At 32.2% G+C, this 288,358-nt stretch overlaps 1 protein-coding gene across 2 annotated transcripts; it reads left to right on the top strand.

Annotated features, from left to right (window-relative positions):
- Positions 1–131,549: 131,549 nt before the first annotated feature.
- Positions 131,550–273,065, top strand: LOC128986074 (uncharacterized). Of its 2 annotated transcripts, none has more exons than XM_054406180.1 (6): positions 131,550–131,826; positions 267,126–267,331; positions 268,448–268,583; positions 269,373–269,506; positions 270,378–270,639; positions 271,392–273,065. In XM_054406180.1, exons 1-6 carry the CDS (start codon positions 131,754–131,756, stop codon positions 271,475–271,477), a joined length of 897 nt encoding a protein of 298 aa, XP_054262155.1. In that variant the 5' UTR covers positions 131,550–131,753; the 3' UTR covers positions 271,478–273,065. The 2 variants fall into 2 exon arrangements, with proteins under 2 accessions (XP_054262155.1, XP_054262156.1); XM_054406181.1 differs by lacking the exon at positions 131,550–131,826 and adding an exon at positions 245,965–246,073.
- Positions 273,066–288,358: the final 15,293 nt, after the last annotated feature.

Genomic DNA, 288,358 nt, shown 5'->3' with positions numbered 1-288,358 from the left:
TTTTTACTTTATAGCCTTATTGTTAATGTGTTACGATAAAAAAATATATGACAAAATAAAATTGATACGAAATTCATCGAATTTTAATTTTTCAGGATAACATCGTTGGACCGAGAAAATGGTGAGTATCTTACAATTTTAACTAAGCAACTAAGCTGTTGTGTAGATAACCACATTTTAAAGCAAATTAGTAATTAGGCCTACCTTTTAGTTATATATGTATATCAATGTATTTTGACAGTTTAACTTGAAAAAGTAATTTCAAGTAAAAGTAAGTAAAAGTAAATAACAGCATGTGTTTAGCATACCAATAAGCAAATTTGTGATAAATCTCGTAGAAAAAAATAGAAAACTACCAAAAGTTGATTTTACGATCGTAAGAATATGCTTATTTATGTTAAAAAATGTTTAGGCCTAAATAAGGAAAAGAGATTTGCAAATTTAAGTATCTTATTAAGTTTGAAATGTTCATCCAATCATTAAAAAGGTAAACCTAATCTTCAAGATGGTTATTTTCAATAGTTCGTCACATTTTACCAAGTTACTTTGTATCTTTTGGTAGTATATTGAATGTTTTTGTTTGTTTCTTTGTTACATATAAAGTATGCAACTTTTGTCATAGAATACTATTTATTGCTGGTCTGTGTCCAAGCACTTTTACAGCAATAGTTGGCACTCTTGTATCATAAAATAAGTATATTGTCTTTCGACAATGCCCGTTGGAATTATCCAGAAATGTTGATTATATTACATAACACAAAGAAAATAAAACCTGTTATTTACCGTTTAAGATATATTTTATGTAATAATACAAACAAACAAAATTCCCCCTTCCGGTTAATTTTTAAAGTAAACTGTTTAATTTAGTGGGGATTTCGTTGTTATATGTTAATTATATGCTTCCAGTCCAAATGTACGACCATAATAACTTATATTCTGATAGTCTGTGAAAGTTTTACAATATACTTTTGGAGTGCTTAAAAGTTAAACAAAATTATTTTAAGAGACCATCTTTTATAATGATTTGATACAAATACATGCTTACTTTGAGTACTTATTTATATGACTCAAAACCTCCTGAATAATAATGCAGACAATTCCTTTACCTCTTGAAATTATTTAATATGCACATTATTGATTGTACAAGAAAAATAATTTATCCAAAAATATCACCAACTGTTCAGCAATCATTGTTTTAAAGTGTTTTCCACAAAAGCTCAGTCCTCCCAATTAGGTCGTTAACTAACATTCTCAAAACGTAGTTAGCGTTTAAATCCCAAATTGACTTGCTAATATGGATTAGACGAGATTCTAACCGAAGATTACACAGCGGACCTGAAAATTCCCTTTCGAAATAAATCCTAAACCTTAACTGCTCCGTTACAGATTTTACTTTGGCAATAAACGATGTAATTTAAAATCCATCGTTGTAGTTGTGATAGTAATTTTGTAGGTTGAGCTAGGGCATTACGTTTTGCCGTGTTTGATATCCATGCAAGAATTTATATATTTAGCTTAACTGGGCTTCAATACTTTTAGTTTTTGAATCACATTTTTACAAACACATATTATATGTTACCACCAATATAGCAGCGTGCCACAGCCAGGCTACAACACTGACATTAATTACTGAACCTCAACTTGTCAATAACTGTCAACAGGTCTAGAGTGTGGCACCACTGAGCTCAATTAAACATTGTTTAGGTTTGTACATACATAGTTATTATCAGTCACCGCCAATATAGCAGCGTGCCACAGCCAGGCTACAATACTGACATTAATTACTGAACCTCATCTTGTCAATAACTGTCAGCAGGTCTAGAGTGTGGCACCACTGAGCTCAATTAAACATTGTTTAGGTTTGTAGATACATAGTCATTATCAGTCACCGCCAATATAGAAGCGTGCCACAGCCAGGCCACACAACACTGACATTAATTACTGAACCTCAACTTGTCAATAACTGTCAACAGGTCTAGAGTGTGGCACCACTGAACTCAATTAACATTGTTTAGGTTATAGATGCATAGTTATTATCAGTCACCGCCAATATAGCAGCGTGCCACAGCCAGGCTACAATACTGACATTAATTACTGAACCTCATCTTGTCAATAACTGTCAACAGGTCTAGAGTGTGGCACCACTGAGCTCAATTAAACATTGTTTAGGTTATAGATGCATAGTTATTATCAGTTACCACCAATATAGAAGCGTGCCACAGCCAGGCCACACAACACTGATAGACTATTAATTACTGAACCTCATCTTGTCAATAACTATCAACAGGTCTAGAGTGTGGCACCACTGAGCTCAATTAAACATTGTTTAGGTTTGTAGATACATAGTCATTATCAGTCACCGCCAATATAGAAGCGTGCCACAGCCAGGCCACACAACACTGACATTAATTACTGAACCTCAACTTGTCAATAACTGTCAACAGGTCTAGAGTGTGGCACCACTGAACTCAATTAACATTGTTTAGGTTTGTAGATACATAGTCATTATCAGTCACCGCCAATATAGAAGCGTGCCACAGCCAGGCCACACAACACTGACATTAATTACTGAACCTCAACTTGTCAATAACTGTCAACAGGTCTAGAGTGTGGCACCACTGAGCTCAATTAAACATTGTTTAGGTTTGTAGATACATAGTCATTATCAGTCACCGCCAATATAGAAGCGTGCCACAGCCAGGCCACACAACACTGATAGACTATTAATTACTGAACCTCATCTTGTCAATAACTATCAACAGGTCTAGAGTGTGGCACCACTGAGCTCAATTAAACATTGTTTAGGTTTGTAGATACATAGTCATTATCAGTCACCGCCAATATAGAAGCGTGCCACAGCCAGGCCACACAACACTGACATTAATTACTGAACCTCAACTTGTCAATAACTGTCAACAGGTCTAGAGTGTGGCACCACTGAACTCAATTAACATTGTTTAGGTTATAGATGCATAGTTATTATCAGTCACCGCCAATATAGCAGCGTGCCACAGCCAGGCTACAATACTGACATTAATTACTGAACCTCATCTTGTCAATAACTGTCAATAGGTCTAGAGTGTGGCACCACTGAGCTCAATTAAGCATGGTAACTATTGAAAAAGTATATATTATTTTACTTTGTGATTACGATTATAAAGCTATTCTTAACTCCCAAAGCCAAAAAGACTTTTGAATGGGTGGGTCAAAGCACTCAGTCAAAGTGTCAAAACGAGAGTCTAGTTATTTTGGGAACGTTCTTCGAATGTATTAACTTTGTACCAATCTTTTTACAAGGGGGTTTAGAGGTCTAGGTTTAGGGGGTATCTTATATAAAATGAGACATGTTTATAAATAGTTTGGCCAGTTGACGTAGTGCTCTTTTTGTGAATAGAATATAATATGGAACAATTATGGCTTACTTTTTAACCATGCTGCTTTTTGGAACCATGCTTACAATTTAAGAACTTCTTATAATCTTCTAGTCCCTGTCCACTGTACAACCTTTTTTCAAAAAAATCTCCGTTACAATGCAGTAAATATCTTCAACCACCTTCCAACGCATCTAAAGGCAGTCAGACCATCTGAAATTCAAAAGAAAGTTAAAATCTTTTCTATTAAATAAGTGCTTCTACAGCGTCCGTTACTTCCTGACTGACGGCTAGATTCTTGATTTTCCTTTAGACAGAATGATTTGTAAATAGTATGTTTAAGTTAATTTTATTATTTTTAGTTCAATTCCAATGCATATTATATTATTTTGACCTAACCTATACATGTAATTGTGTCTACTTGGTTCAATAAACGAGTTATTTATTTATTTATTGAACACCAACGGCAAACACCATTATACATTAAGTAGCTACAAATAGGAAATATTATAAAAAATTAATAATTAACAGAGGAGTAGAAAACAATATTTAAAACTAATTATTACATGGCAAAACAATGGGTATTGATGTTACAGAGAAATAACAATGTATTGAGTTATTTATCAACTTAAGTTGGAGTGTATTGTAATAATGGGCTTACCTATCTATCTATCTATCTATCCATCTATCTATACTATTATAACATTGAGGTGGCATCTCTCTGTAACTAAACATCTCTCTAAACATACATAGCCCAAATTAAGATCAAAGATTGTCCTCATACTTAGAAATGCCATCGGAATTTTCACTTCCCTGAGTTCCTTTCGGGCAACGCCCCTTGGAAGTTTTGAGGTGAGATTTTCAAAAGTAAATAATAATTGGTCTCCATGGAGTTATAAGAAAATTCATAAACTCTGTTTACCTTTGCGTTGACATTTCAATGTATTCAGTCCAGAACGCACAATTTGTTTTTCAGGATTAATTTTGCCAACAGTGTCATTTAGAGGCTTCTGATTGACTATAACGAAGGTTTAGTAATTGAATTTTTTTTTGTTCATTGAATAAAATTATAAATGCTTCAAATTCAATTTTATATTTTTTTTATTATGAAATTAAACCATCATAACCTAACCAAACCAACCAAACGTGCTGACAATGAAAAAATCTAATGAAGGTTTATTATAAAAAAATAGTTCTGTTCATAAAATAAAATTATAAATGCCTCAAATCCTATTTTATAATTTTTATTCTAAAATTAAACAATCATAACCTAACCAAACTTACCAGACTTGCTAATAATGAAAAATCAAATGAAGGCGTAACAGAAAAAAATATTTCTGTTCATAAAATAAAACTATAAATGGGTCAAATTCAATTTCATAATGTTTTAATTATAACATTAAACCGTCATAACCTAACCAAACCAAACAAACTTTTTGATAGTGGAAAAAATCGAATCCAAAAAAATAGTGATACGGGTGGGATTCGAACCCGGGATCTTCGGATCATAATCCCTACACTCTATCCACTACACCACCGAGGCCGTTGGTGTTAACCGTATCGTCGCGGTAATGATGTTCCCTCAGCCAATCAGAAGCCTCAAAATAATACTGTAGGCAACACTAATCCTGAAATAAAAATTCAGCGTCCAGCACTGCTAAACGCTTATTTTACAATTTTAGACAGCTGACAAATAAAATAAAATATTTTACACAACTATGTGGTAGGTTTATTTATGTAATTGATTATGGAAATCAAGAAAGATTCTATAACCGTAAGTTATGAAAATTATGTTATTGATAAATTTTAATGTTAACAGGACAATTACAATGTAGGCCCTACGTCATTCTTTTTTTATTGGCTTTTTGTTTATAAATTCGATCTATTTAACAAATGTTTGGATTAGGCGGTATAGTACATCTTTCCGTTCCGAAGCACGGGTACAGCAGATAGTTTTCAATAAATTAATGATATAAATCATCTAAAGACTTTCTTATAACGAAATACTACGTAATTTATAAGTTTATATCGCAGCAAGAACCCCCTCTTGACATCTTACTCAATCTCAGATGTTGATATCCAAAGAGTTACCGTTATAAAGGATCTGGGTGTTTTCTTCCGTCACGACATGGGCTTCTCAGACCACGTTGATAGGATTTGTAAACAGGGCAACAAAATGTTGGGCTTCATCTCAAGATCTACCCGTGGGATTAACAACCCTGATGCTCTAAGAACGCTGTACTGCGCTATGGTGAGACAGATTGTGGAGTACGCCAGCCCCGTGTGGTCACCCTATGCTATTGGTGAAAAAGACAGGCTGGAAGCATTGCAGAGACGTTTCATCCGCTTAGTGGGAGTTCGCAATGGCTTTAACTACGCGGACGTCCCTGTCGTTTCTCTCTCTTCTGAACTGCAGCTTGTATCTCTTGCGGTGCGCCGAGACTTGGCCGACTTCATGCTCCTACTGAAAATAATCAGAGGTCTTCTATTTTGTCCGGATCTCCTGTCAAAAATTGACTTCAAAGTACCGTCTGGCACTAGGTCTAGGGAACTCTTCGTCCGAAGACACTACAATACGTCTTTCGACTTCCACAGCCCACTAGCTCGTCTTGCCAGGCTTGGAAACCGTGTTGCTCCGGACTGTGACCTGTTCTGTGACACAATTTCTCATCTCAGAAGATGTGCTACGGAAATCTTCACTCCTTGAACCTGTACGAGCGTAAACTAGGCCTACTTCCAGACACAGATTTTCACCAGCATTTGTTCATCTTGTGATGTAGGCCACATGTAAAATTTGTAAAACTGATTATTATGTTTGTTCCTGCATTTTTGTCAATGTAAAATTATTTATTGTAAAACAATTATTGTAACGAATTTGTCAATTTGTATGTATTGTAAAATAACTTAAACTCTTCTTGATCTCACTCATGCACTACTTGTTGCCATCCAACTTTCTATTTAAAAATTGTAAATATTTGTATTGTTAATATTTTTGTTAATATTGATATTGTTACCACTATTGTTATTGTTCACTATTTGTTCACTACTTTGTTGTGAGTTGTTATGTTGTGAATGTTTTTCATTGTTAAGTGGCTATGCCGTTGGGAAATAAAATAAATAAATAAATAAATAAGTGAGTGGATGAGTTAAAACTCAGATTAATGATGTCTCATTAATTCTCTCATTAATGAAAGATCAAATTTCTTTTTTAAGGGGATTAACCTTTAAACAGTGCCATTTTGAAATATGAAGTACAAAGGTATATTCAACGCCAGGTGGAGCAATATATATTTAGATAAAGAAGATCGTTTTATCCTGACAATGGACCCAAGTCTGAATTATTGGAGCTTTGATTTTCATCCTTTGAAGAATATTTCCACTTATCTCCATTTTCTCTTTACAGAGAATTACTTTATAGCAATTTATTTTCGCCGGGCTATGTTACAAGAGTCAGTTTGCTTAGGTAAACGTGTTTAAAAAATAATTTTGAAACATAGTCACAGCTGCTTGTGTACATATTCATACATTTTAGGGGTTTGGCAAGCTTATTGTCTAAATATTATTTTAAATCCAAATGATATAGTTACATGATGTCTTAACACATGCCACGAAATCTATTTACTAAATTATAAATTTAGGTGCCACATGCGTTTAAGAATTTATTCATATACATTTACTATTTGATTGGTTTTTTAGATAATCATTTTTAAACCTACTGCAGGAACCGTTGTAGCTTGCACTAATAGCATAGTAATAATTGTAGGGTTATAAAGGTAACGGATACGCCAATAAGATAAAAATAGTCCAAACTAAAGGTGGGAAAACTCATAATTCTGGCATAGTCATAGTCGGTACTCGTTACTTATTAAATCTTAAATGTTTATACTAGTATTCGTAGAGGCGTTAAGACAAAAGTGTATACTATATTTCATCAGCGATGAATAACACCAATGATAACAGATTAAACTGAGACCATTATTAATTTCCAAAGTTTGAACCTCTGGTTATCCACATTTCCTCACTAAACCACTTATTAGTTTGCTTGAAGGTTCGTATGATTTATTTGACCCATTTATGGCTTAGGTAATCATTGGACTATTTACGTAGCAAACTTAAATTGTATATGATTAAAACTTGTATTAAAAACTTTAGCACATTTTTGTTTTTTCAAGATACAAATAATGTAAACATGGTTTAGCCATTCTAGTTGTTACACTCCAAGCTTCGAAAAGGATAGAGAACTCTGAAGAAAATAAGGTTTTTTTCCGTATGTCTGCTTTATAAACCAGTTACACATCCATAATTATTTACATACAAATTAACCATTCATTTTTTACCTTGTTTAAAACTGTTTCTATTTAACTCAGCTGAAAGTAAAACAATACCTCAAATAACACTAGCAATAATATATTTAAACATGTACTGTTTACTCCCAAGACGGTAAAGACATATAACAGATCGATTTCGATTGGACACTTCAATCATCATCAGACCCAATGACAAGAATGCCAATGGCGTCCTTTATATATTATTAGCTATCTTGGTACTATTGGCTTTTTTATATATACCCTGGTAGCCAATAGTATATAAGAGACGCCATTGCGATTCTTGCCATTCGCCTATTGGGTCTGATGATGATTGGAGTGTCCAATCGAAATCGATCATCACTTACCATCTTTCATATGTATTTACTATCTTTTGAGTAAAGAATATTGAGTGTAAATATATAATTACTAGTGTTATTTGACGTATTTTTGTACTTTTAGGTAATGTCAAAACACGCGTGATCAAAAATTATTTTAATTCAGGTAAGAGGTTACATTTTTCTAGGACCCTGCCTGGAATATTTAACTAATCTAAATAACATAAATGTCCAATGGTTAGCGTGATATACAATGAATGTCTTCGGATTAGATATTTCTACGCATTAAAATATAGTAAAAGGTACGAATTGTATTTACAATTTTGATCTCATACTTTAAAACAATTTTCTACATTGACCACACAGGCTACAAGCTAACTTAAAACTATTTACCCTATAAAACTGATGTAAAAAAATTTGGTACTCTTATTTTTTCATGTTTCTCTCTCAGTTACACCAATAGATAGTTAAAAGTATATCCACGGTTCAGCCAATCAGAAATTGTAGATAATCTAGACGGGAAGAACAAACCGAAACGATCGCCGACAGCGGTTCAATTATCTTATAAACTCTTCACGTTCTTCGCCCCAAACGTATCTTTCATTAAGAGATACTGTATCTGGCCCTTTACTAAACACTTGAAATTCACACAATGAATCACAGTAAAAAAGAAAATATACAGTATGCTTTTGTCCCAGTTAATTTATCAGTGAATGACTTTTATAAAAGTTAAGTCAAACTATACAAGTCCAGTTGTAATAGACCTGGAAAGCGAGCTGGTCTAGTGATAGAGGTCGAGGCTTTGGTCCCTCATGTCTCGGGTTCAAATCCCATCAATCGCCAACGGATTTTTCAATGTGATAATGCCACTACCCTCTAGGTAATGCCTGAAGTAAAGTATAAAACAGTTGCAGGCTAAAACATAGTAATACGCTGTAATAAACCATTGCATTATTTTAATCTTCAGGAATTTAATAAAGCTCACACTGTACCTTATTAGATTTGTAACATGGTTCTTTTCTACAGATTTATTTTTCATCCTTTGTATGGGACGGTTAACACGAAAGAAATAACTTGCAGTCTAAATTAAATGACGAAGGAGATTACTTAATTGCAATGCAAGATATTTGGTTAAGTTTTTCAACCATTTAAAGTATAACTTTTGTTAATCTTTTGTGTAACAGTATAACCGTAGCTTTCAGTATACTGTAGTTCTTTACGTTCAAATTATTACAAACTTGGTTTATCACTTAGTCCGTTAAAAGCAAACAAATTTTCGCCACATTGCTAAATTCTGTATAATTAGATCAGTTATCATCACAAATTACTTTATTTATTGCAACTTTCTTTATTGAAAGCTATTTACTAAAATTTTTGCAAAGGGTAATTCACATTTTTTGATGGTCATTGTAGTAGTTTTGTTTACAGTGTTCAGTTATTTTATAAACCAGTCTTAAAAATAATGTCTACACCATATTTTAAACTACTAAAAATATATAAATTGAGTGTAAAAAAAACACAAACATCCATAAACATGAAGCTGGATGAAGCTGTTTTGAGTTTAACAAACACTTATCACTGTACAAGGGGAGGGACAATTGCTTCCCATTAAGTGGTGTTATATTTCAGTTTAATCGTCCAGGGTTTATCTTCATTTACTTTGTATATCCCACTCGTTTCTTTCTTTGTATAAGCTCTTTAGTTGGAACAAAATATAAATGAACATTACTGTTAATAATTGTAACGAACAAATCCTTACAGTATTTATGTTGGAAATAAATTATGTGAAGGGATAACTAACTATATTAAGGTAGGCTGCAAAGAGAGGACACAAAAGAAATCGCATTTCATTATTGAGATATGTGATATGTGTGATATGTGATACTGTGGCTTCAGTAATTTCCTGAAAAAATATAAATTGATCCTTCGAATCTGATGTGCTGCCATAATTACAAATAATATATACAGTAATGAGAAATAAAAAATTGATGATAAAACTGCCAAGTATAATATAAATAAGAATACGATGTTTCTATGTCTTTAACAATGAAAAAATTTTGAACGTTCCATAGGATAACACCAATTTTACTCTTAAATGAAAATTAAATTTTATGTAAAGTCACAAGTGGGAAGGGTGACTTGTAGTAACTGCGCGGCTCTTGCCTGCAGAGAGACAAGTTAAATTGAATACTTACACACATCACCTGGGACCCAAGTTTGCCCACGCTGTCAAATTGATTCTTTAAGCGTTCGTTCACAAACTTGATGGCAACTTTGACCCTCCAATTAAATTAGGTAAGAGTAATTTAGAAAGGTTTTAATTTTAGATTGCTTATTTTTGTCTAATGATCTTATTTTGCTCTAGGCTAGGGAAAAGTGTGAAATGTAGGGAAAGAAGATTTTGATCGATTAGCTTAAGGGATTTCACAGATACAGATAAAGAAAACACAACATTATGAATTTTTAAATCTTAAACTTACAAACAAGTAAATACTTACATTAGAAAAACTTAAAAAAAATGAAAATGTCATTAACAAAATAGAAAAAAACTGAAATATATGAGTTTTGATAATATTCTCTGAGAAGTGCTACTATTTAAGAAAAAGTAACAAATGTAGTTAAAAATTTAAACGATTGTACCGCTATATGGGGAACAAGAAATATAACAACCATATTGAAAGTGTAAAATCACTTTTGGTTTAATTTCATATAAAAAACCGATTTTACTTAGAATTTTCCAGCTGTTTCATATAATATTTTTACCATTAAAGAGACAAATTAGCCTATTTTAGAAGTTTTCCTGCATTAGTAAAACGTCATCTACCTTTTTTTGTTTGTTGTATATGTACTAAGCTAACTAACAAAACACAGTTTGTAATAACAATATAGTATTTGTGAATATACATTGTCCAAAAACCATGATTCATATGTCATAGGGTCATTTAGTAACTAACAAAGGTAAATCTCCCAGTTGGTTGATGTACACCGCTAAGCAACAGATCATAGTAAAGCCTAACTTAACTGACATTTGTTGATTTACACACCAATAACGTGATAGCACTGCGAAAGATCATCGGTAAAAAAATATAGAAACACGTGAATTGTAACTTGCATGGGTAGTTAATCTGCTAAATGGTAAGAATTACTTTGTAATTCTATGGTTGTTTAAACATTATTTTGGAACGAAATAACTGATAACACAATATTTTTCCTTTACAGATAATGGATATTTAATACTTCAGAGGAACTAACTATATCGTTTGTGCATGAGTATATTTGCATATTTGCATATTTGCATGTATATTTGCGTGAGCCCACTTAATGTTATTGAATTTGGTAAATAATGTTCTTTGTGACCAAATATGGAGCGATTTAAATATATGTACTAAATTCCAAGCGTAGCAAAAATATTAAATAAAAAAACAATAAATATTTATGAGATACAGGATTTGATATATGCTTGGGGTTCTTTTGTTAATTTAAATTGAGTAACTGGGGAAGACAGATTGGATTTCAAATTTGCTAACACTTCATAGTAAGCGTTATCCTGAACACATTGCAAATACTGAAATAATGTATGACATGGTACTTGTCGAAGAGAAATTTATACTTAAATACCTGATATGGTACAGAAAAATCGTATTCAATCACGTTGTGTGTATAAAGGACAATGTACTATTATATAAAATAAGTCATTATTAATAACATCACACTTTATAATCGTTAGATAAAAACAGCCATTTAGTATAAATATGTTGCATATTATAGAGGAAAATACGAATAATTTGCATGAACATTTTAAACAAACAAACCTACTTCACTGGGCAGATAGGCATTAGAGAATTACAATAGGCCTGACAAATGCACCTCGTTACCAGATAATTATGAGGATAGTTAGTTTATCTTTTGTATTCTGGCTAGCTTATCTTGCACCATTATATTCAAAATTGGATGTGTTTTTTCTGTCGTCATAAAATTTGATATGAGTATTTTTCGTATATAGCTAATACAATTTCCAATTAAATGTTTTCCATGCCAATAATACTTTAGGGATTATATATTTACTAAAATTATATAACAAAACCTAATCGATAATTGGAATTGTTTTGTGTTTGAATTTTCGAAGATGTTCTTTCAAACGTGCAGAATTAAGACATGAATAGTTTCGTATACACTAAAAGATTTATATTTAAATTTGAGAAGAAATCGTTGTTCCCCATAAAGTATAATTTATATGGTCTTTTTAGTCATACGGTAGTAATAGAGAATGAAAACCCCGGAAATTGATCATAGTAACACAATTAAAGCAGTACAAGTTGTGTAATCTAAGTAATAATAAAGTCACGTCAAAGTATTATCCTAGGATAAATGTTAAGGTATATGTATAATAATAGTATTCACATCGGGGTTTATATGCAAAACGTATGTCAGCTCTCAATAATAATTTTTACATGATATTTTGTTAAATCCTGTTTTGTTCATATGCTATACGAATAGAAAGTTGATCTAGGGCTTTTGCTAAGGTATCCTACAGACACAATAACAAACGTCGTAACTTATCATTAATTAATGTTACGTTCATTTTTTTAAATTATTCACGTTTTCCGTTAAATACAAAGCAGTACAATGAACATGTTCGACCTGCTTACTAGTATTGATGAATATTTGTTTTCAATGGTAATAGACACTCCTTTAAAGATACTTACTGGAAACAGTTTTCAACGACCATGAAAGCAAGTTTCTCGTTTGAGGCGAAGTTAAAAGTTTACGCTCCGATTGCGTTAACTAGAACTCCATTAGAAGTTAAAGTAACATTGTTCTTCAGTCTATTCATTAGCTTACAAAACATTAAGTAAACATTAGGTATAATTTAAAGTAGATAAGAATTTTGTGTATGGTTGTAGGAACATGTATTTGGAATGTAATGAGATTAATATTAATTTTTGTTTACAACTCCAAGAAAACATAATAGAAAAGAACGAATGTAATAATTCTATTCAGGCTGAATTTCAAAATCTATCCTAGGAAATCATAGAATTGGATTTTACTAACTACTTGTAAATATTTTTGTAGAATAAAAATGAAATTTGAGATGTATAAAACGTAACGGATCATGTCCCTTGTTTTTAATGTGACAGTTGCTTAAGCATTGTTGTACACATTTAAATAATATATTTGCTGTAATTTGAATTTTAAGGTTTAAATTTGAGTAGGATTGCTGGCCTGAATCCTACTCTCTAATAAACTTTATAAAATTATGCTTTTGAATAATTTTACCTACGAATAACAAGAGTTCCTACTTAAATTAACCAACAAAATATTTATTTTATTACGCCTTACTCTAGAAATACAAAATATAAGTATTAAAATATGTTCTTTTAATAATTATTTATTACGTTACTGGAACTGATTTAAGGTATCAGATATATTTGTTCCAATGTATAAAAAGTTCTCGACCGATCGGCTCAAACCCCAAATCACGTTATACAAATATCGTTATATAAATCTGTTATCTTTTATAGATTATGGTTGCAGAACTTTGTATAAATATTCATTTAGTAGTATGGTTGAATCAGTACGAGATGTTGATGAATATAAGAAAACTATTATGTTAATTAACTTTCCTCATTTATGATTTGGTTATTGTAAATGAATAATGTTCAATATTTATGACTATAATTAAATTAGGTACCCTAAAAGCTATTTTACCTGAGTATAATATAAATGTGTCCTCCAGGTATGGGTTAAAACATATTCATAATACTTCATTTACTGATTAAGGCTATTAACATTTTATAGAGTCATATTCCAAAATGGCCAATTCTCATTCTAGTTAATGATATAAATAAATTGGAATTTCTATGTTTGAAAGCACGTTATTTCAAATCATATTCAGTAAAAGAATTTTAGTCAAATATGTGTTTTATGGACTCGTTAAAGTATTAAAATATCCTATTGTTTTATTATTTTAATGTATGGGCCACTAACATTACTTTTGCCAGTTACAAGTCGTTTTTGTCAGTACAATTTGCACTTTCATAAAGAGTTACACCACAGCCACCTCTAATATAATGTAATAGAGGTGGCTGTGGTTACACACATGCAGACCCCATGTAGAGAGAATTGTATTGCAAAAATCAGATGGGTTTCAAATCAACCCGAATCCAATACACAGATTGGTTTAAACTTGACGTGTGTAGATTGACACCACATTGATTAGTGACGTCAACGTCAATACCGCGGACAGTCAGATTGAAACTTGACATTGACGGATCTGATATTAGTAACGGTGATATTTGTGGTTGTAGTTTATATTTAATTTCTGTCTACCTATTATCTAGTACATAGCTTTATTCAGTATTGTTATTGTAAGTGTAAATTATAAAAATATGTATAAGAATGGTTTTCTATGAAATAATCTGCGCTTCTTCAACTAAGTACCTTATTCTAATAAATTAACTGAGTTATCATCAAAGGGTAGTGATTTGTATCTATTTATGACATATGTTAAGACATGTGCGTTATTTAAATCACCCTTTAATTGTCTAATTGAATTAGTAGGTAGCTAAACTTGAAAAGTTAAAATTAATTCACAATTTTTCAAATACAGGCCTAAACATATAAATTAATGCAAAATCATGAAGCCATTAGATGGACACAGTTAAATAATTTTAATTTATAGAATTTCCAAATAAATGTATCAATATTATTGATTAGATCAATTCTCTCTGAGTAAATTGAATCTCAAGCACATTTATAGGAAAGCTGATAGGCTTACTAGAATTCCTGTTATGTTCTGAATGTCTGTGTTAATGTCTTCAGTAATTAGTTTTGCATATTGCATCAGTTGGAGTGTTGTTGGTTCGGATTACGTTTCGGATAGTTCATTTACATATTTTAAGAGACAATTTTCACATAGAAACTGAATGGGGAGTGTTTTAAGTGAAGTATTTCTGTAAAATATTTCTAACTTATTGATTTGTAAACTAATAGTAATTTTACGTTCGCAAAAGATATGAAGAAATTGTACGTATAATATTTGCTCAAGGTATCCAGTAAAAATATCTCTTTAAAATATATACGTTAGATATCTAAGAATTATATCTACAGAAACCTTAGGATTTGAGTAAAAAGAGAAAATATCAACTTAAATTATTGGCGTTAAACATTAACAGAAATTGTTTACAAACATTATCTGTTTTAGGTACCAACGGCAAATATCTGAAGACATTATTAGTGATAAGTATCTCAAAAAGATTATCTAAAAATATGTAGGGATATTGACGTTGATATTTTACCATTAAAAGTATTAATTTGAAAAATCATTTTTTCCATCTTAATACTTCTATACCTGTTTACACAAAATTTAGATTTAACTTACACTTTAGCATTGTAAATTTAATAGGATATTTGACACGCATAACCCAAAAACACATCAAACTCCTTTTACCGATACAAAATAATTCGATTCGTTCTTAAAATTCATATTTTTTACATTAACTTAAAAACTAAAAAAAATGATCAGAATAAAAACTCGTAATACAATACAATAGTCGTAATATTTTATGGTAATAATAACTAAATACTGTACCATACATCTTGTTTCAGGTCATGTTTCAAGGTATGAATTATGTAACCTTTCTGATAATACGGAATTCCGACAACAAATTCTATGCAGTTATGTGAATACTATAGTGATACACTGAATTATGCGTGTATAACATGCATTTGATATTTATTTAGAAACGTATTTATGCTATTGAGAGTTATTCAATAACAATTAAAACAACTCTATTGAATTATTCATTTATATAGATTTTTTATTGGTGATATTTCTATAAACTTTACTTTCCTACATTATTTACGGACTCACCCTAATTTTAGTCGAGTGATATCAAAGGTTCGTCAGATCATATTCTCAAACGCACTCACATAAACACATTACACATAATCGTCATAGAAAGTCCAAATTTTTATGGAACAATATATAGTACTAGACAAAAGTGAGTTTGAAGGTTTAATTAAAGGCCACAAAGTTCACCAATGAACAATAACTCACTTAAAAACGTATAATTTAAATACTACATTCCTTTCATTGAATTACATTACAGTTGCACAATTATTTGGCCCCAACCTTCTCCGACTAATCTAAAGTGGAAGAAACATAGTTCCTTTTATAATTAATATGTACACAAACAATAGTACCTTATAATCAAATAAACACCATAACATCATTGAAAAAAATCAAACAACGAAAGAACTGTTGTGGACAAACAATTCTGGTCTTTTTTTAGTAATGTCCACCAACCAGCTAAATATGTAAAATTGTGTTTACAAGTTGAAAATAAATACGAAACTTGACTTGTACACTTTAATATAGCGTGTAAGCCACTAGAGAGCATGACAACCAGTGTTACAGAAAATGTCAAAAGAATACACGAAACCAAGAGATTTTTGGTTTTTATGATGAGTGTTGTTGAAACAAGCTGTGGTGTGTTCTACATGGTAAATTAGTTTAGCTTGTTACTGCATTCTCGTTGTGTTTTTAAGTCAAGAGGAATAGTTTTTAGGATAAAAAACACTATCATGTTTTTCATTAAAAATAAAATGTAAACTTCCATGGAAGAAGTTACATGGATAATCCGATTGTTTTTATAATAACTAAAACATCGTTAACATAAGTCCCGGTAAAGTTAAAGGGTTGTCCCTAGATTAAGATAATTTACTACCAAGATGAACATAGTTCATAAGCTAATGCAAATGCCTACGCTATTGAACGATTGTTTGGATGTTCATTGGTTAATATTATTTGTCTTATGTTGATTAAAAAATCTATTATATCCTTTTTAGAGTTAAGTAGTCGGACTAGGTAGGTGTTTTACGTAACTATTTGATTTTTGATATATGTATAAGCTTTTTTCAAACATACTAGAAATTCAACTAACTTACCAAACAAATGACATGTTAGTCGCGCATAAAAATTCTAGGAAGAAAGTCTAGCGAAGTGGTTTCCGGTTCATTAGACACTTCCGGTTCAACTGCGATCGTCAGCTGATGATGTATTGTGTCCTTGGCCAATTATTTCTTGATCCTCTAAAATTCACGATACTGTAAAATTCAATTCTTCCACGCAGGACGTGAAAACTCTTGGCACATAACAATGTAAAAAAATAAATACCTATGCAAATATGTTATAAATACAATCAAGATTACTCCATCATTTTAGAAACGTTCGATGTGATCACATTTGATCACATTTAGTCGCTTCTGCGAGTCAATTTGTTTAATGTATAAAAATGTTTTATTTTTGCACAAGAAACTTAAAGCGTTGACTATATAACACTACAGTATTATATAATACAGTATTGTTATATAGTCAATGCTTAAAGCTTAATGAAAACCGTACAGCAGAATGAGTATAACATTCAATGTTAGGAATTTAAACCCTACAACGGTCTTAAAAATTACCTGAAAGATGGTGGATAAGTCGTTGTTATGACCAAGGATAGAACGAGGCAACAAGCTTGGTCAAATGCAATGATTGCAGTTTTAATTGGCAGTTTTCAGCAATTTTGCTTACAATATAACTGTTTGTGAATACAACATTGCACACACAATATTGCTTAGTAGTATAAGTAAAATAGTCCACAGCTTAAATCACAAGGAAAACATAGATGGCAATCAATCAATCATACATACACAGATCACCAAAAATAGATGACAAAAATAACGATAAATAATTTTTATATTGCAAGCATAGGAAATATATCAACCAAATCTGTAATACAAAACATATAAACTTAGTTACCATCATATTTTTTTGCATCGAACAAAGTATAATATTTAGTTTTTAAAGCATTTTACAGAAAAATGTTCAATTTTACTGGATAAAACGTCAAATTATTGATTTGTGTGAAATGGCTATAATTTAGCAAAACATAGTTGATAGTTTCTGGCCAAAGTCGGCCTGAGTGCTCCGGGCGCTACTGATTACAGACTATTGAGAAAGCTCTCTCTTTACATCGGATCATAAGTAATAATTTGAGGGCTCGTCCTTCCAAATTGCGATATTCATGAAGATGTAGACTCAATTTTGGGCCCCGCTGTTGACAAAAGTATTAGTTACTATTTTTTCAAAAAGATTATAAACTTGTCTTTCAGAACAAATGTACATTTAAAATTATCATGAGGAGGTTTTCTTTAAGTGAAAATATGTAACTTAAGGATTAAGGATAACATTATCATGATTAACATAGGATTAACATAGGATACTTTTGCATTTGGTCCCAGAATGAATAAATTAAACCATGTTTCACTTATATATCCCCATACACTTGTAATAATTAATTGTTGGTTATGTTTATTAGCCTACTTAATATGGGTATTAACGACTGATTTACTGGTTGAAATCACTAAAATTAAGGTTTTAATCATCAAAACAAACTGGTCCATCTGAAACACACATTAATCAATCACTAGCTCATAGGAATGAATCACTAACACGCATGGGTCAAGCATTAACTTACAGAAATAAATGTCAAAACAAAATTTACAATCACTGAAGAATTAATCACCAACATACAGGGGTCAATCACAAAAATAAATGGATGAATCTCAAATACCCTGGAGTCAATCACACGAAACTCAACTCTATCTATCGACGTTTCATCAGATCAAAGGAATTCCATTACAACTTTTGCCTCTTCGTTACTATTCCCATCAAAGACTCTTGCAGAAATCAGACATAACTAAACTTTCCCACAGAGAATACAAACTGCAAACCAACGTTTTTTAATAGCAGTAATGTTAAAGAATCTTTAGTAATTATACCACCCTTCCATGTGAGGGGAATTTTCTCTTCCTTGTACCCTCCAAACTTTATCAAACCTCTCGCACCCTAAAATTTGACTCACTAGAACCATTTACTAAAGCGGCCCTGAACACCCACCAGACTATTCCACTTGTCAAAGGAGATCTTACAGAAGGAAACTTCTTTGTGCTCTTGATGGGTACAGGAGGTGAAGATGTCTTAATTTTTTTACCAGTGGAAATCCAAAACAAAAGGGCTCCATTCCAGTGTTAAGCCAGTTTTTTTCTTATCCGAGTATTCATTTAAAATTTTGTATGCGGTTTGTAAAATAGCTAAGTGTTATATCGTATCGTGTGGCCCGGAAACAGTGAGGAATGATAATCCCTAAGAGGCAAAACCCATACTTTCCAGTTCCCACTCCGTTTTCCCAGCACGGATACCTGACGTGACCGGGGTTGCCCGTGGCAGTGCAGCAGAGCCTGTCAGCCCGATCTATGCACCAGTGCCGCGCTTCTTCGTGACGTGTCAGTCCAGAGAACTGAAACGCTATCGGACTGAGGCTGTTTTAGGACTTCGACCTCTTCAACCAATCCTGACAAAGGACCGAAGTGGCTGGCTTCTCGGGAACCACTGAAAATACCTTTCGGTAGCGCAGAGCATAAACCAACCCCTGCAACACAACAACAACAACAACAACAGAGGCACTCCCAGGGATTCCCAGTGAGAGCGTCGGTCACCCATTTAGTCGCCTCTTACCACAAGCCGGAGAAGTTAAAGGTTATATTCTCCGGGAAACTGCACGAGAAGGAAGCCACGATATGTACTTTTAAAACACACCATATATATAATTACCATACACACACATTTCTGAAAACTGTGATATCATTATACTAACTACTGTATTATCAAACCGAAGAAATAATACCTGGTAAGAATATAATGCTGGAGCAGATAACGAATCGTTATAGTCTAGAGAAACGACATTTACAGAGAAGAGTGAATAAAAGACATCGTTTGTCAATACATTCAATGGCTACTCACTTCCCCTCTTTAGTATTGTAAATGGTTTTGTATCCAAAGGTTGTATGGAAGAAAGTAAAATGTCTATTTCAGTTTAGCTAGTATATATGAAAAAGTAAATAAGAAAATCACTCAAATATTGCTTTAAATTATTTAGAAAGGTAACCATCTTCTTGAAAATTACAAAATATGTTTCATAATGCATTTTTAGTAAACGGTACCAACATAGAATTTATTGGATGTAATAATTAATTCAAATAACATAATAAGATCTGCCATAAACATTAGCATTAGGAAATCAAAGTAAATGAAAGCTTTACAAAATACTACTAAGAAAAAGGTTCGTTCAAATATTGGAGACGATTATACAATTCCACCTTTTAATGTTTTGAATTAATAATAATAAAAGTTCACATTCAATTGATGGACAAGTCATTGCATAAAAGATAGTTTCATTTAATATCCGTATTTCCATATTTTATATCATTTAAGACCCTTGTTCCGATTTACTTTGTTATTTTTACTCTGATCATTGTGAGAGCGAATGTGTTTATTTTAAAGGACTTATCAACTGTTTATATCAGTCCTAATATCCTAAAAAGACTTCGGGTTTGAAAACTATACGGTTCCCAAAGCATATATTTAGAATTTTGACATTGAAAAGTCAACAATATTACAGTTAAATTTAGGAATATGACTCTATTAATTCCGAAACATTTTGATTTGCATACGACTTTATTCTTACGAAAGTAAGTTTTATTTTGATATGCAAGGGAGGCATACCACGTAACGTGTTACATGTTACAAATTACATACGTATTCTGATCACGTTCAAGTAAGTAGATCTCAGAGAATTGTAATTTCAAGATTTCTTGAAACGAAGGTAACCTCAGTCGCAACACACATAACTAAATAATTTAATCAGTAATTTTATTAAAAGCTTTATTTCCATAAAAATTACTGATTAAATTATTTAGTTATGTGTGTTGCGACTGAGGTTACCTTTATTTTGATAATTTTATCTTGGCTGATTTTGAAGTTAATATATTATTAGTTCAATTCCCAAGCAGCTTATTGACTGTAAAATAGGCAGAGGACTAAAAGTATTTTGAGGGAATAGGCCGGAGAAACAATGTTACTGTAAAGGAGTTAACGCAATCGGAGCATAAACTTCAAAGTTTACCTCAACAAGTAAGTCGCTTTCATGTTCGTTGAAAACTGTTTTAAGTAAGTGTCTACTAATGCTGCATTAAGGAGTCTATTTAGTCATTTGCAAACTTTAAAAATTCCTCTTGATGTTTTTTAACGTTATACCGACGAATGTTTTGGTCGTTTTTTTATACGCCAGGATTTTGTATTTAATATAAATTCGTGTTCAATTTGTGAAATTTGACACCCTAAACAGTCTCAATGTTTGTGAGCTTACAAATGTAAACATTATAATTTAATGTTAAAATAAAATATTAACCTAATAGAAACATTTTACATGTAAGATTCGACTAATTATAAACGCATTGTATAAAAACCGGTTCTTTTAATTCAAAACATATTTTTAAACCTTAAAACACATTATTATGTTTTATTTGATTAATTTATGATTCGTAAATACAAAAGTATTGGAAATACGATAATGGTGAAATTCATAACTCAATGTCATTTTGGTAATTCTGCGTGGTGTATTAAGTAGCCTTATTATTGTATCTTACTCTATTTCAATATAAAATAAAACTAAAAAGGTATACAAAAATAAATGTTGTACATTATTGGATGCCGACAAATATTTATTGGATGTAAGTTTTATGGTATGGTAAAAGAAAATGCTTGCACAAATGTTTAATGGCATAAAACCACATCTTATTTGTAATACAATGATACAAGAGTTAACCAGAATACAAAAGATAAACTAACTATCCTCATAATTATCTGTCAACGAGTTGTTCTCTGCCCAACAATAAAGGGATTTATTTATCTTGAAAAAAGTGTATTTTGTTGCATAGTAAATTATTTATAGGCTTTTACGTACAGTATTTTAAATAAATGTATGACGTGTTACTATTCAGATCCCAATAAAGTAAATCATTTTTATATCTTGATTTCTTATCTTTATAAAAATCATCTTTGCCAATCTTATCAAAAAGGGGTTCATATAAATAATACAATTCAATGTAATGAATGTCTAATGATCAAATGGATAATCCAATTGACTACTTACGTGTTATTATACTTTTCACAAGGCTGTTATGCAGTTTTGGAAGTTTCACGTTATTGGTATTGTAAATCATTAAATATCAGTGAAAAATAATAACGATCTGTAGCTTTCCAGGTTTATACAATACTGACGCAGCAGCCCACTTTATTTGTTAACTTTTCCATATTGCATGGTTTTCACGCAATACTGTATATTAAAAAGTATTGAAATCTAGATACGGTTTGGAACCGTAGTAAGTTAGTTGTTGTTTATTATGGTATCTGATTTCTTAGCTTTTATTGTCTCTATTGTTGAAGCGAATAATACAAGTACCAATTAAAATTCAATTAGTTTTATTAATACATTTAGGATATAACATTACTGGAAATGTCTCCAAGATTTATAAAGTAATGAATAATTGGTTTAAACAGTGCAATTGTGCATCAAATCAACTTACGCATTAATTTAATTGCGTCTAACCATAGCACCGAAGTATAATTTCTCCATCCTAATTTTATATTTTCCCAATCAGTAGTTAGTATTCTTGTAGGAACCGGAAACTTTTAACTTCGAAACAAACGAGTTCTCTAACTGAATAATGCGTACGTGTATTTCCTAACAAGTATACATTCTTAACGGTGATAAAATCATAAAAAATATGTTTAAAAAATGATGAGAGAAATTATTATTTTAAAATAGAATATCTTACTAACATTTCAAATAGCAAAACTTTTACATTTGAACATGCCTTCAAAAGACAATCACATCAGAACACGTAAAACAATATATTTTCAATTGATTTAAGATTTTAAGGTAATATAGACGAAATTAGATTTACCCATTTAGTAAGCTGAAAATGATATAGGATTATTACAAATTTTCTTTTCATACAGCAAGTTCTACGACTATTATGAAGTTGATAACTTTTTATTTTTATACGTCATGCTGTTAGAAATTTTTAAACATACCTTATTCAGTTTGATTTCATGTCTTCACAAAACAATCTAATGTATATAAATTTGATTCATTTTCATTAGCCTATCTGTCTACGAACTCCTGGTTCCTTTGTAATATTCGATCTTTCATTGAAGGTATCCTACGTATTTGCATATTTTTTTTAATTTATGGAGATAAAGAAAATGATTAACCATTCAATGCTATTATCCACATCCAAATTTTCCTTTGAGGATTGGATGATTTTTACTCTCCCCATTGAGCTGGTTACAAAGTTCGTATTATAAATAAATTAAGTAATACGAAAGGGATTTCTAAGAAATGGTTGAGGTTTATAATTTTTAATACACTACGTATGTTAACAGAATTACATAATTATAAACTATTCTGTTTTATAATAGAAATAATTATGCCAAATGTACTCATTCGATTTGTTTAAACCCTTTCAGACAAATGTATGCTCTGCTTTAGACTCGTTTAAGTATTTTTAGACTATTGAAACAGTTTTCACAATGTTGTTTGGACTTGTTTGTCAGCACAGCCCTTGAATACTCCTCTGGTTTGACAACCGCTTCAAACACCCACCATCACAAACATACCTTTGTGTTAAATCAGTGTGTACAGTTGGCAGAGTAACCACGCTGTCTAGCGTACAGTGAAACAGAACAACGTAATATTTTCGAATTCCAGTGCAATAAGAATATTGGAGGAAGCATGGATTTCAACAATTCAGCATAAACTATTTTGTTTTGAAATAACAATAAGAACCACTCTCTAATTTTTAGTTTGAAATTCTGGATAATTAAGAGTATGTAAGGTTTTTAAACAATAGAATGAGTAAATGAATTATGATTTACAGAATAGTTGACCCTTAAGCATTATACACAAAAAAAAACAAAAAAAAGGTACATACTTCTTTTTTATATTTTTAACAAATTAGGAAAGACCTTGCTTTATAATGGATCGCCTAATTATAAACGCCTAAAATTTTAACATTCTACGATTTGGTCTAGCCTAGTGATTAAACGAAAGCTTAAAATAGTCTTGTAACACAAAAACACATATACACATATTATTAATAACATATTATGTTATTGTATTTAATGTTTAAGCAAAACGGATAAAATGTAGTAAAATTAACACATTAAACTATTGGGCCTGACGATCATTGGAGTGTCCTAATCGATCAGCATTAACATTTTTTATGCATGCGTTTTGTTAAAACAGTATAAGTGTAAATGTATGTTTCAAGTGTGGTTACATGTATTGTTGTATACTTTTCGTAAAACCAATAGCACTTACTATGCTGATGAAGAAGTAATAAAGTAATTAATACCCCCACCTCTGTCAAACTGAATGAACAGATCTATATTTCAACTAGATTAGATTCTACAACTTTAAAAGGAATTGGTTATCATAGGTGGATTTCAATATCCCCTATTCCTATATTGAATATCCTATTTGTTATCTATGCGAAAACAAAATTTATAATCCTACCCCTACGATTTTGCATTAAATTGTCAAAGTTTGAGATTTTAAATCACTTTCACTTTGCAAACTCAAGAAAGAGACAAAGCTGGAACAAATTAATTAAGAGGCTTCCCAAGGAAGTGAGGTAAAGTTTGTTTGATTAATTACCTTATTGATTTTCGGTAACCCAATTTAAACGGTTGAGGTGAGAATCAAAACTTCTGAGTAAATTTGAACTACTTCTTTATACATGATTCTAGATTTTGATAAGCTTCTCATAGTTTTTTGAGTTATTATACTCTTGTCTACTATAGAGTAGTGTTATTTTAGTTTATGCTACTGTACTAGTGTTTTTAGAGGGATAAATATTTATTTTTAAAAACGTTTCTTTATGTACATTATTCAGAGATTTGTTTTTACTGTTTATTTAGTTTTTTTTATTAAACTAGATATGGTAATGGTATTTGTTCGCTCAGGCTAATGAGATCTAAAACTTACATTTGACAAAAAAGAAAGGAACGAAAAAACTAATATGATTATTATAATGAGTCCAGAGTTCATTACCGTTATTATCCTTTTAAAATTTTAAAGTTTGAACTAATTTAAAAAGTAAATCGTTTAAAATGTAATTTCTTAAGCCTTAGACTGTATTAAGCTTCATAAGAGTGTGTGGGTGAAAATGACAACATGTAACAAAATGGACACATTGGTGAGAACCAAACACGTGTTATTTAATATGCTACACATAGCAGTGAGTTTCAGTTCCACACTTGGTAAAAACAATAGCATTATTATGTTTTCCTCTGTATTTCCCACTAGAACGTCCAAATTCTGCGTTGTTGTAACCCAAGTATACCATATGCAGCTTTGTAATAATTTTGAAGTTACATGTAAAAAGAAAATGCTATTAGTCTTTTCTGCATTGAAATGAGATAAGCTGTAAAGTAAAATTAGACGTGAGTGAATTTTAGGTTAAACATAACCTTTACTTAACCTTTACTATAAGGGTTAAAATAGTTTATTGTTAAACAGTTGGTCATTAAATTTGTAAGGGTGCACATACAAGCATTTGAGAATAAGATTAAGCTGGTATTGACTCTATATTTTGGTTAAGTAAGGCATGGGCAGGATTTAGCATTTTGACACCCCTTGGCCCTCGGGTACTTTCCTAAAAGCATTTACAAGAAAATTATACCAGGCCTATATTTTAACTGCTGGAACACCAATCCACGATGCAAATTTACTATTGTAAGTTTTGGTCCTGAGCTAAACGAATGCCATCTTAAAACACCTTTAGCAATTTTATGTATTACAAATTGGTCTTAGGTTTGTGGGACCTCTGCTTGAGAACCTTACGGTAAGGCTAATTAAGAAAAGTCTCTTGACTTAAAATGATGAGATCCTATGATATCTACAACTAACTATTGCTGTCTAACTGCAACTGGTGCGATTGTTTTTAATTAAATATCATATGACAGAACAATAGATTAATTTTTGCAATAAATTTTTAATGTGGGTAAGCTTTTTGGCAACCAAAAGGTTTGCATTTTCTCAGGTACACTTAGCTCAGGAACTAGCTTAAAATACTGGTGCAAATCCAGTTTATAATTATATATTTATATATTATTTATATATTATAATATAATTATATATTATATATTTTACATATAATTTTATTGACGTACGAAGGTAAACAATTAAAGAAAACGTGTTCCTTTCTGATCATATTATTAACAGTCGTACTTACAAGACTGTTTGATCAGATCAATCAACTGGAAATCGGTAAGTATGCAGATTTCATGTGGATAAGGTATTTTTGATTACTATTTTCATGTTGACAATCATAAAACGTACATATAACTATTATTCATCAAAGTGAAAGTCAAATGGCTATTATTAAGTAATTCTTTGTAAAGAGTAAATGGAGATAAGTGGAAATATTCTTCAAAGGATGAAAATCAAAGCTCCAATAATTCAGACTTGGGTCCATTGTCAGGATAAAACGATCTTCTCTATCAAAAAATATATTGCTTCACCTGGCGTTGAATATACCTTTGTACTTCATATTTCAAGTAAAACTGTTAATACTGTATAAACTCGTAATATGAGTATTATGACTGAAATATTTTTCATTGTTGAAACTAGTTGAATAAGAATATTTTACTGTTATTGCAATAACTATTTCCGTATTTAAAAACAAAACCACATTCAACATAGATTTATATAATACAGATCATTCAAAAAATTTCTTCACTAACATTTTTTCTCTTCTTACAAAAAACCATAAAAAGGTGTTATAGGGTTAGGAGTTTTATGATGTATTTCAGAAAAAAGCAAATTCCCCATAAAAATATCAGGGTTTCTACCTCCGCTTGCCCATGATAAGTGTTCTTGACAAGGCAATGGGAGAAAGTATGTGTCAGATTGCTGATACAGTTTATGTATTTTTATATTCTTTTGAGCAAGACGACGAAACTAATTTGATGATATAAAATTACCCTTTTCAACCATACACACAAAATGACTACATTACATTCACTAGTCGAACTGATAATATTTTCTTTGTGCTTTGTTTGGTTATTTTGACTACAAGAAGTAAAAGTCAAATCTCGCTGTGATATTGATCATCAAATAACTCACAACTGGGAAATTTCATAAATAGCAGGAAAGTCATTGGAGGAGTAAAATCACCATAGATAAATGTTCGCTTTTAAACCTGAAAAACGTCAAACCTTAGCTAGAAACAAAATAGTTCGCTGAAAGATTGCCTGGACTGCCACGTTTACACATTGTAAGGTATCTGTACGCTACATTAGGTTGATGTGGTCTATTGAGGTCATACGGTACATTAGACTAACAGTAGAAGAATAGAGTTAGGGTTACTAAAAAAAATTAAACGTAAACATTAGGCACATCCATATTGTGATTGGGCCTTACTTTTACATCTTTACTTTTGAAATTCTTTTAATAAGTGTACTTCAGGTATAATTTTTGCCTAAGGTTTTTGTGATAATTCTCATGAACCGTGGTGAGTCATTACCGAATCCTGTTAGGCTGAAACTTAAAAGAATTGACTTTCAATTTGTTTTTACTTTCATTTTATGCATAAAGAAAGAAGTGCAAATATATATAATAAATTAGTTTTTACTACTGTTGAACAAGGTGTACTACTTATGTAGGTATTTGCATCTGGCAAAATCTACTGGAGCACATTAGCTAAGAATGGCGAAGAATTGTTGTATTCTAAATCATTGTAGGCTGAGTTTAAGTTAGATTTGTAGTTTTCAGCCGCCAGAATATTTAGGAAGGGCTTTTGGTAGAAAAAATCAATGGTGTCTATTTATTTAGGAAGCAAACCATGACCTACTCAAGAAAGACATGAAAAAAAATAAATGCTACCAAGAGGAATTAATTTGTGTATTTTACACTGAGATTTATGTATAGCACCTTTATTAAGAATGATTTTTAATCCATAAATGTACGTCTAAACAAAACATGGATTAATTCGGTTGTTAAAATATGACATTAGACATTAGCTTAAAGTATCCATTATAGTATTTTTCTTTGGTATACTTTTTATTAATAACTAATTGTAAGCAATTAGGCTACAAAAGATAGTTGAAATAAATAAAATTAACCCGAGGCAACTTATATTGCTCGATAGGCATTAGTATGTCTCGAAATGTTAACTATGTATGTACAAAGCTAAACAATGTTTCATTGAGCTCAGTGGTGCCACACTCTAGACCTGTTGATAGTTATTGACAAGATGAGGTTCAGTAATTAATGTCAGTATTGTAGCCTGGCTGTGGCACGCTTCTATATTGGCGGTGACTGATAATAACTATGTATGTACAAAGCTAAACAATGTTTCATTGAGCTCAGTGGTGCCACACTCTAGACCTGTTGATAGTTATTGACAAGATGAGGTTCAGTAATTAATGTCAGCATTGTAGCCTGGCTGTGGCACGCTTCTATATTGGCGGTGACTGATAATAACTATGTATGTACAAAGCTAATCAATGTTTCATTGAGCTCAGTGGTGCCACACTCTAGACCTGTTGATAGTTATTGACAAGATGAGGTTCAGTAATTAATGTCAGCATTGTAGCCTGGCTGTGGCACGCTTCTATATTGGCGGTGACTGATAATAACTATGTATGTACAAAACTAATCAATGTCAATTGAGCTCAGTGGTGCCACACTCTAGACCTGTTGATAGTTATTGACAAGATGAGGTTCAGTAATTAATGTCAGCATTGTAGCCTGGCTGTGGCACGCTTCTATATTGGCGGTGACTGATAATAACTATGTAAGTACAAAGCTAATCAATGTTTCATTGAGCTCAGTGGTGCCACACTCTAGACCTGTTGATAGTTATTGACAAGATGAGGTTCAGTAATTAATGTCAGCATTGTAGCCTGGCTGTGGCACGCTTCTATATTGGCGGTGACTGATAATAACTATGTATGTACAAAGCTAATCAATGTTTCATTGAGCTCAGTGGTGCCACACTCTAGACCTGTTGACAGTTATTGACAAGTTGAGGTTCAGTAATTAATGTCAGTATTGTAGCCTGGCTGTGGCACGCTTCTATATTGGCGGTGACTGATAATAACTATGTATGTACAAAGCTAATCAATGTTTCATTGAGCTCAGTGGTGCCACACTCTAGACCTGTTGATAGTTATTGACAAGATGAGGTTCAGTAATTAATGTCAGCATTGTAGCCTGGCTGTGGCACGCTTCTATATTGGCGGTGACTGATAATAACTATGTATGTACAAAGCTAATCAATGTTTCATTGAGCTCAGTGGTGCCACACTCTAGACCTGTTGATAGTTATTGACAAGATGAGGTTCAGTAATTAATGTCAGCATTGTAGCCTGGCTGTGGCACGCTTCTATATTGGCGGTGACTGATAATAACTATGTATGTACAAAGCTAAACAATGTTTCATTGAGCTCAGTGGTGCCACACTCTAGACCTGTTGATAGTTATTGACAAGATGAGGTTCAGTAATTAATGTCAGTATTGTAGCCTGGCTGTGGCACGCTTCTATATTGGCGGTGACTGATAATAACTATGTATGTACAAAGCTAAACAATGTTTCATTGAGCTCAGTGGTGCCACACTCTAGACCTGTTGATAGTTATTGACAATATGAGGTTCAGCAATTAATGTCAGTATTGTAGCCTGGCTGTGGCACGCTTCTATATTGGCGGTGACTGAAAATAACTATGTATGTACAAAGCTAAACAATGTTTAATTGAGCTCAGTGGTGCCACACTATAGACCTGTTGATAGTTATTGACAAGTTGAGGTTCAGTAATTAATATCAGCATTGTAGCCTGGCTGTGGCACGCTTCTATATTGGCGGTGACTGATAATAACTATGTATGTACAAACCTAAACAATGTTTAATTGAGCTCAGTGGTGCCACACTCTAGACCTGTTGACAGTTATTGACAAGATGAGGTTCAGCAATTAATGTCAGTATTGTAGCCTGGCTGTGGCACGCTTCTATATTGGCGGTGACTGATAATAACTATGTATGTACAAACCTAAACAATGTTTAATTGAGCTCAGTGGTGTTACACTATAGACCTGTTGATAGTTATTGACAAGTTGAGGTTCAGTAATTAATATCAGCATTGTAGCCTGGCTGTGGCACGCTTCTATATTGGCGGTGACTGATAATAACTATGTATGTACAAACCTAAACAATGTTTAATTGAGCTCAGTGGTGCCACACTCTAGACCTGTTGACAGTTATTGACAAGATGAGGTTCAGCAATTAATGTCAGTATTGTAGCCTGGCTGTGGCACGCTTCTATATTGGCGGTGACTGATAATTACTATGTATGTACAAAGCTAAACAACGTTTAATTGAGCTCAGTGGTGCCACACTATAGACCTGTTGATAGTTATTGACAAGTTGAGGTTCAGTAATTAATGTCAGCATTGTAGCCTGGCTGTGGCACGCTTCTATATTGGCGGTGACTGATAATAACTATGTATGTACAAACCTAAACAATGTTTAATTGAGCTCAGTGGTGCCACACTCTAGACCTGTTGATAGTTATTGACAAGTTGAGGTTCAGTAATTAATGTCAGCATTGTAGCCTGGCTGTGGCACGCTTCTATATTGGCGGTGACTGATAATAACTATGTATGTACAAACCTAAACAATGTTTAATTGAGCTCAGTGGTGCCACACTCTAGACCTGTTGATAGTTATTGACAAGTTGAGGTTCAGTAATTAATGTCAGCATTGTAGCCTGGCTGTGGCACGCTTCTATATTGGTGGTGACTGATAATAACTATGTATGTACAAACCTAAACAATGTTTAATTGAGCTCAGTGGTGCCACACTCTAGACCTGTTGACAGTTATTGACAATATGAGGTTCAGCAATTAATGTCAGTATTGTAGCCTGGCTGTGGCACGCTTCTATATTGGCGGTGACTGATAATAACTATGTATGTACAAAGCTAAACAATGTTTAATTGAGCTCAGTGGTGCCACACTATAGACCTGTTGATAGTTATTGACAAGTTGAGGTTCAGTAATTAATATCAGCATTGTAGCCTGGCTGTGGCACGCTTCTATATTGGCGGTGACTGATAATAACTATGTATGTACAAAGCTAAACAATGTTTAATATAGCTCAGTGGTGCCACACTCTAGTACTGTTGACAGTTATTGACAAGATGAGGTTCAGTAATTAATGTCAGCATTGTAGCCTGGCTGTGGCACGCTTCTATATTGGCGGTGACTGATAATAACTATGTATGTACAAAGCTAAACAATGTTTCATTGAGCTCAGTGGTGCCACACTCTAGACCTGTTGATAGTTATTGACAAGATGAGGTTCAGTAATTAATGTCAGCATTGTAGCCTGGCTGTGGCACGCTTCTATTTTGGCGGTGACTGATAATAACTATGTATGTACAAAGCTAAACAATGTTTCATTGAGCTCAGTGGTGTAACACTCTAGACCTGTTGATAGTTATTGACAAGATGAGGTTCAGTAATTAATGTCAGTATTGTAGCCTGGCTGTGGCACGCTTCTATATTGGCGGTGACTGATAATAACTATGTATGTACAAAGCTAAACAATGTTTCATTGAGCTCAGTGGTGCCACACTCTAGACCTGTTGATAGTTATTGACAATATGAGGTTCAGCAATTAATGTCAGTATTGTAGCCTGGCTGTGGCACGCTTCTATATTGGCGGTGACTGAAAATAACTATGTATGTACAAAGCTAAACAATGTTTAATTGAGCTCAGTGGTGCCACACTATAGACCTGTTGATAGTTATTGACAAGTTGAGGTTCAGTAATTAATATCAGCATTGTAGCCTGGCTGTGGCACGCTTCTATATTGGCGGTGACTGATAATAACTATGTATGTACAAACCTAAACAATGTTTAATTGAGCTCAGTGGTGCCACACTCTAGACCTGTTGACAGTTATTGACAAGATGAGGTTCAGCAATTAATGTCAGTATTGTAGCCTGGCTGTGGCACGCTTCTATATTGGCGGTGACTGATAATAACTATGTATGTACAAACCTAAACAATGTTTAATTGAGCTCAGTGGTGTTACACTATAGACCTGTTGATAGTTATTGACAAGTTGAGGTTCAGTAATTAATATCAGCATTGTAGCCTGGCTGTGGCACGCTTCTATATTGGCGGTGACTGATAATAACTATGTATGTACAAACCTAAACAATGTTTAATTGAGCTCAGTGGTGCCACACTCTAGACCTGTTGACAGTTATTGACAAGATGAGGTTCAGCAATTAATGTCAGTATTGTAGCCTGGCTGTGGCACGCTTCTATATTGGCGGTGACTGATAATTACTATGTATGTACAAAGCTAAACAACGTTTAATTGAGCTCAGTGGTGCCACACTATAGACCTGTTGATAGTTATTGACAAGTTGAGGTTCAGTAATTAATTTCAGCATTGTAGCCTGGCTGTGGCACGCTTCTATATTGGCAATGACTGATAATAACTATGTATGTACAAACCTAAACAATGTTTAATTGAGCTCAGTGGTGCCACACTCTAGACCTGTTGATAGTTATTGACAAGTTGAGGTTCAGTAATTAATGTCAGCATTGTAGCCTGGCTGTGGCACGCTTCTATATTGGCGGTGACTGATAATAACTATGTATGTACAAACCTAAACAATGTTTAATTGAGCTCAGTGGTGCCACACTCTAGACCTGTTGATAGTTATTGACAAGTTGAGGTTCAGTAATTAATGTCAGCATTGTAGCCTGGCTGTGGCACGCTTCTATATTGGTGGTGACTGATAATAACTATGTATGTACAAACCTAAACAATGTTTAATTGAGCTCAGTGGTGCCACACTCTAGACCTGTTGACAGTTATTGACAATATGAGGTTCAGCAATTAATGTCAGTATTGTAGCCTGGCTGTGGCACGCTTCTATATTGGCGGTGACTGATAATAACTATGTATGTACAAAGCTAAACAATGTTTAATTGAGCTCAGTGGTGCCACACTATAGACCTGTTGATAGTTATTGACAAGTTGAGGTTCAGTAATTAATGTCAGCATTGTAGCCTGGCTGTGGCACGCTTCTATATTGGCGGTGACTGATAATAACTATGTATGTACAAAGCTAAACAATGTTTCATTGAGCTCAGTGGTGCCACACTCTAGACCTGTTGATAGTTATTGACAAGATGAGGTTCAGTAATTAATGTCAGCATTGTAGCCTGGCTGTGGCACGCTTCTATTTTGGCGGTGACTGATAATAACTATGTATGTACAAAGCTAAACAATGTTTCATTGAGCTCAGTGGTGTAACACTCTAGACCTGTTGACAGTTATTGACAAGATAAGGTTCAGTAATTAATGTCAGCATTGTAGCCTGGCTGTGGCACGCTTCTATATTGGCGGTGACTGATAATAACTATGTATCTACAAACCTAAACCATGTTTAATTGACCTCAGTGGTGCCACACTCTAGACCTGTTGATAGTTATTGACAAGATGAGGTTCAGTAATTAATGTCAGTATTGTAGCCTGGCTGTGGCACGCTTCTATATTGGCGGTGACTGATAATAACTATGTATGTACAAAGCTAAACAATGTTTCATTGAGCTCAGTGGTGCCACACTCTAGACCTGTTGATAGTTATTGACAAGATGAGGTTCAGTAATTAATGTCAGTATTGTAGCCTGGCTGTGGCACGCTTCTATATTGGCGGTGACTGATAATAACTATGTATGTACAAAGCTAAACAATGTTTCATTGAGCTCAGTGGTGCCACACTCTAGACCTGTTAATAGTTATTGACAAGATGAGGTTCAGTAATTAATGTCAGCATTGTAGCCTGGCTGTGGCACGCTTCTATATTGGCGGTGACTGATAATAACTATGTATGTACAAAGCTAATCAATGTTTCATTGAGCTCAGTGGTGCCACACTCTAGACCTGTTGATAGTTATTGACAAGATGAGGTTCAGTAATTAATGTCAGCATTGTAGCCTGGCTGTGGCACGCTTCTATATTGGCGGTGACTGATAATAACTATGTATGTACAAAGCTAATCAATGTTAATTGAGCTCAGTGGTGCCACACTCTAGACCTGTTGATAGTTATTGACAAGATGAGGTTCAGTAATTAATGTCAGCATTGTAGCCTGGCTGTGGCACGCTTCTATATTGGCGGTGACTGATAATAACTATGTATGTACAAAGCTAATCAATGTTTCATTGAGCTCAGTGGTGCCACACTCTAGACCTGTTGATAGTTATTGACAAGATGAGGTTCAGTAATTAATGTCAGCATTGTAGCCTGGCTGTGGCACGCTTCTATATTGGCGGTGACTGATAATAACTATGTATGTACAAAGCTAATCAATGTTTCATTGAGCTCAGTGGTGCCACACTCTAGACCTGTTGACAGTTATTGACAAGTTGAGGTTCAGTAATTAATGTCAGTATTGTAGCCTGGCTGTGGCACGCTTCTATATTGGCGGTGACTGAAAATAACTATGTATGTACAAAGCTAATCAATGTTTCATTGAGCTCAGTGGTGCCACATTCTAGACCTGTTGATAGTTATTGACAAGATGAGGTTCAGTAATTAATGTCAGCATTGTAGCCTGGCTGTGGCACGCTTCTATATTGGCGGTGACTGATAATAACTATGTATGTACAAAGCTAATCAATGTTTCATTGAGCTCAGTGGTGCCACACTCTAGACCTGTTGATAGTTATTGACAAGATGAGGTTCAGTAATTAATGTCAGCATTGTAGCCTGGCTGTGGCACGCTTCTATATTGGTGGTGACTGATAATAACTATGTATGTACAAAGCTAAACAATGTTTCATTGAGCTCAGTGGTGCCACACTCTAGACCTGTTGATAGTTATTGACAAGATGAGGTTCAGTAAAGCCTGTGTCACACTACGCTACTTTACTAGCAGCTAGCGAAATAGCAGCTACTAAGTAGCCAATGTGACATAGGCAGTAGCAGCTACTAAGAGTAGCGCGCTAGTGAAATTTTACTAGCATGGAAAGTTGAACATGTCCAACTTTCCGTGCTACTAAACTGCGCTAGTGAGTCACGTGACCAACTAGCAGCTATCAAGTAGCGACTGTCGCCCAGTGTGACAGCTTCAATAGCAGACAAGCGGCTACTTGCACCACGTGCTGTCAGCCTGATTTGTTTATTCTCGTTCATTTTGAATAATTTCTGAAGTAATCATGAGTGATCCGAAGTGGGGTGGGGGAGATGTGATTAATTTTTTGAACTTGTATAAAAAATATCTGTGTCTTTGGGACATAACCTCTCTTGAGCTAAACTAGTAGTAGCAGCTAGTGAATAGACGCTACCAAAATAAGTGTGACAGGAAAAGTAGCTGCTATTTCAGTAGCTGCTACTAGGTAGCTGCTAGTAAGTAGCCAAGTGTGACACAGGCTTAATTAATGTCAGTATTGTAGCCTGGCTGTGGCACGCTTCTATATTGGCGGTGACTGATAATAACTATGTATGTACAAAGCTAAACAATGTTTCATTGAGCTCAGTGGTGCCACACTCTAGACCTGTTGATAGTTATTGACAAGATGAGGTTCAGTAATTAATGTCAGCATTGTAGCCTGGCTGTGGCACGCTTCTATATTGGCGGTGACTGATAATAACTATGTATGTACAAACCTAAACAATGTTTAATTGAGCTCAGTGGTGTTACACTATAGACCTGTTGATAGTTATTGACAAGTTGAGGTTCAGTAATTAATATCAGCATTGTAGCCTGGCTGTGGCACGCTTCTATATTGGCGGTGACTGATAATAACTATGTATGTACAAACCTAAACAATGTTTAATTGAGCTCAGTGGTGCCACACTCTAGACCTGTTGACAGTTATTGACAAGATGAGGTTCAGCAATTAATGTCAGTATTGTAGCCTGGCTGTGGCACGCTTCTATATTGGCGGTGACTGATAATTACTATGTATGTACAAAGCTAAACAACGTTTAATTGAGCTCAGTGGTGCCACACTATAGACCTGTTGATAGTTATTGACATATTGAGGTTCAGTAATTAATGTCAGCATTGTAGCCTGGCTGTGGCACGCTTCTATATTGGCGGTGACTGATAATAACTATGTATGTACAAAGCTAAACAATGTTTAATTGAGCTCAGTGGTGCCACACTATAGACCTGTTGATAGTTATTGACAAGTTGAGGTTCAGTAATTAATATCAGCATTGTAGCCTGGCTGTGGCACGCTTCTATATTGGCGGTGACTGATAATAACTATGTATGTACAAAGCTAAACAATGTTTAATTGAGCTCAGTGGTGCCACACTATAGACCTGTTGATAGTTATTGACAAGTTGAGGTTCAGTAATTAATGTCAGCATTGTAGCCTGGCTGTGGCACGCTTCTATATTGGCGGTGACTGATAATAACTATGTATGTACAAACCTAAACAATGTTTAATTGAGCTCAGTGGTGCCACACTCTAGACCTGTTGATAGTTATTGACAAGTTGAGGTTCAGTAATTAATGTCAGCATTGTAGCCTGGCTGTGGCACGCTTCTATATTGGCGGTGACTGATAATAACTATGTATGTACAAAGCTAATCAATGTTTCATTGAGCTCAGTGGTGCCACACTCTAGACCTGTTGATAGTTATTGACAAGATGAGGTTCAGTAATTAATGTCAGCATCTATATTGGCGGTGACTGATAATAACTATGTATGTACAAAACTAATCAATGTCAATTGAGCTCAGTGGTGCCACACTCTAGACCTGTTGATAGTTATTGACAAGATGAGGTTCAGTAATTAATGTCAGTATTGTAGCCTGGCTGTGGCACGCTTCTATATTGGCGGTGACTGATAATAACTATGTATGTACAAAGCTAAACAATGTTTCATTGAGCTCAGTGGTGCCACACTCTAGACCTGTTGATAGTTATTGACAAGATGAGGTTCAGTAATTAATGTCAGTATTGTAGCCTGGCTGTGGCACGCTTCTATATTGGCGGTGACTGATAATAACTATGTATGTACAAAGCTAAACAATGTTTCATTGAGCTCAGTGGTGCTTCACTCCAGACCTGTTGATAGTTATTGACAATATGAGGTTCAGCAATTAATGTCAGTATTGTAGCCTGGCTGTGGCACGCTTCTATATTGGCGGTGACTGAAAATAACTATGTATGTACAAAGCTAAACAATGTTTAATTGAGCTCAGTGGTGCCACACTATAGACCTGTTGATAGTTATTGACAAGTTGAGGTTCAGTAATTAATATCAGCATTGTAGCCTGGCTGTAGCACGCTTCTATATTGGCGGTGACTGATAATAACTATGTATGTACAAACCTAAACAATGTTTAATTGAGCTCAGTGGTGCCACACTCTAGACCTGTTGACAGTTATTGACAAGATGAGGTTCAGCAATTAATGTCAGTATTGTAGCCTGGCTGTGGCACGCTTCTATATTGGCGGTGACTGATAATAACTATGTATGTACAAACCTAAACAATGTTTAATTGAGCTCAGTGGTGTTACACTATAGACCTGTTGATAGTTATAGACAAGTTGAGGTTCAGTAATTAATATCAGCATTGTAGCCTGGCTGTGGCACGCTTCTATATTGGCGGTGACTGATAATAACTATGTATGTACAAACCTAAACAATGTTTAATTGAGCTCAGTGGTGCCACACTCTAGACCTGTTGACAGTTATTGACAAGATGAGGTTCAGCAATTAATGTCAGTATTGTAGCCTGGCTGTGGCACGCTTCTATATTGGCGGTGACTGATAATTACTATGTATGTACAAAGCTAAACAACGTTTAATTGAGCTCAGTGGTGCCACACTATAGACCTGTTGATAGTTATTGACAAGTTGAGGTTCAGTAATTAATGTCAGCATTGTAGCCTGGCTGTGGCACGCTTCTATATTGGCGGTGACTGATAATAACTATGTATGTACAAACCTAAACAATGTTTAATTGAGCTCAGTGGTGCCACACTCTAGACCTGTTGATAGTTATTGACAAGTTGAGGTTCAGTAATTAATGTCAGCATTGTAGCCTGGCTGTGGCACGCTTCTATATTGGCGGTGACTGATAATAACTATGTATGTACAAACCTAAACAATGTTTAATTGAGCTCAGTGGTGCCACACTCTAGACCTGTTGATAGTTATTGACAAGTTGAGGTTCAGTAATTAATGTCAGCATTGTAGCCTGGCTGTGGCACGCTTCTATATTGGTGGTGACTGATAATAACTATGTATGTACAAACCTAAACAATGTTTAATTGAGCTCAGTGGTGCCACACTCTAGACCTGTTGACAGTTATTGACAATATGAGGTTCAGCAATTAATGTCAGTATTGTAGCCTGGCTGTGGCACGCTTCTATATTGGCGGTGACTGATAATAACTATGTATGTACAAAGCTAAACAATGTTTAATTGAGCTCAGTGGTGCCACACTATAGACCTGTTGATAGTTATTGACAAGTTGAGGTTCAGTAATTAATATCAGCATTGTAGCCTGGCTGTGGCACGCTTCTATATTGGCGGTGACTGATAATAACTATGTATGTACAAAGCTAAACAATGTTTAATATAGCTCAGTGGTGCCACACTCTAGTACTGTTGACAGTTATTGACAAGATGAGGTTCAGTAATTAATGTCAGCATTGTAGCCTGGCTGTGGCACGCTTCTATATTGGCGGTGACTGATAATAACTATGTATGTACAAAGCTAAACAATGTTTCATTGAGCTCAGTGGTGCCACACTCTAGACCTGTTGATAGTTATTGACAAGATGAGGTTCAGTAATTAATGTCAGCATTGTAGCCTGGCTGTGGCACGCTTCTATTTTGGCGGTGACTGATAATAACTATGTATGTACAAAGCTAAACAATGTTTCATTGAGCTCAGTGGTGTAACACTCTAGACCTGTTGACAGTTATTGACAAGATAAGGTTCAGTAATTAATGTCAGCATTGTAGCCTGGCTGTGGCACGCTTCTATATTGGCGGTGACTGATAATAACTATGTATCTACAAACCTAAACCATGTTTAATTGACCTCAGTGGTGCCACACTCTAGACCTGTTGATAGTTATTGACAAGATGAGGTTCAGTAATTAATGTCAGTATTGTAGCCTGGCTGTGGCACGCTTCTATATTGGCGGTGACTGATAATAACTATGTATGTACAAAGCTAAACAATGTTTCATTGAGCTCAGTGGTGCCACACTCTAGACCTGTTGATAGTTATTGACAATATGAGGTTCAGCAATTAATGTCAGTATTGTAGCCTGGCTGTGGCACGCTTCTATATTGGCGGTGACTGAAAATAACTATGTATGTACAAAGCTAAACAATGTTTAATTGAGCTCAGTGGTGCCACACTATAGACCTGTTGATAGTTATTGACAAGTTGAGGTTCAGTAATTAATATCAGCATTGTAGCCTGGCTGTGGCACGCTTCTATATTGGCGGTGACTGATAATAACTATGTATGTACAAACCTAAACAATGTTTAATTGAGCTCAGTGGTGCCACACTCTAGACCTGTTGACAGTTATTGACAAGACGAGGTTCAGCAATTAATGTCTGTATTGTAGCCTGGCTGTGGCACGCTTCTATATTGGCGGTGACTGATAATAACTATGTATGTACAAACCTAAACAATGTTTAATTGAGCTCAGTGGTGTTACACTATAGACCTGTTGATAGTTATTGACAAGTTGAGGTTCAGTAATTAATATCAGCATTGTAGCCTGGCTGTGGCACGCTTCTATATTGGCGGTGACTGATAATAACTATGTATGTACAAACCTAAACAATGTTTAATTGAGCTCAGTGGTGCCACACTCTAGACCTGTTGACAGTTATTGACAAGATGAGGTTCAGCAATTAATGTCAGTATTGTAGCCTGGCTGTGGCACGCTTCTATATTGGCGGTGACTGATAATTACTATGTATGTACAAAGCTAAACAACGTTTAATTGAGCTCAGTGGTGCCACACTATAGACCTGTTGATAGTTATTGACAAGTTGAGGTTCAGTAATTAATTTCAGCATTGTAGCCTGGCTGTGGCACGCTTCTATATTGGCGGTGACTGATAATAACTATGTATGTACAAACCTAAACAATGTTTAATTGAGCTCAGTGGTGCCACACTCTAGACCTGTTGATAGTTATTGACAAGTTGAGGTTCAGTAATTAATGTCAGCATTGTAGCCTGGCTGTGGCACGCTTCTATATTGGCGGTGACTGATAATAACTATGTATGTACAAACCTAAACAATGTTTAATTGAGCTCAGTGGTGCCACACTCTAGACCTGTTGATAGTTATTGACAAGTTGAGGTTCAGTAATTAATGTCAGCATTGTAGCCTGGCTGTGGCACGCTTCTATATTGGTGGTGACTGATAATAACTATGTATGTACAAACCTAAACAATGTTTAATTGAGCTCAGTGGTGCCACACTCTAGACCTGTTGACAGTTATTGACAATATGAGGTTCAGCAATTAATGTCAGTATTGTAGCCTGGCTGTGGCACGCTTCTATATTGGCGGTGACTGATAATAACTATGTATGTACAAAGCTAAACAATGTTTAATTGAGCTCAGTGGTGCCACACTATAGACCTGTTGATAGTTATTGACAAGTTGAGGTTCAGTAATTAATATCAGCATTGTAGCCTGGCTGTGGCACGCTTCTATATTGGCGGTGACTGATAATAACTATGTATGTACAAAGCTAAACAATGTTTAATATAGCTCAGTGGTGCCACACTCTAGACCTGTTGATAGTTATTGACAAGATGAGGTTCAGTAATTAATGTCAGCATTGTAGCCTGGCTGTGGCACGCTTCTATTTTGGCGGTGACTGATAATAACTATGTATGTACAAAGCTAAACAATGTTTCATTGAGCTCAGTGGTGTAACACTCTAGACCTGTTGACAGTTATTGACAAGATAAGGTTCAGTAATTAATGTCAGCATTGTAGCCTGGCTGTGGCACGCTTCTATATTGGCGGTGACTGATAATAACTATGTATCTACAAACCTAAACCATGTTTAATTGACCTCAGTGGTGCCACACTCTAGACCTGTTGATAGTTATTGACAAGATGAGGTTCAGTAATTAATGTCAGTATTGTAGCCTGGCTGTGGCACGCTTCTATATTGGCGGTGACTGATAATAACTATGTATGTACAAAGCTAAACAATGTTTCATTGAGCTCAGTGGTGCCACACTCTAGACCTGTTGATAGTTATTGACAAGATGAGGTTCAGTAATTAATGTCAGTATTGTAGCCTGGCTGTGGCACGCTTCTATATTGGCGGTGACTGATAATAACTATGTATGTACAAAGCTAAACAATGTTTCATTGAGCTCAGTGGTGCCACACTCTAGACCTGTTAATAGTTATTGACAAGATGAGGTTCAGTAATTAATGTCAGCATTGTAGCCTGGCTGTGGCACGCTTCTATATTGGCGGTGACTGATAATAACTATGTATGTACAAAGCTAATCAATGTTTCATTGAGCTCAGTGGTGCCACACTCTAGACCTGTTGATAGTTATTGACAAGATGAGGTTCAGTAATTAATGTCAGCATTGTAGCCTGGCTGTGGCACGCTTCTATATTGGCGGTGACTGATAATAACTATGTATGTACAAAGCTAATCAATGTTAATTGAGCTCAGTGGTGCCACACTCTAGACCTGTTGATAGTTATTGACAAGATGAGGTTCAGTAATTAATGTCAGCATTGTAGCCTGGCTGTGGCACGCTTCTATATTGGCGGTGACTGATAATAACTATGTATGTACAAAGCTAATCAATGTTTCATTGAGCTCAGTGGTGCCACACTCTAGACCTGTTGATAGTTATTGACAAGATGAGGTTCAGTAATTAATGTCAGCATTGTAGCCTGGCTGTGGCACGCTTCTATATTGGCGGTGACTGATAATAACTATGTATGTACAAAGCTAATCAATGTTTCATTGAGCTCAGTGGTGCCACACTCTAGACCTGTTGACAGTTATTGACAAGTTGAGGTACAGTAATTAATGTCAGTATTGTAGCCTGGCTGTGGCACGCTTCTATATTGGCGGTGACTGAAAATAACTATGTATGTACAAAGCTAATCAATGTTTCATTGAGCTCAGTGGTGCCACATTCTAGACCTGTTGATAGTTATTGACAAGATGAGGTTCAGTAATTAATGTCAGCATTGTAGCCTGGCTGTGGCACGCTTCTATATTGGCGGTGACTGATAATAACTATGTATGTACAAAGCTAATCAATGTTTCATTGAGCTCAGTGGTGCCACACTCTAGACCTGTTGATAGTTATTGACAAGATGAGGTTCAGTAATTAATGTCAGCATTGTAGCCTGGCTGTGGCACGCTTCTATATTGGTGGTGACTGATAATAACTATGTATGTACAAAGCTAAACAATGTTTCATTGAGCTCAGTGGTGCCACACTCTAGACCTGTTGATAGTTATTGACAAGATGAGGTTCAGTAATTAATGTCAGTATTGTAGCCTGGCTGTGGCACGCTTCTATATTGGCGGTGACTGATAATAACTATGTATGTACAAAGCTAAACAATGTTTCATTGAGCTCAGTGGTGCCACACTCTAGACCTGTTGATAGTTATTGACAAGATGAGGTTCAGTAATTAATGTCAGCATTGTAGCCTGGCTGTGGCACGCTTCTATATTGGCGGTGACTGATAATAACTATGTATGTACAAACCTAAACAATGTTTAATTGAGCTCAGTGGTGACACTCTAGACCTGTTGACAGTTATTGACAATATGAGGTTCAGCAATTAATGTCAGTATTGTAGCCTGGCTGTGGCACGCTTCTATATTGGCGGTGACTGATAATAACTATGTATGTACAAAGCTAAACAATGTTTAATTGAGCTCAGTGGTGCCACACTATAGACCTGTTGATAGTTATTGACAAGTTGAGGTTCAGTAATTAATATCAGCATTGTAGCCTGGCTGTGGCACGCTTCTATATTGGCGGTGACTGATAATAACTATGTATGTACAAACCTAAACAATGTTTAATTGAGCTCAGTGGTGCCACACTCTAGACCTGTTGACAGTTATTGACAAGATGAGGTTCAGCAATTAATGTCAGTATTGTAGCCTGGCTGTGGCACGCTTCTATATTGGCGGTGACTGATAATAACTATGTATGTACAAAGCTAAACAATGTTTAATTGAGCTCAGTGGTGCCACACTATAGACCTGTTGATAGTTATTGACAAGTTGAGGTTCAGTAATTAATATCAGCATTGTAGCCTGGCTGTGGCACGCTTCTATATTGGCGGTGACTGATAATAACTATGTATGTACAAAGCTAAACAATGTTTAATTGAGCTCAGTGGTGCCACACTATAGACCTGTTGATAGTTATTGACAAGTTGAGGTTCAGTAATTAATGTCAGCATTGTAGCCTGGCTGTGGCACGCTTCTATATTGGCGGTGACTGATAATAACTATGTATGTACAAACCTAAACAATGTTTAATTGAGCTCAGTGGTGCCACACTCTAGACCTGTTGATAGTTATTGACAAGTTGAGGTTCAGTAATTAATGTCAGCATTGTAGCCTGGCTGTGGCACACTTCTATATTGGCGGTGACTGATAATAACTATGTATGTACAAACCTAAACAATGTTTAATTGAGCTCAGTGGTGCCACACTCTAGACCTGTTGATAGTTATTGACAAGTTGAGGTTCAGTAATTAATGTCAGCATTGTAGCCTGGCTGTGGCACGCTTCTATATTGGCGGTGACTGATAATAACTATGTATGTACAAACCTAAACAATGTTTAATTGAGCTCAGTGGTGCCACACTCTAGACCTGTTGACAGTTATTGACAATATGAGGTTCAGCAATTAATGTCAGTATTGTAGCCTGGCTGTGGCACGCTTCTATATTGGCGGTGACTGATAATAACTATGTATGTACAAAGCTAAACAATGTTTAATTGAGCTCAGTGGTGCCACACTATAGACCTGTTGATAGTTATTGACAAGTTGAGGTTCAGTAATTAATATCAGCATTGTAGCCTGGCTGTGGCACGCTTCTATATTGGCGGTGACTGATAATAACTATGTATGTACAAAGCTAAACAGTGTTTAATATAGCTCAGTGGTGCCACACTCTAGTACTGTTGACAGTTATTGACAAGATGAGGTTCAGTAATTAATGTCAGCATTGTAGCCTGGCTGTGGCACGCTTCTATATTGGCGGTGACTGATAATAACTATGTATGTACAAAGCTAAACAATGTTTCATTGAGCTCAGTGGTGCCACACTCTAGACCTGTTGATAGTTATTGACAAGATGAGGTTCAGTAATTAATGTCAGCATTGTAGCCTGGCTGTGGCACGCTTCTATATTGGCGGTGACTGATAATAACTATGTATGTACAAAGCTAAACAATGTTTCATTGAGCTCAGTGGTGTAACACTCTAGACCTGTTGACAGTTATTGACAAGATGAGGTTCAGTAATTAATGTCAGCATTGTAGCCTGGCTGTGGCACGCTTCTATATTGGTGGTGACTGATAATAACTATGTATCTACAAACCTAAACCATGTTTAATTGACCTCAGTGGTGCCACACTCTAGACCTGTTGACAGTTATTGACAAGATGAGGTTCAGTAATTAATGTCAGCATTGTAGCCTGGCTGTGGCACGCTTCTATATTGGCGGTGACTGATAATAACTATGTATGTACAAACCTAAACCATGTTTAATTGACCTCAGTGGTGCCACACTCTAGACCTGTTGACAGTTATTGACAAGATGAGGTTCAGTAATTAATGTCAGTATTGTAGCCTGGCTGTGGCACGCTTCTATATTGGCGGTAACTGATAATAACTATGTATCTACAAACCTAAACCATGTTTAATTGACCTCAGTGGTGCCACACTCTAGACCTGTTGACAGTTATTGACAAGATGAGGTTCAGTAATTAATGTCAGCATTGTAGCCTGGCTGTGGCACGCTTCTATATTGGCGGTAACTGATAATATGTTCCCTCTGTGAAAACAATATTTATTTGTTTTTTAATGGCTAAAATACTTTTAAATCAATATTTACCACACGTAGGCCTAATAATTTAACCGTGCTTAAACGCACCCCAAGCGATATATTCAAATGGAGGTATTTATTAGCAAAGTAAGATCTTCCAAGAAGCTGTTAAGATTGAGGATTTATTTGCAAGGGAATTCCCAACTTCACAATGCGATCCCCGGTCTTATCCACATTAGCAAGTCAATTTGGGATCCAAACGCTTACTACGTTTAGAGAATATTGGACGAAGATTTCGTAAATACACGTGAAAAGTGACTAATATTTTATATGTATAAATAAGATGGTTTTAAATGTCAAAACTATTGTCTATTTTATATAAATTGTACGATTTACATTACTATTTAGGTTTTTTAACTGCAGTGACAATGCCTCTCTAAATGAGATAGTTATGTTAGTACAGCTCTTACTTACTTACTTGCTTGCTTGCTCTTATACCCATTAGCATTTGACAGGTTCACAGTAATACATATCAGATATGATCAGGTCAATGGTTGGCTGTATGCTGGTCACTTGTACAGGATAACTAAAGTAACATAGTCAAAGGCAGATAATTATTTAAAGAGTAGCATTGTTTCAGGATGCAAAACAAAATGTTATCGGTAAAAAGAGGCGAGATGTGATTTAAAATATATGTTACTCTTTATTTTAGTTTTTACCCATATAACTTAGTCATAAATTGTTTGTTTTGAATTGGTAATTTTGTATAAGCCCACATAAATTTAAATTATTCCCCCCGCCCCGATCATATTGAATGGTAGCGTTTATGGTGACAGTATGATTTAAATAGATTGATTCTAATTAATAGAGCTTTATTTCATCATATCACTCTATATCAACATGACTGTAAAAAGCAGACACATCTTCGTTGATACAACAAGCTTCGTTGATACCATCAAGACGGCCATGTTTTATTAATGTTAAACTGCTGTAAACAATTTATCATATATAGATTAATACAATTTATTCAAATCTTGTAAACATGTAAACAAAGTTAACACCGCTTAGAGCTTGGTCCTCGTTTCCATTTAGACCTTCATTGACTTGCAGATATCCTGTATAATCGAGAGCTTAAGTAGTTAACGCAGTTTGTAGATTAGATGTCAAGTTGTAGAATTGAGGCGAATAATTAAGATAACATTGTTATAAAGTAGATGCATTAGTTTTCAATTAATTATTTAAGTACTATTTGCGTTGAAATAAAAGAAAGGTGCCTAGTTTTAAGTGATTTCATATTTTAAATAGAACATTTACCTCCCGACCGTCGTTTTCTTAAGTAGAGAAAAGCGTTTTCATTTGCCTGTATAAACTTTATATTTTTTATATATTAAATTATCTTGTTTCCAATAATCTTTTCAAACATACATTTGAACTACATAAAAGTTAAAAAATATGTTAGAATTGTTTACACAATTTTTTTGTATAGCTTTTTTTTCTAAGAACAAAGAGGGAAAACTCAAATGTAGGTACATCAGGTTCTTCCCATAGAAAAGTTGTTTTCACCTATCAAGTTGATCAAATTTTACAAAAAAAACCACAATTTTGATGAAATTTTCAATAAATAACATATAAATCTTTAAATCACCTATCCTTATTATTTTCAGTGTGAGGAAATGTAGAGCCTAAAGTAGCCTACAATCACCGTAACATAACTTAGCTAAAAAAATAACAGGTGATTGGCTGGATTTGAAACCAGGCCAAATTGCTGTGCCAAATGCAGGTGCTGCATTCTAGACTGGCAACACTCTTAGTCTAGGTTGTTAAGTCTGCATTAACATAAACATGTTTTTATCCTTGTTCGCGCAGCTAAAGTATTTGCTGTCACTGTCCAATACACCATGATGTGTGATTCGAGGCAAAGATAAATAAAACACCAGGCCAGCAGATTCTTAAAGATTGCATCCACTTTTGATGCTGACAAAAATAATTCTAATTTTGTTGGTACAATCAACAGCTTTTGCACGAAGATTTCTGGATTGCTAAAAGAGCTTGTAAAATACTTAGCTAACTTCCTATCCTAGTTAAAAATAATTCACGGTATTACCATGGTAACAATTTAAACACAATCAGCATCCCACTCAAAATTAGGACATTTTTATCAAACAAGATCAGGTAAGCGCATTTTTAGTTATTTTAATTGAATAAACTTAGGTGCACAGACAATAAATTAAATTTAGGTGTATGTAGGTAATATAGGGAATACTCAATGATTATAATGGTTGAACAATTAAAATGTTACTAACTGATGAATTCCACCACTACTGTTAAAAAAGCTAACACTAACCCCATTTCATACTGTCGGCAACATGCTTCACGAAAGTCGGTGACTGGGCTCAACTCGGCATAAACTGTCCACCGAACCAACGGTTGTTGAGGTCATTGACAGCTTTCTCAGCATCCTCTTCTCTTCGAAACTGTGCATACATTGAATTGCAGTCCATTAATAATCACATCAAGCAAAAATTCATTTTTAGCGAATTTCCCATATAGGGAATAAGCTATTAGCGTAGTACTCATGGTAGGACCTGGACCCGGGACCGATTTAATTTTTCATTTTGAGGTCCCTAGAGGCGAAAAAAACCCTCCGTTCAAATTCATATATATATATATATAAATATATATATATATATATATATATATATATATATATATATATGTGTCCGTTAGCGCGATAACTCGAGCAAAAATGATCCGATTTTGATGAAATTTGGTACAAACGTGTAAACCTATGTTTATTCGAACGAGTTCGCGATCCTGCATAATCGGACCATTGGAACGGGGGTTTTATGGGGTAAAAATGGGGTTTTCCCATTTTTGACCCTAAAAACAAAAAGTTTTGCAATTTCTTTCTAAACAGTTTTGTAGAGCTTAAAAAAAAAATTTAGTATATTGAAGCGCTGTTGTATGCCTAACGGTCACGGAGAAAATTCAAAAATAGTGTAATTTAAAATTCCTATGTCATTCTTATGGAGAAAATTAAAATTGTTGTAGTTTACTTGTTTATAGATATATATTGATAACATTTGGCAAATTGATTTATTTCATCCTATACGATTGACGTATGGTCAAAAAACACTTTTTACCTTCCCCGTAGCAGCAAACCTAAGCACTCGTTAAATTTAAAGTTATTTAAATAGGGAATAAATATGTCTTACTTATAGAAATATTTTAGTAAAAATGTAATCAGACAAGTTGAAATTCGCTTAGTCTGCAGGTTTGCTGCGGCGGGGGTATTTTCATATTTTTAAGTTTACCACGCCGACTTTTTTTGAGAGAAAGGTCCAAACCCTATTCTTGCTAATATATTATATAACGCTGATCTTCTGTTAGAAAGCATAATTAAGGACCTGAAAACCAAACGCATTGGGCTCAATATTGATCTCTCTTAGTAACAATCCAAAGACTTTTTATATAATACAAATATAAAATCCTAAAATTTTTTAAGGTCAATAAATGTGTATTTTATTTATTATATAATACTTATCATTGAAATGGCGACCATACAAAGTAGGTAAATACATGCTCAATGGGATGGTAACAGAAACTAGCCAGTCTACAAAATTAAATGTCTGATGGAACTAAAATAAGATTAATGTTAAACTAAACAAAAATAGTTAGTAACATAGGCTGTTACAATAAATAGAGGGAACATGAATCCCAGGTACCTAAACCTTTACTTGACAATTATTTCCAGGTCTAAATTTCAAGTTAAACATTTCTGAACAACAAACAACCAATAACATGACCAGATCAGATTGTTTTAAAATGGTTTACTCTTGGTTCATACGTAGAAGGACTTGCAAAACGTCAATTACCGATGAGAGAGTGACAATAAAGAGTGTGGATATGCCAGAAGATATGCAGCGTGACGCTGTAAACGTGGTTAGTCAGGCTGTAGAGAAATACACGCTGGAGAAAGGACGGTGGAATGACATATCGTACTACATAAAGATGGAGTTTGACAGGAAGTACAACCCGATGTGGCAGTGCATCGTGGGCTCAGAATTCGGCTTTACCGTCCATTACGAGTGTAGTGTACTGAATCAGCTGATACAATTTAAATGTGTTTTCAATACTTTGTTTACATTGTTGTTTGTTTACGTTTGAGATAACAACAGAGTTACTTGGTGTTTCGAATATAACTTTTCTTACGAAAATGTCTTGTTACTTTACATAATTAACTCACAGTACTACAAATGGCGCAGTCTACTAAACGGACCGACGATTTACGTATAGATGCTTTTGATGGTCATTCTGAAGAATGGACTTACTGGCTCGAACGTTTCAAGATTGCATTACGAAACAGAGGAATCAAGAATGAGGATACAAAACGAGACTTGTTGCTAGGGAACCTTGGACCTCAACCCTTCAAGCTAGTATTTGACCACGCACGACCTGATCCCGTCAGTAATCTTCACTTTACAGGAGTTATTGATATACTTAAGAAATACTACACACAAAAATCCGCACCACTATCACAGCGGGTTATCTTTAGTCGCCGTTTCAGACAAGAAGGTGAATCTGTTAGTCATTTCGAATTTGCTTTGCGCGAAATTGCAGGTCTCTGTGACTTTAGTGACAACTTAGACGAACGGCTGAGAGATCAGTTTGTTCTGGGCATCAACAATGATCGCTGGCAACTTGAACTTTTGCGCTTACATGCTACGACAGATACTACATTTGAACAAGTCACAAACACCGCTACTTTATTGGAAAATGTTGACAATCAACAGTCACAATTCCGTAATACACGTTCAGTCAACAGAATAAGCAACAGGAACAAGAAGAATGCTTTCGAAACGATACCGTTGAAACAAGAAACAAAAGGAAACACTTCGAAACAAAACATCTTACATCTTAACAAGAGAACTGACTGCATTCGGTGTGGTTACAAGAAACATACACAAGGAACGAGCTGTCCCGCTGTCGATGCCACTTGCAACGCCTGTGGAGGACTGAATCATTTTGCACGCACTTGTCTTAAAGTGGGTAATGCAGTCATTATCAAAGGTAAGCGACTTAACATGTTAGAGGCAAAAAACTCGTCTTGTAACTCTAGTGTTGAATCTTTTTCTGATACAGATCAAATCCAAGCGATTAATAAAGGGTCGAAAGTAATGCTTTCAGTCAAGTTAAACAATCATACAATTTCAATGTTGTATGACCCAGGTGCAGCGTTCAGTATCATTAGCAGAAACATATGGCGAGATCTAGGAACTCCTAAACTATTTCCCACAGAAAATCTTAATGCATATACAGGAGTTCTAATTGAAACTATGGGTAAAACGTATGTTTCAGTTGAAGCTTTTGGTTCCAAACGTAAGTTACCGGTAATTGTTGTTAAGAAAAACGATATACCTTTGTTCGGCCTAGACTGGGTTCTTGATTTTAACTTACCACTGCCACCTGGGGCTCAAATATGTACATTGTCCAAACAGCAAACAGAACAAGTAAGTGAACAGATTGTTAATGACATTGTTAACGGTTTTCCAGAAGTTTTCAGTCCCTCTTTAGGTACGATTAAAAATCACAAGGTATCTTTTCACATGGCTTCAAATGCAGCTCCTGTAGTTTCAAAACCACGGCCAGTTCCTTTTGCTTTACGGGAACCTGTGGAAAATGAAATTCAACGATTAGTAGACAGTGGAGTTTTAGAACCAGTCGATGCCAGGAATGAACCTATCATTTGGGCTTCGCCCATAGTAATAGTGGTAAAACCGTCTGGAGCTATCCGCATATGCGCGGATTTCAAAAATACTATAAACAAACATATGCTCCCCGATAAATATCCTATGCCTACATTCAAAGAGATCACCTCAAAACTTACAGGTGGCCAGGAATTCTCCGTCATAGATCTCAAAGATGCATATCTGCAGATGGAGGTCGAACCATCGGCACAACAGTACCTGATTATTTCTACTCACAAAGGATTTTTCAAGTACAAACGCTTACCCTTCGGAATCAAAATTGCCACCGGGGTTTTTCAATGCAAGATGGATCAAGTACTGGCAGGCTTACATGGAGTCGCTTGTCTCCTTGACGACGTCATAGTCACAGCCCCAACGAGAGAGGAACATATCGAACGTGTCAAAGAAGTGTTAAGACGTTTTCAAGAATCTGGAATTCGTGTCCAGACATCAAAATGTAAATGGTTTCAAGATTCCGTTAACTATTTGGGTCACAGAATTGATAGAGCTGGTATACATCCAACGACAGAACATCTGGAAGCAGTGAAAAACATGCAATCACCGAAAAATGTGAAAGAGTTAAGATCATTTCTTGGGTCGATCAATTACTACAGTAAATTTATTCCCCATTTACAGTCCTTGTGCGTTCCATTACACAAACTGCTAAAGAAAGGCGTGAAATGGCATTGGAACGAAAACCATGAACAGGTAGCAGCAAAATTGAGGCATCTTCTTACTACAACAGACACGTTGGCTACCTATGACGAATCCCTACCTCTCATCCTCGCAACTGATGCAAGTGATATTGGTGTTGGAGCTGCTCTTTTCCAAAAGTATCCTGATGGGACTGAAAAACCTTTAGCTTTTGCGTCAAGGCGCCTTGATCATGCCGAGTGCCGATACAGCGTGATAGAAAAGGAGGCGTTAGGTTTGGTTTTTGGAGTAACTCGTTTTGAACAGTACCTTTATGGTAGACATTTCGAAGTTCGAACGGACCATAAAGCATTGGTTAAAGTCTTCGGTGAACATGATTCAATTCCGAAGGTAGTTTCAAATCGAATCGCTAGATGGGCATTAACACTGAGTGCCTATGACTACTCGATCAACTATCAACAGGGCAAAGATAACAAAACAGCCGATCTATTATCAAGATTTCCCTTGCAAAATACGATAAAATCTACAGAGGAAGACCAGGGTGGCAGTAACAAAGCACACCTTTTCCATTTGCGTTCACAGGATCTACCAATATCGACAAAGTGTTTGCAAGAAGCGACAAAAACTGATCCAATACTTTCAAAAGTAGTAAACTATTTAAAAAGGGGTTGTTGGCCTTTGGAAAATAATGAAGACACTAACCTACAACCGTACTACAGCAAACGTGAAGAACTTTCCTTTGAGAATGGAATTCTACTTTGGTTTGGGAGATTGGTCATACCTGCGAAACTTAGATCAAGAGTGATGGAAATACTACATGAGGGACATCCAGGTATTGTAGCTATGAAAGGGAAGGCACGTTTTCAAGTCTGGTGGCCTAAACTGGACAAGGACTTGGAAGAACACACTAGACATTGCAATGGATGTCAAGAAAACAGAAGCAAAGATCCTGAAATGCCGTTATTCTCATGGCCTGTTCCTGGAGAAGTTTGGTCACGGATCCACATCGATTTTGCCGGACCCTTCATGGGGAAAATGTGGTTGATTGTAGTAGATGCTCGGTCAAAATGGCTTGAAGTATTCCCGATGTCGTCAACTTCAACAAAGTCAACGATCAAAGCTTTAGAAGAGTTATTTTCAAGATTTGGCTATCCAAGGGTAATTGTAAGCGATAATGGACCACAGCTAACATCCTACGAGTTTCAAACCTTTTGTAAGAGCCTAAACATTAAACATGCTCGAATCACCCCCTATCACCCAAAAAGCAATGGGTTAGCGGAACGATGTGTTCGTACATTCAAAGAACGCATGAATGCTTCAAAAGGAAATGCTGGGACTTTCCAAGAAAAACTCAACAGCTTTTTATTTGCTAACAGAACGTCACTGAGAAGATCTACTGGAAAAACTCCAGCATTTATGATGTTTGGTCGCGAATTACGCTCCAAATTAGACATGTTGTTTCCTGACGTTGAGCAGAAAAACGACGAAGAGTTGGTTCAACAGCGGCTACAAAAACCTGGATCAAAAGAAAAAGTTTTTAAAGAGGACGACAATGTAAGGGTACTAGACAAATCTGGAGCTGGGTTCAAGAAAGGAACGATTGTGAAAGTGAATGGTCCTTACTCATATGTAGTAAATACAAATGGACTAAATAGACGATGCCACGCAGATCAACTTCGTCTGGCTTAACTCTTAGAAGAAGGGGGGACGATGTAGTGTACTGAATCAGCTGATACAATTTAAATGTGTTTTCAATACTTTGTTTACATTGTTGTTTGTTTACGTTTGAGATAACAACAGAGTTACTTGGTGTTTCGAATATAACTTTTCTTACGAAAATGTCTTGTTACTTTACATAATTAACTCACAGTACTACAACGAGAATCAGAACTACATAGTCTTCTCCTTAAGTCCGGTACTTACTTCCACCAAGGTGGCCATTCTGCTGTTCAAAACTGTACGACTAACGAGGCCTACGTCTACTTCGTTCAGGCGGCTGTTCTGCAAAAACTAACATGAATACACATAACATAATAACATGAATAAATCACATCTAAATCTTTAAATCACCTATCCTTATTATTTTCAGTGTGAGGAAATGTAGAGCCTAAAGTAGCCTACAATCACCATAGCATAACTTAGCTAAAAAAACAACAGGTGATTGGGCTACTAGGTGAATTACTGTCCTGATAATAATAGTAAGTCAGAAAACAATAATTGTTGGGACAAAAGTTTACCACTACACTGTTCATAGATTTGTTGAATAAATCTGCAAGTCATATTTGATTTCATTTTGTAAAATATTTGCTCCCCAAAAATTTAACGCTTTTCCAATTCCCCTTCTACCATCAAACGAAAAGGATAAATTGGATTTGGCCGAAACCAATCCTAAATCATGTGAAACATGAATACCTTAACAAATATTAATAATTGTGTTAGGTAAAGTTTTAATTTAGCTTTACGCCTAAAGTAATACTGTTTACAGTAAATTAAGGTTAGTTTATAAGGTTGTAAAAATGAGGAAAATTAAATAAAGTAACATTTTGTAAAACAATCATTGAAAATTTGTGGTACGATTATAACTAAGGCATTATTAACATGACTTGGTAAGTATCTAATGGTATACTACACTTTATGAAACAACAGAATAATAATAAAATAATAATTAATAAATAGCCTATATAGTTTGGAAATATATGTTTTGTAATAATTAATTAGCAATCGTTAATAATAAAACGCATTAACGTATTACTATATTATTAACATAAACTATAACAATATACAGTATTTGTAAATAGTGCCTTCCATTCTCAACTGAAACCGTTCTTATTCACATAGTAGATGAACAGCTGATCAGTAGACATACTCGCATGACTGTACTTGAACTGGTTTCGTCCATTGTTGTCAGTGTCGTTGAACGGTGCGTCGTATTTTAGGGCCGGTTGCTGAGCTCGGGATTTAGTGTTCTTACACAGGCTAGAGGTTCTTCACTGTAACGTTCGTGTGTGTTTCAGTCTTTATGTCGTGTAGTGATCGTGATTAGTGTTGTGATAGTTTGTGTCAAGTGAAGTATATGCTGTTGAATCTAAAGGAAAGGTGGAGGATGGCGCAACACTTAAAAAGGTAAATACATAATCTCATTTCATTGCTATATTCTAGGCTTACGTTACAGTTGTACCTGTACACTCTACTTAACGCTTCTGTGCTCAGTATAATTTTACAGCTCAACAATAGTGGCTATGTACACAATAGCTTTAAGTAAATGTCTAGTAGCCTATACAAATTTTAATGATGTAGGTAGCAAGACCTTTTAAAATGCTGAAATGTTTTAACACAAGGAGTCCTATGGTAGTTTATTTAATGTCACAACTAAATCATTTAAGGTGAATCTGAAAAGATAAAAAAATAGCTGATTATCTAACCTAATTTCCTTAATCATACAGCGAGTCATTAAATGCAATGTAAGTAATAAATATTAAGCAACGGTAAACACAGATCCAGACGGCAATCAGCTGTTTGTTGTATTGTTGTTTCTCTGTCTCACTCTACGACCGTAAGTTAGCCTGAGACGAATTACTGATTGTTATGCTTGATTCAGTTAGCTTGTTTGAGTAAAGTTTTATCACTATATTTTGGCTAGCCTATTTATTTACCAATTCGTCTACATTTTTTGACTACAGTATTTGCCTATTCGTTAAATCAGTGTTTGTTTAATATAGTCTACAATAAAATTTTTATTAACATTGTATTTATATTTTTGCATGCATTGGCCTTTGGTCGTTGGAAGATAAATGAAATGTTATAAAAAAACGGGGTGGTGATATAATTGGCTGCTAAAATAGTTACTTAACTCTACAGTTAGTGTTGAGGGTTTATAATAAACGGAAACAAGAGCAAACTTCATCTGGTAAAACTGGAAGTAAATATTTCTTATTTATTACTTAGTTTCTAATAATTTGATACTACATGTGAATCTTGTCTCATTTAGTATCTTGATGAAGTATTGCCAAGATACAGCCAGTATAATTGTCAGTGATGAATTACCTTTGTGTTGATGTATAGATACTATTTAGTATCACATCACGCATATGTTACAGTCACCATGTGTTTGTCAAGTAGGGAGTCAGACGTGTTAGGCATAATAAATTTATGAATACAATATCTGTATTAACAATGAGGAAGTGTTATAGAATTTCTGAAAATTATACATAGTTCAAATATAATTGGTATATGAAAACAATATTCCAGTGGTCTTTGTGAGCTACCTGCTTAGTAAAAATTAAAAAAATATTAATTAGTTACGAAAGTGAGGATTTACTTTACTACCGTATTTATTTACAAAGAGATAAACGCCTATGATTAAAATGAATTATGAGAAACAGCGTAACCTAATTAAATATGAATTACTTTTGGAAATTAAATTTCCGATGTCAAAGAAATATTTTAAATAAATAAATTAAATAATCAGCAGTTTAAGAACGTTACCTATACATATAAGAACTACCTATTCATAATTTTAAAACACTTTTCCAATAAAGTGTAACAATATGAAGTTAGTACAATATGAAACGTGTTGAGTACGAGGAAGGTATACATAAAAGACTAACCGATGTTGTGTTTCATTGCTGCCAACATTGTTGCATTGTTTTGTTCGAATGCGGCTTGTTTGAGTTTCCGGACGGTTGGCAACAATGACGTCAACACTCGGTTAGACATGTGATCTATTTTCCATATCAGCTGATTTCTCATATAGGGAATAAGCCATAATTTTGTATTATTTGCGTACTATTTCAAAATTGTCGCCTATACAAGCGTAACTTAAACAAACAAAGAAAACATCTGTTGTGCATTACTAGTTCGATTTTGTTAGATTTCCAGTAAATGTTTTTCAGTGAATATTTCAAAATATTTTCTTTATGAAACGCTAACTATGTTCTTGAGTTAAAATGGGACATCAGAAAATAAATATGGCTCCTCACCTAAATAATGACCTAAATAAATGACGGATGATTACGATAGCTATAAACCTGTATCTTGAAATATTAGCTATGTAAGTGGTGTGTTAATCTATCTATATAGTTAGTAATTTGTATTGACATTAAATGATTGACAATAATCGGTTTTACGTACCACCGTCAAATAGTACAACGGTTGAGATTGATTAGTAGCTTCTAAAAAATAGTCCGGAGTCAGAAACATGAATTTTGAATATTTCTCTATTGTTTAGGTGAAGTGGTAGAACATTATGGCTATGGTAGATGTGTAATACTATAGAATACTATAAATTTAAAAATGCAAATTTTATCGAACTGTGTCCTCCCTTATTGCAAATGCAAAGCTTGAGTAGAACTGCAATAAGCATTGTATAGTTATATTCCTACCCCGTACGAAGGACGGGTACTCTGCTAGTATCTAAATAAATAAAAGATTCTAACCTGCCAACTTACCTACCTTCGATTTCGATTGGACACATTTAGTCTGATAATAATTGGAGTGTCCAATTGAAATCGATCACCACTTACCATATTTTATATGTATTATTTATATGTATTAACCGTCTTGTGAGTAAACAGTATAAGTGTAAATATATTATTATGAGAGTTATTTGAATATTTTTGTACTTTTAATATATAAATTGAATAACAAAAAACAACCATTGCATCATACATGTAAATTAACCAAACGAAATTGTCCGTACTAGTTCCGAGAGATTCATGTTTGTTTAGACTCTTATTGAGTTTTTCCATTTGGCATGCAATGATTGGCAATTTCCCCAAGCCTATCCCACGAAACAGTTATATTAGCTTTCTGAATATCAAGTAAATACCCTCGATGTATTTTGCATTTACCTTAAATTGAAAACATGCCAAAACCAATTATTACAGGATGAACACATTCAATATGTTTGGACTGCTGTAAAATCAGTAATCTTTAATTTCGAAGTACAATGTTAATTTTACTATAAGGTCCAAAGATTCAATCAACAACAGATAATTTTTTTACGATAAAGATGTTTTATTTAATGTAGGCCTATGTATATATACAACTCCCCATGCAATAACTATATAAAAAATTTATATACATATATATATTATGTGTGTGTGTGTGTCCGTGAACTTGAGTACAATTTGTCCGTTTTTGATGAAATTTGGCTTGAAGGTGTATGGCGGGATAAACTTGAATGATTCGCGAACCAGCATGATCACAGTATGGGAACGGGGCTTTATCGGTAAATATTGGGTTTTCTAATTTTTGACCTTCAAAACAAAAAATCACAATTTCTCTTAGTAAAAATTTTACAGCTTAAAAACAAATAATTTTGTATATTTAAGGGTTTTTTATGGTTATTGGTCACCTAATAAATTCAAAAAATCGTTAACTTAAAATAACCATTCTACACTATTCTTGTGTAGAATAAGTAAACCGTTGTTGTTTGCTTGTTTACAGATATATTTTGATTAAACTTGGCAAATTAACTTATATTATACTAAGCTATTGATATTCTACTAAAAAAATCTTTATTACCCTCCCTGTAGCAGCAAACCTAGGTTAACATAATGTTATATAAATAGATTTAACTGAGAATCTATTCGGGCAAATGTGAATTCGCTTAGTCTGCAGGTTTGCTGCGGTGGCGGTATTTGACTGTTGGTTGGTGTATGCTGTATAGTTAGGTAAACCGTTTAAAAGCAAATAAAATACAATTTGATTTAGTTAATTTTCAATGAGAAAATAAGCTAAACTTAATAGGGACAATATTATTCTATTAGTTTATTTATAATAGACCAGCTACAAAACATTGTTCAATTTCTGCAATATCATTCGCAAAATAGTTAATTTCTGTTAATTAATAAATATATCGGAATCACCAATTTAATGATTATGTTTGAAAAATATATGAAAAGATGAACAATTATCTCTTGCTTAACATGTACTACCAGTTTTAATAACCGTTCAATTAACACGCCAAAACCAATCACAGAAGAGTCAACCCTATCCCAAGGGTACGAATCGTCGCGTTCATTTGCTTTACTTGTGTACCTTTCCTCCCACAGGTATTTCGTGTCAAGTAACGACATGTTTTGAACCACAATATTCTTGTTATATATAAATATAAAACCATTTGAGTCACTAAGACAATTTTTTTTCGAAAATTAACATTAATAAAATGAACAACAATTGACCCCAATTGATCAATTAACACCCAATTGATTGTAAAAGGTGTCAAAATACTGTTTTAAATTCCCGAAATGTTGAAAGGAGTCAGTAGAAAATATAACTAGCAATTTCTTACATGAAATTAAAATCAAACATTTTTGTGCTGAAAACCCTTCATACAGCAGCATATTTATGAATTTTATTTTTATTCGGTTCACTAACACGTGCGTGCACTACACCTTTCCAAGATTACTTTCTATAAGTAAACTTTACGCAGATGGGCAGTAATGGTAACCAATAATAAGCATATTTCGGCTAGTTGTCAAGATGCCTATTGCTTATAGCATATTCAAATAGACCCGCTGTCCCAAAGACACACAATACATCATCAGCAACATTCTTGCTGACGATAGCAGTCGAACCGGAAGTGTCTAATGAAGCGGAAACCACTTCACCAGATTTTCCTCTAGAATTTCGTGGCTACTTGGGAACTGTATTATTGACTTTAAATGTAAAATCCAGCTTCTTATCACGAGTAGTGTTTTATGAGTATAATATGTTATGACACGATACAGTGCTGTTTGTATGTTTGCAAATTTGTTCACAGGACCAAAGCAAATAAGTTGGTTATTCTCTAAGTCTATAGTGAATAGTCGTTGGTTTTTAAATTACAAGCCAAATGCATTTGAAATATTTTTATGCTGTGTATTTTAATCACAGTTAAATTATTTTTAATGTTAGTTGAAGAACCTTAGCAACCACTCTAACTCCTTGTGAATTCGGATACTTGCAGTTTAAGACAAATATTGGGAATCATGTATCATCACAAAAGCACCGCATTCTATAAAAAAAACTTGTTCTGATTCTTAATTCAACTTTTACCATATTAGACTAGCCCATTTAAATAGTTTTACTGTAAAAAAAGAAGAAGGTGGTATAACATTGTCAAATCAATTTTATCGACATAAGATAGCAAATACAAATGAAGAACTGGATGGCAGAATTTAGGAGGTTATAATTATTTTTTCTAATAACTGAAACGCTAGCACTGATTGGTTCTGTTTCTTAAGCTCATCTCAGAATTTGCTCGGTCAGTGATTGGTCGAGACGTGGTCAAACTGAGGAGCGTCTACTGATGTAATAATTGTACCACATGCAACTCACGTACACATCATTAGCCTCCAACTAATACTGTTCAATTATTGCTGCAGAAGGATCTTATGATGTTAGTATAGGTTCCTATGATATAGGCTACAGTCATAATCAACGGGTATTCCGTGGTTGTAAAAGTTGAGGAAAACCATGTAATATGTAATAATGAATATGTTAGAATGCACAAAGATATAGATTAAATAGTACCGTGCATGCTGGAACGAATAAGGTACAACAAGTCATAAAAATAATGTTAAATCGATATGATTCTTTTTTATATTTCTACCGACCTAGGTTAAATTTTGCTAAATTGACTAATATAGAAGCTTAAAAACGAGAAACCAATCCTGCTAAAAAGTAGCTCAAGGTTTGCACTAACAATGAACTCAATCAAATGTATCTACAAATAAATTAAGTTACCGTCTTTGATTAAGTGTTTTTACGCACTTTTAAGAGATAATTTACACTCACCAAAATGTTATAGGCCTACTACGTTTGCCCATGCTGAATAAACATGCAAATTTCACCAATGTGTTTTGACAATATGTTTGGATTTTTACCATGCTGCAAACTCATATATTCTGTACATAAACTGTATTTGATGGAGAATATTTATAAAAATCACGTGTAATGATAAACTGATGAACTAAGCTTCTGACCCCAATTCTCCATGAAGTACATCCTATAAGATATCCTGGCCACGTTATACTATCACAGATTTATAACGCTACATTATTGCATTTCAACAATGATATAGGTATAGGACATTGTCGTATACTAAACTGTATACTAAAGGCTTAAAGGCTTACCTTATAGGTTTCAGGGGGATTTCGTCAACACTTGATGTTTTAGATTACTCTTAAGCCTATAACATAAAAAAATGAAACACGTACCACGTATTTTAAACATTATAGACAATATTAAGTTTAAAACGTCAATTTATCTGGTGTGGAGATTTGGTTTTTGTCAAAAAGGTAAACTGATTAAACAACATAGAATGAAATGACAAATGTTCTTTTAAAGTTGAAATATACAATTTGTTGTAATTCTTTCCTCAATGTAAAAGTGTTTGGTGTTAACTACATTTTCCATCACTTTGTACAAAAACATTGCTAATTTCCGTAAAAATGACAACTTTGGGAATAACAGAAAATCTTACATTTCCATTCTATCTAAACATATCATCTGCATGTACTATTCCTGTCCCATAAAATACCTTTCCTATATCAAACAATCTTTTCATGTCCCAAACAAACTAAGATTCTACAGATACATCTGGACCATTATAAGTATTTTTTAAACAATAAGAATATGACATGCAACGTTCAGTAGGAGAATTTAAACTTGATATGAAGCTCGTCAGCTGAGACAGTTTTGGCGGGAGATGTTGAATGTACGTGAGGCGACATCTCAGGCTAGGATCTAACAACGTTCACAGCTAATGGAGAGATATACGAGGGATTCCGGCACTTTTAAAGTCTTAGATTCTTTAAAGGTATTTATTTTCCTCTCAGAGGATTTTTTCCAAAATAAAGTATTTTTTTCTAAAACGTACCACAACATACGTTGAGAAACCCTTATCTAATACAATATTATTTGGGCAGTCATGTAAAACATAATACATTGGATACTGTGTAATACATTACGCAGTAAATTTAGTGTTACATTACACAATTAATTAGGACATTTTAGTTAAGCAAAATGCTATAGTTAATTATTAATACATTGGAAGTCCTGTAAAATACTGTCAATTTAAATATTCTCTTTAATAATATCGAAGAAGGTGAAATATACATGGCCATTTAAACCAAATTGCTGACGATTTTCATCATGACTCAGGAATAAAACAGTAAGTGCTAAAGTATAGTGCAAATATAGGTAAAATATTGTTTTTTAATATACAAGGATAAATATCTTATCTTTTAAAAAGAACTGGTAATATTGGAATAAATATAAATTTGAAATAAAAACTTCACCAATATTATCAGAATTTTTAATTTCATGAGGCCTTTCGCCAGCTATGAATCATCAGACGCATCACTAAACTGAAGGTTATGTTTATGTTTAAAAATACAATGATACATTTTAAAGAATGTAACATATGGGTAGTTAAAATAAAAATTATTCTGTTAAGTACATTTAGCTAAAATTACAAAAATAAATTATGTATGTATAAAAATGAAATACGGAGTAGAATTAACATATAACTTTGTAAATTTAGAATTTATTAATGTTACATTTTGAATTGGTCCATTATAATTATTTACTAAATTGTTCATTTTATTTATAAATAATGATTCCCATGCGATTAGTTCCTTCGATTTTGTTATAGTTTTTAGTAATTTAGTATTTTTGATTGATATTGTGCGGTTAGTTTCTAAACAATGTTTTGCTATTGCTGGTTTTTCAATATAGTTAATAATGATAATGGTCTAATTCAAAATGTAACATTACAAAATTCAAAATTTACAAAGTTATAAGTTAATTCTACTAAGTTTATTTTTATACATACATAATTTATTTACGTAATTTTAGATAAATGAACTTAAGAGGATAATTTTTTTAACTACCCATATGTTACATTCTTTAAAATTTTGCATTGTATTTTTAACCATAAACATAACCTTCAGTTTAGTGATGTGTCTAATGATGCATAGCTGGCGAAAGGCCTCATGAAATTAAAAATTCTGATAATATTGGTGAAGTTTTTATTTCAAATTTATAAGGTATATGTTTTATGATAAAATCACAAATGCATCAGCGGCTGTTCTTAGTGAATTAAATAAATAAATGAATATAATATCAATAGTATAACACCAATAACCCCTCATTTTTCATAGTAAATTGGTGCGGATTCAAAAGACAACAACATAGGGTAACAAAGCTAACATAATGTCGGGCGGGGAACAAACAAATGTTATTAATATGTGACACACAGCAAGTTTCAGTTCCACACTTGGTACAAACAAAGAGCATGAGGTTTTTTATAGCTCCCTTTACACATACAATACTTGGGAGTTCATAGAACCTCTCATTTGGAATTTCAAAATAGTTGTTCCTAGAAATTATCCGTTCCCTACAACATCAGTCATCTTGTGACATGAGAATTAAAAAAGTAATACTTTTTTCTTAGTATACATCACTTAGAAAATTATATTCTTTAAAGGGGACAGTATTCAAAGTAACATAAAGACAAGTTTTACTGATTTAAGGAAGAGTGAATTTTTGTTAACGCTGTGTTAAAGAATGACGATTGTGTTTGTTAAAGATTTTGTTTAGGTAAGTTGTGAGTGTGATCAACCATGACAAAGGGATATAAGACAAAATATTCATACGTGTTTATTTTATTTTATAAGTTAAGTTTTTACAAAAAATAAATGAAGTAATTCTTTTTTAAAAGATTGAGAATGTTAAAAAAAAATCCTTTCCAATGCATAGCTACGCCGTTTATACATTGTTCCCTGTCGAAAGAATTCACAGTTTTTAGTTGATGATTGACCTTGGTGTAATGGTGTTTTTTCCCAATTTATTTAATATATTAATTTTTTAATGTTTTCAACACGATTTTCCTTTATGATTCTTTTTATTGTTTGTGTGGTCTTGAACGGTCGTGAAGAATGTATTTTAACTACACAAGGATCAGAAAATGTAGGAAATAGCACGTCATTGGCTCAGTTATCCCATAGATAAAAGGACTATACACTGTCTACTTCTTTAAATCTATGGTTATACCTGACATTAGACATTACTTATGTCCAACAAGTTAATCGGAAAAATCGATCTACCATATTGCAGTGAAATCTGGTTTTACGGACACGTAAACTTTGACCATCAATAAAGGTTGCAGTTTAACATGAAAATCTGTGGGAACTTAACCTTAAAAATTTCCGCGAATTTCCCTTCAATATGTGTCTTATGTGAATGGTTACAAAAAGTCCAGGGCTGCTATGAGGAGTGGTTAAAGGAAATGATTTTAAAATTGTCTTTTAAATCCAATCGCTTATTGAACCTCATTTAATATAGTCTGAAATTCGTTAAATGTTACATTGTTGTATCTAAATCTGTACTCTACAGTAACAAATACGAATTCTTTCTAATCGAATAACAGCTGAATACTGCGTCAGCTATATATTATCACGTTACTCAGTTATTGTCAATATTTAAGGCAAAATAAAACAAAAATCTTAGACCAATTAAAGGCAACAGTTTCATAATGTTAATTGTACTCTTATTTTGTCAGAATGTTAAGTTTTAATTAAACAGGTAGTGTATATTATTTTTACAATATTGACTGTCTTATCCACCCGGGTAAAATTAGTTTAGTATACGTAAATTCAATTGTAAGAATTAACTGTCACTTGTGTACAAGTTGTAATTATCTTACATTGTAATGCTGGCTTGAGATCAGTACATTTGTAATTAGCAAGTCAATTAGGAAGAAAACGCCGAGAACTACTTTAGGAGATCAGGGATGTGTGAGTGGATCGACAAGGATTATTCGGCTTAGATGTAAAATTTTCGGAAGCACTGTCTTTAATAACTTTATTACATAAATTACAGTTGAAAATAAATATAAATGACATAATGTAGATTTGGGATTATCAATATTTAACGAAAGAAAAATTAAGGTAACAGAAAGATACATTAGTGCTTCTTTTTAGATCCATTATATAACATAGATTCTATGTAATATATTTATTAGTAAAGCTTTGTAAACTATCGGCCAAAAAGAATTAATTAGTCTATTTAATAAGCTTACCCTAGTTAAACTGACCAGTTAAGTTGTCTGACTAAGTGATCACAAACGACCGACCGAAGATGCCAATACCAGTAATTAGAACCAAAATGCATAATTATAGGCATTCAGAACCAACTCCTCCCAGTTCGATATCAAGTTGAAAATTATCTTTGGGAATTTTGTAGTAACAGTTAAGCTATTTTATATTATTTCCCCTTATTAAAGTATTTTTGGAAGCATATGACGGTGAATTTGTTGTAATTATATCGACAAGGTAAACAATGTAATGTACAATGTACTTTTTAAGAGTAATATACGAATACGTACAAAGTAAATGCAATATTATTAGTATTTGATATTAGTAAAACGAAAGGGTTATCTCCGTGAATAAATGTATATTTTTTGGGGGCATTAAGATTAAGCATAAGTTATGCCTAAACGTTAATTCCGTTAAAATGATTAAAATGTCATTTGAGATCAAAATGGTCCTTTCCTATGTTCCGATTATCGATTTGTCAAAGATATTTAACTACATAGAGTAGTAAAAGAAATTGGTTTTGTACGTACGCATTCTCAAGTACCATTGGACAAGGCATTTGACTTTCCCTCCTTTAGTTGAATTAACAAATTTGAGTAAACCTGAAGTTAACTCAATTTTGCGATATCATTAAGTTTATAATTATGCAGGGGTTGATGCCAAGAGTTTTATAGACTCGATGATGCCAAACTTCCGCCAACCATTAAATATTAATACCATGATAGTGTAATATCCATCAAGCCATTAAGTAACTTCCCGTGCCGGAAGTCCGTGGTTTGTACCGGAACCATGTAAAGTTACTGAACCAAGTTACTTAGTACATTATCATCGTCAGACATATTGTTGTTATGAGATTTTAAACAATAAGTAACATAAAAGGGGTAGTTACAGGGTTTAGTTGATAATATATAGTATGCTATATATCATACTATATATATTGCTATAAATATATATATATATATATATATATATATATATATATATATATATATATATTGCTAGGGTTATAGTATGCTACTAAAAGTAAAAATTCTTTAAATCAGATGCTCCGGTGTTTAAAACTTTAATTTTAAATGTATTGAATACGGTTTAAAAAGTTTTTTTTAGGCCATGTTATCTGCAGGCCGCAATTTACCAAATTATAAATAAATAATTTATAAATTATAATAATTTATTATAAATTGTAAATAATTTACCAATAAATTATGAGTCTCATTATTTATTGAAATGTTAATTTTTCATTCATATAATGTAAAAATGTATTTTATTATTGTTGACAAACAAATTCGAAAGTGTTTCGTTTTTGAGATCACTAGGCATGATGCTGACTATCAGTATTTGTTTCAACCTACCCTAGCCTACTTTAACAATAGTAGCTAACGTTAATACTTGCTAAACAAATGTATTACGTCAACATAAATAAATGCTGAATCAAAATTTGGTAGAACTATTTTTTTTCAACTTATCCTTGAGGTTCCATAACTTAGATAGCTATTAGAAAGAAGTAAGAAAGAATGAAAAATAAGTTACCCCATCTCCAAACCGATTTTAAGATCAAAGTAAAGTTACGTAAGTCCCTAAGTAAATACATATCCCGATCATATATGCAAGTGAGCCTACGGGGAAACCTAACTGTAACTTAGCTAGAGTTGTGAGAGCGATTTTAAGATTATTTCGTCACCAACATAAACCTATTTTACACATTTTAGTAGTTATAGACAACAAAATATAGCGTTATTTAAATGATTACTGTTTTTATTACGACTGGTAAATAAATATTTCAAGACATTTCTGGATCTGGAAAATGATCCCAAACCCTCTCAAATAATAACATAAACCCAACATGAACAAAAGTCAACAACTTAAATTAGTAAAAGTTCATCTACTTTTTTCAGGGATTTGCCAGCATATCCACGTGTTAATCGTGCGAATCCTCAAAACTATAGTAAATTGAGTATTTCTAGAGTTGGAATATTTTAGCAGGGTAAATAAGTAATTATCCAAATTGGACCAACAGATAACGTTATCATTCTGAAATAATGTCCAAGTTAAATGATACCCGTTTACTAACAATTATTTATAAAACCTAACTTATGGACGCATTGAGTATTTAATTAGGCCTACTCTGTTTACTAAAACAATGAAAACCTTATTGCTTATTTTTTTGTTCTTTGCAGTTTGTTCTTTGTGTAACTCGTGAGTATGCATTAATTTACTAAATGTGAACCTGGCCTAAACAGTTATTTAAAAGATTTTTAAAAACTGCAATAAAAAAAATTATACTTTTTAAAAGCAAATTTAGTAAACGCGCTGTGATTTCTTTAATTTGTGCTCGTTATGTATACGTATTTTACGCTAGTACAATAAATGAACACACCATATGTGGGACACGGACTGACCATTAGTTATGATATGGGATATCAGATGTCGTATTGTGTAACTTAAACTAATGTGGACAAATGACCGAGACATATGATACCGCCCAATAAATATAGCGTTGTCAAATATTTTAGCGAAAATAGCTTTAGTTTGCCTACTTTACAACCACACGGTAGTCGTGACTTTGCATTTGAGAAGAGTTACAAACATGATTTGCTAGGACCTTTTGATTGGGGTTATTTTATTTTATGAGTTAACATGTTGTACAATACCGTTCAAGAGGTATATTTCTATTTGAATCACTGAAACATGTTGAAACATTCTAGAAAAGTCAAATTATCCACTAAGTTAAACTACAAAATTAAAAAAAATTAAAAAAATAAGATTTTGAAAACAAATTTACATACAAAAATTACAACTTAAAAAACAAAAATAAAAATTTTTACACAAAAAACATCTTTTAAAAGAAAAATAAAATTTTTTAAACGAAAATAACATTTTTTTACATGATTTGGTAGAGGCTATTAAATAATAGATGAATTATTAGCTATTTGTCATCTTGTTTGATAGTTGACTAAGCATCATCAACGCATAATGATAAAATTGTCTTAACTACAAAAAACATAAGTTTTATTTATGTGCCATAATTACATCCCAGGACTAGTTCTAGCCCGGAAATGTTTTACTCATTACTTTAGGCTAGTCCTAAGTTCTTAGTCCTTGGATTTTAGCATGGGACAAGCTCGCTACCCATAATTTAAAAACATAAAAGTATACAAATATAAGTATCGTATCTTTGTCATAAGCAGGGCTTCGGAAGATTTGCTCTATATTTCAAGTAAGACATCACAGTAGAATTATATATTCAAAGCAGTTTAAATAAGTGTGCAAGAGACGGGCATCTCCGTCATTTCCAGAGGGTTAGGGTCCGAGCCAGCGATCCGCCTCTTTAATGTTATCCTAATTACTGCTTTATGAAAGAAAGTAACCTTTTTTATTGTTCCCTGTTCAATTCTTCTAATGATTACAAAGCTTTCAATTTTGATAGATAAACGAAACTATTTTCAATAGCTAATTATTTGACGTGTTTTGATTTTAATCGTTTATTTGCATTAGTTTAAAATTGCCTTCCAACTGAACAATACAAAATTTTACTTTGTTTGCAACGTAAATAAGATATAAAACAACAAAGCACTACTGTATGATGAATCCTCTTTGCTGATATTTTTTTATTTTGTCTCTAATACTCTATTTAGAGCAGTAGTAAGTATATGTATGTCGTAAAACTAAAAATCACAACAAACGGGATTCATCTAGTATTTTAAGTATTTTTTTTTACTTACAATTGCCAGAACATCTTTTTTAGTAATCTATATATTAATAGGCAATCAAGTTATTTGAAATCCTCTTTTCTCAGCTATGTGCATCGTAGGGATCTACGGATACTTTTAAGATATTTTCCTGTAGACGTGTAGAATCCCTTTATGATTTAAAATATGCTGAACAATATAGATACATGCTGAAAGTACAATAAATGAATTTATAAAATTAAAAGAAAAATTAACATGCACCTTATGCGTCATCATGCTGGTTTAAACAAAATATAAACAGAAAATCAAAGCAAATGTTAAAATAGAGAAGTCATCACATATTACCACATTCCATATTTTCGGTCGAGTTTTCGACCATTGGACGACTTCTAGTAGATACAATTATATGAAAATATCTGTTTAAAGCATTCATTAAATAGCTTTTAAATAGCTTAACCAAGCTAAGCGTGTCTTTAATCCATCCCTGAAACAGGCTTAAGTTTCTAGTCTCAAGTCTTTGGCGTTTTCGTATGAAATTGACTTGCTAATTTGGCACATACCAAAGTAAGATTGTCTGCCGTTACCGTAAACCCTAATTTAATAGTATACAACTTAGTGTAATACACATAGAGGATTTAAACGGTTTGGAGACATCCTCTACTTTAAAGTCCCCGATAATAGTTAAATAGTTTTTTGTGAAAAAAGTAGTTTCCAAGTAATATGACAGCTGCACACAATGGACTTTTAGGTAGGTACCTTCAAATTTTCAAAAGTAAATCCACTTTTATAAGTGAAATTTTATTGTATATTACAAGGGCTTGTTTAAGTCACATTTAAAATATTTATCTATCTATTTTTTATTTAATTTTTTTTGAACACCCTATTAAACTATCATTGTGTACTATTATTGTTGTTTGAAAAGTGTATTAGGCCAACATTATTCATTCGACAAAAGGGTGCTCTTGTTAATTAGGTTTGGAATTTAGCCTAAGCTTTTAGCCTCAGCATTTCGTTTGGTTTTTGTTTGTTGTCTAATTTTAAACACCTAAAAGGTTTCAATTAGTAATTTATAATATATATGCAACATAATTATATTAACAATTATCTTTGAAAACATTAAATAGTGGAAATGGCTTATGTGTTTTTCACATATGACATTCTAGTGACCAGGCATTGTTATTTCAGCAACTGTCAAGAAAATAAAGTATTCACAAATTTCAGTTTTTGTTTTTTTTTACAAAGTTTGAAACTGAAATATGACGTTGTGTTATATTAAAGTGTGAAATGTAACTACACATCTCAGATGACATTATATTCATTTATCGTATTGTTAAGTGACGGTAAAATTTGTAGTTGCAGTATGCTCTAACAACTTGTAGTTTTAATTCCAGTACTAACACCACTGATAGTCGTATTAAAATGCTATAGTACAAATTAAATTAAACAAAAATATTTTACCTTTTACCAATGTAGTTTATTGAAATTTGATGTGGTCTCTCAAATTGTTATTACAATAAAAAAATTGTCCAATAAATGGTTTTCCTCGTATATAATATATTTCCCAGAAAAAACATGCAATTTGAGATTTTCTATGTAGCTTAAAGCAACAACAATTTATCCTAAACATTTTGTAGTAAAAATTCAAACAATGGATGTTAGTAAAGTTGCCTTTTTTGTTTCATAATGTGATAAACACAAAATAATGGGTTATTTAAACTTTGCATCTTTTAAAGTTCCATTATGATTATATCAGTATTTTTCTAAAATAATATTAGTTTAGGTACACTAAAATATCCGTATTTACACTGATTGAATGATCCTGTACAGTGTACACATTGTTTCATACACAAATACGAGCAGTGCTATGAAATCCCGGTTTCTGTATGTGTCACCATTAAAAGAGACATAAAATAAAAACTCATGCTCTTTGTTTTTACCAAGTGTGGAACTGAAACTCTGTGCTGTGTGTCATATTAAATAACATCTGTTTGTTCCTCCACAATGTGTCCACATTATTATGCCAAGCTGTTGTGATTTTTTTCCAAAAATGCCAACGAAATCGCGAGAATTTTATCATTGAGGTCAAACAGATAATTAGAACCTATTTAGGTAATCTAATTTAGGTATGCTTTAGGTAATAGGTAATTTTGGACATCGTTATTTGATGTAAATATTATACTTAAATTATATATATAAATTTTAACTATTTTTCATTCCGGGATTTTAATATTTTATAATTTATCACGTTACATTTTTGTACATATAAAATTTTCGTATTTTGCTTGTCAATATGCGTAAATATTATATTTTTCTGATACAATATTTTAACGAGAGCACTTTGTTAATGGAAAAGAAATTCTGAAAATGTCGTAAAACAATAAATAAATATACTGAAAGTTAGTTAACTCGATACATAAATAAACATTTATTACTATTAGTTAGCTTACTTTGAAATTATTAAATACTATAATAATGGTTTTGAAATCTTAAACAATATCTTGGCAACACAAAAGGACGATATTTGCGCTAAATGTTATCTTTCTCGAGCTACATCAGTTAAAACATTTGCTGAAGTTTCTTATCTCCCACAATAAGAGTAATTTTTGTAATGTCTTTTGAGTGTCCATTATATGTGCATTGAGAAGTTAATTAAGTTTAATTGTGTGTTTAGGTTTATGTATTGAATGTAGTAATTTGTGGCGATTGGTATTAATTGATGCAACAAATATTTGATGGAATATAATTTCCAAGCAGAAAATTCTTAAAAATACAGTCGTAGTGAATCCAAGCTTTGGTATACTCTTGATTATTGCGTATTAAATAAGTTTAGCATTTAAATGTTGTTGTGAATCATAAACGTAAGAAAATGGGCGAAGGTAACATTAGTATTAACACAATTAGAATTTAGTACATAGACATAAAAATACTAAGCCCTTCGTTCAACAGATGTAGTGGTTTCATTTGGAATTTGATCCACAGTGTACGCAATTGGAAGGTATAAGAGACGTTTACTATGAAAGTGACGGCGTAGTTTGTATGTTAGGTAAATTCACGGATATTAGAACATAAATGGCATGGCAACATACTATGGAAGCGGTATGGATCAGAAACAAAAAACAAAAGACGTCTCTGGCCCGAAAGTAAACATTGTACTATTATTTAAATGGAATTTTCGGAAAAAATTCAAATTTACAGTTATTGGTAGAACATTCGGGCCAGTGACGTAATTTGTTTATGTTTACGATCCATACAGTTTCTGTTCTAATAATCGTGGATTCATTCATATAATCTAATGCCACGTCAACCACGACAGCTTGCGTGTGGATCTCAGTCTACGCAATGCAGCTTTGCAAGTATACTTAATGTCTTACAAGATTGTATTCGTGTAATTGAGCCTCTAAATGTGCTGCATATGTTACAGTGGTAAAATGGTTACTTTATTATACAGTGTTAACACAGAGATTATGTTGCTGTTAACCGTTAAAATGATTGATATGTAAGTATAATACGACTTGAGTTTTGAAAATACTTCGTAGCTAGAAATAAAGTGAAAACGTCTGTTTTTGCTCCAAGACAATAATAAATTCAAATTTGGTTAATTTGTCTTAATTTTTATAACTGGCGAAAATTACCAACCAAGAATATTTTCTTCCGCAAATCAGTGGACTTGTATTTAAGTTAGAAAATGTACAGCTGATGCCATTGACTGCAGCTGATTCTTTTTCACTCTAGGGAGTAAAAATATGCTGTTTCTTTAGTACTACACGGTATAAAGAAATAAACATTACACGTAAACAAATACATTGTAAACAATCTGCATTGTTTGCTTGCAATAATTAATAGTGGTGCAATCAGGTGGTGCACAGGAAAAAGCCTACATGCACGAACAGTGAATGTGAGGATATGATAAGGTGGAGCTTATTGTTGCTATTTACAGGGATCTTTTATCTATGACTGCAAGCCTAGTTATATCTATTCCACTATTGTCTGTCAGTTTGTCTGTCAGCTGACAATTACGCAATTTAAAGGTGTTCCACACTAGTGAATGGCTTCCCGCACGCACAATTTGTTTTTCAGGATTAGTTTTGCCAACAGTGTCATTTGCCTCAAATTCAATTTTACCAAGATAACCAAGATTTTAACCAACCAAACGTGCTAATAATGAAAGAATCTAATGAAGGTTTATTAATCGAAAATATAGTCTCTTCATAAAATAAAATTATAAATGCCTTAAATTCAAATTTATAAGTTTTATTATAAAATTAAAATGTCATAACCTAACCAAATTAACCATACTTGCCGATAATGAAAAATCTAATGAAGGCACTCTATCCACTATACCACTGAGGCCGATGGCATCAAACCCGTATCGATGCGGTAATGGTGTTCCCTCAGCCAATCAGAAGCCTCAAAACACTGTTGGCAACACTAATTCTGAAATAAAAATTTAGCTTCCCGCACAGTGTGTAAGTACAACCTAAAACCAGTTAACCAATAAACTTATCAGTTGTTATAAAAAGAAAAAAATAGAAAATAGAACCTTTCAATTACTAAAATAAATCAAATAAATTTTTATACAAATTCGGTAAGTTTAGAATTAAATCTATGAAACAACATGCTACTAACCTCTTCATTGAAAACCACTTAACCAACTCGTGAAACAAGAATCCTGAAGAATCTAAGTGTTGAAAGTAGCTAGAATCCCTTTCATATTTCCCCATTACCCGCCAATATTGTCAGATCCTGTAATGTGATGTCACCTCACGTACGTTCAACATTTCCCACCAAATCTGCAACCCTGCTACAGCTGGTGTGATTGATAATGTTTGTATACAAATAAATAAAATACCGGTCCCATCATAAATTTGAAAATTGGTGTAGCCTATAAATTCAAAATATGAAACATAAAGCCCAGTAATCAACTCATATATTCAGTTTACCGGATTTAAATTTTACAGAGTTCAAAGGAATTCCTCCTCAATCAATTTCAATATATCACTGTAAATCTTTGTGTAACTAGAGTGGAAAGTGGCACTTTCTGTGACGACTGTAGACAGCAAGACGTACAATTGAACGAGTCACCTGGGGAGTTATGACATTACAGGGTCCAAAGGTAGGTTAAAGGGTCTTGAAGGTATCTTGAATAAAAATCCAATTAGAAAACAGTGTTTTCCCACCAAATAATTGAACTTTTTTATGTGGTCTTAGTTAAACAATGCACCATTAACAACGATACATTTGTTAAAATGTCAACAATATTTTTCTCTAGAGTTAATTATGGAAAATATATTGAATTCTTATGAGCACAATTCCTGAGAACCACAAACCATATTCTTTTATGTTTTAATTTAGTTTGCTTGTTAGCAACATTTAGCTTTTTAAACCTAAATTATTATTGCGTATTATATTGATTAATATTGCTAAACCAAGTTTAATTATATAGATTGTAGGCCCTATTTATATATTTTATCTTAATATGTAAAGTGTTGACACAATTACATTTTACTATATAACCACAGTATTTGTCTTATAAAGTAACAATTCCGCAATTAACCACAAAGAAAATACGACGATTCAATTAGAATTGTAACTCCAAACACCAATTTTTAAATCTACTAATTTTTTTTTTACAATTAACTAGGCAATTAAATAACACTATCGGTAAAAGAAACTATGATAGCTAAAAAAAATAATCAAAAGATACGAATATTTTCATAAGGAGTCCACCCAAAAATTCATAGAACTTTGTCATAATAATGTTTTCAACCTACCCAAAACGCACTGTCGTCTGCAAAAAGGACATTGTAGTAAAAAGGCACGCAGTAGTAGTAACTTGTCTTTGAAGAAGCGATTGTCAGGCCAAACCGTGATATTCTTGGGTTAGGCTAATTTTTAACTCATTGAGTTGTAGGAAATCCTATGAAACCGAGGGAACCTTTTGAAACAATTCTTTGTAATAAAGGGAGAATACTTAATTCCTAAGATACAAGAATTTAAGTATGAAACATTATTGATGAAAAATGAGAATTTTACACAACATATAAGCGTTTAAAATTCAAACCACCATAAATTTTCCTTTGCATGAAGTCTTTGGAGGGTCAAAGTTGCCATAAAGTTGGGCAAATGCCTTAAGAATCAATTTGACAGCGTGGGCAAACTTGGGTCCCAGGTGATGTGTGTAAGTATTCAATTTAACTTGTCTCTCTGCAGGCAAGTACGGTGATACTGGAACTTAGTTTTGCCACTTGTGAAGTTTGTTGAAGTTGCATTTTCATGTTATGTTAAACTAGTTTTACTCTTGGTTTTCATTATTGAGTAAACTATGTCTATGAAAAGTCAATCAATTATCAATCAACAATGTTATTTAATCGTTTTTGACCCATTTGATTGTATTCAAATATTAAAATTACGAATACGCCATCCCCTTGGTTTATTAGAGGGTGCTTTTATTAGCTAGATCTTGCAATAATAACGCAATATGTCACTCAAAGAGGGTTCTCAGATCTCACAAAATGTCAAAAATTGTGTTTATTGCAATGGAAAAGGTCCGCAATCATGTATTTTCATGCTAGATGGGGATGTAGTGCAAGCAGTCCGAGAAGACTGCAGATCTGTTAGTGTTTGATTGCACATATTTTACCGGAGGATGGGAAATTACTCTTAACTATGGTAAGGAACAGGCACCTGTTTTTGTAGACCTCATAGATAGGATGTTTCAGTTCAGGTACCTGAAATTTAATAGGCTCTTAAGCACAACATAAAGATACGCAAATACTCCTGCCACAGCATACCTGCAGACTATGCGAATTTTCATTTGCCTGATTGGACAAAAAAAAATCATTCCTTAAACATGTCAAATTTATTTCCCATTATTAAATATTACCCTTAACGATTACACTTAGATTTACTACTAATTAGAAAACAGGGGATTAACAGGTAAGGAATTATTTTTTTCAGTAGTATACATGAATTACGCAACAAATACATGTGTCACATTTAATTGATATATTTACATAAACGAGCAAAACTACATCTTTTTACTTTTCCTTATAACATAACATAACATGACATTTCAAATAAAAATTTGTTGTAGGATTTTTTGTGAAACCTTTTATTGTAGAACTAAATTATTTGCCTTCTGATCTGTATACGACGACTGTAAAGTAAATTGGAAATTTTTAACTTTTTTACAGTAGAAATAATTTAAAGACGTAACTTAAAAAAATAAAACCCAATAGCAACTATCTACATGTCAATCTTTTTGGTACGCAAACTTATTCAATTGTAGGCCAAGTTCATGCCTAATTTAATCGAAATCGAACAAAAATTACTCGGTTTATCGTGTTCAAGTCTAAAAATTAGTGTTTTTGGCCTGTAGGGCATCAAAATGAAATAGCAAGTCGGTATTATATATCTTACCGTGCTTACATTAGCAATAACTACTTTCCTTTAGGAAAATTCGCTAAAATCCCAAAATTCTTTACAATTAATCAATCATTAGAGTATGTAAAGTATAAATCATCGAGCTATTTTATTTATAAATAATTTATAGATGGGAAAACCCCACGAATCGTATTAAACAAGATGTTTATTCCTGATTACATAACAAGTCATATGTGATGGACGTGTATCGGAACAACATAAACTCAAGTATTGTGTATTGTGTACCAAGGATACATCGCATTGTCCGCTCTGTTTGAGTTTCCGCAAAGTAGGCAACAATGACATAAAGTTAGCACATCAACTTGGTTGAACACTAAATTGTTTGGAACAGAAACAAACTAGGTACTTCGTGCACTAAGTATGTATTAGATATTGTGTAGTGAGGATCTATCAGCTACTTATTTGAAACAAAACTGGTTTCTAAGATTGTTATGGTAAAAGTTCTCAAACAATAACAATATCCACGATCGCTAACAATAACAATAACCCAAGTAAGTGAACTTAGCTTCGATAGCTTCAGGCCATAACCGCAGCTTGTAAAGTAAGGATATTAAATTAATTCAACAATGTTCCGTTGTTATAAAGTTTGTAAGAGTTTTTAAACGAGTGTATCCTGTTTTAAGAATAATACATAATTTGCTACATGACAAGTAAAAATGTTAATAATAATAAAAAGACGAAACTGAATGTATAAAATAATAAATGAGTAACATCGTGAATAACAAAATTTTGTAAAAAAACCTACAGATGCAATTTCTTAATACCAATATTTTTGATAACCAATTGTATGATTACCATTTTTTGAAAGACCTGTGGTTATTGCCCTTTAACCTCAACAATGATAATCCTTAAATTATCTTCAGTCAATACCTATAAATAATTGAAAAATGAAACACCGATGCAGCTCCAAATTATCTATATATATAAAAGGCAAAGCCCTCACTGACTGACTGACTCACTCATCACTAATTCTCCCACTTCCCACTTACCTAGGAGGCTGAAATTTGGTACACTGATTCTTTAGGCATTAAATAGGAAAACTGAGTGGTTTTTATTCTGATCGGACTCTCGGGCTCCGCCCCAGTGGCTCTGGAGTTTCCCATGTTAACCTAATGAGTACTCATATTTAAATGGAAAAAATGAATCATAACAGCTGTTTCAATTAAACAAGTAGGTTCTGTTCTATGATGTTCAATAGCATTAAAGTTACAAGGATTACCAACAGAGCGCAGCACTATAATTTTTTTTATATATATTTGACAACAGCTAATTTGAAACCAAAAGGTGAGTGAGCGTAGCGAACGAACTTCAACCCGGGGGCGAGGTAGCGTAGCGAACGAGCTCCAACCGTAAAGGTGAATGAGCGTAGCGAACAAACTTCAACCAGGACGTGTGAGCTCAGCGAGCGAGCTCCAACCTAAAGGTGAGTGAGCGTAGCGAACGAACTTCAACCAGGACGTGATTGAGCCATGCGAACGAGCTCACATATGAAGTTAAACGGGGCAAAGCCCGCGGGTACAGCTAGTCTTTCAACAAAATAATTGAAACTCATATTAAACAGACGCAATATAGTAGCCTACATGTATTGGACTATTATTATCTACAGGGTTAGGCAAAAGGTCGGAACCCCCCAGTTAACTTTTTTAACTCGTTGAAGTAGGAAAACCAAACTCGGCACATATTTACAACATAAGACCTTTTCATTAAAGTTACAACTTTGCCCCAGCCCCCAAAATGGGATATTTTCGGGGCAGCCCCAAATTTTCAAATGTAAAACCTATCATGTGACCCCTCATTTTAAAGGGTACAAATTACAAATTAAATGGCGCAAACTAGAGGTCAATATCGCACCCCTAATCAAAATGGCAGTCATTTTGAAATATCACCTTTTAACTTTTTAATAGGTTATAGCAGGAAAACTAAACTCAGCATACCTTTATAAAAAAAATCACCTTTTGGTCGGTATTAAAATATTAAATTTTCAAAGTTAACTGGGGGTGTCCAAAATTTAACTTGCTTGCTCATCTTAAATTAAAATGGCTGCCATCTTGATTAGGGGTGCGATATTGACCTCTGGTTTACGTCATTTAATTTCTCTGATAAACCCTTTACAATGAGCGATCACATGAAAGGTGTGTTTACATTTGAAAATTTGGGGCTGCCAAAATACCCCATTTGGGGGCTGAGGCAAAGTTATAACTTTGATGAACATCCTACACACTTTAGGTCTGAACACAGTAAATATGTGCCGAGTTTGGTTTTCCTACTGCGACACGTTAACAAATTAACCGGGGGGTTCCAGACTTTTGCCTAACCCTGTATATTGTTTTTCTGCGTATTTGTATTTTTATATTTAAATAAAAATGTTGTGATAATTATAAATAACGAATTTAAGCTATAGCAGCTGATTTTAACTTGATATGTTGTATAAATAAGTTTAAAAATAGACTATTGAATAATAGTACAACATGATTGATACAATATAAACGAGAGGAGATGTGTGGCCATTGAAGGTATTGACACTGTCGACAAACGATGTCCTTTATTCACTCTTCTCTCCGTGAAAAATGTCGTATCTCGGGACTATAACGATTTATCAGATCTCCATTCTTACCGTAAGTTCTCTTTTAGAGATGTGCAAATATAATTTCAGCATTATCTTGAGAAAGACCTGGTTTTCAAATATTAAACATTAAAACGTCAATTATATGGGCCGTTGTAATAAAATCTGTTTAGATAATTACCTTCCTTAAGGTTGTAAATGTTTTATTTCTGTTGTCAGGATAACATTTGTTTTGCCAATACAAAAGTGTTAAAAAAGACTAAATTATGCCATTTAATTTTATTGTTAGTCACCTCCTGAAGGGTTGATGGAAAAATGAACTCAAAGATATGTTTTCACCACAGACTGTATCCATTGAATGCCTGTTTTAACCAAATTTAAATTTAGCTCTAAATTTAGGCTAAATTGGATTGCAGAACTACTTGGATCTATTTACTTTCTTGACATAAAAATCAAATAAACTTTGAAGAAGCTGCTACCGTCTTTGAAAAGTAAATGCAGTAAATGTAGCAAACGAGTTAACCTTTTTCAACTAGTTCATGTACCATGTTCGGACTATGACAACGGGGTTTATGGGAGGTTATGTGAGGTACAAATTAGGTGGTGAAAAAAAAAACATTTTTGGGTTTTATTTCTAAAATGTTTCGTAGAGCTAAAAACATTAGATCATGTGGTAAATTTAAGCGTTGTTGTGCGCCTACTAGTTAGGAAAAATTTGTCAAACAACCGTAAATTCTAAATTCCAATGTTATTCTATAAGAGAATAAAATAACTCTTTTAAACTGTTTATTCAGGAATATGTTTTGTTTAAATTTTTCCAATTGTATATTTCATACTTTGTTAATAACATTTAAATAACAAACACTAAATTACCTTCCTCGAGGCAGAAAACCTTAGTAATAATTTCAAATTAGGGTTATTTCAAAATATATATGAAAATTTGAAGGGAAAACTTCAGCGACAGTGCAACCAGATAATTGGAAATCAACTTAGTCTACACGAATGCTGCGTCGTGGGCACTTTTAATTACAACTAAAGAAAAGACAGTCACATCCGTTGAATGTATGGAGAGAGTTGGCAGTTTGGTTGTATTTCTGCATTTAATATCAATTACGGGAACACAAGAAGGGCGGGCTGTTGGCAGGGACACTCTGTCTAAAAGAAATTGCCTCTAGGTATTCCAAGCTATGTGTTAAAACAATTGGTCCTACTTACATGCAAATTCACCAAGACTTCGGATGAAGTAAATATTTAATTATCTGTTGGTTAAATCATTGTGGTTATGGTTTTACAGTGATCTTTCATTTATTTGCATAAACGTTGGTTTTTATGATTATTTAACAATTTCCTTTTACACAGGCTTCAAAAGCTTCATGGAATGTATCATGTGAACATCGGATAAGTTGGTATAGGAGAACAGACTGTGCTAAGAAATTAAAAGTAGCATTATTGATCGAACCTTTAACTCATAATCCACAGGTGTTTTGCTTAAGGAGCACCGTTATATATATTATGTTTAAAAATCTAAATTGTAATATTTTATAAAACAGTACAGTTTGCAAAGAAGGTTGAAAAAGGTTGCAAAATGTTGAAGGAAAACGCATTTTCTATGTAGTGTTTAATTGAAAAACGAGTATCTTAATTACAAGTTTGGGATTTATTATTTACAGTGTTCTAACTATTACCCACATATGTAACCTCAAGTTAAAAATATAAATAAAAAAATCTCCAACCAATTCTCTCTTAAATTGTCTCTTGTTCAAAATTGTCTCTTGTTGTTCTTAAATTGTGTGTTGGAATTGTCTCTTAAATAAAGTTCATTGCTTAAAGTTAAGTTTTCTTTTGGAAAATCTATCAAGACAGTTTGATACTGTGAGATTTCCTCATGAGATGTGTATTGACAGTAATATTAATTATGACGAGGTGAAAATTATGTAATGGGTTTACTTTGATCTCAGAAAACTATAATTAGTAAAGTAGAAATACATTTGTGATTGATTTCTGTTTGTTGGTGTTTAATCGATGTGTTATAGTGATTTAAACCTGTGAATTGGATGTTGTACTAGTACCTTATGGATTGATACGTGTGTCTTTATGTTCTTGTTTCGTCGTAATTAGTTGGTTCGATTGTTTTAGATATTTATACCTTGTGGTAAGGAATTGACCAATGATCAGACCCTGTGAGTTCTAAAACGTGTTCTACATAGGTACAATAGGGATTATAGGGAAATAGGGATTTATATCTGTTTTTAGCGCTTGATTTACAAGATTGGTAACTTATATTTTGGACAAAATGACATATATTGAAACTCTATAATTTTATAGGATTCTTGAATATTAATCAAGGACCTGGGTTCCCGATTAATCTTTGCGATGAATGTGGTATCTAACGGGTATTTGGTTGATGTGTTCGTGTGTGTTTCTAAAGTGGAGTACGTGTAATTAGTAAATGATTTTGTAGTACTGAAAATTGGTCACTGCAATAAAGAAATCAGAAGATTTGTACTGATCTAAAAATTAAAGTAGGCAGCAGCTAAACAATTTTCAGTTAACACAAAATTTAAATTATTATAACATCTCGCACACGACAATATCGTACATAATTCTTAAATAAAAATATGAGAGCTTTAAATAAAATTCTTTAGTCTGACAAATAATCTCAAATAATCTTGTTACCATATCATATAATATTGGATGTTTCTAAAAAAACCCCGATTATAATAATAATCGGATTATTATAATAATAAGTTACCGAAATCAAAACGTAATATGAGCCCACTTAAAACAAATAGCAGATGATATTTGTCAATCCAGCGAGTCACAAAACGAGTTTTAACCAAGTTCTTCATGAATATCGCTATTTGGAGGGACGATCCCTCAAATTATTACTTATGATCCGATGTAAAGGGAGAGCTTTCTCAATAGTCTGTAATCAGTAGCGCCCGGAGCACTCAGGCCGACTTTGGCCAGAAACCGTTAACTAAGTTATGGCCATTTTCGTCGTCAAATTAATAACTAGATGATGGGACCAATAACTACTGTTCACTTTCTGTAAAAGGGCAAGTAAACAAAATAATACCACCCATTTCACTAAAAGAGTTATGACTACGTGGTAGTGACATTTTATATCACAACCTAGGTTCAGTCTGTTGAACTATAGGCCAAATATTGTCTATATTTTCATGAAATAACTTTACTTTATCTAAATACTTCGTTTGATTACTATGTATTGGGTGGGTTTTAAACAGTGAACTGACCATGATATGTATTTGTATTGTTAAGTATTTACCTATTATTATTATTATTATTTATCATATCATTTAATAAAGCCCGATGGTGGAGTGAAAATTAAATTAAAATGTATTCCAGGTTATTAAAAATATACAGCGATAAAAATTACTGGTTTTGTCAGTGGTCAGATAAATAAGAAAATGCAACAAGTTAAAAAATTCGAGAACCATTGCATTAACGATATTAGCAACAAAATGTGGTAAACAAATTCAACACTCCTTGAAACAAACAACCAAATTAAAGATAATTTTAGATTTTTATTTAAATCAAATTAATACAAAATATCGCTTAAAATTTATTGTAAACATAACACAAATTTGCTTCACATAACGCATTTTATACAAAAAGTTTATAATTTAGCTCTGTTTGTTATTTGGGTAACATCTAATATTAATATAATCAAAATTACCCATCACTTACTCTTACTCTTACTCCCAGGGCCATTTATATCGGAGGTGATATTTGGCCGCACCAACAAATCTTCGCCAAGTTAACCGGTCTTTCACATCCTCCTCCGTTGCCCCAATTCTCACCAAATCTTCTTGCACTTGCTTCCACCACCTCTGCTTAGGTCTTCCCCGGGGTCGTCTTCCTGTAGTGTTTCCCTTTAAAACTCTTCCCAGTCTACAATCTTCATCTCTTCTTAATAGATGACCAGCCCATCTGATTCTTCGGCACTTGATTTCTCCAATTACATCTGTGCTATTATACAGTTGCCTTAATTCCCTATTGTGTCTTATTCTCCATTCTCCTAGCTCGAATATTGGTCCAAAAATCTTCCTTAAAATTTTATTTTCGAATACTATTAGTTTCTTTTCATCTCTTTTATTTAATTTCCAGGTTTCTGATCCATATAGGAGAACTGGGCAAATTATTGTTTTGTACAGCCTGATTTTTGTTTTCCGGGACAAAGATTTTGATGAAAGTAATTTATTGCAAGCATGAAAACATTTATTTGCTGAATTTATTCGGCTTTGGATTTCTAGTTCATCAGTATTTTGGTTGGATATAATTACTCCTAGGTATTTAAAACTGTTGACTTTTTCAAATGTATGGCCATCAATTTTTCTATTGGTTCTTCAGTATTATCCAGGTATCTTGAAAAGTGCATGTACTTAGTTTTTGAATCGTTTGTTTTTAGGCCTACTTTTTCTGTTTCTTTCATAAATACTTCGGTTAATGAAATACTTCTTACTCCAAACAGCCACTGAAGATAAAAAACAATTTTGCGCAAACAAGTCATCGATACCAGTCTATTAGAATGCCGAAGACGTAAGTAAGGTTTAACTGATTGTATAAAAGCTGGCCCGGTGATTGGTTCGTTTCATTTCTGCAGCCAGGATTACGGTTGGCTTATTTGATTAGTTTGAACGTGTCAGGATTTAAGATCCACTTTTGTTGGATATAACTCTTCCAACGTAAACGGTTTAACAGAATGGAACAATAAATATTTAGTCTTTGACGAACCGCGTTTATTGTACAGATACTTTAACATGTAAACTATATTATTTACTAACATATAGTAGGTAATACTTACATAATTGATTTCATAATCTATGGTGGTATGGACTGTAAATGTTATAACACTGTTGTAAGTTTGGTATGAAAAGAATTCTACAGCAGTAGAACTTTTATTACATTTATTGAGTATGAATTTATTCTTTAACATTATACACACACGTATATTAAAATGTAACAATATGAATCATTTTTCGTATGAATATTTTTTTCAAATTAACTTAAGTTTTAGTAAACACTCGAGTAAAATATATTTTCTCCTAGAAAGTTAGCTACAGCCCAGTATTGTTTTCACTTTACTTAAGGCTAGACCAAGGTTGCTGTATTTTAACTTAGTTAAAAAGGCATTCGTGATTGGCGGGATTTGAACCCGGGACCTCAGGGACCGAAGTCCTCGCTCTACCACTTGACCAGTCTGCTCCCCTGTAGTAACAGAACGCGTAATGACGTTGAAGCATTTCTATGTGTTACCATAAGAAATCTCTTACGCTTTATGTCGTATTTATCATTGTCTTATTCACTAAGACTTTATAAGCTTAGTATTTATAAGCTTATAAGCTATAATTGGTATTAGTATTTATAAGCCTACTTACTTTAAATTAATATTTGACTTAATTAGGCTTATTTATTAACTTCAATTATTTCCAACAATACAAACGAGTATCTTTTTTTTTCTTTAGAATCCTTACTATGGAAAACCCCTCTTATTTTACTCCAAACCTAACCACATTGACAATTTATAACCCTGAACCTCCCGTAAGTAGACTAATCTGCAGTTGAATAAACACATGACCTACTATTTATCTTATGTATTTATTATGACTCCTCCTCCACAAAACAATTAATAACAATTCACAGTCTTTTGTGAGAGTGGCTATAACTCATGGATTTTCCTCAACATTTGTTTTAGATAACATTGTTACTCTCTAAGGTCCTTATTAAAACGATTTGATTTGATTTGATTTCATTTGAATTATTCCAGTTTCATTTGCAAAACTAGATAAATTGTTATGAAATAGGTTAATTGGAAGAAAAAACTGTCGAAATCAAGCAAAAACGACATTTTATTCATAGGCCTACGAATTTCGTCCACACTGGATAGATTCACGTTTGTGTCTGAAAAGACTTGTAAACACCGTTAATACGAAACGCGCAGTTTATATTTCTGTTATATAAGCGTCTGTAAATACTAAACAACTCGCTCGATATGATTTCTTTTTAGTATATGAATACTGCAAATATGAACTGTAGTAAACTATGGACATGTAACTACATACAGCATGAAATAACTACATTTAACATATTTCTGGAAATACGTAAATATATATTCACCAATAATTGAATATTAAGGATGTCAAGACTGTTCAATTTAAAATTGGATTAAAATATTCAAGCAGTTAAAACATCTAAATTAGTAATATTGGGTGGTCAAAAAGGTTTCACAGTTATATTCAGAATATCTTGAATGCATCCTTTAAAATAGATTATTTAAAGTTGTATGCAACAATCTTTCCATCTAATCAATACTATTGTACCATCTAGATTGGTTAGTAAAGTTAGAGATAAGAATAACAAGTAAAATCCTGACTTAACAATATAACCCCTAATTTTATAAGAGACGAAAATTGGCCTTGAATACAATACGTTATTGGTGACGTTTTGGCTGACGATCCTAGTTGAACCGGAAATGTCTAATGAACCGGAAACCCCTTCAGCAGACTTGCTCCCAGGAATTTATACCAGACAGGCGTGTGATAACCGTAAAAGTTATTAAGCTATTGGTTATCAATTAAATACTAAAATCATCGCTAGTGTGTAAAAATTAAATTTTGTTTACAAGTGTTACTTTTTTCAGACGATACACATGTTATTATGAAACTGCAGTTTTAATTTGTAACTTATTGTATCTTTAGATGTGTATTTGTTAAGTAGCCTAAGTATTTGGATGAAGGCGCGAATGCTGAAAATCATTCTCGTGTGCTTTGGATAATGTTTATTTATTGTACTAACTATATGAATGTTCGTAGTTGTCTTTAATTTCAATCAAATCATGTTTTGGTGTGATTTATGAATTGACATTATTATGGGCTGTTTTGTTGTAATAGTAATTATATTAGAACCATAACAAAGAACTATCTGTTAAATAAAAAAAAAAACAATAACAGGAATATCGTAACAAGTCAAATTAATTTACCATGCAAAGCACAACACAGTTTGTTTCAACAACACTCGTCATAAAAACAAAGAATCTCTTGGTTTCGTGTATTCTTTTGACATTTTCTGTAACACTGTAACAGTGAATGTTATTATTCTTATAGATTTACTCACTTTATAAAGCGTTGAGTATGAATCCGTTTCTATTTGCGTGGATCCAATCTTTCAACGAAACATTTTGTCAACTTAATAACAAATCTTAAAATTTCGACACTCACACTACGGTCCATAAAAAAGGTTATAAGTGTCCGGTAAAGCAGTGTGATCTTGTAAAAAGTTTAGTTTAAAATATTCTAAAACCGTCTAATATCATAATATCGTAAATGTCAAATAACAACTTGTATATTATACATTTTATGTAAATACTTAATGTCATTTCTTCTAGATATACGTAAGTAGGAGATATGCTATTCACAGCCAAAATAATAACTGATGTACATGACGTATTCCTATAAAGTAAAAAAAAAAACTTGTTATACATATTTTTGTAAGGTATTTTCTGTAAAATCCTAACATTCACCATTCCTTTCCAAAGTCCATTAAAATTTAGAAATATGTAAATTTGCCTGCATTGAAAAATCCCTTTTTCATTTTCTTCGGTCCGATGTTTAATCTTGATGTGCATTAGGGTCTTCAGACTGTTAAAAAAATTAATATATACTTAAATTTAACAATTTTTATGTTAAGAATGACCATATTGGAAATAAATGTAGAGCCCCAACCTATGAGGCTTTTCTATTCCTGGGATTCTGTGCACAAATTAACTTGACTTAGGTTATTTTCACCGAATTAATTTTTTACATTTATTAAAATCGATATTTGCGTAGATATTTTATTTGAATTTTACAAAGACATTCTAGTACGCAGGTACTAACTTAACAAATATTCGAGTATTTTCTATTTTACTTATATTCCATACATAGCGCCAGGAATTGAAAAAGGCCAGTTTAATATGTAAATTAAGTTTCCGAAATGTAATCCGAACCAACAACACTCCAACTGATGCAATATGCAAAACTAATTACTGAAGACATTAACACAGACATTCAGAACATAACAGGAATTCTAGTAAGCCTATCAGCTTTCCTTAAATGTGCTTATGTTTCAGTGTTATTATACTAGAAGTATCTTAGTTAGAGGTCCCTTATCGATTGAAAAGTAATTTAGACGCAGTAGAATTATTTAAGGGTAAAATATCTTGAATAAACAGAATTTCAAATACCAAATTGATTTTAAAGCTCGTTTTAATACAACAACTTTGGTAGAATCAGCATTTGGCTATATTTATTCGATAGTAAATCGTGGTATATAAAATCTGACAACGGATAAAATCGCTGGTGTCTCCAATTCAACCAATGATTAACCCCCAGCACATCAACTCATTGGGATTTACAAAAAAATTTAAAGTTTCAATAATACCCAATGTTAGATCCGCTAGTATGACAATTCTGTCACATACGTAGTTTGTTTATAACAGTAGTCAGTTTGATTTCCTATAAGAATTGGTTTTACATTATTGAGTTTTGGTATTACATGACACGAGAAAAAAGAAATAAAAACGTATCGTGTAATAAAATAAAATTATGTTCGAGACTATGTAAATTGCATTGTGTAGGCTTTACGTAGTGGATCAATCAGCTGGTCTAAGTATCAGGTGATTGGTAGCGCAACAGCTGATCTCGCTGAGTCACACAACAATGAAGTCAAACTTTCCTGTCGCAGTCTGTTGAGTTTTGTGGCTATGTTTGTTTCGAAATATCAGTGTCATCTAGTATGTTGTGCTCCTAGCTGTGCATGTGTTTTGTTTATTGAACTTGATTCTGAACATCATAATATTATAAGGTAACCTTTATTTTTAAAATAACTGTAACTTGTTTTATAAACGAACCTGTCACCTTATCTATAAATATAGCACTTTACCGTTCTTATAAATTCTTGATCTGGTCAAGTCAGTTCATTTAATCAATAATACTGCAGGAATACTTGAATTCCTTCAACCGTATTTATCAAACTATTTTAACAAATTGTTAGTTTTAACTATATTTAATTAAATATATTTTTGTCCTAGGCCGCTAGGCACGAACCCGGAATTGTTTTTCACATTACTTCAGGCTAGACCTAGAGGTTGCGGCATTATCAAATAGATATAATCCATTGGTGATTTGACGGGATTTGAATCCAGGACCTCTGGAACCGAAGTCCCGCGCTCTAGACACTAGAACAGCTCTAATATAATATATTTAGTTATATTAGAAGCCCGCATATTATATATTTTTTAACAGCTATTATTTATAGACACAAATTGATGTAATGTTTCTTGATATTTGGTAACATTTAGAACTACAATTATAAACTACTATCACAAATATCACCGTTACTAATATCAGATCCGTCAATGTCAAGTTTCAATCTGACTGTCCGCTGTGTTGACGGTGACGTCACTAATCAATGTGGTGTCAATCTACACACGTCAAGTTTAAACCAATCTGTGTATTGGATTCGGGTTGATTTGAAACTCATCCGAGTACTATATGACTTTCTCTTCTAACCTAATCAAATCTACATAACGGAATCACTTTCTAAAATACAGTTACATTTTTTAGCGAAAAAGGTTTAATTTACATTTCCTGTTATTTAATATTTTTTAGGATTTTATCAGGGTTAATGCAATACAAATTCCATAGTAAGTTAAAAACTAACTTTTATTAATTATCAAGCCTCGGCTATGCCATTGTTCTGAATTTTGAGCTCGGGTTGAAAGTAGTGACTTTAAGCCACTGAGAAGATATTGTTTTAATATTCCGTTGTCAATATTGTAATTCCCCAATATTTTTTGCTGCTTAATCTCTGCTTGGGCCTGAGTGGGCTAATAGTTTCTACACATACGTACATCTTGTAACGAAAAAAAATAATAAACTTGAACCACAAATTCGCTGTTTGCGAAAAAGTTTTGTTAAGGGTAATTTATCATTTGTGCTCCAGTGAGTTGAGAACAAATTAAAACAGTACCTAGGCAAGGTTAATTATTTAAATTTACATACCTGCAAAAAAATATTGTACATTTTATTATACTCATAAATTTTAAATAGTAAATCAACTTATTCATACCAAACTGTATTAACAAATAATAATACAGTGTACAAATAACTGTACAGTACAAATAATGGTCCTTAGAATATTACAAATTACCACAGATTGTTATTTTTGTGTAAACTTATATATCATAGAGGTTTTCAATCTTATCACGTTCTAACCAATCAAATAAACCTTTCTTAATTCAGCCTGCAAAATGAAAACAAACCAATCACCGAACCAGTTTTTATACCAACGGTTTACTCTTTCAATTGTCTTCAACATCTTAATGTGGTGTGTTAGGTAGGGTCAATTCATTTCCCTCGATCAGTTGTGTTTCGGGTCAATGAATTGTATTTTCCCTCTATATATATACTTTTTGACATTGAACAAAAAAGTATGAGAAAATATTTTGAAAATTAGTAGTCAAAAATTGGATTTATTCTAAACTTTTTTTCTAGTCTTTATTCTTTGACGAAAATAGATGCGAACATTAGCATCAACCACAGAAACACTGATACTCAGTGATCAAATACATGCGTCTTAAACTCTCTCTGCCAATCAACGTTTACGGAGATCAAAGCAATATCAACACAACTTCCACCATCATCACTGTTTCAATTTCATATATCTTGTATGAATCCGACATGATCAAACTTTCTTAGGTTTGATGATATGCGATGTTGTATAACAGTTTGGTAATGAAAACGTGTAATAGTGTGTAGAAACTTTGAGGGTAGGTGGTTGAGTATATCGGTAATAGTTAGTTCTTAGTTTAAAACTTTCCAATTGGCAACGACAGTAATGTGATCGTTACGTAATGAGGTAATTTTAGTCTGCATTAAGTTACAATATAGCAAAAACAAAACAAAAAAAGACTAGGTATGTTCTGAGGTTGAATAAGTCCACCCAGTTCAACAATAATAATGAGGTTCACATGTTTTTAAAGTGGAGACTGCCTAAAGTCTGTATGACGGAACCTGTATCATGACGGGAGGTCTACCTATATATGAACTTGAACGGATGGTGTTTTTGGCCTCTAGGGACCTCAAAACGAAAAAGTAAATCGGTCCCGTACGTCTTACCATGAGTACTACGGCAATAGCTTATTCCCTACATGGGAAATTCTCTAAAATCCATTATGATATTTGTGTGTTGGAAGTAAATTATAAAATTAATACTGCAATGTAATCGGACGTAAGTTTGTATTGTAGCGCTCTAGTTAATAGATCTGTTGGACATCACTGCCTTGGTATGACGCATTAAAATTAATACATACCCCTCTTAGGCCCGGTTCACACGAACGACAAACCTAGCAGACTAGGCTTGGACTAGGTAAGCACTAGGTAAGCACGGCTGGGTAGCGGACCACAGGATCAAATGGAGCCGTTCACACGAGCCTAGGACGCCGACTAGCTAGTCGTGTTCGAGCTTGATGTCCCAAAACCTAGTCGGGCCCCGCTTCCCAGTCCGTCGTGGCAACTACCCAGTCGCCCAGTCGAACTGCGTAGCAGTACATGTAGCCTTATGGGAGCGTTCACACGAGCGATCGGGTAGTCGAGCTGCAGCTCGCATTCTTACCTTTGTTCTCATTGTGCACCAGTGATGGAACCGAGTGGTTTTGATATCTATATTTTCACCTAGTCCGTAGACATGTCGCTCGTGTGAACCGGTGTGATCCTGTGGTCCGCTACCCAGTCGTGCTTACCTAGTTATTACCTAGTCCAAGCCTAGTCTGCTAGGTATGTCGTTCGTGTGAACCGGGCCTTAATAGTCTGTAGCCGCTTACTGACAGGGCTATCGACTCATGCTCACTATATTTAAGATTTTTAACAAAAGACCATACGGTGTTTATTAAATAATTTGTAATCAATTGGACTTGATATGAGCCTGTTTCTACATAACACAATTTCAATAGAAACAAAATAAATGCACTTTATGATTTCCGTGTAATTATCAAGAGTAAAACTTGTTTACATTCTAGAAACGTAAGAGGATCAGATACGTTGAATGAAAGCTACTTGGTGATTGAATCTAATAAGCGCAGTTCAGTTAAACCTGGTTTATCTGATTGACGTTGACGTGGAAGTATTTGTAATCAATCACTTTGAAGTCTCTAAACCACGAGAAACTAAATATTTTGTACAGTTTCACCGGGGTTTGAACCAACACATGTGTTACTTGTTTTAATTCAGCTTAAATACAATTATTTACTATATAAATATGGTATAACTCCTTTGCAGCAGACTTGCATACTTAAGTGGATTGCTACTTACATTTATTTAAGAGAATGTTATAACTTTAAATAGGTTTATCTAAATAATCTTGCAGCTATTCCATCCGCCTGTTTAAATTCCAATTTGCATTAAATAATAAGATTTCTTACTTCGAGGAACACATATGTAAAATATTTCCTTTGTTAAAACGTTCCCTCTGATAGTTGCTATAACATTGGTATAAGTATCTGGTATAGGCATCTGGTATAGGTATCTGGTATAGGTATCTGGTATAGGTAGCTGGTTACAACACAAAAAAGAATTACCAGCAAGTTATATAAGTTACAATCAAGAAGAATGCTATGCCTATTGGAAATTAAAATACACATTTTTGGAGCATGTTTCATTATACAAGTGGGTAGCTTTAAATTACTTTTAAATTAACTCAACAATTACAGTAATCCAATTAGTGCTAATAATAAATATTGTCAACCGAAATACCCAAGCATTTGAAAATAAAAACAGTGTATTTTACAATACATTCTTGATCCAATCCGTACATCTTTTAAGAACTTTTTATATTACATAACCCTACAGACAGTCGCTTTTTCACGGTAAATGAACAGTATAAGCAGGAGTATAATTTTAATCCTCTTTTATCCTCGATTTTGGTCACGATGCAGTAATGTCTCATGGTAATTGGTAATATGACTGACGATAATCACTAATGCGCTAAGTATGTCATTTGTCTGGTGTAATTGACATAAGATATCAAGTCACATATCATTACAGTGTGAGAAGCAGTAGTTGTCATGTTTTGAACATCAAATACGGCCATAGCAGTAAGAATGTCAACATATTCCTGTTTAAATTATTTTTTTTTATGTTTTACAGTGTCTACTACGATAAATCTTTTCATATAAACGAATCTTTACTTAATTATAATGTTGTAAAAACGGCAACCACTAATTTACCCTTGATTTAGACAGTGGATTGTATAAACAAATATCCACATAAATAATTATATTTCAATTAAACTTCGAACTACCTTAATTCATTTAACTAACGCAATAAATTTCCATTAACACAAATCGATAAATAATTTATATTGCTTAGTACAACAAATAATATCAAAAACCTAATACAGACTGTGAATGAATAGTTAAGAACCTAACTTTTTTGAAGCTTTACAATCTATAAAACGTAATGGAGATAAAAACAAATAATTTACTGACGTTTTGTAAAAAGAAATAACGATGCAAACTTTGAATACGCTTTTCTAGATGGGGTAGTAGTATAATATTGGTGGAGATAACAAATAGTGATATTCTTGAGACACGACATTTGTTACAGAATTAGAGTGAATAAAGGACATCGTTTATCTAGAGTGTCAATACGTTCAATGGCCACACATTGAAAAATGAAATACAGTTTATCTTTTTAATATTGTAAATATGATGTATATTAGGTACTATTCAATGCATTTATTATAACGAGAGGTCGTCCAGTGGTCGAAACTCGACCAAAAATATGTAAATGTACTCACTTCTCTATTTTCACCCCACACTGTAAATAAAACATGTGATTGGAGTTTCTTCCATTTGTTTTGATTTCCTGTTTATATTTCGTTGTTATTTCGTCACCAGCATGGCAACGCATAAGATCCATGTTAATTTTTTGAAATCTTTAAACTCATTTTTTGTGCTTATCTTTGAGCCTATTTAAATTTATAAAGGGATTCTGCACACCTTCAGGAAAATAGCTTTCTAACGGTATGCATAGATTTTCCCTACGATGCACACGAGCTGAGAAAAAAGGTTTTAAAGAAACATGCTTGCCTATTAATATATAGATAGATAGTATTTACAAAATCTTAAATGTTTATATTTTAACCAGGATGTATGTCCGATTTCTAGTTTAGATTCTTATATACTGTATCTTAAGTTCAAGGAAAGCGACTGGAAATAATCAAATTGATGTTACAGGGTCCAACAAACATATTGTTCCAGTATATGAGAGAAGGATATACTTGCAGTACTGGAAATCTATTTATAAGCGTTCTAATATCTTACAGGGTCAGTGCTTTGTTTTGCAGCTTCCAAGCGTATAGAGACTCCACTCATATGATCTGCTAGTTTATTCATTTTTACTGCATTGTTATTCATTGTTGTTCATTCATTGTACATCTTTCCTTCCAGATGTAACCCGCTAATTTTGCAGTTTCACGTAAAAGCTGGGTTTTCCTAGGCGCGGAAGCGGAGAGCGGAGAAAGGAACGCGGAGAGCGGAATTGAAATTAACATGGCATTCCGTTCCGCTTCTACGAAAACCGTAACATTAAATTGCCTAAGACAAGTGGAGTCCGCTCTCCGCGTTCCTCTCTCCGCTCGCCGATTCCACACCTAGGAAAACCTGGCTTTAGAGACGTTACCAGTTTTGATGGGTTCGCTCTGTATTTTCTTCTTTCCCTTTTCCCAATAACACTATTTGTTTTAGTTCTGGTTATTGTTTTTGGTATTGCGTTCTTACTATGGCCACTCTGTTTTCTGTGTAGCCATCTTGATTACTTGTATTGTATTTTGTTATGTAAACTGGTGATAACCGTTGCGAAATAAATAAATCAGCACTTTCCAAAGGAGGTGAGAACTAAATTAAACCTCTGTAGCCTCCAGTGTACATCCTATCACGTAGTGAAACACACAAGCATTTCTGAATCATTAAATCATTAGTAATCTGAATAAATGAAACAAGTTTTTTTCTGTACGCCCATTACCAACTTCTTCTAGGATGTCACTAAGGTATTTTTTTATTACAACCAGATATGTCTTGCTTTATAACTTTATACACAAAGTAAGTAATTGTTTACATGATAAGATTCAAGTATTTTGAAACTTAATAAACTCAAAACAGCAAAACATTGTTGAATTAATTTAAAATTACTTTACAAGCTGCGTTTATGGCCTGAAGCTATCGGAGCTGTTCCCCTTCTTCGGTTATTGTTGTTGTTAGTGTGTACGGATATTGTTATTGTTTAAAAAGCTTTTACCGTATTTTAAAGGAAAGCAATTTTATTTTGAAAGAATAATCTATAGGCATTGCTTAGTCCTTACCGAATAATAATTTTTATTGTATTTAAGTGTATCATATCCCCCAAAATATTTTAATTATTAATCGTTATCGATAAATTGGGTATTTAATAGAGGTTTTATATACCCTAGTTACATCTAATAAATATCTTTTTACAGAATTTACAAAGAACTTAATACCACCAATATTGTTGGCTTTATAATGGTTTGAAAAAAACTAACATGTCAAACAATGGCTTAACTTACTTCACTGGGAGGTACTAAAAATTATTAGGTGCATTCGGGGTATGCAGTGTCCCAAATAGTTGATATAAAATGTTTAAATATTTTTCCATTCCTAAATACTCTATAATGGGGTAATTAAAGACACAAAAGTTTACGGATACACGAAGGTTTTAAACTAATTGCAAAGATGCTTATTCCCATTCACTACTGTATCAAAGTGTGTTACAGACTCGTGACATGATTCTGACATTAATTACTGAACCTGATCTTGTCATTGTCAATCTGTCAGCGACTGTCGAGGCTCTGATATGCCAAGGCTAATCAAACATTGCTTGTAATTGTTGTCATTCTGGAATTTCTTAATGACTAACTGTCTCCTGAAAAAATACCCCCGCCGCAACAAACCTGCCGACTAAGCGAATTTCCATTTGTTTGAATTGATTTTCGATTAGGCCTAAATCTATTTAAATAACATAAGGTTTAATGAGTACCTAGGTTTGCTGCTAAAAGGAAACTAATAAAACGTATTTTTTATTAAAATATTAATAGCTTAGTATAAAATAAATAAATTTGCTAAGTTTGATCAAAATGTATCCATAAACAAGCAAACAACAAAATTTTACAATATTCTCCTTAAGAATAGCATGGGAATTTTAAATTTACAGTTTTTTGAATTTTCTCCGTTACTAATAACCGTACAAAAACACTTGTATATACTAGATTATTTTTTTTAAGCTCTTTAAAAAGGTCTAGAGAAAAATTGGGTAATTTTGTGTTTTGAGGGCCAAAATGAGGAAAACCAATTTTTACTCCATAAAGACCCCCGTAAGACCCCGTTCCCATGGTCCAATCATGCTGGTTCGCGAACCATTCAAATTCATCCCGCTTTACACCTTTAAACCAAATTTCATCAAATTTCGGACAAAAATTACTAAAGTTATCGCGTTCACGGACATATATATATATAAATACATATATACAAATTTGAACGAATTGTGTTTTTTGCCTCTGGGGACATCAAAATGAAAAAGTAAATCGGTCCCGGGCCTAGGTCTTACCGTGCCACCTACGGTAATAACTACTTCCCTGTAGGGAAATTCGCTAATAAAATTAATGATGATAAGACAATTATTGTGTTCTATGTATTTATTTTCTATAGATGTTAGGGATATATAGCTGATATTTGGTGGTCAATGAAATATTTCATGATTAACACATTTCATATGCATTTTTATTTGCATTGTTTATTTCTAGAAAAAATATTAAAATAATGTATATCGAATGGTCTGGAGCATAAACTTGATACTATCTAACGTCCACCTTTCAAAGTAACATCATTAATTGAAAACACCAATTACAAACGGCATCTTAATCCACTAACGATTTCGCCTTGAATCGAACCAGCAGTCTTCGGTTTTAAAGGCGAGCACTAAAAGTATTCTAAATGTATTGCCATATTACCAAGGCTGCGTTGTTGACCAGTATAGCTGAATAAACTGCGAAATTTTTTAAATATAAATAACAATTATTTGGAAAAACAAAATAAGACTTGTGTCTTTCAAGAAACGAAATTAAAAAGGTTTCAAAATAAAACTTGGTTTCGAAATTAAACTCGGTGGGTGACTATGAAGGTGATGTGCACTCTACCATTTGTCATAAAAAAAAAAAAAGTTTAATTTTTACAGTGGTTGTAGTATTACAAAAGGTAGTTTGACATTTTATTTAAATGTCCGCTTCGGTTCAAAACTCATAAAAAGCTCTTTATCGATTTGAAATATCAATTAATACAAATAATCTTTTATCAAACACGAAAAATATCAAAGAAATAATTTTTAGTTGGATCTATTTACATAGTAAGTGCAACATATTATGAATTCAAACCATCCGCCATCCAAAAATCAATCTAGTTATTAAAAAGATATAGTCTTTGCTGAGTAAAGTTAATTGTCCAAGTTTTCAGTAATAATTTATTTCAGTTTAATGTACTCGTAATTAATCTATTGAATTTGTTGTTATTGCTTGCTGTCCAAAAATATTTTGAAATTTAGAGTCATTTTGTGATACAGTTTTATTTTGCAGCACATAATATAGTAAACCTCAGAACAATTACTCACTATAACAAAAAATGTTACAAACATTCTGTTGCAAAAATACAACGACATAAAATAACGCAAAGATGAACTATCATAGTTGATAACTGATGTAGAGATTTGTGTGCATTATTGGATTGTAAATCTTGCAATGTCAGCGGAGTATTAAGCTTAACAATGATCTGTGGCTTAGTGTTAAACTGTTATGAGTGATGTATGTTTAGTGGGATGTGAGAGTGTTTTGATTGAATAATGGCCGTTTGACATGTTAAATACTCTTTATATCAAGGACTACTAAGAAGTTTGGTCCATTTACACAGTTTTATATTTTATAAATAACTTATTTTGGCTTTATATAGATGCAGATAAAGTGTTGAAACATTCATTAGAATGTTAATAATTGTTTGGTAATCTAATTCATTGATGTATTGGTAAACTTAGTTCGTTTACAAGAATTGTTATATAAAATCTTCACAGATCTGAATATTTAATTTTATTGCATAATATTTTTGCGACTGATTTCAAAATATTGTAATAGACCCAAATCACACTAGAGGGTAGTTAGACATCAATTGTTTAGTTTTTATCTGAACTCTTTTTTGTATTTTAGTTATCAAAATCTCGAACGCTATTCTAACTCTCACTTTAAATCAATTAACAGCTATGCTATTTTATCAATTATATTGAGTTTAATAGCGGTAAATTATTATCAGTGCAGTAAAGGTATTACAGAGTTAAATAAGATAATTTACAACTTAAAGTTGACTATATCCCTTCAATGATCCGTTTTAAAAATTTCTTTCTAATTATAAACTTATTGTTAATAAATGTTTTAGGTTACAAGTATAATTGTTTGCTATTGTTCTAGGTAAGATTCAGCTGGGAAAACATTGGTTTATCTACAAGAAAAATGGGTAAGTAGTTATAGCAAGTAGTTGTAGCAAGACAGTCAAAACTCAATATTTGCATATATTTTCCATGGTAGGCAATATGAATGCTGTACCTGTTTTGCGTCCCACACATTGAAGGCACCAGCGCAATTTTGCTTATTTAATTGCAGGCCCTATTTTACGCTCGCCTTGCATATTTTATCTAGATGTTTTGTTTGTAAAGTGTTCATATTGGACTGATTTTGGAGACTCGTTGATACAATAGTGCTACATCCAACATGAGGACTAGTCAATAATGGCACAAAAACATTTAATGTTGGAACAAATTTGAAACAGGCTATACACCACTGGATACCATAAAAAAATTTACATATTCCAAAATGTCCCCTAAAATACCCACGACACTTTCACCTACTCCTTTTCAAATTTAAGAATTAGAAGGTTTTACTTAATCGTGCGTATGTCCGATATGGTTTATTCGATTCTAATAGGTTTTAATTTGTTGTATTCCGCAATAATTCTTCTAAAGTAAAGTTCCTCTGTAACTTTGCGATGATTTCAACACTGTCTTCACAATTAAATAATACATTATGAAACTGGGAAAATTTGTACTCCAGTATTTTAGTTTTCTGCCGTCGTTTTTCCAAGCGAGTTTGGTAAGGCCTAAACACTTTGTGTAAGTTTTTCATTTACAATGAACAAATATTATAAATCAAACTTAACAAGACAAGTTTGACAGGTGTGTTTTCATCAATCACCAAGTAGCCAAGTTCAATCATCCTAGCCACAGGTTACTGTCACTCCAAGCTGGTACTTGAAACATGGATTGCGGTTGGATGAATGTAGAAATAAATTACATTTCCAAAGTAAAATCAACAAATAAACGTATACCTAACTCTAAGTGTTGCAATATTAATGCTAACACAGTATATAGGTTATGCAATTCACATGAAACGATATAAACATATATGGTTGTAGTTTTTAAAGGAATTTAATATACAGTAATGGCATTAGTTATAATGCATAGTTTATATTAAGCTAGAATGTTAATAAGAAACGCGAACATAATAGAAAGATTTGGCATATTTTTGGTTAATTATTTCGATTATACACCAAGAAAATAAAATTAGCATAAGTTCAGCCATGTTTAGCAGATATATATTCTACGATATCAGTTTTATTGTCCTTTATAACTAATATATTAATTTAAAGCAAACAAAATAATGAATTATAGGTTATTGCAAGAAATAAAAAGGTTTCATTAATAACGCTGAACTGTGAATAAAGGGTTTTAGGGTTTTAATAAACGGATAAACTCGATTCCCATGAATAATGGCTTATTGGTTTAATCTTGGTCAAGCTACCATATAAATGGTCAAAGCTTTGGGCAAAATGGTTACATGGATTTTAACCATGCTACTAACTACGGTACACTTTTTGATTTTTGTACTCTTTTTACTAATTAACTGTAATACGTTCACCTATTTTTTTCATACAAAACACTATATTATAAAAGTATTCTGCAAATAAAATCCTCTGTTTTTTATTTCAAACTATTTGGCTACAATAATTTGTTTTCTGCCTTGTTGGACATTAAATATCTTAAAAAGCATAATATAAATTACTTAAAGATACAATACAGACTCGGAAGTAAAAAAATAACATAATCTACATAAAAAAAGGTAATTCGGCCCGTATAGAAAACATTTACTCATTACTGTAAAGGTTACAGTTAGTAATAAAGTTAAACATTATAAAAAAGGATGTAAGAATAGGATGATTATTGTAAGCATATCAATAGCACAATTACTTTTCAATCAACCCACACATAAAAAGTGTTAGGATTTTGGAAGACTGAAAACATAAATAAATATTGTGTTGAATACTCAACGCATACTATTAATATGCCTATAAAAACACCGCTAATGAGAAAGTCAAAGTCAGTTTCCCCACAATTCCCTGGGGAAGTAAGTTTCCAGGTAAATTGATTCGTTAAGTGTTTGTTTGAACTTCAACTCAACTTTGTCTTGGAAAGTGTTTATTTGGGGCGAACCGTCTGATTACATTCATTTATTTAGATTCATGTAATGAACCATTTTGAGTAGATATTTATAATGTGTGTTCTTTAAAAATAGTTATGTGGTTTTTTATAAGTAATACATCTTTAAGGGTTAAATAATTTTTATAAAAATATCCACTTTAGTAAATACAAATTTAATATCCAAATATCCTTAGTTACATTTATTTTATAAAAATCTACGTTTATATATACTATTCATCATAGTGGTCAACTGTTTTGATAAGTAATAGTTTACATCAGTATGAAATGCAAACAAAAATAAATAAATACCCCCGCTGCAGCAAGCCTGCGGACTAAGCGAATTTCCATTTGCCTGATTGGATTTACACTAAAATGTCTACTTAAAAATATCTCATTTATTCCCTATTTAAATAGGTAACATTAGTTTAACAAGTACTTAGGTTTGCTGCAACAGGGAGGGTAAAAAGGTGTTTTTTGTAAAATGTTAATAGCTTAGTATCAAATGAATGCATTTTCCAAATTTGATCAAAATATGATCATAAACAAGCAAACTACTACAGTTTACTTATTATTCAACCTTTATGCAAATTTGCAAAGTAATATTACTAGCAGAAAGAGAAAAAGGTCTGAGTAAAATTTTGACCAGTTTTGTTGATAGAATAAATTCTCAAATATTACAACGGTATCATGAAAGCACAATCGAAAGTCTATTAAATACTTAACATTGTTTAAAATTACATACCAAATAGTATACAAATCATGGCGAACGCGAGAGTTGGTTCAAATCCTCCAATACCCTGTAATCCTCGAAACGAAAGTTTTGGCCGTTAATATTCGTGGCTTGACCAGGGTTAAGCCAATAAACGATATTACTCATGTGGAATTAAAGTTTCCCCGCTCATTAATTTACTAAGGTGACATTAATACGTATTCAAAGATATCGTCTTCTGGAGTTGACAAGAATTGTATCTCCAAGGGAGAGACACATTTTACACTAATGATATCGTGGTATTTTTTCTATTTAAAATTTTTACTTAAAAATCCAAAATGCTAATGGTGTAGGTACACACAATATGTATACACGAATAACAAATAACAAGACAATCATATTTGAAACAAGGATCATGTTTATTCTTTAATAAGTGCAGTAGTTTTAACAATTAATGTTTTAAGGTTATGTGTATAGTGTTATTATAATCGTCAATGTATATTTAGTACTCAAGCCTCAACATTGAATGATAAACTTTGCTTTAGACAAACTATTATGATCTAATTACGATGTAATGAATCTCAGTTTGGTAGTAATGAAAAAATGAGAGTCTTGTCAAATACAGTTAGCTTATGAACAATAGTTTAGATCATAGACAAAATATCTTCAAGACATTTAAGATGCTAAGCTAAACAACTTTATTATTAATTTTAGTCGATGTCGAAAGAGATCTTAAGCTCATTGCGAAAACTTTCAAACATGATCAGTGAAAAGCTAGGAAAAACTTTGTTTTCCTACAGTCACCCTACAAAGTTGGCTTCCTTGTACTGTTTATAGTACAGAAAGCTGCTAATTGCTGCATATTTATACTTTGCCGTACGGTTTATACTTTGTCGTACGGTTTATACTTTGCCGCACATCAGGATTCCAACGAAACAACACAAAACAGCGTGGTTCTATTATGCACGTAATCCGTGTACGCTTGGAAACAGGTTGGACACATTTAAAGATAACTAGTGGTCGTCCTGTGGTCGAAACTCGACCAAAAATAATTATACAGACTACTATATTTTCTCCCCACACTGTAAATGAAAACATGTGATTGGGATTTCCTCCAATTGTTTTGATTTTCTGTTTACATTTTGTTGTTATTTCGTCACCATCATGGCAACCCAGTTGGTCCATGTTAATTTTTTGAAGTTTTCAAATTCGTTTTTTGTGCTTATTTTTTAGCCTATTTTAATTTATAAAGGAATTCTGCACATCTACAGGCAAATATCTTTCTAACAGTATGCGTAGATTTTCCCTGCGATGCACACGAGCTGAGAAAAAAGGTTTTAAAGAAACATGCTTGCCTATTAATATATAGATAGATAGATAATACTATGAGCAGCTGATTAAATATTATAACTACGATTTAACCTGTCATTTCGTGTTTATAGTTTCGGTATTTCTGAGCTTTCTGGACTTTTCTTTTAAACGTTATAAAAACATTCCTACGATCTTAATAAACAAGAAAATACCTATTAAGCATTTTTTTAGGCGCAGAAACCACTTCAAATTACAAAAACATACGGAACTATATTCTCAAAACGCGGAGCACAATTTCTTGCCGAGGAAAAATAGCGGAGTGATACGGACCGTGGGTACTAATTTCTCTAGGGCACCATTTGTGTTGCCAGCTGAACCTAAAAACGTGTCGTATAGTGTTTGAAAGACTAATTATTTATATGCTTTGTAGTGACTGTAGGAAAAATATAATGTGTAACACGAGTGAAAAAGGCCTTTGCTGCACTCGAGATCATTCCGCATACACAACATCCGTAAACATTGCTCTCGTGTGCAGCAAAGTGCCACTTTCACCACTAGTTACACAGATAACTAATTCAATAGTCGTGATTTAAAATAGTGCAATAATTTCTTAAGCAAAAAATTAATTACTGTTCTAAGCGAGTAAAATAATAATTCAATTCCACATTTGATCCTGTAACTAATTATGGATGAATAATCACACATACTATCTTGAGATTTTGATGGCGTAACTACTAGAAACTTTGTTAACATCTGAAAAAAGATGCATTTTGTTAGATGGATTATATAATGTAAAAAAACACTATTATGAAGATATTTTCGCCAGACTAACAGTTCGTATGTTAACATTTCTTGCATTTTAAATGTATAAATCTTTTACCTCAACAATTTAGATCTCTTACTGTTCCATAGGGCATTCAATTGATAAATATTACCTAGGGAGTATTTTTAGTCTTCACGTTAAATACGAATAACTGGTAGAATAAACTTATTTCTATAGGACTTTTCAATGGATTTTGGACGATTATACTCGTATGTTCAAACTAAGAATCTCCAACGTTCAGAAACATCCTTAAAAAAGATTTGCGAAAGTTTAAACTAAGTAACTTGTCAACCGCCCAAATAAAGATTAATATCAAGATGAAATATCATTTCCCTGAAGTTCTTGAATGCCAGAGACATTAAACTAATGTTTCCCTCTCGGTTATAAATCATTATTCTCTCCTTACTGACTCGGTTGCACTGAATAACTTTATATACTAAATAAGTAATCTTATATCGCTTCCTTCACTCACTATATAAAGGCGCCGTAGTATTATATGGGGAATAAGTAATTACCATAGGCCTCATGACAAGACTTGGACTCGGGATGGATTCACTTTTTGCTTTTGATGTCCCAAGATGCCAAAACCCCACCATATATCTGTTGGTAAGAACGCTCGAGTAGAAGTGATTTAAGTTTGAATCAAATTTTGTAAAACTATGTCAATTCGAACTAGTTAATAACCAGCATATCGTACTATGGGAATAGGGGACATGGGGGGGGGGGGTTGCAGGGTAAAAATGAAAGTTCCCACCTTCAACCCTCAAAACATAGCATTTTGCAATTTCTCATAAAATAATTTCTTAGGGATTAAAAACACGATTTAGTGTATTGAAGCGTAGGTTTACGCTTAATGGTTACGGAGAAAATTCCGAAAATGTGAGTTTCAGACAGTAACGTTATTCTTATGTAGATTAAGCAAACTGCTGTAGTTTGCTTGGGTTCCAAACTGTCATGTTATTCTTGAGTGAATGAGTAAACTGTTGTAGTTTTCTTATTTATGGGCATATTTTGATTTGGCAGATTTATTTATTTTATACTAAACTAGTATTACTTTACAAAAGAACATACTCTATAATTTTCCTTTAGAAGCAAGTCGAAGGACTCGTTTAACTTGATGTTCTTTAAATAGGTAATAAAATCTTTTTATGGAAATATTTAAGAGAAATCCAATCATGTAAATGAAATTCGCTTAGTGTCTGATATAAAATGCAGGGTCGTCCCTTTATAATTATACGTTACACAAAATCATGTATTTAAAAATAACAATAATTAATCTAAAGATAATTTTAAAATCTTGAATAATAATAATGAAAATAGGCCTGTCTCTGTTTCAGCCAAACGTCTACATTTTAATGCATTGGTTAATGTTTTCAATTTATGGCTTTCAGAAGTGCAATATATTTCAACCCCCAATTATAATCTTGTAGGGCTGAGGATCCAAAACTTTGACCACTTAACCTGTTTAAACCTTATTTATGCCAGCAGGTATAGTGTAGGGGTTGGTGACACCAGCATACAATTTTTAACAATTGATACAATTTTTAATATTACGAATTAGTTGAATGAACGAAGTGAATTCTTATACTGGTGTAAAATGCATCTCATGTAAATCCAAAAACTCGAGAATGACTACGTATATGAAGTTGATGTTTTGCACAAAGGTTCTTTATCATATTATCTTGGTTAAGTTCGTTATTGGAGATTATTTGTTCAGTAATAATTATAAAATCCTAAAAAAACCATTTTAATTTTCCCCCATAAGAATAACATTAGGAGCTACCTTCTTCTTCTTTTTTTTGTTTACATTTTACGACCAACAACTTTGTTGTGAATTCTAGAGACCAAAGAGACCGAAGTGAATTCTATTATTTCTTTCATCCATGGAGTAGACAGTGTAGGTATATTATATTAGTCAATGGTTTTATATGCATAATAAATCTTTAAATTATAATTATAAAAAAAAAATATTCATCTGAGGAAATAAATATGAGATTTAAAAATATCCACTCAAATGTATTATAATCGATAACAATATTTTAGGTATTAACATGTTTTAACTTTTTACATGTGTTTATGGTTGTTTGTTTAGTAGGCTTGAATTAAGACCACTGAGCTATAACTCAATGATTAAGACCGTAGTCCTTGGGCCGAACTTCATCACTTGGGTGGCATGATGGATTTCTAAAAATAAGTGGTTTTAACATTGTCTTGAGCTTTTTATATTATTAATTTTCAATATTATTGTTATAGCATACTATTAAATGCCTATGCCAATCAGATTTTTCTTAAAGAGACATTTTTTCTTAATGACTTAATAACAATTGTAATTTCTTAATGAAGCGTTATTATTCGCCTAATGGTTACCGTGCACGGAGAAAATTCCAAAAAATTGTAAATTTAAGATTTCTATATTATTCTTACGGAGAATAAACAATCAGGCAAATGGAAATTCGCTTAGTCTGCAGGTTTGCTGCGGGGGAGGTATTATTTTAAATTTGAGCGACTAAAAACTGAAGAAATTAGACTAAAAAATGAAGAAATTAAAAATTTTCTAACTGTATGCGGTAATTGACTTAAGTTAGCCTATTTTAATAAGGTTTAAGTTGGATTATGATAGTTATTGTTTATTTTGTTTTTAACTTTCATAAAATAAATTTTGATTTTGGTTGAGTTTAAAATCAATACCTAATAACTCAATTCCTCTTTAAACAACAAAAATATATATTGTAGAAACAATAGCTTTATCAAACCGAACCAAAATCGATATAGGCCCTCTGTATTGATATTTAAATCGATAATATATTGCAGGTTCTCTGCGGAACTGTTCTCCTAGGCATACAAGTAGTTTTGAAATTGTTTTGAATTAGCTTAAGTATCATCACCAATAAGTACATAATAAGCTTGTTTCTAATATTACCTACACCGAGTTAGGCCTAGGCTTATACTAATGGTTGACAGAGTGAGAAAATAAGCCATGAGTCAAAGTGGGCAATTTTTTGCTTGGCTTTATCCAAATAAGCAACTCCAATGCAGTGTTTTTTTTTTTATAATAGCCTATTGTTAACATAATGAAGTTAAGTCTATGATATTGCGTACGCCAAGGCCATCTTGAATTGTAGAATTTAAATGGTAGGACCTAGATGTTAAATTAATTATGCTTCTAACATAATATGCCTTAGCAACAATTGTAGGCTAAGCAACAATTTAAAAATATTTCATACTTAACTTGTGACCTTTCCTAGCCCACAGGTCACACATTTAAGGCCTAACTAAGGTAAAAGAAATTCCCAACTTAAGTTACCGTTAGGCCTATATTAAGCAATTAAGGAATAAAATATCTTGGCAATTTACCTTTACATAGCATAGTGGTTGTGGTGGGTATTTAACGCATGGGATAATAGGATACTATTACTAAAGTAAAGTGTCACCTATTAAGTTAGGCCTACCATTACCTAAGCTAATACTTATTACTAATAGAATAGTACCATAGATAATACCGGTAGTAGTAGGGCTTTCTTAGATATACCCGTAATAACAACAGAAAATTGATATAACGTTGAATGAAATATTTGAATCAATATTTATATCGAACAAACATTTCATGCGATAATATATTCTAGGTACTCTGTGAGACACTTAGTGGTTTCATGCTTACAGCAAGCATCATAAAATAATTGTCTATAGTGCTTTGGTAATCTGATTATTTTTTAATCTTAGCCTGATCCGTTAAAACTCAAAGGAGTGAAATAAGTCTGAATATGTTTTTCTAGTGACACGTTCGCTACCGATTCCGTTTTGAAATTAAAGAATAACGAGTACAGATACACATGAAAAATATTTATTTTTACAAAATCTACAACTCTTACACTATTTTTCTAGATAACTCCCGCAATATTTGAGACATTTGTCATAGCGTGGTACAAGTTTGAGTACCGTATACCCTCCTCGTAGAATGTTGCCGCCTGTGTAGTCAACCATGAGGTAACACGTTCTTTCAGCTCTTTATTTATTTTATTTTATTTTACATTTCAACGGAACACTCCATTTTTACAGTTTTGAACAAAATATGAATTAATTCAAGACAATGATGAACATGCGTTGTGTATGAACCAAAATAAATACGTGAGGTATTGATGGCAATTACAAAAAAGGCAAATGAATTTTTTGCGTCCAGTTGATGATAAATTTTGTGCGTGTGAATTGTGGGGTCCCCTTCTACTCTTTCCTTTAGTTTTTTTAATTTCTTGTTTTTGTTTTGCAATATTTATTAAAGGGCAGATAAGGGGATTACAATGGTTTCTATGGGCTACATGCAGTTTAGGATGATGTTGGCATAGAGATATACATTAAATGTTGTACAAAAATATTTAATAATTGAAACAGTTTGACAGGTAAGTATGCAGAGCGAAGTGCGGTTTATCTTCATCGCAGACAAACCGCTGACCGCCAAGAAAAGACTTTAGATTGCGAAACAAATGAAAATCGCTTGGATCGAGGTCAGGGCTGTATGGAGGATAGTCAAAAACTTCCCAGCCAAAGCCCTAAAGAAGTGGCTTCGTCATATTTGCTGTGTGTGATCAAGCATTGTCATGAAAGAAAACCACTCCTTTCGTAAGCATTCCTTGGAGCTTATTCTGTATTGCGCGACGCAATTTCCTGAGTGTCTCGCAATAAACATCTTTATTGATTGTTTGGCCTCCTGGCAAAAAATCAGTAAGCCAAATCCTTTTCTGTCCCAGAAAACTGTGCACATGACCTTTTGAGATAGCAAGAATTACTTTGGTTTGATTTTTGCTAAAACGTAAGTTAGTGTGCCTCTATTCCATTGATTGATGCTTGGTTTCTGAGGTATCATAAGCAACCCATAGTAAGATTTGTCTCCCATGACTATCTGCAATGAAAATGTATCACCATTCTCGTCATAATGAGTCAAGAAATTAAGTGCACTGCCCATTTAGTGGTTTTTGCCCCGTTCAGAAAGGATGTTAGGCAACGTGAGCAAAGTTTATAAAAGTCAAATTTTTCAGTAACAATCTCGTAAATTACAATTCTTGAAACTTGAGGAAATTTACATGCAAGAGCTCATATTGTAAAATTAAAGTTTTCTTTAATCTCACATTGACTAATTGCACTAATCATTTCATTGTTTACCACAGATGGACGTCCACTTTGTTCCTCATCATGCACTGTATCTTGCTCCTCTTTGAACTGTCAAACACATCTTCTCACCATTGAATTACTCATTACATTGTCCCCATAATAGATTTATCGGTAAATGTCAATTGCTATATAACTTTTTGTACAGTATTAAAAAAAACAAATCACTGATCGAATTTCACAATCGGCTGGATTTTCAATCAACGCAGGCATTACGAACAAGCGTTACGAAGTGTACGACAAAAAAAGTGAGTTCCAAATGGCGTCATTTCCTTTCGGAAGACCCAGAGTAACTACTGCGCATGCGCTAACATGCGATTGCAATGCTCCCCCAGGGAGTAGGGGAATCTTACTTTCCGAACTTACCTCGTATGCAACGCTGCGGTCTTTGTCACAAACCAAGGTATACATTTAATATTACACATCTAGAGCTGGTGTCTTTTGGTTCACAATACCTACTCACAGACCATGAACCAGTGATGCAGCAAAGAAAAAAAAAACAAGTTTAGCCAACTATTATATGATGCCACTAATCATCATATCCACAGACCAAGTAAACTGCTTAGTCTTTTGTTTACATTCTGACTGTGGCTAAACATTCACCTAAAGTTACAGCTGTTAAATTACAGCTGTTAAAATCAGTGGCGATTCAAGGGGGGGGGGGGGCACAGAGGCTGAAGCCACTCACGGGAGTTTTTATATTGGACCTGGAAGTATAAATTCAAACATAAGTTAATTTTTGTCGTAAATACGTAACGGTTGTGTTTGAACATAGTTTATAGACCTTAAATGTGACGTAAAAAATAGCAAACTGTCCAGGGGACAGCTCTTAGACCCCTACTGGTGAGGAACACCCTGTTAGCCCTCCATAACAAGGCCCCTAAAACCGCCACTGTAAATAACAATTCACATATCAATCTTAATAAAGAAAGTTTCTCAGCATACCAGATATGCTGACCTTAAGATCGAGGATCTTTGGATGGACTCTAGAAATAAATTAAACTTAGAGGGGGTAAAGCCCTAAAGGAAATAAAGAAAGTGTATATTTAAACCTAAGATGGTTATTGTTTTTTTTTTTTTGTAAATGTATCTTTGTGTTTGTACGTTGTATGGGAAAAAAATAAAGATTTCTTTATGAAAAATTACTATTTGCAATCATTAGCATTAAAATGACACCTAACTATTAAAAATCCGAGACTTACCTAAGTTTTAAATTTGATAGGCTGGAAAAGGGTTGTTACATGAAATCCCTTTTTGTTTTAAGTTTATGGATTATTTAAAACTATTACCAGATAGTTGGAGGCCTATGACTCTTTAGTTTGGTTTCTTAGCTACTATTTAGTGAATTACTCATATATAGAGAATAAGCTATTACTGTCTCAGGTCTGGGTAAGACCTAGACCTGAAACAACTTTAATATTTAATTTTGATGTTAAAGTGGCCAAAAACACCATCTGTTCAGACTAATATATAAATATATATATATATATATATATGTGTGTGTGTGTGTGTGTGTTTGTGTCCGTAAGCACGATAACTCGAGTAAAAACCATCCAATTTCAATGAAATTTCATACAAACCTGTTTGGACGAGTTAGCACAGGAGCATGATCGAACTACGGGAACACAGATTTATGGGTAAAATTTGGTTTTTCTCATTTTGGACTATATAAAAATTAAATATTTTCTCTCTAAACCATTTTGAACAGCTTAAAACAGAAGAAACTTAATACATTGAGATGTTTTCGTATGGTTATTTAAAATAGAAAAAATAAAATATTTTAAAAGAAATTCCCCTGTTATATATATTTTTTTTGTTATTCTAAGCTATTAAGTATTTTACCAAAAATTACACTTTATTATTACCCTCCTTGTATTAGCAAACCTAGGTACTCGATAAACCTAATGTTATTAAAATACATTTAAGTGAAAATCAAATAGGTAAGGCAAGTAGAAATTCGCTTAGTCGGCAGGTTTGCTGCGGTGGAGGTAATTTTTAATGAAAATTGGTATTTACTGAATGTTTGAGATAAAAGAGTCCCATAAAAAAAAAACAACTTTCATTTGATGTAAAACTTGAAAATGGGGACTCTCTAAAGGTTATTTTAAAGTTAATATTCATAAAAACAAGCAACCAAATAAAAATTTACAAGACATTATTGCATTTAAATCCAAGTTCAATACCACTTAGAATGTAAAGATAGGCCACACTTTAAGTTTTAAGATTGGTTTCAACTAACTTACAGCATAGCAGAATCCATGACTACAAGTTCTGTATTGAGTACTGAATTCTTCAGGTATTAGTTAGCGACTTGTATCTCAAGTAACAGTCTAATGAACACCAACAAGCTGTAGAAATTATGCAGGAATACCATCAGGGCTAGGTGCTCTTCCATTTCTAAGGAATGGGACAGCGGAGGAAAGTCCCTCTTCCCGAAAGGCTGGTAACGCGCCCAAATCTCCAAATTCCCTCGCTGGTAGCGGTGGATGCTTTGGAAATAACGCTTCAATGACAGTAGCAACGGTGACAGGTTCCATGACTGTAGTTGGTGATCAAGTCCCTATCATTTGGGTTACAATCTTGTAGCCCATCACTCAAGAATTGTTCTGGATGTCCTGACAGTTGCTTCCAGCACCTGACGTTACTCCAGTTGATAGCACTATATGGGGATCTTGAATTGCGGCCTTGAGCTCTGCCGATCTAGCTTCAGGCCAGTTTCTGGCATGGTGCGCTGCTCGTTGGAGCTCAAGGCATATTCTCCAGGGTTCTACAATCTTGGGTTTCCACCAGTTAACTGGCTTCTTTCTGCGGTGGCAAAAATCCTAGGCATGGAACGATCAAATGCCGGAGATGGTGGAACGCATTGTCAACGTAGCTTGAAATTAGGCACTTCCAATGTCCCCAACAGGCTAATTTTTTATGTAACCCTGAAATGTGCCCTGGCAAAGACAACTGAGATACATTGAGACGGATGAACTGAGCTGGCATATTGTGTATTTGCCCAGCTCAGGAAAGTTCAGGAATATCCTTGACCCTTGAAGAAAATTGCCAGATAAGTCGCTTGCAGAGTAGTCCTCAGAGACTCTCCTATCAGTGACCGGTGGGCTAGGGCTTCAGATGCCAGAGAGATGTCAGGGACCATCTTTCCATGCCGGGGGTGACGGATGTTGGAAACGTCACCTGTGTTTAGGATATAGAGAGCTAGCCTGGCTGCCCTCTCTAAAACATACCGCCTTCCTGTGTTTGTTTCACATTCCACCACACTAGCATTAAAATCCCTCCAAACAGTCACCTCACCATCGATGTTTAGGATCTCGTCCTCTAGAGAGTCGAACATTTGACAGTACTCTCCAATTGTGTGTGAAGTTGTAGGAGGGGAAAAAATACTTGATATTTAAAAAATATTTACTCCTTCATAGTAATTTTGCATTTAAAACTATTATGATAATGACTTAAAATATGAATCTAAATATGAAGTTTTAAAACTTTAAAACATTTGTTTTATCACTCGCACAACAAAATCAGCAGTATCTGCTGGTTCAAAATAGTGTTTTTTCCTCCACCTCGCCACACAAGTTTTAAATTCTCATGTATTGTGATATGATTGTAATTCTTCTTATGGGTCATGTGAGAGATGTTCTTACACACTGCTGTACATTACAGCAATGAATCATCACAAATAATAATTGTTGGAGATTTTATTTATTAGATTGACAAACCTATATTGCTTAGCATTTTCTAGCAATATTGCTGGTTTTAGTAATAAATTGAAATACATTCTTTGATTATACATCACGGAATTTGGAAAGATTTACCCGTTCTTTTAGTGGATTTTCTCAAACCTGTCTTATGACCTTGGACCAAAGTTTCCATGCATAAACCATCTCCCTGATTCCTGGTCCTAGCTGCTTTAATGACACAAGCCCAAAGTGCAGTAAAGAAACTGCTTTGGTGAAAAAGTATTGTCATACTGTAGATTTAACATACTCCCTTAGGGAGTTTGTTTCATCTATAGTATTATGGATTTGATAAGTGCCTTAATTAAGTCAAAGATTTGCGCTAGCATATGTAATCTTTGATTAAGTTAAAACTTCTTGAGCAGCTGATCAACTGATATGAATGTGGTTGATCTACTGTTAAATGACATATTTGTATGTATGAAATTGTCTTCGTTCATTCTCATACGCGACTTCGGAGCGTACTCCTAGTTAAAAAATACGTATTTTTAGCGAATTTCCCATATAGGGAATAAGCTATTACCGTAGTACTCATGGTAAGACCTGGACCCGAGACCGATTTATTTTTTCGTTTTGAGGTCCCTAGAGGCCAAAAACACCATCCGTTCAAATTCATATATACATATATATATATATATATATATATATATTTATTTAAATATATTTACTTGACTTGAGGAAGCTGGGTAGAAATGAAGACCAGGCGCAGGACAGAGAAGGCTGGAGGCAATGTGTAGGCGAGGCCAAGTACCACTTGGGGTACCTATGGCCACTGCAGTAAGTAAGTAAGTAAGTATATATATATATATATATATATGTGTGTCCGTTAGCACGATAACTCGAGCAAAAAGCATCCGATTTTGATGAAATTTGGTACAAACGTGTAAACCTACATTTATTCGAACGAGTTCGCGAACCAGCATGATCGGACTATGGGAACGGGGGTTTATGGGGGGTTATATGGGGTAAAAATAGGTTTTTCCCATCTTTTACCCTATAAACACAAAATTTTACAATTTCTTTTCACACAATTTTGTAGAGCATAAAAAAACAAATAATTTAATATATTGAAGCGTTACTGTGCGCCTAATGGTTACGGAGAAAATTCCAAAAAACTGTAAATTTAAAATCCCCATGTTATTCTTATGGAGAAAAAGTCAACTGTTGTAGTTTGCTTGTTTATGAACATATTTTGATCGAATTTGGAAAATACATTAATTTCTTACTAACCTATTAACATAAAAAAACACCTTTTTACCCTCCCTGTTGCAGCAAACCTAAGTAGGGTTTAACTAATTCTATTTAAATACGGAATAAATATGATATTTTTAAGGAGGCATTTTAGTGTAAATCCTATCAGGCTAATGGAAATTCGCTTATTCTGCAGGTTTGCTGCGGCGGGGGTATTTTACTATGTAGTGAGTCGCTGGCTCGGTCGTAGTGCCATGGTATTGTGGTATTAGGGGCCAAGGCAGCCATGTCGTAGTCTCAGTTACCTACCACTACTTTTTATCATTACAGTTTACTCGCGTACTATATCGGCTTACCCCTTGCTTTGCTGGATACGTTCCACAGGCCTCTGTGGCTAAGGCCGCACATGTGGCCCATTAGGAGAGAGAAATACTAGGTAAAAAATGTCTCTAAAGGCCTCCAACCTATTGTTTTTTAGATAACCACTATGGGAGCACCGCTTTGATACTATTAAAATGAACAACTAAATCTATCTTTCCATTAATTTTTATTTGAATATTTGTCTAAGTGGTCTTACCTAATAGGGACGGTGCCTTTCCTTGTCGTGTAGGACTTCTTGTCGTGTATAAGCGTGGAACGTGTTAATGAAAACGGGGGTGAACCGATGCAGAAGTAGAATTATCTTTATTTTTATTAGTGATCAGAAATGGGCATGGGCAGTGTCGGCACTCTTGAACGTTACCTTATTATTATTCTATATATTTTGTTTAAGTCAACATGACTAACTTTACTAACGTAAGATTGATATAATAACTCGTCATCTTTTTCTATAAGTGAACCTGTTCTATTTCTTATTTAGATTAAAATTAAAAGATCAAAAGAAACTAAACTGTTTTTAATCAAGACATTAATACAAGACAATATTATTAAAGCAAGTAAATAAAAACATATGGTTAAATAATAATTAAATAATCATAGAGGTTGAACATCTTTCCCTTTGAGTTTTTTTTCTCAATGTTTATTCAGGAAATCGTTTGGTTGGTCTTATAATTCTGCCTCTTGATGATTTTTTAATTGCAGCTTCTTGATTGGGAGTTGTTGATCGTGAAAAAGATTTACTGTAATCTTGGGGTGTTCTAGATGGAGTAGTAGTTGCTTTTTCAGTAGTATTTGATAGGGACGAGTTGGTTTGAGTAACAGTAGTAAATGGCAGAGTATCTGGCATTGTATCTTTAATGGATAAAGGAATAGGATTGTTCGGTTTGGTTGTATTACCTTTGTAAGGCAAAAGGTGGTGTCGATTCCTTTTCAACGTAGTGTTTCCTGTCTTAACCCAGTATGACCTTGGCTCTTGTCCTAAGCTGATAATAATCCCCTCTCTTTTTAGGTCTTGGATCCATTGTTCAACCTCTATGATTATTTAATTATTATTTAACCATATGTTTTTATTTACTTGCTTTAATAATATTGTCTTGTATTAATGTCTTGATTAAAAACAGTTTAGTTTCTTTTGATCTTTTAATTTTAATCTAAATAAGAAATAGAACATGGCGCAGTCGAATGAAGAACCCGTATCCCTGAACATTAAGCCTCCTGAAGCCTTTTCCTTCAATCCTCACGACTGGAAGACATGGAAGACTCGCTTTGAGAGGTATTATTCCCTTAGCAATTTAGCTCTACATTCTGGTAAGCATCAGATTGACATGATTATATACTGTATGGGGGAAAAGGGAGAGGATATACTTAACTCATTCAGGTTAAATGACAATGACAAATCTAATTACAAAGTTGTTCTAAAGAAGTTTGACGATCATTTCCTTCCAAAAAAGAACCTAATTTTTGAACGGGCTAGGTTTCTAAAACTTAAACAGGGTTCCATGCCGATTGAGAACTTCATCACAGACCTTCACAATCATGCAAAAAACATATGGTTAAATAATAATTAAATAATCATAGAGGTTGAACAGAACCATTTGTTACCTACGTCATGAGCTGTGCGGTAAAATCACAGCATGATATTCGTTGACAAAATCACGTCGCGTGTGACGTCATGGACGCTGAGAGACAACGTTGTGGTTTTCTGATTAAATATTAACGCGACGTTGACAGATGTGGTGGTCACCTGCAAAACGTATCACGACGAATTGCAAAAATGCTATTACTTTAAGGTTGAGTGAAACAATTAATTCTGTTAAACGGTTGTACAAATTCAAAGGTTAATTTTCAAAAATAAACGCAGGGATAAAAACTATAAAAGAATTTCAAAGAAACGTAGACTTATGTCCTACCTATCAAATGAGAAAAAACAAGTGACATTTAGTCAACAAAAATATCATAATTAGTTTATATTACTCTAACTAATCGTATATTCTCCTTAGGACTTATATTTTAATTTTTAATAATATTAAGTTACACTATTCCCCACAAACACAATAAAGGTCGGCAGTAATACTTTGAATCTTGTACATCAATGGTATCTAATGATTTACATTATCAGCAAAACTAGAGCTCATCGATAGTTCTAGAACAATTTAAGTTCATTATTCAACGCATTGGCCATTGAAATTAATTCAACCAAATTTACTTTTTGGTGATGCTAAACTTAGACTTATCTTAATATAATTTACAAAACATAAATGTTTTCATAATAGGCTAAACGTGTTTTATAAACTCCAAAAACTCTAAACAACGACAAAACATTGTATTCATTTAATATAACTTTACAACAAGTTGAGGTTATAGCTTAAAGCTATAAAAGTTTTTTAATCAACATTTTAGTTCTTTATATTGTTATTATTTTATAATGATGCTTTTGATGTACATAGGCCTGATAAACATTACGACGATTATATTATGTGAAATTGCAAATAATCTCATGAAGTTCATTCGTCTGGATTAAATGTACAATAATATTATAAATAATCATGTCTATTAGATGATGAGTAAAGAGATAATAATTACTAGTGTACATGTTGCTTGAATTCGAGCACTTAATGAAAAACGTCTTTATTTAGCCAGCGTTATTCAAAGTACAGTTCTTTGATTTTCAATACAACTGTTATCAAACTAAACATAATTGGTCAGCTTATACTAGACTTATTGCAACAATACATTTTAGATCAACTGGCTAATTATTATCGGTATAAAATAAATCTTTCAAACCCCTTTTAAACCTAGAGAGGTTTACTGATTTGAGGTCAGTTGGAAGGGCATTGTAGGCTTGGGGCCCAAAGTAAGAAAAGGCTTTCTTCCCTAATTCCGTTCTGACCCGTGGCAAGTGTAGCAAGCCTTCCTGCCGAGTGAGGCGAACGCTCACCTCAGACCTGAAAACCAGTTTCCTTCTGATGTATTGGGGACACTCCGTTAACAAAGTTTTATGAACAATTAGAACGGTTTGAAGATCACAGCATTGTTTAACTGTCAAGATGTTTGCCCTTGACCTATACTCGCTGATATGATCCGACCTTTTTAAGTTGAAGACAAATCTCAGAGCACTGTTCTGAAGTCTTGTGAGAATATTTATATTCTCTTGAGTAAGGCTGTTACCAAAAGAGGGAAGAGCATAATAAATAGATGGAAGAATTATAGCACGAACTATTTCAAGTTTGGTTGACATTGGTAGAACAAACCTAAACCTATTAAATAATCGTAATTTAGCAACAACAGTTTTACAGATGTGTCTCACATGTTCAGAAAAATTGAGCCTAGAGTCCAATTTGACACCAAGGAATTTTAATGAATCGCTAACAGGCAACGGCTTATCATTTAGAAGAACTTCACAATCAGTATCCTTGTTGTGTTGGCTTTGCACAGAGTAGTGTACGATTCTTAAAACAGAACACTTGTCAGGATTCAGCTGAAGACCATGATCATTAGACCATTTATTAACACTTATCAAGTCGCTATTCATGCGGGTGACTGCTTCAGGAAACTCAGCCAAAGGGTAAGATAAAATAAGGTGCGAGTCGTCGGCGTAAGAATAAACAGAGCAGTGACTAAGCTGTGACTCAAGGTCGGCAGTGTAAATCAGGAAGAGGATAGGACCTAAGCAACTGCCCTGGGGAACCCCCGACACTTTTGGTGAAAAATGTGAAACCTGATCATTAACTCGAGTTTGTTGTGACCTATTACGGATATAGGAGGAAAACCACTGCACAGATCGACTATCAAATTGGTAAAAACTCAGTTTGGCTAACAGAAGATCGAAACTAACTGAATCGAATGCCTGTGAAAAGTCCAAACCAGTTACAATACTACCCCAATTTCTATCTCTTGCACCAATCAATTCATCCATGACATTCAGAAGAGCTGAACTAGTGCTGAACCCCCTTCGAAAACCTGACTGTGTTTTAGGAAGAATTTCCTCTGACTCAAGATACGAGACTAATTGCTCTCCAATCACTTTTTCCAATATTTTGGAAAGCACTGGAAGAATTGAAATGGGTCTGAAATCAGAAACACATGAAGCATTGGTCTTTTTTGATAGCGGAATTATAATACTCTGTTTCCAGGCACTGGGAAAAATGCCAGTAGTCATGGATAAATTTACAAGATGACAAATAGCAGAATCACAATAATAACTCAACGATTTAACCATATCAACAGAAATGCCGTCCACACCAACAGCTCGGGTTGTGATGCTGTTCATGACATCCCTGATTCGTTTCTCTGTCACAAGACTGAATGAGAATTTATTCTTCACTTGGCTACTTTTGTTCACAGCGTAGAACTCAATCCTGACCCTGTCTAAACAACCTTTGCCGCCCATTGTGGAGAAATATTTATTCAAGTCCTGAGGAGAGAAGGTACACTCATTTTCTCTGCTCGAGCCCAGTACGCCATTGCTTCTCAACGATGACCAAAAACCTTTTGGGTCCTTATTCTTTAATTGACTTGAGAAGAACCGCTTTTTTGCGCTTCTTATGGCCGAGTTTAATGTGTTTCTTGCTTTAGTGTAAGCAGATCTGGTCGAGCTGTTCCTACAACTCAAGAATGCTTTATGGCAATTGTTCTTAATTTTTGTCAGAGACAAAATATGATCGTCTCTCCATGGAGCTCTTTTCCTCGTTACACGTCTTCTCACAACCGGTGCACAAGAATTGAAAATGTGCAAAATTTTATTATTTAGAGCATAAACAACTTCATCAACTTCTTTGAGGGAAGCTATTTCATCCCAGTCACACTTTGATGCTAGTTCGGTAAAGAGGTCCACATCAAGGTTTTTCAGATTTCTGTAAGTTACATATTTCGATTTGCTCTTCTTTTTACAATATGGAAAATCGCAAAAAACCAAATTGTGATCCGTTATTTTTCTTCCAGCAGAATCAAGAATCTTCGCTGTGTCAATCATTCCAACATCGAGTTTAATATTCTTTTCTACAATTATAAGATCTATCAGGGTAGAAGAGGATTCAGTTACACGTGTTGGCTCCCTGACAAGTTGGTTTAGGTTCAAAGCTTGGAGAATTGATGACAGATACTTGGAATCAGGTTTTGTCATGTCCAGCAGATTGACATTGAAATCACCCTGAGTATGATGGAATCCACCTCTGAGGCCTGATCTATAAACAAAGCATACAACAATGAGCTAAGAGAAGAATAAGGTGCAGAAGGTGGTCTATATGCAAAGCAGATACATAACTTTGTGTCCTTGAAATTGACGACTCCACAAATATATTCGATGGAACAATCAACATTTTGAAGTTGCATGGAAGAGAAGCTCAAACCATTTTTAATGTACAAGGCCACGCCACCCCCAATTCTTCCAATTCTGTCATTTCGGATCAAATTGTAGCCAGAAATGTCATAAAAACTCGAGGAATCCTCAGGTGACAACCACGATTCCGTAATGCCCAGCAGATCAAACTGAAAGTCCTCCACAATTGTACAAATCTCCTGGAAACCAGTGTTCAGGGAGCGAAAATTAACATGAGCTATCTTAAAACTTGAGAGGGTTGACCTGTCTCGTTTCCCGACAGAGGTATTGGTTGCGGGTAACTTGGAAGACTAGATAGGACAGATACTACAGAATCATTACATGGAGTTACATTGACTGTTTGTGAATCTCTGTTTTCATGAGACTTCATCATAGCTTGACACAGGAACTCACTAAGAAGATGATTTCCAAGACGACTTAAATGCCTACCATCACGAGCCAAATGGCGCTTAGAAACCAATCGAGAAGCATCGACAAACTCTACTCCAAAGTTGTTGCACATAAGAAATAGTTGCTCATTAAAAAGTGAAAGGGCTCGATGACTCACGTCACTCCGAATAAGGACGCTGTTCAAAAGGATTCTAGCTCTAGGGAAGGCGGACTTGGCCACACTCAGCAGGTCAGCCATGGAGTGCAACGCAACTTTTTTTCCCCAACCTCCATTATAACCAGGCCCACCATTATAATTTATTACAAGATCATTGGTTCCCACAAAGAGATAAATCAAGTCAAGTTGGTCAGAACTGTATGTAATAAGTTTTTCTTTAATGTGTGATATTTTTGCCCCTGGATTCATATCAACTACAGCCCCACTTTTTGAACATTTGTCCCCAGAGTACCTCAACAAGGAGTCCCCAAGCAGCAATGTCCCTTTCAATGGGCCTTCTTCAGGCATATGTCTAGTTATACCTTGTCCATTAGAACTTTGTCCACCATGACGGTATTGATTTTTAGTATTGATTTTATCCTTTATAGAACTCGTTTTCCCTAATTCCTTGCCTTTATTTGATTGAATGTTACTATTTGCAACAACCCTTGGCTTAACTATGATTTTACTAGCCCTATTAACTTTCCACTTCCCCGACACATTTTCAACAATTCTTTCACATATTTCTTTGTCATCAAGACATAGAGCATCATAACGATTTTTACTAGTAAAATCCTGACCACTGCTTACAGCTAAGGTATTAGGTTTAGCACATTTCTTACTCTTTGACTTAACTTTATCCCATTTTGCAGCAGACAAAACATGCCCCACGCAGGGGGCAATACTACTACCGGCAGAGGCAGACCCAGATCTCTCTACAGGGTTCAGACTTGTATTATGATTGGTGTTGTTTAAAGTAATGGGAGCAGACCCAACGGATAGTTCAGGATCTAATTGTTTTACAGGATCTCTATGTACGTCCTGCTTTGAATTACTGCTACCAGATACATCAAGATTGATGTAAGACCCGGTTTGAAAATACTTATACCAGTCCGTGAAGCAAATTTGACCAGGGCAAAATTTTCTACAAAAACCTTCATTCACAAACTTTGTATTTAAAAGTACATTCAAACCACACTTACAAAGTATTACAGGAGTTATTTCAGATAGAATAATAGGCTAGTCATATTTACAATAAGCTTAAAAGAGTCAACTCAAATATTACCGTTGTGTAACTCAGACCCTGTTTATCTTCGTTATTGATAAACCTAAAGCATTCCGGACGGTTCTCTCCTTCTCAAAATGCCTCGCTGTACAGTACAGGCAACACAGGTCATTAATAGAGGGCCAATTGAGAACGAAAAGTCGTTTTGGGGTAGTGTTAGGACGCATTTGTAACCTAAAGTTGAAGTTGTCCAGGTTCAGGTTCAGACTGTGGTGAGTTAAGCCTGTTACGCGCCACTCACTGTTCTGTAGCTGCGGTCGTTATCACGATTGCGCCTCCTGTCTATGTTTCGTTGTCGTTGCGTCGGAGACATTTAAAAAAAATAAACAACAAATAATAAACAAATTATAGCTACACAAAACAACGATAAATGCAAAAATTTAAGTTACAATCATGCTAACACAATCCGTCATAGCGACACAAAACAACGATACATACACAAATTTAAGATACAACCATACTAACACGATCCGTCTTGGGGGTTATGTTTACACAAACTCAAATAGTAAATAAATGTACTCAATGTGTTTCATTGAATTGAAAAGAAAATAACAGCAATTAAATTATACAGCTTATCAAAATGTAAACAATTATGTTCTTCATAAGGATAACATGGGAACTTTCAAAGCCACTGGGGCGGAGCCCAAGGGACTTTTTCAAAAATGTAAATAGTCAGTTTGCAAATCTACGCGACACGCTCTTTCCAATGAGACGTCAATGGATAAAATCGGTTAAGAAATGGCGGAGGAGTTCAACCGACAAAGTTTCGTGTAACGTATTAATTATATAGATAGATGCCTTCTTAGGGCCAAAAGTGACTGTTTTACTTTGAATTTGCCCGTCCACATAGGCCTCATGTGAAGCAAATTAAGCATGGTGTGAGCGAAAACTACTACAAGGGCAAACTGTTCTGATAACAAGTAGTGGCAGTTAGCAGGATTTGAACCCACGACATCGCTGCTATAGTGTTTATTGACCTAATATAATAATAAATAAGATATGTGCCGTTGCGAGCTCAATAAAGAGTGCAAAATACATCAAATAATGAATTGATTGGAACGGAAATCCGTTACAATTTATTTAAGATAAAATAGTTAGAAACTTCTGTTTCAGTTATACATAAATTTATTTAAAAAAATGTATTCTGTTATCCGACTTTAAGGCGTTGAGCCTATTTGAAAAATTTTGTTCACCCACATAATACAGTAATAATTGTAGTCGAGCAATTTTGAGCCTATTTTGCAGATAATTTTGCACATCACATTGCATAGACTTGTATCAACTACTAGTGACATGATTCAAGCATTAATTACTGAACCTGATCCTGCCATTGTCAATCTGTCAGTGACTGTCCTGACTCTGATATGTTAAGGTCGTTGCTTGTAATTGATGTAATGCTAGAAACAGGCGTTTACTGCATGTAAAAACTAATAAGGATATTTCAAAACAAAATGGTTTTCCATCTTTTTATCTGTGCATCTTTTTATGTGTGAGATTTTACAAATGGTACAAATAATTAAAGCTTGTATCACAAAAAAAACTTTAAATCCCTGTAAAACTATATATAACGTGCTGTGATATAATATATTAATAATATAAATTGCCACATGGATATATTATCTTTTATGACAACCGATGTGGAGATTTATATGTGTTATTGTATTGTAAATCTTGCAATGTCAGGGGAATATTAAGCTTAACAATGATCTGTGGGTTGATGACGTGAAACTATCGTGAGTGATATATGTTTACTGGTTTCTAAAGTGTTTAGTCCAGAAAGAAGTTTTTATTTTGCTATGTTATAAATTAACATTAAAAAAAATGAAAAAGGAAATTGTCTGCCACCAAGCCGATATTTTGTATTTTAAAGTGCTATCTCTGATTTTCGAAAGTGTTTACACATTAGTTAAGAGTTCAGACTATCTGTTTAATTTTTCAAGTTGAACTATCTAAAATACAAATCTCTTACCCATCTCAGTCAATGTTAAAACAATTCGATATATTTTTTAAAAGTATAAATATATAAATATATAGTATAAATAAACAAATAGTTGTAAATTACGTTTTAAACAACATCAATATGTGAAAACTTTCCTCATATACAAAAATATAGGTTTCTTCTATGCTCTCTTCTAAGATCATGGAATGGAACCAAATTCCTCCTTCTCCTTATCTTCATTTTAAAATTTTCCCAACAATAACAGAATGTTTGTGGACGATAGCTGGATGCTCTCTATGTTTATAATTATTAACCATAGTGGGTGCATAAGTGTACTGTCAATTAGACTTGGTTACGACGCTTTTAAACAAATCCCTAAAACTGAAAAGGTAAGAAATAAACAAGCCCGAGAAAATTAACTCTTTACAACGCAATAATTAATACTCTTACATATTAGGAACTTGTTCCTATAGACAACATCTATTGTCTGTTGCTTATTCATATTGGGCTTCTGTTTTATAGTTCTTTTTTACGTGATGATTTTTGTGTCATGTTCATTGAGTTAATGGTTCCATTCTGAAAAAAGTCAGTTGGTTTATTATGGTTCAAAAATGTAACACTGTACCTCACTGAATTCTCCCGTCACTTTGGAATCATATTCAGATTTTAAAAATGCACCTAGGTGCGCGTTGCTATCAATAATGATTATGTATCAAACAAGATGAAAAAACTGTTTGTTACAACAACAACATACTCTCTTTGTAATTTTAATTAGAGACAACATTACTTTTTTCAACATTTTGTCAAACTAACTTGAATCCAACTTAAAATTATACGTGTACCAATAAAAGCCAATCCTGTAAATTCACAGCTTTAGAAAGTGTACAAAATTGTCAATTTAAACATTGCATTTCCCTGATGATTAAATAAGCCATATAATCACCAACATGCTACAATCATTTTTAACCGACGATATTACGCGGTTTTCTCGCGTTATTGGTGTGTAAATCAACAAATGCCAACAGAGTATTAAGCTTAACTATGATCTGTGGCTTAGCAGTTTGATAATATATCGGCAGACTACCTTAGCTAAATCGGAATATGACTTTGAGCTTGATTTTAAGATAAACAATTCTTTGTATTTAATTAACTGTGGCAGTGACATAATCTATTGTGTTGCATATTCATGACAAAATTTTCACTTTTTTATAACATATGTAGTAACGTGCAAAAAAAGGAAAAATAAACTGCATCAAAAATTACTCATACGTTCAGCTATTGTTGTTTACGACTATTATATTTCATTTTCAATGTAAGTGCATTTACAAGAAAATGGTACAATAACTCCCTCTAGAAGGGAAGTAGGCTTTGCATAGCGATGTATGTTTTTCCCCTTGGGCTCTGAAAATTAAATTAAGAAATAGTGCACTTAAATTACACAGTATACGTAACTCTGTGACCAATAAAAAATACTGCCCGGAAAACCCGTAAAAAGTAATAGATTATCCCTAAAAACAGTATTTCTTAAGTACAACTTTTACTGGTAATTACAGCCAACTAGCTAAAGTTTTATACATGTTTATTCCATTTTTATTATTAGGCCTACCTATTGTGAAGGTATTAATTTGAACTAGTCACTGCTTGATGGTTATTTCACATTATCAATACTACCAAGGGGAAAGATTACCAGTAAAAGGTTGGCAAGGCGATATTTAGCAGGTATGCGGCGTTTTCATCAATCACCAACTAACCAAGTTTAACCAGCTTAACCACGTGTTTCTGTCACTGAGGACTGGAAAATGTGACATAAATCACTGATAATAAATGTAGAAATAAATTCCATTTTCATTATAAACGCAATAAATCAAATTGGATTGTTTGTTGGATATTTACAATCTTTATCCAATAAACCAATATACACCAAAAATTAAATATAAAAAAGGTATTTTTAAGCGACATATATGCTGTACAGTTTATTTTAAATAGTCAGGAATATACTCAACTTCCCAATGATCAAGATGCTATATTTTATTATTTATTGTTATTATTTTGTTATATCCTACTAATATTATAAATCTGAAAGTTTGTGAGTTTGTGTGTTGCTCAATCACGCATAAACTACTGGACGGATTGGGCTGAAATTTCGCATGATGATAGCTCACATTCCCTATTAACATTTAGGCATATTTTTATCTCAAAATCCTTTCGGGCTCCGCCCCAGTGGCTCTGTAGTTCCCCATGTTAACCTTATGCGTATTCATATTTAAAGGGAATTAAAGAATTTAGTCAGCTGTTCCAACTTTACAAGTTGGTTCTATAATATGCAATAGCATTAAAAAGTTATAAGGTTACCCAACAGGGTGCAGCACTATTATTATTTCGTTTGTGCATATATGACAACAGCTAATTTGAACTAAGCAGCAACAAAAGCTGTGATACACAATGAGAACTGTCAAAGTAGGATTGTTTACCGTTAGGTTTGAGTTTTTAATTTAATGAATAATTTGTGATATTGTGCGAATGTTTGATAATCTATTTTTTTCTATTGTTTAGGTACAATGGTAGAACATTATGGCAATGGTAGATGTGTTATACTATATCATACCATAAGTTTATGAACCAAATTTTATCAAACTGTATCCTCCCCCCATTGCAAACCCAAAGCTTGAGTATAACTGCAATAAGAATTTTATACTTACATGCCAACCCCGTACTAAGGACGGGTGCTCTGCTATATTTAAACTTTCAAAAACTGTTGATTTAAAACGTAAACAATTTGGTGAACATATAAGCTAGTTTTAGTTTTGCTATTTAATACAATAAACATTGTCAATGGTGACTTTTTAAAATATCATGAATTATTCCAGTGCTGCATATCATTTATGTTTGAATTTATATTATAAAAAGGACACACCATTAATAGTTTAATGTAACATTATTAAGTTATAAGTTAGCTTATGGAATAAGGAGAATTGATAATAAAAGCTAGTTATTTGTTTTTTACATAAAAGGATACTTTTGTAACCAGTATTATTATAAAAACCAAATAGCACAGTAACTAGAACTTAATTTTCTTTGGACATGTTTGTTTTTAATATGCTGTTGTATTTAAATGTTATAATTATTTTTTATTCTTAAAAGAGAGAGACTGTACTCCATACGAGAAAGTAAAACATGGCGATAAATGCTTGATAAACAGGGAATAATAAACTTCGCCCAAGGATCGATAGTCTGCCTTGGGGTGAGTCTTAAGAGGGTGCATCTAATTATGATCCACTTACATAATATGATGAAGCCCCAAGTTATCCCATCACTATGACGTAGCGCGTTTTGGTAGAAATTAAACTAACAACATATATAAGATTTTTTACTTTTTAAATACTATTGAGGTTTTCAATGAACCATCTCTATTAACGTTAATTTGTTCCTAATATTATATTGTTAAATCTGGATCCTTTACCTTATATCGTGTATATTTGAATTTGTTTAATGTTTATAAGACTTTTGGTATTAGATTTATTATTCCTCAACTGCTTTCAAAACCATCAAAACCTAAAAACAATTAATTCTTTAATATTGTGTAAGATATATAACTCTTATTTCTACGTTTAATATACGTTAATATACGTTTAATATGTTAGCCACGTTTTTGTTAAGTAGTAAAAAAATATTTGATAGTCTTTTTACGTTTCTTTAACGGTCTTCAACAAAAATACCACAGGAAATAGAATGTAATTTCTTAGTATTAAAAATTAGGTTTTATTGAAACGAACCAATGAAAAAATTACATGTAAAATGTTCTCAGTCCATTTACGACATTGTTTATGTGATGGAATCCATCTGAAAGGGGTTATGTCTCAGTTTCATTTGGTTAAGTCACTCAGAGAATGAAAGAAGTGATTTATATCCCGAGAGCCATTTGGTTAATGTATTTGCCATTTACATTATATTTCACTTCCTCTGCATAATTTAATTTCTGCAGTATTGATCACGTTTTATAATGAAATATAACATATTATAATAATGATAAACACGTTTAAACGTTAATAAATGATAAACGATGAAATGATAAATAAATAATATAAAAATAAATGATGATGATAAATGATAAATGATGGTAAATGATAAACGTTTAATAATGATTAACACATGTGTTCAATGAATATGTAATTGCTTTTAGAAGGTGTATTAAAGGAGACTTATGAGTTAACAAGGCATATAGAAGTTGGGTAAACAATTTTCCTAGTTGTTCATGTTACAATCTTTGGCAAATTATTTATTATTTTATTTTATTATGTTGCTTTATTTAATAATAATTAGATTGTTATATTTTATTGCTGGAAAATATTTTGAGAGTAAAACCAGAATTATATTATGTATAATTTTATAAAATTAATTAATCACTAATTTTCTGATCATGTTTTGAATTGTATCTGATTTCCTTTAGTAATGTCTAATTTATTGTTACGATATAAACTGGGTGAAAATGTGTTGTTAATGTAAAAAAGCTTTACAAATAGCACTTGTTGCAAAAACTTAAAAAGGTAAATATTACAAGTTCATACTATAAAGCTCTTCCTACAAAATAATATGAACTCCACAATCACCACTATCAATCAATCACCAAAATAACCAGTCGCCAAAATGACTACCGTAACTTCATTAGCATTCAATAACTTGCTCACTGAGTAAAAGTAGTTAAAAGGCTACGAACATTATTATAATTCAAACAGTTATTAGCAATTGATTTAAGGATTCGTTGCTAAGAAATTGCTTACATACAGTCAAAGGGACTACGATAATGATTTAATAACTTACTTGTGAAGTCAAAGTAGCAAAATTAACAACGAATACCATCATCGTTCAAACAATTACTAACAATTGATTCGTTGCCAAGCAATTGCTTATAGATAGTCACATTCTGTTTCCGAACATCAATGTCACTCAATAACATGTTTATAGAGTCAAAGTAGTTAATTGGACAACGAATATAACAACCAACGAAACAATTAATTGATTCGTTGTACAGCAATTGCTCACAGATAGTCAAAGTAACTACTCCCTTTAAAAGTCTTAATTTAGTACTTCATAGATAGAATGACTACCAAGTTCCACTGGCCATATCAATAGTTCACTACACATGAGGCTAAGTCAGTACGCCCATTCCCACAATTCCTTGGGGAGATAAGTTTGCAGGTAAATTGATTCATTAAGTGTTTGAACTTCATCGCAACTTTGTCTTGGTAAGTGTTTGTTTGGGGTCATTCGATTACTGTTGTTTATTTAAATTGTAATTAGTTTTACGCAGTAGATATATTTTCATGTTGTAGATTTGCTTTTGTGTATTTGTTTATTTTCCACAAGTAAAACATGTTAAAACGAATTCTATGTGATTTACTTTGATCATGTACCAACCTCATCCCCCAAAATTTTCTATAAATTTTTTTTACACCTAAAGCAGGTGACATTTTCTAGGTTTATATTTAAAAATCTACTGTTTACTTTACCACTTATTATGGTAATTAAATATTTGTATATAAAACTTATTAATAGATTATTTAAAAGATTAGGTACTTATTATAAACATTTTACCGACACCACTATAGGCCTAAACCGCACAAAACTTAGGAAAACCTTTTAAAACGATTTGCAAAAGTTTTAACAAAGTAACTTGTCAACCACCCAAATGAAGATTAATATCAAGATGAAATATCATTTCCCTGAAGTTCTTGAATGCCAGAGACATTAAACTAATATTTCCCTCTCGGTTATAAATCATTATTCTCTTTTTACTGACTCGGTTGAACTTATTGAACTTTGGAGCTTTATACACTAAATAACTCTTGCCTACCTATTATAGTTTCACTGGACAGTAAAAATGTCTATACAAAATAATGAAATATCCTACTACTAATAGTAGGCTTAATACGAATTGACAGTTGAACACAGCGTATATTTTTTAGGCTAGGTAGGTTAACTAGAACTATTAAAATTTTCCAGTGTAAAATAATGTTAAACTTAGAAAGAATTAAACCTATATCACTCATTTACTAATCCGATTAGTAGGTTTCATGAGAAACTGATATTTAAAACGTTCCAATGCAATATTTAGGTACTATACAATATATAGTATATGGTTTTAAAAAGGACAGCAGACGACCGTATCAAAATCGTTTAGTATATTTATCGTTACCTAGTTCTATATTTGACTCAATTCACATTGGCTTTAGTTAAGCCATCAAGCAACGAGTATTCAAATTGTAGCACACCTTACATAGACGTACTTTATAGAATTAATAAATGTACCACAATTAATTATTCAGCTTAGGCACATTTATTTTGTCAAAAGCTATTAGTTTAATTATGTTTAATATCCTAATACTTTAATCAATATTTTTGTTGACTGTGTTATTTTGCAGTTATGATTTGCTTACAAAATCTGTGAAAAGCTATCCAAATCCCATATTTATGCATATGCGAGTGACCAAACTCATGTCTGTCACTCAACCAGAGCTAATAACAACTGGACTAGGATCACAAAGATATTTTACCATAAAAAAATTATCAGAAAAAGTCAAACTACACAATATAAAAATACGTCAGAAGAACACATTTTTACGAGTTGTGTAGTAAAATTTCAGCATGATGTTCGGTAACGAAATCTCGCTGCATGCAATGTATCATACAAACCGCTGAGGGACAACAACATTGTTGTGTTCTGATTAAAAACTAACCAGACTTTGACAGATGTGGCTACCACCTGCGGAACTTATCGTGTATTGCTTTACAGCCTTTGCTTTACAGCATTTGCTTTACAGCCTTTGCTTTACAGCCTTTGCTTTTTGGCTGTGTCAAACACAACTGGTTGAAGATTTATATTTGGATGAAAAAATACTACGCAGATTACACTCTGTGATTGAGCCTGATAACGAATTGAGTTGCAGATACATAGCTATATTTACAGTTGTTTTTATATTTGCTGAATTTTAAATTGTGACAGTTTAAGGTGTACTTAGAAGTTTTGGCAAATGCATTTTTCTGGTAATATAATTGACATGCAAATCAAGAAGTAAATAATATTAATTACTGTAGGGCCAAATTTGAAAGTTTTTATTAGACTTGAGGTTGGGAGTTGTATTGTTCAGGAGCCATGTACTAAATACCATAGGGGTTTCTCAGTGGACAGTCATACCTTTTACAGCAGTTATACCTAACTGATTTTTACTACTGATTGTCATTTTAAAGCTTATGCCCTCGGGAAGTGACGATTTGTATAAACAAGATGATTTACTCAAGGTCTTCACCATCCAGAGATTCATTTATTTATAGATTTAGAGTTTGTTTTTTAAGATACAACTAAGCTGACCAACTCTCAAGTGGCTGCTAAAGAACCTGGGGCTTAATAGAGGAATTCTTGTCATTCAGTTCAATGTATAACAGTCAGATATTATTAAACTAATATTGCAAACATTAGTTGAAAAGTTTACGGAAAAGTTTCGTATTTGAATTCCGAATAGGCTTATTTTTTTATCACTGTGGCCTGTTTGAGGCAGGTGAATCCCTCTTTACGGTACAGATAAAAAAATACAAAAAATATTCATTTTAGTTTTGATAACAAGTTTTAAACCCTATTAAAATGTACAATTCGCGCAACTCATATTTGCAAATCCAGTAAACATTATGGAGTGTGTTTATTTCTTCCTTTTGGAACACTTTTCAACATTTTTAATTCATTTCATATTCTGAGGGGTGAATATGAATAGGAAACACATATAAACGGATCAGGGTTTAAAAATGATGTTGTTAATATAATTTTTAATTTTTAAATAGCTAACGTATTCATGTTTTTTATTAGGATCTTTCAGCATATTTTATCTTTTAAACCACGCATACAATACGTTACATAATCAAAGCAACAACTAGTTACACATTGCTACGGAATATACGATGTACAAGGTAAACAAACCACAATGGACAGTTATTGCTGGTGAATAGCATCAAGTGACCGGAAACTTGTCATGAACCTCGGAGTCAACCTGTATTGTTATACAATGTAGCGGACAAAACAGAAACTACCCCTTCCTTCCTGCTGACGATAAATGCAGGGTCCGAACTGATAAATAAGCTACAATGTTTTAGAAAATAAATGTTTATGCAAATTCACTTCCAACAATAATGATGTTCCTCGGTCAAGTGTATTAATTTTCTGACGTAAAACTTCCGCAATTATTTCACCGTTACCGGTTGATTTGTTTGATTAGCAAAGGAATTTGAGTTAAAGTACTCATGTGTGATATGTATAATATTATTTTGTAATAATAACAATCAAACGTATGTTAACTCAAATAGATATATAATATATTTGCTCTCAAGCCATAAATAATGTGTACTGTATAAACAGTGTACGTGCTGGTAAATATTTAACCCTATGTTTGATAGAATGCCCGATTAAAGTGAAATGCAAATACTTAGGCGTTTGGTGGAGTTCTTGGAACCGTGTTGTTTTTGTGATTCGTTGATAAAAAAATGTAAACGTGATAGATTTGCAGAAACTTATATCTTTTTGTACTAGGGCGCTAGGCATAGGCAGCAGCCCCGGATTGTTTTGACATTACTTCAGGCTAGACCTATACTCCGTTCAAACAGCCCTTGGGCCCTCAAGGGTTTCCATGGGGTCTCCTAATCCGTCAGGTGCCACGGCTGTTTGAACGGAGTATAGAGGTTATGGCATTATCATTTAGCTAAATTCCATCGGTTACTTGGCAGGATTTGAACCTGGGACCTCAGGGAGCGAAGTCCTGCGCTCTAACCATTATACCAGCTCGCTCCCCCTTGCAAGAACTTTGCTAAACTAGATGAATGTAAAATCAACGATTTCGGAAGTTGGTTCCTTAAGCTTTAAGGATTTCATTGGCTGTTCATATGCAAAGGATCTTGGTGGGTAGATTAGTTGAGTTATTCTCCATACAACTCCAAATCCGAATATAGCTCTGTGTACTGTGTGCGATGCTGGGGAGAATCTCGAGGGCGTTTCTGGGATTCTATAATAAATCAGTGACAAGGGTGCATTTCATTATCATCTTGTTATTTGGTAAATCGCTCTTCTGATTGCTAAACTTTTTATCGTCCCTTGAAGTGGTTTTCTATAGTGATCAATCAATCCCCCCCCCACAGCAAACCTGCTGACTTAACTAATTTCCATTTACCTGGTAGGATTTTCACTAATATAAACCCTTGAAATTGCCAGATTTATTTTATATTTAAATAACGTTTAGTTAATGGAGTTCATAGGTTGGCCGATAAAGGGAAGATAATAAACATTGTTTGTACTGAAAATTTAATAGCCTAGTGTAAAATAAATAAATTTATCCATACAAAACTACAGTTAACAGTTTCTACATGCTCCGTAGGTATGAATTGGGAATGCTAATTTTACAGTATTTTGGAATCTAAAACAATTAGGCGTACAAAAACCTTTCATTACTCTAGATTATTTGTTATCAAACTGTACAGTGGTTAAAGTGGAAACATATTTAAAAACATTTAGATGGTTGAAAGCTAATCTTGTGTATATAACAATGAAACTTAATTTCCTGTTTCCCAATTATCCTTAACCTTTATCTCCTTTAAGGAATTTACATTCCTTTAAAAACTAAATTAATATGGTTTTTTTAATTAGGCAATTATTTCCCGTGGCTAATATTCGCCAGATTTTTCGTAATGCAGTTTATATAAAAAATATAAATAAAAGTCAAAATAAATAAAATTTTCAAAAAAATTATATTTTAAAATAGGTTATTTATATTGTTTATATTGGTTATCACCATGTTTAAATCCCGATGAAGTCTATTATAGATTGAATTGAGATCCTTAAAACCGCATCAAATTTCTGATAGGGCCTACCATTTTATTACAGTTATTAAATGTCTAAATTATTGTTGAAATCGAACATGTTGGAAGGAAGAAGCGTATATTTTATTATTTTAAACATTACGTTCCACTAATAAATTTTCTTGAAGATTTCACTATCCAGCCGTAAAAATATTAGCCTCGCAAAAGCGCCGTTATTGCAAAACCAGCGAATAAATCTATCTAGTTGAAGAAAAGCCCTCTAACCGCACCGTAATGCATTTTATAAGCCTCCGGAAAGGAATTCATCCAAAATGAAAAAGAATGGCGCCTAAGAAAGGAGACGTTCGGGGCGTAATTTATTCAGGCCTGGGGCAGCTCGCCACCTCGGAGCGTCTGAATCACAACTGATTGCGGCAGAATTATACCACTTGTCTTTAGAAGTGGCGCAATTGATCCCGGCGGAGATTGCGCAAGGAGACCGAGGGTGGCCGAACTTTGACGAGGGGTGGCGGAAACACCCGAGCGTAGGGGTGGTGAGAGCGCATCAGTTTGGGTCTTGCCGCGACCGAAGCTTATCACTGAGATCTAGCCGCTTATCTAACCGATGACGCTCTTTTACGTAAATTAAATTTTTGCATCTGAATAAAAATCTATAAAATCTTTGGATAGTAAATAAATTGTAATTAATTACTAAATCTGTTGGAGGGTTGATTGACGATTTTTACTTCAAAGTGAAATAGAATGCAAAGTGTTTGTGTTGTGTAGATGATGACTTCGAGAATGGATGGGTGTTTCTACTTAGTACTTGCTGCTTTGTTGTCTTCAAGCTGGATAAAAGGTAGGACCTTGACCTATAAAGTAAATGATAAATGTATTTGAATCACTAAATAGTTTTAAGTACATTTTAACGTACTTTGTGTGGTTTTAATTAATATTTGCTTTTGTGAAACTATGCACCATAATTAACGCACAATGATAAATTCGTTTTACAACTAAAATACTGTTCGTCATAATACGACTCAACAGTTCAAAAGTCAAAGGATTGTGTCATTAGTTCAAAGATCACAGATTTTGTTAACTGTTAAAGTAGTAAAGGCATAAGTACAAAGTGTAGCCTTACCTTGTGGTTTTGTATGTACTTAAATGTCTACACTTAAACGTAATATTGTAAATTAAATCACTCATGACAATAAGAGCCCAGTTATTCAGTAAGACTGAGCCAAATCTCTTTTTTTAATTTGAATATTATTAACAATAATAGCGCGTACAACTATTGTTTAAATAAGCTAAGTTAAGTTAATAAGTTTCTCCATTATTGTAATAGTAACTACCATGATGTATTTATTTTTAGAAAGTAAAATTTAAACTTCTATATTGAAAAGTTGAGGCGTAAGGGAGATGCCTTGTTAATTACTTACCATAATAATCGGGAATGGTTGAGGATTTCCTGGAGGTAGAAGAGTGACCACCTACGGTTTAAATTTCTTCCAATAGGTATCAATAATTTAACAGAACAAATTTTGATGATTTTCCTTTCCAACAATGAGACTGAACACACATTCAGATATTCTTTGGGTCTAATTTTTATCGTTGTTTATATTAAGGGTGTTATTTTTTTAAAACCTACTTCTTACATAGATATAAAAAATATTCTTCCTCTTTAACTACTAAAAAGAGCATTGATACCAAAAGCCTTGTTTATTTTGAGGTATTTCCCCGCAAAAGTAAAATGAAGCGCGATTATTTAGATTACTTTCATAAAGTCACAAAATTTTTTTTTCGTTGAAACTTTTAAATAATTAACGATAAATCCAAATTAAACTACACGGTCTATTGTCTTCACGCACAAGATAAATATAAAAACATTGTATCTAGAAAGCGTAATTAAAAAAGAACTAATTTAGTTGAATAACCTTCTGTGTTATACATTTTCAAAGCCAGAGCATTATTTTCCATGACATTTTATTTCATTACTATTATACTTTTGCTCGAATACTTGTTGTTCACCTGCAAAAAAGAACAAACATTATGGGAGTGAAATGATATTTTACTACTGATGTTTCCACTATGGACTTTTTTGTAATCTTTAAATATTATATCTTAACAGAGCCAACTCTAAGAATGGTAATTGAATTTATCTGTATTTGTAATCCTTTTAGTTAGTTTTGAAATCCATCGTCACTCATTTCAATTTGATTGCAATATGAAAGCGTGTTTACCGTGTTGAAACGGCGTTTTAATAATTTATTTTTATAATATAAGTACATATTTATGGAATTCGATGCCAACACACAAAAGATAATTATTTCAGTCGTAATAATTGTATAAGAAGTTTTTATTTCAGTTTTACATTAAAATGGTTAGTTTTTACTAATAAATGCTTATAGTTTCGCCAAAATAGGTTCAATGAAATTCATTTATATCATTTTTAAATACCCCTGCAAAAATTTAAGAAGTTAATTTACAGCGATAAAATACTTTGGTCACTATGATTATACTCTAAAAGACTGGTTTTACAGTTAATTTAATACATTAATAATTTCGACGTTAAATCAGTTCAGAAATAGTGAGAATTCTTAATGTTTCTGCAAACTATAATTTTTTTGATAAAAGGATAAAGTTTAGCATAACTGCACAACTAGTTAGATTCCTCAAGTAATATTTCTTTCCAAAATATTGTTTTAAATAAAGTCTATGACAATTTACTTAAGGAGCAGATAAAATATTTTTTTAATATAGAAAATTTGCATCGAACATTTCCCCTTATTTTAGAATATATATTTTTTTACTCAGCCAGACTGGCTTAAAAATGAGATGGTGTGGGTTTGGGCAAAGTTCTCAGTCAGTTTCTTGGAAACCAAAAGCTCTTCTGGGAATGGTAAGGAGTAAAATGTCTCCGGAAGAAATGTGTAAAGAAAGTAATAACTAGGTGGCGGTCGCAGAGGCATCCACAAAATTGAGCGGAGTCATCAAGGGTTTATATTATATTGTTTTGGTCATACTGCAGTAATACCAGTCGTTTTTAATGCATGCGTTGCGGGTCTAAAGTAGCACTTTTACTCTTTAGGAAGTAAAAATTGTTTTTATCCTCTATGGAGTAAAAATCACCTGTTGTCAACTCAGTTGTAAATTTATATTGTAAACAATTGCATGTATCGAAATATGTATCGATTCGTGCTTCGTAATTATTTTAACCTACAGTCTACAGTCTCTTCCCATAGCGTTTTAGCATTGCAGATACATCCATTCCCACACTTAACACGCTCACCTTTACTACTTCCTTCACCACCCCCTACGTCGTGGATCTATTTCCCTCTCTTCCCATAGCATTTTAGGATTGCAGATACATTAATGTAATTGCCAACGACAGTTCCCACACTCTGCATTGCAAGCCTTACTACTTCCTTCACCATTTCCTACGTCATAGACTTGTTTCCTTCCCTTCTCATAGCATTTTTGGATCAAAGATACATAAATCTAACTGCCACAGACGGTTTTCACACTATGCTCATACTTTACAACTTTCTAAGCCATTTCCTACATCGTAGACCTGTTTTCATCACTTTCCATAGCAAGTTAGTATTTTAGATACGTTAATCTAATTGCCACAAACATTCGCCACACTCCGCACTGCTAGCCTTTACTACTTCTTTTACCATTTTCTATGTCGTGGGGATGCTTCCATCCCTTCTCACAGCATTTCAGCATTGCAGATACATTAATCTAACTGCTACAAACGGTTTCCAGTTCCCACACTCCACACTGCTCACCTTACTACTTCCTTCACCTCTTCTTACGTCGAGGACCTGATTCCCTCTCTTCTCATAGAATTTTAAGATTGTAGATACCTCAATCTAATCGTCATAAACAGACCCCACACTCCGGACAGCTCGCCTTGACTACTGACTTCACCACTTCCTACGTCTCGGACCTTATCTCTCCCTTACCATAGCATTTTAGGATTGCAGATCCCTTAATCTAATCCTCATAAACAGTTCCCACACTCAAGACTGCTCGCATTTACTACTTCCTTCACCACTTCCTACGTCACGGACCAGTTTACCTCCCTTCCCATAGCATTTTAGGATTGCAGATACCTTAATATAATCGTCATAAACAGTTCCCACACTCCGGAACGCTCGCCTTTACTACTTCCTTCACCACTTCCTACGTCACGGACCTGTTTTCCTCCCTTCCCATGGAATTTTAGGAATGCAGATACCTTAATCTAATCGTCATAAACAGTTCCCACACTCCGAACTGCTCGCCTTTACAACTACCTTCACCACTTCCTACGTCGCGGAACTGTTTCCCTCCCTTCCCATAGCATCATAGGATTGCAAATACCTTAATCTAATCGTTATAAACAGTTCCCACACTCCGGACTGCTCGCCTTTACTACTTCCTTCATAACTCCCTACGTCACGGACCCGTGTTCCTCCCTTCCCATAGCATCATAGGATTGCAAATACCTTAATGTAATGGTCATAAACAGTTCCCACACTCCGGAATGCTCGCATTTACTACTTCCTTCGCCACATCCTACGCCACGGACCTGTTTCCCTCCCTTTCCATAGCATTTTATGATTCCAGATACCTTAATCTAATCGTCATAAACAGTTCCCACACTCCGGACAGCTCGTCTTAACTACTTCCTTCATCACTTCCTACGTTGCGGACCCGTTCTCCTCTCTTCCCATAGCATTTTATGATTGCAGATACCTTAATCTAATCGTCATAAACAGTTCCCACACTCCGGAATGCTCGCCTTTACTACTTCCTTCACCACTTCCTACCTCACGGACCTGTTTCCCTCCCTTCCCATAGCATCATAGGATTGCAAATACCTTAATATAATGGTCGTAAGCAGTTCCCACACTCCGGACGGCTCGCCTATACTACTTCCTTCATCACTTCCTACGTCACGGACCTGTTTCCCTCCCTTCCCATGGCATCATAGGATTGCAAATACCTTAATATAATGGTCATAAGCAGTTCCCACACTCTGGACAGCTTGCCTTGACTACTTCCTTCATCACTTCCTACGTCGCGGACCCGTTTTCCTCCCTTCCCTTATAATTTTTGGAATGCAGATACCTCAATCTAATCGTCATAAACAGTTTCCACATTCCAGACTGCTCACCTTTAGTACTTCCTTCACCACTTCCTACGTCGCGGACCCATTGTCCTCCCTTCCCATAGAATTTTAGGAATGCAGATACCTAAATCTAATCGTCATAAACAGTTTCCACACTCCAGACTGCTCACCTTTAGTAAATCCTTTAGCACTTCCTACGTCACGGACCTCAAGCTAGTGTCGTCATTTGATTATATTTATGATTCCTACCGTTTCTGTTCTAATATCTGTGGAATAATGCTATCAGCTATTTCTTTATCTACTGCATTCAAAAGTCAACAGCTGATCATATGTCTTTGTTTATGTGTCAAATACTGCTTCCATAAGGATTACATTGAAACTTTGAGACCCAGTGGGGCGGATTCCTGAGAGTTATTTTTAACGCCTTATAGATGTTGGCACTCACCGATATGGTCTTTATCACCATCCAAAATTTGAAAACGATTGATTCAGCCGTCTAGGAGGAGTTTGCGTATTACGAATGCATAAAAGTCGACGTATAAGAGCTTCGCTCGCTTCGCTCGCTCCGCTCAATAAACGGTATCAGCAATCTGACACATAATTTCTCTCATAAGCTTGTCAACAATTTTAAGCGGTGGGAGTAACTATGATAATTTTGTAGGAAAAAATCACAAAGGTTGCAATAACTTTTGAACCGTAATTGTTACAGTAATGGGGGTTGCATTATTTTGTTTAGAATTATAAGGACCATAACACATTAATTTTAACCAAAACAGAGATTTTTTCCTAAATCCGACTTTTAAAAATTGTATGGCATTCTTTATGGGAAAATAACATAAATTAAAATAACCCTTGAACCGTATTTTTTTACGGAAATGGACTTGGTACAATTTTGTTTAGAATCTAGAGTACTAAATATTTATCAAAATCATTCGGGCCATTTTAGAAAAATTTGATTTTTCCGCTATTTTATGGGTTTTTATGAGAAAATTCCCATCAAAAATAAAAAATTCTAGAAAATGAAAATAATACCTGGAGATACCATGGATTAGTACCTACATACAAAATTTCATCAAAATCGGAGTACAGGTTTGGTATGTAGCTCTGTACACATCCACACTTACAGTCACACACACACAGACATAACTTCGAAAACCACTTTATGGGTACAGGGGCACCTAAAATGGATATATCTACTTTAAACTCAAACTAAAAGTACTCGAAGTAAACGTTAACTTTATTAGCGAATTTCCCTATAGGGAAGTAGCTATTACCGTAGGTCTCATGGTAAGACTTAGGCCCGGGACCGATTTACTTTTTCATTTTGATGTCTCCAGAGGCCAAAAACACCACTCGTTCAAATTTTTATATATGTATATATATATATATATATATATATATATATATATATATATATATATATATGTGTGTCCGTGAACACGATAACTTGAGTAATTTTTATCCGATTTTGATGAAATTTGGTTTGAAGGTGTAAGGCGGGATAAACTTGAACGAGTTCGCGATCCAGCATGATCGGACCATGGGAACAGGGTTTTATGGGGGGTTTTATGGGGTAAAAATTGGTTTTTCTCACTTTTGACCCGCAAAACACAAAATTTCCCAATTTTTCTCTAAACCTTCTTAAAGAGCTTAAAAAAACAAACAATTCAGTATATCAAAGTGTTTTTGTACGGATACTGGTTACGGAGAAAACTAAAAAATGGTAAATTTAAAATTCCCATGTTATTCTTATGGAGAATATTGTAAAATGTTGTAGTTTGCTTGTTTATGGATATCTTTTGATCAAACTTGGCAAATATATTTATTTTATACTAAGCAATAATTATTTTACTTAAAACACACACTTTATTAGTTTCCTTGTAGCAGCAAACCTAGGTACTCGTTAAACCTAATGTTATTTAAATAGATCAATTATTGAAAATCAATTCAGCCAAATGGAAATTCGCTTAGGCGTCAGGTTTGCTGCGGCGGGGGTATTTTAAATCATATGTGTGTGACGATGTTTTGTGATAACTAGAATGTAACGAATAAGTTAAGTAATAAGCAATTTTACCAGCATAATTATAGCTTTAAAATCTTTAAAAATAAGTTGGTGTTATTACAATCTTTTGAAAAACCAAACGACAAACAAATGCGTTTCGAGGTTAATAATAAGAAAAAAATATAAAGGTTTTCTAATGGCGTGCGCTTAAAAAATAGTACAACATAATCATGATTTAAAGAATAATCACATTCATAAATGCGAATTATTAGTATTTATTACATTTAAAGTTAAATCGGGTAAACTGTTAAAGTTTTCTCTTGCACGTTTATTTAATGGATAGCGATGAAGTCTCTAGACTTACAAAACATACATTTTCTAGTAATAGGTAAACATTTTCTGTAAAATATTACATTTTTTACATTCCAAGAGTTAAGAAAGATAAATATTTGTTTTGAACATTAAAATAATGTCAATACTGTTTGGGTTCCTTATTAACTCAATGAAAATATGGCTAACAAAATTGTGGAAAAAATAGCTTAATTTTACAAAATCAGTATTTTTGAGATTACTTTACTTTTAGTTAGATATGCATACTACTGCAGAAATTTAATTTGTTCCAACTAACATGCTTATTCTTAATGTACATGTGAAGATAATTCAGTAAAACGATTTTACTTTCTCTAATTAAACGTCATAAGCTCCTGGATTGTAATGTTGTGTCATAGATTTATTGTTAAGTTGTGTTATATCACACATTAGTAAGGAGAATAATTGTTGCAAATTATTATTTCCAACCTTTGGAAATCCGAACATTACCATCTCAAAACCCATGTAACAGATAATTTTATTATTTAATTTTTTAAATTCATTTTTATGATGACCTTATGAAAGGCTTGACACCTCTTAAGTTACTAAGAGATAATGCAAATAACATATGAAATTGAATTGGAATGAAATAGTACTTCAAAATTCAACACCATTAACACTTTAAAATGCAATCGAATAAAATATAAAATAATAATATGTTACCAAACAATTTCCTTTTGTAAACGTTGAAAAATTTTTTAACAGTTTTACACCAAAATACTGGCTTAAAACATGTCCTAGTGGCTTTAAACTAAAACCATACATCGGCAGGCACGGTTACGTATCCTAGTCCCATTTCACTTCGAAATCGATTCGCAGATCTGATCATAAGTAACGAGGTTTTCGTGAGTGGGGTTGGAACATCTCGACCAAGCCGTACTGCGGATCTCGCATTCAATATGTACACCACACCAAAACCTAACTCCCTGCTGATAAATAAACATTGAGTATACTAAGGGCAAAATATTACATACGCTTGGGGTGTATATGCAGAGTAGTTGTTAAATGTGTGAGTCCTTGACAGTGTGTTTTTTACATTTAAATTGTTGTGACAGTGCGTATTTAAACTCCAATAATATTAACTTTATGTGTAAGCCAAACAATCTACAAGTAGCTTATAACATGTATAATTATAACTTATGTATGAGTTCCTACTACGGACTCTAGTTTAAGTACATATTGAACATTCTTGCCAGCATCAACCACACGAGTTTTGCTTAGCAATCAATAAATAGATTATATCTTGTGCAATTATAACTTAAATTGGATTAAAAGTAGTGTGGTATTATCATATTTAACTAGTGTACCTGTTGCTCGAATTCCGTTGTGTTAATTCTATGACATAGCTTATTAAATCCTGGAAATAAATTAAACATGTTTTTAGTAAAATTAGTTTAAGATGAGTGTAAAATGACAAAAGTTTTGTTCCGAAAAAGATGGTTGTAATTTAGGTATGTTTCTGTAGAGAGCCATCCTATTTATAAATAAGAGTACTAATCTTTACTTTTATGTTCATTATTCTGATATTGTTTGTTTTGATTTAACCAAAAAATGATGTTTTAATGACTGATAGTTTTAGATATTCTGGTTCCATGTGTAAAACAAGAATTGAGAAAAAGTAAGTACAAACGATGGAGAAATTAGCTTTATCCAAACAAAAATTCTAATATTGGTTATAAAACTCTGTTTATACCTTAGGCTAGATATAAAAGAATAACTACCTTAGTAAATTAAAGATTTTGTTTTTAGAATTTACATAATCATTTTAATAGTCAATTCTTATTCCAAGCACCAAACGCCATTATTCTTTACACTTTTTTTTACGGCACAAAAAGTTTTAAACGAAATTCCCACCTTGTTTTCAGGTGAAGATGCGACGCGGGGACAAGTATGTCACATTAAACGTAAAATATGTTAACGTAGCCACATAAAGTAGGGAAGATCCCCCCATAACTACCTCCCGCGAAACTACCCTTGTACTCTCAACCCCCCAGACGGGCAATCAGCTGTGCTTTCTGCGGAGATCGTCTAATATTCATGATACAACTTCCTTCCCTCATCCGCCTTGATGAAAAATCACTTACGTTTTAATTAAACTTGTCAACACTTTGATTTAGGGTTGTGATGTAAATAAACTTCGGTCTTGGTAGTAAAATAGCTGTTTTCGTGTCTTACCAATTTTTTTCGAAACCTAAATGCTTGTTGACTGACTTGTCTGTTTGTATTTAGTTGTGATTCCATATTCAGAAATTTTATGAAAATAATATTAGTAAATATTTGTGTAATCATCTAGAGTTGTGGAGAAAAATGCGTTTATTATCATGACGAGCGTATGAAAGATTCGTAGAATAAATTAAAAACCTGTTCACAAAATGCTGAAATAAAAAATATATGTTTACATTATGGACTTAATTGGTTATATAAAAAATATTGCTAGGAAAAATGTTGCTTTTTAAACAAGTAAAATATTCATCAAGGTTCAGCCATTCTGATTTTTGTACTTACTATAATATGCCCGTAATAAACAAGTCCGTACATATTTTCACTTGATTATGATTTTGTGTTTTGTGATACGCTTAAAACAATTTAGCTATCAACTTACGTTGGAAGAACGGTATAGACGTTAAAAGTCTTAAAGCCATACAATATTTCTAATTTAACTTGTACATTGTAAATATATTAATAATAACTTTAATGCATAACAGTAAAATATGTATTTAAAATTTTCCAGGCAATTCAAGTTTTTTTTTCTTAACCCTAATTAAATGCGCTCTATAAAAAACCCGCGTTAAAAACTCGTTTAGAAGCTCAAATTTTTATCTTGTCTATTAAAAAAAATATTTTTTAGTAGGCATTTACAAAAAGCTAAGCCAATGCATAACCAATAGAAAGACCAATATGTATGTTGCTGGGAACTTGAAAGCATCGAAAATACACCCAAGTCTAAACATAAACAATTACTATACAATAATTATACAAGTTTATTCTTATACAAAACATTTTTATGCGACACTTAGTTTCCAAGCACTTCTCAGGGAGTCGTAACTAACCAGGTGTATTTGTACGAGGAAGTTGCGTACAAGGAAAAGCCACTGCAGTAAAAGGGCAACTCATTATGACAACGAAGGCTGAAGTATCTTCTGTGAAAGGGAGAGGGGAGCCACTAAGTGGGGGGGGAGGGATCTCCCTTCTTTATGCTGCTGCGTAAACAGATTTTACATTTGATAGCGTTTTGAGTTGCCCTCACTGCTCTGGAGTATCTTGCGCCAAAACACTTTCATAAATTGCAGCGTTCTACGTAAACAGTTTGTGAAAAATTTTCAGAGTTTGCAAACATTGTAAATTTTGAGGTGTGGTTTTGCTTATTATTGTGATCTTTAAAGTTATACTGGGAGTGAGCTGGTCTAGTAGAGTGCAGGACTTTGTTCCTCAAGGTCTTGTGTTAAAACCCGGCAATTACCAATGGATTTTATTTAAGTGAGTATTGCAAGCCTGAAGTGAAGTGTAAAACAGTTCCGAGGTAGAACCATAATGTCCTAGGATGTAAAGAAACTATCCTTATTTGACCTCAAGGAACATGCCTGGGACTAACATCAAAATTTAATCATAGTTATTGAAAAAGTAAACTGTAGGAGCAAAATATAAGTGGCGCCAAAAGAACCCAAATCCATAAAATGTTTTTTTAGCGAATTTTCCATATTACGGAAATAATCTATTTCCGTAGTACTCATGGTAAGACAAGAACTGGGGACCGATTTATTTTTTCGTTTTGATGTCAATTTTGTATATTGAAGCGTTGTTGTATGCCCAACGGCTACGGAGATAACTAAAGAAATTGTAAATTTAAAATTCCCATGTTATCCTTATGGAGAATAAATAAACTGTTGTATTTTGCTCGTTTATAGATATATTTAAACCAAATTTAGAAATTTTGTTCATTACTAACCTATCGACATTGCAATAAAAAACACATCTCAATGTCCTCCCTGTAGCAGCAGACCTAGGTAATCAGTAAAATTAATGTTAATTAAATAGGACATAGATCTGACAATTTTTAGGGATTATTTTTTTAGAAATTCCGTCAGGTAATTTGAAATTTGCTTAGCCTGCAGGTTTGCTGCGTCGAGGGCATTTTTTTTTAATTCCGATGTTACGGTAAAACGTATAACACATTTTCACTGCAGCACATATGCATACCAAGCATATTTCTAATCGAAAATTCAAATTATAATGCAGTAATGTGCAAATTGTAATGTAGTAGGAGGTGGTACGGTAAGTCTTAGTTTTTGAACACCCTAAGCAAAACAGTGGTTCTGGGCCCAGATCTTACCTTTTAGGCTATAGATATTTATCTTTAATTGACTTAATAACGTATTGATTTTCAAAATGAACACTTAAGAATTTGTTGTATTTTCTTAATGACGTTCTAGATTGTTGCTAAGAACAATATAGGCTAGGAAACCACGTAAATTACCTATTTTTGGCACTTTTTCGGGGATTAAACTGTTCATACCTATGCAATATTTATTTTTCATACATTTGGATTTCAAAATCGTAAAAATTAAAATAAACTTGTTAGAACCCAACATCAAAATTGAAACCCCTGTCCTACGGCCTTACCTTTTATTTTAATCGTGACAACCTATGAAAAAACAATAATATTTTCTCTAAACTCAGAAACCAGTGTAATAAATAAAATTCAGAAAAGGGCAATCTGGTGGTAAAAATGTAGTTTGTCGAGAAGGCCACTTGGCTTAAGAAGCTACAAAGTGAATAGGAAATCAAGGTTGTGTATCCCGCGATCCCAGCTCCTCTCAAGTGACTTTGATGTGTCGTTAAAGGATTTGCCCAAGGCGAAGTAAGCGCTTTACGATGCTGCAAAGTAAATACTACTTTTCATACATCAAATATTTATATAGCCGTTTTGGTTTTATGTTTTGTAGCGTAAACCAAATTCGTTTAAAATTGGTTGTAAATATGTTTAGTAGGTGTGCTTATCCAATTAACTTGGACTGTTCCGTAAAATTCCGTGTGGATTTTATTGACACTTACGTTATAGTTTTTATTCTCGTACGAAGTTTGGAAAAATGATAAAATAATTTAAATAAATGCTGAAAAATTATGTTTAACTTCCAGTTTAAAATGAGTATACAGGGTGGCTGAAAAGTAACTTGCACCCCCCCCCCCCTTAACTTTTCAACCATTTGAGATATTTGAAATCGGTTTGCGGCAACCTTCTTAGATATGAGGGGCTACAATAATTATGGCCAGTTTTGAAAATTTTGCCCTTAGGGGTAGCGAGGGTAGGGGGTAGCTCAAACTATTCAAATGACAAGTATAGTCGAGTTTGGTATCATTTTACAGGTCTTGACGAAACATAAACATTGACATAAAGAAAACTAAAATCGGCTTAGTAATAACCAAATGGTGCCCTAAAACGTTTCAAATCCAAATAACCATGTGGGTGGCAAAAAAATTAACTTGTACCCTCATTAGCTTTTTAACTATTTGAGATATTTGAAATCGGTTTATGACAACTTGTTTGGATACAAAGGGCTACAATAATTATGGTAAGTTTTTAAAATTTTGCCCTTAGGGGTAGCGGGGGTAGGGGGTAGCTCAAAGTTTTCAAATGACAAGCATAGTCAAGTTTGGTATCATTTTACAGGTCTTAACGAAACATAAACATTGACATAAAGAAAACCAAGATCGGCTCACTAATAACAAAATGGCGCCCTAAAACGTTTCAAATCTAAATAACTATGAGGGTGGCAAAAAAATTAACTCCAAACAGCAAGTATATTCGAGTTTGGTATCATTTTACAGGCCTTGATGAAACATAACAATTAACATTGAAAAAATAGAAATCGGCCCATTAATAACAAAATGACAGTTCAAAATTACATAAATAACCATTGCCTCAATTATTTTTAACTGCCAGTTTGTTATTAATGGTCCGATTTCTATTTCCTTTATGTTATTTGTTATGTTTCGTCAAGACCTGTAAAATGATACCGAACTTGACTATACTTGCTATTTAAAAATTTTGACCTACCCCCTACCCCCATACCTCTAAGGGAAAAATTGTCAAAACTGACCATAACTATTGTATCCCTTCATTTCCAAACAAGTTGCCGCAAACCGATTTCAAATATCTCAAATAGTTTATACTCCTGAGGTCCAATAAACAAGTATAAATGTAATAATTTATACTACAGAACTATATAACTTCAATAGGATTTAGCCTAAGTTAGAAAGAAGCCATTTCATTTCCGTATACACCACTGACATTTTATTAATAAAATAAATGAAATCATAACAAATATATCACAAATATATATACTTTTCATCTAGTTAAATTATACCTCTGTATCTCAGTCCTAAATAATTATTTAATTGAAACAATCTTACTTTACGATGACCTTCCGTAGAGCTCTATTTTAATACAGGAACTCGTCTGTAAAAAAATATACAAATGCATAAATATTACTAATATAACTATTCTAAATATAAATTTCAATTACCATTTTCTTTCGTACAATGTGCTTTTTGCAAGTTAACATACTTGTAACCTAATTTAACATAGTTTAGAATTTGAGGTTAACCAACAGTGAAAATTATTTTCCCATATCCATGTTCAGTAGTATTTTTAATACAAATTTTAATTTCAGATTTTACTTTCCTAGATTATAATGGATAATAATATTTTGTACTTACAATGTCTACGAGATTTGCCTGCCATGAGATACAAAATTATGAATGAAATCAAACTTTGTGAGGGAAATGAAAAAAGAAACAATGTTACCACTACAAACAATTAAAATAAATCAATTATGCTTCTTACATACTATAACTAAATTTGCTGGATTTTTTTTAAAACAAACAATTCAAGAATCAGTATAAGTTAAAAAGCTAAAGAGGTTGCAAGTTAATTTTTTTGCCACCCTCATAGTTATTTAGATTTGAAACGTTTTAGGGCGCCATTTTATTATTAGTGAGCCGATCTTGGGTTTCTTTATGTCAATGTTTATATTTCGTTAAGACCTGTAAAATGATACCAAACTTGACTATGCTTGTCATTTGAAAACTTTGAGCTACCCCCTACCCCCGCTACCCCTAAGGACAAAATTTTCAAAATTGACCATAATTATTGTAGCCCCTCATATCTCAGAAGGTTGCTGCAAACCGATTTCACATATCTCAAATGGTTGAAAAGTTAAGGGGGGGGGGGGTGCAAGTTACTGTTCAGCCACCCTGTATTAGGGGGAAATACATTTATAACTTTATTTACAAGTAGTAAAAGTAATGATATGTTAATTTAACCAATTTAGCAAAATTCTGTGGCGTTTCTATTTTAATTTTGCTTCCGATTTATCATCTGGCCGAAATACCGGGTGTCCAAAAAAATGGATCAAAAGTAAACTGGCAAAAACACTTTATTATTAAAGATTAAGATGTAACTTAATATCCAATTGTCCTTAACTTCTTAAGTTTTTACTTCGGCGGTTTCAACACCTAAGCTCTACAACTTCTCATTTATTTTATTGAAAAGGTAAATTCCGGTTTCGAGCTCTGAAAACACCCTGGGCGTATTTCATTAGATATTTTCCCAAAGGTTTCCCTTTGCTTTGTCGTTGATTTTAGTTTATGTATATTTGAGATCGGTGAGCAATACCCTTGATCTATTAAAAACCCCCAAGCAAAAATATAACACAAGATTTCATCACTATAAGCCATGCAATACACTGTACTTTCATTTGCACCTCCATATTGCTGTAAGTTTTGAAAATCCAAATGTGGTAACAACAATGGAACAGCTGATTGTTTGACATTATTAGTGAGTAAAAATAAATGATTGTTTGACCTGTTGAAGAGTACAAAAACCTAAATATGCCATCTTTAAAATTAGCCCTGGTTTTTGTGTATGACCTTTCGTACTATTATAATTTTTGTTAATTGCTATATTACGATGGTCTCTAACAATATTGAATTTCTATCTAAAAGCAGGACGCTTTGGAAAAACAACTTGCGGTAGTTTTCTCGTACGTTTTGTGGGTTAGTCAAAGGCATGTTACATTTCAGAGCACAAACCTATTTCAGTGGGAATCGATTTTGTGGATTCGATAAATATCGGGATCGTGAGCCGGGTGTGAATTATCGCCAAAACCAGCCAAAGTGTATGGAAGCGCACGTGATATGACGAGAATATACTTTATAAAACCATTTCAAACTAAATGGTATTATATTCAAGCAACGTAAAATAAGGTTTCTATAAATCTTAGGACAATTATAACTCAATCTTAGGATCTTTGGATGAATCTTATCTTACGATAAATCTTAGGATATTTTCAAAATATTACCTTACCAGTTAGTCTTAGGGCTATATCACTACGAACTTGTATTTATTAGGTAGCCTGCAACTCGTAATTGAACACGAAAAAAATGTAACAAGAATCAAAATAAAACATTATATGCCACCTGATGTTAAATGATGAAGAAGAGTCTACATTGTAGCTTAGATCACTTATAGGTTTTTCATGTAAGCTAAACATATGGTTTAACATACAAATATGTTTTAGTTTAGTACTTTAGTAGTTTAGTACAAGTACAAGTGTTCATGTAATCGTTATATTAAGTGCACCTTTGTATTACATAATTAGGAGTCCACTTGTGTTCCAAAGCCATGTTTTACATCCAATCGAAATCATTCTATGTATTTTATATATATTTAGTATGTATTACCTGTTTAATAGTTTAATAACTACTCAGTTTTAACGTTAAACATATATGGACTATCTTTCCAAACGAATTTCCACCCATTCTTTCAGCGTGTGTCACTCCCTCCGCTTCAAGTCTCCCTTTGGTTTTGGAAATATATTTACACAACTCCCCAACACCTTATAAAAGTGTTCTAGAGTTTCCCTCCAAATTATTGACCACCGCGTCCCCCCCTTGCTGAAAGCCCGCAAGTGTGTAACGTACCCCATGTATCAAGTGTCACACGCGCGTGCTCACGCTCACACATACATATTGACAGGGGAATGCACCATCTTGCACGTGCCCGCGGTGATGCACCTTCAAGATTAAGTTACCAGCTCGTTTTGTGAAAGTGAAGATTGCTATAAATTAACACTTAAGGCATGGCTGGTAAAATATTTTTAAATTATAAAATATAACTAATCTTCTAGATCAGTTGTCTTTGCTATTTATGGCAATTAATATTTAAATAAAGAACTTTTTATTATTGGCTTGAAAATAAAGATTTAATCGGCATAAATATACGAGCCTCATATTAATATTTTCTTTAGCCTGTGTAAAATAAATTACAACAGCTGATCATTGTTAAATAATTCATCATATTGTACAAATAAATATTACTCCATTCTGTTCTTCTTGTTAAAATGGCTTATTTTTCTGTCATAATATTTCACTAATTCACACAAATACTCCACATATACAGAGTGTCCCCCAACTCTACCGATCATTTAAGATATCACTGCCACACCAAAGACAAATTAAAATACCATATTAAACAACTCCAAAGCTCGCAAATTACCCTTACTTGTCAACCGCCACTTCTTTTAAGCAACATTTATATTTATGGCAGGTTTTTGTAATACAAGTTACCAGAACAGCTATTTTATTCTTGTATTTCAACGGTTTACACCTTGTTTTGTTTGATACGTTCTAACCTTAGGCATTTAAGGCTTTTTTCGGTTATTAAAATATGCCACTTACCTCTAATAAAAATCATACTGTTTTATAAGTAACCTACAATTCATTCTCAATAAATAATTACAGACCAGTAGGTTTAGTTTATGTTCAGTTTATCATATAAATCTGTAATTTTACTTTAACATGTAAGCTTAAAAGATTATGCGACATAAGACCCATTAAGTCAAATGTTTTTCTATAGATTCTAACTAGTTAAGTAGATAGGTAATAGGGAGCGAGCTTGTCTAGTGGTGGAGTGCGATACTTTGGTCCCTGAGGTCCCGGGTTCAAATCCCGCCAATCACCAATGGATTTGAAGTGATATTGTCGCAACCCCTAAGTCTAGCCTGAAGTAATGTGAAAAGCAATCGCCATCACGGGAATCAAATTTAAAAAATGTATAAAAAGGAACAACTGTAGTCAATCAATATCAAGTATATCTACCAATACTTTGAGTGTTTGTATCCACCTTGACACACTTACGAGATAGATTTCGCCCGAAGCTTGGGTTGATGCAGTCAAGTGAGAAATCAAAGCTTATCATCAACCCCCACAATACTCTCAGGGACTTGTGGGAAATTACAGTCAGTTGAGCTTCCATGTTTACTGACGTTACCAGCTCTTGTGCAAGTCTTTGAGGCATCGAGTATTAAAGTGGCATACCAGAAATTATGTAGAGCACAATAAGTTGTAAACGAATAGATTTGTATGTGATTTTAGCTTATTTGTTCATATTGATTAGCGGTTGGATTTGAAACAATTTCCATGTCTGTTGTTATTTATTGATCTTGAACTAAAATTGTACATATTTCATACCTGCAGCTAAAATAAAAATGTTTGTTTGGATTTGAACTGTTACAGACTACTACTGTGGTTCGATTTTGACAAAGTTTGGAATGTAGATACTAATCCACGTTATCTCAGGGTGTTTCCCATTTTCCAAAATTTTTAATTTAAAGGTGATCCCTCATATAATCCCATATAATAACGGAAAAGTCGAATTTTTACTAAAGTGGCTCAAACAGTTTCGATTATTATGTTATAGTTTTTTCAACAAAACTGTATAACCCCGGACGCTGTAAATATTACCGTTTAAAAGTTATTGCATTTTTTTATTTTATCCATTCATCCTTTATCTATAAAATCATAGTTACTCCCACCGCTTACTTGTTATTAAGGTTTTTGACAAGCTAATTTGACAAAGGTTTCTAATACTGTTTATTTGCCTTTTTGGTTTTGGTAAAAATGTATAATGTCATAAATGCTATACCCCTAACTGTTTGGTGAGTTATAGACCTTATTTTGTAATAACGCGTTCATAACAACGTACATCATTCTTTCCTGATGTACTAATTATCACCTTTTTAATATGTTTTACTGTACCATATATCACATTATGGCACACAAGTAGAACTGTCATGTTTATAAAAATAAATTCTGAATTTATGGGGGGGGGGTTCAGTAATCGATTGTGCTCTGATTTTTATTTAGTTATTTTATGATACACTCTACCCGGTACTTTGGTATTATACCGAAACTACACCTAATTATTATAGCCTAACCTAACCTAGCCCAACTTAAGGGTGGACTATGTTTTAGGTAAGTTAGGAAGATTTCGTTATTTAAACTAATTAAAATCTTATTTGGAAGTCGATTTATTGGTGTGGTAATAATACAATAATCCGCGGGTTGGTCTAGTGGTAGAGTGGAGGAATTTGAGCCCAAGTCATGGGTTCAAATCCCGCCAATCGCCAATGGATTTTATATAAGTGATAATGCCTCGTCTTCCTCTATACCTAGTAGAAAACAATTCCGGGCTAAAACATAGGGTAATAAAACATATTCTTTTGTATAACAACATTTCATTACCACTGATGGTTGAAGTATGCGGGAAAATAACACATTTGTATTGAAACGTGGTAGATAGCTGCAGAAGTTACCCTATTTGCCTACAAATTGGATCGTACAGTCTTGAGGGTAGTATGTAAATGTTTAATGAAACAACACCACAAACAATGCAACACACATGGTTTCTGCTAACAGTTGCAATGTAATACACAATCTAGCAATGGTTAGCATACAGAGGAAACAGCTGTTTCTGTATAAACAATTATCTAAGAGTTGAAAAAAATATTTGATCTAGCATTATTTTCTGATTATGGTTGTTTTTGTAAGTGCACAATGTTCAAATGGGCTAAAAATAAAGTTATAAAAATTCCTCCTAACTTTGGAAAACGATAAAGATTTTTAAAAAAGATTGTGGCATTGTAATCAAGGTAAAAATCTAGTTTGAAATAATAGGTTTCCACCCCACCTTTACGTTAGAAAAAAGTATTTTGCATCCAATATATGGCGAACCCAAGATGGCGGCCGAAAATTACCATTTGTCAAAATGAAGTACTTTCTACCCAACAATGTTTGGAAGTAAGCTGGGATTGATATTTGAAGAAAATGTTAAGAAAGTTGGAGGGGGGACAATTAAAAATCACCCTGTATAAGGTGTAAAATCAAGGACTAAATTACAGTATTAAGATTAGCTACCCATGTGTGTAGTAGAGAGAATTCAAAATTCGTAATTAAATAGAATGCCAAAAAGTACAACATATTTACATGCATTTGTCAAACCTTTCATAAGGTAAAACTAAAAAGTAATAAAATATATTTCTGAACTAACTTATGGATGGCAAAAGAAATTTTCTTCAACTATAGAAGGTAGTATGACGGTGATATTAGGGATGAATCCTAGTAAGTCCATATAATCTTCATCAGGTTTCAGAGCATAACAAGGCAAGGTAAAGTAATATTTGAAAATTAAAAAAAAATATCTGTGCAAGATCGTAACTGTTTAACGTAGAATATAGGCATAGCATAAAACGTTTTCGTTCAATAACATGCAGCTTCAATGTCTAGTTAAAATTGTCAGTTTTAAATCATCCTTGCACATGCAAGTTTCATGCGAGACATAAAAACCTCTTTACCAAACATGCTTCACGTCACATTGCGTGAACTGATTGTATTACTTGATTGTTGTTCTTTGTTTCTTTCATTAACTAATTACTATGAGGAATATACACAAGCTGAAGGTATTTCAAATTATAATTTACCTTTCTTTGATTGGTGTACTACAACTTATGAAAGAGAGAATTTTGTTGTTTTGTACCATAGAAAGGGGGAGGAGGTCAAGTTTATGTATTACATTATGTATTAATTAATTACAAGGTAACACTTTTGTATCACTATACAATAATAAAATATCATGATCAATTACATAATAGTTAGGTTTCAAAGTTTCCTAACTAATACCTATACAACTTTGAAAGAAATTTGGATAGAGGTAAATTAGCGAAGATTGACTTCCGAAGTTTTTAAAATGGTTGCGCAGTTAATAACGTGTTGATATATTTCTTATTCATATAAACTCAAATGATCCTAAAATATGTATCAAAAGGTTCAAACATATAATTACGTAATGGAAAGTAAAACTGACAAATGTCTATATTTAATTGATCCGTCAACAGAAATATTTATAAATACGAAAATATTAATAAATCATTTAACTTTTGATATTTTATTGCATTTTAAGTATCGCCGAAGAAGACATCGACAGTCTTAAGTTAAAATAAATTTATTTAATAATATAAAATATTACAGACTTTTTTTGCCAAATACATTGTCATTTCTCGATGTATCTCAATGTAACAGTAATAACTCAATTTTAATTTGCCTTATTACTAAAACAGTGCCATGCACGTGTGTAGTAATACAAATGAGTTGATTTAATTACGATTCAGAGTTGCCTTTAGTTGGAGATGACTCCTTTGATACATCTTACAAACCTGACTCTGCCTGAGGCTCGTGCTACATCGCAGAATATATCTTAGACATGTTACCTTTATGTAGCTCACTTCTGTTAACATGAGAGAGACTGACTCAACAAAAAGACTATTCTGATGTACAAATGTTTGAAGTAAAAAACCACCGCCGCAGCAAACCTGCAGACTAAGCAAATTTCAACATGTCTGATTACATTTTTACTAAAATATTTCCATAAGACATATTTATTCCCAATTTATTTAAATAACGTTAGATTTAACGAGTGCTTAGGTTTGCTGCTACGGGGATGGTAAAAAGTGTTGTTGACTAGACGTCAAAGCATAAGATAAAATAAATTAATTTTCCAAATTTGATCATCATGTATCCATAAACAAGTAAAGTACAACGGTTTTAATTATCTCCATAAGAATAGCAAGGGAGTTTTAAATTTACACGTTTTTTAAATTTCTCTCTAACCTAAATTTGTTATTTTATATGGGCTGTAATATACTAACAGGGCTTTAATATTAATAGGGGTCCAAAGGGCTTTAATATAGGCTACTAAATTATTTTTTTTTATTCTCTACAAAATTGTTTAGAAAGAAATTGCAAAATCTTTTGTTTTTAGTGTTTTTAGTTCTAATAAAATTGAATCATCAGTAATGAAAAAGTAATATTCATATTATTTATAGTAAAAGAATTTAATTGATACAGTTTATCACAGGATATCTTTAACACGGTCAAAGTGATATGACTGATAACTTAATAACAATGTTAAAAATATTGGGAAAGAGGAGAGAATCTAACCTGGAGCCGAACAACCTCTTTAAATCACCTTTAAAACGATAACCTGCGGCCGAGTCTCAAGTACTTCATATTGATCATCTGCAAAGCTCTTAAAGCAGCGGATCTTCCTGCCAAAGGAAAGGAATTTCGCTTTAGAAAATATCGGAAATGTACTCTTAAAGTATTGACAATATAGTTTAATGCTTATATTACTTGTTAATCTAGAATAATGTATATCTTTTAAGGGTTGATTCAACGCCCATTTTGCTTTATTTTATGTCCCAAAATGAATTGATACGTTATTACACAAAAATGTAAAGGGGCCTACAATGAAAGTAAACCCTGTGTATGGTTAATGTGAAGTTTTTTAGCTTTATTTTTATCAACTAATTATTTTTTAACGTGTAATGAAATAATAATTTCAAAGAAAAATCTAGTTTGCTGATAAGTTTAAACAGTTGAACGATTTAAAAAATCTTTTAAAAGGCCGAACCGTAAACAAATATAATTTTTTACATTCTTTGGTGCCTTAACTGTTTAAATATAACTTTACTCTCGTCAGTAGCTTTAAGTCTGTGTCAATTAAATGACGCGCAACTTAACTACTACGTTTTACTAAGCATATTAAAAATGAAAACTTCAAAAAACAATGAATAAACATAATCAAAACATAATTTCAAGTAAGTCCAAGGCACGTCAGATGAGAAATAAAGTACTAATGTTGGTTTGACGTCACGGTCTCACTACTTGGGCTTTATAGGTATAGCTTAGTCTTGTACTGACTTACCCCTTGCTTTGCTTGATTGCACTAAGGCCAATATGTACAGGGATATGCAAAGAAGAAATATTCCTGCTGCAGCAAACGTGAAGACTAAGCGAATCTCCATTAACTTGCTGGATTTCCACTAAAATATCCCCTTAAAATGGTCAGATTAATAAATAAAATTAAATTTGCTTGGATAAATAGTACTTGGTTTGCTACAGAGAAGGTAATAAGGGTGTTTTTTATTGAAATGTTGATAGCTTAGTATGAAGTAAAAAAATTTGCCAAATTTGATTAAAATATATAAACAAGCAAACTACAACTGTTTATTTTTCGTCCGTAAGCATAATATAGGAGTTTTTAATATAAACCCCTTTTGGAATCCACTCAGTAACCGTTGGGTATACAACAATGCTTCAAATACACTTAATTATTTCTTTTGTATGCGCTTCAAAACAGTTTGGAAAGAATTGGAAAATTATGATTGGAGTCAAAAGTGGGAAAACCCCCTTTTTACCTCATAAAAGCCCCCGTAAAACTCTGTTCCCATCGGACGCTAGTTCGTGAACTCGTTTGAAAGTATTTTGACACGTTTGTATTAATATTTGATCAAAATTGGATGATTTTTACTCGAGTGTTCTATGAATGGTCTTAGGCTTCTGGGGACATCAAAACGAAAAAGGTAAATTTGTCGCGGGTCTAGATTTACCATGATATAATACAGTAGATTATTCCTAATATGGAAAATGCACAACACAACCTATAAACAAATATTTATAATAATTTATTGTGAAACTAAAAAGCAATAGAGCTTGACTTTATGGAAATGTTTGCAAATATTTTACCAGACTAATACCTGCTCCATTAATAGATTTTTTCAACCCGAACTATTACGTTGTTTTGTACTAGATATTCGTTATCACATAACGTGATTGTGAATCTGATAATATCACATTATCCGTGCACCACGACACATCACGTGAGTTTGATGCAAACATGTTGTAGTCACTGAGATTGGTATTGGTTTATGGTAAACATTTGTAATCACTACAACTCATTGTTTTGATTTTCATCCTTACATAAGGAAATACTGTAAATACTGTGTCTGTGTGTATTTTCTAGAAATTTGTCAAGTCCAAGTGATTAAAAAACCTTAAAGTTGTCCATATATTTATTTTATAGAAATAGAATATGATAGAAGCTGATAAGTTACTATGAATGGAGTTACTGGCTACACTGCTGGATAAAGAAGCCAATCATATATCTCTACATCTTATTTATTTCATATTGTGTTTTTTTGTGGAAAATAAACTTCATTTTTATTTTTATTTAATTTCATCACGCTGCTTAAATACTTTTTTAGCATTTATTAAGTTTTTTAGACAACTGTCCGAAATCTGACCATGGTATAATTTTACGTTGACATATTTTGTTAGTCAAATTAAAAAACTAAAAACTACAAAATTACAAAATTACAATAAAAAAAATAAAAATAGTCATTAGTCAAATAAAAAATTACGAGTTCTGATATCGATCTCCCCTAGAATCGAACCAGCGACCTTTGGCTTTAAAAGCTACCGTTATAGCCACTTGGCTATGAAGTTCGTAGCTTATCCTTTTTAAAATATATAGTTTTAATTACAGTTTAATTTAGTTTTAATTTTACAGAACAAAAATATTTAACCTTATTTAAAAAAAGGATTGATGCTATACACGTTGGTAGCATTTTAATACGTTTATCTCATCCTAAAGTTGCTTTAAATAGAAAAATTACTCATATTTTAGTCATAATGAGTAGAGAATTCCACAAAGGCATTTCTTAGTCTAATAAAATGATTACGTTAATGAAGTTACTCAATGCAAACTTGTTCCCTTCACTATTGAAACTTAGTCCCAAAGTTTCAAGTTTCAGCCACGTAGTCTGTATAGCCCAAGTCGGTTTCAAACAACTTGTGATTAAGTACCTTAATGTAGTGCATTTGAGATGCCAGTAATTATTATGAAGGTAAATCTGTAACACAGTTTGATATGCAATTTTATAAACATAAAATAAAACATGAGCCTATATTTATATATTTTCCATCATTATTATGTTAATACTGTACCTATCTAAAGAAAAAAAATCATGTTCAAATGGAAAAAAATACAAGTCAGTTTTATGTATATCAGTTACTGTACTATGTCAAACATATTTGTAGACTTTTTATTTTGATTTACTGGTTATCATAAAAATACTTAGATTTTAGGGATTCTTAACAGCATAAAAACCACAAAAAAATAAATCTGAAAAAAAAACATTTTTGTAGGATCCTTCTTCAAACGTTAATCTGGAAACTGTCTTAAATCTTTAGTATTGTAAAAAGACTTCGTTTTAAAATATTTTATATTAAAAAATTTATAATAAAATATTTCGAATGTTTCAGGTATGAAGCTCAATTTACTATGATATTCAGGTAAATAATAAAATAAGTACATAAGTGTCCAAATACAAATACGTCCAAAGATACCAGCATGCAGGATAAGGGGGGTTTAAAATCCAATGCTATTACATGTAGCTTGAAAATGTGTTTCATTTAATCAAATATTGCTTGCTAGGCTAAATTTTTTTGTAACTATATTATATTAAATTTATGTTTAATTAATTTTAATGGTTATAAAATGCTACAAGGGCATCTAAATTTTACAAAAAAGATAATGTTTGTGATATATTTTAAAGACATTTAATAGTAATTTAATTCTAATTGTTATATAGTCATTTTAGTTTTCTTAGAGTAAAGTTACAAGTATTTGATTTTGACATGGATTACATAAAAGCTACAAACTAAGCTTAAAATAAGTTAAACTAATAAAAAAAAGTTAAAAGCTTAAAAAATGAAGATACCCTCAACTCCCTGTTCAAGTTAAAATCTGACTCCAGTCATCCTTTATCATTGGTAGGCCTATTTTAATTTTTTTTTAATTGGCATTGGTAGAGCCACGGATTTTGGGGCCCAAGACACTGACGTCGTGGGTTCGGGTCCAGGTACCACTACATTATCAGAACAGTTCACCCTGCCTAATGAATACAGACCCCTAGTAGTCTGCATTCATTGCCCTGGTCAGGTACCGGCTCACCCCTTGCTTTGATAGATATGTTTTATAGGCCAAGTATTTCATTTTTCGCGTAAAATATGATATTAATTATATGAAACGGTTACATTCAAAAGACTAGTATTGGTAATATAAACTACATAACGTAAAGTAAAGTGCACAAACTAAAGTGGTTGGCATCAATGGCATCAAACAAAAAATTATCGTTATATTGAAAATTACTAATGAACTACATAAAAATAAAACAAGGTTCTGTTTTGATAGTAAATGCGTATGTAATGGAACGTAACACGATCTGGAAATAGCGAAAGTTACAACTAACATGTGCGGCTAAACAATAACAGTAACAAGCGATACCACGTGAACAATCTACTGTGTTTCAACGACTTACATGTGTTTCTACTATTTATATCTGTTTTGTATAATGAATTTCACATAAATACTTAACAAAACTTTTTGAATATCGTACAGTAGGATTTAGTTGTTATAGCATTAAATACAATAGCTATTAAACTATGTATAATTTGATTAACAAGTTTTAGTTTTTGTTTTATTTTGACACCGTACTACCAATGTATGAATTGATTACAGAAAACTGTTGGCTCTGCCGGTAAAATAATGCTTTGAGTGAAATGATTTTTGTTTTCTTTGTTTAAAGTGTTATGTTGATATTGGTGGCAATTTTACATTTGAGGGATTATTCTAGTATTTTTTTTATGTAATTACCATTATTTTCGGAAACTTTCTTTAATAAGGAGTTGGTATTTTGAATTTATCGTTGATAGACAGTGAATCAAAAAACACTTTGTTTATATTATTAAGAGCAACTCAATAGCATATAAAGATTTAATATTAAAAAAGTAAAAAATGTGTGAATCAGCGTAGTGTTAAGTTTACCTATACGATTTGAGGATGTCAAAAAAGTAAATGTAACTGTTATTATTCCATGAAAACTAATCAGAACTACCAAATAATAAATTTGAAAATCCGATGAGTTTTCTTTTTTGATGTGAAAACGTGAATGTTTAAAAGGGTAGTCTTGAGAATAGTTTTTATACTTTTGTGAAATTAAAGCTTTGTTTTGCCCAGAGTACGTCCTAAATGTATGTACCTACATAGAAATGTTTCTTTTACAAGAGTTTGAAACTAGCAACATAAACATAATTAAAGTCCATAACTATTTTTAATCAAAATAATGTGAATAACATATTCTACTGTTTTACTAATAAAGAATGAAAGATAATGTTTGAATTTATGTTTGAAAATATCAAACAAAACAATCTCCATTTTAGTATTGAAACTTTATGGTAGAAGTGTGAAACGGTCTTTGAAAAGTGGTTCTTTATTTTCGTCCTCAAACATATACAAAACTTGATACATTTCCAAGCAATCTCTAGCTTGTTCACTTGACAGCTTCCCAAGGAGTGACGATCTTCAAATCTCCCAGGATTTGGAGTTTCTCATCAGCTTTTTCATCTTTGAAACCCAAGCCAAACGTAGAAATATGACATCAAACAGCTTATGTAAACCTTCTCAACCGAAATAATTATATTTCTTCCCAAGACTCCTTAGCCTCAAATATTTACTTGATTACACATCCCGCATACAAAAATAATTTTGGTCCGATAATAAGAAAACCCTTCATATCTGCAACATATAAAGCACTTCCAATTGGTATATTACGGAGGTTAACTTTCCCCCCTTCCTTTTGATAGCAGAAACAAATAATAAAACAGTACATAATAATACTAATCAATCAAACAACGCTTTATTAACACATTGACTGAGGTATACACTTATTCTAAGACTTAATCCAAGTCTTGAACTATAAACACCACTGTCTCATAAAATTACGTTATAAAGCTACGCTTTGGCTTATCAAACACAACATAAGGGGGTTTAGTTATTTATATAGTTTAATATTTAAATATCCAAATACATCAAACTCGTTATTGTAAATGGGTTTCATATCATAACTTACCATAAAATGCCGATAGAGAAAAAAAAAAAAAACATTTAAAGCCAAGAAGCCAAGAAAACTGGTCTCAGACAGCTAGATGTCCTTTGAATCGTCTTAAATGGAGCATTGTGAACACAATACTGAATGAATATTTAGCCCCATAAAAAATAACTGCAGTTACCTAAAAAAAGCTATATCACAAATTATCCTTAGTAAAGCTTGTTTATGTATACTGTAGTATAAAAAACAATATTGCATGTCTCTAGCAGCAAGCAGGAGTACCCAAACTAATTGTTCATCAGACTTCAATGAATACTAAAAAGTCCAATTTCACACCAGCCTGGCCTGAATTCAGTTTCTGAAATTGATGGAAGGCTTATGTCACATGGGAAATATTGTTCACTGGCCTGATTACTTGACCTACAACACCTGTCATTTCCACGGTGATACAGATATGTGTGGTATATTGATGATTAAATTGACCTCTTGCACAAAACGACTTCCTTATACTACTTTTTTTGCTAACCTAGTTGATAGGTCATAGCCGTTGCTAGATAGCCCACAATAAGCCATTCCATTAGTTTAACATAGTAAAAAGGTTTGTGTATTTAACAAAATCTGGTCATTTGAACCAGCACAATTTATCAGTAGCTCAAATCAACTACGATGACTTATAAAATACCCCCGCCGCAGCCAAGCTGCAGACTTAGCGAATTTCAACTTGTCTGATTACATTTTTACTAAATTATTTCTATAAATAAGAATAAGATATTTATTCCCAATTTAAATAACATTGTATTTAACGAGTGCTTAGGTTTGCTACTATGGGGAAGGTAAAAAGTGTTTTTGACCATACGTCAGTAGTATAGGATGAAATAAATAAATTTGCCAAATTGTATCAATATATATCCATAAAAAAGTAAACTATAACAGTTTTAATTTTCTCCTTGATCGTTAGGCATACAACAGCGCTTCAATATACTAAATTATTTATTTTTTTAAGTTCTACAAAATAGTTTAGAAAGAAATTGCAAAGTTTTCGATTTTTAGGGTAAAAAATGGGAAACACCCATTTTCATCCCATAAAACCCCCCACAACCCCCCGTTCCCATGATCCGATCATGCTGGTTCGCAAACTCATATGAATTTGAGCGGATGGTGTTTATGACCTCTGGGGACCTCAAAACGAAAAAGAAAATCGGTCCCGGGTCCAGGTCTTACCATGAGACCTACGGTAATAGTTTATTCCCTATATGGGAAATTCAATAAAAGGCAACAAGTTAACCATGGGAATGGAATGTCAAGAAGAATCAAAAGTAAAAGGGTTAACCTATTTCTTAAATCAAATACCCACAATATAGCAATTCAGTTATTAAAACAATATCTATTCTCAATCCCAAATAAATCAATACACCCTTTAAATTAATTAAAATACTAATACAGATATGTTAGACTTAGTTAAAACCCCATATTTGTTGTTCAACTTAACTATCTATTTAAATATTTCACCTCAGCACTGCGTGCTCCGCTGTATTACACACTTGACTCGACACGTAGGTTCGCATGTTGCCGTGTTGTTGTGCTCTCTACACGAAGACAACACGGGAAACACTGCAGTATAATCATTCGACATCAATGCCACACATACTGTGGTTAGTCTGTATGGATGACTGCGTTGCGTTTAAACCCACTACTTTATTAGTATCCGTTTTATTTTAACAAGGGGTTTCTTTCGCTTCCTTAATACGTGTGGTTGGTAAAGTTCTAGTTTATTTTTGATTGTTGTTAAACTTTTTGGATTTTGGAATGTATTTAAATATTTTCTTCGTGGTGCCTATTAAGGTAGTTGGGTGGTTATATGGCTCTCCTGGTAGTCAAAAGGTCGCCGGTTCGATCCTGAGATAGGTACTAGCTTTTTGATGGTTCGAAACTGGACCTATCTGTCCTTTATCATTGTACTTTTCCTAAGTGTTCCTGTATAATGAAAAAAACGTTTATGATTGTTACTCCAAAACATCGTAAGTTGTTTTTTTATATTGAAAACCTTATGGATTAGTATGTAGATTTAGTATTTTTGTGATATATAGTTCTGTACCCTTGACAATAGGGACTACAAAAGCCAGTAACGGATAAATAAACTACTAACTTCTAACACATTAATATTCATTACACTCATAACATCCAAATTTACTAAATTCAATTTGGAAGAATTTCTTATCAAATAATGATAATTATAAACTTCTGATGATCTTTTTGGCGTCCTCAACACATACACTTGATATAGTTGAAGATATTTACACTATTAATTGCCATTTATTGTATGGTTAGAATTATAACCTGTTTTTATGTAGGTACTTGAGTTTTATTTCAGATATTGGATAACATTATGGTAACCACAACCATCCGGTATTGCTTATTATTTTTCTTTTTTTCTTAATGTATAAATTCCATTTGGTAAAGTGTTAAGGATGAGTATGAAAATATCGACCCTTCATGATTGTATCTTATATTTTCTCCTCCAACTCCAGGTTCTAGCCCGGATTCGGGTTTCAAATTATTTCAGGCTAACTCTAGAGGAGATCTTGGCATTGTCACTTAAATAAAATTTATTGGTGATTGGCATGATTTTAACTCGTGACCTTGGGTACCGAAGACCCATGCTCACTAGACCAGCTGACTTCCTGTGTTCGTGCATTAGTATTTTTACAGTTAAGCAAAAAACGTTTATTATTGTATATGCTACTTCTACTACCATACATTGGAAATTTCACACCAAGATTTGAAAAATTTTTAGAACAATATCATTCTTTAAATTATTTTAAACAACGAACAATCATTGTAAAATATTAAATTAATTATGTTATTTAACATATCCCGACAAATAACAAAGCCAGGAGCAGTTAGGGCGCAATATGGGTTAATAAAGCAGCTCATGTCGGTATAGGCCGGACTGTTTTGTATTCATTGGTTGTTTGATGACTCGACGCTACAAGCGTTGTTGGCTTAGGGTCAACAATTAATTGGTTGTGGGGTAATAATATTAATTTAAAATGAAATAAATCAATTTGTACTGCCTGTTCGTGCGGGATTTTCCTTATAATATGTGTAGCTGTTGAAATATCACCTAATAGATAAGAGGAAACTATGTAGTGCAGGCCTATACAAATTACGTTAATTAACATGTAACTAACGAAATGTTTCTTCCAGTGCTCTTTCAAAGATTGAAAGTTGCCAGAAAGAAATGGATTATTTTCAGTCAGGTTTACTAACATTTTAAACGTTGTAAATTAATTTCAATTAAATAGTATTATATTCATAAATGACAATCTATGCCACAACTAAGTTTAGTTAGTAAAAATTGGTAAAGGACAGAAATAAATACAGTGAATAATGCTGTAAATACATATTTTACGTAAATAAATGTAATAAAAAGTTGAATGAAAACACGTTTTCTGTACAACTAAGAGACACATTAAAAAAGTTACTATGAGTATTACGTAACATTAGGCTAAAATGTAAGCAATTAGTTTATTAATTGTCGGCAAAAGTAATAGAGTTTTAAAATTTCAATACACTTTGAAAATGTTTATCCAAATATTGTTTTTGTTTAACATAATAGCGTTTACTTATTTACTGTTTGCCAAGACGTAGACAGAACTAAAAACATTAATGTTACTTTTTTCATATTAAGTGTTACAGTACTACCTCATTACAGCGTTCCGTTGTAATTTTTCATATGTTCCCTGTCAGCAGTTTTTCTAATTTTTATAAGGTATCAGTCACCACATGTTGCTCTTAAAATCTATCATCATTTGGTTAGGCAGGGTCATTAATGATGGCCTGATTAAAATGCAATCTGATCCTAAGTTTCCACTCTAACGATTAGTCTAATATTACAAAAATTAAGCCTATATCTAAGCCTATATATATATATATATATTAGACGAGTATGCTTGACTCATTTAATGAATATATCGATGAGTAATGATTTTTTTTCTTCTGTTATCCTTTTGTTAGGAAAATGCAATTTTATTTGACGACTTTTGTAATTTCATTATCATTTTTTTTTACACATAAATCCTTGAACTACAAATCATAAGTATTGTTAAGCAAACACAACTGTACAATTTTTACTATATTACATTTTTTTACTTGTTAGAATTTGCTTTACTTAAACATTTTTCCTTTCTTTAAAAACATATTTTAAATTTAAATACTTCTTTTGACCATGAAATCTAATAAAAAAACACAACTCGATTCTACTGAGTTAACCCTTAGCAAAATCTGGTGTAAGGGTGACACGTTTCTAATAAAGTTGTAAATTCCCAGGTTTTAATTAACGTGTTTTAATATGTAAGTTTTTAATTATGCTGAGAGAAGGCAGCAGGTGTTAAATTCCTTCACTTGTAAAACACAGAGGAAATCACTTGTCTCAAGTTTCTCAAACGTTCTAATATTATCTTAATTTTTAATTTACACATTGTGAGCTTTAATAATAAAAACAGGAGTGCGACTAACTTTAAGTATTGAAATAACATTCGGTATTAGGTACATAGGAATTCATAATTTACTCCAAGATAGGGAATGTAATGTGTAAGTCATATCACTTTACACCTTTTTTGAACGTCTAACTACCTAATTACAAGTTAACGTATTAAAAATGGGAACAAACAGCAGATGTATAATCTTTGAAAAATTAAATTGAAGTGTAAGCTACAATCAAACTTAAATTTGTTTTACCACAGCCGTTGTTTTTGGTTTAAATTTTTTCTCATAAAGAGTGGAGTGTGTTTCTGTTTAAGAGTGGAACTATTCTTACGAATAAAATAAAAGTTAAGGGTATCTGAAACAATATTGGACATTTTCGTGGCCTTAATAAAAAAAACCATAAATATAAATTTACAAAGGACTTTTAAAAGACCATTGGAGTTCTCTGTTATCTAGAAATAACACAGAAGTGAACCCCAACTATTATGCTCTATTGGTTTGGCCTTCTGTCTGTAACCGTGTTTTCGGTAATAATTTATTACAAAAATCGCATTTAAAAATATTTACATCCCAACTAATTCATGCCTTAGTAGCATGTAGCATACAATTTATATAATTATTGCATTTAACACAAAGACAATTTTTAAAATTTATATGGGTTCACATAATTGTAAGTAAGAAATATCTTACATTTTATCAATTCGTAGTGCATACTTTTAATTATTCAGATAATTGGAACTAAAACTGATTGAAGAATAGATGCAAACGATATAGCAATGCTATATTAGTAAAACATTAAATATTTTGGATGCAACACAGGTTAACTAACTTGTTTAGTATTCATTGGTTGAGAGAGGACGGACGGCCACGAGCAATGTTTGTCCTACGTCAACATCCGTTATCAATTCAACATTTAATTAAATAAACATTATAAATCAATTTCCAGAATGGTTTCATCAAAATAGAGAAACGCACGTATTACTTTTGCATGGTTAAAGTGTTTTCTTTTAGACAGATTTGTTTGTTAGCATTGACAATTTTCCGCATCAACGTAATAAATATATGTTTCATATATAAACTAGTAACATTTTAATTTTTTTTGCTTGACATACTCTTTAAGTGTATATTCTAGTATATGCCTAAGCTAATATGTTTTAGTTAAAATTAGCTTTGCAAAATCTGCGTTATTTTAGAATCTTATTTAGCGAATTCACTATAAACCACTATAACTCAAGTAATATTATCCGATTTCAATGAAACTCGGTACAAACGTTTATTTGAACGAGTTCACGAACCAGCATGTTTGGATATGGGAACGTGTTTTTTTATGTGGCAAGATTTGGGGTTTCCCTTTTTCACCCAAAAAAATATAAATCTTTGAAATTTATTTAAAACTAATTTTGTAGATTGCTTAAGAACCATAAAAGTTAAATATGCCTAAGTGTTGTTGTAAAATAAATAACGCATTTCCAGCATGTGTTTATACAACATTCGGAAACAGCTTTAGGTGTTAGAACCAAACATTTTGATATGAAAGGTAAAATATCTTTGGTGCAAATGCAATCTCAATCCATTTATGCCTTCCCGAACCCTGTTAAATTGTTAAATCTGGACAATTGAAGGAAAGTGTAGGCATAATTTTGATCAGACATTCATATTTCCCTGCTCTATGTGATAATGAATTGTAAACAAGTATGTCAACTTGCCAACATGATTGACCATTTGGGACCTTAACTATTTTTTACAATAGGAGAAGAAATGTGTAGAAACGAATGACTATCATTTTATATTGCCACATCTTTATAAATGTAACTAAAGACGCTTGCACTGCTTGTGTTAGGGGGAATCAGTATCCGCTACGATGGGATAAGCTGTAAGACGACAGAGTGTTAACTTGTTGCGACATAAACTTCTCACAAGTCACAACATGTTTGTAAGTTAATACCTTACAGTACTGACGTAAATTGTGACTAGCATGTTTGTCCATAAATGGGATTTACTCAGGTTGTAAACTGGGTATTTTAATCACCAAATGTTTCGTAAACAATCTTCGAAGATTTGTATGAATAGTAAAAGTGTAATAGCCTAATATAGGCCAATACAGTAGTCATACACAATAGCCTACTTTAGAAGGTAATAGCACCAGTAATAAACAGGTTGAGCAGACATTGAAACTAAATCAAACTAGAAGGGTAATATGTAGTAATTAGAGGTGTAATAAAAAAAAACATAATAATAATTTATACGTATATTTTTGAAAATGCTTATTGTCTTAACACATCGGTTGAAAAATAGTCTTTCAATGATACCCATACTGGTTAATTCTACTGAAGCTTAAGTACCAATTATTTGTATTAATTCTCTTAGTAGTAAATTTTCTGGCAAGTAATAAGTTATAAGAGTAGTGAAAGAATATTTATACGATTCCTCAACGTAATCGGTAAGCATATTTTTCCCCACACGTTCATGATGGCCACAACTATACTATGTCTCAGAGTTCACTATATAGCTTTAAAATTCTAATAGAAAACAAGAGTCATAATGTAAAAGGTTGTGAAGCTACTTCAAACACTTTAAAGTGAAAGATACATCCCGACAACCAGTCTCAGGAGTCCGGTAACTGAATTAGGTATACCGCAGTCTCATCTGCATACCTAGGTCATGTCTACCTTAGGTTAGGGTATGTTTTAACGTCTGATGTGATAAACCTGTAAACTGTAAATACACGCAATTCATAAAAAAATATTTAAACTGCTTTCATTTTATTTTGTAATCTTCTGACTCCTCAGGAAAGTATACATTTTCGTGATATTTATCTTGTCCTGAATATTTTTTTCGGAATAAATACTATGGAAGCAAATGGTAATGATATGTAAAAGAACAAAAATTAAAAGTACCTATGTCCTTATATGTCAACATGCTATTACTATGCTATACTATGCTGTTACTCGTTTGTAGTATGATAGCAATGACAAAATACCACTAGCAGTTAATATGGTTTTGTGTTTATCAGATTTAAGTAGTATATTTCCGAAATATTTTTTTAATAATTGTCTACTAGAAACTATAGGTTATGTATATTTTGGTTAGCTATTAGATCGGTATAGTTAGTTTTTATGTGTATCACTTTAGTAACAGAAGAAATCATTTTTACGAAAGAATTTTTTAGAATATGTATTTGTTGTCAATTAAATTTCCATCAATAATGAGAGATTTTATATTTATCTTTCATTAAAATATCTGTTCATACATCAATAAAAGAAAATAACCGAGAATATAATGGAAGCATTCGCTTGCATTTAACTTCCAATAAGTACACAACTTTTGTTTATAAATCTTAATGAAATCAACGAAAGCTTTCAAATTATATTCAATAGTCTTATTAGCTTGATACCATTTGAGTGCGTAAACCTAATCCAAACAAATTAAACCATTAAATTTAAGAGTCCGGATCGATGTGTCACTAAAAATCATACTTCCACCTTTGCCCTGCAACATACATTTTATTAACATACATTTTATATACTGGGCCGAGATTCCGATCACAATATGGCCTAAGGAAACCTAAGTTTGCTTTAAAATCTTTTTAACTTATAGTGTAAGACCTTGTTTTCAATAGATTTAAATCATTAAATATATCACTGAGTAGTGTTAAATGGAATTCGTAATTACATCTAAACTGACTACTCACAAATAGGTAGTTTTTATGACCTACTGGATTCATACAAAACTATTGAGGTTGATTGTGTTAACCAGCATTATTGAATAATAAATCATTAATGATAACATAAGGTGCATGACAAACGTATGTGGAAACAAATGGTTCATGATTTGTACAGATTTGTTATTCATTTAGTATTATTGTTTTATGGAACACTGTATTAACCACCAGATGAACCATGTTTGACACAAATGGAATTGTTTGACAAATCCGGCTTTTTCATGTGTTATTCCGTTTAGTGTTACTTTCAATGGTGCGGCAATATTAAAAGATACAACATCAAACTATATTTAACAACAAACAGGTTTGAATCAATGGGACTTTGAGAACAGTACAGTTTAAAATTAAATTTAGAACTATAATGTAAAGTGTAAGCTACAATCAACGTTTTACTACAGACATTATTTTAGGTTGAAATGTGTTCTCATAAAGGACTGTTTCTGTTTAATAGTGGAACTATTCTTACGAATAAAATAAAAGCTAAGTATATTGAAAACTATATTGGACATTTTCGTGGCCTTAAAACAAAAAAATCTTAAATCAGAATATACAAAGGACTTTTAAAATACTAGAGTTCTCTGTTCTCAAGAAATAACTTTGAAGTGAACCCCAACTAGCTATAATGCTTTATTTGTTTAGCCTTCTGTCTGTAACAATGTTTTTTGGTAATAATTTATTACAAAACTCGCATTTAAAAATATTCACATCCCAAATATTTCATACCTTAGTAGCATGTAACATAAAATTTATATTATTATTGCACTTAACACAAAACCAATTTTTTAATTTAGCTACATAGGTTCACATAATTGTTTTTGTAAGAAATATCTTACATGTTATCAATTCGTAGTGTATACTTTTATTTACTTTGATAATTGTTACTAGGGGATGATTTAAAAATAGATGCAAACGATATAGCAATGCCATAGTATTAAAACATTAAATATTTTGGATGCAACACAGGTTAACTAACTGGTTTAGTATTCATTGGTCGAGAGAGGACGGACGGCCACGAGCAATGTTTGTCCTACGTCAACACCCGGTAATCAATTCAACATTTAATTAAATAAACATTATAAATCAATTTCCAGAATGGTTTAATGAAAATAGAGAATTCACGTATTACTTTTGCATGATTAAAATGTTTTTCTTTTAGACAGATTTGTTTTTTAGCATTGACAATTTTCCGCATCAACGTACTCAATCTGTTTCATATAGGCTATAAACACTAGTAATATTTTCCTTTTACCTCTGCATGACACGCCTAGGAGGATTTTTTTTAGTTTAAATTGGCTATGCAAAATATGCGCTATCTTTAGTCTTATTTAGCGAATTCACTATAAAGGGAAGGCCTAGAAGCAGTACCGATTACATTTTTTGTTTTTAGCTCCCCATAGGCCAAAACACAATTAGCCTGGTACCATTGACTATATATTGGTACATAAATGTGTGTATCTGACACCACGGGAACTCAAGTAAATATTGCCCGATTGCAATGCAATTCGGCACAAACGTTTAAACCTACGTTTATTTGAACGAGTTTTCGTATCATCATGATCGGACTATGAGCACGGGTTATTATCTTTTGGTTTTACGGGGAAAAGTAATTTATTTCCATTGAATTTTGTAGAGCGTAAAAACATATTAAGTATCTAAGTATTGTTGTACAATTATAACAACGCATTTCCAGCATTTTTTATACTTAAACATTTGGAAACGCTCGATTTTAAATATTAGAACCATAATATTTTTATATAAAAAGGAAAGATATTTTGCTGCAAACTTAATCCGGTTCTGCATTCCCAAAATCCTATTAAATCGTTCTCAAATAGATTTTGAAAGTAAAACAATAAAGGAAAATGCAGGTTTGCTTTTTTAACTTTGCAGATATTCAGATTTTCCAGATTTATATCTTAATGAATTATAAACAAGTATGTCAAAATGCCACCATGAATGCTAGTTGAGATTTTAACCGCTTTTTACCACAGAAGAATGAGATAGGTATTCACATATGATTTTATGCTGGAACCTTTTATTTAAACTATAATCTTTAACTCTATACGCTTGCACTGCTTGTGTAGGAATCAGTCTCCGCTACGATGGGATAAGCTGTAAGACGACAGAGTGTTAACTTGTTGTGACATAAGCTCCTCACAAGTCACAACATGTTTGCCAGTTAATACCTTACAGTACGGACGTAAATTGTGACTAGCATGTTTGTCCATAAAAGGAATTTACTCAGGGTGTAAACTAGGTATTTTAATCATTGAGTTTCGTAAGAAATCGTTGACTACTTGTAGGGTTGGTAAAATTGTAAATAATATATACAGTAGTCATAAAATGTCTATATCTTTAGAAGGTATACAATAAGTAAAGCTGACTTTGAAATTAATGGAACTGGAAGGAATTGGGGTAATTCATTGTCCTTTAGAGTGATAATTTTTAATAAAACAAATTAATTATGATTTCTACGTGCATTTTTGAAACTACTTAAATGTTTTTCGTAATAGATCTTACTTTACCCTAACACAACTGTTTAAGAATAAAATTTATTACAATGTCACCTATACTTTGTAAGGTCTACTGTGGCTTTAAAAAACACACCATAGTTATTTGTATTGGTTATTTTAAAAATAATACAATCAAGTAATATTTTACACATCTCTGTTTGTTATATTTGTTGTTAGACTTATGTTATCGGATGTTTATAATTTAGATTTATTACCGTTGTTAAGTAATATAGGTTGTCAGTTTTTGTTAACATTTAATTTGTTTATCTGTCCTTGTCAACACATCACAAAACATTTGTTACCATCTTAGTCTAGTCTCTGTTGTATCCAAATCTGAATTAACTAATCGTTATTAACTTTCATTTTGTCAATATCTTGTTCATGTAGACTGTTATTAATACTTTCTACGACTTCGTAAATAACATATTGTTATGTTGGCATTGCCGTTGATAAATAAATAAATGAGTAGTGCAAGAATTTCTCCGATTCCTCAAAGTGATCGGTAAGCATAATTTTCCCACATGTTCATGATCGTCACAACTATAGTATGTCTCAGATTTCGGTGTATAGCTTTATAATTCAAATAGAAAACAACAGTCATAATGTAAATGGTTGTGAAGCTACTTCAAACCCTTTAAAGTGAAAAATACATCCCGACAACCAGTCTCAGGAGCCTGGTAACTGTATTAGGTAGACCGCAGTCTCATCTGCATACCTAGGTCGTGTCTACCTTAGGTTAGGGTATGTTTAAACGTCTGATGTGATAAACCTGTAAACTGTAAATACACGCAATCGCTAAGAAAAATATTTAAACTGCTTTCATTTTATTTTGTAATCCATACAGACAGGCTTATCTATACCCTCAGGATTTTCGGAATATCTATCTTGTCCTGAATATGTTTTTTTCGGAAGAAATACTATGGAAGCAAATAGTAATGATATGTAAAAGAACGAAAAGTAACAGTACCTATGTCTTTATTATGTCCTTATATGTCAACAATTTACTATGTTTTACTGGTATTCGTTTTAAAGTATGATATCAATGACTAAATGACTAAGTAACAGTGAGTATGGATTTGTGTTTATCAGATTTAAGTAGTATTTTTCCGAAAGTTTTTTTTTACTAACTGTCTACTGGAAATTATAAGCTATGTATATTTTGGTTAGCTATTAGATCGGTATGGTTAGTTATTATGTATATCAGTTTAGTAACTGAAAAATCATTTTTATGAAGGTATATTTTAGAATATGTATTTGTTATGTTGAATTTCTATCAATAGTGAGAGATTTTATATTTATCTTCTATTTAAATATATGTTCCTTAATCAATAAAAGGAAATAACCAACAATATAATGAAGCCTTTACTTGCATTTAACTTCCAATAAGTACACAACTTTTGTTTAGAAATCTTAATTGAATCGATTAAATCTTTCAAATTATATTCTGTTGTCTAATAAGCTTGGTACCATTTGAGTGTGTAAACCTAATACAAACAAATTAAACGATTAAATTTAAGAGTCGGGACCAGTGTGTCACTAAAAATTCCCCTCCACCTTTGTCCATAAAAAAATACTGGGCTGAGATTCCCATCACAATATGGCCTAAGGAAACCAAAGTTTGCTTTAAAATATTTTGATCATACATTTTAAGACCTTGTGTTCAATAGATTTTAATCATTAAATATACATAATTATTAATAATACTCGTAAATTGATTAATGATAAATGGAATTCGTAATTACATAATGACTGTACTCACAAAAGGTAGTTTTTATGACCTACCTGATGTATACAAAACTATTGAGGTTGATTGTGTTACCCATCACAATTGAATCATAAATAATTAATGATAACATAAGGTGCATTAAAAATATGTGTGGAAACTGATTTATGATTGGTACGGATTTTTTATTCATATAGTATTATTGTTTTATGGAACTGTATTAACCCCCAGATGAACCCTCTTTGACACAAATGGAATTGTTTGACAAATCCGGCTCTTTCATGTGTTATTCCGTTTAGTGTTACTTTCAATGGTGCGTCAATATTTAAATACAACATCAAACTATATTTAACATCAAACAGGTTTGAATCTATGGGACTTTGAAAAAAATATGTTTTTTTGTTTGGTTAGTTTTACCGTTGTTTAAATAATTTGTTTGTTTTGAATTCTTTCGCAGTTTTTACTTCCATTATCTACTACACTGTTAATTTCAGGAACAATGTAATAATTCTTCTTTACAAAAAAGTTATTGACATGATTTAATTTCAACTATTATCTGTGCATGTCAGTATTATTTTAATTTTATACGCACAATCTTTTATTGTTTAGTAAATATGTTTAATACTATAATTGATCCTAATATGAATAATGATAATTGAACCCTTCTTTTAAATACAAAGATACTTGGAGACGGTTTGTTCACTAGTTAACCTGTCGGCTTTTGTTCAATCCTGACAAACCAATCATGACCAATCATAATGGTCAATCATGACATTTATTTCACAAATACCGAGAGGCTAGAGTATAACTAGAGATTTATGTCCTCCATGAAGGTAGGCTTTTATAGGTGTTTTAGGCTATTTGAACGCCACCACTGAACGCCGTCCTTAGTGAATAACACTTATTAATTAAATTCGATATACATTTTAATATCGGAATAAGAGACCATAAAACAAAGTTTAAATTAAGGAAGTGATTTTTTTAAAGATTAAACATGTTTTAGGTTTTCGTATACTAGAAGGAATATACGGATAAAGAGCTGACGAATATACAGGAGTAACATGTGTGTACATATTGTTGACTACAAAATTCACTCTTGTCGATTTATAGTATGATTAACCCGTAGTTACTTCAGAAGTGGTTTGTGGTTTCCTGATTGAGATTGTTTGGTAATCTGCAGGAAATATTTTAGACTATCAACTTAACGGAATATTTTATTTAAAAAATTTTCCGGTCAGATTTACATTTTCATATGATAAATAACTGTTATGGTCTCCAGATATGAAATGAAATTATGATAATTTAATAAAAAAATGAATTACTCCAGCTCATAAAAATTATAATCTGACCTAGTTATTTCTACGAGAACATCTGAAACCCCTTTCAGACATATTTCCCCAGCTCCCTAGCAGACATTTTTTAAACAAAGGCTCCTCAGGTTACTAAGTACTTATATTTTTGATCTATTTATAAATTGGCAATAAGAATTACAATTAGCATTTCTATTACACGTATGATTTATTAATTTGTATAAAAATAGGCGGGGTTGGTAATTGAAAAAAAAGTTTAAATACAGCACCATTTAATTTCCAAATTCATCTCCCCATATCATATAAACAAGACTTTCTTTCACAATTTGTATGCTATAACATACACTAACCTATGTATAATTACATTATATAAAAAGTGAAAAGGAACAACGTAATTTTACAACAGTATTTCATTCTAATATTCGTTTAACATGGAGCAAAACAATCCAATTGTATTTTATTTAATGACTATGGACATATGGTTTGTTACGTACAACCAACGCAGTTGCAGTTAGTTATCTCTAAACCAATGAATACTAAACCACTTGGCAGCCCACATCCCGAGGCAGGTTAATTTGTACTTTTCCCTGTGACACCATTTATTTATTTTTATTTAATTGTATACTTAAAAATCAGTTTAATGATTTAGTTTTAAAAACCTTCCTATACAAACCGGCAGTTACTTCGAATTAGACAAACATATCAATACAGTACTCATAACAAATTGATTACATAAATACAATAAATTGATGTGTTAAGTTATTTATAAAATCTTACAATCTGATATAGGTAATCAGTAGATATCTCGGTGGTTAGGTAACGGTGCATACCTCTTCTATATTGCCAAGGTTTAAATCTTGCTAATTAGCAATAGGTTTTAGATATTCAAACATGCTGAACCCATGTCTAACCCAGGTATTTAAGTTAAGAATATCAACTAATTTTAATTTTACTAATGAATTAGTCTTTTTTATGGTCTAAAATAACGACTCTCTATTGAAATATATAAAAACTAAAATCCTTACTTAAAATAAAATATTGTTTAAATATATTTTTAGAAAAAGATTTATAGGTAATTATTAGTCAATCAAGAACGCTTAATACGACTGTTATTTTCGTACAATTTATTTTGTAATATCAACAAATTGACAGTCATATGAATACTGGTTTTTTCTACAATATAATTGAGTGCTACTTCATAAACAACATATGATTTCTTAAATACGTATTCGCTTTTTAATTGTAGAAAAAGGAAGTAAAAAACACCTGCCCTGCAAGAGTGACGAAGCTATAAACTGACTTATTACAACATGTTAATTAAAATCCAGATGAGTTACAGCTTTAGGAACGTGCAAAAAGTGACGTGTAAAACTGGTTAACTAGAATTGTCAACTTTTTACAATTAGGTTTAGTTCAAAGGAAAATATCAGTGGTTCAATTTTGTTATTTAATATTGGAAAATGTATGATCTCTTTTCTTTACATTGAAGCAAGAATATGTTCGTTCTTGTTAGACCTAGATTCAACCCACATGTTTATACTGTACCTGGGCTATTCTGCATTTTAGTTTCATTATGTTCTGGTGGTTGTGATCCTGCACTGTATGGAAGATCTTAACCTATATCTTGGAATCTTAATGTTAATATTAATTAATTTTGCAAAAATTGACAAGTAGACTGAAAAGTTCAGATTTTATATAGTATCTTACGAAAGATTTATCATAGAAAATCCATAATACTACCTTTCTATCTTGAGTTATCTCTGAAAATAATGTCTATAATTATCAAATTCATTCATTTATTTTAAAGTATGACCATGTTAAATCAAGAGAGATAAAATAATCTTTCCTATGTCAAAATATTTATTTTAAAAATTTCCTGGTAAAGAACCTATCTTTACGAGGTGTAGGTCTATTTGTAGAAACGGGTTGAAATATTTACATTTCTCACCGTAAAGTGCAACCTCAAACCACAGTTTCAACACGACAAAGTGAGAGGAACGTCTCTTAGTTGTCTTTGAGGACCGCAATTGAATTAGGCAGACCGCGACCTCATCTGCATACTGAGGTGGTGTTTCTATCTGGCAGGCATATTTATTAATAATTTATTAATAATATATTTGTAAAACCTATATGGTATGTCAAGTCTTAAATTTTATTTTGTAAACATGTAAATCGGTTTACCATTTTTATCGCCAAACTGCAAAGAGCTGCATCACTGAAATAGTCACGATAACCTTATTTTTACTATCATAGAACACGTTAATTAATCCCTTTGGACGCCTTATTATATAAGGTTCTATCATTAGCTATCGATAGCTTATAGATACATTAATGTATACATACTAAATGTATAAGAACTAAATGTGTGCGTATGTTCGCTTGGGTCTGATGATGATTGGAGTGTCAAATCGAAATAGATCACCACTTTTAAATTTTTGTATACTTACAGTCTAGTGAGTTAGTATAAGTGTAAATATATATTTTAGTGGCATTAGTCGTATTCTGTTTTATTTTAATACATGTATAATCACGTGCAATGAAGACCAAAAAAATATTTATATATTCATGAGCAATCAATATTTAATTGTACAAATTATAAAACAAAACATGTTTTGCCCAAAATAGACTTCGTAGTTAAAGTGATTGAAAATTTATACGTATGATCAATTAAACTTTCTACATCAACCAATATAATCTACGATACAAACTGAACTCTATTATACCACGAGCTCATTGCATAAAAACACGATCATCACATTCAAATTCAGGCTCAAACTTGTCGACATAAAAGAGCGGCTCAAACTAACTGATGGGTTATTTTTCGGTCTGTTGCATTTAATGACATTTTGTGTCACCTTTTGCTAGTATTGATGAATCCTTTCAAATATTGGTTTGGATTTATATAATTAAATCCTTTTCAATTTACTGCGAATTAACTAAGTGAAACATGTTATCAGTGGGAAAAACAATTATTTTGGATCTTTATATTTTAAATTGTGGTGTACTTAAAAAAAATCATTATATACTAATAATGCATTTCAATAATTTATATGGTTGAAATTATGTCAATTTCCTTTTCTTTGTAAAATGTTTTAATTATAATTCTTCCGACCTTGCAATTCCTAAACACTCCACTTCATTCTTCCAAAAGAACTTCCAATACAATGCCATCAAGCTTTTCAATAACCTTCCTCCTTCCCTAAAGACCGAATAGGATTTAAATAAATTTCAGAAAAAACTAAAGAATTTTTTGCTGGATAATGCCTTCTGCAGCGTTCGTGAATTTCTTTGCCCTAGAACTGGTGGGGTAAATATAGTAGCATAGTTGACAGTTTGAATTTATACAAGAGTTTTTTTTGTTATTCAAATATTGTATTTTATTTTGTTTTGTTGACGTAGCTAATGCATTTTATGTTAATTTTGCTGAATGAACGACTTATGACTTATGACTTATAAGGGTCAGGATAGTATTATATAATATTTCCGTATTGTTATTTTCCTTTCCATACCTAAGGAGTAGACGACGAGGCTTATCAACATGAAGTTAACATTAAATGTGGCAAATTTTGTGCACTTTTTTTAAAACTAACCATCTAAACTGAGCAACAGATTTCTTTTTTCTTGCCACCTTAGTAGTTGCGTCACACTGTTATATTCTTTCTTATTCTGCATTCATGAAATGTATAAACGATTGGCATACCATTTTGAAGATAAACATAATTAGACATTGTTTAACAATTAATTTTATGTAATTTTATATAAGGTTGTTTAAACTATATGTCATTGTATCGACATAACTGGTTACAAAAAATTATTGGAGAAACTGAGTAAATTGGCTGTATAAGAGGCGCTGCTGCCATTACACTTTAAGCCATTTTATTGACGTTGACAAACCACATTTGTTACCAACGAGTTGAAACATGGAACTTCACTTTCAAATATTCGAAAATTACGTCATTTTGAAGGCTGCATTTAAAAAAAACTATAGGTTTCTTGTTACACAATTCCTTTATTTGTTTAGATGACTAAACAAAATATATAGACATACAGGGGAACAATTTAACTGTGTAGCGAATTGGTATCGCAAAAGTTTATTCTGTAAATATTTGTCAATTACTTTTTCCCCCTATTTTTTGCTCGTCAAAAATATGATGTACGTTTATACAGCTCATTTTCCCCTTAACACTCCGTAACCTGTGTATGCTAGTATTAAGTGTGTTTTTATATTATACGATTCAGTCACATTTTATTATATAAGTAACAAATAAATTCAATTGTGTGCCATAGTATTAACATTAATTTAACTGAAAAGTAAGCACACTATAATAAAACTAACATATAAAGATACAAAATTTAACATTGAATAGTTCAAAATATAATTTTATTTCGTTAATCCTATAATCAAATATTACTCCCATCTTCAAAACACAGTCCAGTTAGATTCTTCCATTGATAGTATTAAACGACAGAATAAAAAAGCAAAATTACTCCATTGCATTTATTTTAAGTGTAGCAATTAGGTTAAAAATGGAGAAAACGTTTTATTGATCAATAGTATAAACAAAGCGAAACTGATCAATCAATACAGTTCTACATGAAATTTGCAAAATGTACTCAAATTATTGTACATTACAATCTTTATGAAACGACAATTTTTAACACACCACGCTGATGATATTAGACCACAACTGAACAACCTTGAAAAGGGCGAGTAAGAAACTCAATTTAGTATCGTCTCAAGACAGGTTAGTTAAAAGGCTTCTAGAAGCCATCTTATCTTCTAGCACACCTCGTTATCTTTTGCAGCACATTGTAGAACGTGTAAGACTTACACTACAGTTGTTAATAAACCTTAGTTTTTTCTTATAATTTTAAAGAATTTGTAAAGTTTGTGTCAAATAACTCAACGTTTTATGAATGTTTTTTTTTTAATTTAAAACGATTTGATTAATTGACTCATAAAATATCATTCGTAAAAAGGTTTTGTTTTCAGAACGTCAACTAACATAACAAATTAAATTCTGATAAAGATGTGAATTTTTATTGAATGGTAAACGTGAAAATACATTTCGAAAGTCTACATAGTCATTTTACATGTTTATTTGTAATTAAATAAAATGGATAATTATAAAATTTGGAAATAATTTTCATTGTTACTCCATTTGTAATTTATTTTAAAATGTATTCCCAATTATCCTTGTTCCAATACAGATTGCTATTATTGCTGTCTGATACAGTCCATACACAATATACGTTGTCGGTTTTACAATTCAAACATTGGATTTGACCAAACACGGGTTATTGAACAGTAATAGGACGCTGATAATGTTTGACTAACATGGAATATATCCACACCTACATAATATCCAACTCTCCCTATGCAAACATGTCGTTATTGGAGCCATTTATACGTATAGCTCATCAAATTATGGTTTAAGAGAATTTCCCTTTTAGGAAAATTGTGTAACCCAATACCGTGGGTCAAATGATGAGACCCGGGGCCGATTTACCGTTTCGTTTGATGTCGTTAGAGGCTAAATCATCACCTGTATAATTAATTTATCCGTTACCACCATAACAAGAATGAAATCATCAAATTATTATCAAATTGAGTACAAACGGGTAAATAATTCATATTATAGCAATTCATAAAGTTTAAGTCTTTGTGAGCTCTGGAAAAAAGATCCTAATGCGTCATGATTCCATAGAAACACTTTTAGTTTTATAGCTGTACAGTTTCAAATTCCTTCTTTATTCTTAGATGCGGTATTTTGGATTATTTTTCAGAATTTTATTATTACTCGTATGTAATATGCAGTTTGCAACTACAAAAACGTATGACTTTTGACCGTATGACTTTAGCATGGAGCATAAAACCCAATGGCTTTGACCGTATTACCAACATTCCCCTATATAACTTCAAATCACGGAAAGGACCGAATCTACGAAGCAGTTACTGCAGAATGAAGAGCTTCATGCATACAAATAGTTTGCAGTACAATGCGCCACAGCTGTGAGTGTCGATTGTTGGTTGTTATGTCTGATACACACATGAATATAGAAACTATGTTACGACCAGTGCTTAAGAATAATCTAACAATATTATATACACATCTTTTACTGGCCTTTGTACAAGCTGGATATTCTACACTTTTCTGCGGTATTAACATTTTGTCCCTTAAAATAAAATGGGTTCGAAAATGTTCGTTACACTGATTAGTCTAATTACTTAGTACTCACAATGTTTCTAGGTTTTAATAATAATTCAATATAGATAAAACTTATTCAACCTAACCTATCAAACTACAATAATATATAATACTTTAAGTCCATAGGGAATGATCGGACAGCTACAAACACACCAAACGGAATACATTTTAGTGTTTCAGTCTTATTTTATTAATGGTTCAGTCAGAAAGCATGGTCTTTTAAAGATGGTTAAAAGATGGTTTAGATAAACTTTAAGGACTTTGACAGAACTAATAATTACTCTATCAATGGTCTAGTACTATAAATTAATGAACGTTTTCAAATATACAAACAATTGAAAATTGGTTAAGCAATCGAAAAACTATCCATATAGCCTATAACAGGCCTTACAGTGTTATAAAACTATTGTATATTATCTTTATGTTTTCAAAATTAATATATTGTTCAACATTTTTAAACTTAAACGGGAAATTCCTGAATGAAATTTTGATAAACACAGAATGTGTTATGTTAAACGGCTAAATAAAAACCTTTGTAAATAGTGGAGAGAGTTGTACATTGCACAAATGGAGTGAAAAGAATCCCTGCGCTTTAAACATACTCCATTGTTCTTAACATAAAGAGGCGTCCATTATATTTTCAGATGCAAGCACTCTGCGTGCTTTATATTCCAAACCAGTAGTTTTGTACTTATGAACTGGATTTTTAGCAAAGCATAGATCTATAATTCATTGGTCATATAGTTTTGACTGTTATAATTTTTATTTAATTTAATTTAAATTTTATTGTATTTTATTTTCCAAAGCAACTTTTTTAGTAGTTTTGTAAAAAACGTAGTTTATATATTAGTTTCGAGTCGTTTACGAGACATATTTAATTTATTCTTTTCTATCATAAGCCAGGGTTTTAAGTAAAAAAAAAAACAATCAAGAAGGCAACGATATTAACATTTTAATCGGCAAACTTTTAGATATAATGTTCCCTTTTACTTGTAAACTATTCCTTACTTTCACCTAAAATGAAACTTTAAGATAGTGAACTGTTATTAAAAAATATCTTAATTCATATAGCCAATTCATTATACAAATTTTAATTCAGAAATAAATAAAAAGTTACTATTCTTTGATTTGGACTAAGCCAGTAATAGAATATTTAAAAACAGTCCTCACAATAAATTACGATTTGTCTGTGTATCTTGTTAATGATGAGTCAGTTTGTGATTAAGATTTAGACAATAAAATGATAAGTTATAAATTAATTTTTACCAAATTATTAGTTTCTGTATTTAGTGGATATTTGTTCATAGTGTATCATATTTATTACAAATAAACGTGAAAATAGTTATAAAATAATTATAAAAAAATTTAAATATTTTTGGAAATAATAAACTGTAAATGAGAAACCTTATGCCTTGGGGGTTTGCAGAACATGACAAACTATCTCAAGCAGGTAACCCCAACCATGTCTGACTAAACCACAGCCTAATCACAGTTCGTGGTTGTCGTGGTAGTGGGGGGAGGGGGTGGTTACTTACCTGGCAAATGTATTACATGTTTATAATATTGTTTTTGTATTTTATCTTGAATAAAAACATTACAATCTAAGGCATTGTAACGTTAGTATGGACTTTTTGTAACAATTATTTAAAAAGAAAATTTTGTTTCCCAGCACACATTGAGGAGGTATACTTTATTGCTTAAGGTTAAGGTTAACATTGCCAACAGGATAAGTCATGGATAAATTCAAAGAATATTAATTTAAAACCCAAGTTAAATATGATTGGAAACAAGGTTTCAAATTTACTTGATGAACAAAGTTTAGCAATAGTGTTATTTAACCGGGCTTCGAACATAGCAGGAGGAAAACTAAAAGCAACTCATTTTCTTATTAAAAATAAATACCTCAAAGTTAAAAACTAAAAGTATACAAACAATTTTTATCATTTCCTAACACTTATGATTAATAATATTAAAAGACATTATAGTATTACTTATTTGTCATGAGGAAAAAAGGAGTTTCTCATTATTGTTCATAACGTTAAGTGTTCTTTTCGGTTGTCAGTGCTGTTGGTAAAAAAAAACAAAAAAACGTTATTACTTATACCAAAGATTACATATTATACCATATAATTTGTTCATATGAAAGGTGAACGGTAAACATTTCAAAAACAATCTTTTACGTCATTCAAGGGTTTTACAAATACCAGATAGAAACACTACCTCAGTATGCAGATGAGGACGCGGTCTGCCTAATTCAATTGCGGGTCCCAGAGACTCAGTGTTGGGAAATGTACCTTTCACTTTGTTGAAACTGTGGTTTGAGCTTGCACTTTATGGTGAGGAATTTAAATATTGCATCATTTTTTTTCATAAAAACAAATATTGTGAAGCAAAATATTTTAGTAAAACACATGTACGGTTTACCGAGATTTACAGTTTGAATACCAATGCATATGTTTTCATACAAGGAAAATGAAAGTAAACCCTGAAAGTTATTGGTTCAATTTTACTTTAGTAACACAAGTACGCAGATGTGTTAGGTACAAGTACTCAGTATTTGTATTAGGCCTACTATGATACATGGTAGATCGCATGTGTAAAATTGTATTCGAAAAAAACATATGTTAGGCATTTTAAGTAAAAAAAATCCAAGTCAAAAAAAGTACCTCATTCTAGAATCCTGGTGAACACAACATTGTTTTTCAAACATTTATGGATACTTTTTTTAAATTGCGAAGCACCTCTATGCATGGTTAATTGCTAAATAATTACACTTGTAGTGGTAATTGATTTAGGTAGCCTATGTTTAAATCCCTTAAGACATTACATCTTTGAAACTTCGTTAATAAATAAAATTTACAACTATTGTATTATATTGTGTATATTTATAAACAATCTAAATTATTGTGAGTTTACAAAATTAACAGTGAAAAGTCTTTAACTTACATTCTCTATGGATGAAGCCATGATTTTAATGTATATTAAAATAAATATCTCGTCGATACGAACGATTTTAAATCGCACAATACAAACGGTGTTAGCACTTCCAAGTATTTGTGAACGGAAACTGTGAGCAATGCGGAAATGAAAGGAAGTACGATCAATGCTCAAAGCGGAACAGAAATACGCAACGTTTTGGAAATGAAACGAGCCATAAGTCCCAAACACAATTTAAACCCGAAAATAAAATTGTCAGTGTATTTCTGTTATGGGTTTTCATTTGAATATTTATATTTTCAAAATGATTTGCACACTTTACGGTGTAAAGGTTAGTAGTATTTATTTATTTACAATTAATAACATATTGACTATCATTACGGAAATAGAAAAAAAGATTACTAATAATTTACAAAAAAAAATTTCTCTGTCAGATATTAAGTGGCACAAATTTTAATAAAAACAGTTACCTCCCTTCATTGAATTTGGCGTCGAATTCAAGAGGGACCAAAACGTCCCTTTCAGGATCTATAACTACTTATCCTTGCCCCTTTGTCCCTCAACTCTAACTGAACTGAGAATCATATTGTGACGTAGATTGGGGAAACCATAGATTTTCATCAGTAACTATTACTTACACTTTTATAAAATTCTTAAGTTAGCTATTTAAGAAACAATACTGACAGTTCACAAAGTTTCATTTACAACAATTATACCGTGTCTTACAAGTCACATACCCTGTTAGTTTATTGATAGAGATAAAACTGTTATCGAGGGAATGTTTGAAAAGGCAGATTTTAGTGTATGCAAATGTTTACCCCCTGCCCCCCAAAAACGGGAGTTTGTGAAATTCATTTCAAATGTATACGACCAAACCCCAAATTAACCCTTTTGGGGGGTAGAGGGTGAATATTTAAATACACGAAAAACTCCTTATTCAAACAATCCCTGAATATTATAATTTTTCTCTATTCATAAAAAGAATAACCGGGGGGGGGGACCTTTAAGACACACGGTATAAATGTCTATTAGCAAAGTAGTAATAGGGCTTGCATTCAAATCTCACAAATTTGTTATAATATAGCAAATCATATTATAGTAGCAAATACTTACGGTTTAGTACGTAGAGTTGGGTATGCATAATATTTAACTGGTATAATAATATTCCAACACTATAACACTAATGAAGAAGTTTTTTTCAATCAAAAGTTTGGAAAAGAATCTGTAGGAAAATCGAGTATTGATAGTTTTAATTTAATCTTGGTTTTTAGCCCTCGTATTCTTTTAGACAACATAATTTCACATTGACAGTAATTTTGATAACATGTGTAAGAGACAGCCTCCCCCTCCCCTCCCCCCCTTCATCACCTTCACCACAAACTGTGATTAGCCTGTGGCTACGTCAGAAATGGTATGCGGTTGTCTGCTTGAGATGGTTTATCAACTACATTAAACGCCGTACTAGTCAACTTGAAATGTTTTTTTCTTCGCGGTTCATACAAAAATAATTTTTATTTTATATAAGATGTTAATAGATACTTGTTTTGTCATAAAACAAATTACTAAGTGACCCTTTTACATTTCTGCCAAATATTGTAAAAGAATTGAAAGTTGTATTATTCGTCAATTGAAAGTCATTATGTTCGTAAAATTTGTCATCGATGTTTTGTTATAGGGTGTTTTTTCCTATATAGAAACATCAGAATCATATTAACAATGTTTTAACTATAAATACATATAGATAAATAATAGACCTTTGCATGTAAACAAAGTAAAATAGAAGAATCAAGTGTCTAAAATAATGTTGGACATTCACTAAGCTCTTGTCATCAAACAGTTTCTATATTCATGTGTGTATCAGACATAACAACCAACAATCGACACTCACAGCTGTGGCGCATTGTACTGCAAACTATTTGTATGCATGAAGCTCTTCATTCTGCAGTAACTGCTTCGTAGATTCGGTCCTTTCCGTGATTTGAAGTTATATAGGGAAATGTTGGTAATACGGTCTAACCCATTGGTTTTTATGCGCCGTGCTAAAGTCATACGGTGTAACAGGTCATTTCTTAGGTTGGGGTATGAATAGTATAATACAAAGTGTAAGTTTTTGAGAGTAAAAAAATGTAATTTTAAAACGTTTTTTATTTGAAACTACAAGGGCAATTTTAATAATTGAACTTTTTGTCGAACAAATAGGATCTATTAATTTTTTATTTGAATGGACCTACAGCTCAAGTTAAACACAATTGTGTTTAAACCACCAAGTCCACTTTATTATGAAATGATCTTACCATAGTCAAATTGCATCCAAGGCATCTAAAACTTCGTCACTGACAAATATCCAGTCTCTAAACAACTTGGCCAGCCTCAATTTCTTTACATGCTAACACGATAAAGATTTAGATTAAATTATTCTACTTCAAAGTTATTAAAATTTATTTATAATTTTCTCAGAAAAATAGAACCTAATTGTTTTGAACAAGTTGTCAATATGCATGTTTTATTCTAGTAATACAAGACGATCATTAAATTATATAATTTGTTTTCTGTAATATGTTTGACTTACATAAGAGCAAACGACTCTGAAATGAATTTCTACAAAACCACGTTTAACCTTTGTCTTACCGATACGATAGTAGTAATCCCAGGTATATTAAAATTATTCCTTTATGAGGTAGGCCGGTAGTTCTTCTACAATACTTCAGCGTAGGTCTAAAGGAAGTTCTGGCGTTATAACTTTGAATTCCATTGGTGTTTGGTGGGATTTGAACCAGGGACTTTGGTGGCCGAAGTTCCGCGCTTTACTAGAACAGCTTGCTCTAGTAACATTTTTGGAACAGTTTTTATAGCTTTTAGGGTTTACCTTTTTTATATTAAAGGACCATAACCAAAGGAACGTTTGTCACAATACCTATATTCCCCAAAACAATAATTAATATGACTAATTAATCCTCTAACATAATATGAATAACTAGATTTGATATAAATCGTTGTGTAATGACAATACAGTTTATGATTAAATTACACGAGTCTAGTGAGTTGAAACATTGTGTTAGAGGTTGAGGTAGGGATTACAGGTGGGTTAACACATCATCAACATCTCCATTACTAGGTATTATCACTTTAGAGATTTAGCCTTAACCCTTAGTAATGATTATCCAACGTGTATGAATATTGGATATCAAGTCGATTAAAGATTATACTGAAGAAATGATCATGAACAATTAATTGATAAATGTAAATTTGAACTACTCGAAATAATATTCAAGTGTACATATCAACAGAAATTACATTCATAATTACACAGTTACATAGTAATATTGAATTATCGTAATTATTATTTATTTGTCATGCATTATATATTTAAAAAATACTTTCTTTCTTAGTAACATCTACAGTGCAAAGATTGTAAGATATAAAAATAATTTCAAATGTTTATTTATTTGTTTGAGTCGAATCATAATTGAAGTAAATATTTAAAGGGTGATTCCGAATTATTGTAACACATTTTTAACTCTATAAATGATAAACTATACACCTTATCATCACGAAATGAGAATCAATTGAAAGAGGAGATTCTAAAGTTTTGTTAGACTCCACTTTGGTAAACATAGTTGCAAAATTAGCCTCTACAGAAATGTTTAGATTTTAACTACGATTTTAAATTAATTATTATAAATAATTATATAATCAGTCTCCTCTTTCAATTGATTCTCACCCTGTGATTATAGGTTGTATGGTTTTTCATTTATAGAGCTTCAAAAGTGTGTAATAATTTAGAATCTACCTGTGTTTTAAATATTTTAAGCATAGTTTATACGGATAGTTTGCCCTGATATCAAATTTAGAGTGATCCTAATTAATAACTCATGCTACAAATACAGGTGATAACCAATATTTTTTTTATTTGTCTTAACTTATAGTTGAGGCATTGTTTCATTTACTGATTTAATACCATAACTCAGCCTTTGGCTTAAATCAAATTTAATATATTGAAATTTTTATGAAAAAATTACTATTGAAATGATTTATTTAGAACGAAACCAGTTGGCTTTGGAAGAGGGATTCTTTCAAAATAATAATTTGTGCAATAAACATAAAATCGCCGATAAGTCAGTACTGAACATCATGTAGCCGTGTGTACATTTCATAATGTCCAAACATTATTGTCCTATAACTGTCTAATTAACTATTGGTTGATCAAATATACTGTTTGAGTAGTAAAACCACCATCGTATTTACTATCAAACAAGTTCCAAGTAACAACAGTATATTATTAACTACAAACAGAATGCTGCTATATAACATTTAATTCGACATATTTCCTGTTTGATGAGAAATGAATGGTTCGTGATGGTATTGCATAGTCACTCCAGTGAAATTTTAATTGCATAACATGGGAAATGTGATATTATGCTTTAGCTTTAATTTCATGTAATTGACGTATAACGTGTTTGAGGAATTTGGAATTAATATTTATTCATAGATATAACACACTCCCTTATTTGTTGCACACTCATTGGGTTGGTTAGTCTATGATTTAATTTGTGGTTCGAACTTATAGACATATTAATATGCATAGAAAATATGTTACATATGCTTTGTTTCGTGTAATATTGTAATATAAGTTATGCAAGGGAGGTCATTATGTTAGATGTACTGATCATTATTAGGCTATATACATAAATATTGTGACATAGGGAATGTTTCTGAAGCTTTTAACACATGTTACATCTTGTTTCAGGTAGCTACAACGTCTTCTATTCAAGTACCAACACATTTAAGTGCCAAAACTAAGGTAACCGTAGGATAATTTCTACCATAATGAGTAATAACTATTACAACGGCTCAAGTAAATGAGTAAACCTCTAATTATAATTTAAGATGCTAGATTACTTTTCCAATTTCAACTTAAATGTACTATAATATGTTCTAATAGGTTGTAACCATGAAAAGGTTAAAGCACAGCTTGAACCTAGTGAGTGAAATAAAAATAGATATTTTTTTATATAACATAAAAGTCTCCATTTTCAATTTATTTGCATTAGGATTAATTGTAAAATGAACCTCGCGTTTCAAATAGTTCATACATACTATTCATATATACTATTCACAAAATAAAAAAATGCCGCTTTCTAATACAAAAAAACACTAAGTGCCAAGGATAATTAATTATATAACAACCCAAAATACGCTAATTATATACAAGTAATATATTCACAGTGGTGTGGTCACATTTTATAGTACATAGAAGAGGCTATTTTCAAGGGAATATTGAAGAGTACTGAAGAATTGGGCCTCGCAGACGGACTTTTAAACATTTCGGGTCCAGCGTTTAGTTTCTGTTTTGGACACAAATCCTACGGTCAATGTTTACAGAACTTTATTCAAATGAAGTCCGAGCCCAGCTCTAATTCAATACTTTCCCCACGCCGTGGTTGCCAGTCCTTTCCATTTTAAAATAACGTGATTTAAAATTCCAAATGATTTCAAACAATGCTTAGTCGTGTCGATGTTATTATTCTGTGCACAAAGCGATAACAGTAAAACTAAAGAAATAACTCGGAGTTGTATCTTTTGAAAGTCGAATCTAAACAATAATTTATTATTTAAAACGTAAACCTTTTAAATTTTGAAATATATTTGTGGCTTTAATTAGATCGGCATTAAATTACATATTTTACAAATAAAAAGAAAACAAATATCGAAGGATATTGTATACTATTATTACAATAATATTTTGATAAGTAAAAAAGTCAATACAAATTAAGAAAGTAAAAGAGATTTGTACTACGTATCTTTTTAAGCTAATATTCTTGACCAGGAATTGCTATAAGTTAGACACACACCCACAGCCACTAGCTGATACTTTAAGTTAAATACTTTGAGATCTTAAAGCGTGCCAATGTTTGGGATACTCTAACACTATTTTTAATTATTTCAAAACAAATGCATTTATTATTTATAGTTTTTTTTTATATATATGCTTTACTTAGGTAAAAAAGAGTATACTCTATAAATATGCCCAGTTACATACATGTTATTAAGATTTATTTAAATAATAATAGTGAAATGAACTGTTTCTGTGTGTGTGAATTGGTTATGTAGTTCAAAAATAACTGCACAAAGTAATGTAAACTTTTATAGACTGTTTATTAATTAAAGCATGCAAATACTGTTAAAATAATAGGAGTGATTATTGTCACCGGGCTTTTTAATATAAGATTTAACCCGTTAAACACGAACCGTTCTTGGGGTCCACCCCAATAAACATAATATAAAGCTCCTGCTATTTGCATAACACTATACTAGTTAAGTGTAATAGTAATACCTGCGGAAATGATATCATTTTCAGCTTGCGCAATTTAGGCCATTTTTGGATAAAACATGAATCAGTATTATACAAAATTGTAAAGCATATTTTCCACGTCTCAAAGCTTAAAAATATACCCTTTAAGTGTTAAACACTTTAAACCAATATATACTGAATTATTTATATCTATTAATTTTCACTTTATTAACTTGATAAGCTTAAACTGGAAAATAAATACTACACGAATAAATATCAATATAACAGATTCCCATAAGGTACACATAATGTGAACAGTGAGATGAACAAACATATTGTTCCTCTATTACAATTCCATTATCAATGTTTGTACAACTCCTCTGTTGGAATAGTCGCACTATTGGAATTCTAATGGAAACACTACACTATCAAATTGGGCTGAGTAAAATGTATTGTAACTAAGCACATGCTATATAAGCTTAATTTATTCAAAACTAGTTCACGTCTGTTAACATGCTCTATGACCTCTATAGTCATTAGTATTTATCAGTTCTTGATGACCAACTACATTGTTGTCTGATCATTCCCTAAAAAATACGTTTAACGTAGTTTTTATTAGTTGAATATATAACTTAAATATAATACCTACTTTGTATTGTCGTCATTTCAATGAAAAGTATTAACCAAAAGAGTTGTACCAAAATCAGGCTTCAGTCAGTGAATCAAATTTAATTGAATTCAAAACTTGTGAATAGCTGAAAAAACAATAATTCTTTAATGGATTGTTATAGTATAAAGAAGTTGCTATAAATATTAAACTATAATTTGACAAATATATATTTGAGCAATAGTTTAAACTAAGTATGCTTTGTGCGAACGGTTCAATAAATTAAATTTAAGATAAAGCTGCAAATTATTCAAATTCAAACAACTATTTGAAAGGATTAATGCAAAATTTGTAGCGGACAAGAAAGCGACCTAATAAAAACGTTTTAATAAAGTAAAAAGGACACAAAATGTCATTAAATGCACCGAACCGAAAAATAACCCATCAGTTTAAACCACTCTTTTATGTCGACAACTTTGAGCCTGAATTTCAGTTTGTTCATCTGTTTCATGCATTGCGCTTGGGGTATAATAGAGTTTGGGTTTCACGTTAATTGGCATTGGTTGATTGACCAAATGTATTGGTCGATGTAAAGGACAAATTCAATGGTAAATAACGAATTTGCTGATTAGGAAATTGATATGTGAAAGCTATTATACTGGTTTGTATTTGATCAAAGCTCACAACGATTGCTTTTGGTAAGTTGAGGTTGTTTATAATATTTGCATAGCGGTAAGTTAAAAATTGTGAAATAAAATAATGTCTTCATTGAAAAATAACTGATGAGACGAAGCATATTACTTTGGTATTTTATTTCATCCTTGGAAAATATGTGTATTGTACTTTATGTTGACCTTTCCAGCGACCACATAATTAAAATTGTAATTCTCTGGTCGCTAGGACCTGCATAAGTTGACTTTACCACTTTCAATATATTATATTTTTGTTGTTGTAAAAATATGCTGACTAAAACATGAACAGATTCTATGACAAGTTATAAAACTTGAATATACACTGTGAATTAGATTGATAACTAATTATTTACTTAACACCTTTTATTGATTAATTTGTTGATTTACTGGAAGGCAGGTCGACCATATTTTGTCGTGTAGGCCTCTCCTGTCTTAAAACAGTGTACCAGTTAGAAACATGCCTTAGTATGCAGATAAGATGACGGCCTGCCAAATTTAATGAGAAGTGTCAAAGGCTGTCTTGAAAGAAAGATTCCCTTACACGTTGTTATGTTAAAACTATGGTTTTATTTTGCACTTTATGATGTGATATGTAAATATTTCAGCACGCTATTACTGATATGTAAATATTTCAGCACGCTATTACATATATTCAGTACAATATTTTCAGCGCAATATTATAATTATTCATTTTAACTGGTTAAAGTGAGGTTTATTTTTAATACTGTTCTATGCATGAATTTGCTACCTTGTGGAAACTATAACTTCACTCCTAAACCTAATTGGTTTAATTTTTTTTAATTGTGCATTTCAACACAGATTACCTAAAAAAATTGTTTCAAAGGTATTAGTTTTTTTTTCTTTTTATTTTATATACCGTAGAAATTTAAGTAGACAATTTAACAACTCATACGAGAATACAAGCAGAATATATTTAACGAATTTTATGTTAAGTAATAGCATTAAACTCAGTTCCCATTGCATTAGGTTAACCAACAGTAGATTTTCTTTTTCAAAATGGACCTATAGTTTAATGTTGTTGGCAAAACAAAATGTGTTGATGATGCGGCAAAGTATTCATGATAAAAGAAAAATAATTCAGTAGGAAAAAATATGTTTCTATATTTTTTACTTATCAGAAATGTTCAGTAAGTTTTTGTGTTTTAACACATTTTTCTTTTTTCATGAGTATTCATTTTAATTTGTTTGAAATGTAAAACAAAATTGTAAAAAAACAATTTTAGCAAACCTGTCTAAGAGATGACTATTTGCACGATGCCCAAAAATGCTGTAAATTCTCTGGTCTTTAATTAAGCCGTCCAAGTAAGTTTACAACTTTGTCCTCATATCAGAGCAGGTGTTCTCTTTATTTTCGATCTTAGAACTCTAATTACAATATTTCAGAAAATAATACCGTTTGCTACGTGTTAAATACAACAAATGTTAACCTGAGAGTGTTTACTAGTTACAAAAAGCATCATAAATATATATGCAAATAACATTTCCTTAGCCAATGTTAATTTGTTATGTATATTTAATTATTTTTTAGCCTATATTTGTTACTAACGTTTAATCAACAAGTGTTAAAAGCCACATAAATAATTTATCGACAAAACAGCTGTATTTGTTTTTAGATTCAATGATAATAAATTTGCTAGCATCTGAAATACAATAAAAAAACTTTTTGTCATACTCCAACCAAAACAGCCGTATTTATTTTAAATTTCGGGTTTAAAGTGGCTCTTTTACTCCCTAAGGAGTAAAAACCCTTTTTTCCGAAACCACAAAAGTGTTGTGTTTACAGTGTTTATCATCAGCTGTTGTTAACAGTTGTAACCTTCGATTGTAAGCAATCTCATGTATCGAAATTATTTATAGATTGATTTAATCGTTCATAGCTTATAGATCGCTCTATTTTTGTCAATAATTTGACATTTACATATACAATATATCGTTAAGTTTGTCGACATTTAATTTGTTGTAAAATACCATCAAGTTATTTTAATCCTACAATAAAAACGCGTATTCGATATCTAAATATTTGAAAATGCAAACTGCGAACGTTTCGGAAATGAAAGGATGTTCGTTCATCGCTCAGAACGACTCAGAATTAAATAGGCCATTAGCATCCAAAATAGATTCAATGCATACAACTGATCTGCTTAAGTTAGTTTTTTTTTAATATTAGGGGTTATAATTTTATTTCCTTATTATAAATTTTTTGACATATATTACGTCGTGAACTATTATGGAGGTGATATGTACAAGTATTTTTTTTTTCAATCAAATAAAATATTTAATTCTGGCAACGCTAATATAACAGTAATCTATAATTTATTGTTGAAAAATAAGTTTCAAGATACCACACAAAATAGTTGATTCATTGTTTTACATGATAAGCTGGTTGTATATGAAATACGTCAATTTAATTCTTACTATTTCCATCAGCAAAACCAAGAGTTCCCTATCCAAGAGGCGGGCCCGATGTGCTTTCTTCAGAACATTATAAATCATTCTTGCACCTTTGTCCTATAACTACTCGATTAAACTGAGCTGAGGCGTTATCTTTAGGAAAAAAACTTAGAAATGTCGGTTTAGTATAGTAATATTTCGAAACAAAATTGTGTTTAACAGTTAAATAAATGTTGGTAATGTTTCAGTTATTTGTCTATTTGTATTAATTTTGTTGTCCTTGGACGAGCCTGGGATTGTTTTTTACAATATTCAGGTTAGACCTAGGGGTTGCAGCATTATCTCTTATATAAAATCCACTGGTGATTTGAGGGGATTTGAACCCGGGACCTCTTGGACCGAAGTCCCGCGCTCTAACCACTAGACCAGCTCGCTCCCTTATTTTTTTCAGTTATGATGAAGTATTAAATAATACTTTAAAAAAGGTTAAAGTATTACATCAATAAAGGGATTGACATAAAACAAATTTTAATCGGTAATGAAATATTTCTAAAATAAATTTTAAACTAGGGTGGAAACATAGGATAGGAATATGTAGCCACAAACATTTCAATGAAAGGATGAATAGCTCAGCAACTAATTAACACTGTATGATCTCTTTAAATAATTGATTCATTTGACATTTGCACAATCATGTATTATGCTATCACATTGTTATTCCAATTTACGTCCTTGTGAATAACAAATGAATACAATGTAAATACGACTCTATGAATGATTGAGTATTTACAACTGAATTATTTGTTACAGTATTTCAAGTAATTCAAGTTTAGAAACGGCCTAAAATTATTTATAGTCGTTTCTTTTGAAATTGACTTTCAGTGAGGCAGTTTTAAAAGTGGTAAATACACATAAAATTAAAATCACAATGCATTTTTACTGGTTCTTAAGATCACCATATCTAATTAGAAAATGTTATTTCTAAAACAGTAAATAAAAAATGTATTTAATGCTCTGTAAAATACTGCCGACCAAAAGTAAATATTAAACCAAGTAAGACGAATTGTAATTGTAAGATTAATTTAACCAATTGAATTAAACGCCACTTGTATAGAACAAAATGATCTACACTAATATCATCGAACAGTTATCATAAAAAGTTATGTCGAAGAAAAAAAAATTTGACAACAAATTTCTTTATATATCAATTTTGAGATTTGTATTTTAGTCTGAGGCTTCTTTCTGACAGAATATCTTCACAGTAAAAGTACATTGATAGATAATATGTAAGAGACAGCTCCTTCCCTCCATATCACCTTTACCATAAACCGTGATTAGCCTGTGGTTACGTGAAATGGTTGTGGTTGCCTGCTTGAGATAGTTTGTCATATGCATGAAACACCAAAGAAAATCTATAATCAACTGTAAATGTTTCCAATTAACGTTTTCATAATCAATTTTGCTTTCTCTATTCACCAATAGCTGACTGGTTATTTGTATTTGATATTCGTTATTATTTATCAATCTTTTTAGACTTTACTCAACATTTTCATATTGTTTTTAGGTAAAAAGGTTACCCGTTATATATATACGAGTACGGTATACATATTCTTTCCCAAGAGTCCAATTTTTTTTTTAAATTCAGCATATCATCACAGAGACAAAATGCTATTTAAATAAATAATTTAGATGCTATTTAGCGATTTGCAGTATTTGAACCCCAGACCTCAGTCTCAAGAGGATGAATCCCGTACTCTACTAACGGTCAATTTGAGCTCTTCGTGATAGTATAAAACTGTTAAAATTAATCACTACTTATATTTTACCAAATTATCCATTTTTGTAGTAGGTTTTTACTAAGGGGTGCAGAAATTCAATTACAAATGCAAATTAACTTACTCCATAGCAGTAACAAAGGAAAATATATTGATCATAAAACACAAATTCGTCCAAAAGTGGTCAAACAGAAAGAGCTGTAAACACCAATCTGTATTCATACTCTAAAACTGCAATCATGTCACAACTGGCAACAACTACAATACTCATAGGAAGTCTTTTATGCTCTCCTATGTTTCTCTTTGCGCAATTGTTATTTTAGCTATCTCTAGAAGATAAATTATAACTTGAAGAACAGTTTTGTAAAAATAAACACCAAAGAAATAACATTGGTATGGTTAAGTATGACTAAGGTTGTATTTTACTATCCTGTTAACAGTATTTGTCAAAATCTTTTTTCGTTAATGGGACGATGAAAACAAGTTGAATATTTCTAGTAGTACAAAATGTCACTTGTATTCAAGTAGCCAATAAAATAAAGAAATGACCATTGGAATCACTAAGTAATACAAAATTAAATTGTTACAATATTTAACAATTTCGCTGTTTACAAAAATAATTTTTTCACAGAAAAAAAAGAAAAAGAAGTACAAAGAAGACTGTTAATTACTGTAATTTGAAACCCAAACCAATATCCCATCTGAAAATATAATTGATGTCTGTTTTGCTTTAAACAATGGGATGTATTTAATGCAAGGGTTTTCCTCTGGGTTTTGTGCCGTGATTCAACTCAATGCTATTCGATGAGGAGTTTCTGTTCTTCTGTAAATTTCATGTAGTGTGCTCGAAACTAGGAATTTTATGCAATTATAAGTTAAACATTTCCGTTAGTAAACGATATGAAAACACTAACGTTATTTGCAATAGTTCGATGAAACTGCAGATCCTCTTTAATTTGAACCAATTTTGTTTACTGTTGTCCTTTTCTGTACTGTTAATTTTTTTTATTTCTCTAGAAACGGAATTGACAGAACTGAGAGCCATTCTTAGTTGTTGATAGCCAACTACCAAGCAGTAGTTTCTTAGTCCCTGAATTTATACTTAACTAAGACATTCAAGTGTTGTTTTACCGCGTGTATCTTATTTGTCTTGGACTAGATTTGATACAATTGTTAGATAGCCTAGGTCAGCATGTTATAATTGTAAGATAAGGTTTAGGTTATTTTAAAGTTTATATATAGTAAGTTTGGCTATAGTAAATATATAATTAATTTAACCTTGTTGCGTATATACAACATATACAACACATTGTATGTATAACACTCTGTATGCAATGTCTATGGTCAAACAGAGACAGCAACAACATGAAGTGTATGTATTGTTAGATGCTCTTGTCATCACACAGTTTCTATATTCATGTGTGTATCAGACATAACAACCAACAATCGACACTCACAGCTGTGGCGCATTGTACTGCAAACTATTTGTATGCATGAAGCTCTTCATTCTGCAGTAACTGCTTCGTAGATTCGGTCCTTTCCGTGATTTGAAGTTATATAGGGGAATGTTGGCAATACGGTCTAACCCATTGGTTTTTATGTGCCATGCTAAAGTCATACGGTTAAATGGATCTTTTCTGTAGTTTGGGTCTAAAAAGCATATTCAAAAGCATAAATATATTACTATTTAAGTAAGAATTTGAGTAAGGTTGTGTTATTTAGAATTATTTGACGAATATATCCGATGCTCATCACAGAGATATATTAATGCAACTAATAATAGCCAAAATTACGATTATAGTTAATGTGAAACTATCTAAAATAGGTTTATCTGGGTATTACAGGTAGGGTTACAATCCATTAACACCCCCATAGTCAGTATTATTACTTAATAGATTTAGCTTAGACCCTTGATAATGATGTCCTGACATGTATGCATTTTGGATGTAAAATTTGAATTATATCGGAGTTAAAATGTGTAGAACTTGGGACTACCATCTTGTTAGTGTTCGAAGGCGCAGGGCTGTGCATGTCACAACAAGTAATGGCTTCAGAAAGCTTCTTATACGTTTTGTAAATAAAATGTATACCTTAATCCCTCCATTGTAAATACAAGTGGATTATGAAAAAAAGTATGCTAAATGCTAACAACTTGTATTTTAGGAATCATGGTTCTAACTTAACACAACAAATAGTACGCGTGGAAGAATTATATTTTTTAAATTTCATTAGTCATACTGAGTTAATATTATTTTATAAATTATAAATTTGTAAACATTAGGGCTTAACGTGGATAATTTCGATACAAGCTCATTTGTAATGACCAAGGCAAGATCGAAGCCAAGTAAAGGCAGAAACACCATTTTTTATTTCTGTGACAAAAGTACTTTTAGATTTACTGTTCCAATATTAAGGTTACCAAATTATAAAATTTTAATTTCGCCTATTGTTTGGCTTTGAAAAATTATTCCAAAATTTATTTTTGCACCTCGTTTAGCAGCTGTATTTACAGTTGTTATAGTTTTTAGAAACAACCAGACTTATCACATAACCAACACAAACATACATGTGTCAAATCAATTATTTTTTTGTAATTTGTACTACTTTTGTTACAATCATCCTGATAAATGTAGAGATGACTCTTTTTCGATCTACCGTAGGGTGTAAAAGAAAACTATAACTCAGCAAGGCATGTATTGAAAACAGCAGTTTCCCAGCAGTGTTAAAAAACACTTTCTAACCCTTAAAATCAAATAGTACCTAACAACTAGTTTTTTACAACTTAAAGTGTAGGCAGACTTTAAAGGACGTGATCGTTCAAACAAGTAGGGCCACATTGTCATACCTCCTACTCAACTTGAGAATAAAGGGATAAATTAAAGCAGTTTCAACAATAGAGGGCCAGCGCTGAGTATTTAATGGTAAACGTGGGTGATTGGTAAGTGTTCCGAGTGAAAATGTAACCTTATATACCACTATGGTGATAAAATTAATGGTGGCAACATGAGATTTAAGTATTATTATTTAGAGCTGTATAAAGTTAAGGATATCATAAAATGTAAAGCAGAGTATATATTGAAAGATCTAACATGAGATAAATTATAAATTAAATCTTGCTAAAATAGGCTTACGATAATCTTCAAATAATATGAGTCAGTGGTTAGGAAAGGTTTTAACGTTAAATAAATAATACATTCTTCGTAAAGTGGAGTTTCGAGAAAAATCTTGCAGATTCCACCAAAATGTATTAGTCATATTCAAAAATATTAAATCTTTTCATGATCAATGTCGATCTGTAATGTAGGCCTATCTAATACAACAGTAATACAAACAGGTACCTAATACAAACGTAGGTTTTTAAGTGTTCAGGCAGATAATTTTAGTAACGCACACTCATTATTTGTATACTGTAGGCCTACTAAAAAAGCAAATAGGACCCAAAAGAAACATGATTAAAACTAAAACTAGAGTGATTGTTAACAGAAAACGTCATTATTTAACTTGATAAGGTGAAAAATCCGGGCTTTAAAAGAACTTTGGGTCTAGTGTTTATTTACAGCTTTAAACGTGGTTCATATGACCTATGTTTACTGAAATGTATTCAAATGATGTCCAAACCAAGCTCAAACTCAATACTCCCTCCAGTCTGTGGCTTTCAATCTTTTAGGCCTTAAAAATCTAGTTTTGAATAAACCATCATTAAAACTAGAACATGTTATTTAACTTCAAACTTTAGGAAATAATATGTTTATGCTTGGACTTTCATACAATACTTGTTTGGACAAATGGTGTTTTGTTTGTAAGTAATTTCGGTGTAATTAATTCCAAAGCACAAAATTGGTTAAAAGTATTTAAAATATTATTAAATTTGAACATTTTTATTTCTTTGGAGTGATATAGAATTGTCACGTTGAATAAGTGAAAAAGTCAGCGATATTCGTATCACGTATCTTGTTAAAGCACGAGTGAGGACCCGAACATGTCACAACAAGTTACAGAAACAAACACAGCTACTGACTGATCTTGTGACGCTAAATACTATAGAGATTGTTACTACTATATTGCTACCGAACATAAGATTTTACTTATTGCGGTCTATTTCTTATTATAAGATCCATCCAAGTCATATAATTTTCTCCAAAAAATACTTTGTATAGCCAGTCTAAATTTAACTGGCGATTTACTGTCGCAATAGTTTATTGTTTAAAATATCAAAGACACAATAAAAGTTAAGTTGTTTGATGTAACTTTTCCATTACATAAAATGATGCATCTAAATTAAATAGGGAAAAATTGTGTAGCTTTTTTAAATAATTTTAATATGTCTATAATTTTTAAATTAATTGTTTTTTTAATTCAAATTAATATAGCTTTTAACTATGCCACCTTAATTTTTGTTATATCAAGTTTTATATTATTTTATAGTTTATTTTATTTTATTGCTTAACGCCGATAAAATTTATCCTTTGGGAAACACTACTTTTCTCTACGCACAAATTACTATTGAATCTTGAATCAATTCAATATTAATAAGGAAAACTAATTGAAAAGCTTAAATTTTATTCACACGTTGCTATATTATGAAACATAGATTTACAACAATTTAAACCTTTTTAACATATTTTTTTATGTTACTTCAATTTGTACTTTTATATACATTAATATAAGTTTTTACCCTAGGAAAATATTAAAATGTTTGCTTAATCATGTAAATAAATCAATTAAAATAAATCAATGATGTTAAACCATTACATGTTTGAATATTTTCATACATATGTTCATAACACCAACGTTTGAAATTGTCTGGGTAGCCAAGTGCTTAAAGTGTTCGCCTTTAAATCTGAAGGTCACTGGTTCGAATCTAATCAAGATCGTTTCCACACCCAGATGTCAGTTCGCATTGGGCAATGAATTAATGCTATCCAACAATTAGGTCTACGTTATATAGTAACAAGACCAGGGTTTGGACCGTTCCCTTTCAAAACGTATAAAAACCACTGGCTTAGAAACACACAAATAAAATTAAAAAACACATTCACATAATAGGCGTATAATGTGAACAGTGATGTGTTCAAACGTATTGTCCCTTTATTACGATTCCATTATCAGTATTTGTCCAACTTCTCTATTTCAACAGCCACTATTGGAATTCTAATGGAAACACTACACCATCAACTTGAGCTAAAAGTAGTCAGTTGGATAAAACGAATTGTAATTAAACACATTCTTAATTACCTGCCAACCTACGCTCAATCGAAAACTGTAAACGATGTTAAGATAGCTTCCAATTCTTTTGTATTGTTTTACTTCATCCATATATTTAGTGGGATTTTTCTTCATGAACGATAAAAAAATAGTAACAGTATTATTTATTTAACTGTACCTCATCACAATAAAAAAAGTAATAATTAAAAGAAAGGCTTTAAAGACTAGCGTTTTAAGGAATTTGTGTGTTTTGGTGGTTAAATAAAAGAGTCAAGATGTTTTAAGTTAATTTTTAACTTCTGTAGCTCCAATTCTTGGGAATAACATTTAATTCCACCGATAAGACTATTGATGACCCTTTATGTATTATGTTTAGAAATTCGTCTAAACCACATTTTAACCCAAATATATCTCATTTGATTTATTAACATTCTTGAAACAATATATGCGTCGTATAAGATTGTAAAATAATATATAAACCATCACATTAACACGTTTATTACATTTTTAGTTTTGAAAACCAAACATTCATCTTTGCTCAGAGTCTTATTATAATTTAATTAATAAAGTAGTAGGTCTGTAGCTAAATGACCCTAAATGTTATGAAAGTGCTATGATAAAAAAACAATATATTTTTATATTTTTAATAAAAAAATACATAACGAAATATTAGGATATATTTTTCATTACATAACGTACCCATTGTAAAAAAAACTTAGCCAACGACGTGGGGAGATTTTTAAATGTGAAAGTGAAGTTCCATGTTTCAACTCATTGGTAACAAATAGAGTTTGTCAACGTCAATATAGTGTTTAGAATGTATTGGCAGTAACGCAGGTTTGATATACAGTATTTTGCACGTTAAGATTTCATTTAATAAGTATTCACTTGGTTTGTAAGCATGCTATTTTATACAGTATAATCCACCTAGATTTTTTGCTATTTATAATCACGTTTGCTAATAATTATCTGTTAATTCGGAAAAGCAAAAGAACATTGCATAACTAATATCATACTTATGCATTATAATGCAGAAGAAATTGTACTGTACGTATAATAATAAATTTTGTATTGTTCTAGGATTGTTATTATTTTCTTTCAAGATACGACTGGGTTTTTATTACTACCTAACTTTATCCGTAGGATGATGTTTAATTAATAAGCAACACGATCATAGAGTTCTTTATTGTTGGAACAGAATGCTATTTGTATGATAATGTTTTAAATAATAATAACTGTGACACATTTATTTTTTCAATTGCGTCCCAATTTATCGAATGTTTAGAAACGTCAAAAGCAATAAGTTGGTATGTACGTACGTTATTTTTGTACCATTGCACTGCCTTTTCTGACGAAAAATATGAGGAATTGTAGTCATATTCAGAAAAGTTACTGAATAATATGTTATACATTTTGACATGCATTTAAAGTTTGAAAAACCACACAGTTATTCAATACAAATTTAGACCAACAGTTTTGTTTTAAGCTTAGTACTAGGGTTTTCATCATTATAAGTTGTATACCCAACGTAATAACAGTTTGAAGCTCACCATTGCCAGTTTTAATTAAAACCACAACAAAGACCTGTTCTAGGAAATAAAGTTGATCTATGGTAAAACTGATGCTTTATCTTTGACGAAACGTGTTTTAACAAAAATGCATAACGTTTGCGTCGTCTGTGTCAAAATAATTACGCAGTTTATGTTTGTACCAAACACAAACGCTTACTTTTATACTATGTACTCAAATACTAGGTTACTAAAGGTGCAATCAAAACGTGCAAGCTTTACAATATCGGTTGAGCCGGAATATTTTCAAATGGTGACCATTTATGTGATTTATAACTATATAGGTTTATAAAAATATTTATTTGTAAATGACATCCAAAATCTAAGCTTGCTTACAGTTATAAAATTGAAGAAAAACATAAAGACGTTTCTTTAATAGAGGTTTTAATACCTTACTCAGTCCTACACGGTAGAGTGGGAACCTTGGCCATTTGAATCACTGTCTCATCAAATAAACGACTTGAACAGTGAAATCACTAAGAAATGTAAGTGTAGGCCTATATTAAACATATATGGTATTTATTAAATACATCTAAAGTATATGTGTCTTATAACTTTTTATTGACAAGAGCAGCTTATTTTATTAAAATAATACTTTTTTGTTCAAGTTTTTTTTAAATTTTTCATCATATTTAACACATCTGAATTTTTGAATACATATGTTTGGTGAAGATTAACGGCTAAACCGCTTCAAGTCTTGAAAAATATACTACTGAAGAGTAAGTGTTAAAATAGTTTTAGGTAACATGAAGTCTGTGTGAAAGTTTTAGCTAAGAAACCATGAATCCTGAATTTTGTTAATTCACCTTAAACCTGCATAAGTGAACAGTTTTAATACCAACATTTTATTGCTTAAATTTTAAATATTAATACACTACATACACCTATGGACCTTTCTTTGTGTTTAGAAGAGTATGGATAGTATAACTTATAGGGAACTTAAAGTAATAACAGGTGGTTCTAGGAGTAAAAGGAAACAAGAATATAAAAAAAGATTATTTGACCTCCAAAAGAAACGCTGTTGTGTGTGTAGGCCTATATTTATTTGGCAGTACATCACAAAAGAACAAAAGATATTGCGAAATTTAGGTATAAAAAAAAACGAAAATATTAACGTAAAATGCCATTGAAGAAACTTCAAAGGGCTGGCACTAACCAAACACCTGAGCTATATTGTCTAGAGGGTAATCAATCTCTTCGCTTGTAGACCTGACGAAACCTCTTGTATTCGGTATAAATAGCGTTTGACATGCAATCACGCCTGATATGTCATACGTAGCTACTATTTTATAGCTATATGAGTAATAATTACTAGTCAATATATGGATAGTTCATTCGATTTTGCATAACTAGTCGATTTGTTTTTTTGTGGAATCGTTTAAACCATCCTCATATTTTATAACTATCTTCGTAGTGAATACCACCAAAGGCTAGTACGATATCTTATGATCAGAGAGTATAGGCCTACTTATTTCTGAGTGGTCATTAAGGTAGAAAAAAATCATTCATTGGGTTGGTATTCAATGCCATATTTACAAGGTGAATTAAAGGAATTAACAGGCTATCTATCATTAAACAAACTGTAAATTCTAGTTATTTGAATAATTCTAATGTAAAATTTTATTAGTAGGGTTTTAGATGTGAAGATTTTATTTACCTTGTAACATTTTTAAATAATATTTTCCTCAGGGTTCTGAAGTTCAATTTTTAAACATAATAGTAGATACATTAACGTTAAAATAAGTCCCCAATGTTATGTTTTCCAAAATAATGTGGAATATGCTATTTACGTCCATTGAACTTTAAAACAAATCTAAATATTAATGTAGCTCGGTTTAAACCTGCACAGTATTTCTTTATTCGTTTATTTCTTTTTTTATTTGGACTGGATCTGACATAAAAAGAAGCGTCTCTGAAATAAATTGAAATATTTTGCTATTGTATCTAGGACTATTACTTTTTTTTCTCATTCCGTGGACTGTCCATGATAAATACATCTGATACATCATTGCTTCCTTGAGTGTTGTAATCAACTGATTTGCTGTAAAAAGAGCATGTACACTAGCAAAAAACAAAGACAAATTTAAAGACAGGCATGTGTAGGGAAAAGAGTGCAAGCAAAGAACAGTACATCCAATTTAAGTTGGATATTATGACAGAATTACTAAAGTGGGCAATGTTTTATAGAAAAATGAAAAGTTATTTGCTTTTGGCAGAACATGCTGTATATATCACTAAATATTAGGAAGGGGAAAATTTGGACGTTACATTATCAGCTGTTGATTATAGTTAACTGACAATTGTATTCTTTAAGCTGTTATCACTGTTATTGCAATTTTGTGAGTGTTTACATTTGTTACATTCATTCAAACAATGTTCAAATACTTTGATTTAATTTTTATTGGTTATTAAATTAAATGCCCCCATAAAACGCAAACATCTGTATTGCTGAGGAGGCGCAAGCATGATCTAGAGCCTTCATTTTGAATTATTCATCACATGGTTTATGCATCATATCGCTCATGTCAATGTTTATATTTCGTGCTCAATATTGGTGATTCCTTAACATTAATTCACACTAGGCTGAATATATTGTGGCTTCAAAAATCTGAAATAGTCACGGTCTATACATTTTTCATCGTGACATTCTTTACCTTACTCTTAAGACTAGCACATCAGTAACCACTAGCTTTGGTAAAATTGTTGCTAACGATTGGTTATATATCTGGAATAGCTTAGTGTTGAAAATCATATTCGAAAGTACGACTTTGTAAAAAAGTCAAATATCTTATACATTTTATTCTATACAGGCAATTAATTGATTCTTGAATTTTATATATTTTAGCTATTGATATTCATTTGCTGTTCAATAGTGTACGCAAACTATGATTTTGATGATAAGATTACAATATAAATTTTGTGGATTCACTGCTTAGTTTATTTTACATACTGTTTAACATAGTTTCGTCATTTTCTGTATGTTGTACCTTACAATTATTACAAAATGAAAATTTTAAACTCATCCCAAGGAGATCAATTTATAATTTTGATTTACGATGTTAAACCAATGGTTTCATAATGTATTTAAAATTAAAATTTTTTGTAATCTTAATAGTTTTTTTTTATTTATCAGTTAATATTTAACATTTCAATAAAAACCCTCTAGTATTGCAAATCAGGCAAAAAACAATATTGTTTCAATATAATCGGAGTAAGCGTTATATCTCGAGGGAGGTTTCATCAACGTATCAGGCTATTATAACACGGTAAAATGTTATTGGATTGCATCGCTTATTAATAAATTGTTTACATTATGTGGATCAAAAGTCAATATATACTCCGGTCCCTTTATTTCTCATTGTAAAAGGGTTTATTGTCCCTGCTAAATAACATTGTGTTTTTGATTATATTGAATTGGTATTTATGTGTTAATTAAAATATAAGATAAATTCAGTGATAGTATACGGGAAAATCTTTTTCAACAAAAACTTACTAGTCTTAGTTAGTTTAAGAATATGAGGGAGTGTGCTGGTATAATGGTAGAGCACGGGACTTTAGTCGCGGAGGTCCCGGGTTCGAATCCTGCTAATACTGTAATCTTATAGGCCTAGCCTGAATTAATGAAACCAAAGCCTAGTTCAAAAAAGTTAAATATGAGTAAAGACAATATTTAGGCCTTGGATCTACATTTCATCTGAATAAGATGATAAAACACGAATCTATACCATCAAAATATACATAAATGGTCAATATTTTTGAATCTTTTTTCATTTGTATAATACATGTACAGTATAAAGGCAACTCATCATTTAAAATTTTAATTTTTGGAAACCACTACTATAGTTTTTTATGACATATTATTGTCAGAAGTTGAAAATTATATTTTACGAGTCGTCAATTTTTGGTTGAGAGTCGGCTGGAGTGTGAAATTGTTGGTGTGGGTGTCAAAGAACAAGCCACAAGTTGTTATAATTTTATTTCTTTCGGTCCTTTGTCTATTGAAGGTCACATAATGTGCTATTCAAAATGTATTTTAAGATTTTGACTTCTTTTCTAATGATAAAAAACGACTTTTTCAGGTATGTGAAGACATAGTGGCGGAAAATAGTAAGTTTAGATTTTATCCAGCCCTAGTGACTTGAAATATATCATTAAGACCTTTGTATCTATTATCTGTTATATATATTTCTAAAACAAATAATCATATATGTCATATAATCAGTATGTGTAATAAATATTGTCAACATTTGAGTATAAAATTATATTTCTTTTCTGTCGTTTGTTTTAATATCCAAAATATGCTATTATCCAATTAACTATATCCAATTACTCTTGAGAACCGTATTAAAATGTTTCACAGATTAAAATAAATGTTGATAGCATTAAATACACAAAACTTCAGTAATTAATTGTTTCCCAACAGTGTGAGGGTAACCAAACAAAAACGGTTTGAATTAAATCTCTCTCAAATATCAACCCAAGGGAATGTTTGTTAACATTCTGTTACCATATTGACATTAAATACTGTTGGATTATTATATCATGGTAAAATTAATATCATGAATAAAATATTTTAAAGAAATATTAGTGCGAACTTGTGCATTTTCAACTAAATTCAAGTGTAATACAGTGTCTTTTAAATAGTGGAAATAAAAGTTGTAAATTTCAAAGTTGTATTTTGGTTTCAATATTTAAATTAGTTCGTTGATATTCTACTAAATCCGTTCCAAAGAACTATTTATGGATATTTTATTTTCTAATGGACAAACGCTGGAGTAAAGTTCAATGTTTCACAAAAACAAACTAGATACGTATGTAGTAGTATCTTAAACTTTAATGCTTGCATTAAACTTGTTATGCAAAGATAATTCATAAAAAAACATTAAACATACAAAAATTAAAGGTTTTTGGCTTATATACTGCACTGAGAAAAATTCGTAGTAGGGATCTTTACTCAATCTACATATTTTGTTTTCGACCAACATATTACCCAATGGCCTACTTTTAGTTTTATTTCTTCCAAAGGTTTACAAATATATTTTTTTTTACAAATTATTGAATAACTATGAGGAAAGATATATTGATATTTGATATTTTCGTATATTCAATACTTACCACAAAATCCAATAAATATACAAAACTAATAACATTAATTATCAAGGAATCAATTTGGACCATTGCCATTATCCTGTCATATTACCACCATTCTTATAGTCTATTATAATATAGCTCAATAGTCATACATACATACATACAGGTTCCTCTTCTCCGTAGTCTTGAAGACCAGGGAATTGTCAAATCTTGAGGTTAGGGTAGGTGTGTTTGTGTGTGTGTGTGTATGTGTGTGTGTGGGTGAGTTCATTTGTTGAGATGTTTGTGGTCGTCAAAGAAATCTTTTAGGGTGTAGTATGGTCGTTCAATCAGGTATTCTTTTAATTTTCTTGTGAAGGTTGTTGTGTTGGCTATTTGTTTAAGGTAATCAGGGAGGGCATTGAAAATTTTTAATCCAGCAATTTGGGGGGTTTTACTAGTTTTAGTTAGCCTGTGTTGTTGTATGTCGAAATTTAGATCTGTGTTCCTAAGTTTATTTATATTTATGGCAGTCTCCTCTGGTTTTTGGGGGGTTTAGTTTGAGAATTTTGGTGGTTTCTAGGATATAGATGGATGTGATGGTTAGGATCCGGTTGGAAGTAAAGTAGGGTTTGCAGTCTGTTGATGGTTGAAGGCATTCTATCGTCCTTATGGCTTTTTCTTGGAGCGTTATTAGCTTATTTATTTGTGTGATTGAGGCAGATCCGCAGGCGATAATGCCAAGCCTAATATGGCATTCAAAAAGGGCGAAGTAGGCAATTTTGGTAGTTTTCCTATTGGGATGGACCTTATTCTTCGAATTGCAAAAAGAGATGATGAGAGTTTGCTGTCCAGTGAGGATATGTGGTCATGCCAATTTAAATTGCTGTCGATGGTAATGCCAAGGAATTTAGTTGTTGTGGCTGAGGCTATGGGTTCTGGTTTGCTTGGGTTGGCAGGGGGTAGTGTGTTGGTTCGGTTGATTGTTGAAAAATTTATGTTGATGGTTTTGTATTTGTTAATTTGTAGATTTAATGTGGAGCAGATGTCGGTAGCCAGTTTGAGGGTCTCTTCAGTGGTTGAGTTCTCATTTTGAGGTGAAGTTGGAGATAAAATGGTGGTGTCATCAGCATACATTATGATGGTCTTGTCCATGGGTAGAAAGTCCGGGAAAGAGTTTATATAAATAATGAAGAAAAGGGGTCCAAGGATGGAGCCTTGGGGAATTCCTTGTATTGTCGTTGTGAGGGTGGATCTTGTTTTAATTTTGAAGGATTTTTGTTGGTGTTCAATTTCGACTTGTTGGTTTCGATCTGAGAAATAGCTGATAATCCATTTAAGAGCCAGGTTATCGATGTTGAGTTGTCTTAATTTGTTTATTAGTATGGTTCTGTCAAGGCTGTCGAACGCTTTCTGGAGGTCCAGAAAGATTCCTGATACTGAGTGTTTTTGTTCCCAGTGAGAAGCGATGCTTTCACATAGTTGGTTTAGTGCTGTGTTGATGGATTTATTTTTCATAAAGCCGTGTTGATTTGGTGACAGGAAGTTTAGATTATTCAGATGTTCTATAATTTGGTTATGAATTGCCTTCTCTAGGTATTTAGAGATCGTGGGAAGTATAGAGATAGGACGGTAGTTTTCAATTTGTTTTCTATCGCCTTTTTTTAATTTGGGAAAAACTATTGCAGATTTCATGTGTGATGGTACAAGTCCCTGTTCTATTGAGGAGTTGATGACGTCAAGGATGGGGTGTTGTAGTTCGGATTGACAGTATTTGACAATTTTGCTTAAGATTTCGTCATAGCCAGATGAGTTTTTGGTTTGATTTGGGTAAAAATTTGCTGAAGTTCTTTAATATTGATTTTTCTGAAGTGGTTTAGGTGTGGAGCATTGTGGAAGTTATTAGGTCTTAATATGGGTGGTGGTGAAGATTGGTGCAAGTTTTGGTGATGGTTACCCTGAGATATAAAGAAGTTATTTAAGTGGTTGCAGATTATTTCCGGGTCTTTTACTAGTTTGTCGTTAATCAGAAGTTCCATCACTGCTATAGTCCATTCGGGATTTTTCTTATAAGCTGAACCGGGTTTTAACATTTTGGATAGGTACTTTAAGGTCGATGATAAAAATTTATTTTAATAGTTAATTTTAGTGTCACAACAAAGACTTAGTATAATTTAAGAAGCAAAAAGCCATGTTTAGGATATTTATTTTAAAGTTAATTTAAACACCTATATACTTACACTAGTTATAAAACTAGTAGGTCTATAGTGCGCAACATGTTTTATCCCCTGATTAAAATCGTAATGGGATGTGCTAAAAGAAAAATGTAGGTGTCAATGTAATAAGTGGTGTCTGGTAACAGCTGACATGACGTCATCAACACCAGCTGTAACAACCAATCTACGTCACTCTCACAGCTGTTATCTGTTAACAAGTCTCAAGGGAAGACGACAACAATTTGATCCTCGTTTGTAGGTTTAATCCTCAGTGAATTTACCTATCCTTATTACTTATTAGTTTCGACATCCACAATATTCCTTTCCCTTTGCATTACTGTACATCCATCTTGGTAAAGTTTTTAAACTCTCAGAATGCCTTATTAATCTAACACATGTCCTTGATAATTAGAAGTCTGTCAGTTCGATCCTTGGGAATGAAAATCCGTTTTTGATGGTAAAAAATTAAGCCTTGATATCTTCAAATTGGCTTTAAATTGGTCGTCCTGGCTATTAAAATAACTAGCATATATCCTAGACTGTGACAGGTGATCCTAAATGGATAGACTAACATTTTACCACATTCAATACTTATTCTACAATCATCTTCATCCATTCGCACCCCGTAGTGAATGATTTTTATCAATGTAACAAGAAAGCTAAAAGTATTGAAAATTTGTTCGTTGCAATGTCAATATTTTCTAAATTTTACCAAGACCTTTGGATTTCTTTTTACAGTTTGCACTGTAGAAATGCAACAGGCATGATAAAAATACAGTCAAAGTATTGTAGCAGAATTGCATTGTACGTGTTGCACAAACCATCTGTTTTGCATCAGATAGTTTCCATGAATTTTACTTAGTGACAAACTAAAACAAACTGTATCTTTCTATATATAAGTAGTCATTTAAAGTATCCATATGGAATATACGTAATTACTAGTTGGTACCTATCATAGCTCAAGAAAAATATGATTTCTTTATTCAAAATGGGTATCAGGTTTGGGCTGGTGTCACCTTAGTTCCACGTCAGCGAGTTAGTGATGGATGATGGTTAAGTCAAGAAGTTAAAAGCTCAAGCAAGCACTTAGCCTTATTGGGTTTCCGAGTTATAAAAATAAAATGTTTTACCCATTCTAACCGGACAAATTAACCTATGACACTCAAAAGTATGAAATGTTTTCCCATAATTAACAAGATAAAGAGAAATAGTGTTTATATATTTCAATCCCATGATTTATATAAGATTGTTGGTTTTAACTTTAAAAAATCAATGTAGTGCTGTTGATTCAATTTATAATGGACGGTAATTAAATTCTTGGACATAAAATGTGAGAAATTAGTTGCACGTTAAAAAACTCGTAATTCCTTATTTTAATTTTGGTGGTATCATTGTATTTTTCAAAATATTTATTTTAAGTTAATTTTACTATTTTTTATAGGAAGTTCTTAGTGAGTAATGTTAATAAAATTTCCGTGTAGATATACAATTAAATTGTAAAACTCCTATCGAACCGAAGAATTTAGTTCATGCTCTTACGGGAAAAAACGTTTTGGAAAATGTATCCTCATAAGATTTGGCAAGGTCCACTGATAAACTGACTGTCCTTCAAAATCTCGTATTTAAATTCAAATTCAAATTCAAATATATTTATTTAGGATATTACAAACATGGCCTTGCCAAGTTTACAAAACTTGTCGGCGAGGACCAATAGGTTCAAAAAATGACAAACAAAGTTTACAGATTTTTCTTCTTTTCTTTTGTTTTGTTTTCTAAGTACAATGAATTATGAAAACTAGTTCTAAGGCGGTTCGTGGCAGGCACTTATTAATAACAAGAGTGTTTTGACAGCTAAACTTAATTCTAAAAGCATTAAAAAGAAGTGTAACGAATAAACAATAAATAAATAAATAAATAAAGTATAAATAAATCATTTTGTACGTTTATTCTAACACTTCTATGAAACTACATTAACAACACCCAAGGTTCTACTCTAACTCAAGGTGTTAAGGCGTAAGGTGTTAAGGTGTTGTGTTGTTGTGGTGATAAGGTGTTTTTTACTCTAACTTAGTCGTAGACCATATATTTGTTTGCATTTGTAGCAAGGTAATCTTTTTTCGTTAATTACGTGGACAATTTAGATAACTATTAATTTGACTTACCTTTGTAAAAAATAAATCATCTGTGACCTAAAAGTTATACAAAATATGTATTTTCTCTAGGCTTCCTGCAGAGCGTTGTCTGCATATCGTGACCGGAAGTACTATGGCGTGTGTAAACATGTCAGTGCGTCACTGACTTCCTGTTTGAATAATTGAGTGGCTACATCAGAGATTAAATTTCATGTTAGCTTACAACATCCTATTTAAATTAGTGTAATTTTTTTGTTTAATTAAAAAAAAAAATAAAAGATAAGGAAAGCAAAGGTTAGTTAATGATTGTGATAGTTTTGTCACTTGTCAAAAATCAGTAGTTTCATAAGCCAGTATTATTAACCATACAATAAATTATTAACAGTTGTATTACGTTTGAAACCATTAAAATGATACAGATTTTTCGTAAGTGATTGTCGGATGAGCACAAAACTCACTCTGACGATACATATAATTAGTTAGTTGTATTATGTCTCATGGATAACTTCTGTTATTGGTTCAGTATTTCTGTTGACATTCGTAAGAAGTGAATTATGCTTTTTTCCAGGTTTTTACATTCTTAGTCAATATGTTATTACTGTGTTTAATAAACGTGGATGATGTATGTCATTTTAACTTCAAGTGTATCATTTTTTATTTACCAAAAATAAATTATCAGACAAAAGGAGAGGTTATAATGATTGAGTGTTTGTAACAATGATATTAGTGAGAATGCAATTTTTTATTTTGTAAATCTTTTTCTATTGTTTGTAGTATTTGGTAGCTATTTGAGTTATAATCAACTGTGGTAATTGAAATTTCATTTTAGCCACTTCTTAAATAATTTAAAAATCCATACTTTTATCTAAATTGGTTATTATTAACTATGTCAATATTATAGCATATCAATTCCTCATGAAGTTAGCGTGAAATTTAGTTAAAAAAAAAAAAAAAATTAGAAAGGCATATTTAATTCAAAGAAAGTAGTATTTCCTAAGTTTTAAAGGTTCTTAGGACTATATAAAAACATCATGACTAGTCAAGATTGCAGTTTATTTAATATCATTTACCATTTTGTTGTATGTTAAATCATAATTAAACTATTACCGCATGGTAAAATCGTTTCTTATAGTGCTCAAATTTAAAATGCAATTTGAACACACATGATGTCATGTGCGCTATGTATTATGTTAGTATGCATGAGACCTACCCCGGCTTGGAGAGCCCGTGTATTACTTTAGAATCGTTGTAATTACATATTATTCACTCTATATTTAGAACATAAAACCAACAGCTTACCTACAAACTAGAAAAATAGGTGGTTGAAATTTAATGAGCTACTAAGCCTCAACACATTATAAATACATTAAAAATACGCTTTTATTTTGTTTTAGAATGTTTATAGGTGTGCCAGTATATAAAATATATTCATATAAAAAGCAAAATCACAAAATAAAAATAAAACCCATGGTTAATCTCTTATTCGTAGAGAATTTAATTTATTAGCAGAGATTCCTAGAATTCGATGTAAGAGGGCTTGATATTAATTAATAATTTTCCAGTGAATAAGTAAACAAAACTATGTTTTATAACAAAAGATTCCAATTTTGAGTATTGTCCACTCAACAAAACATTAACTGTTTTTAAGCAGTAAAACGTGTATCTCTAACCTGGTAACATGATTGGCTATCATCCAATAAAGTATTTCACTGATTTTGAGAATGGTTTTGGCATTTCAAACCAATTTGAATTTTGACAACCCCTCTTAAGTTCACTTTTCAGAACTAAAGCTTTGCCAAAAACAATATTTAAAGTTGTGTATTATCACGTAATATTTTTACTATACACCCAATCTATGATCTAACTTCTGAGTTATTCAAAGAGGAAGTCTCTGACGCGTCGACATGTTTGAACACGCCATGTTTCTTCCGGTCGTTATGTCAGTTATTGGTCAAATATACGTTTTTTAATAAAAAAAACCCATACAAGTAAAAATAAGTGAAAAGCAAATATTGAGATAAGTTTTTTATTAACAAGTTGAAATTTAATCTTATTATTTATTTTATGTGATTTATCAATCTTATTAAAGTTGAAAGCTAACTACCCAATTTATACAATGGATTTTGTAAAGAGATGAAACAAGACACTGACAGCCAGCGGTGGTTCATTAGATGAAAAGAAACAACAAAATAGTCATCATTATTTGAATTTATTTAGTAAATTACAGACTTGTATCACATAATTTAGTCCGTTTTCTTAGTTCCATCTTTCAAGTAAAGCTAATAGCTTATGTTTACTAATAAACTTTGTACATATTACTTAAGAAGTTTGAAACAAATTTGTTAAAAACATTTGTCAAGTTGATGAAACAAGGGTAATGTACTTCCTTCAAGTGCTTAATATGGTCAATGCCTCATACTATGTAAGCCTCTATAACACCTATGTTGCGCAATGCTGGTCTTGAACCTTTATAATGAATTATTCATCACATGCTTTATCCATCATATCGCTCATGTCAATGTTTATATTTCGTGCTCAATATTGGCGATTCTTAAATATTAAAAGCATATTGCACTGAATATGTTTTGTTCTCGCAAAGTCTATACTTAAAATGGTCACAGGATACTGTTTCGTATATATTCATTACACCAAATATTTCACAACTGAGTTTATTTAGAAATTTTAAAAGTAGTTCTCTATGTTTCAAACGTCAATAATTATCTTTGAAGATTATTTTTGAGCTTCTTTCAATATCCATTAAAATGTGCTGGATATATTTTCTTAAAAAATCCATACAATATGGGCTTTTAAAGTTGTAAATGTTTAATTTCTTACCCAATGAAGTTAATGTAATCGTAATAACAGTGCAAGACATTTAAATAATAGTCTACCGTAAAAAAATACAAGTTCAATACCTGCCTTATTTAATATAATTTTAGAAAAGTAATTGTAGTAAAAAATTAAAATTGAACAACGGAAATTATATTTTTATGTAGTTGTAGATTTTGCTAGAATCATACTACTGTAAAGGTAGAAATTGTTATTTTTCTTTCATTGAAATTAAAAGTAGATGCCTAAAGCTACTCTTGCACAAACAAATTTAACGATTGATGAAAAAATTTGACAACTAAGTTATAAAGGGCTAAAATCTATTTTTCATTTTTTTAAATGATAGTTTTGTATACTGTGAAATTCATTAACTGAATTATGGAACTAAAATTTGTGTTTGTTTGTATATATATAAAATACGACAAACATTTCAAACTTAAGTTAGCGAAACATTACACTCACCTTTTATCGCGTACTATGTAGACTCAAGACAAAACACAATGAAAAAACAATCGTCTTTGTGTTTTCTTTGCTACATACATGTTTCCTTATATAAGTTCGTAAAAGTAATGTCTTGCATTTTTTCCTAAAACGTCAACAAGCAGTATAACTAGGTCTACCAATTTGTGTTACTCACACGGTTACTTGTCCAAAAAATTTAGAAGTTTGTAGAAGCAGCACAACTAATTGAATGTTGAATGTTTTAAATAATATTATTCAAAAATATATTGTTTATTACAACAAAATATTTAGGAAAAATTTATTTTTGCAAGATTACTTTATATATGATCAAGTGCAAGACTAAATAACAAAAACAAAATAGATTTAGGAATTAATTTATTATTTACAAAAACATTTCATGTTAAAATTTTTATTTATTTTTTTCATTTTATATTTCATGAATACATATTTCCATGTGCTGTCAAATATCAGGCACAAAAAAATTGTTTCGCTTTAAGCTTCTACAGAATAATACTCTGAGTTCATATTTTTGTTATGTGAATATAAATATGTTTAAAGTGATCATATAAGCCCCTTGTGTTAAAAACATAAAAAACAATTTGTTTTTAACAATCATTTAAATGGTAAAGGAGTAATTTACTGTAATTGGATTTTATTCCCATAAGCTTCCCTCTGAAAACACAATATCACGTATCACCATGTTGTTCATTGTTGTTGTTTATCTCGGAATTTGATATTGTTATTTTAAACAATAAAAATATAATTTCTCTAGAGATGACACTATTTAAACTGTGAAAGTATGAAATTTTCTATAGACCCAACATTAAATAAAACACAATTAGTAATTATTGTTTCCCATCACTGTAAGCTCAACTAAACAAATACAGTTACAATTTAATCTCTCTAAAATGTTATCCGGGGGGGGGGAAATGTTTGTTAACATTCCGTTACCAAATATTGATGTTTATTATTTTTAGATCAAGTTTGCGTACTACAATTATGTTATTCATGGTTAACTTGTTTAGTTAAAATTTTGTAAAATACTTAATGTATTAAAGATTTACCGTAACACTTTTAACTACTTCATATATGAGAAAATTATTTACAACTAATTATAAAATTACTTAAAAAAATAACTTGCACATTATTTTCAATTTACATAGCGTCTATATCATTTTGGGTACTAGTCTATTTGGATGCTTACATATGTTTCACATATCTTTATCGTTCCCCTAAATTATACTTTTATATTATAACGATTTTAAATACATATTTTTGGCCTTTATAATTTAATATTTAATTTTTTGTGCCTCAAAACTAATATTATGGTATGCCTTACAATACTAAACAAGATTAAGTAGTTTTAATTACCCTCCATTAAAATATTAGAAGTTTAACTATTTGGGAATCAGCAGGTTAATATTAACTATTAATAACTTCTTGATCAGCATCGTACGTGTTATTAAATTACCTGAAAGTTCAAAAAATGTGTCAAATAACACTTATATTTAACAATCATTTAAATGGTAAAGGAGTAATTTACTGTAATTGGATTTTATTCCCATAAGCTTCCCTCTGAAAACAAAATATATCATAATATAGCTACATAAATAAATGTTTTAATATTTACATACTTACTGTTCCGTCATAGGCCGGTAAATGCATATAAAAGATACTAAATGGTGATAGATTTTTTTTGTGGGCCTATTTGTGGGGTCTGAAGATGATTGGAGTGTCTAATCGAAACCGATCACCACTTACCATCTTTTATATGTATTTACCATCTTGTGAGTAAACAGTACAAGTGTAAATATATTATTATAAGGGTTTTTTGAAGTTGTTTTGTGCTTTCAGGTGTTAACTATTGCAATAGATAAAAGAACATGCCACCTAGGAAATAAAAATGTAAGTATCAATGTAATAAGCGGTGTCTGGTAACAGCTGACATGACGTCATCAACACCAGCTGTAACAACCAATCTACGTCACTCTCACTGCCACTTATCTGTTAACAAGTCTCAAGGGAAGACGACAACAATTTGATCCTCGTTTGTACTGATTGACAGTCGACTTCCTTAAAGCTATAATTGAGTACATTTAATTTCTTCTTGGAATTATAAATCTTAGTTTCAATCTTGGAGAAGATATTGATAATCTATGATATTACCTTCTTCAGTTCCAATTCTTGTAGCTCCAGATGGTAATATTATCACTAATTTATATATTTTTTGACGTTCCAGTAGAAAAAATGAATTCTAATTATATAAGCTATAGGTTCTTTCGTACGACTTCTTGTACAACTATTGCTATGTTTTTCGTATAAAATGCTATAATTACCTACAAATCATGTCAAGGATCAGGTTAAGCTAGGTTAGGTTAGTCAAAAACCATGACGTAACTCAAAACTTAATTGTGTATTCCTTTTTGCAAGTTTTGTGGAAGTCGTATAATAGTTTACTTGTTAAACTGGCAATGCTCTTAATTAGCTTATCTTTACTCTATAAGATAGGGTAGACGAGTAGATCTAGTGTTAGTCTAGTAATAAGAAAAGAACTAAATGATAACCCTAACTGCGGTTCGTAGCTGGATTTAAGTGTCCTTGATTGTTAGGCATTTTATCATTTTTATCTTCTTACAGAACCAGCTAATCTAAGTTAAGTAGCAAAGTTAGCGTTTTAATTTTTAACCACTTATCCACTAGCAATGTCTCCTACGCAACGTGATGGGATAGTATCATATGCACACGTTTTTTGGGATAAAGACCAGGACTAAAAGTTTTTGCTTCATGTATTTTATCTATTTTTGCCAGTAGTTTTGCTAAATATACTTTGTTTAGTCTAAGTTGTACACGCCTGTAATTCTGAGATGTTGAAAGCTTGGCAGGAGACTCCATTTTGAATTATTCATCACATGGTTTATGCATCATACCGCTCATGTCAATGTTTATATTCCGTGCTCAATATTGGTGATTCCTATAAATTAAGTAGCGTTTTCACTGGAATATCCTTAAAACTGAAATATACTAAGCGAAATGACAATAAATTGCATTTGCGCTTTATTTTCAGTTGCATGTATTTAATAAAATAGCTACATAAATAAATGTTTTAATATTTACATGCACAATAATTGTCTTACTTGTTTCATCATTCCATTTATAACAAAGTTTCAAATTAAATAGCACGGTTAACATTGATATCCAAAAGCCTTGCTTCGATCAGAAAGCATTTTGGTATACTTCTAGCTGTTGTGAAATACACAAATCGGCAAAAGAACATTTAGAGTTACACATGTTAAACTAAATTTTTCGCTATGTAGTATTCACAATCAATGAGTGTTTCACCACCATAAATGTGCTTCATTATAACTTTTTTCATAACTTTATGTTTGAGTGATACAATAGTTACTTGTACGTTCTTTCTAAGTGCCCATATTTTTTTTGATCCAACTTTCACATCCTAGGACGCTAGGCTATATCCCAGGACAGTCTGCACATTACTTCAGGCTAAGTCTAGAATCTATAGGGTCGAGCTATTTCACCAAGATATCCATTTCTGTCTGGGAAGATTTGATCCTAAGGTCTCCAGGACTAAACCCCCACACTCTAACTTCAGGTCAGCACGTTTCTTATGTCTACCCTTATATTGTTTACCAGATAACTATAGATGTATCAAAACTTTTTGAAGAATCTTTAAATAATATTCATAAAAAATACACATTACTACGTCATACGGCTCTCATTTAAAGATTAAACGTGGTATTTTCTATGCAATTTTACTTGAGTTTATATTGCAGTTTGTAAACGGGATTATGTTTTTGGTATGATCTCATTGGGAAATGTATTTCAATCATTTTCATCTCAAAGTACTTGATGATAATATTTACGCTAAACTACACGTATTATTAGGTGAGAGATATATCTGTATTATGCAATCCAATCTCTACAGTAATCTCAACTCGGTTATTCAAACAGGAAGTCAGTGACGCGCCGACATGTTTACACACGCCATGCTACTTCCGGTCACGATATTCGGGCAAGGATTGGCGGCAGAGCAACCAGAGGTGGAGTCGGTGGTTTTAATACAAAAATTTAACATCAACTGTAGTAAATAACATATTGTTTGAAAAACAACATATATTGAACTAATTTTAACATATATTGAAAAATTACTTCGGATGTTATTGAAGTGATAGGTTTTAATGTAAACTTATAATTATATTGAGTACAAGAATTGAGTACTTGCATTGAGTACTTGCATAGAGTACTAGCATTGAGTACTAGCATTGAGTACTTACATTGAGAACATGCATTGAGTACCTGCATTGGGTACTAGCATTGAGTACTAGCATCTACAATACTTATTTTGTATGAAAAAGACAATCAACAGACAGCCTGCAGTGGTTCGTTAAATTAGACATTCTTTATCATGACAATTTTTTTTTATTTAGAACGTTCAAAATTAGAAATTCTTCATTCGACTCTTCATGAATTTCATAAAGACATCGAAACTATTAAGATTACTCGTAAGACAATTCTTGAGTACTTGCATTGAGTACTAGCATTGGGTACTAGCATTGAGAACTAGCAATAAGTACTAGCTTTGAGTACTAGCATTAAGTACTTGCATTGAGTACTAGCATTGAGTACTTGCATTGAGTACTTGCATTGAGTACTAGTATTGAGTACTAGCATTGAGTACTTGCATTGAGTACTTGCATTTAGTACTAGCATTCATTGAGTACTTGCATTAAGTACTAGCATTGAGTACTAGCATTGAGTACTTGCATTGAGTACTTGCATTCAGTACTAGCATTGAGTACTTGCATTGAGTACTTGCATTGAGTACCTGCATTGAGTAAATGCATTGAGTAATTGCATTGAGTACTTGCATTGAGTACTTGCATTGAGTACTACCATTGAGTACTAGCATTCAGTACTACCATTGAGTACTAGCATTCAGTACTAGCATTCAGTACTAGCATTGGGTACTAGCATTGAGTACTTGCATTGAGTACTACTTGCATTGAGTACTTCCATTGAGTACTTGTATTGAGTATCTGCATTAAGTACTAGCATTGAGTACTTGCATTAAGTACTTGCATTGAGTACAAGCATTGAGTACTTGCATTGAGTACTAGTATTGAGTACTAGCATTGAGTACTTGCATTGAACACTTGCATTGAGTACTTGCATTTAGTACTTGCATTCAGTACTAGCATTCATTGAGTACTTGCATTAAGTACTAGCATTAAGTACTAAAATTGAGTACTAGCATTGAGTACTTGCATTGAGTACTTGCATTCAGTACTAGCATTGAGTACAAGCATTGAGTACTTGCATTGAGTACTTATATTGAGTACCTGCATTGAGTAAATGCATTGAGTAATTGCATTGAGTACTTGCATTGAGTACTACCATTGAGTACTAGCATTCAGTACTACCATTGAGTACTAGCATTCAGTACTAGCATTCAGTACTAGCATTGGGTACTAGCATTAAATATCTGCATTAAGTACTAGCATTGAGTACTTGCATTAAGAACTTGCATTGAATACTAGCATTGAGTACTTGCATTGAGTACTTGCATTGAGTACTCAATGCATTGAGTACTCAATGCACTGAGTACCTGCATTGAGTATCTGCATTAAGTACTTGTATTGAGTACTTGCATTTAGTACTTGCATTGAGTACTTGCATTCAGTACTAGCATTCATTGAGTACTTGCATTAATACTAGCATTGAGTACTAACATTGAGTTTTGCATTGAGTACTTGCATTCAGTACCTGCATTGAGTAAATACATTGAGTACTTGCATTGAGTACTACCATTGAGTACTAGCATTCAGTACTAGCATTCAGTACTAGCATTGGGTACTAGCATTGAGTACTTGCATTGAGTACTACTTGCATTGAGTACTTGCATTGAGTACTTGCATTGAGTATCTGCATTAAGTACTAGCATTGAGTACTTGCATTTAGTACTTGCATTGAGTACCAGCATTGAGTACTTGCATTGAGTACTCAATGCAATGAGTACCTGCATTGAGTATCTGCATTGAGTACTAGCATTGAGTACTTGCATTGAGTACTAGCATTGAGTACATGCATTGAGTACTTGCATTGAGTATTCAATGCACTAAATACCTGCATTGAGTATCTGCATTGAGTACTTGTATTGAGTACTTGCATTGAGTTCTTCCATTGAGTATCTGAATTGGGTACCTGCATTTAGTATCTGAATTAAGTATCTTAATTGAGTACTTGCATTGAGTACTTGCATTAAGTGCTTGCATTGAGTACTTGCATTTGAGTTCTTGCATTTAGTACCTGCATTGAGTACCTGCATTGAGTATCTGCATTGATTACATGCATTGAGTACTAGCATTAAGTACTTGCATTGAGTACTTGCATTGAGTACATGCATTGAGAGTCTGCATTGAATATCTGCATTGACAACTGTCATTGAGTACTTGCATTGAGTACTTGCAAAGAGTACTAGCATTGAGTACTAGCATTAAGTGCTAGAATTGAGTACTTGCATTGAGTACTTACATTGAGAACATGCATTGAGTACCTGCATTGGGTACTAGCATTGAGTACTAGCATTAAGTACTTGCATTGAGTACTTGCATTGAGTACCTGCATTAAGTAAATGCATTGAGTACTTGCATTCAGTACTAGCATTGAGTACTTGCATTGAGTACTTGCATTGAGTACCTGCATTGAGTAAATGCATTGAGTACTAGCAGTGAGTACTTGCATTGAGTACTAGTATTGAGTACTAGCATTGAGTACTTGCATTGAACACTTGCATTGAGTACTTGCATTTAGTACTTGCATTCAGTACTAGCATTCATTGAGTACTTGCATTAAGTACTAGCATTAAGTACTAAAATTGAGTACTAGCATTGAGTACTTGCATTGAGTACTTGCATTCAGTATTAGCATTGAGTACAAGCATTGAGTACTTGCATTGAGTACTTGCATTGAGTACCTGCATTGAGTAAATGCATTGAGTAATTGCATTGAGTACTTGCATTGAGTACTACCATTGAGTACTAGCATTCAGTACTACCAATGAGTACTAGCATTCAGTACTAGCATTCAGTACTAGCATTGGGTACTAGCATTGAGTATCTGCATTAAGTACTAGCATTGAGTACTTGCATTAAGAACTTGCATTGAATACTAGCATTGAGTACTTGCATTGAGTACTGGCATTGAGTACAAGAATTGAGTACTTGCATTGAGTACTTGCATAGAGTACTAGCATTGAGTACTAGCATTGAGTACTTGCATTGAGTACTTGCATTGAGTACCTGCATTGAGTATCTGCATTAAGTACTAGCATTGAGTACTTGCATTTAGTACTTGCATTGAGTACCAGCATTGAGTATCTGCATTGAGTACTTGTATTGAGTACTTGCATTGAGTTCTTCCATTGAGTATCTGAATTAGGTACCTGCATTGAGTATCTGCATTGAGTACTTGTATTGAGTACTTGCATTTAGTACTTGCATTGAGTAAATACATTGAGTATTTGCATTGAGTACTACCATTGAGTACTAGCATTCAGTACTAGCATTGGGTACTAGCATTGAGTACTTGCATTGAGTACTACTTGCATTGAGTACTTGCATTGAGTACTTGCATTGAGTATCTGCATTAGGTACTAGCATTGAGTACTTGCATTTAGTACTTGCATTGAGTACCAGCATTGAGTACTTGCATTGAACACTTGCATTGAGTACTTGCATTTAGTACTTGCATTCAGTACTAGCATTCATTGAGTACTTGCATTAAGTACTAGCATTAAGTACTAAAATTGAGTACTAGCATTGAGTACATGCATTGAGTACTTGCATTCAGTACTAGCATTGAGTACAAGCATTGAGTACTTGCATTGAGTACTTGCATTGAGTACCTGCATTGAGTACTACCATTGAGTACTAGCATTCAGTACTACCATTGAGTACTAGCATTCAGTACTAGCATTCAGTACTAGCATTGGGTACTAGCATTGAGTATCTGCATTAAGTACTAGCATTGAGTACTTGCATTAAGAACTTGCATTGAATACTAGCATTGAGTACTTGCATTGAGTACTTGCATTGAGTATCTGCATTAAGTACTTGTATTGAGTACTTGCATTTAGTACTTGCATTGAGTACTTGCATTCAGTACTAGCATTCATTGAGTACTTGCATTAATACTAGCATTGAGTACTAACATTGAGTTTTGCATTGAGTACTTGCATTCAGTACCTGCATTGAGTAAATACATTGAGTACTTGCATTGAGTACTTGCATTCAGTACTAGCATTGAGTACTTGCATTGAGTACGAGTACTTGCATTGAGTACTAGTATTGAGTACTAGCATTGAGTACTTGCATTGAACACTTGTATTGAGTACTTGCATTGAGTTCTTCCATTGAGTACTTGCATTGAGTATCTGCATTAAGTACTAGCATTGAGTACTTGCATTGAGTACTAGCATTGAGTACATGCATTGAGTACTTGCATTGAGTATTCAATGCACTAAATACCTGCATTGAGTATCTGCATTGAGTACTTGTATTGAGTACTTGCATTGAGTTCTTCCATTGAGTACTTGCATTGAGTATCTGCATTAAGTACTAGCATTGAGTACTTGCATTGAGTACTAGCATTGAGTACATGCATTGAGTACTTGCATTGAGTATTCAATGCACTAAATACCTGCATTGAGTATCTGCATTGAGTACTTGTATTGAGTACTTGCATTGAGTTCTTCCATTGAGTACTTGCATTGAGTATCTGCATTGAGTATCTGCATTGAGTACTAGCATTCAGTACTAGCATTCAGTACTAAAATTGGGTACTAGCATTGAGTACTTGCATTGAGTACTACTTGCATTGAGTACTTGCATTGAGTACTTGCATTGAGTACTTGCATTGAGTATCTGCATTAAGTACTAGCATTGAGTACTTGCATTGAGTATCTGCATTAAGTACTAGCATTGAGTACTTGCATTTAGTACTTGCATTGAGTACCAGCATTGAGTACTTGCATTGAGTACTCAATGCAATGAGTACCTGCATTGAGTATCTGCATTGAGTACTAGCATTGAGTACTTGCATTGAGTACTAGCATTGAGTACATGCATTGAGTACTTGCATTGAGTATTCAATGCACTTAATACCTGCATTGAGTATCTGCATTGAGTACTTGTATTGAGTACTTGCATTGAGTTCTTCCATTGAGTATCTGAATTGGGTACCTGCATTTAGTATCTGAATTAAGTATCTTAATTGAGTACTTGCATTGAGTACTTGCATTAAGTGCTTGCATTGAGGCTTGCATTTGAGTTCTTGCATTTAGTACCTGCATTGAGTACCTGCATTGAGTATCTGCATTGATTACATGCATTGAGTACTAGCTATAAGTACTTGCATTGAGTACTTGCATTGAGTACATGCATTGAGAGTCTGCATTGAATATCTGCATTGACAACTGTCATTGAGTACTTGCATTGAGTACCTGCATTGAATTCTAGCATTGAGTACTGGCATTGAGTACAAGAATTGAGTACTTGCATTGAGTACTTGCATAGAGTACTAGCATTGAGTACTATTATTAAGTGCTAGAATTGAGTACTTGCATTGAGTACTTACATTGAGAACATGCATTGAGTACCTGCATTGGGTACTAGCATTGAGTACTAGCATTGAGTACTTGCATTGAGTACTTGCATTGAGTACCTGCATTAAGTAAATGCATTGAGTACTTGCATTCAGTACTAGCATTGAGTACTTGCATTGAGTACGAGTACTTGCATTGAGTACTAGTATTGAGTACTAGCATTGAGTACTTGCATTGAACACTTGCATTGAGTACTTGCATTTAGTACTTGCATTCAGTACTAGCATTCATTGAGTAATTGCATTAAGTACTAGCATTAAGTACTAAAATTGAGTACTAGTATTGAGTACTTGCATTGAGTACTTGCATTCAGTACTAGCATTGAGTACAAGCATTGAGTACTTGCATTGAGTACTTGCATTGAGTACCTGCATTGAGTAAATGCATTGAGTACCTGCATTGAGTATTACCATTGAGTACTAGCATTCAGTACTACCATTGAGTACTAGCATTCAGTACTAGCATTCAGTACTAGCATTGGGTACTAGCATTGAGTATCTGCATTAAGAACTTGCATTGAATACTAGCATTGAGTACTTGCATTGAGTACTGGCATTGAGTACAAGAATTGAGTACTTGCATTGAGTACCTGCATTGAGTATCTGCATTAAGTACTAGCATTGAGTACTTGCATTTAGTACTTGCATTGAGTACCAGCATTGAGTATCTGCATTGAGTACTTGTATTGAGTACTTGCATTGAGATCTTCCATTGAGTATCTGAATTGGGTACTTGCATTGAGTACCTGCATTGAGTATCTGCATTAAGTACTAGCATTGAGTACTTGCATTTAGTACTTGCATTGAGTACCAGCATTGAGTATCTGCATTGAGTACTTGTATTGAGTACTTGCATTGAGATCTTCCATTGAGTATCTGAATTGGGTACCTGCATTGAGTATCTGCGTTAAGTACTTGTATTGAGTACTTGCATTTAGTACTTGCATTGAGTACTAGCATTCATTGAGTACTTGCATTAATACTAGCATTGAGTACTAACATTGAGTTTTGCATTGAGTACTTGCATTCAGTACCTGCATTGAGTAAATACATTGAGTACTTGCATTGAGTACTACCATTGAGTACTAGCATTCAGTACTAGCATTCAGTACTAGCATTGGGTACTAGCATTGAGTACTTGCATTGAGTACTACTTGCATTGAGTACTTGCATTGAGTACTTGCATTGATTATCTGCATTAAGTACTAGCATTGAGTACTTGCATTTAGTACTTGCATTGAGTACCAGCATTGAGTACTTGCATTGAGTACTCAATGCAATGAGTACCTGCATTGAGTATCTGCATTGAGTACTAGCATTGAGTACTTGCATTGAGTACTAGCATTGAGTACATGCATTGAGTACTTGCATTGAGTATTCAATGCACTAAATACCTGCATTGAGTATCTGCATTGAGTACTTGTATTGAGTACTTGCATTGAGTTCTTCCATTGAGTATCTGAATTGGGTACTTGCATTTAGTATCTGAATTAAGTATCTTAATTGAGTACTTGCATTGAGTACTTGCATTAAGTGCTTGCATTGAGTACTTGCATTTGAGTTCTTGCATTTAGTACCTGCATTGAGTACCTGCATTGAGTATCTGCATTGATTACATGCATTGAGTACTAGCATTAAGTACTTGCATTGAGTACTTGCATTGAGTACATGCATTGAGAGTCTGCATTGAATATCTGCATTGACAACTGTCATTGAGTACTTGCATTGAGTACCTGCATTGAATTCTAGCATTGAGTAATGGCATTGAGTACAAGAATTGAGTACTTGCATTGAGTACTTGCATTGAGTACCTGCATTGAGTAAATGCATTGAGTACTACCATTGAGTACTAGCATTCAGTACTAGCATTCAGTACTAGCATTGGGTACTAGCATTGAGTACTTGCATTGAGTACTACTTGCATTGAGTACTTGCATTGAGTACTTGCATTGAGTATCTGCATTAGGTACTAGCATTGAGTACTTGCATTTAGTACTTGCATTGAGTACCAGCATTGAGTACTTGCATTGAACACTTGCATTGAGTACTTGCATTTAGTACTTGCATTCAGTACTAGCATTCATTGAGTACTCGCATTAAGTACTAGCATTGAGTACTTGCATTCAGTACTAGCATTGAGTACAAGCATTGAGTACTTGCATTGAGTACTTGCATTGAGTACCTGCATTGAGTAAATGCATTGAGTAATTGCATTAAGTACTTGCATTGAGTACTACCATTGAGTACTAGCATTCAGTACTACCATTGAGTACTAGCATTCAGTACTAGCATTCAGTACTAGCATTGGGTACTAGCATTGAGTATCTGCATTAAGTACTAGCATTGAGTACTTGCATTAAGAACTTGCATTGAATACTAGCATTGAGTACTTGCATTGAGTACTTGCATTGAGTACTAGCATTGAGTACTTGCATTGAGTACCTGCATTGAGTACTAGCATTGAGTACTTGCATTGAGTACCTGCATTGAGTATCTGCATTGAGAACTCTCATTGAGTACTTGCATTGAGTCCCTGCATTGAGTACCTGCATTGAGTACCTGCATTGATTATTTGCATTGAGTACTCTCATTGAGTACTTCCATTGAATACTAGCATTGAGTACTAGAATTGAGTGCTTGCATTGATTGCTAGCATTGAGTACTTGCAATCAGTAATAGCATTGAGTATCTGCATTGAGTATCTGCATTGAGTATCTGCATTGAGTACATGCATTGAGTACTTGCATTGAGTACCTGCATTGAGTACTAGAATTGAGTACTAGCATTGAGTACTATAGAATTGAGTACTTGCATTGAGTACTTGCATTAACTTCTTGCATTGAGTATCTGCATTGAGTACCTGCATTGAGTATCTGCATGGAGTACATTCATTAAGTACTTGCATTGAGTACTAGCATTGAGTACTTGCATTGAGTTCTAGCATTGAGTACTAGCATTGAGTACTTGCATTGAGTACTAGCATTGAGTATCTGAATTGAGTACATGCATTGAGTATCTGCATTGAGTACATGCATTGAGTACTTGCATTGAGTACCTGCATTGAGTACCTGCATTGAGTACCTGCTTTGAGTACCTGCATTGACTATCTGAATTGAGTACCTGCATTGAAAACTAACATTGAGTATCTGCATCGAGCACCTGCATTGAAAACTAACATTGAGTACTTGCAATGAGTACTTGCATTGAGTACTTGCATTAAATACTTGCATTGAGTACCTGCATTGGGTATTAGCATTAAGTACTAGCATTGAATACCTGCATTGAATACATGCATTGAGTACTTGCACTGAGTGCTTGAATTGACTACTTGCATTGAGTACTAGCATTAATTACTTGCATTGAGTACTTGCATTGAGTACTAGCATTGAGTACTAGCATTGAGTACTTGCATTGAGTACCTGCATTGAGTATCTGCATTGAGAACTCTCATTGAGTACTTGCATTGAGTCCCTGCATTGAGTACCTGCATTGAGTACCTGCATTGATTATTTGCATTGAGTACTCTCATTGAGTACTTCCATTGAATACTAGCATTGAGTACTAGAATTGAGTGCTTGCATTGAGTGCTAGCATTGAGTACTTGCAATCAGTAATAGCATTGAGTATCTGCATTGAGTACCTGCATTGAGTACCTGCATTGAGTACCAGCATTGATTATAGGTAATACAACCAAAATGCAACTGTATTGAATTGTGGTAGAATAATTCAATATTGTATCTTTGGACTCCTAGGTTTACATTATATTTTGGCTCAATTCAATACAGTTGCATTTTGGTTGTATTACCTATGAAAGCTGCATATTCCATTTTTCTAGAGACCTGAGACGACGTATTTAAAGAAGTTTATGTTTTTAGCGATCGATTATTCTGTGTTGGCGTGTTGAGAGCCTCTTTAAAGACTTGTAAAGTGCAGGGTGACACGAAAACCTACACCGGATCCTAGATACTGCCTTCATTCTTAGTTATGAGTACTAGCATTGAGTACTAGCATTGAGTACTAGCATTGAGTACTTGCATTGAGTACTTGCACTGAGTACTAGCATTGAGTACTTGTATTGAGTACTAGCATTGAATACTTGCATTGTGTACTAGCATTGTGTTCTAGCATTGAGTACTAGCATTGAGTACTAGCATTGAGTATCTGCATTGAGTACCTGCATTGAAAACTAACATTGAGTACTTGCAATGAGTACTTGCATTGATTACTTGCATTGAGTACTTGCATTGAGTACTTGCATTGAGTACCTGCATTGTGTATTAGCATTAAGTACTAGCATTGAGTACCTGCATTGAATACATGCATTGAGTACTTGCATTGAGTGCTTGCATTGACTACTTGCATTGAGTACTTGCATTGAAATCTTACATTGAGTACTTTCATGAGTAATAGCATTGAGTACTAGCATTGAGTACTAGCATTGAGTACTTGCATTGAGTACTTGCACTGAGTACTAGCATTGAGTACTTGTATTGAGTACTAGCATTGAATACTTGCATTGTGTACTAGCATTGTGTTCTAGCATTGAGTACTAGCATTGACTACTTGCACTGAGTACTAGCATTGAGTACTTGCATTGAGTACTAGCATTGAGTAGCAAACTTAGTTCAATTACACTAGAATTTAAGTCTTAAAATACAAAATTAATAATTCTAGTGCCCTACGTTTAAATTATGATAATCTAGCTCAATAAAGTTAGTCAACATTATATAAATTCTAAAATTGTAATTAAATTTGTAAAAACAAATATTTGGAATAATGACCTTGTAAAGTAATTAAGGAAAAGTTATGATTTTCGATTGTATTAAATTAAATAACGTTACCTGACTTTTCAAAAGGTTTTAATAGCTGCAGCCAAAATATAATGTAAACCTAGGAGTCCAAAGATACAATATTGAATTATTCTACCACAATTCAATACAGTTGCATTTTGGTTGTATTACCTATGAAAGCTGCATATTCCATTTTTCTAGAGACCTGAGACGACGTATTTAAAGAAGTTTATGTTTTTAGCGATCGATTATTCTGTGTTGGCGTGTTGAGAGCCTCTTTAAAGACTTGTAAAGTGCAGGGTGACACGAAAACCTACACCGGATCCTAGATACTGCCTTCATTCTTAGTTCATCGATAAGGGTTGTGACATTTTACTTGCTTCAGATACATTATATAGTTGGAAGTGAAAGAGTTTTCAACGCAAAAAAACTTAAGTTTTACGTATAAATTGTAAAAAATACGTAATCCAGTTTGTGTTAAAACTATATTAATTTTCTCAGTATATAAGAAATTCTTTATACATATATTTTCCTGCACGGAGTAGGTGTTATAAAATATAATAAATTACCATACTTGTCTTCCTTAATCTCTAAAATGGTTTCACTGATTTTCCCTAGATTAGTTTTACTTAGGCATAGTAACAAAATTTAAATATTGTATTAAGTTATTTTAGCTTTCAAAACTAGAGTTGAGAACTAAGGTACGCCTTTTAATTACCTTCGTAAGCTATTGCATTTTGTATACTTACGTATTTTACCGACCACCCTTAATAATTATAGCCTAACCTAAGCTAACCTAAGGCTGGTTAGGCTAAGTTAGGTTGTTTTTGATTTTGGATATTAGTTGAGTTAGGTTAAGGATGATTTTGTTATTTAAACTAATTAAAAACTTCTTTTGCAAGTAAATTTATCAGTGTGGTAGATAATACGTAAGATCCATATTTTTAATTAAAACCTTTTTTAGGTGGAAAAAAGGAAAAAAAAACTGATGCAAACCTGTCGACTAAGCGAATTTCCATTTGTCTGAATTGATTTTCAATTAAATATATTTTAATAATATTAGGTTTAACGAGTACCTAGGTTTGCTGCTACAAGGAAACTAATAAAGTGTGTTTTTTAGTAAAATATTGATAGCTTAGTACAAAATAAATAAATTTGCTAAGTTTTGTTAAAATATATCCATAAACAAGCAAACTACAACATTTGACAATATCCTCCTTAAGAATAACATGGGAATTTTAAATTTACAATTTTTTAAAATTTCTCCGTTACTAATAACCGAACAAAAATACTTTTATATACTAAATTATTTGTTTTTTTAAGCTCTTTAAAAAGGTCTAAAGAGAAATTGGGAAACTTTGTGTTTTGAGGATCAAAAGTGAGAAAAACCAATTTTTACCCCATAAAACCCCCCGTAAAGCCCCGTTCCCATGGTCCGATCATGCTGGTTCGCGAACTCATTCAAGTTTATCCCGCTTTACACCTTTAAACCAAATTTCATAAAAATCGGACAAAAATTACTCAAGTTATTGCGTTCACGGACGTATATATATAAAAATTTGAACGATTGGTGTTTTTGGCCTCTGGGGACATCAAAATGAAAAAGTAAATCGGTCCCGGGTCTAGGTCTTACCGTGCCACCTACGGTAATAGCTACTTCCCTATAGGGAAATTCGCTAAAAAATGATACGATCAGTTTTTGTAAATTAAATTAGGTTTCATCTTTAGCTAAACGTCTTAATTTTTACGAATATGTTCAAACAACTTATCCAACTGAGCATCAATACAGTTTGTAGTGGTTAGGATAGGTTACACTCAGTAACATTCTCACTGTTTACACCTCAGTGACGTAACTGTATTGTAACACTAACGACGACGATTAACACATGTTTACATCTCATCCTTGTAATTAATGTTGAAGCCAGTGACTGTGTAATCCCTCTACTGTTTACTTGCCTCGCAATTTATGTGATTATTCGCATGAAACTGTGTGACTTAATGTGCTTAATATTCTACTTTCATCAACTATGCCTTCAAAACACTCCGAATTTATAGTTTAAACTATTAAGACACATAATGCTGTTATTTTTTTTACCTTTCACCAATCGTTTTCATAAAGAAGACTCCAAACTTTCATCACTAGGGCGTAAAAGATAATTTTCTTCCGTGCTTTAAACTGTATTATTCGTAATTTTGCAGCTTAATTTAAGAAATTAAAGTTAAATAAACGTCTCCCAATTAATTCCAACTGGTTTTCAATTTTGATTATTAAAGAAAATGATTAACTCATATTGACTATTACGATTGTGTTAATGTACATTATCCTATAGATATGTCAAACTACTAATAAGAATACAACAATAAGCTACAACAGATTAAAATAATCGATACATTACTTCGATACATGCGATTCCTCATCGAAATTTACAACTGAGTTTAAAAAAGGTGAATTTAACAACTTAAGCCTAAAAGATAGAAAAGGAGCTCCTTTGGACCAGCAACGCATGAATGTATTAAAAATAGCTGTTTTAGTTGCAGTATGACCAAAATTACTTATAACAATAAAAAAGTGTTCACTCTAAAATATTTCATTAATTATTTTCACACTAATTATAGTGCGTGTCTAGTTATTCTTATTCAGTACTAGTATTTAACAAAACGAAGTTAAATATTTTTTTGGGATATTTTTGAAAGCTTAATAAAGTAAGAAGTAGAAAATCATAAATATGTTTGTGGAATCGTTTTTAATTCAGTTTAAAAAAGCCCAGACAGTAATATAGAAGCCGTACCAAACAAAGGAAACCACAAAATTGTCTCAGTAACAAAGCTTCAGACATCATCCCCACCTTAAAAAATTTCACAAATCGCATTGATTTGAATTATTTACATTTTAAAACTAATATTTGTTCGATGACAACTATTTTCTATATAGAAATGTATTCAGCGTTGATATATTTGCTGGATAAGTGACTGTGGGAGTGACACTTATTGGTCGTTACCACTGGTGTTGTTGACGTCTTGTCACTTAGTATCAGATACTGCTCATCATGTTGTGAAGATATTTTGTCCAATTTACGTTCACGTCTTATTTAATAACTGCTCGTCTCAACTTAAGATTTTTAAGCTAAAAAAATTAAAGTAGAACGTAAAAATTACTACAATTACAGTAAATATTCTATATTAAGTTCATACAAGTTATTCATGCTGTTTAATATACCAAAACCTCAGAGGAGAGTTAATATTGTTGTAAGCTTAACCTATGTAATCAACCCAAGTAAGTGTTTGGCTTTAACAAAGCTGTTAGATTTGATACTTAGAAACGTAGAAGTAGGATATGTACTCGTTGTTACGAAAATATTTTCGTTCTACTAATTTGAGTGTTAATGAGGGATTTAGAAACGAATGTCATATTTTTAACATATATTTTTGTATAAAATTTGTATAAAAATATATTTTTAACAATCCCAACTAAAACTTATTATTATCGTAATTAGCTTAAATAAACTGTAACATATTATACATTTTCATGAATTGTATAGAATCCATGATAGACTAAAAGATAAAAATAGCTTAACTACTTTATTAGGTAAAAAAACCACTACGTACAGATAATTGTATATTTTATAGAGATTGGTATTTATTTATTAGAATGAAATATGGTGAAAGAGTAACCTTATAGTGATGTTGCAGTCCAGAAACCTTTTTACTGAAAACCTTTTTTTGTTTTTGTTCTACTCCAATTTTCTTGTTTTTTTACACGCACTAATCACTACTACTCCGATGCGATTTTAGGTAACATTATAACGACTATACCAAATATTATAACAATGACATGCTATTGATACTCTAATTAAAGGTTTATTTACTCTAAAGCTTAAATTGGATGTTATACTGTGGCAGGATTACTTACAAACAATTACACAATGAACTCGGTACAATTAGACCAATTGTAGGTGTCAACGCTAATGATAACGATTATACCAAGTATTGTAACAATGACATTCTATTGATGCTCTGATGATGGGGTTATTAACTCTAATGCTTACCTTACAGGAGAAGTTATACTGATATAGAGTTACTAACAAGTCCAGGGGAGCGAGCTGGCGTAGTGGTTAGAGCGCGGGACTTCAGTCCCTGAGGTCCCGGGTTCGATCCCCGCCAAGTCACCAATGGATTTTATCCAAGTGATAATGCCGCAACCCCTAGGTCTAGCCTGAAGTAATGTGAAAAAACAATCCCAGGTTCGTGCCTAGCGTCTTAGGACAAAAAAAAAAAAAAAAAAAAAAAAACTAACAAATCCAACTATTCAATTAACAACGTATAATCAATTGCAGGTAACTATGCAAATGCCAATGGTTATATGAATTGTAATAATTGTAACAATGAAATTATCTCGATGCCTTGTAACATAATAGTAGCACACTTTATAATGCTACACCAAGACAGGAAAACTAATGGATTTAATATAGTGAGTTCCATTTAGTGTAATAATTGCAAATAATTATGCAAATTTCAAAGATTATGTTTAGTGTCATTGATGATGGCTTCATCGATAAGTTCATCGATAAGGGTTGTGACATTCTTTCACTCTTTCACTCCACTCTTTCACTTCCAAAATTATGTATCTGAAGCAAGTAAAATGTCTTGCTTCAGATACATAATTTTGGAAGTGAAAGAGTTTTCAACGCAAGATTTACCTCTCCCTGATGAGTTAACTGATCAGTCCGTCCACATTAAATCAAGAACAATGAGTTTATCTACTTTGTCATCAATCTAAATTAGTTTTCTCAGTAGATAAGAAATTCTGTATACATATATTTTCCTCCACGGAGTAGGTGTTATAAAATATAATAAATTACCATACTTGTCTTCCTTAATCTCTAAAATGGTTTCACTGATTTTCCCTAGATTAGATTACTTAGGCATAGTAACAAAATTTAAATATTGTATTAAGTTTTTTTTAGCTTTCAAAACTAGAGTTGAGAACTAAGGTACGCCTTTTAATTACCTTCGTAAGCTATTAAATATATATTTTTCACCACACTATCATGTTTTTGGCTGTATTACATACGTTAATTGGTGGCCGAAAGTTACGTTTTGCTGGCGATGCCAGCTGTCCATAATTTGGGGACCGAGCAGGTTTTTACAGGCCGGGGCCGCAAAATCAGCTGTCCGCTTACTTACTTAAAACATGAATGCATTTTAAATACACAACCAAAATCCATAGCATTGCAATAGAATTGTGTTATTGTCACCGTTGCCTAGCAACTATTTATTTTTATTTTTGCTGATTCCTCAAATTATTTCTTCACATAACCTTAAAGTTGTAGTTGTGTTGACCATCAGTGTGCATTATTATAGTGGTGAATAGTGGTAATAGGGTAAAGTGTGGTGAAAAATAGTGTTCGTACCACGGACCGAAATGGTTTTGCAGCTCTCGATCATTTTAAGTTCTCGACTTCGTCTCGAACTTAAAAACTATCTCGAGCCGGCAAAACCTCATTTTCGGCCCTAGGTACGAAATATACTATTTTTTATACTTACGTATTTTACCGACCACCCTTAATAATTATAACCTAACCTAAGCTAACCTAAGGCTGGTTAAGTTAGGTTGATTTTGATTTTGGATATTAGTTGAGTTAGGTTTAGGATGATTTTGTTTTTAAACTAATTAAAAACCTTTTGCAAGTAAACTTATCAGTGTGGTATAATACGTAAGATCCATATTTTTAATTAAAACCTTTTTTAGGTAGAAAAAAGGAAAAAAACTGATGCAAACCTGTCGACTAAGCGAATTTCCATTTGTCTGAATTGATTTTCAATTAAATATATTTTAATAATATTAGGTTTAACGAGTACCTAGGTTTGCTGCTACAAGGAAACTAATAAAGTGTGTTTTTTAGTAAAATATTGATAGCTTAGTACAAAATAAATAAATTTGCTAAGTTTTGTTAAAATATATCCATAAACAAGCAAACTACAACATTTGACAATATCCTCCTTAAGAATAACATGGGAATTTTAAATTTACAATTTTTTAAATTTTCTCCGTTACTAATAACTGAACAAAAATACTTTTATATACTAAATTATTTGTTTTTTTAAGCTCTTTAAAAAGGTCTAAAGAGAAATTGGGAAACTTTGTGTTTTGAGGATCAAAAGTGAGAAAAACCAATTTTTACCCCATAAAACCCCCCGTAAAGCCCCGTTCCCATGGTCCGATCATGCTGGTTCGCGAACTCATTCAAGTTTATCCCGCTTTACACCTTTAAACCAAATTTCATAAAAATCGGACAAAAATTACTCAAGTTATTGCGTTCACGGACGTATATATATAAAAATTTGAACGATTGGTGTTTTTGGCCTCTGGGGACATCAAAATGAAAAAGTAAATCGGTCCCGGGTCTAGGTCTTACCGTGCCACCTACGGTAATAGCTACTTCCCTATAGGGAAATTCGCTAAAAAATGATACGATCAGTTTTTGTAAATTAAATTAGGTTTCATCTTTAGCTAAACGTCTTAATTTTTACGAATATGTTCAAACAACTTATCCAACTGAGCATCAATATAGTTTGTAGTGGTTAGGATAGTAACATTCTCACTGTTTACACCTCAGTGACGTCACTGTATTGTAACACTAACGACGACGATTAACACGTGTTTACCTCTCAACCTTGTAATTAATGTGGAAGCCAGTGACTGTGTAATCCCTCCTCTGTTTACTTGCCTCGCAAGGTATGTGATTATTCGCATGAAACTGTGTGACTTAATGTGCTTCATATTCTACTTTCATCAACTATGCCTTCAAAACACTCCAAATTTATAGTTTAAACTATTAAGACACATAATGCTGTTATTTTTTTTACCTTTCACCAATCGTTTTCATAAAGAAGACTCCAAACTTTCATCACTAGGGCGTAAAAGATACTTTTCTTCCGTGCTTTAAACTGTATTATTCGTAATTTTGCAGCTTAATTTAAGAAATTAAAGTTAAATAAACGTCTCCCAATTACTTCCAACTGGTTTTTAATTTTGATTATTAAAACAAGCAGCAAATGATTAACTCATATTGACTATTACGATTGTGTTAATGTACATTATCCTATAGATATGTCAAACTATTAATAAGAATACAACAATAAGCTACAACAGATTAAAATAATCGATACATTACTTCGATACATGCGATTCCTCATCGAAATTTACAACTGAGTTTAAAAAAGGTGAATTTAACAACTTAAGCCTAAAAGATAGAAAAGGAGCTCCTTTGGACCAGCAACGCATGAATGTATTAAAAATAGCTGTTTTAGTTGCAGTATGACCAAAATTACTTATAACAATAAAAAAGTTTTCACTCTAAAATATTTCATTAATTATTTTCACACTAATTATAGTGCGTGTCTAGTTATTCTTATTCAGTACTAGTATTTAACAAAAGGAAGTTAAATGTTTTTTTGGGATATTTTTGAAAGCTTAATAAAGTAAGAAGTAGAAAATCATAAATATGTTTGTGGAATCGTTTTTAATTCAGTTTAAAAAAGCCCAGACAGTAATATAGAAGCCGTACCAAACAAAGGAAACCACAAAATTGTCTCAGTAACAAAGCTTCAGACATCATCCCCACCTTAAAAAATTTCACAAATCGCATTGTTTTGAATTATTTACATTTTAAAACTAATATTTGTTCGATGACAACTATTTTCTATATAGAAATGTATTCAGCGTTGATATATTTGCTGGATAAGTGACTGTGGGAGTGACACTTATTGGTCGTTACCACTAGTGTTGTTGACGTCTTGTCACTTAGTATCAGATACTGCTCATCATGTTGTGAAGATATTTCGTCCAATTTACGTTCACATCTTATTTTATAAGTTTTTCGTCTCAACTCTAGATTTTAAAGCTAAAAACTGTGAGTAAAACATAAGAAGTGATTAAAATTACAGTAAAGATTCTATATAAAATTCATACAAGTTATTCATGCTGTTTAATATACCAAATTCTCAGAGGAGGGTTAATATTGTTGTAAGCTTAACCTGTGTAATCATCCCGTGTAAGTGTTTACCTAAACAAAGCTGCTAATTTGATACTTGGAAACGTAGAAGAAGGATATGTACACGTTGTTAAGAAAATACAGTATTTTCGTTATATTAATTTAAGTGTTTATGTGAGATTAAGAAACGAATGTCTAACATTTTTGATCGAAGATCCTCGAGATAAAGTACATGAGGAGATAAAACTTATAGGACACTAAAAAATAAGGAAAACTAATATAGAATGAATAAAAATTAACGTGTAATTTTTTTTCTCACCTAAACTTAAATGACACTTAAATAAAAAATGTTCTTTAACCAATACATTTGAGTATACCTTTTTAATCCTCCCAGACTCTGCTCAATCAAAATAATAACGTAGCTTAAATAAATGGCTATTGAAACTTATTAAACATTTTCTTGAACTGTTTTAGAAACTATGATACAGTAAAACAAAAAACAAAATTCTACAGTCACACTAAGCTGATGGGATTATAGGTGACATAGCTAATTATAACGATTATACCATGTGTTATAATAATGGCATGATATTGATACCCTAATGAAAGGTTTATTTACTCTAAAGCTTACTTATTTAAGCTTACTTATTTTAAGCTTATTTATTGGATGCTTTACTGTGGCAGGATTATTTACAAACAATTACACAATGAACTCGGTATAATTAGACTAATTGTAGGTGTCAACGCTAATGATAACGATTATACCAAGTATTGTAACAATGACATTCTATTGATGCTCTGATGATGGGGTTATTAACTCTAATGCTTACCTTACAGGAGAAGTTATACTGATATAGAGTTACTAACAAATCCAACTATACAATTAACAACGTATAATCAATTGCAGGTAACTATGCAAATGCCAATGGTTATATGAATTGTAATAATTGTAACAATGACATTATCTCGATGCCTTGTAACATAATAGTAGCACACTTTATAATGCTACACCAAGACAGGAAAACTAATGGATTTAATATAGTGAGTTCCATTTAGTGTAATAATTGCAAATAATTATGCAAATTTCAATGATTATGTTTAGTGTCATTGATGATGGCTTGGTAATGTACGATTGTGATAACGGATGTGAATCGCTTAGTTGGTAGCGTCACGGACTTCGGGTCCTAGTTACCGATGTCGTAGGTTCGAATCCTGTTACTTCCATCTACTTTTTATCAGTAAAGCCTTTGTTGTGTATCAGCTCACCCTTTGCATTCCATGCACACGTGGCCCATGTGCAAGGCTAAATGCAAAACGAAAGATACCATCAACCTCTTTTTGTTAAAGAATAAAAAAACTAAGTTTTTATTTTAAAGTTGTCTTAATACCGATTTGACTTGGCTCTCATGGGCATTCCGTGAATTTAGTCAAAGGAGAAGGTTAAGTTTAAAGCAAGTATGCTTCTGACAATAGTGCTATAAACACTTTGTCAGTGGATGTTTTGTCTCTGAATATCTTTCCAGACCTTTCAGTTGAGCTTTGTTTGTATATTTTTCTTTGTTTCTTTTAATAGAGAATTTAAAAGTTAGTATTTTTTACGTTCTGTTTTGTTAGGCAATAGAAAATATGTCATAACATAATTATTATTTACTATTAGTTTTTTAGGTTTAATAATGATAGTGTACTAAGTTCGGGCAGTTTTACCTATTAAAATGCAAATATTTTCCCACTAAGGCTTTCCCACTAACAGAAAAAAAACTTAGTACATACATTTTACAAATATTATTTTCAAAAAAATCTTTTTCATCAGAGCTCACTAGGAAAAGAGGAAAACTTTCAGAACGACACAAATAACAACCAATCAAAGTAACACTAACAACCACTTCAATAGAGTGATTTTATTCGACCCATGACACCATTACTGTTTAAAAACTTTGTCCACTTATGGTGTCTTGATTGTACTGTGCGGCGTCCTTCAAAATCTTAACAGAGAAAATCTTAACACTCATTCAATTTCGTACAGATGTTACTCCGCGGAACAATATATAAGGTTTTTGTGAAATGTTATAGATGTTAAAGTGAGAAGGGGAATAGATAATTATTTATACGTGACAACATGATTTTGTTAACATAATTGTTTATGAACATTTGTATTTTACGTATGCTCTTACACAATGTTTATCCCTTAGTCACTTAATATCTATAGTCATAGACTTGTCTAGTACACAAGGCCGCGGCGAGCATTATTGTGTTATTAGAGGTGGCTATGCTATAGTTATTTACTCTATAAACCCCTGTGTTATAGGTAGAACCTATAACACAGTTTGTAGCTTGTATCAGACAGCTTTGTTGATTATAGAGTAGTGCATCAACTAAACTCAATCTCTATTCCATTACGGTTATTGTATTACCATGCACATTTAACGTATAATAGAGTTATGCGGACCTTTACGAACGGTATGCACTTTTATTTCAGTTAACGTTTCTTTATGCGTTGTACAATCTTAACACAACCATAAAAGTAATATAGTTTCTAGGTAGCAAATGTTTCTAATCTACAAGAAATAAGAATATGAAGCATGTGCTTGTACCTATACAATTTTACAGGGTTTCATTGTCATTGTAAATATATCTAAATTGATTGACTATTCATAGGTATATGTAGAATTAAATAATAATTTATATCAACAGTTAAATATCAATCATTAAACCTGAACAGGTGATTTTTCATCATTGAATAAAAATTTAAACAGCGTTTAATTACGTTTCTTGCTGAAACAAATCGTCTTGGTGAATAGCCTACTAGTGGTGACAAAACACAACAAAAGGGAACAAACGAAGGTTCAATGATAAACAGCCCTACAGACAAAGCATTTACCGCTCCATTGTCAAGAACCTTCCATGAGCATAACCTTGGTTGTCTTTGGAAATTACACTTCAAAGTGGCGATTAAAATTAAAGTTTGTAAAAAACGTTAAGGCTGTACACCTAACATGAGGAATTCATCTGATTTTGATTATCACTTTTTTGACTAAAATGTTATTTATCATTTGAATTGAAGTACCAGTTGGAAGAACATTGTTCTACAGCATTTCTTGTTTAGTCTCAGTGTAAAGGTCAAACACTGTATCAATGACCATAATAAAATTAGGTATTTGTGTTCGCAAAATCGGAATTGTATTCTTTTCGTATTTACTATTCCATTTAAGTATAGCTTGAATAAATAATGAAATGCTATAAATAGCATTTTTTTTTTCATTTAAAGTGCACACCTATAAATGGATGGTTTATACCTCCAAAAGAAACTTTTGATATTAGTTATCTTAAAATAACTTTTTGTCTATTTTTAAAAACTTATAATACAGTACCTCAAATTTGGGCTGCTAAAAAATTTGAATTATACAATGGTGTGCTGTAGCTACATTATTAAATATTTTTTCCAATGTTAAAGTTTTAAATCATTAGAGTATAGGATCTAGACATACTTTACATTTACATTTTAATATTTTTTGTATATTATGTTTGTTGTGGTATATTGAAGAAACAAAAAGAAAATTGTGAGTATCACGGCTTCGAGTATATTTTATATTTCAGTAAAGTTGTGTTTGCTTCTAATTGATTTTTAAAGTAGGTACTGCAAATTAAATGTAAATAAGAAGCATTGTAATAATTCGGTGTTTATGATATGAGCATAGTTAAAAAATGAAGCTTTTGATTCCATGAAATGTCTGACTTTGAGAAGTTGAAAGGCAACAAGTGGATAATTTATCACTCAGTTGGAAACCCAAGAGACAAATTACAAACACCAAACCGAGATAAACTGATAATTTTAACTCCACTTGCTCCTTTGATGTACAATATACTCCTATACCTTATTGTTCTAAGAAAGGAAACATTTAAAAACTAAAATATGCAAGCTTTAAAATTGTAATTTTTTGCTAAACTTCAAGGTAGTCCATAGATGTGGCCAATTTTAAATTTATATGTTGTGTTTTTAATGTATTGTTTTTTTTTACATTAAAGACTCTTTAACCTTAAAGTGAATTGGCGTTTTACATAAAACCTAGGTTTGGTTAAACTTGGTCTATCGACTGAGAATTATTAATGTAAATCACCGTTCAGTAAATGTACTATAGAATAATTTAGCGTATAATATACACACTGATTAGTTGTGATAAGTATAAATTGATTAATATCCTTCAGTATTTAATTTTAAAACTAATGTATAACACAGGAATAGTGATTTTATTGTAATTTATGGCAGTTTACTCGTATGTACACGATATTAGAGTTACCTAACATCACAATTTTCAGGTCTTTTATAGTCAAAAGTGCATTTGTGGTATTTTCATGAGAAACTAAATATTTTTGAAGAGAAATATAAAAAAACTTGACTAACAAAAATCATCATAGTTAAAACTAGATAAATAATGAGTTTGTTGAATCACTGAGAATTCGCTTAATATTTTAAAACGTGTCTACTCACTTAGATATTAATTTTAATTTTACTTATGTATTCCGCAAACTCAGCCTGTAGCCAAGTAACCCATACATCACCACTAGTAATGCAGTAGAGCCAGTGTATAAGCCAACTAAGTTTCATAGCCCCATTTATATGGAAATGTACCAAGTTCGCACGGTTTAAGAGCGAAAGCCAACAAAAGTTGGGCGTTTAACGTAATTTGTGTAAACGTATTTTAATATTTGAAATACAATTATGCGTCGTTCTACTTTATTTATTTCACTTCATAGAGCAAAGTTTTTTTTATAGATATTACGGTCATATTTAGGAAAATTGTTTATGCTTTTTTAAGTTATTCCAATCCAGTGAAAGTGCATAGCTGAAATCATATCTTAGATGTAATTATATGCTTGACATGTAAAAATGAATTAGACTGGCTGAAACCTTTGAAGATATCAATAATTAAATCAGCTGTTTAGGGTGACAAAGATATTTTTACTAACTGAAACAAGAATTCAAATAACCCTAAAAGGCATCCCTAACACTTAGTATAACCAATTAAAAGTGTAATACCATTTTAATATTTGAATATTAAAATGAACGATTGGAATATTGATGAAGACTATTATAACCTTTACTCCTTTTTAATGATAAAAATACATTTCCTAAAATGTATAAACACATCTTCTTGATCAGCATCATACGTGTTATTAAATTACCTGAAAGTAAAAGAAAACACGTAAAAAAAAAACACTTGTAAAAATATATTTACTCTTATACTGTTTACTCATAAGACAAATGCATATGAAAGACAGTAAGTTGTGATCGACATTCTCCTATTGGGTCTGATGATGATTAGAGTGTCCAATCGAAATCGATTACCACTTACCATCTTTCATATGTATTTACCGTCTTGTTAATAAACATTAGAAGTGTAAATATATTAGTCTATTAGAAGTGTTATTTTACGTATTTATTTTACTGTCAGGTAAAATGTTTACAATAAGGTGAGAGATGAGTAAAATTCAAAGAAAGGGAAATAGTCGGTGCTTTCCCCGATTTTTTAAAATTAAAATAAATTTTTAATATGGGGAAAAATTGGAAATTTTTAAAAAACTACATTGTTAGTTGGTATTATTTGTGTAAAACATTTTTTTGTTCAGTTAATGCTTTCTAAAACATTCCGAAAACCTCTAGAATTGCATAAACGGTTGTCCTAACTTCCAAAGTGGGAAGTTATTTTTCTTAAAGTTTGTTTGGATTGTATAGTTATAGTTTAGTAACGTACACAAAGTTTTCGAATCTTTTATGAATAGAATGTTCATTTAAGTATAACAATATATGCTTGATATTTTCTAATATTTAGACACATAAGAAGGCAACTAGTAGTTTTAGCGGCTTCTAGATATTGTAAAGCACTCTTTAGCAAGAAATACAACCTTATAAATAATATAAAAACGGGCTTTTCCTGTAAAATGTTAATACAGTTTTTGCATAGGGAATAATGATGAATCAAGGTAATGAATGTGTTGTTTTCCTTTTAGTTTAATGAAGCACCGCTGGAGGCCGCTTGTCTGGGATTTTCTTACGTCGTTCATTATATCGCTTTATTACAAGACTTTACTTTCATTATTTAAGTCAACAACTGCAAACTAAACTGTATGCCTACGCTTCTTTTACAAAGTTTATTGTAGGAGAATGTAGCAAGTGGACTTAAAGTGGAATAAAATTTCATATAGAATTGTACAATATTATCTGAAAACAATATCTAAAACATAAGGTTTTTATAAACATTATATTTATCTTGTGTTATCACAGTTTATCTTAGGAATACAAAATAGGCTACTTGATTGGATACATCTTAAATACGGAATAAAACAGAGATTAAAAATTTGATGACTTAAATTTTACTGAGGACAAACAAAAAATTCAGGTGGATTAAAACATGATGATTCTTTAACAACATATCCTATGGCACGATATCACAGATACAAAAATGGTACTCCTAAAAAATGTATAAAGCGAGATGCAGATTTTTCGACAGTTGAAAACCAATTTCGGTTGTTAATGAATATTACCAATCAACGCTTGTAACAGGGTTGTGATATAATTCCAATATAATGCATCTAATAATCCTACATAAACCAAATTTATTTTGATTACGTAAAGACAATTTATTTAAAGTTTGTTCGTATAGTATTTACTATTTTCAAAACAATGTTTCATTTCAAGGGAGAAGTCTAAATACAGACTTCACGTAACCCTCATGGGAATACCGTGAATTTAGTCAAAGGGGAAGGTTAAGTTTAAAGCAAGTGTGTTGCTGACAATAGTGCTATAAACACTTTGTCAGTGGATGTTTTGTCTCTGAATATCTTTCCAGACTTTTTAGTCGAGCTTTGTTTGTAATTTCTTCTGTTTGTAACCTTTGAGTAGAGAATTGTCCACGATCGTAGTTTGTTTAGTGTTGTATTTGATAAACAATGACCCCATTTCTTGGGAAATATACTACCAAATACATTTTTTTCAGGTATAATTTTATTATTTTGTCAGTTTTATAATGAGAGTGTGCTAATAGTCCGGACTCATTTGTCTTGTACTAAAATGTTCAGTATATAGCTAATACTAAATAATTCTCAAAGAAAAGAAATCATTAGAGCTAATTGTAAAAATATGGTAACTTAAAGAATGATAATATAAATAACAAATGACCAAAGTCACACTTACAAACACTTGAGTTTTCACAATTCCATTGAATTATTGCACGATTAGATGTAATTTCATTATTTTAATAGAGAGAAATATCATTTTAATTTACTGTGGTTTTGTTTTAGGTTGGTGAAGAAAAGGTCCATGTAGAAGACTGAGTAAGTAGATAATTGAAGGCAATTATATATACAGTAAAATCACTAAGGGAAATGCTGCTTAAGGAATTTTTTCAGCCAGAATAAAGTACAGTACCAAAATAATTTACTAAGCGTATTAGACATATTTTATGGCCAATTAAAGGGATGAAAATATGAAATCATTGTTATATGCGATGCACGAACTCTATTTAGGCTATAGGACGTATCATGCATACGAACTTTATAATACACGGCTTGGCTGATACAGTGTGTCGTGATAGAATTTTAAACACGAGAGTTTACTTAAACCCACGTTTTACCAGGAAACTGACGTCTAAATAAGCTTTAACCTATTACGACAGCATTTAAACCAATTTGTTTTAAGTTTAAGTTAACTTGTTCCATAAAAAGTTATTATTTATGAGACAGTTATTTGGTATTCCTAATGGTGCGTAACTGTATCATACTATATTTTATATTATTCATCCAGTATTGACATAAAAATTGTACTCCCTATTAAACCAATGGTGCAAATAAAATTTATTTGGTCTAATCATTTTTGATTTGTTTAGGTAATACTGTTACTATTGATTGATGTATTTTTGGCTATTACATTTGATCGAACTAATTAAAACAGTAGTAAAATATGACTTATTTTGTAAAGATATACTGATATTTTGTATATAAGGAAATCTTTCTATCACCATTACAGAAACTATGTTTAAAGAATAACGCCCATTCATTTTTTTATGCCTACTTCAATTATTTCCTCAAAAGGATGTGTAATATTTACATTTGCTTATTCAGTAAAAAACCCACTGTATTAAAGAAGTAATTTACTCTACTAGTAAACCCTACTAATAAGTTGGGTAAAAGACAGATTTTGTCTATTAAAATTCAATTTATGAAAACGAAGATTAATTGTTTTTATAATTTATTATCATTGCATTTAAGACTTCAATCATATACGTGCAAAAAATATTTAAACAACATTGTTAGCTTTTAACATTGTTAGCCCAGGAAGTACTACCGAGTAGTCTTTGGCAAATAAACATGTGACTTTAAATATTTAGTGAGATAAACTCTGCAGACTATCAAATCCCACGTGATAACAGTAAATGTTCTGCAAGTATTTCCGATAAACTGAGTTTCTCTATTAGCGCCCGCAGCTGCTTCGCTTACTTTATGGTAATCGTGGTATCGACTCCTCTGATGTCTTTGTTTGCCTCCCTTAACCTGTAACATGTAAAATACGCTGTCAATTAGGATTGATTATTGGTATCATTGTGGCATTAATTATATTTTATGTTCAAAACTGTTAACGACTGAACTAAAAACAATAAAGTCTTTAGTTAAATTTGAGTTATATACGATTAAATTATTTATTACCTTAAAATATATAGGTAAATAACTTATTGGGGACCGGGAAATAGGGGTTGAAATATATGTATGATTGTGGTCAAGTTACGTACTTACTTACTTACTCCTGTGGCCATTGAAAACCAAGGCGGTCTTTGACTTCACTAACCATGTGCCTCCAGCATCCTCTGTCCTCTGCCAGCTCCAGGTCTCCTCCCATACTCCTTAGGTCCTTTGTAACCTCGTCAATCCATCTCATCCTTGGTCTTTCCAATGGCCTCCTTCCCTTCGGCGTACCTCTTATCACTTGTTTTATCACCTCTGCGTTGAATGTGGCCCAGCCACCTCATCCTTCTACTCTTAACCACCCCCACAATATATGGTTCCTTATATAATTCCCTAATTTCCCTGTTTTTTTTTTATTATTCTCCACGAGTCTCCGTCTTTTATGTGGTCAAATTAAATATTAATTTTTTCTTAATAAGTAGGATATTATTACTATTTTATGTATTTTAATGTATTCCAATCATTAATGAATAAGTTAAAATATTGTATTAGTGATATTCCTTGACCACTCACATTTGCAGGAAAAATCCGTTAAACGAATATTTTGATCCATCTTAAATTTAAATTTAGGTATTCCCATCATCGGTAGACCAAAATGTAAAAAATGTAAGGAAAATGTAAATATAATGATTGATAACGAATATTTATATTTCTTATAATTTGAAAATCATTGAGCCAATATTTGAACCAAGAGTCTCTATAGAAGTCAGCCAAGTTTCTGGGGTTGATTTATATGCAGATGTATTCCTCAGTTGGTTCGGGTAAGAGCCAAAATCACTTCTAACGGAATTAAAATGTCATAATGGTTTATTAATGAGCGATTCACAAGAAATATAAAGAGTTTTTAGACATTAAATATTGTTTAAAGATCTGAACTGCTATCTGCATCGTCAATATTTGTTCAATAGATTTTCTACAAATTAATACATTTACACTTTATATGAAAGATCTGATACTCAGTGAACACATTTTTAGTAAGGTAAGACTATAACTCACCTTTATAACAGCTTTGACAAAAGGATGCTTCATTCAGTAGTTTTTAAAGTTTTAAATTCGTTTTCAGTACAAATAAATACTTAACATGCTGTTACCGTTGGTGTCTTTAAAATGGTTATGATGGTTGCTGGTTGAACGAAGAGGTTTTCGAGCCACAAGTAAATTTGACTTATGTAGAATTTCACTCAACCAGCTTACGTGTATAGTAAACTTATTTACTGTCAACAATGGCAAAGTCATAATACTTAAGGGACTTTCGTACTCATTAACGAAAATCTCATTGTTTAGGGTAACAATTAAATTTAAAATCGTTAAATATAATTATCAACCAAAACGCATACAAAATGGTTCCAGAATGCTGCGTAAGACATCCAAATGCAAATGCTATATCAAGGGAAGATTAATTCAACATTGAGAATGTGAAAGGTTGATATAGTCAACAAGTGGTTGTAATGTATCACACAGTTGGAAACTCTAGAGACAAATTACAAACACTAAACCGAGCTAAATTGAAACATCTTATGGTTATGTACTGTACAAGAGTTTACCCTACTTACGTCTCATACTCCCTGGTAACACGATATATTTATATTTTATATAGCGTACATAGGCTATAGTGATGTTTCATATATAGAGTTGTCAACTAATGCACAGTAAATCACAGTTAACAGTAAATTCTTTACGTTTTTTATTCATGTTGTACACAATTGATATTGCATTATCCATTAGAAAAAAACATATAGAAATTAGAATAAGAAATTGTAGAAATGTCAAGTTACACATCTAAAGAGTTTTTACCACAAATAATACTCTAGTCACATTATATTTATAATATGCCAACAGATTATAAACAATCTCACCGTCAGTTATGACACTGTGACAACCTACCTATGTTAGCCCTTGGAGATGTTGTGTCATATGACACAGTCAGGTATCAGGTGTCAAGCTGTGTCAAGTGCCACTCTCACATATTGCACAGCTGTGTCACTGTCATGTGTGATTTGGCTGAGCAATACAAGCGTCTGCATCCTAGGGGAATGTTAAAGAGCGTTCATTCAGTGTTGTCTTACAAGTTTACAGGGAAATATTTACAACAGAACAAGTACTGTAGGAAGGGTTTTTCGTGCTTAATTTATGCTGAGTAAGTGTAAATTTGATTTTGATTTTTTTTATACGAGATCTCATCATTTGAGTTGTAAAATTTTATAAAATAATTTTCATAATTTGTTCTATTTCATTTTTATAAGCCAATTTGAGAAAAGAATTTGAAGGGCAATATATATTTAAATTGTGCAGATAGACACAGCATTTGGTTATTTGTGATGTTGTGAGCTATACTGTTTACCCTTGAATTTCTTATTCTATCTTACACAATTTTGACTTTAGCTCTAACAATATCAAGCACTGACGATTTTCTTTAAAATTATATAAACCTCTATAAGCAAAAAGTCAGTTTAACAAAGTTCGATTTCATAAAACTCAGATTTAAGCTAATTATTCTTACATTAACTTTACAAATCTCAAAACATAATTTTTACTAGTTATCACACAATGTGAGAACACCATTATTTGTATTGATATTGTTATTAAGAAATTATCAAATAAACGGAATCCATTGGTCCACCACATATACTATTTTAGGGACTTACAGGGTCATCAGTCTCTAAAGAGATTTTTTTTTATGAGCTTTATAAGTATAGTTGTTGTGTAATAGTTTTAAATTACTACGTAGACTTGCTTATTCTTATATCCAACAATCTATATACTTTTACCTACGGTAAGTGTAACTCTTTTCAAACTTCTCTCGAACTTTTAAGGCCATGGTTATGTTTATTAATAATACAAATTCATCATTAAATAAACTGATTATAAAATACAGCTAAACGGATTCTTTACAGCATTTTTCTACATAACGTAGGCCTAATAGCATATGTGGTATACTGTTTAATGGATATAATTATTATCATTGTTCCTTTGTGAAGGGCGCCTATATAGTGTGTTGCTTTGTGTAATCAATGAAGCAGACAAACGCAAATACAGGCAAGTGCCAATACCATACATATTCTAACTAAAAGTTAAATTGATAGGAAATTTGTATAGTACGAGTATACTAGTACACAATAAAGTTCTAAACAACCCTTGTTTTTCATATATCTTTTTAAAATTCAGATGTTCCCATTATTAAATACTTTTTCTTATTACATATGTATGTGTCAGTAATAAAGCTCGATTTATAGAAAATTCAGTTAAAGTCTATTCCTAAAAATTACAATGTAAAACGATACACCAACTATTATTTAGGACTATATGACAAAATTCTATTTATATTGTTATACTGTACGAATTAAATCCTTAAAATTTATGGTTGTAAAGCTACGCTATCTAGATGCCCAAAGTATCTCTATATAGTTTATCTATATACTGTACATGATTGTATATCCACATAATTTACGAGTATATTACTGACTACGATCCATGGCTGGCTATTTTGGTTAAAACTATCTGTTTTATATTAATCTCCCTCTACTGTATTTGAAAATATAGCTCACCTCCTAAACTTAACTGGCTTAAACTTAATTATTTGCAACAGACTAAAATATTTTTAAATTTTTCCCTGACGTGTTATTAAAACATAAAAATTATTATTAAAATATCTATTCTACAAATCGATTAACACACTACACATTGCATATCTTTTACCATCCTTCAGTATTTAACATACAGTATCTAGACTGCTGAAACCAGTGTCGTGTCAATTTGGAGTTAATTTCCATATAAATGGCTCGAGCAAGTGGCTTACCGTTACAAAGAAGCTTTAACTAGATTCGCGTCTAGCTTTAAACACTACGTTAGTTAGTGATTTAATCATTATTTAAATTAAGTGAAGAGCTTACGCTGCAAGACTATGGTGTTTTGTATATTTCATCATAAGGGGCTACCCATTTTTACTCATCACTTTCGATTTTAACCCACGGGACGATATTTATTTTTGTCATACTGCACTACTATCAAAGCTAATAAGAAGCACTACACTATTAGCAAAGCTAATAAAAACAAATTTTTAAGAATATTGTTTTGGACCTTTTCCGTTAATTCACTACCACTATTTTTTAGAGCAATAGATTATTATCAATATGAGTGGTAGTGAATTAAACTTTGATTAGTTTATGGAGTCAGAAAAACATAACCTAACCACATTCCACTAGTGGTAGTGAATTAACGAAAAATGTACTTACATTGTTTCTTTAAAAATTGTTTTTGACGTTCTTCAAACTGTCTTGCTATTCAAAGCGAATACCCGTTACCGTAATTAAATTGCAACTTGTAATACATAGGTAATAGTCTATGCAAAAACAATACAAATTTAAATTATACAAATGATTGATATTAAATTTTTTACATAGTTTAAAATGCACTAAACTATAGAAAAAAATGTTGTAAAATAGCAATAGACATCAATACGTCTATAAAATTAGATTTTAATATCAATACAATTTTGCCATTGAATATTATATTTTTGCTGCAGAAAACTCAATAGTTTCACCTCATTATCTCAGCTACACTTAACTAGGACACATGTGTATACTTGTTATCATGACACAACCCTTGTTGAACAATAGCCCTGACTTAGCCTCTTTGACACCACGAGTTACGTCGTATCATAGACGGTGTTGTTTATCTAAGTACGAGGCATTGTCCCCGTTTGTCACGTCAAATCGCGCCATTTGTTCCTGTCTTTGCTCGCCCTCAATGGCACGAGATTACAAACAGTGACAACCCCAACAACAATGGCCCAACAACCACATGTTACGAACAACAGTTGCACTACACAACATGACCTTGAGAAACCTCTTTGACTTTTTATTTCATTTTATTATACAACTAGCTGTACCCGCGGGCTTTGCCCCGTTTAACTTCACAAGTGAGTTCGTTCGCATGGCTCAATCTCGACCTGGTTGAAGTTCGTTCGCTACGCTCACTCACCTTTAGGTTGGAGCTCGTTCGCTCCGCTCACTTACCTTCAGGTTAGCTCGTTCGCTACGCTAACTCGCTTCTAGGTTGAAGTTCGTTCGCTACGCTCACTCACCTTTTGGTTGCAAATTGGCTGTAGTCATAAATAAAAAAAAAAATAGTGCTGCACCCTGTTGGTAATCCTTGTAACTTTAATGCTATTAAACATCATAGAACAGAACCAACTTGTTTAATTGAAACAGCTGTCAAGCAATTCCTTTTAAATATGACAAATCATAAGGTTAACCTTGGAGACTCCAGAGCCACTGGGGTGGAGCCCGAAAGCCCAATCAGAATAAAGACTAGTTAGTTTTCCTATTTAATGCCCAAAGAATCGGTGTACCGAATTTCAGCCTCCTAGGTAAATGGGAAAAGGGAGAATTATTAGTGATGAGTGAGTGAGTGAGTGAGTGAGTCAGTCAGTCAGTGAGGGCTTTGCCTTTTATATATTTAGATACCAACAGCTTACACCATTTTACATCTTTTAAACATATGTTTCAGAAAGCCAAAAGATAAGACAAATTTGTAGACGGATAACAGAGATACACTTTGAAAAGAACTTTTTCATATACGTACTGTATTATTTAAAATGTATAGGGTGTTCCATGAAGTGGCAGATGTTGTTCCAGCATTGCAGATATCTATGATACAGCACATCACACATTCTCTATAATTTTTTTTTTATTAATACATAAACAAAATAGTTCGAGACCGTATAAATGTTTAGCCTAGCCAGTAAAATTAAGCAACACAAAAGACATATATTCTACTTAAGAACATCCAAAACTATTTGCCCTTTTTAAGCTGCAAGTTGTTTTTAGATATTTAAGGGTAACTATAATATTTATTTGTAGTATGAATTTGCAATCTGCGTCTATTGAATGTTGAATCATGGTAATACATCAAAAAATTCATTATTTATACTAAACTCTTTTGTGCTGTAAAATGCAGTCATATTATTAGTTTATGACAATCTCAATTATATAAGTCATTATAAACACCAATTAATATCCACTGTCTAAAACGAGACAGGAATCCAGTTTGGGCTTATTTGTAGTGGTGAGCTACTTACTCGTGCTATTTATATGGAAATTAACTCCTAAGCTGGCACGAAACACGTTTCAACAGTCTAGATAATGCATTCTAAATACTAAATGTAGTTACAGGTATTTATATACAACATCAAGTAACATAATAAATGGGTTAGAAAAATGTATACATTTTAAAGTGATATAGTTTTACCAGATATACATTTGTTAGCATACTTTATCACTTTTTCGTATATTTACAACAATACCTTTTAGTTCTTTTTTTGTTTTCCTATGAAACACTGATATTTATTTTAATCAAATAACATAACCTAAAAATGGCAAACGTAACTTAAATGATATTTTATATGCAATCAAAAAGTGCATTTGTGTGCTATGATATGTTAATTATGGTGGTAGGAACAACATTGTGTGTATTACGAGCACAAAAAGTCAATGCCACTCTCGAAATGAATAGCCACACGATGCTTTCGAGTGGCAATGATGTACTTTACGCTCTTAATGCCAAAATAGCTACTGTTACAGGAAGGTAAAAAACTTCAACAACTAGTAGTGTCAAAATAATCTATTCATAAATCTTTTCTTTTACCCATTTTCAATATTAAAACAATGGTTTCTAACGCACTAACGTTAGCACTCACATTCTTAACGCTTGGTTTAGCAAGATCAAGATATTTTGTGAAGAAATTTTGCCTCTTTCATCAAAAGAAGTAAATAAATACATTAATCGATCAGCTAAACTTAAACACAATTGTTACAGTGTTGAACGAGGAGGCAGAACTTTTTATAACCAATTTTGACCCAAACAGTAAACATTGCTCGAGACCAACAGATATAATGGCTACACATTTGACCGCAGCGGCCTATCGCACAGTGGTTGGTTTGTATTAAGTAATCAAAGCAAAGATTGTTCTAGATTGTTTCAACAAAGCCCGGCTTAGTTTGGTTTGCTCTCACATGAAAGTAAATACTCATTTAAAGGTTTTGCTTTCATGCAGAGATAATTTGATTCAGCTTAAAGTTATCTATTTTATATATTTTTATTTCGTATAATATTCATTAAATGAATTATATGTTCATCCAAACAGAGTATAAATAAGTCTACATTGGGTTTTTACTCTCAATTTAATAATTACAGTATTTTGAACTAGTTGTTTATCACTAATTAAAACCAATTTATTGAGCATAATTTTATATTGTAAATCAAGTAAACCACTGAAAAGAAGCTATGTTTTCGCTGGTGAACACATATTTTGGTAGTATAAATGGGGAATTAAAAATAAATTAGACGAAGACGTGCTTAAGTAGATACGGCGAAAGCCTCAATTTTCTTTTTGGTTTTGCATGGAACCATAGCCGTTTCTCTAAAATTACAGTACACTCAAATCACATTTTTTACTTTGCCTTGTTCTAAAAAATTCTGAAAAAACTTTCTTCATTCAATGTATCTTCATTCAAAAGTGTCTTTTTTTAAGTTATTTAATCACACAAGTTAGGCGTTTATCTAAAATTATTAGGCTAAGTTATATGCAAAATTCTGTTACGTCGTAAGTTATATTGCCTTGTAGATGAGGACGAGATTAAAAGGTAGAAATTGAATAATTTTAGGGTATAAATAATTGGGGATAAAATAAATTAAGAACCATCTATATTTAGGCCTTAAATAAATACAATATTTCGAAAAATGGAAATATCCTTCCATGAATTGCTAACAAAACCAAAAAAAGCTTAGTAGTATTAATTTAGTAGTAAAATTCTTTGACTTTCTGTAGTATCCAAATGTTTGATACAGTTCTGACTTACTTTTGTCTGCAAGACTATTCCCGTCACTGGCGTGTTTGTAGCACTTGAAAAGTTTACCTGTAGTGTTTGATTGCGAACTGACATGAAATACGTCTAAAACTCTGTAAGTATGTACGAAACAACAACTGTTTACACTTATTTGCAGATGGTTAAAGTGCATTTGTCTTTATCAAATTATTTTAACCTGTTATTTGCATTAAAACCAATAAATCATATTTAAAAAGTTTTCTTCAAGCCACCACACCAACTAAATGGGTACAAGTTAGGTAGAAAATTATAAAGAGGACAATTAAAAATGGTACAATACATACAAAATGTTATCAGTAAAAAATTATCACTAGTTTAAAAAGCTCCACACAAACAATAATAGGCCTATTTCTAGTTCTTCAGACTTTTTAAAAGATTTATCTCCTACAACTAAAATGAACTACTACATTTTTTCGACTTGTTTGATCATGTTCAGTTATAAATAAAAAAAACGTCGACATGTTTCCAATGCTTTACTACGAGTACAGGATTATTTCAGGTGACTATTTAAGTCTACTGAGGATAATAGAAACTGAAAGGGATTATAGCTAAAATGTTTTATAATTGAAACATAATTATAGTTTGAATAAGTATAAATGTGTAAGTCCTGTTGGAATTTTTTCTCAAGAATTGGAAATAACAGAACAATTACATTTGTACACATAGTGTGGCATAAACTTGGTTAAAATGCATTTATTTTATAACCACACATTATGTGGTTTAGTTTTTTGTATACAAACAATTTTTTTTTGTTTATTTTGTTTACCATATACGTATGTATTTATTTTTGTCAAGGGTCCTCCCAAGTTAACAAATTATATAAAACAACTCAAACACAAAACAACGGATTGTTATCGAGAATTATACACAAGTAACACGTGTAGTGTTATTAATTTCTCTTTACACGCAAACAATTATATAAAAATGTTAACATTTTAACAGCAGCAAACTATGAAGATGTAATCCCTGACAAGATTGCTCGGTTAATTACTAAATGTAAGGTTCAAGAGGAGGCCAGTGGCTTACCACAACCATTAGCATCATAATGTGTTAATACACTACCTCATGTGTACCCTGTAACGTTGTAGTTTAAATAATTAGTTGTAATAACTAATTAATTTTATTACTTTGTCAATTGGAGGAGGCGCAACATAGTTGTGGATTCTCGAAGGATGTGTACGTAGAAGTGAAATGATTTGTTTAGCTTCGTTCCTTGCTACCAGCTTTTTCCAGCCAGGACATAATTTTGTTATTTAAATACATGTAGGTAACACAAACGGTGGTTAGTGTATTGGGGATTTATATTCTGTGTTAATTTGTCATCACATAGCATTTTATTGAAACAAATTTCGTCTACATGAATATCACTAATATAAAACGTCAACTTCTGCTGGACACGTAAGTTAAATTATTCTTTCTATCATAGTGTTAAACGTTATTTTTACCTGACCTACCATATGGCATTGCGACGACCCAGCCATTTAGTTTGTATCAATATTAGTACGTGTTCCGTATGGACTTGATGGGATGCTCATCTAAATATTGCTGTCTAGCTGTAGTGACACTTTCGACAAGCGCGCGACCAATAGTCTAAAAGCATGATATTTCATATTTTATTGTATTTTGCTTAGGAAAAGGATGTTAATTTCCATAATCGTGAAGTTTGTCTTTGTTTTTTAAAACAAAAGGTTTAAGATACCCTAGTTTCGATCCTGATTACCAATTACTTAAATGCCTTAAAAGTCTTTTAGTTATCGGTATAAAAATATTTTGAGTCATATTTCCTTTGTTAAATTTTAATCAAAGTAGATTTTTGTCCAATACGCTCGTATAATTTATACATGTTACATCATAACGTAGAACCACTATAGGGGGTTTTTTTACCTCACGATATAAAACACAATCCAAGAAACAACTTGGAATAACATTTTGTAATTTTAGTTCTGCCTGTTAAAACTTCTTCTTGTTTGAAGTTTGCAAACATGATGAACGGTATCTTTCCTAATGATACCCAGAGGCACTGTATTTGTCTGAACTTTTCTACGTTTAACAAAAAACAAATTAAAAACAAATCAAGCTATACAGTAATATAATGGTTCAGTTTTAAAAATATGTATACTTAGTCTCATCATAAACTCAATTTTATGTTACAATATGGTTACACTAAATGGGATACATGTTTATTAGTGAACTTTCCGTCTCATCACTACCTCAGCAACGGAGTATGTTACTTCTCCTGTTAAAGTGAAGTAGAAAGGCTTTTTCTACTTATTAATAATTGATGAGATTATATTTCGTTACTAGTCCGGAAAATAGGCGATTACCATACGTGTACGGCAAACATATTTTGGACGATTGACGATATTTTTCACCAAACAACTCTAAACTAACGTCACAATAACCTATCACTACGCATACCTTCCAAGAGAGGTTGTTTTAGTTAATTTTTTGTTGACTTATTGCCAATTTAATCAGCTGGTGTCCGGTAAATACTCATTACAGTGCAGTAGTAAGTAAAGAAACCCAATTCGATTAGGCAGGTGGCAAACATATTTTTTCGTAAAATTTCATGCGTGGAAAGTCTATTGAAACAGTGCAGTGTGGCAAAAACTATTTTAAACGAGATCTTGGGCCGTTGTATTCAGTTGAACCAAACTAAATTATTTAGTTATGGCTATTTACTCAGCTCAAGACAACACTTATTAACTAACGCATTTGAAGTCTTTATTACTGTAAAAACTTCATAACCTCCACAATTAAGACAGTTCTATACCCTGTTTTGTTAACGAATCAATACTGAATAAAGTGAAACTTTTGTTGCACCAAACATTTTTTGTCGTTGCATCCATTTAAACACATTGTGTCTACGTCAAGTGAATAAACCGGTGAGGTTGAGCATGTGGTGCAAACAGTGGAAATCTTCCAACCATCCAATAGACACATTCCCCTTACTTTACTAGCGCCCGCAGCTGGTTTAAGCTACTTTATGATTATGGTTCTGTTAGTGGCTTTATTGATGTCTTTTGGGTCAAATCCGAGATAAGGTATCGAAAATACATTTGCTCTTTCAATACGTACTTTGGATGTAGTCGTTGTACCCATTAAATAATAATATTTACAATAATCGTTGTAAAAAATTGTATTTACTGTTAGGGACACTTCTCTTATGTATTTGTGTACTTTTGATTTAATATTGGGTGAAAACAAGAAGAAAACAAAATTTTTTTTCAAAAAAGCTTTGTTAAAGCGAGTGTTAGGTGTTAAAGGAACTTGAGGATCTTTATAAGGGAATTCTAATCTTCCTTCCACGACCATTTTAGTGATCACCCGGTAAAAAAGTACTTTAAATTACCATAGGTACTAAAACATCTGAAAATGTATTTTTTTTATAATAGTACATTAAGGGAATACATTTTTCTTTCACCAGCCAATTCACTGAATGTCTAAGGTTACCAAATATGTGTTTAGATACTTTAATTATATTGTGTATGTCCTTTATGTTACAAATTCATTTGCGTAGTTTTCCAAACTATATTGTTGATGGAAAGCACTTAACTGTAATAGATTATAGTAACAACTCAAATCGTCAAAATTTTCTTGAAAATCGTATCTAAAACATTTATACTTAAAATTACAATAATGACATAAAATTTAAATAAGCAAGTTACTTGACAGTGCATATGACATGTATGAGTCTAATAGGATATACCGTGTTAATGTTAATGTATACACATTGTACTCTATAGGAGCTGAGACGATAATTCCATCATTGATGACACTAATAGCTTTGGTAAACCACTGGCTCTCCACTATTATGTTGCATCTATTAACTACCGGCAAGGTTTTAATTTACCCTCCATTAAAATTTGCAGCTGTAATAAATAAATTGAATCTATAGATTCCATTTTCTAACTCATAGCATTGCCTGAAGCATGGCAATAAAGGAAAATAGATTATATTATTTCCAATGTTATTATTATATTATTATTAGTAATGACACTGTTAATTTAGACCTTTTATAAAAGATAAAAACAGAGTTTTTGATCTGTCAAAATGCTTTTATTAAAAGTGTTAGGTTTAATTTTATAACAGGCGAACGGTCTAAGGGGAAAGATTCCACCTAATGATCAAAACCTATATTTATGTAAATCTTTGTACATTCATATTATTTGTGTAACCTTTACCAAGATATACTTCAAAAAGTATATTTTTAAAGGTGGCAAATAATCCAAGCTAATTTTTATAGAATTACCATTTTAGTTAATTTTCTTACACAATATTCTTGGAAATAATAGTGTAATAAAAACAGATTTATCTCTAGATAAAAAGGGTAGGGTTATAATATAAGGGTAGATAATATAGATATTTACCATGGTTGGTAAATCCCCCTGTGTTAAATCTTTTTGACATGTTGCAAAGCATGAATATCATTAAAACACTTTCAAGCAATTCAAGACAGGTTTTCATTGAAGTTTTGCTACACAGATTACCAAACCCAGATGCTACTCTTGCCAACAAAAATATACTATATGATAAACAAGAATATTTTATGCTTGCAACTACGTATTCTGCAACCCAAAATCCTTTTTTTACGAGTTATGCATTTTAATAGTGAGTTTTGAGATCCGATTGGCATGTCTTGGAGTATTTGGAGCATCGTAAAGTGGTGCCTGGCACGAAAACTCTCCGTATTTCGAGCCTCAAGTCGTTAACGTGTCTGCATACTAAGTTGAGATGTAAACTCCTTAAGTTATGATCCTTGAATTGTGGAAAGCTTGGATATTTTCAGACTCAAAACCTCGAATTTTATATAAAAAAAGTAATGCATATAAGTCAAAGACTAGTACTTTCCTAGAGAAATTCACATTTATATCTTTGAGATTTTAAAAAGAGCACCTTTAACAAAATATCATTACTACTACTAAGTGAGGGCTGAAGGGATAATTAACTCCGCCTAATACTAAAAATGTCGTTAAAATTAAAAAAAGCCAACATAGAAACAGCTTGGGAAAGCCCTTAAAAATAGAGTGGTGGTTGGCTAAACATAGATGTAGTATATTTTTGTCTTGTAAGAGTTGTATACATAGTTCCTCCCCTAATAATAAACATTCCAAATTTTGGCTGGAAATTATTTTTGTAGGAAACTTTAACTTGAGTCTAACTATTTCAAATGATGTTAGTAGTAACTTCCATACATATATAACCAATATTATATACAGTTATGATTAAATTTCCTTTTGATGTTTGTAAGATTATATATATTTTTAAAATCAATATTGTTTGGTGTCTTCGACCACAATATTCAAACAGCTGATGGAAGACATCATGTGTGATGTTGCTCTTACTCATATTGCCTTGTCTCTGTCACTTCTTCAACATGATCGTCTGACGCATGCAGAGAAAATGTATTGAAAATGATAGTACATTTTAAAGTCAAAAATGTAATTTATTACACTGGTTTTCATCTCCAGTAGTGTACATTAGTTTAATGTTAAATACACGTTTATTTTAATTATTTGTTTGTTTATTTATACGTTTTTTTTAATTTTTATTTCAAAAATGAGGTTTTAACAGATGAATTTTTTATGTAACCAATCATGGGACTTATTTTACTGATGAAAAACCTTCCAGATATGTGTTAAAAAGGGAGATGGTGATTGCAACTAAATCAGGTTAATATGTTCTCCTGGATGGTGTAAAACTGAAAAATTCAACAAATAGTTTCATATACGTAAATAAAAAATCAACTAGCCTTATGAAAACCACAGATATTTATGAAATATATTATTTAGCCTCGTCTGAATATTTTAAGCGTTTTATAAAACTTAATAACCAAAAAATTCTACTTCACGGCTTAAATATGTGATGGGCCTGTAGAGCATGTTTATCGAAAACAGTTTCAATATTTTGGAATCCTTACAAAAGGTCCACGCTAATTAGTGAGACAACCAAGCTTTAGACTGGTTTCTCCAATACATTTGGAAACAATGCTAATGTTGATTAAAATACTAATTTATTTGGTATTAAATCCATTTAAATCTTGGGTCAGCAGTTTTTATAAGTTAAAATCTTTCAGTAACTCAAATGTATATTAATTTGTTTTTGAAGGGAGGATGCTCATAATCTATAGACCTTTAAACCATTAAGAAATATTTAAAATTAATATTTGATAATCAGATCCATAATTTTATTCAAAATTATTTTCAATGTTTTCACGAAGAACTAATAAACCGTTTATAAAGTTAGTTCATAAGTAATGACAGCCTGAATAGCTTTAGGTTGTAAACCATATATAACTAAAAGTAATTAAAACCTTTTATATTAAAGAAACTGTTATTTATTAGGAGTAAATTAATTTAAGAACATTTTTGATTGAGAACAGAACTGAGCCTGACGCTGTGCTAGAGACCGTCTAACGAGGTACTTGATTATCCCATCTTGTCTCAACAAGGCTAGGTCTATACAAACAAATTTATGATTTCAGTTAGCCATTATCCTTATATAGTCCATTTGATGTAAAAATAATAATATGATGCCATATTGAAATTTACTCAAATATTTATCTGTTTTAAGTAAAAATAGTAATTAATAAAATCTTAAATATAAAAATAGTACTTTTTATTTTGTATCAAACAAATATTTTTGAGGGGTAAAATTCCTCACTGAGGGAAACGTCAAGTAGCTATGCAAAATTATATTACTGAAGGAAATAATTCATAATCGTATATATTGTATACTGTCGTGTCATTATCAATAGTATACTTCGTCACTCACAGCTTAGTCCAAAGTCAGTCTTTTAGCCCGAGTTGAGCACTTGAGGCATAACCTAGGTCGGAAAACTGTGGGTTGTCAACAAAAAAAATACTTGTTGCAATTAAATAAACAATATTATCTTCATACTACACCAGCTAAATAATTCACAAAATATAAATCACCTCCTTGCATTGCTTACGTATAAGCTATATGAATAAGTCCTCAAAACTATTTTAGGTACTAACATAGTTATGTCGTCGGATTTTAGCAAACTATATTGCAAACTATATTGAGGATATATTTTATGTCAAATAACATTTGAATAGGTTTATTTAGTATTTTGGACCACAGTGAAGGTTTACGGACCATAAAGTACTGACCTACGGAAAATATACGATGCCGTATATCGGTTTACAACTCGTTATTTACAATGTAGACATTGGTGTCATTTTTATGTTACGCGTGTCATAGCCAATAAACTTGAACCCGTTCCTCATACATCTTCTCCATGTAGTTTTTATCGAATTTCCCATATAGGGAATAGGCTATTACCGTAGTGCTCATGGTCTGACCTGGACCCGGGACCAATTTACTTTTTCGTTTTCATGTCACAAAAACACGTTTGCCCTCCCTATTTGCAGCAAACCTAAGTACTCGTTAAAGTAATATTCAAATAAGGAACGAATGTGATATGTTTAAGGAGACATTTTAGTGTATTAGTCCAATTAGGCAAATGGAAATTCGCTTAGTCTGCAGGTTTGCTGCGGTAAGGGTACTTTGGATTTTATCTGATGAGACAAATACTTATTTTAACCTAAGTAACACAATAGTTCTTTAATGTAGTTCTGGCTAATTAGCAAATACCTATTGTACTACATATTTAAAATATAATAGAATTACATTTATGCGTGGCTTTAACGCTATTAGTGTTATATGTGTAATAGTAATGCTTTCTTACTTCAGTTCTGATCAGAACGACGGAAAAATTACCGTTTAATAATTCTTTTTTAAAGTCTTATGCTGAGATTTAAGTATAAACTATCCGTTTTAAAATTACTGCGTTTCCATTTTTATAAAGTATAAAAATTTTAATAACAACTGTTAAATAAATTCATGTAAAAACATGTAAAAATAAGTTTAATGTAAAAACTTATATTTTTCCATACGTTGCAGTTATTCATTTAATCTGTGTAGATCCATATATTTAAATTGAAAATGTATTAAAAACTATTTTGTTAAAAATAATCGGGTAAAAATTAAAACAAGACAAATTTTCATGTGTCGATTTAAATGATAAATTGAGAGAATGCAAGCAACTTATACAATACTGTTTTCCCAACTAGGATAATGAATGTAACAGGGTTCCGTAGTTGAACCAAGAGATTATCATCAGTTCCATGGTTCTGAGAGTGTCAGACCAACAATTAATTAATTTTATGAGTTACGTTAACATTATTTTGTTAATTTTTCCATATAATAGCCAACAAATATTAACTGACAATACAAATTCTATATGACTTGTTAAACTAAATATAAATGTGTTAGATTTTTAATTAGAACTATTTTCTTTATGGTTATAATGAAACATAATTTTACAATCAAATTGCATCGTTTAAGTTTTACTAACGGAAATTACCGAAACTAAACTGATATGTTACTTTATGTCTAGTTTGCCGTTTTATTGTTTATATTTTTTTTTATATTCCACCTATTTAAAACACCAACACTAACAATTAAAGAGACATATTAGCTCGGAGATTTTTCAAAACAAAGCTATATAATATTATTTTTTTCAAAAAGCTTTTATTCGTGACATCTACACAATATGTAGGGTATCGTACATGATTTCGTTTGAAACAGGTTCTTTCACAAGTGTCACATTTTGTTAAAAGCCTCTTTGTAAACCTTAGCCACTTTCACCAGGCTATTTATATGGAAATTTACTGAGTGGTCCAAAGAGCAAGTGAAACAAAAAGACTGTTAGTTGTCTATTAAAATTACCCATGTTTACAATTTTATTTTAAATCAATTATGTGTACTAGCTAAGTTTGTTAAGCTTCTAAGATATGGTACAGCAGTATCGAGTATGTTAAATGTGGACAATAAAAAAAAACCATTAAACTTAATCTTGTTCTACAATTTTCACGTGATATGACTTTATAAATTAATTATTAGGCAACTTGAGTTGTCTTTTAATTATCTTTGGCGTTTAAACTTCTCTAAAAGATGTTGTAACGTTTACATTACTGTACGACGACAGTAAATGTAAGTTATCATAAATAAACTATTTTAAAAAAGGGGACCCGCTACGCCTTTACAGTGTGTTAGTGGGTCAAGACAGGTCAGGTAATGTTAGATTAGTTTATTTAAACGCAATTAGAAGAAAATTCAATGAACCTTTTCAAACACATAAAAAAGAATACATGAATACAAATGTAAATTTTGTAAATTTGCCTCATCAACAAAGAAACTCATGCGAAGGATCACAACCTTTATTTTCCTTGTTTGTCATTTCCTAAATTAATCTAGTTTTTCTTATTCCAGCATGACTTAACATAACCACTGGAGTAACATAGCAGCTTACCTCTTCTTGAAAAAACCCCATAGATCAAATAAAATAATGAAGTAACCCTCAAAACAAATAGTTCTTTCAGTAATACATGTAAATAAAGAGTCTATATTTTATCAATTCATTTGACCAACTATAACTTTTTAAACATGTTGGAAAAATCTATCTTAACCAAAAATATTCGTTCTGTATTTTATTCAACAATAATAATCGATATAAGAGATTAATAACAGAAAACTATCCAAATTACCAAATTCTAGCTATGATTTTGCATTATCAATTTCAAAGGATTGAAGAGAACGCCAACCTCCAACATTGCCAACATAAACTCTCACCTCACAGCTTTAGGCTGCAATAAAGCTGCGGAATGTGTTTATCGGAAACAGTTTCAGGATCTGCAAACTCCCTTAGAACCTTTCCAAATGATTTCGTCCAAACTGCTTTGCAAACACAAATAATTCTATTCTTAATACAAGCTCAATTTCCAAAAGAGTACTTAATACCGACCACACCTAATAATTATAACCTAACCTAACCGATGGTTGGTTGGCTAAGTTAGGTTAGGTTAGAAAGATTTTGTTATCTAAACCAGTTTCAATCTTATTTTGAATTCGATTTATTGGTGTGGTCGGTATAATACGCAAGTACCTCCAAAACAAACGTACGTATTCACATTACGTAATGACAAAGATCCAAAATTGTTTTATAATAGAAATAAGCTATGTTTAAATGACTGTTTTACTCAGTATCATCCCTTAAAATAAATATTCTGTGAATAGCTGAATGGAAATTACAATTTTAGCATGTGGACTGATGAACTATGGTAAAACGTCATTACTAAGGACCCTTCCTACGTGTATATAGCATTAACTGGAGATTTAAATTGGTTGAATTCTCTAGAATTTGTATGAAGATAGCAACAAATATGTCACAAAAACATAGTTATATGTTGCAGCGAAATCGTCACTGTGTGCGTGTGTGAGTGAGCGCGTGTAAGAGACGATTAGGGTTACAATGCCCTGGACATGTTTATTGTAACAATAAAACTGGATTGAGAATGTAAAATGTTCATGCTAAATTTAATACTTTGTTCCATATACGTATCCATCCCACATGTTTTGAAGTATTTTTAATATAATATACATAGGCCTACTTTTACGTAGTTTCTTTTTTTACCGAAGGATACGCTAAGGGTTTCATAATAACTCTGTCTCACTCCATATCACGATATATTTATTCCATTAAGGCGAATTATTTATAACTCTAATATAATATAAAATGTATACAATCACTTTCATGTACCAAAACCTTATTCATACTTTCATACCTACTCATTCTGTGTGCCTCAACTGACTTCGGTGCTTGGGAATAAGAGGAGGTCATTTTTATGTCAAACCCGTTAACAGATATTGGCGTGATGTAAAGCATTTTGTACTTCAGAACGCAGCGCCAGGCACGAAAACTTTCTGGATTTCGAGCCTAAAGTCGTTAGGCTGTCTGCATAGTAAGTTAACGTAAGTCACCCGATTCATGACACGAGAAATTTCTAGTCACAAATTCGAGGTAGATTCAATATACATTTTAAGTGTAATTTTATTTGTCAGAAGTGGAATTAAATTCTGTATTACGTTCTTTAGAGGATAATACAGGTACAATATGAACAGTCTAGAGCCTTTTTGTGTCGAATCTTGATTAATCTAACAGCAATTAGAGAAACTTAAATGTTGGTTAAAGTTAATATCTTGGATGCTATCAACCACAAGAAAAGACAGACTTGTTTGTACGAGGCGTTTTTTTTACCAAATATGCAAAGTCATACAAAATAAAAATATCTTTTTGATTACCTAGATCAGTATAAAATCATACGAATATACAATTTCACTTGTAATCAAATCATATTAATTAAATGTCAAAAAAACTTTCTAAATATTTCAAACAATGGTGGGACTATGTATAATTTTTTGCCAGATTTACCTAATGTAAATACTGTATTTTAATTACAGTGTTCAATATCAAGGTTTATTTCAACACACACACTGATAAAGAAAGATGAATACACAGCCAAGTATGTAATAATTGACTACCCATTATGTTTACAGTACGTCTGCTTTCTACAGAGCAATTAACTCGTTCATTTGGTTTCCCTTTGATACACATTGTTAATTTACATTTCATACAATTATCATCTAGTTATAACAAACTAGTTATGCCCAGTACATTGAAACTGTTTTGTAATTAAGATTATTTTCATTTCATGTTTTGGAATTATTTTTATGTAATTCGGTACAGTCTTGTAGGTCAATCAAATCTTAAGGTATCCGGGTCGATCCCAAAACCAATTCTAAACCCAATTTATATTTATTATTTATCCATAAAATAATTATGTTATTGGAACGAGGCAGATGATAGATATAACCAGGGATGAATACACTCCCTTACAAGCAACCTAAAAATGCGTAAATTCGAGCAAAAAATACTTTGACACTAACCATCAACAATTAATTTAACTTTGTCAAAGGATATGTCAATCTCATCGACCTATGCAGATACTTAAAGTTTTTTTTTGTACTTGTAGCAAGATAACTTATACTTTGTACCCAAGCATTGTTATAATAATCAAGTGGTCTCCATACTACAAAGCCTTGCCATAACGAACCAACAGGATGGCTCAGAAGTGCCTTGTTAGACAAGTACTGTTATAATTTGACTTTAGCTCTCAAGTGGGGTTATGTGGGTCAACTTAAGGTTTATAATTAATTCGGGTTATATTATATTAATTTATATTATAAAAAAATATTTTATGGAAATATCACTAGGTGACTTAAAATAGTCATTTTAATGCATTGTCCAATTATAATTTAAAACTCATTTTTTTCAACCTACGTCAATCCATCGCCAGAAGATAATAAAAAAAGAAATAGATAGGTATTTTTTTTAATTTTTCAAAAATGTATTTTCATTTTTATACGAAAACTAATATTCATCGTAAATTTACCATTATTTTATGTCCATTAAAAAAATGTACATTGTAATAGTTACCTACATTATAAATTTTTACAATATCAGTGTAAATATATCGAATAATGTTAGAAGACGCAATTTTTCAATTAAAAAATACTTATATATTATAGTGCTGACTCGTGAAATAAATAATAACGCCTGTTTGTTTTAGTACATAAAAAAATATAATGAAATCCAAGAAGAATGTTTCATATGTATCACGCAAGTGCTATACTGACCTTAACTTAAATTCATTCTTAAACCGTTAATCCACTAGATAGTTATGAAATATCAACATATTTTTGTTTAAATATGTAATTAAATAAAATCATTATTATCCAGATATGTATTTTGCGTTGTTTACAAGACGATAAGTTTGTAAAAAGCAATAGTGCAAAATGAAGGAGGAAATAATATAAATTTTGTATTTATAGCAATACGTATTAAAACTTAGTTAAATGCTATAAATCAAAACTATTTTCGGTGCAGAGATGAACGCCAAGGATGTTGGCGTTTAAAATTTAAATGGTGTATAAATGCTGTTCTCAGTCTCAATGAGCGAGTCGCTGAAAAGGTGTAAAGATTGTGAAGTGGTTTGCTTTCAGACTGGGAACATTTCACTCTATAGAGGGAATTGAAAATGGAAACACGCTTAACCAAATGTACGCTAGGTCCACTCTTTATGCGTTGTAAATATGGTCGAAGAAAATATTCTTTTGTTAATTCATGTACTTTTTTGTCCTTGGATGCTAGGCACGAGCACGGAATCGTTTTACACTTCAGGCTAGACCTAGGGGTTGTGGTATTATCACTTCGATAAAATCCATTGGTGGTTTGGTGGGATTTGAACCCGGGACCTCAGGAACTGAAGTCCCGCGCTTCATAAAATACACTAGCTTGCTCCCCCGTTAATTCATATACTATGTACAAATATATTAATTACACCTAAAGGGATTTTAATATTTAAACATTCAGGAGAGAGCAGGTCTAGAGTTAAAATGTGTGACTATGGTCCCAGAAGCACTGGGTTCAAATCCTCATCCTACCAACCAATCACCAATCAATTTGATTCAAGTGATAATAATGCCACGAACCCCTTTATACCTAACCTGAAGTGACGTGGAAATAATTAATTACTAGCAGGAATTAAGGAAAAAATACACGTGAACTTTCAATATATATATTTTTGGACAAGACCATAAAAAGGTTCCGATATTCACCAAGTATCCTATTAAAAACTACTCTATTTTAAGTTTTAAAAAATTGCATAACCTGTTGCCCTGGCTTTTCATCAAGTAATTTTTTTTATATGTAGGCCTACTTTTATTTTTGTCTTTTCCGATTTCGTCCAAACAATGTTACAAACACATGTGAAATCTTAATGTTTCGTTTGTGTACATTTTATGATTGAAAAAAAGTCAAAGAAGCTGGTTTAAACTACAAAACTAAAGAAACGTTAGCACGTGTAGAGGGCAGATGGAAAACTAATTGAGATTAAGGGAAAGCTAATTAAGAGCGAGCTAAGTAAACTGATCGCTTTCCTTGCTTTAATTTAGAGCTTGGAAAAATTCTCTAAGACTTCGTTCGTTGTAATAACTTATTTTTATATAAAGTTATGAAATTTTTAATTAATTAATTTTTAATTTCATTATGATATACTGAAGAGTTTAAATGTACTAATGTAATGTGTAATGTAGTGTTGTATGCGTATGAGATTTTTCAATGTACTCAAGAATCTACTAAATAAATTCCATTTTGTCTCTAAATGTTTTTTTTACTATTTTAATCCCCTTAGTAAAAGATGTTAAGTATTGGTCTAAAACATTGACTACTAATTTACCAGTAGATCTCTTTGTTGAATGTTCATAGAACGTACTCTTTGGTTTATCAGCTTAGTTTTGAATTAATTTACAATGTTTATTGACTAGATGCGTATTATAACACCCGCGTTATAATAGCCTACCCTTACTGATTTTTAACATTAAAAATATCTAGATATAATCTTTCAATCCTAATTTTAATACTTTTCAAATTTGCAGTCACTGAAACATGTTAAAAGCATGTTTAATTATTCATAGACCATAATCATGAAGAGGTGTGAATTGTTAAATATTAACAAGTGGTTTGTGGTCTGGTTTCACCAATATGGAGCCACAGGTCTACCATTAACGCTTTACTAATGTACTCAAATACTCAGTAGCACCCAATCTTGATTTATCAAAGAATCTGTATCTTATAAATTTCAATAATTGACTTTTATAAATGCATTTTTCGTAAATAACGATTGTAAAATATGAAAATAGTTAGTAAATAAAATAGTTTTTGGATGCTACAAAATGATAACGACCTTCATCTTATGATTTCCAAATTTTTATGCGAATGGATTATAGTATGAAGTCGATTTTATATTTGTAACTATACAAGCTGATACACAATTCTTTATTATACCAGTCAAAGGCAACTTTCAAGTAATTTTAATATTAACAGGATACAGATATGCGCCCTGGAAGAAGTACCTTTGCAACAATACTTTCCACAACTGCTTCTGATCACTCAATAATAAGACTTTATAAACTAAGTTAAAAGTTTGATTTTCATATAGAAGTTACTGAACCATGTGCATAATTAACACAAGAATCCTCTCCTTAATTCAGCACTTGCGGGGTTGAAAGAACGTCTTCTATTTTCGAATTTAAAGACAGCTTTTCCTCATGGAAACCCAGTAAAAAATAGGATGAATCATTAGCTGAGCCCGTTGCACGACGAACAACAAATCTTGGGTTCACTCTGGTGCAAAAGTATTTATTTCTCGTGCAGTTCACTCTTAAAACAGTATAATGGCTGGTATAGACCAGTTCTACTTTGTCAATGAAATGAATATTTTTGAAACAAACACAGACAAACGCACTGTTAAACAAGGCTGCGCATCATCTATGAAACTTGAAAACCAAAATTTGACCAAAAAATATACTCTGTTTCAGAAGTGTGCTGTCTGAGGCTGACTGAAGTGCGGATAGAACAACACACTGTGCGAGGCAACACCTCTCAGCTGTTGTGTCAATTCGATCTTCAGGGAGAGACTTTATATTCCGTCAAGTGGTACAAGGACGGTAACGAGTTCTTCAGGTTTCTCCCGAGGGACAATCCTCCAGCCCAGATCTTCCCTCTGCCTGGCGTAGCTGTTGATGTAAGTCTTGTAGTGGTACTTTGATAGAACATAAATTTATGTTAGAGATTTAAATGTCCTATGACGCTAGGATCTAGCCCGGGATTGTTTTTCAAAACACTTCAGGCTAGACCCAGAGGTTGCGACAGGATCACTTAGATAAAATCCATTGGTGATTTGGCAGAATTTGAAAAAGGGACCTCAGGGACCGCATTCCCGTGCTCTACCACTTGACTAACTTGCTTCCCTAATAGGGAGATTTTTTATTTTATTTAATTAATTCATTTAATTAAAATTTTCAGTTTGCAAAATTACAAAATAATGACTAATGCACCAAAGCTACACAGATCATCTCACATAATTTTACACTCGTCTAGCGTTCATAATCAGTTTAAAATACTCATCCCAGTGTGCGTCGCTGTCAAAAGAGTTGATTGATAAATACTATTTTCCGAAGAAAGAGTTTAATTCTAACGATTTACTTTAGAGAATATTGGGAGTGAATGTGATTGAATGTGTAGAGATTGAAAATGCCGGTTTAATTAAAATTACAATAACGTAACCTATTAACTATTTTAAATCAGGTTAATAAAATGATAACATTATCTTTCTTTTTCACAAAAGAACAATTTTCTGGCTTGTTGAATGTATATTAATCCACGTAGATTTATTGGATTTTCCTTGGAGTAATATTTTTAAAAATTACGCCTAGAGCTCCGTATACTACTCGTATTTTCCGAAGAGTGAGTTTAATACTAACGATTTACTTTAGAGAATATTGGGAGTTAATGCGGTTAGAGATTGAAAATACCGGTTTCATTAAAATTACAATAATGTAACCTTTAATCTATTTTAAATCAGGTTAATAAAATTAAAAGATCGTTTTTCTTTTTTCACAAAAATGAAAACTTTGTGGCTTCTTTGATGATTAATCAACGTGGATTTATTAGATTTTCCTTGGAGTAATATTCTTAAAAATTACGCCTACTGACTCTCGTAGGTGAAAATCTAATATTGTCATTCCAGCGTAAACCAATTTTACATCAAGTTTGGAATTGATCCTTTTTCGGTACCAGGCCTTATTTTCACCATATACTATTCGTACGTAGTGTAACCTTTAACTGTCATGTGTTTTAGATATCAAGATCCAACGAGTCGCACGTTACCTTAAAGGACCTGACTCTGGCTAGTAGTGGACGATACAGATGTGAAGTCTCAGCGGAAGCTCCTTCCTTTCAAACAGTATCCGACCACGGTGACATGCTTACTGTCGGTGAGAGTAACATGGGTTGTCAGTAGATCGCAAAGTCTATAACATCACACGTGACGTAAAACTTCAGTCAGTAGTTTATTTGCTAAGTCTTGTATGTTAATACTAACTTGAATTATTACGTTGCAAATGCATTAATTATTTATTTCGTATCATGGACATAGAAATAAAACCTTCGTGTTAGCATACTAGTTATCAATTCTCCCTGTTTTAATTCTTATGAACTATTGGATTTTAGCCCATACCCAAATGTCTATTATAATAGACAATAGATATTTCGATTTAAGTGCTTAAAAGTTGTAATCAAAGACTCTTACAGCAGAGTTTACAGTAGATCATTGATAGATTTGCTTGTAAAACGTGTTCTAGATTATTTTAAAAATACATATAACAAACAATGCAGCTATCTAACAAAAGCTTAACATCAGACCGGAGTTACCAAGACCGGAGTGGGATCGCACACTTGACAAACGATAAAAAATGGCAATGCAATGATAAACTTTAATTTAAAATTATGTGACTCTTTCCCCTATGAAATGCTGAAAACCGTTGAAGGGAAGAAGGGGCAAAGTCTACTTGGCTCCCTATTCCCCTTGGTGTCAAAAACTTTCAGATAGTATTTCAAGGTGACTAGGCCCCTTTCACCAACGATATTATACATAAAAAAATACGAAAAAACTAATATTTATCCATCTATCTCGATAAAAAAATTGACTTTGCCCCTTCTCACCCTTTCCCCTTCTTTGTTAATATTTTTCTTACTTTGAGTTAACTTGGCACAACTGTTTCCAGCTCTGCCAGAAGAAGGACCTCGTATTTCTGGAGGCAAACCTCGCTACCAAGTCGGAGACATCGTTAGGGTCAACTGTACCTCAGGCAGTTCCAAGCCCGCAGCACAGCTCATGTGGTTCATCAATGGAGAGCAGGTATGTCGATTATGTGAAATCTAAGTGCAACGTGAACAGGATTTGTATAGTATTGAGTCATCCGGTTTACCACATACTCATCAAAAGTACAGCGTTTTAAGTGTTGTTAAGACTTAAAAAAGTTAAAAAGGAGTACATCACAGTTATTTTTCGATTTGATTTCATAAAAAAGTAGCAGTAATATTAATTGAAAGTAAACCAATTCCATCTGGAATCTACAAATAAATAAGTACAATGGAAATCAATGTAACAAACATACGTTAGAAATATGAATATGCTTAGGCTTGTTAAAATTAACACATATAATGAAAATGTGGTAATATGCAATACTAGCTTTCTATTCAGTTGGATCCATCGTAATTTGCTTCCTAAGCTGTGCTGGCCGATAGTATTGCAGTCATTTTTTATATGAGGGCCCTAATATTACCAGTGTACTGTTTTAAATTTGATAAACCACTATTCCATCCTTTCCAATTTACATATAATGTAGTTATTGAAATATATTGATAGTTTAAAAAAAGTCTTCAACCATAGCACTTTATTCTGTAAACTATAGCATTGACTATACACCTCTCCCTAAATTATGCTACCACCCTGTATATAGCTAAATAGTATGCTATTTAAATAGTCCCAGCATTTAATTTTTTTAAATACACATGAAAAACAAGTTCTAAAGGAAAATGTAATCAATATTTACCTATATGCCTAAATCTACTCGTACGTTACCCACTGGTATGATAAAAAAAGTTTGTCACAAATTTAATAATCAATTGAAAGAACGTTAATGTAATATATGCTGTTTATTCGCAAATCTTTTTATTTTCTCCAACAATCTTTTTACCCTTCGTACCAAACACTTGTATTTTCTCAGGTGAACAGCTCCTACCTGCGCGGGCCGACTGTGCAGTTCGTAGGCAGAGAAGGTCTGGAGACGTCAACACTCGGACTGGAATTCAAGGTGGAAGCCAAACACTTCAAGAGGGGAGACCTGAAGCTGAAATGTTTGGCGACGATCGCTACTGTCTACTGGAACAGCAATGAGGAGAGTGTGGAGGGTGAGAAACCTCAGAGGTCACCAGCACTCGAGGTCAAGGACATTCCTACAGACAGGTCAAGGGCAGACAGAGTACAAGGTCAGTGACGCCTCCAGTATTTTATTTGCTAACCTATGATTTACTAACCTTGATTATCTATGATTTCTTCTTGGATATTTCTAATTCTAATTCCATCATTGATTTCGATAAAAATGCAATTCAAAGTTCCAAAAAACAATTCCCCAATCCACCTCCTAAACCAAATTCAAATTTCAATATTAATTGATTCCCTATTTCAAATTCAATTCTATAAAAAAATATTTTAGTGTTAAATGTTGTAATTTACTACCGTTATTATATGTTTTTTTTCCTATTTCTAATAAATGTAAAACCTAGGATACATAAAATAAAAACGGATGTAATAATGATTTGGATTCCAATAGAAGAAATGAGGAGTCCCAAGTTTCTGGGATCCAAAAACTATGTATTTTCGCTGGTCAATGATTTTAAATCTTTTATGGAAAAACAAGTATTGACAAACGTGTGCATTATGGGAATATAAAAATATTTTTCCTATTAGATCCTATTTATGTAAAAATTGTATTAATATTTTCCAAGGCAAACATGACTACAGATATAAAGTTTCAGATTAGTTCGTGAGATAAATTATCGGGCAGAAATGGAGTTTGGTTTTGGGCATTGTTAAACTTAACCTAGTTATGATAAAATACAAGTGTAGGTGATTAAAGGACATTCCGTGTCTTTTAAGCCTGGGTGACCTCTAGTTACTATGATAAAGATAATAATAATAGCATCACATTATTCTATTATTATGTGTTGTTTTGCCACAGCTTCCAAAGGTTGTGCATTCTACGCTTGCACGGGTCAAATCATTCTAGCTGTGTTGTTCTCCCACCTTACCGTCACATCGAGATAACAGGCTCCTATGGGACAACGTTAGAACAACCCTTGTAATATAAATCCCGCCTGTAAATAAAGGTTGCAACATGTACGTTATGTGGGTTTGTTTTAATATGCACTTAAACATAATTGGTAAATTCCACAAAATAATAAAGAAATAGTAACATATCAAGAGTTGCTCAGTAAAATATTATGTTTGTAGACAACACACTTAAATACTTATATTAATTCTCAGATTCGGAAAAAAATCGATGTAATTAATACACTGTTATTATATCTAAATCAATCAAGAATTGTGTCTATAGGAGGTAAGTCATTTTATTAATCATATAAAATCGAAATCTTCATCCTCTTATTATCTTTATTATTATATCTTTATCCTATCTTGAGACTTAACTTATTATAGCGTTGCGAAACACCGTTTGGAATCAGTTTTAATACCCTCACTATTTAATTATACATCATGTCGTTCACATAAAAATGTAACACTAGTCTTCAAACAAGAACTTTATACATCCAATTCCTAACTCGTATAATACAAGACACTAAACCAATAGACACCAAATACAAATGTTACAATGTAATTCAATCAATGCACAGATTTACAATTAAACAATTAGCTCTCAAACCATCACAAGATAATAAAAATCAAATTGTTTACCGACGTCTAAAAGTCTCAAAAATTGAACATATTACACTGTGAGTTAATACAAGAAGAATATAAACCAGCTCAATCAGTGAGAACCCCGTTAGGAACGGTAAATACATTGAAACACTATGAAGATTGCCCACTCAAAGAATTTTAGAGTGGCCTCCTCCAATCCAAGGTCACGCGGTGAGACAGACGTGGCAACGCCGCACCTCCGGCCTACAGAAACAGCTGATCCACTAATGCATCAAGGAGCGTCTACACGTTGATGCTTACACGTTAGTTGTACTGTTATTACAATAGCAACAGGCCAGCCGGTGCGACGTTGCCAACCACCAACGCGGCCCTTGTATTAGAGGAGGCTATGATTGTAGGGAAGACATCGGAAATAAAATGTATCCAACCGCATTAACAACTTCAATAACTTAACATGTGTTCTCTAACTCTGGATTTTTAACTATTGAAACACCCACCTAAACGATGAAGGAGTCATAATCACAAAACAAATAGCATTCAACAAGAAATGTTAAACATATAAACATCACCTAATGATTTTGTATTAGTAATCGTATCTAAGTGAAATATATCAATATTGTTTTGTTAACCAAGAGCGTATTAAAACAAACCCAGTTTTTTGCTATACTTATATTATTTTTAATCGAACATGTGATTAAGATTATTATAGTTACCAGCATTTTTGTAAATATGCACTTACAAAACACAATGTTTGTAGTTTGAAATAACTCACCGATAAATTATTATTTACACATATACATTTTACAGGTTGATGTATCACGTAACTTAACCCCATCTTGTATTATTAATAAAGGTTTAACGCTTTTATATTGAAAAATCTAAATGTAGAATTCATCAGCAATACAAGGAAAAAGTTACAATTATTAATTTATTGAAACTTTTCTGTTTGTTACGGAATTTGTGATTAAATTCCCTACTATATCTTTTATTTAGTCTAAATTACTTTCAAATTATTTGTCAAATATTTTAAATAAGTATGTGTTAAGTATTTAAGCTATTTATTATTTTAAATAACAAATATATACAGGGTGACAAAAAAGTCTGGAAACGGCTTAATAACTTTTTAACTAAATCTGTTAGAAAATTTAAAACTTTCCCATAAACTTACATGTATGAAAAATACTTTTTGCAAGCATTACCATTTTTTGACCTTCACCAGGGGACGGCCCATGAGGAGTAGGTACATAATCTTTAATGTAAGCATAGGTTTATATGCATATCATTTTAAAGGTCTGGTCAAGTGGAGTTCATTGCCGGAAACCGCTTAACAAAAGGTTCAACCGTTACAAAATGGCGGCAGTCCTAAGTTCTTGCGAAAAATACCTGCACAGGCCTTAGTATTGGTAAATACTCGTATTAAACATAAGCTTGAGAGCTGAAATTGTATTTAAAAGTCAACTAGCTCATAGACTAAGTTTATTCGATCTTCAAAACAAATTAAACTGGTTTTCTAATTTCCCGGCTAATGTTGAGTATGAGTATTTACCAATACAAAAGTCTGTGCAGGTATATTCCGCAATAACTTAGGACTGCCGCCATTTTGTAACGGATGAACCTTTTTTGAAGCGGTTTCCGGCAATAAACTCCACTTGACTAGGCCTTTAAAATGATGTGCATATCAACCTATGCTTACATTAAAGATTATGTACCTACTCCTCATGGGCCGTCCCCTGGTGAAGGTAAAAAAATGGTAATGCTTGCAAAAATTAGTATTTATACATGTAAGTTTATGTGAAAGGTTTGAATTTTCTAACAAATTTAGTTAAAAAGATATCAAGCCGTTTCCAGACTTTTTTGTCACCCTGTATATTTACAAAGTAGTAATTTGTTCCTAAATACAACTTTTTAACCCGAGTAACAAATAGATTAACTATTTTATCAGTATTATCTACGAACTATTTTTATCACGCTGTCCTCCAAATGGAATTAAATGTTGAGTTTTAAGGCTATGTCAATATTTATAATATTTTAAACTGTACATACCATTGCTCAAGATGCAGTTAATGTGGGTATCTCTATGTAGGCTTAGTATTGGCGTTCGGGTGACATTTTCACCTGTGGCCACAAGTTGTAAATATGATACATGTAAAAGAAATATCTTGTTTGCGGTGTTTATGATTATTGTTGATCAGGGTGTTGAAGCTTGATTATTAAATCGTATTTTCAAAAACTGTTTGTCTTTTATTTAATTTTAATCCCTAAATTTGGCTTAGCGTGAAATACTTAGAAAGTATTAGGGATTTGGAAGACATTGTCATTTGACTATTGGGTCTGGTAATAATTGGAGAATTCGATCAAAAAGTAATATCTTAATATTCCTACATAAATTATTCATCTTTTATATGTATTGTGATACTTAAATTACTTGACTTATCTCCTGTAGCTCCTTGCTAGGAGAATAGGGTGTCCAGAAGAGCTCGCCACCCAACCCCATCTTGTGCCAGGTCCCTCAGCTGACATTCTTTCTATGGTGACAGCCTTCTTCTCCAGGTGCTGCAGGGTCTTCCTCTCTTTCGTGTACCTTGCGAGTAAAGCCTTCTTCTCAATGGCAGTGTGGGCCTTTCGATGGTTGTTTTATAACCGTCTGAAATAATCGTCTTGTGACTTCATGGTGAAAGTGAAAATATTTTTTCAAGAATAAATAGACTATTTTTATTTATTTTCCACAAATTCAGGTACAACGCTGCTCAAGAAGCTTGTTTGGGTGATGAAAAATATTGCTATTTACATACAAAAAGAGTGAAAAATAATTATTCGTGTTTTTATCTAATAATCCTTAACTTATATCTCTTTATGTTTAAAAAGTAACGAACCAACCTACAAATTGAGAGTGGTATAAAAAGCGAAGTCGTAAAATGTATAAAATAACATCACACGTACAATATTGCCGGGTTTATGGAAAGTAACTCAACTTCTTTATCTGATCCCTGCTGGCGTGACCAAGTCAGTTTATTAGGCCAATTTATTCCAAAACCTTCATTGCGACTCATCTATCACACATTTTGACGCATCGCCTGGAAAATTTCCTGGGAAGATTACACGTAATGTCCTTAACACTCTGCGGTTGGAAAAAAAACGAGTAGTAAAAATATACGGAAAGGGTGCTATTCTAGGACAGGCAAGAATCTGCACTCCCTTAAAGATGTAGAGTTAGATATTTTAAGTTATAACACTGTATATTATTATCAATATCTAATGTTAATCAAAATAGTTGTGCTCATTGTAATTGTGGTATGACTTTTGGTAAAAGGTTTTGACTTTAAATAAAATTCATTGTGGAGCCCCTTAACGGTTTAATTAGACTATTATTTAAGATACATACTGTTAATACTGTTAATACTGTTCTATGAAATGGCGACCATACAAAGTAGGTATTTTAAGCCAAGTATGAATGGAGATGAGTGTAGGATGAGTGGCGCGATCTTGTAGTCTTGTTAGTGACTAAGGCCGACATTCCTTAGACACAGCTGTTAATTAATAGCCCATACAGCTAATGGTAACTAAGGGACCTACAGTTTATAGTGGAATCCGAACCACAATTATTGCCTTGGTAATTACGAATTGGTCTAATTATCAGGATAGTACTGCGGATAGTCGTAGTACTCACCCGTGCGGACGTTAATCCACACCAGGGAGTATCGCATCCACAGTATATGCCTATAAATATCCACAATTCGTGACCTCCTAGTAGCTAGATTACAGGACGACGCCACCCGTCCCAGTCACACATACCTTTGCGTCCACAGTTAAAAAGTATGGTTAAACTCACTACATGTTTCACCTATACATAGACATTGTCAAGTGCCTATATATAGACACTTAAAGATCGTTTCATCCATTGCAGACTCATAAAGAACATTCACATAAAATACACATGTTCTTGATGAATCTGCAATGGATGACACGTTCTTGAAGGATCACTTGACAATGCCTATGTATAGGTGAAACATGTAGAGTTTGACCATACTCTTTTGAACTGTGGACGTAAAGGTATGTACCTTAAATAATAGTCTAAATCATTTAACTTAACAAAAGAAAATGTAGAGAAGTAGGTAACTTTAGTTACAACAGCTCACTTGTACTTTTAAGTAACACAATAGTCAATGGTAACAACAGTTAAACCTAAATTAAAGATTTAGATGCCATGTATTACAAACAATTGAGCAATGAGCTTGAACATTCATATTTTAATCCTTGGTCGAGAAATGCTACAATAGTATATAATTTCCTAATAGATTACAAATATTCAACTAAAACTACTAGTCCAGCAAAGAATGTATTATTTTGTATTGATGCCATTGCTAAGTTTGTATATTTATGTATGGCGAACCGAAATCACGTTTCTTCAGGCGTCATATTACAATATTCATAAGCAAACATAACCCGGCTGAATATATTGTAGCTGGCTTGCATAATGTGGCACTCCTTCCCTGGGTATAACACGGTACGAAAATCAACCATGGCTCCCCTTTCTTTAAAAATATGTTTGCAATGGATTTATTTGTACTTTTCAGTTTTATGTGTAAAAGTACTACCTAAAAGTACTTACCTATGTTGTAAAATTACTTTAAGACAACACCTTAAGTTAAAATGTTTCTCCATATATTTACTTAAACATTTAAAAATGGATTATAAATACTATAGTACATACTGTATAGTGTATACAGTGTATATAGTGTATACATACCACTAGCAACCACAAGATATGAACTCTTATGAATTTGAAGTACCACATTGATAAAGAAAGAGAGGTTGCTAAGAATTTCTCAAATAATAGACGTGTAACACAACAACGGGATGTAAATTTACTTTACACTTCCATATATATGAATTTATAAGATATTAAATGCTTTCAACTTATGTCCAGGTAGGTAAGTATGAATCACTACATCAAACCATATCTCTTGCACTTTAAAAATATTACATTACAATAATAAAATACTTAATATTATCATATTAATTGGTATGCACACACTGTAACGCAAGGCATTTAAACTGAATGATTAGTGCTGAAAAAACTGAAACGACATTTTAGTAATTAATACTACACATTGTTAACAAGTTAAATACGAATTCGCGCACGCACATACTCACAAACATGCGTATGCAACATGTTACACTTGAGGTAAATACTCTGTTCATATTTGAATGATTTTATGTCCATCAGGGTTATTATTTAATGAACAAAACTCTCTATATACGTTAGTATTTTAACTTGACAAAATAATACTATTTTTAGGTAGTTTATCATCATAATTTTGATGATAATTGATGAATGATGAATTTTGAAGGTTATGCCTATAACAATGAAAATGTATTTTTCACTTTATTTTGTAATTTTATATGCGGTAAATGGTAATCCTAAAAGTGTTTCGTATTAAACACCGATTTACAAAAATACACCTAACAAAAAAAATGTTGCACACATTTTAACAGTTGAAAATTTAAGTACTATATTCATTATACATTCATACACTCATTACACATTCATACATTGACATATTCTTTAAGTTTGCGCATTAGGTAGTTCACAGTAAGCATTCGCAAAATGTATACTGAGACACTATGTAAACACAGCAACTACGTTAGACTTGAAACTGTGCTGGTTTCCGTGTATTTCTTCACTAAGCAGCTTTGAAGTACTGAACATCACGCCACTACAAAACTTTCAACTAGAGTTTAGTTTCGTGGGTCTTAAAAAAACAGATTTTTAAAAGAAATAAAATCATAAAAAGGCACTCGTAACATATAGTACATAATCGTTAATTACTTGATCCGTAATGGTGGATATCTGGTTAACAAAGCCATTTGGGAAAAAAGATTTTATTCTTGATATTCTCTTTTTTCCCATAACTCTAAATTCTGGAGATTGGAAATTTACTTACAGAACATCCCGTGTAAACAAGAGTACACGTGGTTAATTACAAGTAAATCGCCAACAAATTGAAAAAGTACGTAGAAAAGGTCACCTTCAAAAATCAAAACTCAATTAATTGCTGGAGCTAATGGTAGAAAGCAGTTTGACCAAACTGGAATCTGTAAAATTATTTCTAAAGAAAGTAGCCATTTTCTTCATGGACCAACAGTCAATTTCGTTGAGGAAGTTATAACTACATTCCTTTGCAAAATATTAACAAAATCATATGCTGTAAAATATCTGTTAAAGTCACTACAAGTTAGTCTAAATTTTCTATTTATTGCATTGTTGTTTATTTTTGTTAATATAGTCCATTATGTTGTTAATGATGTTATCTTGTTCTTGTACAGAGTATATCATATTGTTATTTTTCTACAAGTTTTATCTGCTTATTTTAAACACACTTACCCTCTTTTAAAATAAAATATAAAGAGTTTAAAAAATAGTTGGCTTAAAAACAAATAAAATAACAGTACCAAAAATCTAACTTACTCTAACTTATGTGGAGGTGGTACTAGAAATAAATGCAATTTTGTAAATCTCACTTACTTTTGACAAATAAGTAATTGGTAAATATTTTCCAATTTAAATTCTGCATCATAGTTAATGGATATTTTTTTACTAATTGTGGTAAGTCATAGCAGTGTGCTTATAAGATACAATTTTTTATAAATAAACCAATAAACTTGAAATTACAGGATGTAAGATTACAGAATATTCTCGGCTGGAAGTTTTAGCCACAATTCGTGACCGGACAAGTCGTGGCGTGTCGCAACATGTTTACGCCGGTTTACATTAGCTTCGTCATATTCACTTTATGTTATAACAATATTCAGTAAAAATATTTATCAGTAGATTCGCTCAGTTTTTAATTTATAAATATTCTCAAGATGTCCCTCGACGTTGAAAAAGCTTGGTTAATTTTAGAGATATTGTTGTAGGAAAAAAAACCACCTCTTTGACTGTAATCTTCTTAAGTTACATCCTAAACGTATTATTCATTATTTTGTTAATTTAACTCTTGTTTATGTGGTTTCACTACAAATTCCTCTGGTTTACTACAAATGTATTAAAACAAGTGTTATCTGACGTATTTTTGTACTTTCAGGCCTAAGTAACAATTCTTCCATCAAATATTTTAATAACTTTCAGTTTTCTCGTGCATCACGTTTTTCAGTAATATCCAATGTTTCATGAGGATGTATATTATTCATATTCTCAATTTTTCACTTCTGACACCATGTTGATAACTCTATTTAAAGTAACACAACTCCTTATATCAAACTAAATTAATTGTAACACCATGAAACTATCTTTATTTCAACTCAACGAACTGAATCAGAACATAAGAAACAATCAAAACACAAAAAGAAAATGTAATTAACATGTGAACATTACCAACGTCAACATATAAGATTATTTAGTTATATCGTCTTACAGTAAATCTTCCGTAGTTGAAAATACCAAATTTACATTGCCATTTGAACTCAATATAATTAAAACGTAAGATCAAATTAAAATAGTTGAAAACACTTTAAAATAACACGTTTAATATCCGTGGCATATCAAATATACTAAAGCCAATCTTTTTATAAAAGTAACATCATGATCAACAATAAATTATGATCTTTACCAAACAGCTTTTGCCCGGTCTGGAATCGTTAGAAAGTGGCTATTACGGGTTTATTACAATCGTAAATCAACAACAGCTGTAGCGGTCTCGTTAAAATTGAGGTTCGATATTCCGGGTTTGTTTGAACGGTTAGTGAAGTGAGAGTAATCCTACGACTACAAGTAGCTATTACAGTCATTCCACATTTCATTTTAATTCAGAATTCTGTAGTCATTATTAAAATAATAATGTACATTTATTGGTGGAATTGAGTACAAATAATAGTCTTTAACAATAGTCACTGTTACTTACTTCTTTGATTCAGTAAAGTAAGGTCTTATAAGACGTAATATTATATGATTACCTAAACTTTCATGGCTTTCCCTTAATACAATTACAATCATAATCATATTATAAATAATTAACTTGTACACCTTCTTTACAATTTGTTGAATCCTATTTTCTTGATTTTTTATTTATTTTTCTTTTATTGCAAGGTATTTTAATGCGGAATTAAGGTATGATTTTAAATTTTTGAAAATCCAATACGCTTGTAATCATTGTTTTAAACATTTTCTTTTGCAATAACTCAAATAAAGAATACAGTTTTAAAATATTATTTTAAAATTAAATTATTTTAGTTTGGATTTATACATCACCCAACAACCAAGATTAAATTATTTTAGGTCGGAGGTGTCTAAATTAGGTGTAGTGCCAAATGTGTATATTTGTTACTAAAAACATTAGACCTCAAGCCAACACCGTTTATTAAAAGCCCAATGATCAAGGACAGGTAGGTATATTTTCGAACCATGATATAGGAGATCAATCTTCTAACTACAAGGTGAGAAACAGATCTATTTAGCTACTTTATACGATGTATGATTAATTTAAGTGAGAAGAACAAGAACAGCTAACACATAATATACCATTATACAATGAACTCTCAATTAGCATTATTTAAATAAAAAATACATGCAAAGGATCTTATAAATTACAAAAAAGTTTAAATTAATGAAATGAAAAATCGTTTATTTACACAGGCAAAGTTGGGACCACATGTCCTTTTCTTACACTTAACCTGTAAAAGTTGTATGTTTTATATATATAAAAAGTGGGACCATCCAGTCCAACCATTTTCGTAGTGCATGATTATAGGTATAGATGTACAAAATAAATATTATTTCCTTATTGTATTGTGCAAATATATAGAAAATCACTAATAAAATGCACAATTATGACGCACTAATTTTAAATTTAAATATTTCCAAGCTCATACACAATGACCAAAGACCCACTAGTGAATTACGACATGAAAAGGTAAACCATTTTTCTAATCATTATTTGTTTACATAATACAAACCTGTAAAAGAAACAAGAGGATACAAGTATTTGAACAATGTCCATCACATATATTATCAAATAGTGTTCATCTTATGTGACATAAGCAACTACACAAACAATTCGTGATTTTTTCGTATTTACAATTACGTAAATATTTATATGATTACTATCGTAGACATGTGTTTTAAACCATGTTAATCACTTTAAGATATAATATGAATGTAGTGTCAAAATATTAAAAAAGAGTATGCTATATTACTGAAAAATATAAGAAATTAAAATTTTCCATCGTCAAAACACATTTTGGAGCTGCAACAACCCTGTAAGCTTTTCAGCATTGCAATTGCTAATGGACTAGGACCAATGCTTATTTGCGTTCACCAGATATTTGCGGCGAGGCTCATTTGAGTGTAAATCTTTAGAATGGAATATGCAGTGGGTTTGGGTTTAACACAGCTATTTCTATATACCCTTAAAGCATACTTGTATTATGTAAAAGTGTTTGATAATATTTTTAACTTAATGCAATACTTTAAAATTGCACAATTACAATCTAAATTACATTTCCGGTGCTGCTTGTAGAATGTAGATTGCTTTTGAAATTTGACGAATCTTCCAAGAGTGATTATCAAGTCAAGAAAAAGATAGCACAAGATCCCTTAAAAAGATGTAATAGCCAATTTAATTTCAAATTGAGAAGATTTTTCCATCGAGATGTAACTATTCTTGCAGGTTACAGGGTAAGACCAATACTCGGGAACATGTTACTTTTTCATTGTCATGGCTCCCATTGGCCAAAAACGCTGTTTGTTAACAAGATTATTCAAGATTTTTAGTCAGATTTTGATTAAACTGGGCACGAACATGACTGTAAGGTAACATACATTTAAATGACTTCGCAAACCAGTATGATGCTACTCGTTGAACCTAACGCTATTTAAATAGGAAATAAATCTAACAGGTTTAAAAAAATCTTTTGCAAAAGTCCAATCAGGCAAATATACATTTACTTATTCTGCAGGTTTGCTGCGGCACCTTAAACATGAAGGGTATTTCCTAGTACAAATATCGTATAAAACGTTTATCTCTGCAAGTTAGTACAGCGGAAGCAGAAATATAAAACTTTGTAAAAGTCAGTTTCAAGTCGCTTTATATTCATGAAAGATTCTTTACTGAATCTCCCAAGTCTTAAGATATCCTAACTTTATCAGTCATACGTGATTGTGTTGAATAAATTTATTCCGAGCCTGTCCACATTTTGTGACTATTATTTTTACCGGCCAACTTGCACGATATAGGTAATATTTATCTACATCCTAATACTCAGCAAAATTTACATCTAACCACTGAAGTTTATTCATAATATCGTTTAGTACTTTTAACTCATCAGTGTTATCCGTTTATGTGTTTTGTAATTTAGCCTGACAAAGATTAAATTCGGAAATAATATAAGCCTTAAAACTAAACTTTTTTTGTTATAACAAAACTGTAAAATAATTATTTATTTGCTAATGTTTTCGTATATCAGTATTCAGTGTTTTAGTTTCACCTCGTAACCCCATGTTATTAAAATCAAGAAATTACTTAACTTGAATAAGAGACTCCAAGGATGATTACAACCACTTTTGTAAAACACGTCACCAGCCAAAAGATTAGATTCAAGCGTTAGTGAACATAGTAATTAACTCAATTAAGTAATTAACTCCCTTAATCTAAGGTATGAATCTTACATCCTGATCATTTTTTATTTTACGGAATTGTATAAGAAAAAAACTAATCTAACGAGTAAATAATTAAGTTTCACAAAAATTACGAAAGAGTTTCCATTACAGAAATAAGGACAAGATACACTTCAACCTATGTAATAAGTGTAATAGTGTTATATGTTTAGCCTTACAGTGGACAATTAAGCAATATCCCTTCTGTTGGCGCAGTTGGTTTACAACCTTTGGACAGCGTTGGACATGCGCTGTTACTGTTTTATTGTAAACTGTAAATCAACAAACGTTATTATCGAGTACAGTCGGGGTTTCTTTCTTAATTTCACACTTTGCAGTGGTCAGAATGTACAAGTATTTCGTGAAATTGGCACAACAGATTAGTATTATTTTAGATAATAACTTCTATTTATGTTCTATGACAAATATTAAGAAATTGATACGTTTTTATCTTCGCGTGCACATGTCAGATTTCTGTTCGATGATGTAAATAGAAAATGTGGTCGTTGTTTATCGTGAGTGCTGTTATATTGAAATACGTTTTCTAATTTTGATTCACGATTACTTTTATAATATTTATAGTTGCTAAATGCTAAATACAACTGGTAAATTTTAAATTATGCTTAATTCCTCTATTTGTTTAAGTATTTTAAAGTATTACAAGCTATATTATATAATCGAGCTGCTTAAAGCTTTCGTTGAAGAAGTGTTTACGATTTACCGTCTTTTGAGAGAGTAAATGTTTTTTTTATTTTATGCCACTCTCAGGGGTTTTACTACGAAAAAGGGGTTCCTCCATATCCTAATTAGTACAACTCAAACCAGTGGGCTAAGCTATAAATTTCCATGTTTTATTAACTGCTCCTTTGTGTGGGTTACTAATAAGTTGAAACAATTGAAAATATTTCTTAAGTAAAAATTCAAACTTATGGATTTTTGTATTTACTTCTAAAAACACACAATTCTTTACCAGCTTTGCCTAAAGGGATGCCGTGGCCATGTCATGTGTCTAAAGGGATGTCTTATTAGGCTAATCTGGTATGTAATCTTCTTTCAACCCCATCAATCACACTATACTTGTTTTCCCTCCAAAATCATAGAGTAACGGATTTTTATGCTGACAACAATTTCTTAATTGGTCTGAGACTCGCTAATTCTTCTAGTATTTTTATTAGTAATTTTCACAGAACATCATTCTGTAAATGGCTCAATCGATTAGTTTATACTCGAATTTGAGCTTACATTTGTTCCAGTCGTTATAAATGATTTGTCTACCTAGGTATCAATGACAATGATAATCTTTAGTTATTTTTTTAATGACAGATTCGTGTATTTTCCTTTAAAATCATATCTTCAGTGGGCGATTCCTGTTTAAATGATATGACTATTTGTAAACTTAATCCAAAGTGTAAGGGTTTGATTAAAACACATGCTTAAACTGTTAAATTGAATAGTTTCCTTAAACTATTTATTATTTTCCAATTCATATTAGTTTTATCCTCGCCAATAAAGTAACTGATAGTTTACTTTAAACATCTAATACTTATTATACCATACGCTGATGCTGATACGGTAGAAAACTCTTGCTCTATCTATATATTCATTGATACATTTTGGTACATCAAAAACATCAGGTAGATCTGTTATTAACTTAAACACAAAATAAATTAACATGAGATATTCTTTTTCTTGTAGTATGAAGTTAATAATAACACCACTGATTAGTAGGGTATTTTCTGAGCCTGCAATTTAACTTAAAACATACAACCATCCTTGAGTTAATTGATAATAAAATGAGGCCATAAAATCTACCTATCAGAACAGAGTCTATAACATAATCACGTGTTTTAAGGATAACTTAAGGCTCAGGAGATTTATAAAGAATATTTCAAGAATATAAAGTAACTTGACTTTTTGCACTTCAATACGACTGTAAGTTTTTATACTGGGTTTACTTTTAATTAATATTTCATTGTAATGTATTGCTTGTGAACTATTGCATCGTCTAAAATAATAACGCTTCGTAAAAAATGCATGATATGCAATAATTGTATTTTTCATCCACATGAACTAATATTATGTCAACTCAAAAACCATGTAAACGGTCAATCTCCAAAATAATGTATATTAACCGATTTACGTAATTATTTGTAGAATATATTCCTTAGTGTTAAGGTCAAAATGTAAACTTGTTTATTTACATAAATTATTAGTAATCTATTAAAGACGCTTTTATCGCCTTAAATGCAAAGTTCACATTAATGGTTACGTATTAAATTTTTGTCTACATAATTGTATTTGTTATGGCAGCAACCAATTGAATTAAAGGAATGCAATATTTTCATACCATGGTAATATGAGTTTGTTTAAATTTAAAATTCCCAAAAATGTTCGACAGCTGTATGGAGTTAATAGTTCTAAATACACTGCATTGTTGCCGATGCTTGTGGTAAACACAAATACACACCAAGCTTCCATTAGGGATTGAAATGCTGAAAAGCTTAGAGAGCTTTAGCACCAACTCTCCGATAATGGCGTTTAAAAATGTAAAAACGTGTGTGCATTGGCATAAACATTTTTCCATATTTTCAATGTATTTCCACAATGTGATGTTTATGTATGAAGGATTCTTTTTGCATATGATTTTTGTTGGTTGAATAAATGTTTCTATATATATTTATGTGAAAATTATATACATGAAATTATAGTTTACCATACAATAATAGACAGACATAGTAAAATAAAATTTGAATTTTGATTAATATTTTGAATTAAAGCGTATTGTAAAATTCAAAATTATATTGAGCACATCTAAATGCTCCACCTTAAGATAAAGATATAAAAGAAAAGACTACAATTTAGTATATTCAAACTAAAAAGAAATAGCAATATCGCAAGAAGACTTGCGTTAATGCTAAACCTATATTTTATTATTCACTTATAAAATTAGGTCAGGAAATCACTGTAAATAAACCAATTCAGTAACTTCAACATCTCACAAAAGACGAAGTATGGTTCGTAGTAAACAAATGAATTCCAAGGTCAGATACATTTCAGTACAAAGTCAATGTTGTACGCATAACAGTGTTACATAAGCAATTGATACTGGATGTAGACTAAATAAGAGTAGGTATATCTTACACCCCATGATAGAAAGAAATGGTCTTATCGGTAAGATTAGTGGCGTGTTAGGAGCCTGTGGTGTTTTAACCATTGGCAGACATAACAACTTGGCATATTTGAGATGCTGATTTTAGATTTTATAAAACTAATACTGTACCAAAAAGTTATTGAGTTATGTACTTTTATGTAGAGTATACAATAACCATGGCTACCTTATACCTTAACCACATTAATGTTAAGTAAACCCTTATTAGGTACCAAACCAAAACTGGAATAGATTTTCTGGACTGTCAATCAATTTCATAGCTTTAAGTGGAGAAAACAGTTGTTTGAATTTGTAAAGTTTTTTTATAAAGACCCTATATTTTATCATATTGCTCAATCCTAATTATTAGTATGATGAAAAATATGTGACAATAATAATAATTTTGCATTTTAAAATCGAGATAACTACAGCACAAAACAGCTGTTCATTACGTCATAATCCAGCTGTTCATTTCGTCACGTATAGAATTGCCGGGTTTAATAACGCACATCTGCTCAGTACGTGATGTAAACGTTAATGCGAGTGCCTTCTGACATCATATACTGTAATACATGCTTAGATAAGCGAGGGAAAACTAAATTAAAAAATAAAACCATTGCCAATTATACTGTATTAGTGTATAAGAATCTAATATGTACGGAAAAAGAGGTACTAAAGCCTCAAGGTCTTAGGATATATTTGTCTATGGTAAATATTTGATCACAGATTAAATTATAATCCTTTGAACTAACAGAAAAAGTATTAGTACGACAAAGATATAGATATTAATCATAATTACATTATATATCAGTGGAAACGCTTAAAACATTGTAATAAGGTAACTAAACTGCCTAATAGACTTTAGAATTTACTTACGACTTAACAAAAAGTAAAGTGACAATAAATTGATAATAACAATGAAAATTAAAAGTATTGCTTTTAAGCTATCATACTCCTATACCTATATATTCAGTATTTTGGGTTTTTGTGCAAAGTCTTACAAGTCAAGGATTTCGTGTTACAATGCATTTGGAGTATTTCAAGTACTGCAAAGCACGCAAGAAAAGTTGTTTAGCTTTTGCATCATCATCTTATAGTTTTTATATTTTAAATTTGAGTTTATTATTCCAACAAATTTGTTTACATCTAAAACATTTTGAAGGTTTATTGAACCTTTCTCAGCCATAACTAGATGCAAGGTCTACGGGTTAGAGAGCAGGTCTTGTGTCCAGTAAGTGCGGGTTCGAGTCCGTTAATCACAAATCGTAATAAGACTATAAGGTAGTATAAATCCTATTTTCCAAAGCCCTTAGGCTCCCTCCATCCATCTTAACTAGTTATTTCTACATAAAAGCGATATAAAAAGTAAAAAGAATTGCTTCTATACTAGTTTCACTGACTTTAATTCACTTCATAATATTTTATGTGGAACCATATCACATTTACGAATGTTATAGTGATAAACCACATATTTTAGCTTTCTCAAAAAAATTATATCTACTCATATACACCATGTATTTGTAAACATCATTACTATTATTTTGTACATTAAAAAACAGATTTCTAAAAATATAACATTAGGGATGGACACTTAAATACACGGGAATAAATGCATGTTTCCCATCTCATTTTGAAATAAACCATTCAACCGGAAAAGTATAATATCGACCCCTTAATTTTAACAGGACAGCTACAGTTTATGATTGTAATAATCCCGTAACAACCACTTTCTTACGATTTAACAGAATTGTGTTAAAACTGTGAGGTAAATGCAGTAAATTGACATTGACATTACCTTTACAACATTTACAGTATGTGTTTAGTAATGAAGATTTTAGACACTTAGAATATGCAGAGCCCCATGAACATTTCCATAGTAAAATTCACCTGCTTTCCAAAGAGGTAAATTTTAAGAAAGAAAAGCTGATTTTCTCTTTGCTATCATCTACATTCAATTAACGCCATAAATAAAAGGGAAAAGTACAGTAATTACTAAAAGTAAACTTCTCAATATTCCATCGCACTTTTAGGTTCAGCAGTTTACTAATCATATATGTTTGTTATTTAAAGAATGTTTAATGTAGTGTAGTATTGTAATAAGAATTTTAGTATCGTATTTAACATATTACATAGTAATAAAATTCAATTTTAAAATATTGCCAATATGTCTGTGTTATTAGTTGGTCTATTATAAGTAGGCCTAGTGGTAACATTCGGTATAAACGTGTCTGAATGAAAAAAAAGATTCAACAGGAAATATATTGACGAGGGATTATTACACTTCAACTGAAAACTATGTCATGACTTTTGATCTTTGATGTTTTAAAATGTCATCTACAATTTACACAAGTGTAAGTATAAATCATCATGACCTAATGTTTTTCATACACTTTTTCTTTATTTATATTATGATACAAAAAAGGGGTTTGTTTTGTTTTCTTAACTTTGAGTGAACTTTGTAGGAGTTTAAAAT

This window comes from Macrosteles quadrilineatus, unplaced genomic scaffold (genome assembly GCF_028750875.1).
Source record: "Macrosteles quadrilineatus isolate MER2022 unplaced genomic scaffold, UCM_ALF_1.0 Scaffold_2__2_contigs__length_208266976, whole genome shotgun sequence".
In the NCBI taxonomy this organism is placed as follows: Eukaryota; Metazoa; Arthropoda; class Insecta; order Hemiptera; family Cicadellidae; genus Macrosteles; species Macrosteles quadrilineatus.
The sequence above is the reverse complement of the archived record's forward strand: the minus strand, read 5'-3'. Positions and strand labels throughout refer to the sequence as shown.

Coding starts and splice junctions, on each gene's coding strand:
- LOC128986074 (XM_054406180.1), top strand. CDS start 131,754: ATGATGACTTCGAGAATGGATGGGTGTTTCTACTTAGTACTTGCTGCT. Junction 131,827..267,125: donor GTCTTCAAGCTGGATAAAAG/GTAGGACCTTGA, acceptor ACTCTGTTTCAG/AAGTGTGCTGTCTGAGGCTG. Junction 270,640..271,391: donor AAGGGCAGACAGAGTACAAG/GTCAGTGACGCC, acceptor GTTTTGCCACAG/CTTCCAAAGGTTGTGCATTC.